The sequence below is a fragment of the Coregonus clupeaformis genome, chromosome 15 (assembly GCF_020615455.1).
Source record: "Coregonus clupeaformis isolate EN_2021a chromosome 15, ASM2061545v1, whole genome shotgun sequence".
Classification (NCBI taxonomy): domain Eukaryota; kingdom Metazoa; phylum Chordata; class Actinopteri; order Salmoniformes; family Salmonidae; genus Coregonus; species Coregonus clupeaformis.
Window position 1 is genome coordinate 6,484,763 of NC_059206.1, and position 261,892 is coordinate 6,746,654.

The following is a 261,892-nucleotide window of genomic DNA, read 5'->3' on the forward strand; positions in this document are numbered from 1 at the left end:
GGTGGAAAATAAGTATTTGGTCACCTACAAACAAGCAAGATTTCTGTCTCTCACAGACCTGTAACTTCTTCTTTAAGAGGCTCCTCTGTCCTCCACTCGTTACCTGTATTAATGGCACCTGTTTGAACTTGTTATCAGTATAAAAGACACCTGTCCACAACCTCAAACAGTCACACTCCAAACTCCACTATGGCCAAGACCAAAGAGCTGTCAAAGGACACAAGAAACAAAATTGTAGACCTGCACCAGGCTGGGAAGACTGAATCTGCAATAGGTAAGCAGCTTGGTTTGAAGAAATCAACTGTGGGAGAAATTATTAGGAAATGGAAGACATACAAGACCACTGATAATCTCCCTTGATCTGGGGCTCCACGCAAGATCTCACCCCGTGGGGTCAAAATGATCACAAGAACGGTGAGCAAAAATCCCAGAACCACACGGGGGACCTAGTGAATGACCTGCAGAGAGCTGGGACCAAAGTTACAAAGCCTACCATCAGTAACACACTACGCCGCCAGGGACTCAAATCCTGCAGTGCAAGACGTGTCCCCCTGCTTAAGCCAGTACATGTCCAGGCCCGTCTGAAGTTTGCTAGAGTGCATTTGGATGATCCAGAAGAGGATTGGGAGAATGTCATATGGTCAGATGAAACCAAAATATAACTTTTTTGGTAAATACTCAACTCGTCGTGTTTGGAGGACAAAGAATGCTGAGTTGCATCCAAAGAACACCATACCTACTGTGAAGCATGGGGGTGGAAACATCATGCTTTGGGGCTGTTTTTCTGCAAAGGGACCAGGACAACTGATCCGTGTAAAGGAAAGAATGAATGGGGCCATGTATCGTGAGATTTTGAGTGAAAACCTCCTTCCATCAGCAAGGGCATTGAAGATGAAACGTGGCTGGGTCTTTCAGCATGACAATGATCCCAAACACACCGCCCGGGCAACGAAGGAGTGGCTTCGTAAGAAGCATTTCAAGGTCCTGGAGTGGCCTAGCCAGTCTCCAGATCTCAACCCCATAGAAAATCTTTGGAGGGAGTTGAAAGTCCGTGTTGCCCAGCGACAGCCCTAAAACATCACTGCTCTAGAGGAGATCTGCATGGAGGAATGGGCCAAAATACCAGCAACAGTGTGTGAAAACCTTGTGAAGACTTACAGAAAACGTTTGACCTGTGTCATTGCCAACAAAGGGTATATAACAAAGTATTGAGTAACTTTTATTATTGACCAAATACTTATTTTCCACCATAATTTGCAAATAAATTCATTAAAAATTCTACAATGTGATTTTCTGGATTTTTTTTCCTCATTTTGTCTGTCATAGTTGACGTGTACCTATGATGAAAATTACAGGCCTCTCTCATCTTTTTAAGTGGGAGAACTTGCACAATTGGTGACTGACTAAATACTTTTTTTCCCCACTGTATAAAGGTCCCACAGTTGACAGTGCATGTCAGAGCAAAAACCAAGCCATCAGGTCAAAGGAATTGTCCGTAGAGCTCCGAGACAGGATTGTGTCGAGGCACAGATCTGGGGAAGGTTACCAAAAAAATTCTGCAGCATTGAAGGTCCCGATGGTCACTCTGACTGAGCTCTAGAGTTCCTCTGTGGAGATGGGAGAACCTTCCAGAAGGACAACCATCACTGCAGCACTCCACCAATCAGGCCTTTATGGTAGAGTGGCCAAACGGAAGCCACTCCTCAGTAAAAGGCACATGACCGCCCGCTTGGAGTTTGCTAAAAGGCACCTAAAGACTCTCAGACAATGAGAAACAAGATTCTCTGGTCTGATGAAACCAAGATTGAATGCTTTGGCCTGAATGCCAAGCGTCACGTCTGGAGGAAACCTGGCACCATCCCTACGGTGAAGCATGGTGGTGGCAGCATCATGCTGTGGGATGTTTTTCAGCGGCAGGGACAGGGAGACTAGTCCGGATCGAGGCAAAGATGAATGGCACAAATTACAGAGAGATCCTTGAAGAAAACCTGCTCCAGAGCGCTCAGGACCTCAGACTGGAGCGAAGGTTCACCTTCCAACAGGACAACGACCCTAAACACACAGCCAAGACAACGCAGGAGTGGCTTTGAGACAGGTCCTTGAGTGGCCCAGCCAGAGCCTGGACTTGAACCCGATCGAACATCTCTTGAGAGACCTGAAAATAGCTGTGCAGCAACGCTCCTCATCCAACATGACAGAGCTTGAGGGGATCTGCAGAGAAGAATGGGAGAAACTCCCCAAATACAGGTGTGCCAAGCTTGAAGCGTCATGCCCAAGAAGACTCGATGCTGTAATCACTGCCAAAGGTGCTTCAACAAAGTACTGAGTAAAGGGTCTGAATACTTGTGTAAATGTGATATTTCCTGGGATTTTTTGCTGTTTTTTACCTGTTTTTGCTTTGTCATTATGGGGTAATGTGTGTAGATTGATGAGGGAAAATAAATACTTTATCAATTTTAGAATAAGGCTGTAACATAACAAAATGTGGAAAAAGTCAAGGGGTCTGAATACTTTCCGAAGGCACTGTATGTGTAGATGCATTTAACCCCAATGCCTTATTTCCTGGCAAAGCCCACCCATTTACTGTATCATGTGGTTAGGACCACGTAGTAACTTCCTGCATGTTAGAAATTCATGATTTTTTTTTTTTTATCACAGGAAAGGGCTTATTGACGTCACTACTATTTATAGTTACTTAAGGAAAAAGCAAGTAGAAAACCATGATGGGTTACTTAAGAAAAGGCACAGTTGGTGGATTACTTCTTAAAGATTCCCTCCAGAGGGGAAAGTTGATATGGTTGTTGTGATCAATATGAGTCACTTCATTGTTACTGTCTTTCTTCCAGCCATAACATGTACGGTACAAGTGTTAGCTTACACCCACACCTATCAGGTCATATGTAGATTTAGATGCTGATATGTCATGACCTTATTCTCTTGATGGGATGAGGGTTAACCACATTGGCAACTTTGAAAAATATTGTTCACCAGAATATTTTTCTGCGAACTACTCTAAAGGCATGGTCTACACTGAGTATACAAAACATTAAAAACACTCTTTCCATGACATAGACTGACCAGGTGACAGCTATGATCCCTTATTGATCTCACTTGTTAAATCCACTTAAAATCAGTGTAGATGAAGGGGAGGAGACAGGTTAAAGAAGGATTTTTAAGTCTTGAGATAATTGAGACATGAATTGTGTATGTGCGCCTTTCATAGGGTGAATGGGAAAGACAAAATATTTAAGTGCCTTTGAAAAGGGTATGGTAGTAGGTGCCAGGCGATTTGTGTCATGAACCGCAACGCTGCTGGGTTTTGCACGCTGAACAGTTTCCCGTGTGTATCAAGAATGGTCCACCACCAAAGAACATCCAGCCAACTTAACACAACTGTGGGAAGCATTGGAGTCAGCCAGGTGCGGCATATGCCTGGGTGAACACAGGCCCTGCCAGGCCCACCCAATCAGATTGAGCAAGACCAAAAATAATCCGCACCCGCACCCCCCACCCCCGACACCAATCCCCCAACCCCCCACCGTCACATTTGATATGATCACACTTGCACAACGCCCCCCTCATGCGTCAGTTCTCTCTTTTACTGGAATCCCCAACACAGAATAGGAAATAATATAGCAGCTCAAAGTCAGAGACCTGATCACACCTGGTTCATTTCCAGTCACATCAACAGTTCTGCAAGAGCCTGGCTGTCAAGGGGATGGCACATGACATTTGTCTCACAGGCTTTCGACTTGCCGGGCTTGTCCTTGCAGCATTGATTGTCAATGCAGCGTGTTTGATCTGGATTTATTCTGCTAAGGTAAAATGCTGAGTATTGCTGTACAGACCATATACTTCCAACATGGAACAGATATTTATTTGAATTAATTTGCAATTGGAGGACAGTGGGTTATAAATCTATGTAGTTACTTCTGTAGTGCTGGATAGTTTACTGTTTTTGTTCAGTATGAAAAGAAAATAGCTTTGTTACTACATGTCTTAAATCTGACTGGGCTTTGAGATTTAGATGATTTTATATATATATATGTATATGTATATGTATGTATGTATGTATGTATATATGTGTATATATATATATATGTAAGGTAACAAGGGATCTGGTGCACCAGGGCTATACCTAGTTTAAACATCTCAAAGCCCAGAGTCAGACTCAAGACATACAAAGCTGTATTTGATCACAGATCTGTTAAAATGATTAGGGTTCTATACAGCCTATTTGACAAAATACCGCAAAATCAAAAGATTTGTTAGATTCAAACTTTTTACTTAAAATAAATAATTGAAAACATTGAGAATTGTCTGCAATATATTCCATCAACATGTTTTCCTATTTTGGTTATGATAGGATTGTTGTATTATTGGAGGTGTAACAGTACATGAGAGGATGGTAAATTGGTTCTCCTGTTTTTTATTTTAGCCGGTTGAATCACCGTCAGGAGCTGGTGGAGGTTCAATTCATGGTAAGCTTCATTCTGTGGGTGGAAAGTAAAGTTAGACATATATATATATATATACAGCCATTTAAATAGACAAAACCACTGAGATATTTTCTTGCAAAACAATGCTACAACATTCCTCTCTGACATTTATTAACATATTTATTACTGAGCCTGGAGTTACAGGAAACTGCACCCCCACACTAAGGCAGGAAGTGTGTGTGTGTGTGTGTTTGTGCATGCTTGCGTATATTTACATCATACTGTGGGGGTGTGACAATTGATGACTGTGGGATTTTGTGAATGCACCTGTTTGCTGTATTCAAGTTCAGGGAATGACCCATACTTTGGAAGCTTGATGAATCCTTGATGGCATTAGAAGAACAATATCTTTTGAGTGAGCATGTTTGCGTTTTTTGTTGTTGTGAAAAATATTAACCAAAAGCGTTTTCCATGTCCCGCAGACGTGGTGAAATTTTTCAGAAGTCCCTCCTCCAATTCCAGTTTGTTCCTTAAAGGTAGGTGACCCAGATATTACTTTGCATTGTTGATAGGCTTACTGCATCAGTTTATAAGTAACTAAAAAAGGATAGTTCTCTCAAAATATAAATACAGATTTTCTTTACTTACATTTTTCTACTTACCTTGGATGTTGTTGTTTGACCCAGACCGTTTGATTGTTTTAGTGTTTTTTTTTTACTTCCGTATGTTGACCTTGCTGTCTCTATTGTTTGGTTTTCTCAGCCACAGCTCACCCCACCAATCAGATATTTACTGAGCTAGGTGAGCTGGAGTGGGAGGAGGAGATTAAGGAGATGGGCAGCATGTTCCTGACCAAGAACAGGACCCACATCCAGGTGACCGTGGCAGGCTGGTACGTGGTCTTTGTGAAAGCCACCTTCAAGCTGCCAGCAGGGAACGACACCATGGACCTAAGGCTACAGCTGGATTTCACCTACCGGGAGCGCACGGACCAGTTTGCCAGTGCCTTCGACACGCGGCAGTTGCTGGAAGAGGGGCAAGACGCCCCTCTGAGTTTCTTTGTCCTTTTGCGGATGGAGCCGGAGAATAGACTGTCTGTGATGGCAAGCCACAGGAAGCTAGTTGATTATGCAAGGAGACCAGTCTCTACCTTCATCACTATCGTTAGATGCTCTGACTAGCCAAACTGGAGCCTGGGGAGAGGGCCAAGGTCTAATACCTTTTGACTTAGTGTCTGTATGCCACACGCATCCATTAAGGTAGTATGTACAGGTAACTGCCAAAATAAAGGAAATGCCAACATAAAGTGTCTTATTTAGGGCGTTGGGCCACCACAAGCCAGAACAGTTTCAATGCACCTTGGCATAGATTCTACAAGTGTCTGGAACTATTGGAGAGATGCTACACCATTCTTCCACAAGAAATTCCATCATTTGTTGTTTTGTTGATGGTGGTGGAAAATGCTATCTCATGCAACGCTCCAGAATCTCTCATAAATTGGGTTGAGATCTGGTAAATGAGACGGCCATGGCAGATGGTTTACATCATTTTCATGGTCATCAAACCATCCAGTGAACACTCGTGCCTTGTTTATGGGGGCATTGTCATCCTATGGGGGCATAGACATAGTAGACAAAATAATGGCCAAATGAATTACTTACCCAGCATTTTTATACATGACCCTAACCATGATGGGATGTTAATTGCTTAATTAACTCAGGAACCACACCTGTGTGGATGCACCTGCTTTCAATATACTTTGTATCCCTCATTTACTCAAGTGTTTCCATAATTTTTGGCAGTTACCTGTATGTCACCAGAGACCATGGGAAGGTCTCAATTGCATACTCCTCAAGTCCCCTTCTCAAAACCAATTGGATGAGAAAGCCAGAGGTCCCTCCCCTCTGACCTCCAATGGATTTTGAGAAGGAGACGAGGAGAGAGGACGTGAGGAGTATCCTTCCATAAGAGATTAAAATCTTAAAACAACAAACCCTTTGATTTTATGAGCTGTCAGCACATCACTGCTGGCTTTTTTATATGCCTTTGATGTGAGACCAGAAACTGTAGGTAGGCTCAGTGGTGATTGACATGGACATGGTTACTGGCAAGAGGAGCGGGAAAGCAGGATGAGGGTAATGTCACGCCCTGGCTCTGGGGATACTTGTATGTTGAGCCAGGGTGTGAGTTTCATTTGTATTCTATGTGTTCCATTTCTATGTTGGCCAGTGTGGTTCTCAATCAGAGGCAACGAGTGTCAGCTGTGGCTGGTTGTCTCTGATTGGGAACCACATTTAAACAAGCTGTTTGCCCACAGTGGTTGTGGGATCTTGTTTCGAGTTGGTTTGTGTTAGACCGTGAACTGTCACGTTATCGTTTTGTTTATTTTGTCGTATATCGCTAAATAAAGAGTATGTTTGCCTGCAACGCTGCGCCTTGGTCCTCCTCTCTTACCGACGATCGTGACAGAAGATCCCACCAAAACTGGACCAAGCAGCGTGTCCAGGAGCCATCGCCAGGGGAGTCGCTAGCAGATCTCCGTGGCAACCTCGACTGGGTCAAGCCTAATGAAGAGCAGAGAGGGTGGACTTGGGAGCAGTGGAGGAAGAGTCTCGACTGGGTCAAGCCAAATGAGGAGCAGAAGGGCTGGAGTTGGAAGCAGAAGAGCGAGAGTTGGGCGAGAACTATAGAGGCCTGGCCCACGGGGAAGAGAGACCCCCAGAAATGTTTTAGGGGGGGGGCTCACGACGTGGACGTCGGGGCAGCAGGAGGCCGCGATAGAGCGGTCCAGCGGGTTGGCAGAGGAGGCCGCCAGGTTACGGGGGCCACTGGTCAAAGAAGGGAAGGAAGGTGTAGAGGCACGGCGAGAGGTACTGGGGTGTGTTACCAGTCCGGTCCGGCCCGTTCCAGATCCCGGTGTAGGGCCAGTGGTGTGTGTCCCCAGTACGGTCCGGTCTGTTCCTGCCCCTCGCACCAAGCCTACGGTGTGCGTCGCCAGCCCAGCCCGGCCTGTTCCTGCCACTCGCACCAAGCCTAAGGTGCGCGTCGCCAGCTCGGCCCGGCCTGTTCCTGCTCCCCGCACCAAGCCTATGGTGCGCTTCGCCAGCCCGGCCTGTTCCTGCTCCCCGCACCAAGCCTATGGTGCGCGTCGCCAGCCCGGTCCGGCCTGTTCCTGCCACTCGCACCAAGCCAGGGGTGCGTATCGTCAGCCCGGCCCGGCCCGTTGCTGCTCCACGCACTAAGCCAGGGGTGCGCATCGTCAGCCCGGTCCGGTCCGTTCCTGCTCCACGCACCAAGCCAGGGGTGCGCATCGTCAGCCCGGTCCGGCCCGGTCCGGCCCGCTCCTGCTTCCCGCACCAAGCCAATGGTGCGCGTCGCCAGCCCGGTTCGGCCCGCTCCTGCTCCTCACACCAAGCCAGTGGTGTGCGTCGCCAGTCCAGCACGGCCCGTGCCTGTTCTCCACACCAAGCCAGTGGTGGGCGTCGTCAGTCCGGCACGGCCCGTGCCTGTTCCACTGGTGCCTGGTCCGGCACCGGTCAGATGCGTTACGCCGGAGCTAGAGCAATCCGCTCCATCAGTGTGCAGTCCAGCTCCGGCCAGCGGGGCCAGACCGGACCAGGGGTACTTTGGGGGGTTGGAGAGGGAGTGGGGATCAGGCCCGGAGCCGGATCCGCCGCCAAGGCGGAGTGCCCACCCGGTCCCTCCCCTGTGGTATTTAGTTGGCGCGGTCGGAGTCCGCGCCTTTAGGGGGGGGTACTGTCACGCCCTGGCTCTGGGGATACTTGTATGTTGAGCCAGGGTGTGAGTTTCATTTGTATTCTATGTGTTCCATTTCTATGTTGGCCAGTGTGGTTCTCAATCAGAGGCAACGAGTGTCAGCTGTGGCTGGTTGTCTCTGATTGGGAACCACATTTAAACAAGCTGTTTGCCCACAGTGGTTGTGGGATCTTGTTTCGAGTTGGTTTGTGTTAGACCGTGAACTGTCACGTTATCGTTTTGTTTATTTTGTCGTATATCGCTAAATAAAGAGTATGTTTGCCTGCAACGCTGCGCCTTGGTCCTCCTCTCTTACCGACGATCGTGACAGGTAAAGGATGTCCACCAGCCAATTACCTAATTTCTTCCTCTTAATTTGTCTGACTAATTTGTCTTCACAACAACTGAATGTCTGGATTGAAGACAAAATAGTTATGCTGTTTTAAGGGTTCTAGCACGGTGCATCTCAAAAGCAGGACTACAGTAAAAATACAAGTGGATTTTATTTGGCCTAAAAAATCTGACCGTGACTTTTTATATATTCAACAAATGAATGTTGCAGAAAAATAAAGTGCCTGACCACACTACACAACTTCTGTTGACACCCATCTTTTACCAATTTTTATAATGTTGTATAATAAAATGAAAGAGAAAGAGTGCTATGGTTTTAGAACATATTTAGTTATGGCTGTTATTTGTTTTTTACAATATATACTGAACAAAAATTCACTACAGTGCATTCGGAAAGTATTCAGAACCCTTGAATTCTTTCACATTTTGTTACGTTACAGCCTTATTCTAAAATTGATTGAATTGTTTTTTTTCCTCATCAATCTACAAACAATAACCGATAATGACAAAGCAAAAACAGGTTTTTTGACACACCTACTCATTCAAGGGTTTTTCTTTATTTTTACTATTTTCTACATTGTAGAATAATAGTGAAGACATCAAAACTATGAAATAACAAAAATGGAATCATGTAGTAACCAAAAAAGGGTTAAACAAATCAAAATATATTTGAGATTTGAGATTCTTCAAAGTAGCCACCCTTTGCCTTGATGACAGCTTTGCACACTCTTGGCATTTTCTCAACCAGCTTCATGAGGAATGCTTTTCCAACAGTCTTGAAGGAGTTCCCACATATGCTGAGCACTTGTTGGCTGCTTTTCCTTCACTCTGCGGTCCAACTCATCCCAAACCATCTCAATTGGGTTGAGGTCGGGTGATTATGGAGGCCAGGCCATCTGATGCTGCACTCCATCACTCGCCTTGGTCAAATAGCCCTTACACGGCCTGGAGATGTGTTTTGGGTCATTGTCCTGTTGGGGAAAAAATTGAATTCTAAAGGAATCACAGACAGTGTCACCAGCAAAGCACCCCCACACCATCACACCACCTTCTCCATGCTTCACGGTGGGAACCACACATGCGGAGAACATCCATTAACCTACTCTTCGTCTCATAAAGACACAGCGGTTGGAACCAAAAATCTCAAATTTGGACTCATCAGACCAAAGGACAGATTTCCACCGGTCTAATGTCCATTGCTCGTGTTTCTTGGCCCAAGTCTCTTCTTCTTATTGGTGTCCTTTAGTATTGGTTTCTTTGCAGCAATTTGACCATGAAGGCCTTATTCACGTGGTCTCCTCTGAACAGTTGATGTTGAGATGTGTCCTCTGCAGCAGAGGTAACTCTGGATCTTCCTTTCCTGTGGCGGTCCTCATGAGAGCCAGTTTCATCATAGCGCTTGATGGTTTTTGCGACTGCACTTGAAGAAACTTTCAAAGTTCTTGACATTTTCCGGATTGCATGACCTTCATGTCTTAAAGTAATGATGGACTGTCATTTCTCTTTGCTTATTTGATCTGTTCTTGCCATAATATGGACTTGGTCTTTTACCAAATAGGGCTATATTCTGTATACCACCCCTACCTTGTCACAACACAACTGATTGGCTCAAACGCATTAAGAAGGAAATAAATTCCACAAATTAACTTTTAACAAGGCACACCTGTTAATTGAAATGCATTCCAGGTGACTACCTCATGAAGCTGGTTGAGAGAATACCAAGAGTGTGCAAAGCTGTCATCAAGGCAAAGGGTGGCTACTTTGAAGAATCTCAAATATAAAATATATTTTGATTTGTTTAACACTTTTTGGGTTACCACATGATTCCATATGTTTTATTTCATAGTTTTGAGTCTTCACTATTATTCTAAAATGTAGAAAATAGTAAAAATAAAGAAAAACTCTTGAATGAGTAGGTGTGTCCAAACTTTTGACTCGTACTGTAAGTATTCAGAGCCTTTGGCAGCAATTACAGCCTTGAGTCTTCTTGGGTATAATAATAATAATAATAATAATAATAATATGCCATTTAGCAGACGCTTTTATCCAAAGCGACTTACAGTCATGTGTGCATAAATTTTTACGTATGGGTGGTCCCGGGGATCGAACCCACTACCCTGGCGTTACAAGCGCCATGCTCTACCAATTGAGCTACAGAGGACCACATACCACATCTGTATTTGGGGAGTTTTTCACATTCTTCTCTGCAGATCCTCTCAAGCTCTGTCAGGTTGGAGGGGGAGCGTCACTGCACAGCTATTTTCAGGTCTCCAGAGATGTTCAAGTCTGGGCTCTAGCTGGGCCACTCAAGGACATTCAGAGACTTGTCCCGAAGCCACTCCTGCATTGTCTTGGCTGTGTGCTTTGGGTTGTTGTCCTCTATGGAAGGTGAACCTTCACCCCAGTCTGAGGTCCTGAGCGCTCTGGAGCAGGTTTTCATCAAGGATCTCTGTACTTTGCTCCGTTCATCTTTCCCTCGATTCTGACTAGTCTCCCAGTCCCTGCCGCTGAAAAACATCCCCACAGCATGATGCTGCCACCACCATGCTTCACCGTAGGGATGGTGCCAGGTTTCTTCCAAAAAAAAACCTGTTTTTGCTTTGTCATTATGAGGTATTGTGTGTAGATTGATAAGGGGGAACAAACTATTTAATCAATTTTAGAATAAGGCTGTAACGTAACAAAATTTGGAAAAAGTCAAGGGGTCTGAATACTTCCCGAATGCACTGTAGTCTATAAAACGCAACTTGCAACCATTTCAACTATTTTATTGAGTTACAGTTCTTATACAGAAATCAGTCAATTTAAATCAATTCATTAGGCTCTAATCTATGGATTTCACATGACTTGGCAGGGGCGCAGCCATGGGTAGGCCCACCCACTTGGGTGCCAGGCCCACCCACTGGGGAGCCAGGCCCAGCCAATAATAATGAGTTTTTCCCCACAAAAGGGCTTTATTACAGACAAAGACTCCTCAGTTTCATCAGCTTTCCGGGTGGCTAGTCTCAGACGATCACGCTGGTGAAGAAGCCGGATGTGGAGGTTCTGGGCTGGCGTGGTTACACGTGGTCTGTGGTTGTGAAGCCAGTTGATCGTACTGCCAAATTCTCTAAAACAATGTTGGAGGCGGCTTGTAGAAGAGAAATGAACATTCAATTATCTGGCAACAGCTCTGGTGGACATTCCTGCAGTCAGCATGCCAATTGAATGCTCCCTCAAAACTTGAGACATCTGTGGCATTGTGTTGTGTGACAAAACTGCACATTTTAGAGTGGCCTTTTATTGTCCCCAGCACAAGGTGCACCTGTGTAATGATCATGCTGTTTAATCAGCTTCTTGATATGCCACACCTGTCAGGTGGATGGATTATCTTGGCAAAGGAGAAATGCTCACTAACAGGGATGTAAAGAAATTTGTCCACAAAATTTGAGAGATAAGCTTTATGTGTGTATGGAACATTTCTGGGATATTTTATTTCAACTCATATTTTTGCTCAGTATATATATATATATATATATATATATATATATATATATATATATATGTACCAGTCAAACGTTTGGACACACCTACTCATTCAAGGGTTTTTCTTAATTTTTACTATTTTCTATATTGTAGAATAAAAGTGAAGACATCAAAACTATGAAATAACACATATGGAATCATGTAGTAACCAAAAAAGTGTTAAACAAATCAAAATATATTTTATATTTGAGATTCTTCAAAGTAGCCACCCTTTGTCTTGATGACAGCATTGCACACTCTTGGCATATGATGGGTTGAGTTGGACATTTAGCCAGGACACCCTTCTTGCAACAAGTGCCATGGATCTGACCACAGAACCTCATCATAGTACCTTTGCAGGTTATGCTGCTTTTCGACTGTAACACCAGTGTTACACTTAAGCAATAAGGCCTGAGGGGGTGTGATATATGGCCAATATACCACCGCCAAGGACTGTTCTTATGATGCTATTCTCATGATGCAACGCGGAGTGCCTGGATACAGCCCTTAGCTGTGGTATATCGGCCATATACCACAAACCCCCGAGGTGCCTTGTTGCTATTATATAAACTGGTTACCAACATAATTAGTGCAGTAAAAATAAATGTATTGTCATACCCGTGGTATACGGGCTGTCAACCAATCAGCATTCAGGGCTCGAACTACCCAGGTTATAATAGTGTATATGTAACAGAGTAAGAAAATATATCCTGTTTTATTTGTGAATTACAGTACACCAAAAGTAGTTTAATCAGCATTGAATTCATGTTATTGAGTTCATGTTTCAATATGTCTTATAGTTTCAATTATTCCAATTGACAGGTTTCATTCATGGGTACTTAACTGACATCGTGTGGTTTGTTGACGGTATTGCATCCTAGCTGCTGTATTATTTTTGCGCTCCTTTTTCCCCTCAGACTTTTTAATGTTGATGGAATTTATAGTTGTTGGAAATGCTTCTCCACTCCTTTCCCAGTTAAAGGCACTTTCTTTTCATATAATTACGTCCAAACTGTCACAAAATATGTATGAATAATGTACAATGTAATGACGTAGTTTGCCATAATGGTAAGTGTATTTTGGTTGTTTTAACAGAGTTTTCATGCTAGCTCTCGCCCTGTTATGTACACTCTTAGCTAGGATTGTTTTCAACATGTACACGCCCTCCAAACCTATAAGGGTCAACATTTTTTTAGTTTTTTAAAATCCTTTTATGTTGTAGCTGTGTGAGAGAAGCCATAAGTCAACTAACACTGCAGTGCGTGTTATTGTCTGTCCCAGGTATGTGAATGAATGTGTTGTCTATGGATAATGTGTATTTGTTCTATGTAATTGTTATTGTACATTTGTATTTGATAATTTTATATGGAGCTGGTATGCATTATGAAAGAAAAAAGAAAAAAGACTATATGATCAAAACAAGAATAATATAACACTGTTTCTTGCTGATTGATTTAATGCAGTGTGAGAGAAGCCATAAGTCAACTAACACTGTGGTGTGTTATTGTCTGTCCCAAAAAATAAAATCAAAGATTGCATGAGCTCCAGTACCATCATGTCCCTGCCTGCTGATTGGTTGCCTTGGAAAGGAGTTCCAACGGTAAGGTTACACTTGGTGCCAGAACGTCCGGACTCCGACTCAGCCGATCACCGAGGGACATCTGCAGCAGTGCCATGTATCCAGTCCATCTCAAGTGGATTTAATTTTGCTACTTTTTTATTATATGTACTTATGTATTTATGTACTTTCTCTCTGAATTTCACTATTTGTTATTTTGAGAGTGCATTTCTCCAAGTCATTTGAGTTTTATTTTTAAACAGTTTCTCACCCTGTGGTGAATTTACATTTTATTTGACTTTTGTGATATTTGAATATTAATACCAGAAGGTATTGATAGAACCAGACTAGGTACAGGTTATGGTGGCGCTAGGCCCAAAGGTTCAGTGCACTTTGCTGATCCTAGCTCAGACCTTGATTTACCAGATCTTGAAGCCCTTAGTGACAATGAGGATTTCAGTACTGACGAGCAGCCTACTGTGAATATGCCACTGCACACATCAACACCCAGGTCCTCTAGTGACCCAGTCAGAGAGTTAGGTGTGTTGATAGAGCAGTTAGGCAAGCACATAGGCAACTCAGTTACAGCCAGACTACTGTCTTAGGGTGAAGGTGGGAAAACATCTCAGTCCTTCAGTGGTCGCAGTGGTTTAGCAAACTCCAGCCCACAGGGTACAAACCTAGATCTATCTCAGTTTAATGTAATCCTCAAATCTGATGCCAAGGATCCACCAGTCTTCAGAGGGTCAGACAAGTGTGACATTCAGGAATGGGTTGATGTGATGGGGATGTACATGAAGAGAAGGAGTGTCCCGCTAACCAACCAGTCAGAAGAGATCATGAGTAGGCTTATGGGGAGGGCAAAGGATGAAGTGAAGTTCAGTCTATGCAGTGACTCATGAATAGACCATGTGAATCACCCAGACTTCATCTATGGCATTCTAATGCAGCACTTTAGTGTGATATCATACTCCAGCATGCCACAGTTGAATTTCTACAGTACACTTCCCAGAAAAGGTGAGATATGTTGTGTGTATGTATTTATATGTAGACTGTGTGCCGTTTTTAAATGTATGTAGTTCTGTCCTTGAGCTGTTGTTGTCTATTAATGTTCTGTATTATATCATGTTTCATGTTTTGTGTGGAGCCCAGGAAGAGTAGCTGCTGGGGATCCTAATAAAATTCTAAATGAGTAGCAGCAGTACAGAACCATTGCTAGACCAGCACATTGACAGAAAACATTCTGCACTACTTTTTTTTTTTTAGGGCGTAGATCAGCTTTAATATTTAAGATAGATTGTAACTTCCATCAATGTAATTGTCTGCATCACTTCCAATCCCCCATATGTTTTTTTCTCTCGCAAATATATATATATATATATATACAGTGAGGGAAAAAAGTATTTGATCCCCTGCTGATTTTGTACGTTTGCCCACTGACAGAGACATGATCAGTCTATAATTTTAATGGTAGGTTTATTTGAACAGTGAGAGACAGAATAACGCATGTAAAAAATGTTAAAAATTGATTTTCATTTTAATGAGGGAAATAAGTATTTGACCCCCTCTCAATCAGAAAGATTTCTGGCTCCCAGGTGTCTTTTATACAGGTAACGAGCTGAGATTAGGAGCACACTCTTAAAGGGAGTGCTCCTAATCTCAGTTTGTTACCTGTATAAAAGACACCTGTCCACAGAAGCAATCAATCAATCAGATTCCAAACTCTCCACCCTGGCCAAGACCAAAGAGCTCTCCAAGGATGTCAGGGACAAGATTGTAGACCTACACAAGGCTGGAATGGGCTACAAGACCATCGCCAAGCAGCTTGGTGAGAAGGTGACAACAGTTGGTGCGATTATTGGCAAATGGAAGAAACACAAAATAACTGTCAATCTCCCTCGGCCTGGGGCTCCATGCAAGATCTCACCTCGTGGCCTTGCAATGATCATGAGAACGGTGAGGAATCAGCCCAGAACTACACGGGAGGATCTTGTCAATTATCTCAAGGCAGCTGGGACCATAGTCACCAAGAAAACAATTGGTAACACACTACGCTGTGAAGGACTGAAATCCTGCAGCGCCCGCAAGGTCCCCCTGCTCAAGAAAGCACATATACAGGGCCGTCTGAAGTTTGCCAATGAACATCTGAATGATTCAGAGGAGAACTGGGTGAAAGTGTTGTGGTCAGATGAGACCAAAATCGAGCTCTTTGGCATCAACTCAACTCGCGTGTTTGGAGGAGGAGGAATGCTGCCTATGACCCCAAGAACACCATCCCCACCGTCAAACATGGAGGTGAAAACATTATGCTTTGGGGGTGTTTTTCTGCTAAGGGGACAGGACAACTTCACTGCATCAAAGGGACGATGGATGGGGCCATGTACCATCAAATCTTGGGTGAGAACCTCCTTCCCTCAGCCAGGGCATTGAAAATGGGTCGTGGATGGGTATTCCAGCATGACAATGACCCAAAACACACGGCCAAGGCAACAAAGGAGTGGCTCAAGAAGAAGCACATTCAGGTCCTGGAGTGGCCTAGCCAGTCTCCAGACCTTAATCCCATAGAAAATCTGTGGAGGGAGCTGAAGGTTCGAGTTGCCAAACGTCAGCCTCGAAACCTTAATGACTTGGAGAAGATCTGCAAAATCCCTCCTGAGATGTGTGCAAACCTGGTGGCCAACTACAAGAAACGTCTGACCTCTGTGATTGCCAACAAGGGTTTTGCCACCAAGTACTAAGTCATGTTTTGCAGAGGGGTCAAATACTTATTTCTCTCATTAAAATGCAAATCAATTTATAACAGTTTTTACATGCTTTTTTCTGTAATTTTTGTTGTTGTTATTCTGTCTCTCACTGTTCAAATTAACCTACCATTAAAATTATAGACTGATCATGTCTTTGTCAGTGGGCAAACGTACAAAATCAGCAGGGGATCAAATACTTTTTTCCCCTCACTGTACATACATCCATACACACACACATATCCTTTTTTAAATTATATTTCCCTTAATTACTTTCCAACCCCACCCCTTCCCCAATTGGAGTACTGCACTACTTTCTCTTGTACACTAATGACCCGGGGAAGAGCTGCAGGGGAGAGGAGAAAATAAGAATGTGACTATTTGAAACCTATAAAAAAAATTAGTAGCTTGTGGTGTTTTTTTTTTTTTTTAAGTAGCTCTCATGCTAGAAAAGGTTGGAGACCCCTGCTCTAATGTACAGTTGAAGTCGGAAGTTTACATACACCTTAGCCAAAGACATTTAAACTCAGTTTTTCACAATTCCTGACATTTAATCCTAGTAAAGATTCCCTGTCTTAGGTCAGTTAGGATCACCACTTTATTTTAAGAATGTGAAATGTCAGAATAATAGTAGAGAGAATGATTTATTTCAGCTTTTATTTCTTTCATCACATTCCCAGTGGGTCAGAAGTTTACATACACTCAATTAGTATTTGGTAGCATTGCCTTTAAATTGTTTAACTTGGGTTAAACATTTCAGGTAGCCTTCCACAAGCTTCCCACAATAAGTTGGGTGAATTTTGGCCCATTCCTCCTGACAGAGCTGGTGTAACTGAGTCAGGTTTGTAGGCCTCCTTGCTCGCACACGCTTTATCAGTTCTGCCCACAGATTTTCTATAGGATTGAGGTCAGGGCTTTGTTGTCCTTGAGCCATTTTGGCACAACTTTGGAAGTATGCTTGGGGTCATTGTCCATTTGGAAGACCCATTTGCGACCAAGCTTTAACTTCCTGACTGATGTCTTGAGATGTTGCTTCAATATATTCACATAATTTTCCTTTCTCATGATGCCATCTATTTTGTGAAGTGCACCAGTCCCTCCTGCAGCAAAGCAACCCCACAGCATGATGCTGCCACCTCGTGCTTCACGGTTGGGATGGTGTTCTTCGGCTTGCAAGCGACCCCCTTTTTCCTCCAAACATAACGATGGTCATTATGGCCAAACAGTCCTATTTTTGTTTAATCAGACCAGAGGACATTTCTCCAAAAAGTACAATCTTTGTCCCCATGTGCAGTTGCAAACCGTAGTCTGGCTTTTTTATGGTGGTTTTGGAGCAGTGGTTTCTTCCTTGCTGAGCGGCCTTTCAGGTTATGTCGATATAGGACTCGTTTTACTGTGGATATTCCCATGATGTCAAGCAAAGAGGCACTGAGTTTGAAGGTAGGTTTTGAAATACATCCACAGGTACACCTCCAATTGACTCAAATTATGTCAGTTAGCCTATCAGAAGCTTCTAAAGCCATGACATCATTTCCTGGAATTTTCCAAGCTGTTTAAAGGCACAGTCAACTTAGTGTACGTAAACTTCTGACCCACTGGAATTGTGATACAGTGAATTATAAGTGAAATAATCTGTCTGTAAACTAATGTTGGAAAAATTACTTGTGTCATGCACAAAGTAGATGTCCTAACCGACTTGCCAAAACTATAGTTTGTGTGTGGTTGAAAAACAAGTTTTAATGACTCCAACCTAAGTGTATGTAAACTTCCGACTTCAACTGTATGTATTCAAATCGCTAGTCTAATTAAAAACTGAACATGTCTAATTCATAAGTGTCAGATAGAAGAACCTTTTGGCTGAACCCAGACTGACATTTCAGAGCCATAAGGTTCTATCTACTATTGTACCCTCTAAAGAAAATAATTTACAAATGTCTCCGGATTTTGATACTCTGTACTTTAGGTGAGGACCTTAATGGGTTATGAACGAAGAATTCACTAGAAAATCTGGGATGTGAAAACTTTGATGCTCAATATCTCAGAACTATGGCATATAACTATGCTTTACGCAGACAGAACCTTATAGTCCGAAGGTCACTAAATCTTTGTCTATTTATTGAGAGAGCCCTTTTCATTATTTTGATTATGTAATAATACATTTTAACAACAAATTCCAAATAAGTAAATTATACATTTCAAGCAATTTTGACATACCAATAGACCAGTAGGCCTCTGCTAGTAAGTGTTGCTTGATGCCCCATTGCTGGTGAGCTTGCAAAGTAAACAGTTAATATTCTTGATCACCAAACCATTTTTGGAGGTGCATATTAATTTATGGCAATCCTTTCTCCATACAATTTGAAGTTTGCACTGCACTCGATCCCATAGCTGTACAGTAAATCAGCAATCTGTTCGCTAGCTCAGTGGTTCTCAAACATTTTTGATCCACGACCCCCAAAAAGGAGTGGTTGCTCTGGCAAAGATGCATCTGTAGCAGATTTCCACAGGTGGACTCCAATCAAGTTGTAGAAACAGCTCAAGGATGATCAATGGAAACAGGATGCACTTGAGCTCAATTTTGAGTCTAATAGTGAAGGGTCTGGATAATTATGTAAATTAGGCATTTCAGTTTTTTATTTTTAATACATTTGCAAAAAATTATAAAAACCTGTTTTCACTTTGTCATTATGGGGTATTGTGTGTAGATTGATGAGGGGGAAAAAATATTTTATCATTTTTAGAATAAGGCTGTAACGTAACAAAATGTGGAAAAAGTCAAGGGGTCTGAATACTTTCCGAATGCACTCTCTGCCCTATCAATGGGAGTCGTTTTCCACAAAGTGGCATGGCAGGCTGTCTAGCTCCCCGCCTATCCTTTAGATTGGTGGATACATCTCATTATTGTAATTCTTTTTGAATATTCGATGAGGGTTGTTGACATCAACTGCCTGTATTCAATGGAGAGATATGCTATGCTACTAGCCTCATGTCATGAATATGCATAGACATCACGAGAACTCCGATAAAGTGTTTTTTCTCAAAGTTGCTGGGATGTGTCCTACTTATATATTAGTACACTCGTAACAACTTAAGCATTCCGAAACTTCTATTCGATCAAATAAACCTCACAGCAAATAAGCCATTAATTTTTTCGTCTACCAAATACAACACTTTTTTTGTTGTTTCGCTCACCAAGCAAGGAGTATGGAGGTCAAAGAGTGTGTCGAATTTGGTCAAGGTTTATTTGATCGAATAGAAGTTTCGGAATGATTAAGTTGTTACGAGTGTACTGATATAAGTAGGACACGTGACATCGCGGCAACTTTGAGAAAAAACACTATTGGAGTTATGACTATGAAATGACTATGCATATTCATGATATGAGGCTAGTAGCGTACTGTAGCATCTCTTTCCATTGAATGCAGGCGGTTGAAGTCAACAACCCTCATTGAATATTCAAAAAAGGATTGCAATAGGGAATGGATAGGCGGGAGATAAGATAACCTGCTGTGCTGCTTTGTGGACAACGACTCCCATTGGTAGGGCGGAGAGACATGTATCTTGTCAGTATATCCATAATCTTTGTTATACCTTAGTAGACCAGATTTGTGACGACATTGTCTTAACCTGTATATTTTCGACCTAGGCTGCGTTTCAAACTCAAAGGCTGCAGTCCAAACAGTTAAAAGACACACCCTCTCCCCACAAATTAAGTGGAAACTTCTGATGACGTTCCATGACGTCTGACGAGTTGACACTTGCAGGGCAAGGGAAGAATTCATTCATTTTAAATGGAATGCTCTTGCCCAGAAAATTTTCACTCGTTCGTTCCACGGTTGTGTTTTCAGTCATCATGGAACCACCGGTAGCTGTTGTGTGTGTGTGCTTTAGATTCGCTACAGTCAATAATGATTGCATTTCATATCTTGGCTAGAAGACAACACATCCGCAGACATCGAATGTTAGCCATCCGACTATATCAGGTAAATCAAAAATTACAATGTATAAGTGTGATGTCAGGGAAAGTTGTATGCGCAAGCTAACGTTTCCAAAAGCTAACCAAACAAAAACATAACTTTTATGAAACGTGTTTGAGCTGTCATGTGCATTAGTAGCACAACTTCTAACTTATTTACATTCGTTTTCACTTACACTTAAATGTTGACTTCTCCATATTAATGTTGGTTTTAAGTTTTGGCTGACTTTTCTTGAATTGAATTATGAGGCGTTTCAGGCCCCGGAGTGAACATAATTGTACACTAGTAAACTCGATCAAAAACGAGGGCTGAGGGGCTTATGTTACCAACTTCCCTTGCTTGGCTAATCATTTGGACCGACTTGCTTGGCTAATCATTTGGACCGACGACAAAGATGGCCGCGGGGATTCCCCCAAGGGCATAAGGCGAGGGTAAGTGGAGGAGGGTGTCTTTTTATGTGTTTGAAACGCAGCCAAAGTAGACAGCCCTTGGCTCTAAACCCTCAGCGTTTTACATCGTCACATCCGAGTGTACCTTAAATGTCCCTTGCCCAAGCGAGGGAGAGTGATGATAGGAGAGGCAACGTCCTTGGTGGAAATCTGGAAGTTGAGTTTAAAAACAACCAACCTAAAGCTATTAATGTACCTAGTAAGCTAACATATCTAGCTAGCACTCACTAGCTATAGTTACCCATAGCTGGCTAGCTAGTTTTATAGTTTGGTCATTTATTCCAATACATTTCAGAATTCCCAAAAATATGTTTATGAATCTAGCTACGTCTTATAGGCTCACGACGAGACTAAGCCAAGATCTTACATACTTCAACTTTACATGCATCGGGAGTTTACATTTTACATTTTAGTCATTTAGCAGACGCTCTTATCCAGAGCGACTTACAGGAGCAATTAGGGTTAAGTGCCTTGCTCAAGGGCACATTTACGTCATTTAGCAGACGCTCTTATCCAGAGCGACTCACAAATTGGTGCGTTCACCCTATAGCCAGTGGGATAACCACTTTACAATTTTTTGGGGGGAGGGGGGAGGGGGGTGGGGGGTAGAATGATTACTTTATCCTATCCCAGGTATTCCTTAAAGAGGTGGGGTTTCAAATGTCTCCGGAAGGAGAAGATTAGTTGTGTATCGTCAGCGTAGCAATGATAGGAGAGGCCATGTGAGGATATGACAGAGCCAAGTGACTTGGTGTATAGGGAGAAAAGGAGAGGGCCTAGAACTGAGCCCTGGGGGACACCAGTGGTGAGAGCACGTGGTGCGGAGACAGCTTCTCGCCACGCCACTTGGTAGGAGCGACCGGTCAGGTAGGACGCAATCCAGGAGTGAGCCGCGCCGGAGATGCCCAGCTCGGAGAGGGTGGAGAGGAGGATCTGATGGTTCACAGTATCAAAGGCAGCAGACAGGTCTAGAAGGACAAGAGCAGAGGAGAGAGAGTTAGCTTTAGCAGTGCGGAGAGCCTCCGTGACACAGAGAAGAGCAGTCTCAGTTGAATGACCAGTCCTGAAACCTGACTGGTTTGGATCAAGAAGGTCATTCTGAGAGAGATAGCAAGAGAGTTGGCTAAAGACGGCACGCTCAATAGTTTTGGAAAGAAAAGAAAGAAGGGATACTGGTCTGTAGTTGTTGACATCAGTGGGATCGAGTGTTGGTTTTTTTGAGAAGGGGAGCAACTCTCGCTCTCTTGAAGACGGAAGGGACATGGCCAGCGGTCAAGGATGAGTTGATCAGCGAGGTGAGGTAGGGGAGAAGGTCGCCGGAGATGGTCTGGAGAAGAGAGTAGGGGATGGGGTCAAGCGGGCAGGTTGTTGGGCGGACTGCAGTCACAAGTCGCAGGATTTTATCTGGAGAGAGAGGGGAGAAAGAAGTCAAAGCATAGGGTAGGGCAGTGTGAGTAGGACCAGCAGTGTCATTAGACTTAACAAACGAGGATCGAATGTCGTCAACCTTCTTTTCAAAGTGGTTGACGAAGTCATCCACAGAGAGAGAGGAGGGGGGAGGAAAATGTGGCAAAGAGCTTCCTAGGGTTAGAGGCAGATGCTTGGAATTTCGAGTGGTAGAAAGTGGCCTTAGCAGCAGAAACAGATGAAGAAAATGTAGAGAGGAGGGAGTGAAAAGATGCCAGGTCGGCAGGGAGTTTAGTTTTCTTCCATTTCCGCTCCGCTGCCCGGAGCTCTGTTCTGTGAGCTCGCAATGAGTCATCAAGCCACGGAGCTGGAGGGGGAGGACTGAGCCGGCCGGGAGGATAGGGGACACAGAGAGTCAAAGGATGCAGAAAGGGAGGAGAGGAGGGTTGAGGAGGCAGAATCAGGAGATTGGAGGGAGAAGGATTGAGCAGAGGGAAGAGATGATAGGATGGAAGAGGAGAGAGTAGTGGAAGAGAGAGAGCGAAGGTTGCGGGCGGCGCATTACCATCTGTGTAGGGGGCAGAGTGAGTAGTGTGGGAGGAGAGCGAGAGAGAAAAGGAAACAAAGTAGTGGTCGGAGACATGGAGGGGAGTTGCAGTGAGATTAGTAGAAGAGCAGCATCTAGTAAAGATGAGGTCAAGCGTATTGCCTGCCTTGTGAGTAGGGGGACGGTGAGAGGGTGAGGTCAAAAGAGGAGAGGAGTGGAAAGAAGGAGGCAGAGAGAAATGAGTCAAATGTGGACATAGGGAGGTTGAAATCCCCCAAAAACTGTGAGGGGTGAGCCATCCTCAGGAAAGGAACTTATCAAGGCGTCAAGCTCATTGATGAACTCTCCAAGGGAACCTGGGGGCGATAGATGACAAGGATATTAAGCTTAAATGGGCTAGTGACTGTGACAGCATGGAATTCAAATGAGGAGATAGACAGATGGGTTAGGGGAAAAATTGAGAATGTCCACTTGGGAGAGATGAGGATTCCTGTGCCACCACCCCTCTGACCAGATGCTCTCGGGGTATGCGAGAACACATGGTCAGACGAGGAGAGAGCAGTAGGAGTAGCAGTGTTTTCAGTGGTAATCCATGTTTCCGTCAGCGCCAGGAAGTCGAGGGACTGGAGATTAGCATAGGCTGGGATGAAGTCAGCTTTGTTGGCAGCAGAACGGCAGTTCCAGAGGCTGCCTGAGACCTGGAACTCCAGGTGTGGGGTGCGTGCAGGGACCACCAGGTTAGAGAGGCAGCAGCCACGCGGTGTGGGGGCGTTTGTGTAGCCTGTGCAGAGAGGGAGAGAACAGGGATAGGCAGAGGCATAGTTGACAGGCTGTAGCAAATGGCTACAATAATGCAGAGGAGATCGGAATGAAATGAACTAAACATCTGGGAGAGTAGAGAGCAGGGCCTCCCTCACCAAAAACTTCTACCTCAGAAACTATAATTGTTTCACTGAACCACCCGAACAAAAACTCTACCAACTTCCACCTTTAGAAATCAGAATTGTTGTGAACCACAGCGGTTCAATGTTTAAAGGAATAGACTCAACCCACTTTATTCAGCTAGCTAACTATGACACCATAGCTAACTAGCATGCTAGCATCCAAAAACACACAGTTTAGCACCAACACTTGGTCACAACAAACCACCAATAGTGTGTTAACACACTAAGCAGATAATTCGTGTCCGTGTCTGTTGGCTAGCTAGCAATGGCCACTGTGTTGACCTTGTTTGAAGAACGGCTAGCTAGCTAGCTCGTGCTACCCCGGCACCGCCGAAAAACAATGCCAACCCACAGTAACTACCCACAACAGCCCACGATGCCTAGCTATGACGCCATAGCTAACTAGCATGCTAGCATCCAATAACACACAGTTTAGCACCAATACTTGGTTACAACAAACTACCAAGAGTGTGTTAACACACTAAACAGATAATTCATGTCCGTGTCTAGTTCCTTTCATAACGCAGCAAAAAATAAACGTTGGCTAGCTAGCACATTAACATTGGAAACAACTCTCCACCGTTGCACTAAACAGATAATTACCAATAAACGTTACCAGTAGCTACCCGCTAGCTAGCTAGCATACCAAGAGTGTGTTAATACACTAAACAGATAATTCATGTCCGTGTCTAGTTCCTTTCATAACGCAGCAAAAAATTAAACGTTGGCTAGCTAGCACATTAGCTAGCACATTAACATTGGAAACCACTCTCCACCATTGCACTAAACAGATAATTACCAATAAACGTTACCAGTAGCTACCCGCTAGCTAGCTAGCCTCGTGCTTCGCCGGGCTCCGCCATAAACAATACTTAAACAATACGTAAACAATACTTACCTACAATAATTGCCTACGGAAACCTACAATAATAACTACCTAAATAAACTACCTACCTACGATCTAAATACATGGTTTAAGCTTTACTCAACACCATATGAGAAGCCAAGCTTACCTCCTGCTAGAGAAAACACAACCTCTCCTGTAACAGCAGTTCACCAAACATCAGTAAAACCGATAGGTTTTCCTTCCTTTTCCCATCCACCACACAGGTCAAACGACGTGTCTACCACTCCTGGAATGTTCCCGAAAGTAGAAGGATTACTTTATACTATTCCAGGTATTCCTTAAAGAGGTAGGGTTTCAAGTGTCTCCGGAAGGTGGTCAGTGACTCCTCTGTCCTGGCGTCGTGCGGGAGCTTGTTCCACCATTGGGGTGCCAGAGAAGCAAATAGCTTTGACTGGGCTGAGCGGGAACTGTGCTTTCGTAGAGGTAGGGGAGCTAGCAGGCCAGAGGTGGATGAACGTAGTGCCCTCGTTTGGGTGTAGGGTCTGATCAGAGCCTGAAGGTAAGGAGGTGCCGTTCCCCTCACAGCTCCGTAGGCAAGCACCATGGTCTTGTAGTAGATGCGAGCCTCAACTGGAAGCCAGTGGAGTGTGCGGAGGAACGGGGTGACATGAGAGAACTTGGGAAGGTCGAACACCAGACGGGCTGCAGCGTTCTGGATAAATTGTAGGGGTTTAATGGCACAGGCAGGGAGCCCAGCCAACAGCGAGTTGCAGTAATCCAGACGGGAGATGACAAGTGCCTGGATTAGGGTATCAAAGAATGCATGCACACACCTAAAGAGAAAAGTAGCCCCACTACAGTGCCTTCAGAAAGTATTCACACCCCTTGACTTTTTCCACCTTTTGTTGTGTTACAGCCTGAATTTAAAATTGATTAAAATGAGATGTGTCACTGGCCTACACACATTACTCCATAATTTCAAAGTGGAATTATGTTTTTTACATTTTTTACAAATTAAACATTTAATTAAATAAGCATTCAACCCCTTTGTAATGGCAAGCCTAAATAAATGCAGGAGTACAAATGTGGTTAACAAGTCACAAAATAAGTTGCATGGACTCACTGTGCAATAACAGTATAACATGATTTTAGAATGACTACCTCAGCTCTGTACCCTACACATACAATTATCTGTAAGGTCACTCAGTCGAGCAGTGAATTTCAAACACAGATTAAACCACAAAGACCAGGGAGGTTTTCCAATGCCTCGCAAAGGGCACCTATTGGTAGATGGGTAAAAATAGAAAAAGAAGACATTGAATATCCTTTTGAGAATGGTGAAGTTATTACACTTTGGATGGTGTATCAATACACCCAGTCACTACAAAGATATAGGCGTCCTTCCTAACTCAGTTGCCAGAGATTAAGGAAACCGCACAGACATTTCACAATGACATGCTGACTAGATATGTTGATTTTGTCCATCCATCCAGACCAGACGCGATCATGACACGCAGGTTGAACTATCAAAACCAACTCTGAACCAACTATATTAATTTGGGGACAGGTCGAAACACATGAAACATTCATGGACATTTGGCTAGCTAATTTGTCCTGGAATATAAACATTGGGTTGTTATTTTACCTGAAATGCACAAGGTCCTCTACTCTGACAATTAATCCACAGATAAAAGGGTAAACCTAGTTAGTTTCTAGTAATCTCTCCGCCTTCAGTCTTCTTTGGACTTTATATGGCGGTTGGCAACCAACTTTAAGATGCATTACTACCACCAACTGGACTGGTGTGTGGACCTCAGTTCAGCTTTCAATCACCCACGTGGGTATATGCTCCTAAATGAAGAGATGGAAGAGGCGGGACTTGCAGTGCGACAAGCGACAAGCATAAAAAATAGAACCAAGTTATATTTTAGCACCTGGCTTCGCAGACGCTCGTTGACGTGCGCTAGAAGTTTGGATTAAATTATTGAATAACATGTATGTGTACATTTCTTTTGCAACGCCAGCGGTGTGGTCAGCATGTGAGGCCAATGGTGACTTTAAAACAGTTAGAGTTGAATGGCTGTGATAGGAGAAAACTGAGGATGGATCAACAACATTAGTTACTCCACAATACTAACTAAATGACAGAGTGAAAAGGAAACATGTACAGAATAAAAATATTCCAAAACATGCATCCTGTTTGCAATAAGGTACTAAAATAAAACTGCAAAAAATGTGGCAAAGAAATTAACTTTATGTCCTGAATACAAAGCGTTATGTTTGGGGCAAATCCAACACATCACTGAGTACTACTTTTCAAATGTTGAGACTGCGACCGCGCCTCAACATAAACCAAACAGGGGAGGGCTGGGTGGGCATTCCTCCTCGGAGGCGGTTCCGGCTCCGGGCTTGCCCACCACCCTCCAATAATCCCCCCGTAGCGCCCCTGGTCCGTTCTGGCCCCGCTGGCTGGAGCTGGACTGGACATTGTAGGAGCGGATTGCTTAAGCTCCGGTGTGGAGCAGCTGACCGGTACCTGACCAGGCACCGGTGACCCAGGCACGGGTTGTGCCGGACTGACGACGCACACCCCTGGCTTGGTGCGTGGAGCAGCAACGGGCCGGACCGGGCTGACGATGCGCACCCCTGGCTTGGTGCGTGGAGCAGGAACGGGCCGGACTGGGCTGACGATGCGCACCCCTGGCTTGGTGCGTGGAGCAGCAACGGGCCGGACCGGGCTGACGACGCGCACCGTAGGCTTGGTGCGAGGGGCAGGAACAGGCCGGGCCGGGCTGGCGACGCGCACCGTAGGTTTGATGCGAGGGGCAGGAACAGGCTGGGCCGGGCTGGCGACGCGCACCGTAGGCTTGGTGCGAGGGGCAGGAACAAGCCGGGCCGGGCTGGCGACGCGCACCGTAGGCTTGGTGCGAGGGGCAGGAACAACCCGGGCCGGGCTGGCGACGAGCTGGCGACGCGCACCCCTGGCTTGGTGCGTGGAGCAGGAACGGGCCGGACCGGGCTGACGATGCGCACCCCTGGCTTGGTGCGTGGAGCAGCAACGGGCCGGACCGGGCTGACGACGCGCACCGTAGGCTTGGTGCGAGGGGCAGGAACAGGCCGGGCCGGGCTGGCGACGCACACCGTAGGTTTGGTGCGAGGGGCAGGAACAGGCCGGGCCGGGCTGGCGACGCGCACCGTAGGCTTGGTGCGAGGGGCAGGAACAAGCCGGGCCGGGCTGGCGACGCGCACCGTAGGCTTGGTGCGAGGGGCAGGAACAAGCCGGGCCGGGCTGGCGATGCGCACCGTAGGCTTGGTGCGAGGGGCAGGAACAGGCCGGGTCGAGCTGGCGACGCGAACCCCTGGCTTGGTGCGTGGAGCAAGAACGGGCCGGACCGGGCTGACGATGCGCACCCCTGGCTTGGTGCGTGGAGCAGCAACGGGCCGGACCGGGCTGGCGACGCGCACCGTAGGTTTGGTGCGAGGGGCAGGAACAGGCCGGGCCGGGCTGGCGACGCGCACCGTAGGCTTGGTGCGAGGGGCAGGAACAAGCCGGGCCGGGCTGGCGACGCGCACCGTAGGCTTGGTGCGAGGGACAGGAACAGGCCGGGCCGAGCTGGCGACGCGCACCGTAGGCTTGGTGCGAGGGGCAGGAACAGGCCGGGCCGGGCTGGCGACGCGCACCGTAGGCTTGGTGCGGGGAGCAGGAACAGGCCGGGCCGAGCTGGCGACGCGCACCATCAACTTAGTGCGGGGAGCAGGAACGGGCCGGACCGGACTGGTGACGCACACCACTTGCTTGGTGTGAGGAGCGGGACTGGGTTTCTTCATCACCCTCCGCTCCCTCAGCTGCCTACACAGTTCCTCTCGCCGTGCCTCTATTCTCACCTTCTCCCTTATCGCCTCCAGTAGCTCCACCCTCTGCACCACTAACTCCTGCTCCCTCTGGGCCAATAGCCCCCTTAACCTGGTGGCCTCCTCACCTAACCTCCTAATACGCCCTGTAGCTGCCTCCTGCTGCCCCGTCGCCCATGCCGTGTGCCCCCCCCCCTAAAAAATGTTTGGGGTTGCCTCTCGTCCGTCCGACGACGACCCTGTTGACGCCGTTGCTCCTCTCTCCGTCGCGCCTCTACCGTCTCCTTCCATGGACGGCGATCCATCCCGGCCTGGATTTCCTCCCAGGTCCAGGACCCCTGCCCGTCCATTATCTGCTCCCACGTCCAGGCTGCCTGCTCCTGGACACGCTGCTTGGTCCTGGTATGGTGGGATCTTCTGTCACGATCGTTGAACGGAGTAGACCAAGGCGCAGCGTGATTAGCGAACATACTTTATTAACCAAAGTGATAATACGAACAAAACAATAAACGATGACGTGACGTCCTAGGTTAAACAACCAAACACGGAACAAACCAAAAGGAACAAGATCCCACAACACCTGTGGGAACACAGCCTGTCTAAATATGGCTCCCAATCAGAGACAACCAGCAACAGCTGACACTCGTTGCCTCTGATTGGGAACCACTCTGGCCAACATAGAAATACAAATACTAGACTGTGACCATAGAACAAAAACACATAGAATCTACACACCCTGGCTCAACATATAGAGTCCCCAGAGCCAGGGTGTGACACAAATTAAGAGGAAGAAATTAGGTAATTGGATGGTGGACATCCTTTACCCCCATCGTGTTTGCCCCCTCCTGTTGGCAGCTCCTAAAATCACAGGGTTTGTGTTTTTTAAAGATTCTAATCTCTAATGGAAGGAAAAATTATTCATACATGCTCATCTACTGGGAAGGTGGTATTTACAACATACATCTGGGAAAAGTCCACTTGAACGCACCTCCAACTGGTAATTATTAGTGGGAAACTTGTCTATCATCGCTGAGCTCCGACTTCTCCCACATGCTAACCTCTGATGTCCTCTACTAAGGAAATTTCCTCTAACAGCATTTTCGGCAGTTAAATGCAACAGCAAAACATTATTTATAAAAACCAATCTATTAATATGGTTTTTGAACACTATAATTTGTTTACAAGCATGATGGCTGTACTTCTATTTTATGGTTGACGCAGCTTGTGGGCCATTAGCCAAACAGCCTTTCTCAACGAGTTCAAAGCACGTGAATGCATCCAACTGGTATTTAGGACTTCACAACTGGTCATTTCCACCTTCCCACTTGGTTATGAACGCAGCATAAGAATACCTTCAGACTGAAAGTTCAAGCCATAACGGAACAACCCAGTGGAAATGATATGGTTAGATTGCTTGCTGATGTACATTTACGGTGCCTTCAGAAAGTATTCGCACACCTTTACTTTTTCCACATTTTGTTGTGTTACAGCCTGAATTGAAAATGTATTACATTTATATTTTTTGGGGTCACTGGCCTACACACAATACCCCATAATGTCAAAGTGGAATTATGGTTTTCAAAATGTTTACAAATTAATAACAAATGAAAAGCTGAAATATCTTGAGCCAATAAATATTCAACCCTTTTGGTATGGCAAGCCTAAATAAGTTCAGGAGTAAAAATGTGCTTAACAAGTCACATAATAAGTTGCTCAACATGATTTTTGAATCAATCAATCAAATCTATTTATAAAGCCCTTTTAATATCAGCAGTTGTCACAAAGTGCTTAAACAGAAACCGTGCCTAAAACCAGATCATTTTGAAATAATATATTTTTTAACATGTAGGTATATGATCACACTGGTACTAGATAATGTGTTGTATTAATTATGAGGCACAGCTGAGTGAGCATTATTTTTTTTTTTTTTTACTGGACTGATGGCCTGCATCTGATGGTCAGTCTGAGGGGAGGGAGGGAGCAGCGGTGAGGCTGCCTCTCACCCGACTCACCGTCCCTCCACTCTCCCTCCCTCTGCTGAGAAAAGGGGACACAGTCTTCAAGCTGATGGCGAAACTCAAGTAGCACCAGTAGCGGTGCGTGGGTAAAATCACTGGGGAAGCCAAGTCAGAAAAAAGCCCTATTACAACCTGTGTTGTGATAATTGCATTGTTTGCTCTATAACCCGTTTGTTCATATGCCTTGCGACCGTGATATACAGTGGCTTGCGAAAGTATTCACCCCCCTTAGCATTTTTCCTATTTTGTTGCCTTACAACCTGGAATTAAAATTGATTTTTTGGGGGTTTGTATCATTTGATTTACACAACATGCCTACCACTTTGAAGATGCAAAATATTGTTTATTGTGAAACAAACAAGAAATAAGACAAAAAAACTACTTGAGCGTGCATAACTATTCACCCACCCAAGGTCAATACTTTGTAGAGCCACCTTTTGAAGCAATTACAGCTGCAAGTCTCTTGGGGTAAGTCTCTATAAGCTTGGCACATCTAGCCACTGGGATTTTTGTCCATTCTTCAAGGCAAACCTGTTCCAGCTCCTTCAAGTTGGATGGGTTCCGCTGGTGTACAGCAATCTTTAAGTCATACCACAGATTATCAATTGGATTGAGGTCTGGGCTTTGACTAGGCCATTCCAAGACATTTAAATGTTTCCCCTTAAACCACTCAAGTGTTGCTTTAGCAGTATGCTTAGGGTCATTGTCCTGGTGGAAGGTGAACCTCCGTCCCACTCTCAAAATCTGGAAGACTGAAAAAGGTTTCCCTCAAGAATTTCCCTATATTTAGTGCCATCCATCATTCCTTCAATTCTGACCAGTTTCCCAGTCCCTGCCGATGAAATACATCCCCACAGCATGATGCTGCCATCACCATGCTTCACTGTGGGGATGGTGTTCTCGGGGTGATGAGAGATGTTGGGTTTGCGCCAGACATAACGTTTTCCTTGATGGCCAAAAAGCTCAATTTTAGTCTCATCTGACCAGAGTACCTTCTTCCATATGTTGGGGAGTCTCCCACATGCCTTTTGGCAAACACCAAACGTGTTTGCTTATTTTTTTCTTTAAGCAATGGCTTTTTTCTGGCCACTCTTCCGTAAAGCCCAGCTCTGTGGAGTGTACGACTTAAAGTGGTCCTATGGACAGATACTCCAATCTCCGTTGTGGAGCTTTGCAGCTCCTTCAGGGTTATCTTTGGTCTCTTTGTTGCCTCTCTGATGAATGCCCTCCTTGCCTGGTCCGTGAGGTTTGGTGGGCCTGATCTGTACTTCTCCACAACTTTGTCCCTGACCTGTTTGGAGAGCTCCTTGGTCTTCATGGTGCCATTTGCTTTGTGGTGCCCCTTGCTTTGTGGTGTTGCAGACTCTGGGACCTTTCAGAACAGGTGTATATATACTGAGATCATGTGACACTTAGATTGCGCACAGGTGGACTTTATTTAACTAATTATGTGACTTATGAAGGTAATTGTGGTTGCACCAAATCTTATTTAGGGGCTTCATAACATATGCACGCACCACTTTTCCGTTATTTATTTTTTCAATTTTTTCTAAACAAGTTATTTTTTTCATTTCACTTCACCAATTTGGACTATTCTGTGTATGTCCATTACATTAAATCCAAATAAAAATCCATTTAAATTACAGGTTGTAATGTAACAAAATAGGAAAGATGCCAAGGGGGATGAATACTTTTGCAAGGCACTGTATAGGCCTAAGGCCGAGACAATAAGAAGACACAGTGGCAGGATAAGTTCAACCACACATTTGTTTCATCACAAAATCGGAGAGCTACCTCTGTCTGGTGAAGTCCACAAAGCATATTGCATGTAACAAACAGTTACATTACCTACAAGCAAGTTAATGTTTCCGACATTTTCGGACTACTAAACATTTATTGATTTAGAACCACGGAGAATTACTGCAAGTTGCAAAGAAAACAGGAGCTGCCTCCACTATTCCAGCACCATTTCAACTTCAACATTTCAACATCATCAAATCACCTATGCTTAGTCTGATAAAGTGACAACTCAAAGATACGAAATACATTTTATTCCAATCAATGTAAGCTAAATATGATGTGGCTGTCCATGGTTCTGATTTGTGTGTGTGTGTGTATGCGTGCGTGCATTCGTTCGTGCAAGTATAATTTTTTTTTTGCCTCACCCTACTTGTAGGGAAACGCCAATGCCTTCCTCCTCTCTGTCATGTTGACGAAATGGTCTATGACTCTGTCAGACAGTACACTTTAATTTTTTGTTGTCCTGGGCTACCTGGCTAAAATGCTTGCTCGCTAGCCTAACTTCCTTTCATGGGCAATGTTAGCTAGTTAACATTAGCCTTCTACGTCTAGCTACATATTGAACTTCCATCCTCTAAGTCCAGGGGCACAATGTATGAATTTATGGTTGGATCAGAATCACCATTATAATCATTGGCCAGTACAGAGAATTAAGTAAAACCACAAGTCCAAATCCCTATCTCCATCCATGGCTAATTTAGGAAAGGGCCAATTTTAGATAGCTAGCTAGCCACCGGAGGACAACAACACAATGAGATGCAACAATTCAAGTTGTTTCTGTCAATTATATATTTATCTTGATGCGATGTGATAGGAGTGAATCCTAACTGGCTTCCCTTTACACTTTTTTTTTGGTGCGCCAGGATCATTCACAGCTGAGCTCACTCAGTTTAGCTCAACACTGATTGGCTATTATGTTATACTTTTTTTATGGAGGGAGGCCAAATGCTCGCTGACTTGTTGCCGCCCATATAATGTCATACTCTTTATGACCAGAGTGCATCAGATAGATGGGCTACACGTACATAGACAGAGGGGCGCTGTTTCACTCGCTCGGATGCTTTCTCTGGTGAGATACATTCGGCCTCTTTTGTGAATTGAAGGAACATTTGGAAAACACAGAGAGACGAAAGATACATTATTTTATGTTTTTTCTTGGTCAATTTTTGGGAAGAGCCTGGCTTCCCTTGGCATCCATGAATACACACCACTGAGTAGCACTGCATTATTTCTGCCTCTGGCTTACCTGGTTAAATAAAGGTTAAATAAATAAAAAATTCTGCCTCATGCACCAATTCATGTTATTTTTACGTTTATTTAACTAGGCAAGTCAGTTAAGAACAAATTCTTATTTACAATGACGGCCTACACCGGCCATACCAGGATGACGCTGGGCCAATTGTGCGCCGCCCTATGGGACTCTCAATCACGGCCGGTTGTGATACAGCCTGGAATTGAACCAGGGGGTCTGTAGTGACGCCTCAAGCACTGAGATGCAGTGCCTTAGACTGCTGCGCCACTCAGGAGCCACTTGTTTCTCGTATGACCAGAGAAAGTGAAATATCCATCGTTATTAAAAAAGACACAAGCCGCTAATAATAACAACGCAAGCTTATCGGAGCTCTTTGCTATACTCATTCATTGCAGCTGCAGTGCTAGTTGTAGCGGTAGGCCTATAGGTGCTCTTGGCCTGCCGGGTAGGCAGAGTTCTACCTTCAGACACATTAAATGGTTCAAAATGGGAACACTTTGCCTTCCCGGCGCTAGGGCTGCTGAATCAAGTGCACCTACCACCAATAGTGCGAAAAATAGGAACGCAATGCGTTATTGTTTTTGTTTTTTTTACAGAAATGTTTGGTGATCGACTAGGAAAGCCTTGGAGATCGAACAGTGGGTTGGTGATCATTGTTATAGAGGGTGCAACGGGGGAGAGAGGGAGCATACCAAAGACCACACAGGACACCAGATAAGATAGGAGAATTACACCAGATATGACAGACTTACCCTAGCCCCCCAGCACATAGACTGTTGCAGCATAGATACTGGAGACTGAGACACTGTGGCCCCGTCCAAAGTTACCCCCAGACAGGGCCAACCAGGAAATAACCCCACCCACTTTGCCAAATCACAGCCCCCACACCACTAAATGGAAATACTGACAAGATAAATGTCTCTCTGTCCTAACAATGGGAGTCGTTGTCCACGAAGCGGCACTGCAGGCTGTCTAGCTCATGCCTATCTTTTCTTTGGATTGGTGGATGCATCTCATTAGTGTAATATAATTTTTAATATTCGATGAGGGTTGTTGATGTCAAACGCCTGTATTCAATGGAGAGAGATGCTATGCTACTAGCCTCATGCCATGAATATGCATAGACATCTCGAGATAACTCTGATATAAAGTGTTTTTTCTCAAAATGTCCTACTTATATCAGTACACTTACAAAATGTATATTCGATCAAATAAACTTCAAGTAGCAAACAAGATATAAACATTTTTGTTGACCAAATTCAACACTCTCTCGTTGAACTCCATGCAAAAACTCCTTGCGTGGTGGGCGAAACAACAAAAACGTGATGACTAAAGTGTCTTATTAGGAATTTTCTAATCTGACATCTCTATGTGGCCGTCTATGGAAATTGTATTTCTGGGCCGGGCGTCAGTTAAACTGCAGTAGCGAAGCAAAACTGTAGGAGCAGTCGAAACCGTGCTTTAGACCGGAACCCTGGCCCGTTGCTCGAGATGCGCATATACTTCCTATTTGTCTTTAGTTGATGTTTTTAAAATGGCGCCGTTGGACTTGGATAAGTATGTTGAGATTGCAAGACAGTGCAAATATTTACCAGAAAACGACTTGAAGGTGAGCATGAATCTACTTTTTATTCGTGTACTTAACCAATACCCTTATGTTAGTACATTCGCTCTAGCTATATCAATCATATTGCGACATCAATATGGCTAGCTAGCTAAACTAGCCTGATTTCCGACTTCTTCAGCTTAACGAAAGCAGCTAACTTTAGCCAGTGCAGTATAGCTTGCAGTTTTCCTGTTGTTAGCCGAACACGTCACACATTTTAGCGTCAAACCATGGGGTAATCGCTGTAGAATATATGTATATTCTTGCTAGTAGTTATCTTGCGAACTAGTTAGACCTGTGAGCTAGATATGCAGATGACTAACGTTAACGGTAGCTAACGTTAGCTAGCTAGCCATGGTTTGTGAACTAACGGGCTAACGTTAGCTACTGTAGCAGATTACTATATAGGAAGGATACTAGCTTTCAGCACATACATTTATAGTTATCTAGCCAGCTTAGTATAGTACATAGCAAATATTGTTGTCATTCGAAAACGTAACATTGTGCGTTGAAACTACAACGTTATTTCAATATTGATACGTCTAACGTTAGCTAACCAATCAGGCCCCAATAAGTTGTAGCTAACTACCATTGCACCCCTAGGTTTAACAAATCACCTGTGAAGTAGCTGGTTTGAGAAACTCGGATACCTGTGAAGATAGGGTTCCCCACTTTTCTGCTGTCTGAAATGGCCAAATATGCGGAAATTGGCAAATTCAAAGATGTTTGTATAGAAATAGCAGTAGGTCCAGTGTGCAAGCGTTATTATGCAGTCTAATAATTGTCATATCTCGCCCCTCTCAGAGATTATGTGACTATGTATGTGATTTGCTACTCGAGGAATCAAATGTTCAACCAGTATCCACTCCAGTCACTGTTTGTGGAGACATTCATGGCCAGGTATTATCCAATGTCCTTTTTGATACCTTTCCCAAATTCATTCGTTCTCCTAGTTTTGTTTTTTTACATTTCAAATCATCCTCAATGAATTTAAATGCATTATCCACATGTGGTTGTATTGTTTTAAGTTATAAAACAAATCTATCTATCTACTATGCGCATTCTGAATATCCCAATTTTTATAGTAAATGTGAAATTATCTTTCTGATCCCCGTCTCCAGTTTTATGACCTATGTGAACTCTTCAGAACTGGCGGACAAGTTCCAGACACAAACTACATTTTTATGGTAAGTGAGAAGTTGTATTATATTGTTATGCTCTGCTGTAACAAAAATGGTATTTAGAACATTAGAAACTGGATCTGACTTGCGATTGATCTGAATCCTGGTCATGGCCTGTCTGTTTTCCCCAGGGAGACTTTGTGGACAGGGGTTACTACAGCTTGGAGACATTCACATACCTGCTAGCCTTAAAAGCCAAGTGGCCGGACCGTATCACGCTTCTACGAGGAAATCACGAAAGCAGGCAGATCACACAGGTGTACGGCTTTTATGGTGAGCAACATGCCTAATTGCTGGGGGCACATCAACTCTAACAACACATAAGACAATATGGATCCTTGTAGGGTCTCGGGCCATAGTTATTGGGACAATTGGTAACTAACCTGGTACCAAGAAGCAAACAAGTAGCTGAATTTCTAGTTTATTACGGTGTAGTTACCATTTTACCTTGTGATTTAAAGTATACTGAACAAAAATATAAACGCAACATCTGTGGCATATCAAGAAGCTGATTAAACAGCATGATCATTACACAGGTGCACCTTGGTTTGGGGACAATTAAAGGCCACTTTAAAATGTGCTGTTTTGTCACACAACACAATGCCACAGATGTCTCAAATTTTAAGGGAGCGTGCAATTGGCATGCTGACTGCAGGAATGTCCACGAGCTGTTGCCAGATAATTTAATGTTACTTTCTTTACCATAAGCCGCCTCCAACGTCGTTTTAGAGAATTTGAATTTGATTTGCCACTGTCCTGCAATTCCTGGAAGCTGAAAATGTCAGTTCTTCCATGGCCCGCGTACTCACCAGACATGTCACCCATTGAGCATGTTTGGGATGATCTGGATCGACGTGTACGACAGCGTGTTCCAGTTCCCGCCAATATCCAGCAACTTCACACAGCCATTGAAAAGGATTGGGACAACATTCCACAGGCCACAATCAATCAATAGCCTGATCAACTGTGTGTCGCGCTGCATGAGGCAAATGGTGGTCACACCAGATACTGGCTGGTTTTCTGATCCACACCCATACTTTTTTTGTTGACCAACATATGCATATATGTATTCCCAGTCATGTGAAATCGATAGATTAGGGCTTAATTTATTTATTTCAATTTACTGATTTCCTTATATAAACTGTAACTTAGTTAAATCTTAGAAATTGTTGCATGTTGCGGGCAAAAAAAATCTGTGTTTAAAAAAAATAAAAGTGCTACCAGAATTGTGAAGTATACTAGAATTTAACTTGTTGTTTTTTGCAGATGAGTGCCAAACTAAATATGGGAATGCAAATGCCTGGCGATACTGCACTAAAGTGTTTGACATGCTAACAGTAGCGGCTGTAAGTCCAATCACCTTGACCTTTCACTCTTCTTTTGAGTGCATGTGCTTTATCTATCTTACATTTTCCCACACATATGAATCAATCACTAATAGAGTTTCTTACCACAGTTGATAGACGAGCAGGTCCTTTGTGTGCATGGTGGCCTTTCACCTGACATCAAGACCCTGGACCAGATCCGCACGATTGAGCGAAACCAAGAGATTCCCCACAAAGGGGCCTTCTGTGACCTGGTGTGGTCGGACCCAGAGGATGTGGACACCTGGGCCATCAGTCCGCGAGGTGCAGGCTGGCTCTTTGGCGCCAAGGTCACTAATGAGGTAAATGCATCAAATTGTTCTCCTGAGTAGAGGGCTAACTACTAAAGCTGATGATGATATGAGCAGACCTAGACGCTAGGCTTGGGTGGTATATACCTGGGTATTTTGAAATACCAACGGTATGATTTTCAATACTGTAAAAAAGGCGGGGGTTTAGGGCACCCTAATGCTCAGGGTTTGCATGCTAAACCACTGTTTATAAATATAAGTTAACTATCTAAGATGTGCCAAATAAATTATCTCCAGCTCAGGGCTCCAGTTTTGCATTTGATTCTCTAACTTGCTAGCTAACTGGCTAGCTTGCAAGATCAAGCTTCTTGGTTACAGCAGAGACAGACAATCCCCTCCTGGATCAAGATCCCTGCTGACCAATTTATTTTGTGCATTTTTGTGTTTTTCTTTTTCCGTTTGGAAAGAGATACCTCCTAGGTTGAATACTGAGCTCATCCATGGTTCTGTTTTACCCATTTCAGTTTGTTCATATCAATAATCTGAAGCTGATTTGCCGTGCACACCAGCTGGTCCACGAGGGCTACAAGTTCATGTTTGACGAGAAGCTGGTGACTGTGTGGTCCGCACCCAACTACTGTTACCGCTGTGGAAACATTGCCTCCATCATGGTCTTCAAAGACGTGAACACGCGGGAGCCCAAGCTGTTCCGCGCCGTGCCCGACTCGGAGCGGGTCATCCCTCCCAGAACAACAACACCTTATTTCCTCTAATCACAAGAGCCATTTTGTTCACTCCCAAAATAGCCCCTTGCCTCTTTCCCTCACTCATATCTCTTTTGCAGTCTTAAGGAAGTGGATTGGTGTAACTAAGAAATATGACAATACAATGGCTTCACCTCGGTCTAGTCCAGAACTAACCATAGCTCTTACCCCTTCAGTGTTTACAGATCTGAAGGAATGAAATGGGTATAAGCAACATGATGTAAGCTCCGCTAAGCCTCCTTGAATAGCAATGTTGAGCTGTCACTAGTTTGTTTACTTTACATCTGTCTCATCCCTTCAGATCTGCAAAAACCTAAGTGATAGATTCTTCTGGAATGAATCTTCTAATAGATTTAGGGGAGCTATCTATTTTTCTTAAGCCTATCTGGTTCGTTGTCATCTGCAAAGGGTTAGCGGTTTTGAGACTGAGCAATTGTCCCCACTGTCAACTACCCCCCCAGCTTCTCCCGACGTGACTTGCATCTCTCCTCTATCTGTTATAATGTCAATTTTCTTTCTTGGAGTATCCAATCTCAGTCCTGCCTCATTCCCTTGATAGTATTTGATGTTGCCTAAGGCATATTTGTTTTTGTAGATAACATTGTTGCATTGGATGAATTGAGTCAATAGTCCTGTTGGCCCTTAATTTCAATTGAAGCCACATCTTTATACTATACTACATGCCAATACACCAGATTTTTAATTTCTACTCCTTCAAATTCTATTTGATGTGAGTAAATGGGACACGCTGTTCCGATCAAATGTAATTGTAGCCAACAATGTATTTGTTTGAATATGTTTTGCAGCTTTGTGCACATTCAACGGTCATTCATCTACTCTGCTTCTTTATAGGGTTATCATATGCTGTCGCGGATCGAATTCCTTTAATTGCACTGTCTCAGAATTCCATGTTAAATATTGAATGGAGTTCAGTGATGTGTAAGTGTTATCGTTCCAACTGGGTCGATAATGCAATTATGCTAAAGGCATGTCAGATCTGATACTATGGACTCTCAGCTGTAATCTATAGAAGAAAACAGTTTTCTCCTCGTGCCGTACTATCCTCACAGATATTATTTCCACCGAAGACAGCAACCTAAGTATGTTGTTTATTTTTAAACCAGATCTGGGTGATGGGGAGGGGGTAAGTCTTCGGGACTGAGTGGTCTATGAGGCTTTTGTACATTCAAATAATTGTATTGATTATTTCTCCTATTTTTCTTCTCTTATTTGTTGTATTTTATTATTGTAGACTGCAAGCAACCTACCAATTGAAAATAAAAAGCCTTTATTAACTTAAGTACCTGTTTAGTATTTTGTTGAAAAATATCCTAGAAGTGTCTTCCAACGGTGGTTGCTGCATTCGTGGCAGACGAGTTGGCATCCTGACTAGACTACGTTGGTGTGCAAATAAACCGCCTCTACCCTCCGTTCTGTTGGCGAATGTACAGTCACTAGAGAACTAACTGGGCGAGCTCCGTTCGAGACTATCCTATCAACGGGACCTGAAGAACTGTAATATTCTATGTTTCTCTGAGATGTGGTTGAACAAGAACATGGATAATATACTGTACAACTCGCTGGCTTTTCCATGCATCACCAAGACCGGTCAGCAGCCTTGGGTAAGATGAGGGGTTTGTCTCTTTGTTAACCAACTGGTGCATGATCTCTAATGTTAAGGAAGTCTCAAGTTTTTGCTCGCTTGAGTTACCAAACCTCATGATAAGCTGCAGACCATATTATTTATCAAGAGAGTTTTCAACTATATTTTTCGTAGCTGTCCATTTACCACCACAAACCGATGCTGGCACTAAGACCGCACTCAACGAGCTGTATAGGGCCATAAGCAAACAAGAAAATGCACACCCAGAGGTGGTGATTTTAATGCAGGGAAACTGAAATCCGGGTCCACATCACTAACGATCTATCATGGTCCAGACACACCAACACAGTCGTGAAGAGGGCACGACAACGCCCCTTCGGCCTCAGGAGGCTGAAAAGATTTGGCATGGGCCTTCCGATATTGAAAAAATTATACAACTGCACCATTGAGAGCATCTTGACTGGCTGCATCACTGCTTGGTATGGCAACTACTTGGCATCTGACTGCAAGACCCTACAGAGAGTAGTGCGTATGGCCAAGTACATCACTGGGGAAAGGAGCTCCCTAGCTCCCTGCCATCCAGTTGCCAGTTGTCTTGAAAGCACCATAAATCCAGAGAATGCCAGACTTTGATGACAAAGTTTGATGAGAAAATATGCCCACAAAGACCGCCGCGCCACCTTCCTGTTCAAGTGAGCACAGCACAACAAGATGAGTCAAAAATGTTATTGTATGCTGCTGCATAAATGATGTAATATTTTACATTTTAGTCATTTAGCAGACGCTCTTATCCAGAGCGACTTACAGTTAGTGAGTGCATACATTTCTTTTTTTCATACTGGCACCCCCGTGGGAACCGAACCCACAACCCTGGCGTTGCAAACACCATGCTCTACCAACAGAGCTACACGTGACTAATATGCCAGGGAGATATGTATACTGTAGCTAAGAAAGTAATACTAAGTGTATGTTGTGTAGTAAGCTGTTAGTAGCCCATGTGCCTCACCCTAATAATTTGATCCCATAACTTAGCCTACGGTTCAGACTTGGTGGTGCACATGTAGCCTATATCCTGTTTTAGATAAATGTTATAATCAAATATTGTAAGAGCTTTCATTGTCTGCTTAAATGCCCCCTTTATTTATCTTATGGTTCTGACTTGGTGTACAGGGAGAAAACTGTAAGAACGGCCCATGTTCTGAATTCTGTCGCTCTATATATCAAAAGTGCTAAACGAATAGTTATATTGACTACGTCCGTCCTAGCTCGCTCATTAATGTCTTAATCGAAATTATCCGCTCGTCGTCCCCTTATGCCATAGTTTGTACATCTCAATTGTCAGTAGAAACCACATTTGTTTAAGCAAGTCAGCCATGTTTTTTTTAAAGGCAGTAAATGAGGCTGAAGGGACTGTTTCGCTGCCAGACAAGGATTCACACCATGGTGCTGAAAAGAAAGCTCTGCTGTTGGGACAGCTTTATGTAGGTCCTAACAGTGTGGGCACCGTTTGTCACCATTTATAGTGCAATTAATGTATTGTTTAGTGTTGTGTAGTGACTTTGCTGGCATGCATCAACAACAACAAAAATGAGTTTGCCCCACCAAGATTTACATGCTGAAATCGCCACTGCTCTCTGCTACCGCACGGCAAGCTGTACCGATGCACCAAGTCTGGAACAAACAGCTGCCCTGAACAGCTTCTACCCCCAAGCCATAAGACTGCTAAATAGTTAACCAAATACAGTGCCTTCAGAAAGCATTCACACCTCTTGACTTTTTCCACATTTTGTTATGTTACAAAGTGGGATTAAAATGGATTTGTCTTTTTTAAAATTTTATTAGAACGATCTACACAAAATAGTTAAATGTGAAAGTGGAACAAAGATTCTAACATTTGTAAAACATTAACGAAAAATAAAACTCTGGCCATGTTTTTTGGGTCATTGTCATGCTGGAATAACCATCCACGACCCATTTTCAATGCCCTGGCTGAGGGAAGGAGGTTCTCACCCAAGATTTGATGGTACATGGCCCCGTCCATCGTCCCTTTGATGCGGTGAAGTTCTCCTGTCCCCTTAGCAGAAAAACATCCCCAAAGCATAATGTTTCTACCTCCATGTTTGACGGTGGAGATGGTGTTCTTGGGATCATAGGCAGCATTCCTCCTCCTCCAAACATGGCGAGTTGAGTTGATGCCAAAGAGCTCAATTTTGGTCTCATCTGACCACAACACTTTCACCCAGTTCTCCTCTGAATCATTCAGATGTTCATTGGCAAACTTCAGACAGCCCTGTATATGTGCTTTCTTGAGCAGGGGGACCTTGCGGGCGCTGCAGGATTTCAGTCCTTAACTGCGTAGTGTGTTACCAATTGTTTTCTTGGTGACTATGGTCCCAGCTGCCTTGAGATCATTGACAAGATCCTCCCGTGTAGTTCTGGGCTGATTCCTCACCGTTCTCATGATCATTGCAACTCCATGAGGTGAGATCATGCATGGAGCCCCAGGCCGAGGGAGATTGACAGTTATTTTGTGTTTCTTCCATTTGCGAATAATCGCACCAACTGTTGTCACCTTCTCACCAAGCTGCTTGGCGATGGTCTTGTAGCCCATTCCAGCCTTGTCTAGGTCTACAATCTTGTCCCTGACATCCTTGGAGAGCTCTTTGGTCTTGGCCATGGTGGAGAGTTTGGAATCTGATTGATTGCTTCTGTGGACAGGTATATTTTATACAGGTAACAAACTGAGATTAGGAGCACTCCCTTTAAGAGTGTACTCCTAATCTCAGCTCGTTACCTGTATAAAAGACACCTGGGAGCCAGAAATCTTTCTGATTGAGAGGGGGTCAAATACTTATTTCCCTCATTAAAATGCAAATCAATTTATAACATTTTTGACATGCGTTTTTCTGGATATTTTTGTTGTTATTCTGTCTCTCACTGTTCAAATAAACCTACCATTAAAATTATAGACTGATCATTTCTTTGTCAGTGGGCAAATGTACAAAATCAGCAGGGGATCAAATACTTTTTTCCCTCACTGTACATGTTAGAATCAGCTTCAGCGATTACAGCTGTGAGTCTTTCTGGTTACGTTTCTAAGAGCGTTCCACACCTGGATTGTGCAACATTGGCACATTATTCTTTGAAATTCTTCAAGCTCTGTCAAATTGGTTGTTGATCATTGCTAGACAACCATTTTCAGTTATTGCGATAGATTTTCAAGCAGATTTAAGTCAAAACTGTAATTTTATAATTTAAAAAAACGGATCAAATGTACATAAATATTCAGACCCTTTACTCAGTACTTTGTTGAAGTACCTTTGGCAGCGATTACAGCCTTGAGTCTTCTTGGGTATGACGCTACAAGCTTGGCACACCTGTATTTGGGGAGTTTCTCCCATTCTTCTCTGCAGATCCTCTCAAGCTCTGTCATGTTGGATGGGGAGCGTCGCTGCACAGCTATTGTCAGGTCTCTCCAAAGATGTTTGATCGGGTTCAAGTCCGGGCTCTGGCTTGGCCACTCAAGAACATACAGAAACCTATCCCGAAGCCACTTCTGCGTTTGTGTTGGCTGTGTGCTTAGGGTCGTTGTCCTGTTGGAAGGTGAACCTTCGCCCCAGTCTGAGGTCCTGAGTGCTCTGGAGCAAGTTTTCATCAAGGATCTCTCTGTACTTTGCTCTGTTAATTTTTGCCTCGATCCTGACTAGTCTCCCAGTCCCTGCCGCTGAAAAACATCCCCACAGCATGATGCTGCCATCACCATGCTTCACCGTGGTGATGGTGCCAGGTTTCCTCCAGACGTGACGCTTGGCATTCAGGCCAAAGAGTTCAATCTTGTTTCTCATGGTCTGAGAGTCCTTTAGGTGCCTTTTGGCAAACTCCAAGCGGGCTGTCATTTGCCTTTTACTGAGGAGTGGCTTCCGTCTGGCCACTCTACCATAAAGGCCTGATTGGTGGAGTGCTGCAGAGATTGTTGTCCTTCTGGAAGGTTCTCCCAACTCCACAGTGAGTTCTTGGTCACCTCCCTGACCAAGGCCCTTCTCCCCGATTGCTCAGTTCGGTTGGGCGGCCAGCTCTAGGAAGAGTCTTGGTGGTTCCAAACTTCTTCCATTTAAAAATGATGGAGGCCACTGTGTTCTTGGGGACCTTCAATGGTGCAGAAATGTTTTGGTACCCTTCCCCAGATCTGTGCATCGATACAATCCTGTCTCGGTGCTCTATGGACAATTCCTTCGACCTCATGGCTTGGTTTTTGCTCTGACATGCAATGTCAACTGTGGGACTTTATATAGACAGGCGTGCGCCTTTCCAAATCATGTCCAATCAATTGAATTTACCACAGGTGGACTCCAATCAAGTTGTAGAAACATCTCAAGGATGATCAATGGAAACAGGATGCACCTGAGCTCAATTTTGAGTCTCATAGCAAAGGTTCTGAATACTTATGTAAATAAGGTATTTCTGTTTTCATTTTTTTATATAAATATGCAAACATTTCTAAAAACCTGTTTTCGCTTCGTCATTATGGGGTATTGTGAGTAGGTTGATGAGGATAAAAAACAAACAATTTTAGAATAAGGCAACAAAATGTGGAAAAAGTCCAGGGGTTTGAATACTTTCCGAATGCACTGTAGATTTGGCCCTGTTTTTTAGGTTATTGTCCTGCTGAAAGATGAATTCATCTACCAGTGTCTGGTGGAAAGCAGACTGAACCAGATTTTCCTCTAGGATTTTATTTTTTGATCCTGATCAAACACTATGCTTGAAAATATGGAGAGTGGTACTCAGTAATGTGTTGTATTGGATATGCCCCAAACATAACACTTGTATTTAGGACAAAAAGTGAATTGCTTTGCCAATTTCTTTGCAGTATTACTTTAGTGCCTTGTTGCAAACAGGATGCATGTTTTGGAATATTTGTATTCTGTACAGGCTTCATTCTTTTTACTCTGTCATTTAGGTTAGTATTGTGGAGTAACTTCAATGTTGTTGATCCATCCTCAGTTTTCTCCTATCACAGTCATTGGCCTCATGGTGAAATCCCTAAGCGGTTTCTTTCCTCTCTGGCAACTGAGTTAGGAAGGACGCCTGTATCTTTGTAGTGACTGGGTGTATTGATACACCATCCAAAGTGTAATTAATAACTTCACCATGCTCAAAGGGATATTAAATGTCTGTTTATTTTGATTTTTACCCATCTACCAATAGGTGCCCTTAATTTTGAGGCATTGGAAAACCTCCCTGGTCTTTGTGGTTGAATATGTGTTTGAAATTCACTGCTCGACTGAGGGACCTTACAGATCATTGTATGTGGGGTACAGCCATGAGGTAGTTATTCAACAATCATGCTAAACACTATAATTACACACAGAGTGAGTTCATGCAACTTATTATGTGACTTGTTAAGCAAATTTTTACTCCTGAACTTATTTAGGCTTGCCATAACAAATGGATTGAATACACTTATTGACTCAATACATTTAAGCTTTTCATATTTAATGAATTTTGATAAACATAATTCCACTTTGACATTATGGGGTGTTGTGTGTAGGCCAGTGACAAAAAAAATCTCAATTTAATCTATTTTCAATTCAGGCTGTAACACAAGCAATTGTGGAAAAAGTCTAGTGGTGTGAATACTTTCTGAAGGCACTGTAGCTCCGTGGACTATCTGCATTGACCCTTTTTGCGCTAACTCTTTTGAATCACATGCTGCTGCTACTGTTTATTATACAGTGGGGAGAACAAGTATTTGATACACTGCTGATTTTGCAGGTTTTCCTACTTACAAAGCATGTAGAGGTCTGTAATTTTTATCATAGGTACACTTCAACTGTGAGAGATGGAATCTAAAACAAAAATCCAGAAAATCACATTGTATGATTTTTAAGTAATTAATTTGCATTTTATTGCATGACATAAGTATTTGCTACATCAGAAAAGCAGAACTTAATATTTGGTACAGAAACCTTTGTTTGCAATTACAGAGATCATACATTTCCTGTCGGTCTTGACCAGGTTTGCACACACTGCAGCAGGGATTTTGGCCCACTCCTCCATACCTTCTCCAGATCCTTCAGGTTTCGGGGCTGTCGCTGGGCAATACGGACTTTCAGCTCCCTCCAAAGATTTTCTATTGGGTTCAGGTCTGGAGACTGGCTAGGCCACTCCAGGACCTTGTAATGCTTCTTACGGAGCCACTCCTTAGTTGCCCTGGCTGTGTGTTTCGGGTCGTTGTCATGCAGGAAGACCCAGCCACGACCCATCTTCAATGCTCTTACTGAGGGAAGGAGGTTGTTGGCCAAGATCTCGTGATACATGGCCCCATCCATCCTCCCCTCAATACGGTGCAGTCGTCCTGTCCCCTTTGCAGAAAAGCATCCCCAAAGAATGATGTTTCCACCTCCATGCTTCACGGTTGGGATGGTGTTCTTGGGGTTGTACTCATCCTTCTTCTTCCGCCAAACATGGTGAGTGGAGTTTAGACCAAAAAGCTATATTTCTGTCTCATCAGACCACATGACCTTCTCCCATTCCTCCTCTGGATCATCCAGATGGTCATTGGCAAACTTCAGACGGGCCTGGACATGCGCTGGCTTGAGCAGGGGGACCTTGCATGCGCTGCAGGATTTTAATCCATGACGGCGTAGTATGATACTAATGGTTTTCTTTGAGACTGTGGTCCCAGCTCTCTTCAGGTCATTGACCAGGTCCTGCCGTGTAGTTCTGGGCTGATCCCTCACCTTCCTCATGATCATTGATGCCCCACGAGGTGAGATCTTGCATGGAGCCCCAGACCGAGGGTGATTGACCGTCATCTTGAACTTCTTCAATTTTCTAATAATTGCGCCAACAGTTGTTGCTTTCTCACCAAGCTGCTTGCCTATTGTCCTGTAGCCCATCCCAGCCTTGTGCAGGTCTACAATTTTATCCCTGATGTCCTTACACAGCTCTCTGGTCTTGGCCATTGTGGAGAGGTTGGAGTCTGTTTGATTGAGTGTGTGGACAGGTGTATTTTATACAGGTAACAAGTTCAAACCGGTGCAGTTAATACAGGGAATGAGTGGAGAACAGGAGGGCTTCTTAAAGAAAAACTAACAGGTCTGTGAGAGCCGGAATTCTTACTGGTTGGTAGGTGATCAAATACTTATGTCATGCAATAAAATGCAAATTAATTACTTAAAAATCATACAGTGTGATTTTCTGGATTTTTGTTTTAGATTCCGTCTCTCACAGTTGAAGTGTACCTATGATAAAAAATTATAGACCTCTACATGCTTTGTAAGTAGGAAAACCTGAAAAATCGGCAGTGTATCAAATACTTGTTCTCCCCACTGTATATCCTGTTTCCTAGTCACTTTACCCCTACCTATATGTACATACTGTATCTACCTCAATTACCTCGCAACCCTGCACATCTACTCGGTACAGGTACCTCGTGTGTATGTATGTATGTATATATATATATAGCAACGTTATCCTTACTCAGTGAGTATTTATTCCTCGTTATAATTTTTTCCCTGTTATTTTTCGATTTTTCTCTGCATTGTATGGATGGGGCTGTAAGTAAACATTTCACTATTAGCCTACACCTGTTGTTTATGTAGCATGTGACAAATACAATTCCATTTGGTGTCAGAAGTGGGATGGCGCAACTACCTGCAACAGCTTGAACTCTCTTTGGATTGTGGTTAGCATACTTCAGTTGGCTTGAAGTCAGGGTTTGAGCCCTGCAGTGGTTGCACTGATTTACATATTGGTCAATTTACTTTCATACTTCATACATGATTTGAAGGTGTCATAATTAAATGAATATATTATATCCTTAGGTTTTTGGTTATGATAACCTACGGCAGTTTACTAATTCAAGTATGTCATGAAAGTATAAATTAATTCTTCAAAATCAATGTGTTTATTTTATTTATTGAAATGACTGGAACTCTTAAAGACTGGCTTTAACCAGTTAGCAAAGACCACTGACTGAAAACGTGAACTTGATTGGTCATAAACCCCTCGTGCAGAACGTTGACGCTTTTTCTCCATTCACCCTCCTTCTTCCACAGTCTGAGCACACACGTATACAACCACCCGCAGTTAGTTTGACTGCCATCCGCTTGGTGCACCACTGTTCCGTTTATTTTTCCTAGTGTAAAACAGCTGTAAATGACAGTGTGGCACTGCATTGGAGGCTCTGACTTAAAAGGGTTCATTCATTTATACCTGGATACGGTTGCTCTGAGGACGACAGGGTGGAGACAACATCAGGACTGAGTCAGGTAGTTAGCCAGTTTAGCTAGCTAACTAGCTAGCTAGTATATTTGGGGTAGTCGAGAAATGGCTAGCTAGCTTTATTTTATTTAGCTGGCTAGCTACAGTAGCTACGTATCCCACTGCCCAGTTGTTTTCGCAGCTAACTAGTAGCCAGGTGAAATTGGTTGCACATCATTAGCAAGCTTCTTAGATTTATGCATTGCTAATAGCTAGCTAACTACATGCATTGCGCTACAGTAATTGATTGCATAGACAAAAGAATCGAGATACAATAACGGTTTTACATTACCAAGCAGTGGTAAGGCTATTTTTTCATGCACGCTTCCAAATCTACCTAGCTAGTAACGTTAACGTTACAACCTCAACGTTACCAACTAGCTAACTAACGTTAGCTAGTTTGCTAGTTAATAGGTGCATGCATTATTGATTTGATGAATGAGTGCAGCCATACCGTTATTAGCTGTCTAGCTAGCTATGTAGTTATTTGCACAACGTTAAATCACCCACATAAAATCGTGAATTTACGATGTAACGATAGCTCAGCTAGCTAGCTAGTAACTGGCAGTACTTTGTCACTGCAAATAACGTTACTTGCGTGTGGCCGTTTAATTTGTGCACAAATTGTCGTTTTAATCAATACCTCTTCACTGATATCAAAACAATCTCATTTTAAGACGTATAGGCACCTATAGGGTCGACCTCTACTGTTCCAAGTGGATTCCGACTTGACACAAGCCTGTCCTGTTCTGAGAGGTGAGTACATTTGATATGATTTCTGAAGCCTTGGTCGCCAGATGATGATATGATCCACGTTATACACTGGAGATTTGAAATGCAATAGCACAAGCTCTTGAGTGGCAATTGTCCAAAATGTCCACTGAAATGAAATGATGGCAATGAAGCAAATTGTGACGATTTCTCCACTACTTCCAGCTCCAGTCTGGGGAGGGAGCCATTCATTTGAATGGAACCTACTTTTTGGACTATAGTGTCCCTTGCACAGTTGTCACTTTTTGTTGTTTTAGGGACCAGCATGTCAATTCAATCAACTCTCCTCTTGACCCTGTCCCCATTTATTGCCAATGACAATCATACCAATAACATGATGCAACCATTGCATGCTTTAATTTGTGGATCATTTCAATATGATGTTTGATTGCCCCAGACCCTAGCTAAGTTCTCAATGCTGCCACAATATACTAGGCTACATTAGTGATACTATTGATACTGCTTCCCTTAACCACGAGGGGAAATGTGTGTAGCTAGATGTCTGGGGGCAAGTCTTGTATTCTCACACAAATTCATGAACTAGTGGCTTTATAAAACATTATCCAAAATGTCTAACATATTTTTCTGTAAAACTGGTTATAATTGGTTACACCTATTCTGCAAAAGGGGAAGTAATATGCTTGAGCTGGTTGGCTTTAACAGCAGTTGGACAGTGTAGAGCCCTTTGGTCATCTGGTGAAGCAGAAAATATGCTTGCACGCTACATTTCAGTGTGTGTGTGTATGACCCAATCTTACACACACACACCTTGTATGCATGCGCTGGTTGGCAAGTTACATGCTCATTGCCAGAGTCTGATCACCAGAGCTTGACAGTGAATTGTTGGACAGTGTAGAGCCCTTGGGTTTTCTGGTGATGCAGAAAAGACACACACACACACACACACACACACACAAGATATTTCAGTGACTGTGTGTAGGGGGGGAGGGTGTTTCAGTGACTGTGTGTAGGGGGGGGGAGGGTGTGCATGTGTGTTTGCTGATCTGTCCCTCTTCAGCTGCATGACATAGCAGATGAACAGTGCCTATTTAGCCTCTGGCCTCACTGGCCTCCCACACACTACCTCCATTTTAACCAGGACCAAACCTCTCATAATAGACTACTCACTGTGATGAGGCTTGCTGTTCTTCCCTATGCTATGGTTTTACCTTTTCCCACAGTTGTTTAAAAGACACAAGTTCCCCCCATTTTTTTTGTGGTCTTTTGTAATCTTCCAAACAAAATGTATTCCACAGACATGGCATTTGCAGGCTTCAATTGAAAATCTATTATTCCAATTTATTTTAGTTTGAGCTTACAGACATTATATGGATATTATCTACAACAAAGAATGATAAATGACAAAATGCCCTTTAGCTTTACCATACGGCCTCTGTCAAGTCATAGATGCTCTCTGGTTTTTCAGGGGAGAGAAGCAGGTGACATGACTGGAGCTGGGGCTGAGGATGACATCCCATTGGGTGAAAGGAAGACGGTCACAGACTTCTGCTACCTGCTGGACAAGTCCAAACAACTCTTCAATGGTCTAAGGTCAGTCTCTGTCTCTTGAGGTTTCTGTAGTTGTGTTTGGATTTATGGCTGTTGATGAGTCGTTTCTAAATGTTTACTTCTCAATGGAATACTCTTTAGTTATCTGTGACATTCAATGCAGTAAGATATAAAAAATGAAAACAAATGCGCTAGGGATGGGCACGGTTAATCGATCAATCCAATATCCGAACGGACGTTAGTATTAGATTACTTGAGTGAGTGTTCATCTTTGGAGAAAATAAATGGTAGGCCTATTTTAACATTGAAAAAGCTCTAGATTTAAATGATCCTTGTGACATTTTTACCTACAATGATATACCATGATATTTGAAATTGTTAATTTAATAAAACAAACTTTTGAATTGCGTTGAGCTACTGCTGTGCATTTAGCCATACAGTCTGTCCCGAGACCGGTATGTTATTTCCCACACTTCAAATAGCAATTACAGACATGCACTTAATGTGTGTTTTGCATTGACACAGATCAATGCAAAACACTCACCAGAACATATTTTTGTTTCAGAATTAGTTCTATCATGACGAAAAAATCTGGCTTCTCTTTCAATAACCAGGTTTCCATCCTACCTTTTTATGCCAGTAAAGTACGTCTGATAAAAAATTTAACGACAGGCCTGATGGAAACAGATAATTTGTCGGTAAACTTTCCAAATGTCGACAAACAAAACTAGACAAGGTGGGAGCATGTTTTTGTTGGTGCAATAGATTATGCGACAATTAAGGTGGAAACGCTTTTATGTGCAAATATTGACATAATAACCATCACATCGAAGTAAACTTGCAGTAACGTGATGCTATGTTGTGTGGTCCCACTGCGACTTGGAAAAGCATGCACAGTTTATTAGGTTACAGACAAAATAAGTTATGATGAACTTCACAGGGTCATTTGTGGTGGTGAAATGATGATCGGTGCTTGGCTGTCAATTGACAAAAAAATTATCCTACTCTTATCCATAATCTCATCATGTACCCTCTGCACTGTATCTGCCAGCTGTTGGCTAGAGCGCACGTACCAAGATCAGTGTGGGCACATTTGCTTTGCTGTTTATCGCAGACTTTTTGTACCAAAATCATCGACAGAGATAAAAATAGGATGGAAACACTATTTTCTTCTTGGATAAAGGAAAAGTTATACGACTAAGTGCTTTATATGTGCACCAAGTCAGTTTAATGGAAACACACCTCTGGTAGGAAAATGCACATCTTTTTAAAATGCAGATTTGAGAGTATTTGCATGAAAATCTGTCGCAAATTGCTGTTAGCCAAAACTACGGAGAAAATCAGTCTGTCCCATTTACCTCTGCCAGGTGCATTTGCTTCGTTTTCATTTGTCAAGAGCAATATCTGAAAAAATGATATTATTTTAGTAGTAAAATCATTTCAGATGCCCATCCTTCACCTGCACACGTAGTTATATTTAGTAAATCGCTCGTAGACCTGAAATGATCAGTGTTGGAAATAAGCTCCATACTCTTAAAATTAAGGTGAATAAAAATATGAAGCTGTAATACACCATTTCTTTGTATCAACCCCAATTTGAAGAGTGCAACGTTGTCATTTTAATGTGGCACTTTGTCTCTTTTGCCAACCCTTACTGTTGGGTTAAGATGTTTTCTTTTCAATACATCACATACACAGAATAGACGCATGCAATCACGCACACATTAAAATGGAAAAATATTCATGTCAGACCATGTGTTCGCCATATCCCATGTGGCCAATGGGTTGTGTTGGAGTTAATCAGTCATTTCTAGTCTATTTTTAGGCTAGGTATGTCAGTAGCTGCAGGCCTCCCTTTGCTCGCTCTCTGTCTCCCTCCCCCGCTCTGTCCCTGACGAGTGTGTACAGTAGTAACAACGCGTGCCTGAATGATTGTCTGAGAGCTTGGAATTGGTCGCTTCATTACTTCTCCATTCCGCTCGTCCCTAGGATGTATGGCTAGAAACTGAAGTGGCGTGACAGCATCCCACTCTGAAACAAACGCTTCCCTAGAAGAGACGGGAAACACTGCAAACTAATTACAGCTCGACTCACTGCAACGGTGTGGTCAGACACAAGTGTTGTGGCTGGTTGTAATTGAGACACGTGCATCGCAACAGTGTTGTCAAACATGAGCGTTTTGGTTGACGCATTGGTGAAATCTGTCTCACTGCATCAGCGTTGTGAAGTCCTGCATAGAAGCCCTTTGTGTTGAAATGGGAGGGGTGGCATTATGGGGGTGTGTTTATGATAATTGCCTGTGCTAGTACGCTCAAGCCAACGTAAACAAGATGATTTAACACCCAACAAAACATGGTTTCACCGATACCAAATAACCCCAAAGGACTGGAGCATCTTGCACTGTGCGATAAGCTCTCTGCACTAGGGATGGGCACGGTTATTCGAAATATCTGAACGGACGTTAGTATTCGATTACTTGGGGGAGTATTCGTTTTGAGAAAAAATATGTGTGTATATATACACTACCGTTCAAAAGTTTGGGGTCACATAGAAACGTCCTTGTTTTCCATGAAAACATGCATGAAATGAGTTTGAAGAGGAAATATAGCAAAATGCATAGGAAATGTAGTCATTGACAAGGTTAGAAATAATGATTTTTAATTGAAATAATAATTGTGTCCTTCAAACTTTGCTTTCGTCAAAGAATCCTCCATTTGCAGCAATTACAGCCTTGCAGACCTTTGGCATTCTAGTTGTCAATTTGTTGAGGTAATCTGAAGAGATTTCACCCCATGCTTCCTGATGCACCTCCCACAAGTTGGAATGGCTTGATGGGCACTTCTTACGTACCATACGGTCAAGCTGCTCCCACAACAGCTCAATAGGGTTGACATCCGGTGACTGTGCTGGCCAGACCATTATAGCAGCTGACTGCTTCTTCCCTAAATAGTTATTGCATAGTTTGGAGCTGTGCTTTGGGTCATTGTCCTGTTGTAGGAGGAAATTGGCTCCAATCAAGCGCCGTCCACAGGGTATGGCGTTGCAAAATGGAGTGATAGCCTTCCTTCTTCAAGATCCCTTTTACCCTGTACAAATCTCCCACTTTACCACCACCAAAGCACCCCCCAACCATCACATTGCCTCCACCATGCTTGACAGATTGCATCAAGCACTCCTCCAGCATCTTTTCATTTGGTCTGCGTCTCACAAATGTTCTTTGTGATCCGAACACCTCAAACTTCGATTTGTCTGTCCATAACACTTTTTTCCAATCTTCCTCTGTCCAGTGTCTGTGTTCTTTTGCCCATCTTAATCTTTTATTTTTATTGGCCAGTCTGAGATATGGCTTTTTCTTTGCAACTCTGCCTAGAAGGTCAGCATCCCGGAGTCGCCTCTTCACTGTTGAGACTGCCAGTTGAGGACCTGTGAGGCATCTGTTTCTCAAACACTAATGTATTTGTCCTCTTGCTCAGTTGTGCACCGGGGCCTCCCACTCTTTCTATTCTGGTTAAAGCCAGTTTGCGCTGTTCTGTGAAGGGAGTAGTACACAGCGTTGTACGAGATCTTCAGTTTCTTGGCAATTTCTCGCATGGAATAGCCTTCATTTCTCAGAACAAGAAGATACTGACAAGTTTCAGAAGAAAGTGCTTTGTTTCTGGCCATTTTGATTCTGTAATTGAACCCACAATTGCTGATGCTCCAGATACTCAACTAGTCTCAAGAAGGCCAGTTTTATTGCTTCTTTAATCAGCACAACAGTTTTCAGCTGTGCTAACATAATTGCAAAAGGGTTTTCTAATGATCAATTAGCCTTTTTTAAATGATAAACTTGGATTAGCATACACAACGTGCCATTGGCACACAGGACTGATTGGTTGCTGATAATGGGCCTCTGTACGCCTATGTAGATATTCCATTAAAAATCAGCTGTTTCCAGCTACAATAGCCATTTACAACATTAACAATGTCTACACTGTACTTCTGATCAATTTTATGTTATTGTAATGGACCAAAGAATTGCTTTTCTTTTGAAAACAAGGACATTTCTAAGTGACCCCAATCTTTTGAACGGTAGTGTATGTATATAAACTCAGCAAAAAAATAAACGTCCTCTCACTGTCAACTGCAGACATGTGACAAAGGGGGGGTCAAAATCAAAAGTAACAGTCAGTATCTGGTGTGGCCACCAGGTGCATTAAGTACTGCAGTGCATCTCCTCCTCATGGACTGCACCAGATTTGCCAGTTCTTGCTGTGAGATGTTACCCCACTCTTCCACCAAGGCACCTGCAAGTTCCCAGACATTTCTGGGGGGAATGGCCCTAGCCCTCACCCTCCGATCCAACAGGTCCCAGACGTGCTCAATGGGATTGAGATCCGGGCTCTTCGCTGGCCATGGCAGAACACTGACATTCCTGTCTTGCAGGAAATCTCGCACAGATCGAGCAGTATGGCTGGTGGCATTGTCATGCTGGAGGGTCATGTCAGGATGAGCCTGCAGGAAGGGTACCACATGAGGGAGGAGGATGTCTTCCCTGTAACGCACAGCGTTGAGATTGCCTGCAATGACAACAAGCTCAGTCCGATGATGCTGTGACACACCGCCCCAGATCATGACGGACCCTCCACCTCCAAATCGATCCCGCTCCAGAATACAGGCCTCGGTGTAACGCTCATTCCTTCGACGATAAACGCAAATCCGACCATCACCCCTGGTGAGACAAAACCGCGACTCGTCGGTGAAGAGCACTTTTTGCCAGTCTTGTCTGGTCCAGTGACGGTGAGTTTGTGCCCATAGACGACGTTGTTGCTGGTGATGTCTGGTGAGGACCTGCCTTACAACAGGCCTAAAATCCTCAGTCCAGCCTCTCTCAGCCTGTTGCGGACAGTCTGAGCACTGATGGAGGGATTGTGCGTTCCTGGTATAACTCGGGCAGTTGTTGTTGCCATCCTGTACCTGCATGGGTACGAATTGTCTTTGAAAGACAGGGTCCTGAAAAAGGGACGTTTCTTTTTTTGCTGAGTTTATGTATATACACTACTGGTCAAAAGTTTTAGAACACCTAATAATTCAAGGTTTTTTCTTTATTTTTACTATTTTTTACATTATAGAATAATAGTAAAGACATAAACTATGAAATGACATATGGAATCATATATTTGAGATTCTTCAAATAGCCACCCTTTGCCTTGATGACAGCTTTGCACACTCTTGGCATTCTCTCAACCAGCTTCATGAGGTAGTCACCTGGAATGCATTTCAATTAACAGGTGTGCCTTCTTAAAAGTTAATTTGTGGAATTTATTTCCATGTTAATGCATTTGAGCCAATCAGTTGTGTTGTGACAATGTAGGAGGGGTATACAGAAGATAGCCCTATTTGGTAAAAGACCAAGTCAATATTATGGCAAGAACAGCTCAAATAAGCAAAGAGAAACGACAGTCCATCATTACTTCAAGACATGAAGGTCAGTCAATACGGAACATTTCAAGAACTTTGAAAGTTTCTTCAAGTGCAGTCGCAAAAACCATCAAGCACTATGATGAAACTGGCTCTCATGAGGACCGCCACAGGAATGGAAGACCCAGAGTTACCTCTGCTGCAGACGATACGTTCATTAGAGTTACCAGCCTCAGAAATTGCAGCCAAATAGATGCTTCACAGAGTTCAAGTAACAGACACGGCGGTTGGAACCAAAAATCACAAATTTGGACTCATCAGACCAAAGGACAGATTTCCACCGGTCTAATGTCCATTGCTCGTGTTTCTTGGCCCAAGAAAGTCTCTTCTTCTTATTGGTGTCCTTTAGTAGTGGTTTCTTTGCAGCAATTCGACCATGAAGGCCTGATTCACGCGGTCTCCTCTGAACAGTTGACGTTGAGATGTGTCTGTGACTTGAACTCTGTGAAGCATTTATTTGGGCTGCAATTTCTGAGGCTGGTAACTCTAATGAACGTATCCTCTGCAGCAGAGGTAACTCTGGGTCTTCCATTCCTGTGGCGGTCCTCATGAGAGCCAGTTTCATCATAGTGCTTGATGGTTTTTGCGACTGCACTTGAAGAAACTTTCAAAGTTCTTAATGTTCCGTATTGACTGACCTTCATGTCTTGAAGTAATGATGGACTGTCGTTTCCCTTTGCTTATTTGAGCTGTTCTTGCCATAATATGGACTTGGTCTTTTACCAAATTTTACCAAATAGGGCTTTCTTCTGTATACCCCCTCCACAAATGAACTTTTAACAAGGCACACCTGTTAATTGAAATGCATTCCAGGTGACTACCTCATGAAGCTGGTTGAGAGAATGCCAAGAGTGTGCAAAGCTGTCATCAAGGCAAAGGGTGGCTACTTTGAAGAATCTCAAATCTAAAATATATTTGGATTTGTTTAACTCTTTTTTTGGTTACAACATGATTCCATATGTGTTATTTCATAGTTTTGATGTCTTCACTATTATTCTACAATGTAGAAAATGGTACAAATTAAGAAAAACTCTGCAATTAGTAGGTGTGTCCAAACCTTTGACTGGTACTGTATATAAATATAAAAACAAATAGGCCTATTTTAACAATGAAAAGGCTTTGTCTAAAATGAAATAAAATGATCTCTGTAACATTGCTACATAGCCTACCATTACGTAAAAAATTTATAAATACAACCGCTACGGAAAAATTACGGAATTAAATTAAGTTGGCTAAATGAGAAGGTCAACAGTTTTGGCTTTTGTTTCATATGAATGGAGTTGTTGTAGACAAGTAGCTATAGGGAGCGCAGCAAAATTGCCTCAATTATTCTTGCTACTTTAGTTAGCTAACTGTCTAACCTAGCTGGCTACTGTAGCTAGCTAGCTTCTTTACAACGATGTAATGCAGTCAAGACAGGCACTACCAGATGGTATGATAGATAACCTATGGCAGCAACAAGTTTGTCTAACAAGTGTCGGTCGGTTTGGCTACTTTCGCTCTCTCTCCCTCCATGCCACACACAGACTGTCACATACACCGGCCCCTGCGCCTCTCTCGCCCTACCCTCCAGCTTAAACAAGCAGAGTGTAGCTCACCGGCTCTTGAGTCGTGCGAGCAAGTCTCCATTAAAGTTATGTTTTTTTATGTTTTTCATTAAAACACATGTACACTGAGTGTACAAAACCGTAGGAACACCTACTCTTTCCATGACATTGACTGACCAGGTGAAAGCTAGGATCCCTTATTGATGTCACTTGTTAAATCCACTTCAATCAGTGCAGATGAAGAGGATGCATTTTTAAAGAAGGAATTTTAAGCCTTGAGACATGGATTGTGTATGTGTGCCATTCAGAGGGTGAATAGGCAAGACAAAAGATTGAAGTGCCTTTGAACCGGGTATGGTAGTAGGTGCCAGGCGCACCAGTTGAAGTGTGTCAAGAACTGCAACGCTTTTTGGTTTTTCACGCTCAACAGTTACCCGTGTGTACCAAGAATAGTCCACCACCCAAAGTACATCCAACCAACTTGACACAACTGTGGGAAGCATTGGAGTCAACATGGGCCAGCATCCCTGTGGAACACTTTTGACACCTTGTAGTCCATGCCCCGACGAATTGAGGCTGTTCTGAGGGCAAAAGGAGGTGCAACTCAATATTAGAAATGTGTTCCTAATGTTTTGTACACTCAGTGTATTTCAACTATCCCCGGATATCCCCAAAAAATATATTATTTGAATAGTGAAATAATTTCAAATGCCCATTCCTACTCTGCACTCTGGTCCTATAGTAGCCGTCACACAGAGCCTCCACCTTAGAATTTGGGAGTTGCCAGGGAAACGGCTCCAAACGTTGTCTGTGTGTGTAGTAGAATCTCTGACTCATGCTAAGAGATGATGATGGAACGATAGCTAATGGAATTGATTGGCCTAAATGTTGACAGGGATGTTTAAAAAAATAAATACATCACATCTTCTTTTATGTTGCACTCCATATAATCGGTATGTATATTTACAGTATAGCTTTGCAAATGATTTACAAAGAAACTAACTCGTGTTGCTGAAGAGCGTGGCAATTTCCCTCGAGCTTTGGTCTCTTTTATTTTGATCACGTTAACTCCCTGACGAGCTAAGGCTCAAAGACAGCTGTTGTTTTTCATAGCTCCAGACTCGGTTCCACATGGAGTGTGATGCTTGTAGGCCTGTACCTGGAACCCTATTGTAATTGGTAGGATTCACAGGTGGCTGGTGGCACCTTAATTAATTGGGGTGGAGTAATGGCTGGAACGGAATAAATGAAACAGTATCAAACGCATCCATTCATTCCATTCCAGCCATTATTATAAGCCGTCCTCCCCTCAGCAGCCTCCTGTGGTAGGATTATTATCATCCTGATGGGTCCAGGCAGCGTAGCTTTTTGGACGAGGCCTGCGTGTGAAATCTGGGGCACAGTGACCCTGTCTCTGGAGGCTTGGTCCCATCCTGGAATTAACCAAAGCCAGCCCTGCTGTAGTGCTCTGTTCCTCCATGCTAATTACAGAGGTTTGGTTATTAGAATCAGACCAAAGATTGGGATCAGTGTCCTAGTTCTTCTTTGGGACTTTGCTTGTTTGGTGCCCTGTGTCATATTTCAATTAAATAATTGGAATTGTTATGAATAAACTAGGGGATTTAGCATTTTATATAAGGTAACTGCAGACAGGTCAAATGCAACAAAGCTTTCCTTTTTACACTTTGAATGTACTTTGTAATTACAGTGCGTTCGGAAAGTATTCAGACCCCTTGACTTTTTCTACATTTTGTTACGTTACAGCCTTACTATGAAATGGCTTAAATTCTTTTTTCCCCCCTCATCAATCTACACACAATACCCCCACAAAGTGAAAACAGGTTTTTAGACATTTTTGCGAATTTATATATATATATATATATATATACACACACACACACACACACACTACCGGTCAAAAGTTTTAGGACACCAACTCATTCTTGGGTTTTTCTTTATTTTTACTATTTTCTACATTGTAGAATAATAGTGAAGACATCAAAACTATGAAATAACACATATTAAATAATGTAGTAACCAACAGTGTTAAACAAATCAAAATATATTTTATATTTGAGATTCTTCAAATATTAGACTTTTTTTTTTATTCCGTAATTTTTCCGTAGCGGTTGTATTTATAAATTGTTTAACGTAATGGTAGGCTATGTAGCAATGTTACACAGATCATTTTATTTCATTTTAGACAAAGCCTTTTCATTGTTAAAATAGGCCTATTTGTTTTTATATTTATATACAGTACCAGTCAAAAGTTAAGACACACCTACTCAATGCAGAGTTTTTCTTAATTTTTACTATTTTCTACATTGTAGAATAATAGTGAAGACATCAAAACTATGAAATAACACATATGGAATCATGTAGTAACCAAAAAAAGAGTTCTACCAACCAGTAAGAATTCCGGCTCTCACAGACCTGTTAGTTTTTCTTTAAGAAGCCCTCCTGTTCTCCACTCATTACCTGTATTAACTGCACCTGTTTGAACTCGTTACCTGTATAAAAGACACCTGTCCATCCCAGCCTTGTGCAGGTCTACAATTTTATCCCTGATGTCCTTACACAGCTCTCTGGTCTTGGCCATTGTGGAGAGGTTGGAGTCTGTTTGATTGAGTGTGTGGACAGGTGTATTTTATACAGGTAACGAGTTCAAACAGGTGCAGTTAATACAGGTAATGAGTGGAGAACAGGAGGGCTTCTTAAAGAAAAACTAACAGGTCTGTGAGAGCCGGAATTCTTACTGGTTGGTAGGCGATCAAATACTTATGTCATGCAATAAAATGCAAATTAATTACTTAAAAATCATACAATGTGATTTTCAGGATTTTTGTTTTAGATTCCGTCTCTCACAGTTGAAGTGTACCCATGATAAAAATTACAGACCTCTACATGCTTTGTAAGTAGGAAAACCTGCAAAATCGGCAGTGTATCAAATACTTGCTCTCCCCACTGTATGTATGTATGTACAGTGAGGGGAAAAAAGTATTTGATCCCCTGCTGATTTTGTATGTTTGCCCACTGACAAAGAAATGATCAGTCTATAATTTTAATGGTAGGTTTATTTGAACAGTGAGAGACAGAATAACAACAACAAAATCCAGAAAAACGCATGTCAAAAATGTTATAAATTGATTTGCATTTTAATGAGGGTAATAAGTATTTGACCCCTCTGCAAAACATGACTTAGTACTTGGTGGCAAAACCCTTGTTGGCAATCAGAGGTCAGACATTTCTTGTAGTTGGCCACCAGGTTTGCACACATCTCAGGAGGGATTTTGTTCCACTCCTCTTTGCAGATTTTCTCCAATTCATTAAGGTTTCGAGGCTGATGTTTGGCAACTCGAACCTTCAGCTCCCTCCACAGATTTTCTATGGGATTAAGGTCTGGAGACTGGCTAGGCCACTCCAGGACCTTAATGTGCATCTTCTTGAGCCACTCCTTTGTTGCCTTGGCCGTGTGTTTTGGGTCATTGTCATGCTGGAATACCCATCCACGACCCATTTTCAATGCCCTGGCTGAGGGAAGGAGGTTCTCACCCAAGATTTGACGGTACATGGCCCCGTCCATCGTCCCTTTGATGCGGTGAAGTTGTCCTGTCCCCTTAGCAGAAAAACACCCCCTTAGCATAATGTTTCCACCTCCATGTTTGACGGTGGGGATTCTTGGGGTTATAGGCAGCATTCCTCCTCCTCCAAACACGGCGAGTTGAGTTGATGCCAAAGAGCTCCATTTTGGTCTCATCTGACCACAACACTTTCACCCAGTTCTCCTCTGAATCATTCAGATGTTCATTGGCAAACTTCCGACGGCCCTGTATATGTGCTTTCTTGAGCAGGGGGACCTTGCGGGCGCTGCAGGATTCCTTCACAGCGTAGTGTTTTACCAATTGTATTCTTGGTGACTATGGTCCCAGCTGCCTTGAGATCATTGACAAGATCCTCCCGTGTAGTTCTGGGCTGATTCCTCACCGTTCTCATGATCATTGCAACTCCACGAGGTGAGATCTTGCATGGAGCTCCAGGCCGAGGGAGATTGAGTTATTTTGTGTTTCTTCCATTTGCGAAAAATCACACCAACTGTTGTCACCTTCTCACCAAGCTGCTTGGCGATGGTCTTGTAGCCCATTCCAGCCTTGTGTAGGTCTACATTCTTGTCCCTGACATCCTTGGAGTGCTCTTTGTTCTTGGCCATGGTGGAGAGTTTGGAATCTGATTGATTGATTGCTTCTGTGGACAGGTGTCTTTTATACAGGTAACAAACTGAGATTAGGAGCACTCCCTTTAAGAGTTTGCTCCTAATCTCAGCTCGTTACCTGTATAAAAGACACCTGGGAGCCAGAAATCTTTCTGATTGAGAGGGGTTCAAATACGTATTTCCCTCATTAAAATGCAAATCAATTTATAACATTTTTGACATGCGTTTTTCTGGATTTTGTTGTAATTCTGTCTCTCACTGTTCAAATAAACCTACCATTAAAATTATAAATACTGCTAAAAAAACACTAACACTAAAATAACACATCCTAGATCTGAATGAATGAAATAATCTTATTAAATACTTTTTTCTTTACATAGTTGAATGTGCTGACAACAAAATCACACAAATATTATCAATGGAAATCAAATTTATCAACCCATGGAGGTCTGGATTTGGAGTCACCCTCAAAATTAAAGTGGAAAACCACACTACAGGCTGATCCAACTTTGATGTAATGTCCTTAAAACAAGTCAAAATGAGGCTCAGTAGTGTGTGTGTGTGTGGCCTCCACGTGCCTGTATGACCTCCCTACAACGCCTGGGCATGCTCCTGATGAGGTGGCTGATGGTCTCCTGAGGGATCTCCTCCCAGACCTGGACTAAAGCATCCGCCAACTCCTGGACAGTCTGTGGTGCAACGTGGCGTTGGTGGATGGAGCGAGACATGATGTCCCAGATGTACTCAATTGGATTCAGGTCTGGGGAACGGGCGGTCCATAGCATCAATGCCTTCCTCTTGCAGGAACTGCTGACACACTCCAGCCACATGAGGTCTAGCATTGTCTTGCATTAGGAAGAACCCAGGGCCAACCGCACCAGCATATGGTCTCACAATCGAGGATCTCATCTCGGTACCTAATGGCAGTCAGGCTACCTCTGGCGAGCACATGGAGGGCTGTGCGGCCCCCCAAAGAAATGCCACCCCACACCATGACTGACCCACCGCCAAACCGGTCATGCTGGAGGATGTTGCAGGCAGCAGAACGTTCTCCACGGCGTCTCCAGACTCTGTCACGTCTGTCACGTGCTCAGTGTGAACCTGCTTTCATCTGTGAAGAGCACATGGCGCCAGTGGCGAATTTGCCAATCTTGGTGTTCTCTGGCAAATGCCAAACGTCCTGCACGGTGTTGGGCTGTAAGCACAACCCCCACCTGTGGACGTCGGGCCCTCATACCACCCTCATGGAGTCTGTTTCTGACCGTTTGAGCAGATACATGCACATTTGTGGCCTGCTGGAGGTCATTTTGCAGGGCTCTGGCAGTGCTCCTCCTGCTCCTCCTTGCACAAAGGCGGAGGTAGCGGTCCTGCTGCTGGGTTGTTGCCCTCCTACGGCCTCCTCCACGTCTCCTGATGTACTGGCCTGTCTCCTGGTAGCGTCTCCATGCTCTGGACACTACGCTGACCGACACAGCAAACCTTCTTGCCACAGCTCGCATTGATGTGCCATCCTGGATGAGCTGCACTACCTGAGCCACTTGTGTGTCTCATGCTACCACTAGAGTGAAAGCACCGCCAGCATTCAAAAGTGACCGAAACATCAGCCAGGAAGCATAGGAACTGAGAAGTGGTCTGTGGTCACCACCTGCAAAACCAGTCCTTTATTGGGGGTGTCTTGCTAATTGCCTATAATTTCCACCTGTTGTCTATTCCATTTGCACAACAGCATGTGAAATGTATTGTCAGTCAGTGTTGCTTCCTAAGTGGACAGTTTGATTTCACAGAAGTGTGATTGACTTGGAGTTACATTGTGTTGTTTAAGTGTTCCCTTTATTTTTTTGAGCAGTATATATATATATATATATATATATATATATAAATAAATAATGTATTCAAGTGAATGAATAAAATGCATTATTTTGCTAAATTGGCAAAGATTGTGTTTGATTATCCCTGTTTCCAGTGTGCCCGCCGAGAGGGGATTCTTTCTCCAAAACAGAGTAAAGACAGCTTCAAGATCGCGCCTTCTTGAGGACAAAGTAACGAGGCTGATGTCCATTTAAGCTGTTCCAAGGAGTTGGACAGTTTTGACTTCCCAAAAGCAGCGGCTCACTTTGAGCAGGCCAAGGTCCACCGCAAACGCAAGTAAATTGGAGGCAAATGATTGTCTTCGTCAGACCCGGTCCTAGCAGTTCTGCTTCTGCCCTAGGAAAGATCAACATATGCCGCCCCTGTGTCATGTACAGTGGCTTGCGAAAGTATTCACCCTACTTGGCATTTTTCCTATTCTGTTGCCTTACAACTTGGAATTAAAATTTATTTTTGGGGGGTTTGTATCATTTGATTTACACAACATGCCTACCACTTTGAAGATGCAAAATATTTTTTCTTGTGAAACAAACAACAAATAAGACAAAAAAACAGAACTTGAGTGTGCATAACTATTCACCCCCCCAAAGTCAATACTTTGTAGAGCCACCTTTTGTAGCAATTACAGCTGCAAGTCTCTTGGGGTATGTCTCTATTAGTTTGGCACATCTAGCCACTGGAATTTATGCCCATTCTTCAAGGCAAACCTGTTCCAGCTCCTTCAAGTTGGAAGTGTTCCGCTGGTGTACAGCAATCTTTAAGTCATACCACAGATTCTCAATTGGATTGAGGTCTGGGCTTTGACTAGGCCATTCCAAGACATTTAAATGTTTCTCCTTAAACCACTCGAGTGTTGCTTTAGCAGTATGCTTAGGGTCATTGTCCTGCTGGAAGGTGAACCTCCGTCCCAGTCTCAAATCTCTGGAAGACTGAAACAGGTTTCCCCTCAAGAATTTCCCTGTATTTAGCACAATCCATCATTTCTTCAATTCTGACCAGTTCCTCAGTCCCTGCTGCTGAAAAACATCCCCACAGCATGATGCTGCCTCCACCATGCTTCACCATGGTGTTCTCAGGGTGATGAGAGGTGTTGGGGTTGTGCCAGACATAGCGTTTTCCTTGATGGCCAAAAAGCTCAATTTTAGTCTCATCTGACCAGAGTACCTTTTTCCATATGTTTGGGGAGTCTCCCACATGCCTTTTGGCAAACACCAAACGTGTTTGCTTATTTTTTTATTTAAGCAATGGCTTTTTTCTGGCCACTCTTCCCTAAAGCCCAGCTCTGTGGAGTGTACGGCTTAAAGTGGTCCTATGGACAGATACTCCAATCTCCGCTGTGGAGCTTTGCAGCTCCTTCAGGGTTATCTTTGGTGTCTTTGTTGCCTCTGATGAATGCCCTCCTTGCCTGGTCCGTTAGTTTTGGTGGGCGGCCCTCTCTTGGCAGGTTTGTTGTGGTGCCATATTCTTTCCATTTCTTAATAATGGATTTAATGGTGCTCCGTGGGATGTTCAAAGTTTCGGATCTTTTTTTATAACCCAACCCTGATCTGTACTTTTCCACAACTTTGTCCCTGACCTGTTTGGAGAGCTCCTTGGTCTTCATGGTGCCACTTGCTTGGTGGTGCCCCTTGCTTAGTGGTGCCTTTCAGAACAGGTGTATAAACTGAGATCATGTGACTCACAGATTGCACACAGGTGGACTTTATTTAACTAATTATGTGACTTCTGAAGGTAATTGGTTGCACCAGATCTTATTTAGGGGCTTCATAGCAAAGGGGGTGAATACATATGCACACACCACTTTTCCGTTATTTATTTTATAGAATTTCTTTCACTTCACCAATTTGGACTATTTTGTGTATGTCCATTACATGAAATCCAAATAAAAATCCATTTAAATTACCGTAGTTTTCGGACTATAAGCCGCGCCTTTTTCCCCATTTTTCGACCCTGCGGCTTATATAACGGTGCGGCTAATCTATGGATTTTTACAGCTAACGGCCACTAGAAGACCTCCTAAATCTATGGATTTTACAGGTTACAGTCCACCAACTTTAACTCTATGGGCTCTATGACCGGTCCGCGCCCCCCACCTTTAAGCGGCGGGCTCCAGCAGGAAAAGCTGGAGGCCGGAAAAGAGTGGTACGAGAGACAGAACGAGAGCAAGACAGACAGACATTACGAGAGCGAGACAGTTTGTGCAAAGGAAGTTTTCATGCACAAAGCCTCATTATGGAAAACAAACGTAGAAATGCATATGATGCAGCTTTTAAGTTAAAGGCAGTCAATCTGGCTGTAAAAGAAGGAAATAGAGCTGCTGCACGTAGCCTTGGCATCAATGAGTCAATGGTGAGACGTTGGAGACGCCAGCGGGAAGAACTGTCTCAATGCAAAAAGTCAAAAAAAGCTTTCAGAGGTAATAAAAGCAGATGGCCCGAACTTGAAGACTTTCTTGAAGATTGGGTGAACACACAGAGAGCAGACGGCCGAGGTGTTTCCACCGTGCAGATCCGACTGAAAGCTGAAACAGTCGCCACCGAAATGAAAATTGAAAATTTTAGAGGTGGACCATCCTGGTGTTTTCAGATTTATGAGACGAAAGGGACTGTCCATCAGGGCGCGGACGACTGTGTGTCAGCAACTCCCTCCCGACTACCAGGAAAAAATAACAAACTTCGGCGAATTCACACAAAGAAAGATAGAGGAATATTCCATCGGACCGGACCAGATCATAAATATGGATGAAGTGCCTTTGACGTTTGACCTGCCTCTCACTAGGACTGTTCACAAGAAAGGTGAATCGTCCATCACGTTGAGAACCACTGGCCACGAGAGAACGAATTTCACTTGTGTTCTTGGCTGCACAGCATCTGGATTAAAGCTTCCGCCAATGGTGATTTTTAAGCGGATTACAATGCCAAAAGAAAAGATCCTGAAAGGCATCTCCTTTAAAGTCAACAAGAAAGGTTGGATGATGGAAAGTGTAATGAATGAGTGGCTGAATGAGTGCTACGTCAAGCGCCCTGGAGGATTCTTTCGCCAAAAAAAAAGCTTAGCTCGTTTTGGACAGCATGAGGGCCCATATAACGGATTATGTGAAAGCAGCCATCAAGAGCACAAACTCGATTCCAGCTGTGATTCCTGGGAGCACAACGAAGCATCTGCAGCCACTCGACATCAGTGTCAATCGTGCGTTCAAAGTGGCACTACGCGTTCAGTGGGAGGCCTGGATGACTAGCGGCGATAAATCATTCACCAAAACTGGTCGCATGCGAAAAGCAACTTTCACTCAAGTTTGTGAGTGGATCCTGATAGCGTGGAGGAGTGTCAAAACATCCACGATCATTAACGGGTTCCGAAAGGCTGGACTGCTGCGTGATGAAGAGGAGGACGCCGCCACAGCTGAGGCCCTTCAGAGGCTGTTCGATTCCGACAGTGAAGATGAGGACTTTGGTGGTTTTAGTACGCAGGAAGAAGACGGAGATGAGGATTAATGACTTGACCTTTCTGGTTACAGCCGTGTACTGCACCTTAGCCTAAAAGATGAAGACGAGGATTAATGACTTTTCTGGTAGGCTGATTACCGTATATATTTTAAGCAGCCGTGTTGCTGCAACTTTAGGCTTACGCGCTTACTGTCGTGTTACAGGCACTTTATTTAGCACTTTAAAAAAAACACATTTAATTTAGCCATTGATATTGCCCCGTCAAGCGCTGTAAGCTTTGTTTTTTGTTATGGTACTACTGTAGGCTATAATGTAGATAAATATTCAAAGATGTGCACACTTTTTCAAGGTTTTTCAAAAATAACCAAAGTTAAGTGGTTAAATGATTGTGACGCTATTAACTAATTTTGCTAGGGAACCCCTAGCACTCCCTCAAGGACCACTGGTTGAAAACCACTGCTGTAGATCACTGCCGGTATGTGCGCTGGGAGCGCACCGTTTAAGTTGAAAAGTTTGTGTGTCTGAAACGCTATGTGATACAGTACAGTTTACACAGCACAGTATATGTTCTGTAGCTACTATTGCACTAAATGGTAACACTTGAATACGTTATGCAAATATGCAACTTGTTTGTTGAAATGTTAATAAATGGGAGCTTCCTCAAGCGGCCATCTCTTTCCCGACAATCCCCTCTGTGCACGAACCCTTACATATGGTAATTAAACATTAAAACACCTGCGGCTTATAGTCCAGTGCGGCTTATATGTACACATCATTCAATTTAGCTGCTGCGGCTTATACTCCGGTGCGCCTTATAGTGCGGAAAATACGGTACAGGTTTTAATGCATAAAGATTTGGAATGGGTTGATAGACTAGTATAATGATGTTTATCATGCACAATTGGTGCATTTCAGTTGAGCTTATTCAGTAGCAGTTGGAAACGGAAGATCATTGCCAACTGTTCACATCAGAGTTACAATGTTGCAATCACTAGGCAGCCAGCTGCCTGGAGTAGGAAACAAACTTGTTATCAATAAGCCACGTACATGGAGTATACAAAACATTAGGAACTCTCTTTCCATGACAGACTGACCAGGTGAATCCAGGTGAAAGCTATGATCCCTTATTTGATGTCACTTGTTAATTCTACTTTAATCAGTGTAGAAGAAGGGTAGGAGACGGGTTAAAAAATGATTTTTAAGCCTTGAGACATGGATTGTGTATGTGTGCCATTCAGAGGATGAATGGGCAAGACAAAATATTGAAGTGCCTTTCAACAGGGTATGGTAGTAGGTGCCAGGCGCACCGGTTTGTGTCAAGAACTGCAACGCTGCTGGGTTTTTCACGCTCAACCGTTTCCCGGGTGTATCAAGAATGGTCCACCACCCAAAGGACATCCAGCCAACTTGACACAACTGTTGGAAGCATTGGAGTCAACATGGGCCAGCATCCATGTGGAATGCTTTCGACACCTTGTAGAGTCCATGCCCCGACGAATTGAGGCTGTTCTGAGGGCAAAAGGGGGGGTGCATCTCAATATTAGGAAGGTGTTCCAAATGTTTGGTATACTCAGTGTATATCACACAAGTCACAACCCCATGATAGTTCAAATTACAATAAACATAACGTTTATTAACATCATCCAGTAGAACTGTACAAAGAGTGAGATGTATAATTTGAGCTTTGGAAACAAGTGTTTTCATAAATGCATGGCCCGGGCCTCATTTCACATGAGCATTGTAAAATACGTTTTCTTTCAATGAACCAGCCTTGACGAATTTCGTTAATTTACATATCGAATTTGATTGTCCAACATCAGTTATATAATTTCTTAAATGTGTGGCCGTCTAGTGTCCTCATTCCACTGCTGTGGTGCTGAATCTTAGCGGGATTGGGGCGGGCCGGCCTGGTCATGGCTAGAAGGGATCAAGCTTTTGTCAAATTAACGTAAAAAGTTGATTTCTTTTGCATTTTACCTAATAATTTTCCTGACCTTAATCTAATTATCATAACTTGCTGCCTAAGTTCTCCTAACCTGCTACGAAAAGTCAAATCGGACATTAATTTGACAATAGCTGGGTGACCGGCCGGCCCTGGTGTTCGTAGACATCCATGTTTTGTTATTTATTAGGCCTAATCAAAATGTTCATGCCTAGGCTAAATTAAATTAGAGGGGCTTAGATTCTGTTTGAAAACATCTGTTTTATTTATTTATAAAAATGTTCATATAAATAGCCTATAGGACAGGTCGTTCGCAAATTAGATTATACAAATATTATATTTGTAACCCTAGGTGTAAATAATGGCTATTTCTCAGAAAGTTTTAAACTGTCAAGAGGAGTGAAACAAGGTTGTCCACTATCGGCATTTCTATTTATTGTGGCCATCGAGATGTTAGCTATTAAAATCAGATCCAAAAATAATATCAGGGATTAGAAATCCAGGGCTTAAAAACAAAGGTGTCATTGTACGCTGATGATTCATGTTTTCTTTTAAATCCACAACTACAATCACTCCACAGCCTCATAGAGGATCTAGATACATTTTCTAACCTCTCTGGATTACAACCAAATTATGACAAATGTACTATATTACGTATTGGATCAATAAAAAAATTTAATGTTACATTGCCATGTAGTTTACCAATAAAATGGTCTGATGGTGATGTGGATATACAGTGGGGAAAAAAGTATTTAGTCAGCCACCAATTGTGCAAGTTCTCCCACTTAAAAAGATGAGAGAGGCCTGTAATTTTCATCATAGGTACACGTCAACTATGACAGACAAATTGAGAAAAAAAATCCAGAAAATCACATTGTAGGATTTTTATGAATTTATTTGCAAATGATGGTGGAAAATAAGTATTTGGTCACCTACAAACAAGCAAGATTTCTGGCTCTCACAGACCTGTAACTTCTTCTTTAAGAGGCTCCTCTGTCCTCCACTCGTTACCTGTATTAATGGCACCTGTTTGAACTTGTTATCAGTATAAAAGACACCTGTCCACAACCTCAAACAGTCACACTCCAAACTCCACTATGACCAAGACCAAAGAGCTGTCAAAGGACACCAGAAACAAAATTGTAGACCTGCACCAGGCTGGGAAGACTGAATCTGCAATAGGTAAGCAGCTTGGTTTGAAGAAATCAACGGTGGGAGCAATTATTAGGAAATGGAAGACATACAAGACCACTGATAATCTCCCTCGATCTGGGGCTCCACGCAAGTTCTCACCCCGTGGGGTCAAAATGATCACAAGAATGGTGAGCAAAAATCCCAGAACCACACGGGGGACCTAGTGAATGACCTGCAGAGAGCTGGGACCAAAGTAACAAAGCCTACCATCAGTAACACACTACGCCGCCAGGGACTCAAATCCTGCAGTGCAAGACGTGTCCCCCTGCTTAAGCCAGTACATGTCCAGGCCCGTCTGAAGTTTGCTAGAGTGCATTTGGATGATCCAGAAGAGGATTGGGAAGAATGTCATATGGTCAGATGAAACCAAAATAGAACTTTTAGGTAAAAACTCAACTCGTCGTGTTTGGAGGACAAAGAATGCTGAGTTGCATCATACCTACTGTGAAGCATGGGGGTGGAAACATCATGCTTTGGGGCTGTTTTTCTGCAAAAGGACCAGGACGACTGATCCGTGTAAAGGAAAGAATGAATGGGGCCATGTATCGTGAGATTTGGAGTGAAAACCTCCTTCCATCAGCAAGGGCATTGAAGATGAAACGTGGCTGGGACTTTCAGCATGACAATGATCCCAAACACACCGCCCGGGCAACGAAGGAGTGGCTTCGTAAGAAGCATTTCAAGGTCCTGGAGTGGCCTAGCCAGTCTCCAGATCTCAACCCCATAGAAAATCTTTGGAGGGAGTTGAAAGTCCGTGTTGCCCAGCGACAGCCCCAAAACATCACTGCTCTAGAGGAGATCTGCATGGAGGAATGAGCCAAAATACCAGCAACAGTGTGTGAAAACCTTGTGAAGACTTACAGAAAAGCGTTTGACCTGTGTCATTGCCAACAAAGGGTATATAACAAAGTATTGAGAAACTTTTGTTATTGACCAAATACTTATTTTCCACCATAATTTGCAAATAAATTCATTAAAAATCCTACTATGTGATTTTCTGGAATTTTATTTCTCATTTTGTCTGTCATAGTTGACGTGTACCTATGATGAAAATTACAGGCCTCTCTCATCTTTTAAGTGGGAGAACTTGCACAATTGGTGGCTGACTAAATACTTTTTTTCCCCACTGTACTCGGAATACATATCCCAAAGGAAATAAATGATCTCAATTCAATAAATTATAATAGAAAGTTAGCAAAAATAGATAAGATCTTGCTACCATGGAAAGGTGGGTGCCTGTCAATTTGTGGAAAAATCACCCTGATTAACTCTTTAGTATTATCCCAGTTGACCTATTTGCTTATGGTCTTGCCTACGCCTAGCGAACAGTTTTTTAAATTATATGAGAAAAAAATATTCCATTTTATTTGGAACGGCAAGCCAGACAAAATTAAACGGGCCTATTTATATAATGAATATGAATTCGGAGGACAGAAATTATTAAATATTAAAGCATTAGACCTATCACTAAAAGCTTCAGTCATACAAAAGTTACACTTAAATCCGACCTGGTTCTCTAGCAAATTAGTAAGATTGTCTCACCCCATGTTCAAGAATGGCCTTTTTCCCTTTATACAGATTACAACCACTCACTTTCAGTTATTTGAAAAGGAAATCATCTCCCAGATATCACTATTTCTAAAACAAGCCATAGAAAGTTGGTTGCAATTTCAATTTAATCCTCCAGAAACGACAGAACAAATAATGCAACAAATATTGTGGTTAAACTCAAATATACTAATTGACTAAAAAACTTCTTTTTTTTGACAAAATGTTTAAAAAAGGTATAATCTTTGTAAATGATATCATCGGTAGGACTGGTGGAGTTATGTCGCACATGCAGCTAACAAAAACATATGGAAATGTCTGCTCTACCCAAAATTACAACCAAATAATTGCAGCCTTACCGCAAAAATGGAAGAGGAAAGTGGAAGGAGGAGAAAGTAAGGAACTTCTGTCGGCCTTGCATTAAATAACATAATTGGTTAAAGAAAACTGTGATAAATAAAAAAGTATCAGTTTCATTTAAGGACCAAAGGATTGACAGCCGTCCCATATAGATTGCAAAATAGTTGGGAAGAGGTTTTTGACGTACCGATCCCATGGCATAGTGTTTATGAACTGATACGCAAAACGACACCGGATTCAAAACTTAGAATCTTTCAATTTAAATTATTATATAAAAATCTTGCTACCAATATAATGTTATTTATATGGGGGATACAATCTTCCCAGCTCTGCAGATTTTGCTGCGAAGAGACAGAATCATTAGATCATTTGTTTTGGTACTGTCCATTTGTAGCTTGTTTTTGGACACAGGTCCAGGAATGGCTAAAGGATTGCAATATTTACCTCGAGCTAACCCTGCAGATAGCACTACTGGGTGATCTGAAAAGTCATAGTCAATCGATCAATAACATAATAATACTATTAGCAAAAATGTATATTTTCAATTCACAATCTGTAGAAACAATGAGAATAGAAAGGTTCAGAACTTTTGTAAGACATCACAGTACAGTTGAAATATATATATGGCAAATAGAAATCCTAAATGGATGGTGTTAAAAGATAGATGGGAGGTGTTGAATGGAATTGAAGGATGGGACTAATAACAACTAACAACAAACAATAACAAGATAACTAATAATGTAGGCACGCTGTGTCCATAATAAGTGTATGGGTTGTAGGTTGGGAGCTTTTGTGAAGGAGCACAGTTAGAAAGATATGGCATATAGAAGCAAACCGGATGGACATCATGAAAATGATCGGAGAGGTTGAGAGTAGAAGTAGTTCAGGAGAAAGAACAAACAAAATGTAATTATTGTAAAATTGACTGTGTCCATAAAATGTAGATAGTGGGTATGGGCTGGAAGTAGAGGGCTAGGCGTTGTTGTTCACTAGTTTACTCCAAGTGGGGAAAGGGTGGCGGGGTTGGAAAGTAATAAAGGGGAATATATATATTTTTTTAAGGATATGTGTGTGTGTATATGTATATATATATGTATATGTGTATATATATATATGTATATGTATGTATATATATTAGATAGATATAGAAGAAAATAAAACAATTATAATTTGAAGTTTTATTATTATGTAGGCAACTTCTTCTTCTAGGCTAAATGGTATTATTTAAAAAAAATGATATTCATTTATGATTTATAGCAGGGATGAAGACACAACGGGCAATGTATTTATTTTCAATAAAACACTAATTTCTATTCTGTTAAAATGAATTACAATCTAAATGTGATTTTGAGCACCTTGGGTGGACGCCCCAACGCGTTAAGCACCCAAAGCATATGGATGTCCGATAAATTTAAAATCTTGCGGGTCACGTTGTCTGGCGGCAAATTTACGGAAACCCTGCTAAAACATAATCATTTCAAACCTTGCTTACATTTGTATACGATCACATAATTCTCTCTATTATGCATGGGAATACTTTGGAACAGATTTCCACAATTAAAATCACTTGGTGCTGATTTGCTGGAGTTTCAAAATGTCCCTGCTACATGGTATTGGAATAGCTTTATGTAAAGTGAGTAAAAACATTTTAAGTGGATGATTAAATAAATAGCATTTAATTTACTTATTGAGACCCACCCCTTTTTACAACAACGACACCCACATTTGTATAGGTTTTCCAGTATCTATCAGAGTGACCGGAAACAACAGAACAGGTTTAGCGATCTTGCGCATTTTTTGCGGATTTCCTTCTCCATCCCTTTCTTCACTCTGGTTGGGAATATGTCTTGTGGGTATTAATCTTGTTCATAGCGATACGAAATGAGTGGTGCATGGAATTAGGCTAAATTGAATTCTGCTTGATTATTTGACCCATCTTCCTGACTTGACATTCATTGTTTCCCACAGCCAGCAAGGGCATTAGGGTAAGAGATAATCACACGGGAACAAATAGAGAAATCAGTAGGCCTCAGTGTTACGTACCAGTGTATAGGAGCACACGTTTTCTTTGTGTCATTTTTACGAATGAATCTTCTATCCATTGTCCTCTATTTCATTATCTGAGAAAGGCAGTCTGTGTTGCGTTTTTTGACACCATGCATTTTCAAAAAGAAGTGCACACTGTACATATCCCCTTTTGCGTATTTGAGTACAAAGACTAGAGTTTGAAATGTATTGTCGGTCTGTCTGTTGTGTTTAGTGTATCTGCATTCCATATTCTGTATGCCAGTCTGGGTGAGAAATTTGTCAGCTGTATAATTGTGGCATAAATGGCACAATGTTGTGCCAAACATGCAGGGAAGGATTTGGGGTGTGTAGTGTTGACCAGTGTAGTGTTGGGTGTTTTCAGGCTATGTGTGCGTTTGCTGCTGCACTTTTTCCGCCACAGCCACCATTGCCCGTTCCTCTACTCACAGTCTCCAGAAACGTTGTCATGGCAATGCTTCAATGATAACGAGGCCCGGAGCTTCAGCGGGGAAATTAGAGGCAGAGTGGCCGACTTGCACCCCAGCTGACAGGCAGACCTCATCCAATTCCATCACATCACCACCCCTCTGACTCACTACTGCACGCAGCATAGCCTACACACACACACCACTCCTCAGGCACAACGTTGGATAGTAGGAAAGCAAAAAATAGCCCAATGTCCAGAGAATGTCTCTGAGGAAGACCTTCAGAGGGTCTCAACTTAGCCTTTCTGCTTTGCTGTTGTGCGAATGAGTTGATATGACAGCTCAGAGGTGACCTGGATGGAAGTTTTGCATATGTATACTTCGCTATTATACACTGCTCAAAAAAATAAAGGGAACACTAAGATAACACATCCTAGATCTGAATGAATGAAATAATCTTATTAAATACTTTTTTCTTTACATAGTTCAATGTGCTGACAACAAAATCACACAAATTATCAATGGCAATCAAATTTATCAACCCATGGAGGTCTGGATTTGGAGTCACCCTCAAAATTAAAGTGGAAAACCACACTACAGGCTGATCCAACTTTGATGTAAAGTCCTTAAAACAAGTCAAAATGAGGCTCAGTAGTGTGTGTGTGGCCTCCATGTGCCTGTATGACCTCCCTACAACACCTGGGCATGCTCCTGATGAGGTGGCGGATGGTCTCCTGAGGGATCTCCTCCCAGACCTGGACTAAAGCATCCGCCAACTCCTGGACAGTCTGTGGTGCAACGTGGCGTTGGTGGATGGAGCGAGACGTGATGTCCCAGATGTGCTCAATTGGATTCAGGTCTGGGGAACGGGCGGGCCAGTCCATAGCATCAATGCCTTCCTCTTGCAGGAACTGCTGACACACTCCAGCCACATGAGGTCTAGCATTGTCTTGCATTAGGAAGAACCCAGGGCCAACCGCACCAGCATATGGTCTCACAAGGGGTCTGAGGATCTCATCTCGGTACCTAATGGCAGTCAGGCTACCTCTGGCGAGCACATGGAGGGCTGTGCGGCCCCCCAAAGAAAATGCCACCCCACACCATGACTGACCCACCGCCAAACCGGTCATGCTGGAGGATGTTGCAGGCAGCAGAAAGTTCTCCACGGCGTCTCCAGACTCTGTCACGTGCTCAGTGTGAACCTGCTTTCATCTGTGAAGAGCACATGGCGCCAGTGGCGAATTTGCCAATCTTGGTGTTCTCTGGCAAATGCCAAACGTCCTGCACGGTGTTGGGCTGTAAGCACAACCCCCACCTGTGGACGTCGGGCCCTCATACGACCCTCATGGAGTCTGTTTCTGACCGTTTGAGCAGACACATGCACATTTGTGGCCTGCTGGAGGTCATTTTGCAGGGCTCTGGCAGTGCTCCTCCTGCTCCTCCTTGCACAAAGGCGGAGGTAGCAGTCCTGCTGCTGGGTTGTTGCCCTCCTACGGCCTCCTCCACGTCTCCTGATGTACTGGCCTGTCTCCTGGTAGCGCCTCCATGCTCTGGACACTACGCTGACAGACACAACAAACCTTCTTGCCACAGCTCGCATTGATGTGCCATCCTGGATGAGCTGCACTACCTGAGCCACTTGTGTGGGTTGTAGACTCCGTCTCATGCTACCACTAGAGTGAAAGCACCGCCAGCATTCAAAAGTGACCAAAACATCAGCCAGGAAGCATAGGAACTGAGAAGTGGTCTGTGGTCACCACCTGCAAAGCAGTCCTTTATTGGGGGTGTCTTGCTAATTGCCTATAATTTCCACCTGTTGTCTATTCCATTTGCACAACAGCATGTGAAATGTATTGTCAATCAGTGTTGCTTCCTAAGTGGACAGTTTGATTTCACAGAAGTGTGATTGACTTGGAGTTACATTGTGTTGTTTAAGTGTTCCCTTTATTTTTTTGAGCAGTGTATAATACGGTGGAGCTCTGGGACACTCAGTGGGTAGTGCCGCTGAGGCAGACAGATTTACACTTAGAAATAATACAACCATGTGTCAGTACCAGGCTGTCGCATAGTATTCACCCAAAATAATACAACCATGTGTCAGTACCAAGCTGTCGCATAGTATTCCCCCAAAATAATAAAACCATGTGTCAGTACGAAGCTGTCGCATAGTATTCCCCAAATAATACAACCATGTGTCAGTACCAAGCTGTCGCATAGTATTCCCCAAAATAATAACAACATAATAAAGATGATACATGCACACCTGCAAAAAGCCTTAAATGTCATACTTGTAGTAGTAAAGGCCGCCCCCAAGCCTGACAAGGCGCTAAGCTCTAATGAAGAGGTGTCCTCACATTACGATGTCTTCATTTGTTATGGGGTTGAAGGCTGGAAGGTTGCCCTTTCTCCAATAAGGAAAGAGGGTGTGAGTGTGCTACTTGGCTGCATTTTCCTTCCTCTCAACCCCCTCACCCTCTTGTCTCTTGCAGAGATCTTCCTCAGTACGGGCACAAGCAGTGGCAGTCCTACTTCGGCCGCACCTTTGACGTCTACACCAAGCTTTGGAAGTTTCAGCAGCAGCACAGGTCAGCTGACCACTGACGGCTCCGTTCTCTCTGACACACATTTTCCCAGATGGATAGATCAAGAACGTTTGAGCCTAGTGGATTAGATGGAGAAATGTGTTGGCTTAAACATTAATTTTAAACGCAGCATTGCTTCTTTTTTTTCTATTCTTGCTTGGGAGCAGGCAGGTCCTGGACAATCGGTATGGCCTGAAGAGATGGCAGATAGGGGAGGTGGCATCCAAAATAGGCCAGCTGTACTACCACTACTAGTAAGGTTCCTCCCAACTGCACACGCACACACACACACACAGAATGTTGTCACATATCCTTATCTTTCATGTCCTGGAACATTTTGATTGTCTGATCCGTGCTTAAACTCCGGTAACTTGTGTGATAACGAATCCTGGTTCAAACAATTTATGGTACTTGATGGAGAGGTCGGTCCAGTATCTAGGATCTAGGGGTGGGCCCGACTCTAAATCCGTTATTCGGATGTGCACAAAAAGTTAAACTGGGAAAGAAAATACTAAATGTTTCAGAATTAGCTGCCATTTGTAGCTATTTAGTTGCCACATGTAGCACTGTTTGTGTGCACCTGTGAATTAAGCAATAAAAAAGGTACAATGACAAAAAAACGATGAAAATCTTGTAAACTAAAATTACTATTTTATTTGGGATTAAAACTAATATGTTTGGCATAACTGAATTTTGGAAAGACTGACTAAAACAAAATAAAAAACGGTGTGAGATTCATGGATTTCTTTACGGTATAAAAACAAGCTGACATGCAGAATTCGTATTTCCTGAAGCGTTCTCTAAATGTATTGAGTTGATCAAATTTGTTTCGTTCTTGATACACTTATTCTGGAACTACCAGGGTACCATTGTCACACTCAATACAGAGGTCTTGGCACACCATTTTCTCTTTTTGTGTTGTAGTCTTCGTACCTCAGAAACAAGTTACCTGAATGAGGCCTTCTCGTTCTACTCGGCCATCCGCCAGCGGTCCTACTACTATCAGGTCAACAAAGAGGATAGGTGAGTGCCAACGCAAGGCATTTTATTGATTTTAAGAAATTTGATAGAGCACTCTGAACATGCCCGTCTGGCTTCCATTCATTTTTGGTCCCAGGAGGTTAATGCTAGCCAGAGGCTGTTGTAACATAGCAAAACAACTGAACTATGCACTTAAAAGTGTGTGTCAATTGAATACAGACAAGGTATGGATAAAACCATATACATTTGTATTTGGAGTGAAGTATCCCTGACAGTCAGACAACTTAACAATAATGCAAAAATACATATGAGTAACAGGGGTAGTTTATATACTTGCAGTTACAGTGATTTCTGTGATTTAAATCAAATACATATATTTTTTTTACCCTCAGCACATTACGTTTTTCAACATGTTCAAGAGCTTTTGAGGTCTGAACAACTTCAACCAATGAGATTTTAGATAGCTAGCTAACGTTGCTAATAACTTAGCTAGCTTGCTAATGTTGGCAATGTGAACAAACTAGCTACATGATTAAGGCTGTAAATGGCTTTGTTTCATTACCTATTGGTTGAGAAGGTGAAAGGTCAGTGATGAAACGTGTCAACTCGTAGACTCAAATTCTGAGTTTCCCACTTGTAACCCCGACTTGGAGCGTCGTTCGGCTATGTTAGAGTTGGAAAGTTGTATTTCCGAATTTCCGACAGCACTTGAATACAGCTTTTTTAGCCACTAAATAATTGTCTGTTTGCTGCTGAACCAGGTGAACGTAGTAATGGGTTAGCTGGCTTGCTAACAGGTAAAAAAAATGACATTTTTCAAAACCCAGCTAAACCACTGATGAGCTGTAAGAGCTGTGAAAGGTGGGTGAGTGATTTAGCTAGCAACAATCCACATGGCGATAATGTTTATTTTTACAAAATGATATTTGTTGAAGGTGTTTATGGTAGACTGAGCCAAATTTACATAATCACATTTAAACAAGTATACATGTCTTTGTCACTTGTATGAGCTCTCAAAAAGTCATGAAATCTATAGAAAGATACTGGCAGAGTACCTGCAGTCACAAAATTGTTGTGAATGTTCCAAAAGCTAGATTCATTTGGTGCTGCTGGAACAAAACACATAAACATTTTACTCTGTGTGTTTGTGCTTGCCAGGGATAGATTGTAACACAACTCTGTATTCCATTGTCTCACCCTCCTGTTAGGCCTGAGTTGGTAGTGAAGAAGCTTCGGTATTATGCCCGGTACATAGTTGTCTGTTTACTTCTGAACAAGATGGACCTAGTGAAAGTGCTGGTCAAGGTAAGAAACATGTGGATAAACAAACGATTACCAGAGGATGTTCTCAATCTCCTTTGTATCTATTTAGGCCTTTCTGTTGTATTTATTTTATTATTGGAGTTTAGTATGTAGACGTTTCAGCCTGAAAATGTTTAATTTAGTTACTCTTACAAAAATACATATATTTAACTTGCATGCATTAGTGTGCTTTGTATGGTGTGTTTAACATGGGTCTCCCCTCCTGCAGGAGCTGTCAGAGGAAATCGAGGACTACACACAGCGTTTCAACACAGAAGATCAGTTGGAATGGAATCTGGTCTTACAGGAGGTGGCAGCTTTTGTGGAGGTCAGATCCCAAATAGGTTGTGTGTTTGTACTGATATGTAGGCTACGTGTGCCTTTTTAAAATTGATGTAGTTCTGTCCTTGAGCTGCTCTTGTCTATTAATGTTATGTATTATGTCATGCTTCATGTTTTGTGTGGACCCCAGGAAGAGTAGCTGCTGCTTTCGCAACCGCTAATGGGGATCCTAATAAAATACCAAAGAATAACCTGACTGTATATAAAGAAACACTGCAGGAGTGTTTTACACACTAATGATAGGCAGTCAACCCCCTTAGAGTCTATGTCCGCGGCCCCGCAGAACAATTTAATTAGCATGATAATAATAAATCCCCATCAAAATCTGTCAGTTTAAGCTATAATGACCCCTCTTCATGGAAAGATGAGACTCTAACGAACACGATAGTGTTCTCTGTTTTGTACTACGACCCTCACAAGCGTCACGGGACTCGTCTGAAGTCAGAACAGCCGATCTGCCAACTTCTGTCTGTAGCGTCCAAACAGTTTGGGCTACACTCTATGACCACTGTATGGAAAGGCAAGTCTGTCACGAACACGTACAGTACCAGTCAAAAGTTTGGACACACCTACACATTCAAGGGTTTTTCTTTATTTTTACTATTTTTTTACATTGTAGAATAATAGCGAAGACATCAAAACTATGAAATAACACATATGGAATCATGTAGTAACCAAAGAAGTTTTAAACAAATAACATTTTTTTAGATTCTTCAAATAGCCACCCTTTGCCTTGACAGCTTTGCACACTCTTGGCATTCTCTTAACCAGCTTCACCTGGAATGCTTTTCCAACAGTCTTGAAGGAGTTCCCACATATGCTGAGCACTTGTTGGCTGCTTTTCCTTCACTCTGCAGTCCGACTCATCCCAAACCATCTCAATTGGGTTGAGGTCGGGGGATTGTGGAGGCCAGGTCATCTGATGCAGCACTCCATCACTCTCCTTCTTGGTCAAATAGCCCTTACACAACCTGGAGGTGTGTTGGGTCATTGTCCTGTTGAAAAACAAATGATAGTCCCACTAAACCCAAACCAGATGAGATGGCGTATCGCTGCAGAATGCTGTCGTAGCCATGCTGGTTAAGTGTGCCTTGAATTCAAAATAAATCACAGACAGTGTCACCAGCAAAGCACCACCAAACCATAACACGACCTCCTCCATGCTTTATGGTTGGAACTACACATGCAGAGATCATCCGTTCACCCACACCGCGTCTCACAAAGACACATTGGTTTGAACCAAAAATCTCAAATTTGGACTCCAGACCAAAGGACACATTTCCACCGGTCTAATGTCCATTGCTCGTGTTTCTTGGCCCAAGCAGATCTCTTCTTCTTATTGGTGTCCTATAGTAGTGGTTTCTTTGCAGCAATTCGACCATGAAGGCCTGATTCACACAGTCCCCTCTGAACAGTTGATGTTGAGATGTGTCTGTTACTTGAACTCTTTATTTGGGCTGCAATTTCTGAGGCTAGTAACTCTAATGAACTTACCCTCTGCAGCAGAGGTAACTCTGGGTCTTCCATTCCTGTGGTGGTCCTCATGAGAGTCAGTTTCGTTATAGCGCTTGATGGTTTTTGTGACTGCACTTGAAGAAACCATGAAGCTGGTTCAGAGAATGCCAAGAGTGTGCAAAGCCATCATCAAGGCAAATGGTGGCTATTTGAAGAATCTCAAATATAAAATATATTTTGATTTGTTGAACACTTTTTGGTTACTACATGATTCCATGTGTTATTTCATAGTTTTGATGTCTTCAATATTATTCTACAATGTAAAAAATTGTACAAATAAAAACCCTTGAATGAGTAGGTGTGTCCAAACTTTTGACTGGTACTGTATATGTCGGTTGTTTTGCTCTAGGACGCCCACAAGCCTCACAAGAATAATCTGAAGGTAGCCGGGTACCAGTTTAAAAAATGAATGAAGGTACGGTTGAAGTCGGAAGTTTACATACACTTAGGTTGGAGTCATTAAAACTTGTTTTTCAACCACTCCACAAATGTCTTGTTAAAAAAACTATAGTTTTGGCAAGTCGGTTAGGACATCTACTTTGTGCATGACACAAGTAATATTTCCAACAATTGTTTACAGACAGATCATTTCACTTATAATTCACTGTATCACAATTCCAGTGGGTCAGAAGTTTACATACACTAAGTTGACTGTGCCTTTAAACAGCTTGGAAAATTCCAGAGAATGAGGTCATGGCTTTAGAAGCTTCTGATAGGCTAATTTACATAATTTGAGTCAATTGGAGGTGTACCTGTGGATGTATTTCAAGGCCTACCTTCAAACTCAGTGCCTCTTTGCTTGACATCATGATAAAATCAGCCAAGACCTCATGAAAAGAATTGTAGACCTCCACAAGTCTGGTTCATCCTTGGGAGCAATTTCCAAACACCTGAAGGTACCACGTTCTTCTGTACAAACAATAGTACGCAAGTATAAACACCATGGGACCCACGCAGCCGCCATACCGCTCAGGAAGGAGACGCATTCTGTCTCCTAGAGATGAACGTACTTTGGTGCGAAAAGTGCAAATCAATCCCAGAATAACAGCAAAGGACCTTGTGAAGATGCTGGAGGAAACGGTTGCAAAAGTATCTATATCCACAGTAAAACAAGTCCTATATCGACCTAACCTGAAAGGCCGCTTAGCAAGGAAGAAGCCACTGCTCCAAAACCGCCATAAATAAGACAGACTATGGTTTGCAACTGCACATGGGGATAAAGATCGTACTTTTTGGAGAAATGTCCTCTGGTCTGATGAAACAAATATATAACTGTTTGGCCATAATGACCATTGTTATGTTTGGAGGAAAAATGTGGCAGCTTGCAAGCCGAAGAACACCATCCCAACCATGAAGCACGGGGGTGGCAGCATCATGCTGTGGGGGTGCTTTGCTGCAGGAGGGAGTGGTGCACTTTACAAAAGAAATGGCATCATGAGGAAGGAAAATTACGTGGATATATTGAAGCAACATCTCAAGACATCAGTCAGGAAGTTAAAGCTTGGTCGCAAATGGGTCTTCCAAATGGACAATGACCCCAAGCATACTTCCAAAGTTGTGGCAAAATGGCTTAAGGACAACAAAGTCAAGGTATTGGAGTGGCCATCACAAAGCCCTGACCTCAATCCTATAGAAAATGTGTGGGCAGAACTGAAAAGGCGTGTGCGAGCAAGGAGGCCTACAAACCTGACTCAGTTACACCAGCTCTGTCAGGAGGAGTGGGCCAAATTTCACCCAACTTATTGTAGGAAGCTTGTGGAAGACTACCTGAAACGTTTGACCCAAGTTAAACAATTTAAAGGCAATGCTACCGAATACTAATTGAGTGTATGTAAACTTCTGACCCACTGGGATTGTGATGAAAGAAATAAAAGCTGAAATAAATAATTCACTCTACTATTATTCTGACATTTCACATTCTTAAAATAAAGTAGTGATCCTAACTGACCTAAGACAGGGAATTTTTACTAGGATTAAATGTCAGGAATTGTGAGAAACTTAATTTTTAAATGTAGTTGGCTAAGGTGTATGTAAACTTCCAACTTCAACTGTATATGTGGAGATACTAGTTTAGTGCCTAAAATAAGGGGTTAAATCCATGTAAAAATAATGAAGTTTCGTATATCTCTGATATATATACTTCAGAACAAACTTCCTTTAGATTATTTTTTTGACCATATGTTATTCCATGAAGCTGTTATTCAATGCGTTTCTTTGGGTTAATTAGCAGTAAGGCAAACAAAAAAAAGATACCTTACGTGGTCCTAAAATTTAAAATTAAACAGCTAAATGATCCTTGGTTGAAAAATTCCATATGTTCGCTTAGTAGAACCTGACTTGTCTTGTTAAATAAAGGTTACATTTTTTTAAATTCAAAAATATGCAGGGACATTTCATAAAGATACTCAGAGTAAACTTTTGCAGTCTTGAGAGAAATGATCAGCTTTGAGGATGGGTTTGGCTTATGTCGTTATAAGCAGAGGTTTTGGTTTTTAACAGTATTGGTATGAACTTACTGTATCCCTTACTGTGCCTACTGCCCATTTCCTACTACGAAAGGGGGAAATGTCATAACTTATGAATGAAGGATATAATCAACACTTAAAGGAGGCCTCCACGAGTCAGCAAAAATTGGATGGGTTTCCACCAAGCATTACTAAAGTATTATCAACAGTGGCTAACCTATTAACTGAAGGACTGTCATTTAATTAATTCAGCATTTGGGGGATGAAATTATGAATGTGTATTTGTCAATCTGCGATATTTTATGTAAAAAATGTTGCATACCACAGAAGTGTTAGTAGAACAGTGTGCACATTCGAGTACAAGTGAAGCTGTGCACAAGTGAAGCTATGTGTGATAGGTTTGTAAAGTGTGTGTGTTTTTGTTTCTGTGAGCAGGCAGACCCAGTGGTGGTGCTGAACGATGAAAATACTGTGGTCTTCACATCCAATCGACTACAGGAGGGGGGCGTGCCTCAGTTGGAACAGGGAATGGTGGTTGGCCAGCTCACCCTGGCAGATGCACTAATCATTGGCAACTGCAACAACCAGGTGTGTGAACACAGATTCTAGTCTAAAGCCCAGCTCTAAAACAACTCCTAGACCACATTCTAAACTATAATAATTTGTGTTTGTCAGGTCAAGTTCAGTGAGCTAACCATCGATATGTTCCGCATACTCCAAGCTTTGGAGCGGGAACCAGTCAACCTGGCTACGACGACTTCTAAACCTGGAACATTGGTGAGGGGGAATACTGGAAACGCATCTTACACTAATGTGTTGTGGACAACAACACAGCCAGAATATTGCAAATGTAAAAGTCTCGAATGTGATATGGGCGAAAGGCAGCGCTGGCAACCCTGCATGAAACCTGTCCTGTAAACAGCTGCTTACTCTGTGTCTTCCTTCACAGGCCCTTACCCCATGTCTTCCTTCACAGGAACCCAGCGAGAAGCCAGCCAAGAGAGAAAACCCTCACAAGTACCTGCTGTACAAGCCAACGTTCAGCCAGCTCTACACCTTCTTGTCTGCCTCCTTTAAGGTCAGTCTCCACCGGTCTTCCCTCTGCTCTGCCTTCATGTTCCAAAATGGCTGCTTAGCCATCATGCTTGGCCGAGCTGAAGAAAGTTGTTGCTACTTTTCATCACCCCCACCTTTTATCTGCCTTTTTATAAGCTTGTGGATTTAGCAAAATGCCAGTAGCTTTTATATGTAGTCGTTTTAGTGGTACTCTACTCCTGTGCAAAGAATTCTGTCTAGCTTACCTTAAAGGTGTTAATTTGACAACAAATCAGGTCCTACCTAGGGCTGTTACGGTGACCATATTACCGCCACACCGGTGGTCACGAGTCATGAAGGCAGTCAAATTCCACGTGACCGTTTAGTCATGGTAATTAGGCTTATCCAAGCTCTGATGCTGCTGATGGTCATTAGTAGCCTACCAAACTTGCTAACTGCCTGGTACTCAGCACTCTAATCACTCTGACTTCAATGCAAATCTAATCAAACATTTAATGAGAGCCCATGAGCTCATGTTGCGCAACATTTCTATAGGCTATGCAATTGCATGCAAAAAACAGAGTGATGGCCTCTACTAAAAAGAGGAGGATCCCATCAGCTTTCTATAGGCTAGGCCTACTATATTTATTTCTCAACTTTCCTAATATTAAGCACATTGCTTATCTTTACAACAGGAGTATAGCCTACCTGGTTGGCATGAAATGAACCACGGGAAAAGTGTCCTCCATTCGCTATTTAAGTGCGTAGATGACATGTATTTTTTTACGCTGCCGCTGTTTCGAGACAGGTTCATGATAATGGTCCATTCTAAATCAAAACAAATTTCACACATATTTAGTATATGTAAAGACGAGATTAAAGACAAGATTAAATCAAGAATAGTGTGATGGGTGACAATATTAGCCTATCACTTGTGAATGATGTATTATCACTTCTGAATGATGCCCAGCTTAAGGCAAGAAACGGCACATTATATTTTTTCTTTTTCAAATCATAGTCGCACACCTCATGGTAACCTACAGTGAGGGAAAAAAGTATTTGATCCCCTGCTGATTTTGTACGTTTGCCCACTGACAAAGAAATGATCAGTCTATAATTTTAATGGTAGGTTTATTTGAACAGTGAGAGACAGAATTACAACAAAAAAATCCAGAAAAACACATGTCAAAAATGTTATAAATTGATTTGCATTTTAATGAGGGTAATAAGTATTTGACCCCTCTGCAAAACATGACTTCGTACTTGGTGGCAAAACCCTTGTTGGCAATCACAGAGGTCAGACGTTTCTTGTAGTTGGCCACCAGGTTTGCACACATCTCAGGAGGGATTTTGTCCCACTCCTCTTTGCAGATCTTCTCCAAGTCATTAAGGTTTCGAGGCTGACGTTTGGCAACTCGAACCTTCAGCTCCCTCCACATATTTTCTATTGGATTAAGGTCTGGAGACTGGCTAGGCCACTCCAGGACGTTAATGTGCTTTTTCTTGAGCCACTCTTTTGTTGCCTTGGCCGTGTGTTTTGGGTCATTGTCATGCTGGAATACCCATCCACAACCCATTTTCAATGCCCTGGCTGAGGGAAGGAGGTTCTCACCCGAGATTTGACGGTACATGGCCCCGTCCATCGTCCCTTTGATGTGGTGAAGTTGTCCTGTCCCCTTAGCAGAAAAACACCCCCAAAGCATAATGTTTCCACCTCCATGTTTGACGGTGGGGATGGTGTTCTTGGGGTCATAGGCAGCATTCCTCCTCCTCCTCCAAACACGGTGAGTTTAGTTGATGCCAAAGAGCTCAGTTTTGGTCTCATCTGACCACAACACTTTCACCCAGTTCTCCTCTGAATCATTCAGATGTTCATTGGCAAACTTCAGACGGGCCTGTATATGTGCTTTCTTGAGCAGGGGGACCTTGCAGGCGCTGCAGGATTTCAGTCCTTCAGGAATCCTGCAGGATTTCAGTAGTGTGTTACCAATTGTTTTCTTGGTGACTATGGTCCCAGCTGCCCGTGTAGTTCTGGGCTGATTCCTCACCGTTCTCATGATCATTGCAACTCCACTAGGTGAGATCTTGCATGGAGTCCCAGGCCGAGGGAGATTGACAGTTATTTTGTGTTTCTTCCATTTGCGAGTAATCGCACCAACTGTTGTCACCTTCTCACCAAGCTGCTTGGCGATGGTCTTGTAGCCCATTCCAGCCTTGTGTAGGTCTACAATCTTGTCCCTGACATCCCTGGAGAGCTCTTTGGTCTTGGCCATGGTGGAGAGTTTGGAATCTGATTGATTGATTGCTTCTGTGGACGGGTGTCTTTTATACAGGTAACAAACTGAGATTAGGAGCACTCCCTTTAAGAGTGTGCTCCTAATCTCAGCTTGTTACCTGTATAAAAGCACCTGGGAGCCAGAAATCTTTCTGATTGAGAGGGGGAGTTGTGTCCCCGATGTGTCAGTCTTCACTTGTAGCCTGTGAGAAAGATCCAATCACGTGACTGAGAGCCCCGTGAGTGAGAGATGCTTCGGCACGCAGCCGGGAGAAGGGAATTATTATATTCAGCCCAAGGGCACAACTGCATGGATTTTTTATAGGGGCATTACGGCCACACAAAGGGGATGCAGCTGGGAAATTCGAGGCATTATCAAGTGCTTGTCAAATTGTGAGTGAGAGGTGTTTCTTTGTTAACCGCTCAACACAGAATAGCCGCATGTGCGCACTCCCTCAAATCGTTTGGAGAAAATATCCTTTCTATTTTATTCAGCTTTGTTCAATTGTATTCTTCATACTATAAAATAATAAGCAAATGTTGTCTGCTAAATTAACTACTGTAGCCCACAGCCAATTGACATAGCCAGATCAGGACCTAACATAAGGACAAGTCAGAGTATGCTATGCTGTTCTTCTAAAATAGACTACATTTTCTTCCTATCATGTTTCTTTAGACCTGTCTAAAATAAATAATGGATTTATTGTGAAGGTGTAGGCTATATTACATGGATTTATTATACTTTTTTTAAATGAAGGTGTTCCAAAGGTCTGCACCAGTGACTTGTAGGCTGTGTGTGGAAGCCAGGAGATGCTAAATGTGTTTATGTTAATTAACAGTCAATTACCGTGAGACCGGCAGTTATTTGCTTGACTGTCACCGGCTGATAATATTTCATGACCGCCACAGCCCTAGTCCTACCCAATGGAAATGGAAACGCTGAACAGAAAAAAATCTACATCCTGTTCTAGAGAACATCCTAATGGAATCCCATCAGAATTGAATAAAATGTAAATAAAATGTATATTTGAATAGATTAACGTAGATTTGACCAAACTCTACAATTTCTGGATGGTATTGGCTGATTTTAGGTGTTGTTTTGTAGGAGTTGCCAGCGAACAGTGTGCTGCTCGTCTATCTTTCAGCTACTGGAGTCTTCCCTACCGGACGCTTGGATTATGAGGGTACACCAGCCCCCCCTTAAATTTTGTAAACACACACTCACTGGTTCACACACTGGTCAGCTTCTTCCAGCAGGAGCTGAAATTCATCTGATAATTTATTCCAAAAATGTATTTGACTGTGTTTTTTTTATCAGGACCATATGACTTTGGAGGAGTTCTCACCAACACAAACCGTGATGTGGTGAACGGGGAGACTGTACAGAAAAGGAACCAAGCCCAAAAAGAGATGCACTGGTAAGGAACAGGCGCTGGCAGTCCACTTTCCTCAATATGTTTTTTAACATTTGGCAGACATGAGATGCATGTACAGTATTGGCCTTTAAGAAGTTACAGAGAACTTGCAAAGCCCACTTTATTTATAAACATACTCTACGATATTCACCCAAATTGTTTGTAACGTGTGTGTGTGTGTACATGCAATGACTGTTGACTTCTGTATGCCTTAGCCTTCACCCTGGGGACTTGTTCCCTTTCACCCGGAAGCCTCTTTTTGTCATTGTGGACTCTTCCAACAGCACAGCCTATAAGGTTGGTGAGAATTACATTCATCACAATTACACCTTTTTTGGGGTAAGATGAGGATAATGATAACTTTATGAGGTGCTTTTCATACATTGGTAAAACACTCAACAACTTGTTTTAATTAAGACTTTCATCAGCATACTTAAATTGATTGATGGTAGTTCCCTGGATTCTCGTCATATTATTTTACTGAACAAAAATAGAAAAGCAACATGCAACAATTTCAATGATTTTACTGAGTTACAGTTCATATAAGGATATAATTCTATTGAAATAAATTCATTAGGCCCTAATCTATGGATTTCACATGACTGGGCAGGGGTGCAGCCATGGGTGGCCTTAGGAACCAGGCCCATCCAATCCCCACAAAAGGGCATTATTACAGACAGAAATACTCCTCAGCACCCCCCACCCCAACACTCAGACAATCCCGCAGGTGAATAAGCCGGATGTTGAGGTCCCGGGCTGGTGGGGTTACACGTGGTCTGCGGCTGTGAGGCTGATTGGACGTACTGTCAAATTCTCTAAAACGACGTTGGAGGCACCTTATGATAGAGAAATGTACGTTCAATTCTCTGGCAACAGCTCTGGTGGACATTCCTGCATTCAGCATGCCAATTGCAAGCTCCCTCAAAACTGTGGCATTGGGTTGTGTGATCAACTGCACATTTTAGTGGCATTTTATTGTCCCCAGCACAAGGTGCACCTGTGTAATGATCATGCTGTTTAATCAGCTTCTTGATATGCCACACCTGTCAGGTGGATGGATGATCTTGGCAAAGGAGAAATGCTCACTAACAGGGATGTAAACAAATGTTTGCACAAAATTTGAGAAATAAGCTTTTTTTGCGAATGGAAACTTCTTGGATTTTTTTATTTCAGCTCATGAAACATGGGACCAACACTTTACACGTTGTGTTTATATTTTTGTTCAGTGTTGTATTAAAAACAAAATAATAAAGGTAACACAACACAACCCAGGGGGGCACCAGGGAGATAGGGAGACAAGATTGAGAACAAGGCATGCAGAGCTTAGTTAGGAGATCAACATGTTAGACTAATTTTAAGATGCATTTAAAGAAAAGTGGAAAAAAATATTCCTTTTGAGAATTCACTCTGGCGTGATCCTTACTAATGCTAATATTAATGCATTCTTGTATCTCCATGTAGAATTTCACCAATCTCTTTGGTCAGCCGCTGGTGTGCCTGCTATCTCCCACAGTCTATCCAAAGAGCATGCAAGGTTAGTTTGTCACTATTATTACAGCTTTTTATGCCTATGTACTCCTCTTAATTAGCGCGTTACAGGCAACTGTCAATTACTTTCATTGTTGAAGTCGGCAATTACACTGTGCAAACTCTTAACTATTCTAGAAAATAGCTCTTAGAGCTTGTCAGTTCATTCTCAAATGCGTTGGCCTATTAATACCAGCCATTGTACTCGTTTAGACCTACTTATGTGGCAGATTGTTTTCCATTGGATTCTGCTATTATTTTAATTCATTTTATTGATTTGGTTTAGAAATTTGTGGGCAGAATAAGCCACGTGAGATGAGACGTTTTTGTGGGTGTTCTGAGAAACTGTTCTATGAATGCATCTCAACCTGGTCTCCTTCTTCTCTCAGACCAGTCCCAGCGTGGCAGCCTCTTCACACTCTTCCTTTACTGCCCCCTTCTGGCCTTCCTGTCAGTGTGTGGCCTGAGCAGCCTACGCCAAGGATTGTGGGAGAAGGCAGAGGAGTTTCTATACAAGGTGTACCGTGACATCGGCCAGATGATTACACGCTCACAAGCTATAGGTATGTTTATTTTTGTGGCAATTTTTTAGACGTTTTGTCATTTTAAGTGCAAATGTCACAACCATAACGGTGGAATTTCTCCTTCACAGACCAAGCTTTTCTACAGTTCTACGGTGATGAGTTCCTCCGATTGTTACTGATCCGCTTTGTGTTCTGCTCGGCTACACTGAGACTGCACAAGCTCTTCCGGGTAAATCAGTTTTATTGTGCCCTTGATACTTAGTTACATCTCCCATAGTTATTCACGGCAGTTACGGTAATTAGGGGCTAAAATGTAATGTCCCTTCTCTCTCTGTCTGCCTTTTGCAGGAGTCCAGGAGCTTCCCGGAATCGTACCCTCAGCTACCCAAACAGGACACGGTGGAGAGCAGCCTCCTGCAGAAGCATGTTCTGGAGCTGGCTGCCATGTTGGATGTGCGGAGCCTCTTTTGGGACGGAACGCTGGACGTGAACTACTGACCTTCAGCTGCCCAGCTAGTCACCACAACTATACAAACACAGACCAACCACAGACACGCAGACCACCGCTATACACACTCGCACAAGGGAGAGTCCTCATCTTTCAGAGGTAATGAAGTTACTGGTTGAACACACTGCAATAGTGTCCGTTTCTTTTTAACCCAAGACCCCCTTATTTTCCCCACCTTATCTACTTTTTTACCCTATCGGCTATATTTATTTTGAATACATTCATACAGCTACTTGTGGAAGTCAACTATGTACAATGCAAACATGAACAAGTCACCTAGCTACTTATATCCACATGAGATGAGCATGTACTTCCGTGTTGTTACTCATAAAAAAGCACTCAAATGAACACATGGTGCAGCTATTTTAGTCTGAGGGCGGCAGGAGGACATATGAAGCTATTGAGGGCTTTTACACTTAAAAAGACAGAAAAGAAATTAACATAGTTTTGCAACAGCACTGCCTGCAATGGGTTATAGATGGACTGCAAATGGACTTCAATGCAAGCTGCAGGGATGTCTCATCTTCTGTGCGTGGGTAGATGTGTTGGCCAAGTTGACTGGATGTAGGGTTTAGAGTGAGACTACTCTGCATGTTTGTTTACCCGACTAGATCTGCTGGTTTTAACACATATCTAATTCTAACGTAATTGCCTGGAAGTTGCTTTTTTTAGTTTTGTTTCATTAGTCTGTTCTGTATAACTGAGGCCTGGAGGGGTAAAGTAACAGAGTGCCTATGCAGACCCTCATGAACAGTTTAGCCCTGTTCAGAAACAACCCCTTGCCCCTACCCTCTAGGCACCAGCTCCGACCCTTTAGGTACCAGCTCCTACCCTCTAGGTACTAACATAGGGTGGCGTAGTCGGCGGCTCTGAATGATCTGCAAACATGTCAGCTCATTTAGTGCAGTGACTGAGCAAGCGGGTGGTCGCTAATCTATTTTCACTGTCTTTTACTCCTTGTATCAGAGAAAGTTTTCGGACTGTGTTTAACACGGGTATATGTTTAAGCACCCTGCAGGTACACAGCTACCCAGCCCCTCACAGGCTAATCAAAATAGATAAATAGACATCTCTCCCAATCTTCTGCTTTTTCAAAGAAATTACTTCAGAAACCAGGGTAACACTCCTTCTGGGGTGGATCTTTTAAAAGATTTTTCTTTGACCTTGATTGGCAGCATATCGTTGGCAGCATATCTTTTGAGACATTGCAGGGTTGGAAAAGGCCTCTTTCTCCATGCTGTAGCCTATATGTTTTGGGGGTTGCATCCCATGGCAATTCTAGTCTTAAGTGTATCCTCTTCTTTACCGGCTTTCTCCTGACCAGTTCTTTCAGACCAGTGGGGATGAAGGAAAGTAGGTAAAGGGGGGAGATTCTGAGATTCACCCCTCCTGATTCAAAAACGGTTGGTTTCTGGGAAATGTAGGACTTTTAGAGGCCCTGTGTCATTCATTATAACTAAGCCCCCATAATGGCATTCCTCTGTCTTACGCATGATGGTTTACTGGAGAGAGTTCATGCTGCTGTTTCTCTCTTTCTTTGCATGTCTTATCAGTATTATTGTCCATAGAGTTTACTCTGTCGAGTTCATGTTAGTCTGATTGCAGGTCAGTTCCAGCGTTAGCCGTCTAGCGAGTGCTCTGCATGGCAGCAAGCATCTTCTAATTTCCTTTTATTGATGGGGGCTTGAAGCAATGGAACCGGCTAGTGCTGAAACGGACTCCTGGCAACCAGTTTTAAGTATGTGTGTGGTGATGAACAAAAATAGCCAAACAATTTTGTTTTTTGTATTTACTGAGAGAGAAAAAAATGAATTTCAAAAGTAAGAAAATCACAATTTTAAATGTATATTTATGTATAATTGAAAATAACCGTATGTGATACAGAGAGATGTTTTGTCTTTAGTACGTATGTCGAATAGTTAATTGTAGAAGCTGTGAAAAATATATGCAGTTGGCATAGCAATTTAATGAATGAACTGCACATTGTCCCCACCCCCACCCCCCATCAGTTGTTTTGGTCAAATTCAGCCAGCATACATTCCAAGGATATGGAGAGAGTTGGGGAAACTGACACGGTTCTCCCAATTGTAACATTGAAACAAACAAAAGTGGACCATTTCAACATGGGAAATACTACTCCCCATGGCAATTATAATAATATTTTGTTTATTTGTTGACAATGATAATATGATTAATAATGATGATAAAAAACAATAGTAGCCTTGCACTTTACTGTATTGAATTATGACCTAATCTTCTTTGTCATGCTGTTGGTAAAAAGGCATGCCAGAGACCATCCAATCCATTATTCCCTACGCCACCCCACGATCATTGTAATACACATTTAGATATTTGATGTTTTTTGTCAATGACAGTGGACAAGAACACTGTCCATATTTTTTGTAAAAACATTAATTGTTGTGATATATGATATTATCTATGTTCTTTCATTAGAGCATGCATGTCTGTCCATGTTTGGGATGGCAGCACAGGGCATGATCATCCATGCATGATCATCCAGATCACACAAGACAAGCAGCCTAGCTCACTGGGAAGCACAAACTAGCGCAACAAGCTACACTACCGTAGCTCATATTCTCTTCACTTAAGGGACCCACTTTCATAGAAATGTATATCTACAAAGCCTCTGTGGACTGTTTCATTCAAACTGCCTTTTGGTTTTATCCAGTTTATTTTTTCTTTTCTTTTTCTTCAAGCACATCATGGACCCGGCATCACAATCCAATTTTTAATTGCCTCCATTTTTATGGACAACTCCAATTCCCATAAGAGTTATCACTGCCAATACAAGTTGACTGATAAACTGTCAGGGGAAGGCCATGAAGAATTACTGTCCAGTTGAGCATATCACCCATGTCTTCTTGGACTATCCCTGATTCATGAATTTACAAACATGACAAAATCCTCAAGGGAAGAGGAAAAGCCCAAACACCCATACTTAACTAAACCTGATTCACCTGATTGATGCATTGTGACCGTGTCATATCATAACACTGTGAATTGTATGCAGTAAAACCATTTCGGGACACGTTTTCCTGCTTTGTCTTTGGGCCTTTGTTTACAGCCCGTTTTAATCTCGTGGTGACTTTACTCTCCTCCATGTAGTGTGTTATTGTGCATTGTAGTTAGGAGCAAGAGGGGAACAAAAAGCACTCATATTCTTACAGAAAAGTGTCAACGCTTCCTGTGCAAACTTAAGTGAAGCAACCCCTTTACTGTGTATCCCCATCCCAAAATAGGTCTTACTAGTGAGGATAGTACAGTACATGTAAAGTACATATGATATTTATGCATAATGACAAAGCCCTAGACACCATTTATTTATGTTATAATACCGGTAAACTTGTAAATCGTGACAGGATGTGACTGTCCTCTTTCCCCTGTTGGCATGTAGTTGAAGCCCTAATAAGGTGGAACGTTGAGAAACAAAGGAATGTCCATTCTATAAATTACTTACCTATTATTTGAAAGTCATGTCAATTCTGTGCAATATATTTCTATCTGCAATGCTCTGAACGTTTCGCACCATTGGATAAGCCCTAGACGAGTAACACAATGATATGGAACAAAAATATATTTAAATATGAACCTAAATTAATTTCTTGGGCCTAAATCTAAAATGTTACTTTGAGAGTAAGGGTGTTCTTTCTACCGGTTCCTACTGTTGTGGGAGGGAACGATTTCAAAGTGAGATATTGGTCGGAATACTCTTTCTTTATAAGTTAAGGGTTTCTAGAGATGCTAGTTAAACATTATTTGGCATTCTTTTGTTTATGTCCTTTAAACGGTTCTGTCCCATTTGTTGCCAATTATATTTGATGTTATTGTGAAGTATGAAGGAAAAACAAGTTGACTAAAATACCAAAACATGCAAGCTTTTTTGAATGCTCTTTAAGAAAAATTAAAAGTTTGACTGTTTTGTTTCAGTTTGTGTGAAATGTATTGTCTTTATTGAATAATCTTCTGACAGAATATATTGTTTAAATCTATTTTATTTATATATCCTTTTTTAAATAGGTGATTCCTTTGACTCTTCTCTGTTAAAAATGTGACTTGTCACAAAAGCATCACTCAAACATTTATTTCACACACAAAATCAACAATACAGTAGGCATAGGCAAGATATGAAGAGATGCCTTTGGACTGAAGACATTAACAATGTTGCTGAATTCATTTACAGACACACCACTCCAATTTTAACAGATTTTTGCAATGTGTTCCAGGGCATGGGAGTGTAGTAGTTAAAGGGATATTTTTCTAACCAAAATCAATGTCCCTCACTTATTAGCATACTATGAATTGTACCTGTTTCTTCTTGCTCTCAAAACGAAAAACAAATATTTCAGGAACGAAAAACGAAATATAAAAGTCCTTACTGTGTGACAATGGTCCCTTTTTTAATGGTCTTCAGTAATCTGATTTATCGAAGGGGTTTATGGACTGATATCTGTGTCAGTGATGGTTGTCTTACAATTAGACACCCCTAGCTTGTGGGGTATTGGTTGATTCCCTGGGTGGCTGTAAGGTGTACTTGTTTAAAACCCTGTACGAAGAAACGTCATTTGGAGCTTAACATTTCTGGTTAAGCATAGCGGGTAGGCAGTTTTCATTCATTTGATTTAGGGCTCTATTCAATCCATATCGCGGAAGTTCTGTGTGATTTTAAATTGAAAGGTAAAGTTCCCATGTCAGTGGAGACTGCATTCACGGTAAACGCTGCATGTCGGCCCAATCGAAAATTAACTTTGTTTACTGCCGCCAACACTGCTTTATAATTTTTATAAATTCAACCTTGCCTCCTGATAGGTATAGCCTTCTTAAATCGATAGTTCACAAAAAATACAAATGTACATGATTTAGCACTTACCAAGGGTATTGTCGAGCAAACATCCAAAACCAAATTGACCCCTACGTACTTGTTACCACATAGCTCCACTTTACCTTATGATAGACCAAATGGAATTTTCTCCATATTGCAATCCTCACGGCTCTCTACAAGTGCATAGGACGGGGTTACTGAAAATATCCACTTTGTGCTTGCATAGCTCATCTAATTAAAATGTGTTAAAAACGAAAAAATAATATACTATTTGGATGAGTGGTGTTTTTCTCTGGAACTGAAGTTTGTAGATTCACAAGAAGATGAGTTCCTAGTGTGGAGATGGAGCTAGCAGTTTGTCACACATTGTGTTCAATCTGAACAGGAATACAGGTTCCACAGCCAAATTCACTACCAACCTGCAGAATATACTAGACTAGAGGGCAAATGACAAGGACACTTGTTCCCAGTTAAGATGATCCATGAGTTTTATTGCAGCAGGCACTTTACAATGAAATACCCCATTATTCAATATCCCCCACCCACCAATTAATTGAATTCAATGAATCTCAATCTCTTTATATTAAATGTACTTTGTCTGTACAAAAATGACAATGAGACAAACTTAAATCTAAATATTCAACACTGTGAGCCAAAGGACATACACTCGCAAGCACACTCAATGTGTCACACAACACACACACTGGTATAAAGGTACAGTTGGTACCAAGTAACACTTGATGCACACCCTTTTACCTGCCATGTTCATGTCTCGTTATTGGTGTATCTGTCTTTTCCTTCCCCCACCCTCAAAGAAACAAATGCTGATGCTTATGAATAGTATTAGAACAGAAATGCAATGGTGAAAGAATGACAAACTTGTGATTGGGTACAAATGATAATCCTATACATATAATTTCCTTTAGTTACAGCTAAATATTTTCTAACAGAAAATAATGTTTCCTTTTTTTGTCTGTTTTTTTTTTTGTCTTTAACTTATGTAGTGTAAGGGTTTTTATCTTCAGGAAGAAATGTATTGTAATTATAAGCTACTATCCCTTATACAGAAGGCAGTCACTCCTCTTGCCAGTGGTCATGCGGGAGATGCTCCACGTGATGATAAAGCACATCCCCTCAAACTGTCTTTCGGGCCGTCAGAACTCGAACGATTGACCCTAAGCCCCCAACTGCGAAAGCCTGAGTGAAGACAGAGGGGAAGAGCCAAATGAACAAACATCATACACACATGATACATTAGGTCAGGGATGGGCAATTTTGATGGGGGTGGGGGTCACATCTGAATTCATCATGAGGGGCCGCAGTTGCTCGCAGGTCTGCGTACCCATGTGCATACCCCCCCCACCACCACCACATTGTGAGCAAAACATTTTAGCAGCCCCCCTCTTGACAGCTGAGAGAAATTTAAGTTTTAGAGTTAATTTCGTGCAATTCTACACATAGAGAAAATTTTGTTTTAAAGCAAGTTTGCTGCAACTCTACAAATTGCCATGGAGCGGAGAGACAATTTAGCAATATTACACATTTCATGTAATTCTACTAATTTCGTCATGGGACGGAGAGGAAAATGTGCTGTTTTATAGCACATTTCCTGCAATTCTACACATTTTGCTATACAGTGGAGAGAAATGTTTACCGTTTTTAATATAAGTGAGACTGACTAACAAAATCAATGGGGGCTCCCCGGACAGTAATTCAACCAAAATAGCTGGCCGCTAGACTAATTTACCAATCCAAAGATGTTTTGCTGACATGGGCTAATTGAGTGACTATCAGTAAAAAACTGCTGATGCACAACCAAATTTCAAAATTGCACCTTGTGTATTTTACTATTCCAACTTGCCACAGTAAATTGAGACCCCGACTAAGTTTCCCCCATAAAAAAAAAAGTTTTTTATTTTAAGATCTGAGGGCCTTCAAAGGGGGTGCCACCAGTTGCCCATCCCTGTACTAGGTGGCTTAGAGTTTAAAGTTCGCAAGTTCAGATAGCGCTTTCACACCTTTTCATGCCACTGTAGGAGAATGGCACTGCTATTGTCAGAGGGCTTCTCGAAGCCTCTATATATGTACTTCATAAGCAGGTCCACCCCACTTCTGTCAAGCGACTTGACGGCTGGCTCAATATCGCCGGACTTGAATGACGTCAACACTCTCAGCACTATTGCCAGAGCCCTTTCCTGCAAGACAGCAAGAGAGAGAGAGCATGTTTACGAAAGTTATTTACATCAGTGCAGATTCCCATGAGAGGCAGGCAACATTTTTTGGATGCTTGCTAAGCCTCCTGCCATGAGCTAGTGTTACGACGTTGCTTGTTGGCGAGTACCACTTGCACCAGATTCGGCTCATGCCTGGCTTGAACTCGGGACCTCTGCTTTGCTAACACGCGTGACCGCCCTCCTTGACAACATTCCAATGGTTTGAGCCACCCAAAAGGTACCAATTGGATGGCTCCATCCGCGACATTTCAAGCTAGCTGTGGAGTGGGCTTACGGTACGTTCTTAACTCTGTTACACTAGCATTCTAAACCAATGTCAATATTGACAAAAGGAGCTTCCCACAAAGTTACATGATGCAAGAGTACAATTTCAGATTTGATTCACATCTTGGCCCATTACCTTTATTGCTGGATTCTTAGAGTTGACAGGAGGGTTCCGGAGAGCAATGTGAAAAGCTGTCATCATGTCTCCTGTGCATTAGTCGGTTAAGGAATGTAATACTTCCTATTGTCATATCCTAAATAGGTTTAAGGGGCAGGAACACATAATGCATCTCAAATGTTTTTCGACCAACAGAAACAGACCGATATCAGGGAGGGTTTTGATGCCAGCATCCAATGTGAGATCTCTTTCTTGAGACCTTAGGCTGCGGTTACACAGCCAGCCCAATTCTGATATTCTTCCAGGAATTGGTCTTTTGACCAATCACGTCAGATCTTTTTCAGAGCTTATCTAATTGGTCAAAATATCAGTTGGGCTGCCTGTGTAAACGCAGCCATAGAGGTGTCCGATCATAAACAGCCAGACCAACCATATTCCCAAATGATTCCTCTCAAATGGAGCAGAATGACGCAGAGGATCAAGCGCAGAGAGATAGATAGCTATACCACCTTATAACGTGGGGGGAAAAATATATATTTTACTGGCTTCAAGCTAATCCTGACCTGGTGTCACTGCCCTGAATGTGGCTCACTCGAAATAAACATACCTCGACATAAGGCCCTTATTAAAGGGACCATGTTGACCCAACTGACACTCTGAAACTCCTGCCTCACCCAAATCAAATGGCACAGTGATTTCCCTAATCGATACTGGAGCAACTGTGTGTGCTTTGCATGCTAGTTATAGCCAACTATGTTTAGACATAACTACCTAGCTAACTGTTAGTTAGCAAATAGCTAAGACATCCAAGAGTCTCGGGTTTAGGTAGCTCTGGAGGGCGCCCTGGTCTGGACCAGAGCTAAGGACTGTTCAGCCAGATATATCCTCCATTGGCTAGCTAGTTAACAACCTAAACATACATATTTACACAACATCAACTAAGCTAGCTAGCAAGATACATTTGTCAGCACGAACACAAAAGCTATGTTGAGCATTTGGGTTTTGGATTAAAAACAAAATCACATCAAATCGCCGAGGCTATCTGTTAGCTAAATGTGCTAGTTAACATGGGGGGCATGCGCATGAACGTAAAGGATATTGCCTGATGAGGTTGTCTATCTCCGCGGCGTCCGGTCCTTGATTATCGACAGCCTCATCGTGATCATCCACGAATTTGTTCTCATCAAATTCATCTATGTCGAGTTTCCTGAATCGCGACGAAAGAGTGTTTTTCGCCATCGGAGCCACTTCGCTGGAGGAAACAGTAGCTAGCGAGCTAGTCCTCCACGGCGCTGTTGTTGAGTTGATTCGAGCGTAGTACAGCGTACTTGCTCTGTCGGTGCTCTTGCTAGCTACTTGCAAGCAGCCACAGTCTACGCAGATGAGACAAGCTAACGGTGTTTTGATTGTAATTTGTCTAGATAATATTATCTGCCAGTGTTACACAGTCATTACTTTTCAACCAAGTATCTAGCTAACTAATTTGACACGCGATAGTGTTGTTGTCAGATTCATTTTCACCTACGTGAAGCCAGCAGCACTAACCGTCACTTCCGGGTCAAATATTTTAAAAATCCTTCAAAATAAGTGTACTGCCCTGAAACCTAGACAATTATTGTAAATAAAATATAAATGCCAAAAAAAAGTAGTACGGTACACCTTTGTCATTATATTTTATTCAACTTATCAAACTCAATACATTTCGGAAAAAATTGTGATTTTTTGTTTCAGTCCATTGGCCTTTCTGCCACTTATATTCGTCTCATAGAGAATGATAGAGGCCTCTAGTGGCCAAAAAGCTATGTTAGCATGGGCAGCGCCATTGAGGGCTTCCACCATTTTAATGTAGTCAACTGGGTGGGACTGAAGGTGTCCTAATGCTTCCCAGCCGGATTCGGAAGAGTTTGTGCATTTATTATGATGACATTTTGTGACTTTTTGGTCGTTTTGGACTTCGGTGAGGGTTTTTGACTTCGGTGAGACTATTTTGAGGAAGTGTATACTGACGATGGTGTCTCAAAATGGAAAAACAGTACTATTGACACTTCTTTCTTGTTTTTTAAGCGAAGGTCTTTTAAGGCAGTATGCGAGCACACTCGTTCGGTTCGGCTAGCCGAGTTTGGCTAGGCGCCAGCTTACCTGAAGCATGCTGATGCCTTTCCAACTTAATTGTCTGATCCCTCCTGGTGACCATGTTGGAGTCATGTCCAACGGGGTCATCAGTAGGGATCAGCCAATCGTGAAGAAGAAAATGTACTACTTCAAAATGGAGATTGCCTCAATGGTGCTACCTATGCTGTCACAGACGCTACAGTATAATGGCACAGATACAAAGATGAGTCCTCCATTTATCTCTATGATTCCTGTAGTTCAATGGATGCGTTTCCTCTGGTTGGCTGTGAAGTTGAGGGTTGGGGCTGTTGGGAAAATGTAGCATAAGTTACCACTCTCAAATTCATATATTGTGTTTTGAGATCAACTACATTACAGTCTGACTGTGCAGAATCACTGATCTACAGATCATCTTGTAATCCAAACTGATTCTCTCAAATGCACTGATAGACAGAAATATAGGTCTATGGATGCAAGGACCTAGACCAACAATCAAAAGATTTAAGTGACAACCATAACATGAAAAGTGGAGTAAAACAACCGTAGCCTATGAATTTGGTTATTACTAGGGTAAGACAGGACTGAAAATGTTGAGTTAAATTCTTCAAGAACCAATATTAAAGGGAGTCAAATGTAATCTCATGTTCGAGGGGATACACCTGAGCAAGGTGCTGTGTAGATTCACTAATGTTCACATAATGAGTTGAGGTGCTACACTTATTTTTATAAACTCGGTGGTTGGAGCCCTGAATGCTGATTGGCTGAAAGCCATGGTATATCAGACAGTTTACCACGGGTATGAAAAAAAGTACTATTTACTGTTCTAAATACGTTGGTAACCGGTTTATAATAGCAATAAGGCACTTCGGGGGTTTGTGGTATATGGCCAATATACCACGGCTAAGGGCTGTGTCCAGGCATTCTGCATTGCGTCGTGCATAATAATATCCATGGTATATTGGCCATATACCACACCCCCTCATGCTTTATTGCTTAAATATATCCAGAGATTTTGCGCAGCTTCTTCTCCTTCGGTGGGGTTTTGCAGCAGACTACATAATTTAATGCTGTATTGCCGCCACCAACTGGACGGGGGTGAAAAATGTGTCAAAGAAAAGTAATTCCATTACAGGGAAGGGAGAGATAATATTAATCCGCACAAACTACAAAAAAGTATTAACATTTAAAAAAAATATATATATATTATTGTGTGTCCACACCTACTCTTTCAAGGGTTTTTCTTTATTTTTACTATTTTATACATTGTAGAATAATAGTAGCCACCCTTTGCCTTGTTGACAGCTTTGCACACGCTTGGCATTCTCTCAACCAGCTTCATGAGGAAGTCACCTGGTATGCATTTGCATGCACCTGGTATGCAGTGGTCTAAGGCACTGCATTGCAGTGCTAGCTGTGCCACTAGTTGAAGTAATATGTACCCACATGTACATATTACTTCAACTACCTCAACTAGCCGGTGCCCCCGCACATTGACTCTGCACCGGTACCCCCCTGTATATATAGCCTCCCTACTGTTATTTTATTTTACTTCTGCTCTTTTTTTCTCAACACCTTTTTTGTTGTTGTTTTATGTTTACTTTTTTGTTAAAAATAAATGCACTGTTGGTTAAGGGCTGTAAGTAAGCATTTCACTGTAATGTCTGCACCTGTTGTATTCGGCGCATGTGGCCAATAACATTTGATTTGATTTGATTTGATAGAGATCCTGGTTCGAATCCAGGCTCTGTCGTAGCCGGCCGCGACCGGGAGACCCATGGGGCGGCGCACAATTGGCCCAGCATCGTCCAGGGTAGGGGAGGGAATGGTCGGCATGGATGTAGCTCAGTTGGTAGAGCATGGCGTTTGCAACGGCAGGGTTGTGGGTTCAATTCCCACGGGGGGCCAGTATGAATTTAAAAAAAAATAATAATAATGTACACTAACTGTAAGTCGCTCTGGATAAGAGCGTCTGCTAAATGACTAAAATGTAAATGTAAATGTAAAATTAACAGGCGGGCCTTGTTAAAAGTTAATTTGTGGAATTTCTTTCCTTCTTAATGCTTTGAGCCAATTGTGTTGTGACAAGGTAGGGGGAATACAGAAGATAGCCCTATTTGGTAAAAGACCAAGTCCATATTATGGCAAGAACAGCTCAAATAAGCAAAGAGAAATGACAGTCCATCATTACTTTAAGACATGAAGGTCAGTCAATCCGGAAAATTTCAAGAACTTTGAAAGTTTCTTAAAGTGCAGTCGCAAAAACCATCAAGCACTATGATGAAACTGGCTCTCATGAGGACCGCCACAGGAAAGGAAGACCCAGAGTTATGGCAATTAACTGCACCTCAGATTGCAGGCCAAATAAATGCTTCACAGAGTTCAAGTTATTTTATTTATTTATTTTTGTGTGTGTTTTTTTTCACCTTTATTTAACCAGGTAAGCCAGTTGAGAACAAGTTCTCATTTACAACTGCGACCTGGCCAAGATAAAGCAAAGCAGTGCGATAAAAACAACAACACAGAGTTACATATGGGGTAAAACAAAACAAAGTCAAAAATACAACAGAAAAAATATATATATACAGTGTGTGCAAATGTAGCAAGTTATGGAGGTAAGGCAATAAATAGGCTATAGTGCAAAATAATTACAATTAGTATTAACACTGGAATGATAGATGTGCAAGAGATGATGTGCAAATAGAGATACTGGGGTACAAATGAGCAAAATAAATAACAATATAGGGATGAGGTAGTTGGGCGGGCTAATTTCAGATGGGCTGTGTACAGGTGCAGTGATCGGTAAGGTGCTCTGACAACTGATGCTTAAAGTTAGTGAGGGAGATAAGTGTCTCCAGCTTCAGAGATTTTTGCAATTTGTTCCAGTCATTGGCAGCAGAGAACTGGAAGGAATGGCGGCCAAAGGAGGTGTTGGCTTTGGGGATGACCAGTGAGATATACCTGCTGGAGCGCATACTACGGGTGGGTGTTGCTATGGTGACCAATGAGCTAAGATAAGGCGGGGATTTGCCTAGCAGTGATTTATAGAGCCAGTGGGTTTGGCGACGAATATGTAGTGAGGACCAGCCAACAAGAGCGTACAGGTCACAGTGGTGGGTAGTATATGGGGCTTTGGAGACAAAACGGATGGCACTGTGATAGACTACATCCAATTTGCTGAGTAGAGTGTTGGAGGCTATTTTGTAAATGACATCGCCGAAGTCAAGGATCGGTAGGATAGTCAGTTTTACAAGGGCATGTTTGGCAGCATGAGTGAAGGAGGCTTTGTTGCGAAATAGGAAACCGATTCTAGATTTAACTTTGGATTGGAGATTCGTAATGTGAGTCTGGAAGGAGAGTTTACAGTCTAACCAGACACCTATTTGTAGTTGTCCACATACTCTAGGTCAGACCCGTCGAGAGTAGTGATTCTAGTCGGGTGGGCGGGTGCAAGCAGCGTTCGGTTGAAGAGCATGCATTTAGTTTTACTAGTGTTTAAGAGCAGTTGGAGGCTACTGAAGGAGTGTTGTATGGCATTGAAGCTCGTTTGGAGGTTTGTTAACACAGTGTCCAATGAAGGGCCAGATGTATACAAAATGGTGTCGTCTGCGTAGAGGTGGATCTGAGAGTCACCAGCAGCAAGAGCGACATCATTGATATACACAGAGAAAAGAGTCGTCCCAAGAATTGAACCCTGTGGCACCCCCATAGAGACTGCCATAGGTCCAGACAACAGGCCCTCCGATTTGACACATTGAACTCTATCTGAGAAGTAGTTGGTGAACCAGGCGAGGCAGTCATTTGAGAAACCAAGGCTATTTAGTCTGCCAATAAGTAACAGACACATCTCAACATCAACTGTTCAGAAGAGACTGCGTGAATCAGGCCTTCATGGTCGATTTGCTGCAAAGAAACCACTACTAAAGGACACCAATAAGAAGAAGAGACTTGCTTGGGCCAAGAAACACAAGCAATGGACGTTAGACCAGTGGAAATCTGTCCTTTGGTCTGATGAGTCCAAATGTGAGATTTTTGGTTACAACCGCCGTGTCTTTGTGAGACGCAGAGTAGGTGAACGGATGATCTCTGCATGTGTGGTTCCCACCGTGAAGCATGGAGCAGGAGGTGTGATGCTGCTTTGCTGGTGACACTGTCAGTGATTTATTTAGAATTCAAGGCACACTTAACCAGCATGGCTACCACAGCATTCTGCAGTGATACGCCATCCCATCTGGTTTGCGCTTAGTTTATATCAGTATAGTGTACCATATACACTTCTACAGTATAGTGTACCATATACACTTCTACAGTATAGTGTACCATATACACTTCTACACGTCAAAGAGGGCAGTCATGCACACGCACAAACACACAAACACACACACACACTCACATACACACACACACACACACACACCGTACATACCTCAGTCTGAAGGTCTTTTTATGTTCTTACTTCTGAAACCCAGCACTCTGATTTTGATTCTAAAAGTCCCCACAATGTAGGATTATAATACATAAGAAATGTGCTTAGAACTGAGATGCTTTATGGGTACATCCAACAATGGCACCCCTAATCTAAAAAAAACTAAAATTGTCTGCACAAAACATGGTTGATTGAAATTGTCCCCACCAAACTGTTCCTTGTGGGGACCTGTCTGAATATTGGTGTTGGTACACAGAGAAACTAATCAGGGATTTGTGTAGTTGGCAAGTAAACCACTATTGAATGCCCCAGCTGTTTTGTTGCTGTGAGAGACCACCTTGTCTCGACATCGTTGCATTGCCTTTTTCCAATGACGTTTAAAAATAATTTATCTCATTTGGGTTATATTGTAATTTGTGTCGTTTAGCAGAAACTCAACATTACAACAAGGAGGCAGAATGACAGTACAATTACTGGATGCATCTACATTTTCTGTCCATAGAGTTTTTTTTAAATACGGTGCTTCCACTCACACTAGGAAAGTGTGACTATCATTTGTTTTTCAACAGGACAATGACCCAAAACACACCTCCAGGCTGTGTAAGGGCTATTTGACCAAGAAGGAGAGTGATGGAGTGCTGCATCAGATGACCTGGCCTCCGCAATCACCCGAACTCAACCCAATTGAGATGGTTTGAGATGAATTGGACGGCAGAGTGAAGGAAAAGCAGCCAACAAGTGCTCAGCATATGTGGGAACTCATTCAATACTGTTGGAAAAGCATTCCAGGTGACTACCTCATGAAGCTGGTTGAGAGAATGCCAAGAGTGTGCAAAGCTGTCATCAAGGCAAAGGGTGGCTACTTTGAAGAATCTCAAATATAAAATATATTTTGATTTGTTTAACACTTTTTTGGTTACTACATGATTCCATATGTGTTAATAGTTTTGATATCTTCACTATTATTCTACAATGTAGAAAATAGTAAAAAAATAAAGAAAACCCTTGAATGAGTAGGTATGTCCAAACTTTTAACTTGTACTGTATATAGATACAGTGCTGCTTGAAAGTATGTGAACCCCTTGTGCAAGTACAGATTTGTTCAGTTTTTACCATGAAATCTTCATTTAATCAGAACCAGTCTTTTTGATCTGACATAACAGTTTTATATTTACCAATACCATATGCTGGTGTAGAGGAAATCATATGTGTAGTAGAAAAACAAAATTAAAAAGGAATTAGTGCATGTGCAAAAATAAGTGAACCCCAAGTTGCATTGGTTAAATCAAGTAGGTAAGTAGAATCAGGTGGGTAAATAATTAGATACCAAATGAACCAATCAAAGGAGAGATCCTTAGGAAAGAGTTTGGGCGGGACTCTGATATATAGAGATAAGAAACCTGATCAGTTTGGTGTTACTCATCCAGCTGAATGCAAAGCACACCATGCCGAGAGGAAAGGACATCTCAGAGGACATCAGGATGAGGGTAGTGAGAGCTCATCAGTCTGGGAAAGGCTATAAAATCATCTCAAAAAGATTTTAGCTCCATTAGTCCACTGTGAGGCAAATCATTTACAAATGGAGAGCATTTAACATGACAGCAACTCGGCCTAGAAGTGGACGCCCTTCCAAAATATCCCCATGAGCCACAAGAACAATAATACATCTGGTAAAAGCCAACCCAAACATAACATCTAGAGATTTGCAGCCCTCCCTTGCTGTATCTCAGGTAACTGTGCATGCTTCAACAATAAGAAGAACACTGAATCGAAATGCCATTCATGGGAGGGTTGCTAGGAAGAAGCCTCTGCTGTCAAAAAAGAACCAAACTGCCCGTCATAACTTTGCCAGAGACCACCTGGACAAACCTGAAGGTTTCTGGAAGTCCATTCTCTGGACCGATGAGTCCAAAATTGAACTTTTTGGTCACAATTAACACCGCTATGTTTGGCAAAAACCCAACACTGCCTACCACCAAAATAACCTTATCCTAACAGTCTAGCATGGTGGTGGGAATGTCAAGATCTGGGGCTGCTTTTCCTCCTCTGGACCTGGATGACTCCACATCATTAAGGGAACCATGAATTCTGAGGTGTACCAGGAGATTCTTGAACAGAACGTCAGGCCATCAGTCAAGGAGCTAAAGCTGGGCCGAAAATGGGTCTTCCAACAAGACAACGACCCAAAGCATTCAAGCAAATCTACCAAAGAATGGCTCAGGAGAAAGAAGATTTGTGTTTTGGATTGGCCAAATCAAAGACCTGACCTAAATCCAATCGGGATGCTGTGGCAGGACCTGAAACAGGCAGTTCATGCCAGACACCCCTCAAACCTCACTCAATTGGCTGAGTTCTGTAAGGAGAAGTGGGCAGAAATCCCTCAAAACAGATGTCAGAGACTGATTACTGGCTATAGGAGACGTTTAGTCCAAGTCATCGCTGCTACTGGAGGTGCCACAAGCTATTGACTGAAGGGGTTCACATAACTTTGCACATATCAAATCTGAGTTTCTGCTAAATAAACCACTTTTGTTAAATAAACAATGAAAATATATCATGTTTTTTAGTTTCTGTCATTTACTTGGAATGTCTTTATTACGAATTGGGTTTTAGATAAGGATTTTATGTTTATTTTAATATTTTATAGCAAAATAATGACCAGCCTGTAGGGTTCACATACTTTCAAGCAGCACTGTATATATTCCCACTCCTTAAATAATTTGAGGAGTAGCTTAGTGGTTAAGAGCGTTGTGCCAGTAACCAAAAGGTCGCTGGTTCTAATCCCCGAGCCGACTAGGTGAAAAATCTGTCGATGTGCCCTTGAGCAAGGCACTTAACCCTAATTGCTCCTGGATAAGTGCGTCTGCTAAATGAATAAAAAAATACCCTGCTTAGCCTCTGAGGCCTCAGATGGTGGGACCGCAGGAGACAGTGTGGCTCAGTTGGTGGAGCATGGTGCTTGCAACGCCAGGGTTGTGGGTGCGATTCCCACGGGGGCCTAGTACTAAAAGGAAAGTACGAAATTGTATGTACTGACTATTGTAAGTCACTCTTGATAAGAGCGTCTGTTAACTGTAAGTAGTCCATGTTGCTCCTCAGATGTGAAATCTTTTAATCGCAGAAATATTTCAGGTGCAGAAACAATGATGTCGATCTTTCTTCACTTCTGTTCAACTTGTGCAGTGCCGTTTACCACCATCGCTATAAAATACACAAAATACACTTTCTTAAGATTTCTGGGACATGCTGGTGATTCACTACCAAGGGGCCTTCAGAGATAATCTTTCTACCCTTTTGACAGCCTCCGCATAGGAAACTCTCAACTGCCCTGATTTTGGCGACCTCAGTCTCTTTCGCCCAACTCGGGCATTCCAGGGATGTCACCTCATGTTCTCCACCACAGTTACAACACTTTGCTCCTTGCCGATTTGGCGCAGCTCCGTGCTCAGGCCAATTTCATTAATCATGCTGTGAATATGTTATGGAGTACCACAGTGTGTTATTTGACAGACATCCCTATGGTTCATTTTTGGTCTAAACATTTATTGGTTATTATATAGCTATATATGTGTGAGATATTTACTTAATGCCGTTTTAATGTTCACTGTGAATAAAGCTTGAATGTTCACTGTGAATATTAACATATTATAACACATTTTAATTTATTAATGCGTTCAACATGTTCTAAATTAATGCTAAATGTGCACCAAGTTGTACCAATATTTCAATCACATACAGCTGAAATTATTTTGTTTTGATTTCCCCAAAAAATGCATTAACTATTACAATACTACTTACTGTACAACAAAACTGCTAAAAAGATGTCCATCACTTATCCTACTATGCTTCTTTTTTTACTGGGAGATTTTATTTTGAAACCGGAAATCTAACTGATACCAGTTCTTGTCAGGATTACGAAGATTCTGATTGGTCGATAATAACCCGGTAGATGTTCCTACCTAGCCCCTCAACTTCCTTTTGGTGAGGTATCAGCGACGACGATGGTAAGCAATAATCGACAATAACTCAATCTAACACAATCTTCCGTCATTCAGGCAATTTTTGTATAGTAACGTTTATAAAATTGTTGACACACATCTCTGGGCTTCGTGTGATGAATTTGTGATTGAGGCTGTCTTCGTATTCGCTGATTAGAATGTCTAGAATCCGTGGTACATTTTTGGGGCTAACCCCCCTCAGATGGTCAGGTTTACATTACGAGAGACAGGCAAATGAATGACACTGACTGTCAACTAGGTAACTTTTATCTCACCTAGTGTAGTTAGTTGGTTGTCAATTGAAGTTTTTATTAGTCGCTAGTTAGACCTTGCAAATGTGTTGTCTGGTGTGAAGTATTTAGAGGCATTTATATAATTAAGCACTTGTCAGACCACAACTTTCTTTGGGGTTGTTTGTTAGTGCTGCATTTCATGGTTTAGGGTTTTGGATGTTTATCAAGTAAATATGTTTGTATGGGCATCTTGCCTGAACCATCCTCAATCCTAATTTAAGTAGCCTAGGACATGGTCATCATTTCTAGGAGGCCATGGTTGTGTGTTTTGGTTTTCCCTGTAGGGTGAACATTGTCATTCACTTGAATCAGAGAAATTAAAAATGTTATTGTAGATATCCTGTTAGATCTGTATGATTAGGCAGATTGCAAATATTCCATGTTAGTCTGAAGTCATCAGTAAAGCACTACCGTCCTAATGAACGTTTTGTTTATCAATTATAATTTTTTAGGCAAAAATCAAGGCCCGAGACCTGCGGGGTAAGAAGAAGGAGGAGCTCCTTAAGCAACTTGAAGACCTCAAGGTGGAACTATCTCAGCTCCGTGTTGCCAAGGTTACGGGTGGTGCTGCATCCAAACTGTCCAAGATGTGAGTATTGTTTAAAATCACTCGCACTGGCTAACAGTTCATTTCACCTTTCCTCCCACAATGTTTTGCAGACGGGTCATACGCAGAAGTGTTAGTGGCGTCATTAAAAGCAGGCATAAGGTGAATGTAAACAAACGCAACTGCACCTATATGAGCATTTCCTCACCTTTGGACAACAATGGCAGGAGTTAAGATGGAATGCTCACAGATGTACATTACTGTGTCCAATTCACCACGCTTGACGTCTATGGGTTCTCAATACACACATTTCTGGGAGGGTGCAGGTGGGCTAAGTGAGATCACAACAGCGCACTTCATAGGATCATTATGCGCTCTACCCTCGAACCAGTTACTGGCCCAATGCTCTTAACCACTAGGCTACCTGCCGCCCCTGGTAGAACCTGAAATCTCAGGTAATGGACTGTCTATCCTGTTGACCTGGTTCTGGGTTTCCAGATAGCGATAGAAATAAGCGTGTTCAGCGATGCATCGTTCCTAAAACGGCCGACGATATCACATGCGTTTCCCAAAACTCAGCGTAGAGAGAATGTTCACTAAGTGGGTCTTTGGAGCATGTGTCGATACTGATAAGGAAGTGCTGCTCTCGGATCAGCTTTCTCTATTCAAGTTCTTACATTTTAGTCATTTAGCAGACGCTCCTATCCAGAGCGACTTACAGTTAGTGAGTTCATACATTTTTCATACTGGCCCCCCGTTGCAAGCGCCATACTCTACCAAGTGAGCTACAGGAGGGCCTAACATAAGTAGTCATACACACTACTGACGTCGGATCAGCTCCTAGAGAGACTATCACCTATGGCTGCAAATATTGAGGTGGTTTATTCTAATGTGGTAGCCTATAATAATGCACTAAATCATAATTGTCACATCATTGCGCGCATTGTTGTTACACGGGAAATATATTGAGGCAAAATTACTAGGCCGCAATAGCAAAATAGAACTCAATTGTATTTAAACTGAAATTGAATTCAATGTTATTGAAATATGGAGGCATATGTAGCCTGTTGACCTTAGAATGAAGTAATCTCGGGAAACCCGGCCCTGAAGGTTTTTCAACAACCTTCATTTGAGCATTTTAAAGGGAACTAATGTATCTTATGAGCATGGGTGAAAGTAGATTTAACTTCTTCCCGGGACGGGACCTCTTGTGTACGCACGCTTAATCATAGAATTACATATACAGTGAACAGAAATATATGTGCAACGTGTAAAGTATTGGTTCCATGTTTCATGAGATGAAATAAAAGATCCCAGAAATGTTCCATACTCACAAAAACATTATTTCGTGCAGAAATTTGTTTACATCCTTGTAAGTGAGCATTTCTCCTTTGCCAAGATAATCCATCCACCTGACAGGTGTCGCATTTCAAGAAGCTGATTAAACAGCATGATCATTGCACAGGTGTACCTTGTACTGGGGACAATAAAAGGCCACTCTAAAATGTGCAGTTTTGTCACACAATAAAATGCCACAGATGTCTCAAGTTGAGGGAGTGTGCAAATGGCATGCTGACTGCAGGAATGTCCACCAGAGCTTTTGCCAGATAATTTAATGTTCATTTCTCTACCATAAGCCATCTCCAATGTCATTTTAGAGAACTAAGTGGCTTGGGGAACAAAACATTGACATTTTGGGTCCATGGCCAGGAAACTCCCTAGACCTTAATCCCATTGAGAACTTGTGGTCGATCCTCAAGAGGTGGGTGGACAAACAAAAACCCACAACTTCTGACAAACTCCAAGCATTGATTATGCAAGAATGGGCTGCCATCAGTCAGGATGTGGCCCAGAAGTTAATTGACAGCATGCCAGGGTGACTCTTTGCATAAACTGAATGTCATTGTCAATGAAAGCATTTGACACTTATGGAATACTTGTAATTATACTTCAGTGTACCATAGTAACTACTGACATAAAGATCTAAGAACACTGAAGCAGCAAACTTTGTGGAGACCAATACTTGTCATTCTCAAAACTTTTGACCACGTGCTTGTTTTGTCACAAACTGTAATTAGGTGAACTTTTAGAATTTTAGCAACCAGGAAATGGCGGAGTGTTTTCTGCATAGTGCATCTTTAACTTTTGTTAAATGTATTACCTTTTTATTGTGGCATAAACACAACCAGTCATTATGTTTTCATCTGATTGTCAGACAATCACTTCAAAATAATCCTTTACTAGGCAACCTGCAGATGTTCATCCACTCGCAACATATTTCCAGCCTGCAAACAGTGGTGAATGGAAAGCGATATCTGTTACACAAATCACCAAAAAGTGTCATGACATTTGGCGATTGTCATTAGGTTAGCATTTATGCGTCCACTGCTGTCCTCATCTCTGTGTCTGCCATTCATCTCTGCCTTGCCAAAAATGTCAGTGTTCTGGTCGAACCACATCGCATTTTGGAATGTAGGCTATACCACCCGTTTTCAAGTTAATTAGCAAGTTTTTCATGCCTTTGACATGCGGTAATGATAAAAAGTGGTGTTATAGCCTACAGTTTTCTTGACATTTTGTTTTAATTATTGTGATACGCTCGTGTTTTACCGGTACGGCGTACCCCAACTATTTATTTTTTCGCGGTACCGGACCGTAGCGCCTTACTTTCACCCCTGCTTATGAATATTATTTGATCGTGAAAATCAAGTCTGAGTTGACAGATAACATTACAATATGGCCAGTTCGAGAAAAACATGTTCGACTTGCATATACTGCGCATTGTTTGACATTGATATATGGCAGAAAAGCAATTGTACATTTCCCTACGTCTTATCTGTCCAATTTGAAAGATACAATTAAAACGCGGTAAATAGCAATATGTCATTAGTTGCCACGAGCAGCACCGCAGATATTGAGATGCGCAAGATTCAAGACTTTGCTTTCACACAGTCGCACACAGTATCTGCTCATGTGCATGGGTTTGCTTCACGCTCTTACAGCGTGGGAGCAACAGGAGAAGCTGAGCATCGTGCTTCAACGCACTTAGTTGCGGAAATTCAACCACTAGAAATTGACCCACTATGCTGTTTACTTTTTGCATCTACGTCATATTGCGGAGTCTACCTTTAAGCTGTTTTCAATAATATGTTGAAAGTGCAATGTTTCATGTAATTCACTCATTCCCACCTTTATTTCAGCCGTGTCGTTCGGAAGTCCATTGCCAGAGTCCTGACAGTCGTCAACCAGACCCAGAAGGAGAACCTGAGGAAATTCTACAAGGTAGGCCTTTTATTTAAAACTTTGTTGCTGGCTTCATGGATTTAAGTTATAGGATTTTATAGTATAGAATCGCAATATCTATGCGTCATGATGGTATAGTATCGTGAGGTCACTAGCAATACTGAGTTCTAATTGTCATCACGGATTTGGTGCATCAGCGTTACAGATTATTTTCACAAATCTTTATTTGGTGCATTAGCGTCAATTATTATTTTGCTGAATTATCGAAAGTGGAATTTCCGCTAGTTCAAATCCAGCCACTTCTTCCCCAAGTAGGGCTGTTGCGGTGACCGTATTAACGCCACACCGGCGGTCACGAGTCATGAAGGCAGTCAAATTCCACGTGACCATTTAGTCATGGTAATTAGGCTTCTCCAAGCTCTGATGCTGCTGCTGGTCATTAGTAGCCTACCAAACTTGCTAACTGCCTGGTACTCAGCACTATATTGTCCCTCTAATCACTCTGACATCAATGCAAATGTGATCAAAAATCTAATCCAACACTTCATGAGAGCCCATGAGCTCATGTTGCACAACATTTCTATAGGCTATGCAATTGCGTGAGATGGCCTCTACTAAAAAGAGGAGGATCCCATCAGGTTTCTATAGGCTAGGCTTACTATATTTATTTCTCAACTTTCCTAATATTAAGCACATTGCTTGTCTTTACAACAGGAGTATAGCCTACCTGGCTAGCATGAAAATGAACCACGGGAAAAGTGTCCTCCATTCGCTATTTAACTGCATAGATGACATTTATTTTTTCCCGCTGCCCCTGTTTCTATACAGGTGCATGATAATGGTCCATTCTAAATGAAAACAAATTTCACATATTATTTAGTATATGTAAAGATTAAATCAAGAATAGTCTGATGGGTGACAATATTAGCATATCACTTGTGAATGATGCCCAGCATAAGAAACAATGCCTTTTTTTTTGTGACTGTTTTGAATCATAGTTGCACACCTCATGTAGCCTAGCCCATAGGTCTATATGTTTTGATAAGGTTTGCATCACAACTAAAGTGGCCAAATAACTTCTTAAAATGAAGCACATTAATCTGCTTTACAATGGGTGTAGAGCCTAACTGGCATACATAAGCAGCGCGTGAGTTTCAAGTTTGGGGAAGATCATTTTCACCATAAAAATGCACCTTTATAATAAAAGCATTACATGCATAATTGCATTTGGGGTCACTTTTGATAATGGTGTTTTCCGCTAATGGTACATTCGCGCTTATAGCCTACTACCATGTGCGTATTGCTGCGCTTATAATGTTAAGAAGTAGCCTAATAGTTGATCAACATTTTAAGCTAAACGGTCTGATCTGTTGCGTAAGAAAGTTTTATTTTTTTAGATGCGAGTGGTTGAAATAATTTGCGATAGAATAGGTCGACTTTTGTACTACGGGGGATAGTAGCTTGACATAGGCTAGTAGTGCTTTTGCTGTTCGTTAGGCCTACTCATCTAGTTGGCTGACGAAAAGTAAATGTGGACAGTTCTTCCAATATCTTCAATATGCACCTTGGAATTGGATAAGGACGCGTCCCCGATGTGTGTCTTCACTTCTAGCCTGGGAGAAAGACCTGATCACGTGATAGAGAGCCATGTGAGTGAGAGGTGATTCGGAGCGCGCAGCACTCAGGGAGAAGGGCATAACGGCCACTGGCTGCAAAAGGCATGGATTTTTTTAGGGTGCATTACGGTCACACAAAGGGGATGCCGCCGTGAAATTCTAGGCATTATCAAGTGCTTGTCAAATTGTGAATGAGTGGCTGATGTAGTGTGTATGGCCTGCGCAAAAAACAAAGCAGAGCTCATGCCTTTCTACTTTTTTCAAATCATCATTAGTCGCATCATACAGCCTTAAAATGTATTAAAAATCAAAACATATATAGCCCAACATTTGTAGAACTAAAGTTAGGTCTCAAAATTAAGCATATAGGAATAACTATTTTTGTTAACCGCTCAACACAGAATAGCCACATGTGCGCACTCCCTCATCGTTTGGAGAAAATATATTTTCAGCTTTGTTCAATTGTATTCTTCATACTATAAAATAATGCCACGGAATTCTAAGCAAATGTTGTCTGCTAAATTAACTACTGTAGCCCACAGCCAATTGACATAGCCAGATCAGGACAACTCAGAGTATGCTATTCTGTTCTTCTGAAATAGACTACATTTTCTTCATATCATGCTTCTTTAGACCTGTCTAAAATAAATAATGGATTTATTGTGAAGGTGTAGGCTATATTACATGGATTTATTAGACTTTTTAAAATGTAGATGTTCCAAAGGTCTGCATCAGTTGCTTGTAGGCTATGTGTGGAAGTCAGGAGATGAAATGTGTTTATGTTAATGAACGGTCAATTTCCGTGAGACCGACAGTTATTTGCTTGACAATCACCAGCTGACGAAATTTCGTGACCACCACAGCCCTAGCCCCAATAAATAAATGAAGTTGGCTAGCTAGCGCTGGAATTGGTTATGGGTTCCAAGACCTGGGGATCATTTGCAGAATGGCACATACAGCCTGGATCAAACACTGCATTGCTGAATCCCAAACCAGCCCCTCACCCCTACCAACTCCTCACCCCTACCAACTCCTCACCCCTACCAACTCCTCACCCCTACCAACTCCTCACCCCTACCAACTCCTCACCCCTACCAACTCCTCACCCCTACCAACTCCTCACCCCTACCAACTCCTCACCCCTACCAACTCCTCACCCCTACCAGCCCCTCACCCCTACCAACTCCTCACCCCTACCAACTCCTCACCCCTACCAACTCCTCACCCCTACCAACTCCTCACCCCTACCAGCCCCTCACCCCTACCAACTCCTCACCCCTACCAGCCCCTCACCCCTACCAGCCCCTCACCCCTACCAGCCCCTCACCCCTACCAGCCCCTCACCCCTACCAGCCCCTCACCCCTACCAGCCCCTCACCCCTACCAACTCCTCACCCCTACCAACTCCTCACCCCTACCAACTCCCTCACCCCTACCAGCCCCTCACCCCTACCAGCCCCTCACCCCTACCAGCCCCTCACCCCTACCAGCCCCTCACCCCTACCAGCCCCTCACCCCTACCAACTCCTCACCCCTACCAACTCCTCACCCCTACCAACTCCTCACCCCTACACTTTTTTGCTTATTTTGCAGGGTAAGAAGTACAAGCCCCTGGATCTGAGGCCCAGGAAGACCCGCGCCATCCGCAGGCGGCTGAACAAACATGAGGAGAGTCTGATGACCAAAAAGATGCAGAGGAAATCACGCTTGTACACTATTCGCAAGTTCGCTGTCAAGGCTTGAGTCTGTACCTTTTTTATATTGAAAATAAATTACCTTTCACAGGAAAAAATATAACTTTGTCTTGTAAGTGTTTGAATTAAATCTGTCAGAGAATCCCAAGGGAACAGCTTATTTTTTAACAGTATTGTTTGTCTTTTAACAATTGGAAAAAATTTACACAGCGTTAAGATGTGACAAACAAAACAAGGGAAACGACATGGGGAAAATGATGAAATAAAATGCTGTGACCTCATTCCCTCCCCTTGGCTGTGAAGTATGCTCTCTTCATTCTCCATCATTTGATCTAAAACTATGGACTGGTGTATAAAAGTTGACTATGATCTTATCCAGAAACAACCTTTTGTCACTACTACTAAGTTAGGCATTTCAGATTTTGAAGCTGCAAAAAATAATGGTACAGGTATAAGCAATATGGTTGTTGTTTCACCTTGCTATCTTGATAGGCTAAAAGGCTTTGCATGGTCAATCTGCCGTCTACGAGCCATATGGCATTTACTGCGATGAGGCCTCTGCAGAAGTCAGGGCATTTATAGTTGTTGCGCTTCGGAGAGCGGTTGTCAAGGAAGTGAGTTTGTGTTTATACTGGACCACCCGCCCCCACCTACCGTCAACCAATCATGTCAATGCAGAGCTATATCGAGCCCTCCGCATTGTTACAATATTTGGGCAGCGCACAGCGATGCGGTACAGAGCTCAATTTGGCCTCTGCATGCGCCTGGAGGCTCCGCATACGGCGCCACCGACCACACTTTCAGATGAAACATAAATGAGCTTTTAGGTGAAATATTTCCAATATTGAGTTTAGGAGTAGGTCCTGACCTTTGGTTTCGATGTGTCGTCACCAGATGGTGCTCTTGGTTCCCATGTAATGGACACTTCAATAAAACCATATGTCATGAAGTCAATCATGAACAGGCTTTTAATAAATGTTGGAAAACTTAATTGATTCGTTACTAAATCAACCAAAACCCGTGTTATGTATTCAGCTGAATTTTGATTAATTAACATGTTTTAATGTTTTGCAGTTTGTTCTCGGGCTCTCTAGGCTAGAGTAGAGCACTCTGTAAAATAACTAAGTGTGAAATGTTTAGGTATGCAATAAATGATAAAGAAAATCTAAAAAGTACAACTCTTAATAGGGCTCTCTGCATTGGTTGGAGCGCTTGTCAATCATATTGCCTCATTGTCTCGTTGGTGCGACCGATAGTAGAACTCGAGCTGGTTGTAAGCGTGAGGAAACAGTTGTGGCAGCAGAACCAGTGCTGGGCGCACGGGTGCACTGATTTCAAGTGCTGTTTTGTTGGAATTGTTCTGACTTTTACGTGGGGAGTTGAAAGAACATGAAGTGTGAACTGAGAACTATGTTTAGGTCAACGATGCTGGAATTACTTTTGTTTTCATTGACAGCTGGGTTATATCGTACTGCACCGCGCGCCTCCTACAACAATGAACTGTCTGTATCAAAGCAACCTGCCATGTCCGAAATCACACTCGGGCAGCTCGGCACTACCATGCCAAACTATTTACCCGAGGACAGTGTGAGGTTGTCCACAATTTCAGCGCTCTCCCCAGTTTCTACCGCGACCACGTCGGCAAACAGGATTACAGGTAAAACCACTAAATCTTACCGAACGCACAAGTTGACCCGAACAGCAAAGACCACCATAAGTGAGTCCATATCTAAGGATTCCTCTGTAAAAAACAATGATGGTACAGCCGACATAACGCCGACAATTTACATAGGAATAATTCGAACTACAACACTAACTGCTTCAACAATTTCTACATCGAGGGCTCCCGAAACAAAGACAAATTATTTGCCCACCTCGCAACCTCCACCTGTCCCCACCACTGACAGGCAACAAAGTAAGTCTCTGCTCTACCCAGTTTTGGAAATTGAAATACAGTAGGATGTTGACATTTATTTTGAAACAGGATTATTTTCATGTCCAAATACCTCGTAGTATGAAATATTGCATGAAATAAAATATTTATTTAAAAAAGCAACGAGAAACGAGGCAGTGCACGGTCACTGCCATTTGTCTCAAGACACATGACCCTTTTCCAGTTACACAAGTCAGAAAAGGCGATGGCAAATGTATGTTAACTATCTTTGAATGTCCATCAGGTAGGTGTCAGGTAAAATATAATACATTAGCCCACCCTACTCCTGGGGAGCTACAGATTACAGGGTTTTGTTCCAACCCTGCTCTAACACATTCTACAAATCATCTGCACGCATCAGGGTCTTGAAAGTTACAGGTTTTGGGAAAAAATAACTGAGCAAAAAGACTATCGAATCGGTAAACTGTATCGGTTAATTGGGGTCCCGTGTAGCTCAGTTGGTAGAGCATGGCGTTTGCAACGCCAGGGTTGTGGGTTCGATTCCCACGGGGGCCAATATGAAAAAGGTATGCACTCACTAACTGTAAGTCGCTCTGGATAAGAGCGTCTGCTAAATGACTAAAATGTTAATTCTGATATGAATCAAATATATATATTTTTGGGAATGTCATTGTCTTGCCACATGTATACACCCCTACTCAACACAATAACTCGTATGTCACACTCCCTACAGGTATATCTATCCAGTCTGGAATATAGGCATTTGTCAGATGTTTCTGGCTACCTTCGTTTTTGTGTAGTTGTTTTGTGTCAAAATATAGTAACATTGGGAGGAAGTCACAGATGATGGCAGGTCTGTGGGAGTGACATGAACATGAACTGATAAGCCTGTGATCGTCATGTGTGGAGTGAGATTGTAAGTCACAGCGTAGGTGACATCGAACGTGCCCTGCTTCACATTCAGAAATCCCTATCCTTTCTTACCACGCTTCGGTGCAGCTGAAAGGGGCCGGTTTCTCTGCACCTGGTTGGATAGTATCCCCAATGCTCCCCACAGCCCCTGCCAAGCCCTGACAGACATTGTGGTTTGGCTCTGATTTACTTTGTGCTAATGAGTTTGTGATGGCAAGGATTGCAGACTCCTAGATCCAGGAGATGTTTGTCACAGCGCTGCCTGTCAGCCCATGTTGCCCCTCTCTGTGGTCTCCCCCTAGTATAGAACTATTTAATCAGTTTTGTCTGGTTGTGTGGTCTTTTAACTCGTCTCACTGTCAAACTCTGCTTATTCTTTTGTAATAAATGTTTCCATCTTGACCATTTTCTCTTTCAAATGTCTACTGAGAGAACAGAGATGCCTTGAGATGATGAGGTCTTTAGAAGCAGTGTGAGTTCTTCTAGTCCCTAGGCATACTATCTGATGATTGCATTAAATAATCGTGGAAGCTCATAGTAGAGTAACTCTCAAATCAAATCAAATTTTATTTGCCACATGCGCCGAATACAACAGGTGTAGACATTACAGTGAAATGCTTACTTACAAGCCCTTAACCAACAATGCAGTTTTTTTTAAAGAAAAAGTAAAATAAAATAAGTGTTAAGTAAAAAAATAAAAGCAAATAACTAAAGAGCAGCAGTAAAATAAAATAACAGTAGGGAGGCTATATACAGGGGGGTACCGGTACAGAGTCAATGTGCGGGGGCACCGGCTAGTCGAGGTAATATGTACATGTGGGTAGAGTTAAAGTGACTATGCATAAATAATAAACAGAGTAGCAGCAGCGTAAAAGAGGGGGGTGGGGGGACAGTGCAAATAGTCCGGGTAGCCATGATTAGCTGTTCAGGAGTCTTATGGCTTGGGGGTAGAAGCCTTTTGGACCTAGACTTGGCGCTCCGGTACCACTTGCCGTGCGGTAGCAGAGAGAACAGTCTATGACTAGGGTGGCCGGAGTCTTTGACAATTTTTAGGGCCTTCCTCTGACACCGCCTGGTATAGAGGTCCTGGATGGCAGGAAGCTTGGCCCCTGTGATGTACTGGGCCGTACGCAATACCCTCTGTAGTGCCTTGCGGTCGGAGGCCGAGCAGTTGCCATACCAGGCGGTGATGCAACCAGTCAGGATGCTCTCGATGGTGCAGCTGTATAACTTTTTGAGGATCTGAGGACCCATGCCAAATCTTTTCAGTCTCCTGAGGGGGAATAGGCTTTGTCGTGCCCTCTTCACGACTGTCTTGGTGTGTTTGGACCATGATAGTGTGTTGGTGATGTGGTCACCAAGGAACTTGAAGCTCTCGACCTGTTCCACTACAGCCCCATCGATGAGAATGGGGGCGTGCTGAGTCCTCTTCTTTTTTTTCCCTGTAGTCCACAATCATCTCCTTTGTCTTGTGCACGTTGAGGGAGAGGTTGTTATCCTGGCACCACACGGCCTGGTCTCTGACCTCCTCCCTATAGGCTGTCTCATCGTTGTCGGTGATCAGGCCTACCACTGTTGTGTCGTCGGCAAACTTAATGATGGTGTTGGAATCGTGCCTGGCCATGCAGTCATGGGTGAACAGGGAGTACAGGAGGGGACTGAGCACACACCCCTCATTACAAGTTTTACTGTGCTTTATTGGTTGAGGTAGGAGTGGATTTCATTGGGCGGAAAATGAGAACTCCCGCAAACACAGTATTACCTCTGCATGTAGTTCTTTATTGTGTCTACGTTTCGTTCAAGACGTGGTTGGAGTGGAGTTGTAGACTCGCTTTTGTGGTACAGTAGATGGACTACCACTGCAGCTACGCGGGGGATTCATTTCCCCTGGTTTTTGATTTGTTCCCTGTCCCATGCACAGGGACCCAATGGGCAGTAACTAGAGGGCTACTGTAATGGGGCTGTATTTGATCGATAGCCAAGCCTTCAGGGCGTCCTGGTCAGATGAAAAAGCATCTGACCTTGTCGCCGTTATCACACCACAGATATGCCTCATTCTGTCGTACGGGGGTAGATTGAGGCTACCGAGAGGCAGTGCCACAAAAACAAGAATCCCACACAGCTTCCAATTGGCTCATTCATCCCCCCTTTTCTTACCCAGGTCATTGCTGTAAATGAGAATGTGTTCTCAGTCAACCTGGTAAAATATGGGTAAAATAAAAAATAAACACGGTGCCGTTGCTGAATCTGCCATAATGTCGCACAGCTGCAGTAAGATTAGGTTTCCCCTCGCTCTACCTAGACGTTGGGAAGCCATACGGTGTGCCTTACTTGAAAAGGATTCATGGTAACCTCTGACCCTGACCACCCGTTACACTAGTATTGGTTGCTTGGTAAAACTTCCCTCGACCTGCAGCTAGACTCTAGAGTAGCCCCTTGGACATCCCTCTTGCCATAAACACACTAAACTGCTCCATTTGTCTACTGTGTCTGTCTTCTTGTCCGCTATTGTGTTTATCTGGCCTTTTCAGTTTATGACCTTTGTTTGTCTTGTTTTAAACTATTACTGTGAGAAGAATGATCTCCTTTAGGATATGAATCAACATTTTTTTAAAACTCTAAACAAGCAGTGTGATGACAGATAAACGGAACGTGTGTCTTCTTAGGGTCAGAAATTGTGCTGAACCAGAGGATTTGTTCTCTCAGAGGAGAATGGAATCCAAGTTTGTGACGCTGTGGATCCTTGGGAATATGTAATGGTTCTACCCGCTGTAGAGTGTGCTGAGAGCGGCCAGTCGGCCAGGGATGACCTCAGCAGAGGTCTGCGTGTAGGACAGCAGCGTTGCTCTTGGCATCTCCTGGCAGCCCCTCTGGCAGGTCCCCCTTGATGAGTTTCGCAGGTCAGGAGAGCGCCGTTCTAGCTCCCCAGCTGGAAACTTGGTGGACACAGCAGCAGTGTCTTGTACAGTACAATACTGTTTTGCTTCTCTGATTAATTTTTTCTGTGTGGGACTGTCAGTGTCTGCAGTATACAATCTCCCTTGTTCTCCCTGATATGTCTGTGCTGAGTGCCTGTGGGCTTTGTATCTTCATGTCTACTGTATGAGGCAGTGTATCTTCACGTCTACTGTATGAGGCAGTGTATCTTCACGTCTACTGTATGAGGCAGTGTATCTTCATGTCTACTGTATGAGGCAGTGTATCTTCATGTCTACTGTATGAGGCAGTGAAAGTGAAAACAAAGTTCCATTCTTGCATAATACCAACGATTTATTCCATATTCTCGACATATTTTGGACTCAGAGTTCGAGATGCAAGACAAGTTCCTGAATACAGTTAGGCCAATAAAGTGACCCAAACCACACTGAGCTGGATTGGAGATTCTCTACTCTGGCTGTAAGGGTCAGTTGTGATGTAAGCTGTGAGGGGGATCACAAAAGTGTCGGGCAATGCAAGGTGACAGTGTCACAGCAAACTCCGGGGGTCAGCGGCTCTGCTGCCAGGAGCGGCGACATGTCTCTCTCTCTCTGACTGCTCAGGCTGGTTGCGTAACTCCTGTCAAATTCTATTGGAATGTAGAACCACTGGTCAAAGAATACTTTGCACAACAAAGCCCACGTCTCTTTTGATCAGGGGGCACAAGGGAACACTTTGAGAGGAACCAGGCTTTGGAGTGTGGGAGGCACAGTTAGTTCTGACCTCTTTCTCCTTTGTCCTATTCATGCAGTCACTCTCTTACGTAACACTGGGAAGCCACCGGGCCTCGTTATGAAAGTTCCCAGGCCACCACCTGAACTGCCAGCCTACTGCTTCAGTGACCGCTGTGCTGTCCCTGCATGTGCTAATGTACATACCGTGCTCCATCCTATAGATCACTGCTGAATGGGGAACTTGATATGTTCAATGTAAAAACGGGTGGTAGTGTCCACGTCCTCCAATGCCAGAGCCTCAAGCTCATTGGACATTGTACTCCCGTTTTCACCCTAACCAGACCTCGTTATGACATGCATATCTGAATTAGGCCCACAGAATTATACCTACGGAGGAGCGGCTTCTATGAAGGAACTTTGAATGTCTTTGAACTTCAGAGAGTTGGCTTAACTAACGTTGGACCAGAGCGAGCCCTTGATCATGACTCTCAGTTCCATTACGTTACACATAATGCTGCCTAGAGTTTGAGAGCTAGACCAGATCTAGCTAACAAGCTTGTGTGCAGAGTGGCACCAGAATTAAAATAAAAACACGTCTTACCAATGTGAACTGTGATAACTATAGTATCCTTAACTAGCATTGAAAAAGTGAATCTATTCTAATTAAAAATCTCTCCCTAATTTCGTAATCATGCTTGTAACATCAGTAGCTACCGCAGACTATGCTTTGGAGAGAGGGGCAGACACTGGAATACGTTTCTGGCTGACAAATGAGGGCTTTGCATAGGCGCTTTGTGTTTTTTTGTGGGATTGGAAAAAAATGCCCGGAACGTAAAATAACGTTATTAACTGGTTCCCATGCTTTTAAAATGACTGCTCTGTTCTGGAACCGTATAAATCACTTTTGTTCTGTTTCTGTTCCTCAATTTCTATTTTACGGTTCTGTTCCCTGAACCGGTTCCAACCCCTGCTTTTGAGGTCTTTATAAGTCCCTCCCTGTTGTGGCTGTTTGAAGAGTGAAAGAGCCTTGTGTTCAATGTTATATAATGATAATCACTCTCCACTATAAAGAGCAGGATACCCCTTTCACATTTACTATATAGAACTCCAAACCCGTCCTTTATCATTGTCCTCCTGATAAAGCCATGCCGTTGACAGGAGGAGAAAGTGCTTGTGTAAAGTCAGTCAAGGGTCCTGTATCTACAACCATCAGGACGATTGAGCAGTCTGCGGCAATGAGGGAAAAAGGTGCACACTGGTACATTTTCACATTGTGTAATCTTCTCTGTGGCAACAAGGTCACCTCTGATAGAGGCTCCTCTTTCCCCAGCCGAACGGTGCTGTTAGCTGGTGCTACATTTCTGACTGCTGTATCCCTATTTTTCTCACTGCGTCACCGGGCCATGTTCGCTGCTGACTGGCGGAATTATATTACAATCGCAGAATAACTGCCATCCCAGTCACTGCAGTCCATGACGTCCTTTGTTTGTGTCTTGCTATTCATTCAGTTGATTATGTAATAATGAATGCAGCTAACCATTCATCATCGCCAGGGATGAAGGAGAGGGAGAAGGAAAAATATGACTGTTTTTGAATGCCTTTGATGTGCAGAAAGCAGCAAGTTGTCATCCGTAAAGTACTTTCAAAGTGTTTTCATAGAAAATTAGAATTGGAAAAATCTATTGTTTAGTCAAATTTAAAAGGGGTTGATACTTTTGCAAGCCTGTTAGTGTGATGACAGTGGGTTCAAGTAAAGTGTCATTGATATGTCCACTTGTGATGTGCAAATATGATGCCTGTGGTCACTTTCAGTTGGCAGTCTTTTCAATGGATTTATCCACAATCCAAATGCCATGGTCACTCCACTCATTCCACCTGCCGTAACAATCCATCATGGATTTAATCTGGATCACTTCATACACAATTTTCACTCTGAATCACTCACTCACTATATTCAATTCATAATAATAGTAGAACAACACACTTGCAGACAACGGTAACACGCATTGTGCTCACAAAGAAACTGGGGATGAAAGAGTTAACACGCATTGTGCTCACAAAGAAACTGGGGATGAAAGAGTTAACACGCATTGTGCTCACAAAGAAACTGGGGATGAAAGAGTTGAACAGAGATTGCCGCAAACGCAACATTTTACCCATTTACCTTGTAATACAATGGGTAATAGACCTATAGTCCCCTCAGAGAGAGAGTGTCTCCCCCAGGACATACAGTGAGGGGGGAAAAGTATTTGATCCCCTGCTGATTTTGTACGTTTGCCCACTGACAAAGACATGATCAGTCTATAATTTTAATGGTAGGTTTATTTGAACAGTGAGAGACAGAATAACAACCAAAAAATCCAGAAAAATGCATGTCAAAAATGTTATAAATTGATTTGCATTTTAATGAGGGAAATAAGTATTTGACCCCCTCTCAATCAGAAAGATTTCTGGCTCCCAGGTGTCTTTTATACAGGTAACGAGCTGAGATTAGGAGCACACTCTTAAAGGGAGTGCTCCTAATCTCAGCTTGTTACCTGTATGAAAGACACCTGTCCACAGAAGCAATCAATCAATCAGATTCCAAACTCTCCACCATGGCCAAGACCAAAGAGCTCTCCAAGGATGTCAGGGACAAGATTGTAGACCTACACAAGGCTGGAATGGGCTATAAGACCATCGCCAAGCAGCTTGGTGAGAAGGTGACAACAGTTGGTGCGATTATTCGCAAATGGAAGAAACACAAAATAACTGTCAATCTCCCTCTGCCTGGGGCTCCATGCAAGATCTCACCTCGTGGAGTTGCAATGATCATGAGAACGGTGAGGAATCAGCCCAGAACTACACGGGAGGATCTTGTCAATGATCTCAAGGCAGCTGGGACCATAGTCACCAAGAAAACAATTGGTAACACACTACTCTGTGAAGGACTGAAATCCTGCAGCGCCCGCAAGGTCCCCCTGCTCAAGAAAGCACATGTACAGGCCCGTCTGAAGTTTGCCAATGAACATCTGAATGATTCAGAGGAGAACTGGGTGAAAGTGTTGTGGTCAGATGAGACCAAAATGGAGTTCTTTGGCATCAACTCAACTCGCCGTGTTTGGAGGAGGAGGAATGCTGCCTATGACCTCAAGAACACCATCCCCACCGTCAAACATGGAGGTGGAAACATTATGCTTTGGGGGTGTTTTTCTGCTAAGGGGACAGGACAACTTCACCGCATCAAAGGGACGATGGACGGCGCCATGTACCGTCAAATCTTGGGTGAGAACCTCCTTCCCTCAGCCAGGGCATTGAAAATGGGTCGTGGATGGGTATTCCAGCATGACAATGACCCAAAACACACGGCCAAGGCAACAAAGGAGTGGCTCAAGAAGATGCACATTAAGGTCCTGGAGTGGCCTAGCCAGTCTCCAGACCTTAATCCCATAGAAAATCTGTGGAGGGAGCTGAAGGTTTGAGTTGCCAAACGTCAGGGTCGAAACCTTAATGACTTGGAGAAGATCTGCAAAGAGGAGTGGGACTAAATCCCTCCTGAGATGTGTGCAAACCTGGTGGCCAACTACAAGAAACGTCTGACCTCTGTGATTGCCAACAAGGGTTTTGCCACCAAGTACTAAGTCATGTTTTGCAGAGGGGTCAAATACTTATTTCCCTCATTAAAATGCGAATCAATTTATAACAGTTTTGACATGTGTTTTTCTGCATTTTTTTTGTTGTTATTCTGTCTCTCACTGTTCAAATAAACCTACCATTAAAATTATAGACTGATCATGTCTTTGTCAGTGGGCAAACGTACAAAATCAGCAGGGGATCAAATACTTTTTTCCCTCTCTGTACTGTAATGTTCTCCCAGTGTGGCCTTCTTCCCTCACTGAGCAGTTATTCTCTCCTTCCCTGTACTGCAGTGTTAAATATACACTAGGGCTATCCTCTCACCAAAGTACCTTCCTCCAGGACATCGTTTGTTTGTGTTCTCTAAAGTTGCTATTTTCACCACTGAGTCTAAAGAAAGGCAAAGCGTCTGGAAACTTCCAGGCTTTCATGGCATTTAGTTTTATGCAAAAGCAATTGGCTAGAGTGAGGGGAAGAATACGTCTCAAAGCTCGCTACCAAATTGCCTCTGATCTCCTCTGTCCAGGCTGCGAGTCAGTATCGTTAAGCATCATGCGGATCCCATTGCTAATGAAATATGCTCTTGTTTTCTGTGAAGTGGGTCAAAAAGGATAGTTCTGCTCGACACAACCCAGCACATCAAGGTCATCTGGCTCTAGTGCAGAGATAATGATCAACCAGTTTTTGGCTCTTCTGAGGGGGATTTTTGAAAATGCAGGCCTTTTTAAATATTTAAACAGGCTTTTAATGAGATGAACCTCAATTTGATATGTATCTTGGCAGAGATTTACCTTGGCTTCTCAATTAGGAACTTGATAATAAGAGATACTGGGAATTAGCTGATTAGGATGTTGAATATGTTTGCATAGGTTCTTTGTACAGTATGTGACATGTGATGTGACAATTATTCCAAATGATCCCTGCTGGGATTGAACCCACGACCTTGGCTCTTACCAACTGAGCCACTTCAGCAGTGTCTTAAAGCTATTGGTTGGCTGAGGGCAGAATGTACATGTCGCACAAGCGCTAGAGCACCTTGGTGTGATGTCACACAAACACTGGAGCACCTTGGTGTGATGTCGCACAGACACTGGAGCACCTTGGTGTGATGTCACACAAACACTGGAGCACCTTGGTGTGATGTCACACAAACACTGGAGCACCTTGGTGTGATGTCACACAAGCACTAGAGCACCTTGGTGTGATGTCACGCAAACACTAGAGCACCTTGGTGTGATGTCACACAAACACTAGAGCACCTTGGTGTGATGTCACACAAACACTAGAGCACCTTGGTGTGATGTCACACAAACACTGGAGCACCTTGGTGTGATGTCACACAAACACTGGAGCACCTTGGTGTGATGTCACACAAACACTAGAGCACCTTGGTGTGATGTCACACAAACACTAGAGCACCTTGGTGTGATGTCGCACAAGCACTAGAGCCCCTTGGTGTGATGTCGCACAAGCACTAGAGCCCCTTGGTGTGATGTCACACAAACACTAGAGCACCTTGGTGTGATGTCACACAAGCACTAGAGCACCTTGATGTGGTATGAACAGTAACCTGTGATTGTACACCTCATCTGAATAACCCACTGCCTGTTCTGTCCCCAGCTGAGTTCCTGTGTAACTGTAGCAGCGAGGGATCTCTGGATGTGGACAACTGTGACCGCAGCACAGGGCAGTGTGTCTGCCTGTTGGGCTACATGGGGCTGCAGTGTGCCGACTGCCAGGAGGCCCACTTCAACAACGGCACCACCGGCTGCATCCCCTGTAGCTGCGACTCCTACGGTGCTCTCGGACCCCTCTGCGACAGGTGAGACTTTTCATTCATTTGTGCGTTATCAGTGTGTACCAGGTATTCCAGACAAGGCAGAATTCATTCCATAGCAGTGTCTTCTTGGTTTACGAATGACTGCCAATGTAGTGGAGGAGTCTATGGGGAAGACGTTGGGTTAGCGTGTGAAAGCTCCCCGGTTGGAACCCACCAGTTACACCCAACCCCTGAAATAGCCTGCCTTTGAAATATCTCTTTCAATATGAATATCTGCTTTATGTGAGCAGTCTGGTCTCATGGGACAACGCCTCAGATGTTTTTACAGGTATGATAACTAAAAGGTGTGTCATCTGACATCACATTGTCCTTAATGTGCTCCTGCTCTACCTGTTAGACTGGTGACTCACTCACCTGAACCCAGGGTTGTGTTCTTTAGGGCACACAACTGAAAACGTTTTGCAACGGATAGCGGAATTTAGTGTTGTTTATTGGACAAGTCCAGGTAGTCCCTCCCTATTTCAGTCCGTTTTCTTTCATTTGGTGCTTTATGAACTCCAAAGAAGAGGTCTCAACCCCAAGACATGCCCTGGTAAAGTAGAGGTTAAATAAGCGCAATGACGTCACTGCAAAGTTACGAGGCAGGGAGTTCCGTCTCTGTCTATTCACTCGTGTGAGAAAATATTCCCTCAAATATCCAAAGTTGTCTGTGCATTAATTGCGTCCCGGGGCTATTGACCTCTGTGCCTGGTTTCAACTGTAATTTTTCACCTGAAAGCCAGAAGACGCTGTGTAATTCTCTAACTCTAATTTCTCTGCAAGTCTGACACAATGGTTGGTATTTTTGAGAGTTTCATGCTTGGGGTTGTTGTGGGGTTGTTGTTTATCCAATTGGTACTGGGGAAACTGTGTACAGTGTAACTACTGAGGACTCTGACGCTGTAATTAGAGCGTAACACACCCCACCATTCTAGAGAAGACCAACAGTCCTGATGAATGAATGGTGTTCCAGTTCCATTCACTGCTTATAGAATCTCATTAATTGAATCACATACCTTTAGTATTATCCCTGGGATCCCTATTACAATCATAACCAACCCCACACAGTTTCCTGAATCTTTATACCCTCCCACAAACATGTCTTTTTGTGGTGTGTGAGTGACGGGGAGTTGGGGTGACACACCATTCATACATATAGTACATGCCTAAGTGTGTATTTCAGAGGGAGAGCGTGCAATGGATGTGTACACTCTGTACATTGATACTATACCATAATATCAGATGGTGTTCAAGCCCATGACCATACACTCTTTCAATGATCTCTGTATAGTAGCTGTTTATGTCTTCAGTTCTTGTTCCTTAATAGCCCCATTGCTGATGGACTGTCGTGTGACACTTCTCTCCCAAGGTTAATGTAGCATGAAATGTAGACATGGTTAATGTAGTCATGAAAGACTAAAGCTTGAACCCTGGTCTATGACTTACTGACATCTCTAAAGATCGATCAGTAAAATAGTGCAATATTGAGTTTGTTTGGAAAGAGTGGCCATCAGCGGCAGACATCAGTCTCCCTGCTGTGCTTCCAGTGACCTTCTCCCGCTGTTATATTTATAAATGCCAGCGCATCAGTCAGCGTTTTCACGCTGCCTATTTTGTCTCTATGGATTGTGGATATAATGTGAGTTCATCTCCTGAGGATGTTCTAGGATTCCTGCTGAAATGCAACCGCAGTGCAGGTGAAACACACCCACACACACACCGTAGCATATCCTTTTCCCTGCCCAAGCAATCTCAGGTTCTATCTCAAAGGCCTGAAAAGGGCCTGTAAAGAATAGGTTATGAGGTTGTGTCACTTTCGGAAGATGCCACTGTAGTCATGATTAGGAAAATCAATGATGGCAGTAAAGTTGAGGATTCAGTCATTCCCCGCCAAAGAAAACAGCAAGTCCCTGTGTAGCAACAGCAACTCAGAAGTAAACCGTTTTTGTAACCTTGCTGTTCTGCCAAAGTGAAAGAAGAAAAATTCTCAGCTTTCCTCAGCGGAGGACAAAGTTGGGAAACTGTTGAAATTGGTACTCTCCTACATTCCTGGCTGACCTGCCTGCACTGTAATGGAATGTCGATGAGACCAGAGAGTGGCTGAGCTGCACAGAACCATCATCACAGAACATCACTATACCACAGAACATCACTATACCACAGAGTGGAATAGTGACTGGCAACAGACCGACAGTCAAAGTGGGAAGGCAGTCAGCAGTACGTTATATAAGTACAGTGCAAGTCAAAACCTCAAAAGTCGAGGCTCAACCTTTGTGAAAACGAGAATGGAAAAATATGTAGACAAAGTTCTAACATGAGACTGCATCATATTGTATCTGTATCCATCGATTGGCTGCCCCATCAGCGAGCGACTGTGTACTCTCCAGTACTACTGTACTCTCGGTTTCCCAGGGGATCCCTCCCTCACACACTCGCACTCTGTTGCTTTTGTCTATTGGCTCATCAACATATTTTTGTTGTACTAGGTAAAACTGGAGAAGAGTGTCTGCAAAAATTACTATAGCGTTTATGGTGAAGTATTCTTACTGTCCTGAAATGGTTCCTCTTTACAGTTCCGGCTTTTTTCACTGCAACTGAGAACTTCTCCTTCCAGCCCCAAGATGGGGGCAAGTTGGAGCCATTTCTAGGGACTTCAGATTGGTCAAAGGTTCATAGGGCCCTATAAAATCCTTATTTTTTTCTCCCAAATTGTATTTTCTCCATTTAGTTTTTCCAGGTTTCCGTTTTCCAGTCCCCCCCCCCCCCTTTTTGTTCTTTTTTTCTTCAGGTTTTCACTCTCAAAATCACACTTTTTAAAATGGGACATCATTGTAAATAAGAATTTGTTCTTAACTGACTTGCCTAGTTAAATAAAAAATAAAAACATCCAATTTAATAGTTTTTCTAAGTCTACAACAATGCTTAAACCACATCTGGAGACCACTTTTGGAAAAAGATTTAGATTTTTGGGTCTTGTTACCCCTTTAACTCCAGTGTGCACTTAGCAAGAGGCTGTTGGTTAGCGGTGTTTTTGTAGGGCACATATGATGGTAGAGTTTGCAAAACAAATATCCACTGGATTGATAATCATGATATCATTCTGCCAGGTAAGCATAGGCTACTTTATAGTTAACAGTTTAATTGAGAAGGTTTTTAGGAAAGCCTTTCCATCTACCAGAAGATTTTTCATTAGCATCATTGGTAACGGCTACACGAATTGGTAGCTGCTACGCGCACCACATACACAGACAGGTGGAATTCTCGTTGCCTCTTCAGAAAGATGCAGGAAATACGAATCACTGCAATGCATTCTGTTCATGTCTTATGATCAACTTGGGCAAATTATTTAATTCTCAATATATTTAGTTGATTCACTATTAAGTTCGATACATATTTTAATATTGCTGAATTCCGTTTTGTCTGGATTCAATCCACTCTCTCCATATCTCGGATTTTGTAGGACCCTAGGCTCGGGAAAGGAGTTGGAGGATATTTCTGTTTTTCAACCAGGCAATAGTGTAGTAGGGATGAAAAAGTGCCGTGGCATCTGTCTGGATACTGTGTACCTTCTGCAACCCTTCCCCTATCTGCAGTGGGAAAAGGGGGGCTTGGAAGCCCGACTCCTGATGTACTGAGTTCATTGACATGGAATGGGAATGACCTGGGTTTGACAGAACCAATAGAAATGGAAGACCTGAAACCTGGGACGACTGCTGCAACATTCATAAAGACTAATCAACCTATATAAACAGACACTCACACAATCATGCATAAACACCATCCGTCTCTCGCTCTCACACACACACACACACACACACACACACACACACACACACACACACACACACACACACACACACACACACATTCATAAACAGACATACATACATGCCTGCAGACACACACACACACACTCATAAACAGACACACACACATGCCTGCAGAGACACACACACATGCCTGCACACACAATTATCTCCTATCATTCAGATCCATCTTCCACTTTCTCTGGTTGTAAATCAAGTAAGCTTTGACACTTTGATAATGAGATGTTGGTTACCCTGCCTAAGCCACTTTAATACTCTGAGCCAAGAACACAGGGGGGAATACATCCCCCTTTAACTTTATAACCCCCCCCCCAAACAATCATGAAAACAACTCTTGAGGAAGATGTTATTTAGCTGGATGCAGTGGCTGGTGCTGTTGAGTTAACTCTCTGAGGGACTTAGGAGCAGGAAGATCTCTCTCCAGGACCACCAGGCAACTGTTCATTAGAGATACCGGCGTGGAGTGTGCTGGCACATAATGGAAATGTGAGAGGTTGCTTAGCAACCCCCCGACAGTCCCCCTCCCCAGTAAAGTGTTAATGTGACAAGCAGATGAGGAAATGCGTCCAGGGAAGCAAGAAAGTGGGAAGGACTGGGAAGCAGGAGGGGTATGGGGGTTGCAGTAGACCACCATCTGTGAGCCAAAGCCCACTGTCTCTGAATTGGGAGAGAGAGTGAAAGTGTGTGTGTGTGTGTTAGGGGTGGGGTTCGAAATTAGGTCATTTAGCAATTGGTTAACGCACATGGCTTTACAGTGTGCAGTATTGCAGCATATCTACAATGGCCTCAATGCAAATACCACCATAGTATGTTGGCATGTAACATATACACTACCGTTCAAAAGTTTGGGGTCACTTAGAAATGTCCTTGTTTTCCATGAAAACATACATGAAATTAGTTTGAATAGGAAATATAGCAAAATGAATAGGAAATGTAGTCATTGACAAGGTTAGAAATAATGATTTTTAATTGAAATAATAATTGTGTGCTTCAAACTTTGTGTCCTCCATTTGCAGCAATTACAGCCTTGCAGATCTTTGGCATTCTATTTGTCAATTTGTTGAGGTAATCTGAAGAGATTTCACCCAATGCTTCCTGAAGCACCTCCCACAAGTTGGATTGGCATGATGGGCACTTCTTATGTACCATACGGTCAAGCTGCTCCCACGACAGCTCAATAGGGTTGAGATCCGGTGACTGTGCTGGCCACTCCATTATAGACAGAATACCAGCTGACTGCTTCTTCCCTAAATAGTTATTGCATAGTTTTGAGCTGTGCTTTGGGTCATTGTCCTGTTGTAGGAGGAAATTGGCTCCAATCAAGTGCCGTCCACCGGGTATGGCATGGCGTTGCAAAATGGAGTGATAGCCTTCCTTCTTCAAGATCCCTTTTACCCTGTACAAATCTCCCACTTTACCACCACCAAAGCACCCCCAAACCATCACATTGCCTCCACCATGCTTGACAGATGGCATCAAGCACTCTTCCAGCATCTTTTCATTTGGTCTGCGTCTCACAAATGTTCTTCTTTGTGATCCGAACACCTCAAACTTCGATTTGTCTGTCCATAACACTTTTTTCCAATCTTCCTCTGTCCAGTGTCTGTGTTCTTTTGCCCATCTTAATCTTTTCTTTTTATTGGCCAGTCTGAGATATGGCTTTTTCTTTGCAACTCTGCCTAGAAGGTCAGCATCCCGGAGTTGCCTCTTCACTGTTGATGTTGAGACTGGTGTTTGCGGGTACTATTTAATGAAGCTGCCAGTTGAGGATCTGTGAGGCGTCTGTTTCTCAAACTATACACTAATGTATTTGTCCTCTTGCTCAGTTGTGCACCGGGGCCTCCCACTCCTCTTTCTATTCTGGTTAGAGCCAGTTTGCGCTGTTCTGTGAAGGGAGTAGTACACAGCGTTGTACAAGATCTTCAGTTTCTTGGCAATTTCTCGCATGGGATAGCCTTCATTTCTCAGAACAAGAATATACTGACAAGTTTCAGAAGAAAGTGCTTTGTTTCTGGCCATTTTGAGCCTGTAATCGAACCCACAATTTCTGATGCTCCAGATACTCAACTAGTCTCAAGAAGGCCAGTTTTATTGCTTCTTTAATCAGCACAACAGTTTTCAGCTGTGCTAACATAATTGCAAAAGGGTTTTCTAATGATAAATTAGCCTTTTTAAAATGATAAACTTGGATTAGCAAACACAACATGCCATTGGAACACAGGACTGATTGGTTGCTGATAATGGGCCTCTGTACGCCGATGTAGATATTCCATTAAAAATCAGCTGTTTCCAGCTACAATAGCCATTTACAACATTAACAATGTCTACACTGTACTTCTGATCAATTTGATGTTATTGTAATGGACAAAAAAATTGTTTCTTTTGAAAACAAGGACATTTCTAAGTGACCCCAAACTTTTGAACGGTAGTGTACATTTAACAAAAAATGTAAACGCAACATGTAAAGTGCTGGTCCCATGTTTCATGAGCTGAAATAAAATTTCCCAGAAATGTTCCATATGCACAAAAAGCTTATTTCTCTCATTTTGTGCACACATTTGTTTACATCCCTGAGGGAGTATGCAATTGGCATGCTGACTGCAGGAATGTCCACCAGAGCTGTTGCCAGATAATTTAATGTTAATTTCTCTACCATAAGCCGCCTCGGTCGTTTTAGAGAATTTGGCAGCACGTCCAACCGGCCTCACAACCGCAGACCACGTGTAACCAGGACCTCCACATCCGGCTTCTTCACCTGCGGGATCGTCAGGGGGTGGGTGCTGAGGAGTATTTCTGTCAGTAATAAATATTCTGATTGGCTGGGCCTGTCTCCCCAGTGGGTGGGCCTGTCTCCCCAGTGGGTGGGCCTCGCGCCCCTGCCCAGTCATGTGAAGTCCATAGATTAGGGCCTAATGAATTTACTTCAATTTACTGATTTCCTTATATGAACTGTAACTCAGCAAAGTCTTTGAAGTTGTTGCGTTCATCCCACATAGGATGTCTGAGGTTGTTGACCCCTATACTTAAGCCTTCATAGCTTGACTCCGGCATAGAGGCCTATGAAGAACTGTGTTTAGTGTCTTGCACCCCGTGCACATATTTAGTCTGGGTAGCACATTCTGAGCAGTAGGTCAGATTGTGAGAACACCACAACCAGTCACACAGTCAAGCTCCCCCCCCCCCCACACACACACAATTGGCCTCTTCTCCACGTATGCGGTTCATGTGGCGGGCAGCTAGACAAGCAGGCAGGCATCCCTGACCCACATTAGTGTGTCTCACTGCATGTTTCCAGAAGTGGGAGGGTCTGTGGGGAGAGATGGGGAATATTGCTGTGATGGAATGTGGAACGGGAATGACAAACTGTGGCACTTGTCCTTTTTATTAATGGAGCCCCATCAGCTGAATTGAATTGGATTTAGCTGCTGTGATCTTTGGGTGTTGCTATCATTTGTCCTTTTTAGGAAGGCTCAGAAAATGTTGTTTGCTTGTCATCATCTAGCTTTGCATTAGAGGAAAGTATTAGCCTTTGTAGGTGAATTGCTGCATCATCAGTAAAGGCGTCCGCATACATCGGTTTGGTTTGCTCTCAGCAGAACTTGACTAGGCGACGCGAGCGTCTGTGCTCGCATACTCCCTAAAGACCTTTGCTTGAAAAACGGCAGTAATTACTTCCTCAAAATTGTCAGACTAAAACATTTAAAAAACCTGCCGAACACCAAAATGGAACAAAAACATCATAGCATTTCATCATAATATATGCACAAATTGTTTAGACTGGGATGCAGGCGAAAGGGTTTGGTATTCATAATATAATGTTATGTGTACAAAAATTCATGTTTTAATGAAGCAAGGGAGAATGGGGTAAGTTAAGCCATTTGTTACATTCCGCATCACTCGTGAAGGGAAATATAAAAAAATTCTAACAAAGATATCTACATATATTTCAGGATGTTGTGTATCCCTGGAAACAATCAGAATTCATTGAAACATTTTAGTTTTAAAAACATAGCTTGTCCAAAAGAAGTGGTCTCTTGGCACAACTTTGTACTTTTTAAAACACTTTTAACATAGGCCCTTACCTCTTAAACGGGTATGTGTTCACCCCAGCGCATATCCACTCACCTCTCTATTACCATGGAAGCCCATTACAAACGCCTGCTCTCATAACTGGACCGATAACGCCCCTGGTGCTTCAGTAATCTCCATCTCAAGGTCTTGACTGCTGGCGTCACGGGGAGTACAGTGATGATGGGGCGTGCTGTGTCCAGAATATCATATTACCATATAAATCATTGCTCCCCCTTTGAGATGGGCCCCCTGTTGCTTACTGTCTGCTCCCTCTCTTCTCGTGGCCGCGCAGCAGTCTTCAGCACCACTCCGTTCCCTCTGAAGGTTTCGCTGCTTTAGCATCTTCAAGGCACAAACCCCAAAACAAAGGCTTCTTCTCCGGTCGGTGGCGGTGCACTGAGACAGAGCTGTTTTTCCTCTGGTTTGCCATTGAAGTGGTGGGGAGATTTGAAGAGCGGAGAATACATAATGCAAGTACTGCAGTTGAACGGTGACTGAACAGTTCTTGTCAAGTGTTGCTCTGCATAATGTTTTCTACTTTTGGCAGAGGGCTACATTCAACAGAGCACAGTATGCAGTAGACCTGTTGACCTAAGTGAGAAGTCCTTCTAAACAAACATACTTTTAGAGTGGAACGGGCCCCGACTGGGTCGGGAGGAGCTATATGCTGCCCTTTTGAACCCTAGACTGGAAATGGCTTTAGGATGGCGTAAAATACAAGACACCAGAAACCTGACATAACAGGTCACTAGGCTTGGGCGGTATCCAGATTGTCATACCTTCATACCGACCTTGTGCAATCCTGGGATATTCGGTAACAATGGTACTGAACACAAGGGGCGCTATTTTTAAACCCCACTGAGCCTCTGCAATCCGAAGATTAGCAATGCTAACAATTACATGTAAAATCTCATAGAGAATGCTAACAAGCGCATTGCGAACATTTAATAGTTTCTTACCTAAACTATACTGGACAAAAATATAAACGCAACATGCAATTTCAAAGATTTTACTGAGTTACAGTTCGTATAAGGAAATCACTCAATTGAAATAAATAAATTAGGGCCTAATCTATGGATTTCACATGACTGGGAATACAGATATGCATCTGTTGATCATAGATACCTTTAAAAAGAAAAGTAGGGGTGTGGATCAGAAAACTAGTCAGTATCCGGTGTGACCACCATTTCCCTCATGCAGCGCGACACATCACCTTCACATAGAGTTGATCAGGCTGTTGACTGTGGCCTGAGGAATGTTGTCCCACTCCTCTTCAATGGCTGTGCGAAGTTGCTGGATGTTGGCGGGAACTGGAAACACGCTGTCGTTCATGTCGATCCAGAATATCCCAAGCATGCTCAAAGGGTGACATGTCTGGTGAGTATGCAGGCCATGGAAGAACTGGGGCATTTTCAGCTTCCAGGAATTGTGTACAGTTCCTTGCGACATGGGGCTGGGCATTATCATGCTGAAACATGAGGTGATGGCGGCGGATGAATGGTACGACAATGGGCCTCAGGATCTCGTCACGGTATCTCTGTGCATTCAAGTTGCCATCGGTTAAAATGCAATTGTGTTTGTTGTCCGTAGCTTATGCCTGCCCATATCATAACCCCATCACTAACATGGGGCACTCTGTTCACAAAGTTGACATCAGCAAACCGCTTGCCCACATGACGCCATACACGTGGTCTGCGGTTGTGAGGCCAGTTGGACGTACTGCCAAATTCTCTAAAACGACGTTGGAGGCGGCTTATGGTAGAGAAAGGAACATTAAAATATCTGGCAATAGCTCTGGTGGACATTCCTGCAGTCAGCATGCCAATTGCACACTCCCTCAAAACTTGAGACATCTGTGGCATTGTGTTGAGTGGCCTTTTATTGTCCCAAGCACAAGGTGCACCTGTGTAATGATCATGCTGTTTAATCATATTCTTGATATGCCACACCTGCCAGGTGGATGGATTATCATGGATGTAAACAAATGTGTGCACAAAATTTGAGAGAAATTAGCTTTTTGTGAGTATGGCACATTTCTAGGATATTTTATTTCAGCTCATCAAACATGGGACCAACACTTTACATGTTGCGTTTATATTTTTGTTCAGTGTATTTGCAGGACAGACATCCCAGCTCAAAGTTATACAAGTAACTAAAACATTTTACTCACAGTTTTGCTGCACGCACAAAACAAATATTAAATCAAATCAAATCAAATTTTATTTGCCACATGCGCCGAATACAACAGGTGTAGACATTACAGTGAAATGCTTACTTACAAGCCCTTAACCAACAATGCATTTTTTTTACAAAATAAAAAGGTGTTAAGTAAAAAATGTAAGCATTGTTTGTTTGTTTATTTTGTTAAAAAAATGTCACCTTTATTTAACCAGGTAAGCCAGTTGAGAACAAGTTCTCATTTACAACTGCGACCTGGCCAAGATAAAGCAAAGCAGTGCGATAAAAACAACAACACAGAGTTACATATGGGGTAAAACAAAACATAAAGTCAAAAATACAACAGAAAATATATATACAGTGTGTGCGAATGTAGTAAATTATGGAGGTAGGGCAATAAATAGGCCATAGTGCAAAATAGTTACAATTTCGTATTAACACTGGAATGATAGATGTGCAAAAGATGATGTGCAAATAGAGATACTGGGGTGCAAATGAGCAAAATAAATAACAATATGGGGATGAGGTAGTTGGGTGGGCTAATTTCAGATGGGCTGTGTACAGGTGCAGTGATCGGTAAGCTGCTCTGACAACTGATGCTTAAAGTTAGTGAGGGAGATAAGTCTCCAGCTTCAGAGATTTTTGCAGTTCGTTCCAGTCATTGGCAGCAAGAGCAACATCATTGATATACACAGAGAGTAGAGTCTGCCCGAGAATTGAACCCGGTGGCACCCCCATAGAGACTGCCAGAGGTCCAGACAACAGGCCCTCCGATTTGACACATTGAACTCTATCTGAGAAGTAGTTGGTGAACCAGGCGAGGCAGTCATTTCAGAAACCAAGGCTATTAAGTCTGCCAATAAGAATGCGGTGGTTGACAGAGTCGAAAGCCTTGGCCAGGTCGATGAAGACGGCTGCGCAGTACTGTCTTTTATCGATCGCGGTTATAATATCGTTTAGGACCTTGAGCGTGGCTGAGGTGCACCCATGACCAGCTCGGAAACCGGATTGCATAGCGGAGAAGGTACGGTGGGATTCAAAATGGTCGGTGATCTGTTTGTTAACTTGGCTTTCAAAAACTTTCGAAAGGCAGGGCAGGATGGATATAGGTCTGTAACAGTTTGGATCTAGAGTGTCACCCCCTTTGAAGAGGGGGATGATCGCGGCAGCTTTCCAATCTCTGGGGATCTCAGACATTACGAAAGAGAGGTTGAACAGGCTAGTAATAGGGGTTGCGACAATTTCGGCGGCTAATTTTAGAAAGAAAGGGTCCAGATTGTCAAGGCCAGCTGATTTGTAGGGATCCAGATTTTTCTGCTCTTTCAGAACAGCAGCTGTCTGAATTTGTGTAAAGGAGAAGCGGGTGGGGGGCATGGGCAAGTTGCAGCGGAGGGTGCAGAGCTGGTGGCCGGGGTAGTGGTAGCCAGGTGGAAAGCATGGCCAGCCGTAGCAAAATGCTTGTTGAAATTCTCGATTATTGTAGATTTATCGGTGGTGACAGTGTTTCCTAGCCTCAGTGCAGTGGGCAGTAGGGAGGAGGTGCTCTCATTCTCCATGGACTTTACAGTGTCCCAAAACTTTTTGGAGTTAGTGCTACAGGATGCAAATTTCTGTTTGAAAAAGCTAGCCTTTGCTTTCCTAACTGATTGTGTATATTGGTTCCTGACTTCCCTGAAAAGTTGCATATCACGGGGGCTGTTCGACGCTAATGCAGTACGCCACAGGATGTTTTTGTGCTGGTCAAGGGCAGTCAAGTCTGAGGAGAACCAGGGGCTATATCTGTTCTTAGTTCTGCATTTTTTTGAATGGGGCATTATTTAAGATTGAAAGGAAAGCACATTTAAAGAACAACCAGGCATCCTCTACTGATGGAATGAGGTCAATATCCATCCAGGATACCTGGGCCAGGTCAATTAGAAAGGCCTGCTCGCTAAAGTGTTTTAGGGAGTGTTTGACAGTGATGAGGGGTGGTCGTTTGACCGCGGACCTATTATGGACGCAGGCAATAAGGCCGTGATCGCTGAGATCCTGGTTGAAGACAGCAGAGGTGTATTTAGAGGGTACATTTGTCAGGATGATATCTATGAGGGTGCCCATGTTTACAGATTTTGGGTTGTACCTGGTAGGTTCGTTGATCATTTGTGTGAGATTGAGGGCATCTAGTTTAGATTGTAGGTTGGCCGGGGTGTTAAGCATATCACAGTTTAGGTCACCAAGCAGTACAAACTCTGAGGATAGATGGGGGGCGATCAGTTCACATATGGTGTCCAGGGCACAGCTCGGGCTGAGGGGGGTCTGTAGCAAGCGGCAACCGTGAGAGACTTATTTCTGGAAAGGTGGATTTTTAGAAGTAGAAGCTCAAACTGTTTGGGCAGAGACCTGGATAGTATGATAGAGCTCTGCAGGCTATCTCTACAGTAGATTGCAACCCCACCCCCTTTGGCAGTTCTATCGAGACGGAAAATGTTGTAGTTGGGGATGGACATTTCTGAACTTTTGGTGTCCTTCCTAAGCCAGGATTCAGACACTGCTAGAACATCAGGGTTGGCGGAGTGTGCTAACGCAGTGAATATCTCAAACTTAGGGAGGAGGCTTCGGATGTTAACGTGCAAGAAACCAAGGCTTTTACGGTTACAGAAGTCAACAAATGATAACGCTTGGGGAGTAGGAGTGATACTGGGGTCTACAGGGCCTGGGTTAACCTCTACATCACCAGAGGAACAGAGGAGGAGTAGAATAAGGATACGGCTAAAGGCTTTAAGAACTGGTCTTCTAGTGCGTTGGGTACAGAGAAAAAAAGGGGCAGATTTCCGGGCGTTGTAGAATAGATTCAGGACATTATGTACAGACAAGGATATGGAAGGATATGAGTACAGTGTAGGTAAACCTAAGCGTTGGGTAACGATGAAAGAGATAGCATCACTGGAGGCACCGATTGAGTCGGTCTCCGCGTGTATGGGGGGTGGGACAAAGGAGCTGTCTAAGGCAGGTTGAGCTGGGCTGGGGGCTCTACAGTGAAATAGTACAATAAGAAATAACCGAAACAGCAATAAGCAAGGCATATTGACATGGGAGAGAGGCATAAAGCAATCACAGGTGTTATTCGAGAGAGCTAAGACAACAGCTGGTAATGGCGACAAAGTTTGGGCTGAGGCTAAACATAAACAGGATGCGGTACCGTATAAAGGAACAGTCCAGCAGGCATCAGCTGTATAGCTGAGTTATCATAAGGTCCGGTGAACAGCAATAGGAGAGTTCGGAGGTAGTTTGGGGGCTGCTACAGCACTGGCGAGCAAGAGGCCCGGCTTGCGTGTGCTAGCGGGCCGGGGCTAGAAGATGGATCTTCGTGGTCGACATTGTAACAGGAAGCCTGTTGAAACCACATCAGACGATTTTGTCGGCAAACCAGTCATGTTGGATCGGCGGGGCTGTCAACACTAGGAGGTCCCGTCCGGTTGACAGAGAGGTAGATAGCCGGGAGATGGGCCTGGCTCGAGGCTAGCTCAAGGCTAACTGGTGCTTGCTAAGGGGCAATGGTAATTAGCCAACGACAACAGCTATTTGGTTGCAGCTAGCTGGATGCGATGATCCGGCGCTAGGGTCCAGTGATTCTGGCAGAAAATCCGATATGCTCTGGGTCGATAGCACGCTGTGCAGACTGGCCGACAAATTGTCCAGGCTAGAGCTGGCTGGTGGGTAGTGCAGGCCACGGACAATGGTGAAGATGCTAACGGTGGCTAATAGCAAGTAGCCATTCGGTTGCAGCTAGACTAGTTTCAGCTTAAGGTTCTTGATAAAGGTTATAAAGAAATAATATAATCCTTTCCACGTTGAGTGAGGCGGGTTGCAGGAAAGTATATTTAGTTAAAGAATGAAAAGTAAAAATTGAGAAATATATACAAAATAGACAAACTTAAAAAACTGGCTATTTACACAAGGACACAGGAAAAAAACACGACCACACTGCTACACCATCTTGGATTGACTAAAGAGAAGCAGTAAAATAAAATAACAGTAGGGAGGCTATATACAGGGGGGTACCGGTGCAGAGTCAATGTGCGGGGGCACCGGCTAGTCGAGGTAATTGAGGTAATATGTACATGTGACTATGCATAAACAATAAACAGAGTAGCAGCAGCGTAAAAGAGGGGGATGGTGTGGGGGTTGGGGGGCAGTGCAAATAGTCCGGGTAACCATGATTAGCTGTTCAGGAGTCTTATGGCTTGGGGGTAGAAGCTATTGAGAAGCCTTTTGGACCTAGACTTGGCGCTCCGGTACCACTTGCCGTGCGGTAGCAGAGAGAACAGTCTATGACTAGGGTGGCTGGAGTCTTTGACAATTTTGAGGGCCTTCCTCTGACACCGCCTGGTATAGAGGTCCTGGATGGCAGGAAGCTTGGCCCCAGTGATGTGCTGGGCCGTACGCACTACCCTCTGTAGTGCCTTGCGGTCGGAGGCCGAGCAGTTGCCATACCAGGCGGTGATGCAACCAGTCAGGATGTTCTCGATGGTACAGCTGTAGAACTGAGGACCCATGCCAAATCTTTTCAGTCTCCTGAGGGGGAATAGGCTTTGTCGTGCCCTCTTCAAGACTGTCTTGGTGTGTTTGGACTATGATAGTTCGTTGGTGATGTGGTCACCAAGGAACTTGAAGCTCTCAACCTGTTCCACTACAGCCCCATCAATGAGAATGGGGGCGTGCTCAGTCCTCTTTTTTTTCCTGTAGTCCACAATAATCTCCTTTGTCTTGATCACGTTGAGGGAGAGGTTGTTATCCTGGCACCACACGGCCAGGTCTCTGACCACCTCCCTATAGGCTGTCTCATCGTTGTCTTTGATCAGGCCTACCACTGTTGTGTCGACAGCAAACTTAATGATGGTGTTGGAGTCTTGCCTGGCCATGCTGTCATGGGTGAACAGGGAGTACAGGAGGGGACTGAGCACGCACCCCTGAGGGGCCCCGAGTTGAGGATCAGCGTGGCAGATGTGTTGTTACCTACCCTTACAACCTGGGGGTGGCCCGTCAGGAAGTCCAGGATCCAGTTGCAGAGGGAGGTGTTTAGTCCCAGGATCCTTAGCTTAGTGATGAGCTTTAAGGGCACTATGGTGTTGAACGCTGAGCTGTAGTCAATGAATAGCATTCTCACGTATGTGTTCCTTTTGTCCAGGTGTGAAAGGGCAGTGTGGAGCGCAATAGAGATTGCATCATCTGTGGATCTGTTGGGGCGGTATGCAAATTGGAGTGGGTCTAGGGTTTCTGGGATAATGGTGTTGATGTGAGCCATGACCAGCCTTTCAAAGCACTTCATGGCTACAGACGTGAGTGCTAAGGGTCGGTAGTCATTTAGGCAGGTTATCTTAATGTCCTTGGGCACAGGGACTATGGTGGTCTGCTTGAAACATGTTGGTATTACAGACTCAGTCAGGGACATGTTGAAAATGTCAGTGAAGACACTTGCCAGTTGGTCAGCACATGCTCGGAGTACACGTCCTGGTAATCCGTCTGGCCCTGCAGCCTTGTGAATGTTGACCTGCTTAAAAGTCTTAATCACATCGGCTACGGAGAGCGTGATCACATAGTCTTCTGGAACAGCTGGTGCTCTCATTCATGCTTCAGTGTTGCTTGCCTCGAAGCGAGCATAGAAGTGATTTAGCTAGTCTGGTAGGCTTGTGTCACTGGGCAGCTCGCGGCTGTGCTTCCCTTTGTACGTCGTCATTAGACAGCAAGGCTCTTGATCTAGGAGGGGATTCTCTGCTGTTACCAAGCGAAGCTTGATTTTGGAAGAAGCTTGACTCTAGATGGCTAACTAGCTACTAAGTTAGCAAACCAAATGCACAACTGCAGAGCATGTTGCACATTTTAGACAGTTAACTTAATAGTTATAAGATATCTAGCCGGCAAACATTTAGTTGTGAATTCCATACTGTAACCAGATCACCTGGCGTGTGCTGGCTAACAGTGAGTGACTCAAGGCTCCGGTCTCTCGTTGTGTGCTTGTAAACAAACCCCAGATCACTGGGGACTACCGGTAAACATTTTGTGACAGGTGAAATGAAGAACGAGATCTTCTTTATCTCATAATGTATTGCACAAGTTAACTGCAGGTATTTACTTAAAAAGTAGCTACAAATATTCACATTTATAAAAAAAACTTAAAATAAATAGTTTCAACAGTATTGGAAAAACCATCCTGTGGCTATATCCAAATACCCCGGTATACGGTATACCACCCAAGCCTACTGGTCACGTCGTCAGCCCTGAACGGGTCACGTCGTCAGCCCTGAACGGGTCACGTCGTCAGCCCTGAACGGGTCACGTCGTCAGCCCTGAACGGGTCACACTTGAACGGGTCACGTCGTCAACCCTGAACGGGTCACGTCGTCAACCCTTGAACGGGTCACGTCGTCAACCCCTGAGCGGGTCACGTCTCATCCCTGAATGCGTCACCCTTGAACGGGTCACGTCGTCACCCCTGAACGGGTCACGTCGTCACCCCTGAACGGGTCACGTCGTCAACCCTGAACGGGTCACGTCGTCACCCCTGAACGGGTCACGTCGTCACCCCTGAACGGGTCACGTCGTTACCCCTCTGCCTCGTGGGCATTATTCCAGTTTTACCACTCTTAGTTTCTCAGTCTTAACACTCAAAAGTCCAACTTTAGCTGAAATATTCTGTCTTGAACAACAAGGCAACTGAACCTCAGCAGGAAACTCTATCTCCATCCATCGCATGTAATCTTTTTTTCCTTTGTCCTTTAAAAAAATACTCTCTCTCCCACTCTAGCACTGCATCTTCGTTAATACTCGAGCCAGCTAAATGCCGACAGTGGTGACGGCACATTGATAAAGGGAGTAATTATTTCAGGAGCCTGAATAAAGTGGTGTCCAGGCTTTCCTGTACAGACCAGTCAATGCACAAGTAGCTCAGTGGGCCCAAACTGTTGAAGAGGAATGGAGGACATTTGAAGAGAAAACATTGACATTATCCATGAGCCTATGGTTGTGCACGTCTTTGATGTACGGCTGTGTGGCTGTGTGTGTGTGTGTCACCTTGCATGCACGCGGTGTGTGTGAGTAAGAGCATGTATGCACGCACGTGAGAGATGCTGTCGTCAAGTGACTCCCAGCCTCATCCCTCATCTGTTCCCAGTTGGTGGCAAATTAATTCCAGGTGATCCCAACATCCTTCCCAACTCCCAAGGTTGTTTCACCAGGAGTTCTATCTCCCTACAGAATTCTGCGACCTTTCCAGATTGCTCACTTCCTGCACTCAGATATAATATTTACACTGAAATTGAAATGGAAATTACAGGGTAGTTGGTGGTCTCCTTCTCAAATGTCACCTTCTTTGCCCACCCTGGTAGATGGAAACTTCAGGGGTAATAAAGAGAATTAATGCATGCCGTAGTCTCTGTACCAGCCTACTTAAAGGTATAATTCAGTGTAATTATGTATTATATATTTTAATGAACTATCCCTTTAAGTTCTCAGACTAGGTGATGTTATTTTATTCACTGTTGCTCACAACAGCTCTTTCCAGAAGTTTCCCCAGAAACCTCCCATCAACGGTTTCTACTGAAAAGAGGAAGTGTTGTTCTGCCATGACGTACTTCTATTCATAAATACTTTTCAGCATGCGAGGGTGTTCTTTCAGCATGCCGTGTTAGCGTACACCCATATGTCAAACAAGTCCAAAAAGTCACCTAGAGAGGGGGTGAAAACAGTGAAAGTAGATTTGCCCAGATGTTGAACACATTCTCCTCTCTAGCTAGTCTCCTCTGTCAGCTCCTAGTGGAGTGAATCCTTTTCTGGGCAGTTTTCTTAACTTCATTCCACGTGGACTTCCTTATCTCTTTTCATTGGTCCTTCTCAGTGTTTTTCTTGTCCAAGAATTAACATCTTTATCAAACAGCGATATTAACAAAATACTATCTCCATATCAAACATTGAGGACGCTGCTACCTCAAGTCATACGGCACCCTCTCTGTGTCACACCACTGTGTGCCACTGTCAGTCTAGCCGGCACCCTTCCAATCTGTGGCACTTCCAAGTGGCTGTGAAGGAGATTGGAGATGAGTAGTGACACCATAATCTCTAATCACTATGTCCTCAGAAGGCAGCACCACTAGACAGCAGTTGTTTGGCCTAGAAATGGAATTAAACTGAGTTTGCACTTATCCGGTGTGCAGCTATCGACTGTTGGCTGTATTTGCTGTGTGTGTGTGTGTGTGTGGGCTTACAGTACCCTTGTTTGTGTTTCATGTATTTGACCTCTGGAGTGAGTGAATGATGCAGATCAGGCTGTTGCTCAGCGGCAGCAGGCAGATGTAACTGATGGCTGTCCCCACATCCCTGTATATATTTAGCAGGAGGTCCTGGGGAGAGGCTACACGATGTCATGGTCTTCCATGGCGCTTGCACGTACAGCATCCTCTGTCGTGGTACACAAACCCACTGGTGTGTCCTTGAACTGACTGATCTTTTTCCACTATTTTAATTAAAGGCACTGTCATTAATCAGCTGTGATGATTGCAGGTACCACCCTCTCCTGTAGTAGCTTGGAAGATGAATTGAACTGTGTTAGAAGTGTAGCCATCTATCTTCTGTTTTCTCCCCTCATCAATATTTTCGGTGGAATCAAGGGGACTAAAAATATTTTTGTCTTTTATGAATGATCCACACATATTCACTCTGCATATAATGAGCTAGCTAGATAGCGCTAGAGCAAGGTCTTGTCTACACTTGCTACATAGGTTAGTTGGCTAGTTAGCTACAGTAGTTAGCTACTGCCATCAGTTGTTGTGTTATCATATTTTCTCTATTCCACCATTTGTAGAATACGTACTGGCATTTGAATATAGCGCGGGAAAAGGGAATCCGTACACAATGTGGACACGGTAGACCCATTTAAATGTAGGTGTAGACGCATGACGCGTTTGGAATTCCATGATCAGAACTCTGACCAGAATACTAAAGCTACATGAACTGTCGTGTCTAGACACTGCCCAATACATATCTGATCTTCAAACGCAGAAGGGTTTGGGGTTGGGATTGGGGAATTCATCTCTGTGCTGCTAGTTGCTTACAGCTTTGCGACAGATAAATCATGTTCTCTCCAGCTGCTCTTCCTCTCCTCCTGTAAATCTTTGCATCCTTTGTTTCCTGTTTTCCCGTATTCCACTCATTCATTTGTCCGCTGGCACATCCGCCGTCCGTACACTCAAATGAAATTGATTATTGCCACGGAATATGTGTCAGCACACCACATGCCTGTGCCAACTAACCTACACCTTACAGCATGTGTTCTGTCTGTGCTAGAACTCTACATTTGCTGACAAGGGCTGTCGCTCCCCTATTTTTTGCTTTGTTTGCGCTTCCCTGCTCCCTCCCTCCCTCCCTCCCTCCCCCTCTCCCTCCCTCCCTCCCCCTCTCTCCCTCCTTCCCTCTCTCCCTCCCTCCTTCCCTCTCTTTCTCTGCGGATGGGGGGGGAAATGAACACGCCGAGTCTGTAAGTCTGTGGGTTTGTTTTTTATCAGGTCAGCAAGCTGTGGGGCGGCTCTGCGGCTCTTTCGGCAGCAGGTCGTATTCTCCGATATGTGTTCATGTCTCCAGCGAGGTGGGGGAGGAGGGGCGAGAAGGAGGGTCGAGGAGGAGGAACGTGAGGCTGCGTTTGGGATCTCGGGGTGCAACTATATTGTAGGTGTCTAGGGAGGTCAGGGAGGAGGTGGACCTCTGTTACTACACTTTACAGTCTGTTGTTTGGTACTTGCTTAGAAATGGAGTGAATTGGCATTTATATTATTTTATGCTTGGGGAGTCATTATAACAAGCACTGTTATGTACCATTCAGTTCTATCAGGCTACTTCTTTGGCTGAGTAAGTGGTTTCTGTTTAGAGACTCGGATACAGTACAGATGCACGTAGGGCCTACTACACTCACTCAAGGTCACAACGATAGTAATATACAGTGCTATGAAAAAGTATTTGCCCCCTTTCTAATTTTCTCTACTTTTGCATATTTGTGATACTGAATGTTATCAGATCTTCAACCAAAACCTAATATTAGATAAAGGGAACATAAGTGAACAAATAACACAACAATTACATATTTATTTCATTTATTTCATAAACAAAGTTATGCAACACCTAATTCCCCTGTGTGAAAAAGTAATTGCCCCCTTACACTCAATAACTGGTTGTGCCACCTTTAGCTGCAATGACTCCAACCAAATGCTTCCTGTAGTTGTTGATCAGTCGCTCACGTCGCTGGGACCCATCTGGTCCAAAAAGTTGACTCAAGTTTGCCAAAAAGCACCTGGATGATCATCAAGACTCTTGGAAGAACGTTCTATTGACAGATGATTCAAAAGTATAACTTTTTGGACGACATGGTTCCAGTAATGCCTGGCGAAAACCAAACTCTGCATTCCACAGTAAGAACATCATACCAAAGGTCAAGCATGGTGGTGATGGTTTGGGGATGCTTTGCTGCCTCAGGACCTGGACGACTTGCCTTAATAGAAGGAACCATGAATTCTGCTCTGTATCAGAGAATTCTACAGGAGAATGTCAGACCATCCGTCTGTGAGCTGAAGCTGAAGCGCAGCTGGGTCATAAAGCAAGACAATGATCCAAAACACACAATTAGTCTACATAAAAATTGCTAAAAAGCAACAAATTGGAAGTTTTGGAATGGCCTAGTCAAAGTCCAGACCTAATCCCAATTGAGATGTTGTGGCAGGACTTGAAACGAGCAGTTCATGCTTGAAAATCCACACGTCACTGAGTTAAAGCAGTTCTGCATGGAAGAGTGGGTCAAAATTCCTCCACAGCGACGTGAGAGACTGATCAACAACTACAGGAAGCATTTGGTTGGAGTCATTGCAGCTAAAGGTGGCACAACCAGTTATTGAGTGTAAGGGGGCAATTACTTTTTCACACAGGGAATTGGGTGTTGCATAACTTTGTTTATGAAATAAATATGTAATTGTTGTGTTATTTGTCCACTCATGTTACCTTTTATCTAATATTAGGTTTTGGTTGAAGATCTGATAACATTCAGTATCACAAATATGCAAAAGTAGAGAAAATTAGAAAGGGGGCAAATACTTTTTCATAGCACTGTAGGTTGCGTCTGAAACTGTAACCAGTAACGTTACAGCTGCTGGTTCACACCACAGCCAGACTTTTCCCTGTCAGACACGGGTTTCGAACCAGCAACCCTCCGTGCTCTGGTCCGCCTGTCTAACCCCAGATCAGTTGGATGGAGCATAGTGGTAACTCCAGCATGATGCAGGCAACACCAAGTATGTGAGTTCAGGACTGGCTACATATACTGTAACAATAGACTTTGTCTAGAACGTATTCTAAAATAAATAGTTTTTTTGTGTGTTCGCTGTCTATGGATTTGTGTCTGTAGGCTAGTGGGCCAAGTAGCTGTTACAGCAGACTATTCCTGCCGACCACAGTGCTGGCCCGGGAGACTTGCATATAAAGCTAGAGGCTACTTATACCCTGGGAGGAAATTCCAGTGAGAGAGAACCCACTCGCATTCCTCCCCATGGTCATGGAGAGAGAGGGTGGAGTCTCCAAGACAAAACAGAGGGAATTTCGGATGGTGCCTCAGTAGGAATTTTCACAGAATGGGTTTTCCTTTAGTCACAATTGGATGAAGGCGAGGGTGAAATCGAGCCAAACTCAATCTTTCCATTTTTAACACGATGTATCAGAATGTCCACATCTTTTCACACTTTCATTTGTTCTTTGTCTGACTCTCTCTTGTTATTATTCAGACTGGGTTCAGTTGGCTGAGATTGTTCCATTGCTGAACAGATGAATGTTCTCGCTCTGACTGCAGTAATCAGCTAATCAGCCCTAAACTGTGTCGGCACGGTAACCCGGGCATGATGTCACAGCTATAGACAAGTGATTTCTGGTGCAGCACAATCAAGGGGCTTTTTCGTGTGTGTGTGTGCATTACTGTCCTCGTGGGTACCGGATGGCCCACAAGGATAGTAAAACAAGGAAAGTTCTCCCTTGTGGGGACATTTCCCAGATCCCAACGAGGACAAAGGCTATTTTAGGCTTAGGGGTTAGAATTAGGGTTAGGTGTGTTTCAGTGTGTGGGTTTCACTGTGTGTGTCCACTGCGTGTGTGTGTGTGTGTGTTTCAGTGTGTGTGTGTGTGTGTGTGCGTGTGTACGTTAGGCCTGGGAATTGCCAGGGCCCTCACGATTTGATATTATCACGATACTTAGGCCTAGGTGCCGATACGATATGTGTTGCGATTCTCACGATTCGATGTATATCACCCCGCTATCATCCAGAAGGCGAGGTCAGTACAGGTGCATTAAAGCTGGGACCGAGATAATGAAAAACAGCTTCTATCTCAAGGCCATCAGACTGTTAAATAGCCATCACTAGCACATTAGAGGCTGCTGCTGCCTATTGAAATCACTGGCCACTTTAAGAAATGGAACACTAGTCACTTTAATAATGTTTACATATCTTGCACTACTCATCTCATATGTATATACTGTATTCTATTCTATAATATTCTACTGTATTTTAGTCCATTCCGCTCTGTCTTTGCTTGTCCATATACAGTGGGGAGAACAAGTATTTGATACACTGCCGATTTGGCAGGTTTTCCTACTTACAAAGCATGTAGAGGTCTGTAATTTTTATCATAGGTACACTTCAACTGTGAGAGACAGAATCTAAAACAAAAATCCAGAAAATCACATTGTATGATTTTTAAGTAATGAATTTGCATTTTATTGCATGACATAAGTATTTGATCACCTACCAACCAGTAAGAATTCCGGCTCTCACAGACCTGTTAGTTTTTCTTTAAGAAGCCCTCCTGTTCTCCACTCATTACCTGTATTAACTGCACCTGTTTGAACTCGTTACCTGTATAAAAGACACCTGTCCACACACTCAATCAAAAAGACTCCAACCTCTCCACAATGGCCAAGACCAGAGAGCTGTGTAAGGACATCAGGGATACAATTGTAGACCTGCACAAGGCTGGGATGGGCTACAGGACAATAGGCAAGCAGCTTGGTGAGAAGGCAACAACTGTTGGCGCAATTATTAGAAAATGGAAGAAGTTCAAGATGACGGTCAATCAACCTCGGTCTGGGGCTCCATGCAAGATCTCACCTCGTGGGGCATCAATGATCATGAGGAAGGTGAGGGATCAGCCCAGAACTACACGGCAGGACCTGGTCAATGACCTGAAGAGAGCTGGGACCACAGTCTCAAAGAAAACCATTAGTAACACACTATGCCGTCATGGATTAAAATCCTGCAGCGCATGCAAGGTCCCCCTGCTCAAGCCAGCGCATGTCCAGGCCCGTCTGAAGTTTGCCAATGACCATCTGGATAATCCAGAGGAGGAATGGGAGAAGGTCATGTGGTCTGATGAGACAAAAATAGAGCTTTTGGTCTAAACTCCACTCGCCGTGTTTGGAGGAAGAAGAAGGATGAGTACAACCCCAAGAACACCATCCCAACCGTGAAGCATGGAGGTGGAAACATCATTCTTTGGGGATGCTTTTCTGCAAAGGGGACAGGACGACTGCACTGTATTGAGGGGAGGATGGATGGGGCCATGTATCGTGAGATCTTGGCCAACAACCTCCTTCCCTCAGTAAGAGCATTGAAGATGGGTCGTGGCTGGGTCTTCCAGCATGACAACGACCCGAAACTCACAGCCAGGGCAACTAAGGAGTGGCTCCGTAAGAAGCATCTCAAGGTCCTGGAGTGGCCTAGCCAGTCTCCAGACCTGAACCCAATAGAAAATATTTGGAGGGAGCTGAAAGTCCGTATTGTTCAGCGACAGCCCCGAAACCTGAAGGATCTGGAGAAGGGTCTGTATGGAGGAGTGGGCCAAAATCCCTGCTGCAGTGTGAGCAAAGCTGGTCAAGACCTACAGGAAACGTATGATCTCTGTAATTGCAAACAAAGGTTTCTGTACCAAATATTAAGTTCTGCTTTTCTGATGTATCAAATACTTATGTCATGCACTAAAAAGCAAATGAATTACTTAAAAATCATACAATGTGATTTTCTGGATTTTTGTTTTAGATTCCGTCTCACAGTTGAAGTGTACCTATGATAAAAATTACAGACCTCTACATGCTTTGTAAGTAGGAAAACCTGCAAAATCGGCAGTGTATCAAATACTTGTTCTCCCCACTGTATATGAGGTATCAATTAATGTTCCCAAATGCAATTTGCGGGAAAACACAGTTCTAAAATGCTCACCACACATGAGAGCGGTTTCATGGACAGAGATGAAAATATCCATTAGGAATTTAGAAAGAGGTGAGATCTAAAGATGCAACAACTATTATCGGTTGCTAATACGACTAGGATGCCTTTGGCTGCTAGACAATAAAATAAAGTTGAAAGAAAACCAATAGAACGCATATGAGGAAGTCTTTATAAAACAATTGCCTCCATGTTGCTATGGTGGGATTTACATTTACATTTTAGTTATTTGCCGAATACAACAGGTGTAGACCTTCCAGTGAAATGCTTACTTACAAGCCCTTAACCAACAATGCAGTTTAAGAAAAAAAAGGGTTAAGTAAAAAATAGCAAATAATTAAAGAGCAGCAGTAAAATAAAATAACAGTAGGGAGGCTATATACAGGGGGGTACCGGTACAGAGTCAATGTGCTATAGGCTACTTTGAAGCAAGGTAAGGCCTCATAATATGAAGTAAAACGTTTTCAAGCAGGAAAAATATAGCAATGCTAACGATAGGCCTTCAAAAAGTATTCACACCCCTTGACTTTTTCAACATTTTGTTGAGTTACAGCCTGAATTTAAAATTGATTAAATATATATTTTTTAAATGGTCACTGGCCTACACACAATACCCCATAATGTCAAAGTGGAATTATGTTTTTACACATTTTTACAAATTAATTAAAAATAAAAAGCTGAAATGTCTTGAGTAAATAAGTACTCAACCCCTTTGTTATGGCAAGCCTAAGTAAGTGCAGGAGTAAACATTTGCTTAACAAGTCACATAATAAGTTGCATGGACTGTGTGCAATAATAGGGTTTAACATGATTGTGACTACCTCATCTCTGTACCCCACACATACAATTATCTGATAGGTCCCTCAGTCGAGCAGTGAATTTCAAACACAGATTCAACCACAAAGACCAAGGAGGTTTTCCAATGCATCGCAAAGAAGGGCACCCATTGGTAGATGGCTAAACAAAACAAAAACAAAACATTGAATATCCCCTGGTGAAGTTATTAATTATCCCCTGGTGAAGTTATTAATTACACTTTGAATGGTGTATCAATAAACCCAGTCACTACAAAGATACAGGCATCCTTCCTACCTCAGTTGCCAGAGAGGAAGGAAACCGCTCAGGGATTTGACCATGAGGCCAATGGTGACTTTAAAACAGTTTAATGGCTGTGATAGGAGAAAACTGAGGATGGATCAACAACATTGTAGTTACTCCACAATACTAACCTAATTGACAGATTGAAAAGGAGGAAGCCTGTGCAGAATATTCCAAAACATGCATCCTGTTTGCAACAAGACACTAAAGTAATACTGCAAAAAATGTGGCAAAGCAATGAACTTTTTGTCCTGAATACAAAGCGTTATGTTTGGGGAAAATCCAATACAACACATTACTGAGTACCACTTTCCATATTTTCAAGCATAGTGGTGGCTGCATCATGTTATGGGTATGCTTTTTATCGTTAAGGACTGGGGAGTTTCTCAGGATAAAAAAATTAATAGAATGAAGCTAAGAACAGGCAAAATCCTAGAGGAAAACCTGGTTCCGTCTGCTTTCCACCAGACACTGGGAGATGAATTCACCTTTCAGCAGGACAATAACCTAAAACACAAGGCCAAATCTACACTGGAGTGGCTTACCAAGAAAACAGTCAATATTCCTGAGTGGCTGAGTTACAGTTGACTTAAATCTGCTTGGAAATCTACGGCAAGAACTGAAAATGGTTGTCTAGCAATGATCAACAACAAATTTGACAGAGCTTAAACAATTTTGAAACGTATAATGTATAGATGTCAATTCAACGTCTAATCCACGTTGGTTCAACGTAATTTCATTGAAATGACATGGAAACAACACTGATTTAACCAGTGTGTGCCCAAGTGAGCAATGCAAACCTGGCAGAATGATATCGTGATTATTTGCATCAATCCAATGGCCATTTGTTTTGCAAACGCCATCTCATGTGCTACAGAAACACCGCTAACCAAACAGTGCTAAGAGCCTGCTCTTGAATGAAAGGATACCTATACAAACATTTTTTCCCAGACCTCAAAAGTGGTATCCTGATGTGGTTTAAGCAATGTTGTGGACATAGAACATCCAATTTAGTTGTTTTTCTATTTAAAAAGTGCGACTTTGTGAGTGAAAACCTGAAAAGAATGGAAAAAATCTGAAACCTGTGAGTCATTTGACAGTCTCATTTATCTGTTTCAATAGTAGGACTACTATTATCCTACTGCACAGTACAGCTTGGGTTGGCCTGACTGTGAAAGACCAATATGGGATTTATCATTTTAGGTAATTCAGAGTGTATGTCACGGTTTCTCATATAATTATTCCACACAGGGCGCCTTTCCTTCGTCGGGTGGGCCGTTTGGGAAATTTGGGGCAAATTCAAAGTATACCCACTTTTCCAGGCACCACTAAACCACTGATGGGAGTGGTCTACGGAGGGATCAGACAAACAAAGGCACCTTGGATAACTTATAACCCCCCCCCTAATCATCACCATGGGATATGATTACACCGTAACTCAGAGCTCTCCACATGTGTTTTATTACTTCAGTGTTCACACTGGTCCCAGAAATCAGGATCTTAGCAATCTGTCCAGCATCAAATGTGCAATTAAAATAATTATAAAGAGTTGGCAATGTTATTTGCCTTTTGGTAGGCAGTTGGTCCTTTTCAACAATGATCACAGATAAACAAACGTATGTACATAAAAAGGGCCCTATTAAACCAAAACAGTTCACTGAGGTTTCTAGAGTAAATTGTATTTGCAATTATATGAACATTTCTCCACAGAAATATAATTTTCCCACTACGTTATTAAGGAAATCAGTCCAAACATATTCTAGTCATATGCCAGAAGCCCATAAGCTAGCCACAGACACAGTGAGGTATAACTAATATATAATATAATATAATAATATAATAATAATATAATATGCCATTTAGCAGACGCTTTTTATCCAAAGCGACTTACAGTCATGCGTGCATACATTTTTTTGTGTGTATGGGTGGTCCCGGGGATCGAACCCACTACCTTGGCGTTACAAGCGCCGTGCTCAAAGATTGATGTCCATGGAACCGACATGCAGCTGGCACGTAACCAACCTACTCACTTGGACAGAAATTGGACAACCCTGAAATTAAACGGACTGTTTTGAAAGCATAGGACTGAAAGTATCCAGGAGGAAAGGATACATCTCCATTCTATTCATTATTCACATCAGGTTTTACGAACCCACAGTATCAGCAGTCAGGCCGCCAAGTAAATTTCCCCTCAGACTGACGGAGAGTTCTTTTTCTAAGAGTTATTTTCTAAGAGATAATGAGTCCAGCTAAGACTAGCAAGACTACTGCCTACTCTCTACGGTATTTCATGAAAAACATAGATTTGTCGGGTTAAAATTATTTATAAACCAAGGGGCATGAATCCTAACATTCCCAATGGGGGGGGGCTTTGTTTCAAACCAACCAACAAGCCAGCCGACACAGAAAAGTCTAAGAGTTTTGGCCTTTAAATGTTACCAGCACATCCACCAACGCAGCAGAGCCTCAGTGGAGGAACACAACAGTAGTCTGTCGGGAGGAGGGAGTAGAGAATGATACTGTAGTGTACACCCACCGGCTCCCAGTATACTGCATAATTGATGCTGCATCTGGCAGCAAACAGTTGAACTTGTTTCTTCCAATCCCTATGATGAAGAGAAATGTCCCCCCTTCCCCATCTACTAACAGTGTATAACAGAGTCAGTTTCCATTAGCCAAAGTAGCTGAGGGGCTGACGTTTGTCAGGGGCTCTGACAGGAGTATGGGTGGTGATGGGCAGAAGAGGGATGAGAGGAGCACTAGTCCAGAGTCCAGACAGAGGCGCTTTATGGTGGACTTATTGATCGGAGCCCCATCAGACCTGACAGCTTTCGGCCCGCCTTAGCATAGAGGAGAATGAATGGCAGTGTCCCTAGTGGCGCTATTTAAAGGCTGATAAAAAATTATACAAATTGAAATAATTTTTCTAATATTTTTTTACACTACATGCAGGATATACTGTATCATACAATGCATACAGTAATCCCATTGAGCAACATTTCCTACCACCACAACCAAACCTAACACCCAAACTAAGAAATTACAATTTCTATCCACTATGCACACAGATCAAACTACGCCATTGCAAACAGAAATGGCCTTTTCACTTGTGTGTCCTTGGACAAGTGTCTGGTGTGGAGTGGACTGGCGTGGAGTGTCTGATTGTGGGGGTGGGGGCACACAGAGGTCTTGGCAGCAGGCTTGAATCGTATCCAACAGCCACAGCACATTGAGAACATCCACTGCTGGGACACCAGTGATAAAACACTGCCAACATTCACACTGAAACATTTGAAAATAAAATGTGTGTATAGTGTTTATTTTGAACATGTATAATTAGGGTTTAAAGGGGGACGTCTGTGTGTAAGTGGTGTATGATATGCATACCCATATAGATCCATGTCATGTGAACGGCAATCCATAGAAAAACGGTCCGTTTTCCACCACCACCAACACAACATAAAAACCTAGAATCTATTTCAAAGCAATAGACCATTATGAAAATATGCATTAATATTTGATGATTAAAAAACAAACTAGCCTACCATTTAAAAACAGGCCTGAAACTCTTGCCAATAGTCTATTTTATTCCCTCATATTTAAATTACCTGAGATTAAACTCTGCCCTGCTTTGAACTGTAAATGACACTTTCAATGTGGATTACTTGAAGGAAGCCTATGCTGAATTAACCAGTGGAGGTTAACTCTAGTAGCAGGCAGACCTTGGTTCGAATAATATTTAAAATCTTTTAAATTCTTTGAGTGTTTACTTTAGCCTACCTGGAGTGCCATTTTCCAACTATCTATTGGTTCCATTAAGTCAGTCAAGCTCAATCAAGCACCGATAAAGTATATGAAATTATTTCAAATAGTATTTGAATTCAGGTCTGCTTTTGGCAGGCTGGAAGTGAATGTGTGCACTGGATCTGAGATATCTCTGCATAACTGCCAGACCGGATTAGCCACAGAGGCACTTAGCATTGGCCCGCGTCTGGGAGGACAAATCTGCTCATCATCAATACCTTCAACTTTTAGAGAGTATTTACATTTTAAGCCATTTGAAAAATTATTTTCAATAGGAAGCAATGCTTTGCAGGATCGTTTTATATATAGGCTGATGACAGAGTTTCCGTTGGTAAAAATAATCCCAAGTGCCTGCCCATACACACACATCTCTGAAGTTAAATCTGAAGTCTTGAATGTCTCGGATTACACGTCTTCCCCTCTTTCCTTGAAAGGTGACAGCTGCTTTGGACTACTAGATTAGGGTTTAGACCGTATTTTTCTCTAATCTCACATCCTTTAAAATCAGTATTTATTTCAAAAGCAGTGAAAAGGCATTGATGACCAGCCAAACCACTCAAATCACTAAATTGATGCAAACAAGAGGACATCCATTTCAGAATTTCAGAGCAGTATCAAGCTTCAGTCATTGTCATTCCACATCACACAGCCCAAAAAACAAAAGTACTCAACAGGACCGTGATCTTGAGCAACTCTCTCCATAGGCCTCTCTCTAAGTGGACCCTGCAGGCTGATTTTGACATTTTCCATCTGGCCATAATGAAATTCTAGTTGACACGATTAGTAGCCATGACTGGAGGCTGCAGTGCAACACAGACAGAGTGACAGAAGGCTGCAGTGCAACACAGACAGCGTGACGGAAGGCTGCAGTGCAACACAGACAGCGTGACGGAAGGCTGCAGTGCAACACAGACAGCGTGACGGAAGGCTGCAGTGCAACACAGACAGCGTGACGGAAGGCTGCAGTGCAACACAGACAGCGTGACGGAAGGCTGCAGTGCAACACAGACAGCGTGACGGAAGGCTGCAGTGCAACACAGACAGCGTGACGGAAGGCTGCAGTGCAACACAGACAGCGTGACGGAAGGCTGCAGTGCAACACAGACAGCGTGACGGAAGGCTGCAGTGCAACACAGACAGCGTGACGGAAGGCTGCAGTGCAACACAGACAGCGTGACGGAAGGCTGCAGTGTGTGCGAGGCCCCCGCTGCTCAGCCTGTGACAAAAGCCCTTTTGGAAGCAGAAACAGTGAGCTGGTCTGTTGTCCACTTGAGCAAGCCCTTTGTTCTTTACACAATGGATGAGAAGGGATGTTTTCTTTTCCTCTAAGCAACAGGCTCAGAGATTTCCCCTTTTTGAAATAGGAATCGTGACTAGTACTTGGAGAGGCAGCTTGAGACAGGGCTCCAGTCAGTCATTAGAACTCAGGAACAGGGCTGAGGTCAATTCCATTTCAATTTAGTAGATTTGCTACAACAAACAGGGTGACATTTTGATCGTGCCTGCTCAAATGGCACTGTAGTCAACAGAATTGATTCAAATATGCAGTGAAGCACTTAGGCTACTTCAAAGAAAGTCTGCAATGAATCAGATTCAACTTTATTGCACGCATAATATATCCAATTTCAAGCCTGCATGAATTATTGCCACCTGCTCGTGGACATAAACACAGGGACAAATATTGAGTAAAAGTCTCTTTGGACCGCTTGTTTTACGTTATGAACCCGGACCAAAGAGAGCTCAACAGGTCAATGAGAGCGTTGTGACAGTCAGTCAGTGGGTTAACAACTCATTTAAACGAAGCCAAAACAAAGTGTCACTTGCCAGCCGATACACCCTCAAATCAGCAAACTCCAGACATGGAATTTGCCGCAGGTCTTTAAAAGCAAACCGCAGACACCTGCCTAACATTGCCCAGTGTCTGAATACCATTTGAATAATATAATAGTTAAATCCCATTTCATGCGGCCTTAAACCTAAAATATTCATGAGCCAGCAGAGCTAGGAGCTTCCAGCACCTGACGGTTTCTGGGCTAATTCATCCCCCTGACTTCCCCGTCACTCCCCCTATTGTCTGGCTTTTCCACTTAATGAGAATGGCAGCCATTTTCACTGAACTGTGAAGCTCAAAAGCAGTGCGACAAGAATTTGAATGACAAGAAGATAAGAGGGGAAGGAAGGAACTGTTGAAAAGTAAAACCTTTCTGCTAACTAATGAAGACACCCTTTTGAGGAACCATGAAGCAGATCAAGGAAAACAAAAGGCCACAAAATGATTATCTGATGAAAGTACAGATCACAGTTCTCCCATCCAAATGTCAAGCTGTGACATGAAATCATACGGCTAGATATGCTGTAAGCAAAGAATCAGTTAATGGAGAGCAACATTAGAGTTCGACCAGGGCCCAGTGGGTAAAAGTGGTTGAAATGACGTCTTACAACCAAACTGGTTAGTTATGCCCGCAGGGGAAACAATCATGAGCTGCACTCCCACTGACACACCCTGCACTCCCACTGACACACCCTTTTCACAATATTACTCCGATCTCGGCTCAGCATTATGAGAGAAAGCTACTACAAACCTAATCTGGCCCACCAGCTGGCTCTCTCTCTGTCGAAGTCTGGTTTCAGAGCGCCTCAGAACAGGACTTGAATGGCAGTCTATGGCAGGAGCGGCTAAAATACAGCCACCGGTTTTAATTGGCTGATCTCTCAGTCCATTACCATCTAGCAGCTCCCCCTCTTTGTGAATTTCAAAAGGGAGAGCAGCGCAAGTAATGGGCTAAACAAGGAAGTGAGTTCCGGGAAATCGGAAAGTATGTATCTACGAAATAGTTGACTTTATATGCCCCAACTCAGAATCAAATGGTCTCTCCAAAAATAATATTGTCGCTGTGATAGAAACATTTTCAAAGTCCCATTTAATACAGCTGTAGCAGGCTTGCTCCCTCTCCTGCCTTGATTTTAACCAGACCCATTTCAAGTCCCACTTTGTTGCACAGTGTTACCAGGCACTATGTCCCCTGACCTCCCTTCGTCCCCTTCATGGATGAAGCCTATTGAAAAGTCTTCATCAAATTCCCCCACACCCAGTCACCACAAGGCCCAGACCTAAGCCTGAGGGTTGGTGGTGGCGGTGGCCAACAATACTGGTGCTGTTTCTCACCATTACCTAACTAACAGAAATGAATGGACTCCTCAGAGCTTCATGCAGATGGGACACACAAATACACACTAGTGATGGGGTAAAAAAACAATAGTTACATCTTGCAATATTATTTTTGGACGATATTATATAGATTTTACTCCAAGTATCGATTTGTCAAAAAACAAAAATGTTTTTTTTTTACTCTACTGTGGGTAGCATTAGCTAGCGCTAGTCGGCTATAACTGTGCCAAAAGTCCAGTATTTTTAATCCTATAGCTTGTTCTCCATCTTCTTTTGAAATAGTGAGCCAACATGTTTTGAGCACTTTTATTACCCTGACTGATCAAAACTTGTTATCACGCGCTCTCGTCTCTCTGCAGCAGATATACACTGAGTGTACAAAACATTAAGAACACCTGCTCTTTCCCTGGCAGACTTACCAGGTGAAAGGTATGATCCCTTATTGATGTCACTTGTTAAATCCACTTCAAATCAGTGTAGATAAAGGGGAGGAGACAGGTTAAAGAAGGATTTTTAAGCCTTGAGACAATTGAGACATGGATTGTGTATGTGTGCCATTCAGATGGTGAATGGGCAAGACAAAATATTGAAGTGCCTTTGAACGGGGTATGGTAGTAGGTGCCAGGCGTACCGGTTTGTGTCAAGAACTGCAACGCTGCTGTGTTTTTCACGCTCAACAGTTTCCTGTGTGTATCAAGAATGGTCCACCACCCAAAGGACATCCAGCCAACTTGACACAACTATGGAAAAGCATTGGGCCAGCATCCCTGTGGAACACTTGAGACCTAGTAGAGTCCATGCCCCGACGAATTGAGGCTGTTCTGAGTCCAACAGGGGTGTGGGGGGGGGGGGTGCAACTCAATATTAGGAAGGTGTTTGGTATACTCAGTGTATAGTGAGCAATATGTTCGCAACATCAAATCGCAATATCAAATAAATCTAATTTTATTTACATTTACATTTACATTTTAGTCATTTAGCAGACGCACTTATCCAGAGCGACTTACAGGAGCAATTAGGGTTAAGTGCCTTGCTCAAGGGCACATTAACGTCATTTAGCAGACGCTCTTAGCCAGAGCGACTCACAAATTGGTGCGTTCACCCTATAGCCAGTGGGATAACCACTTTACAATTTAGCAGATGTTATAGCGGGTGTAGCAAAATGCTTGAGCTTCTAGCTCCGACAGTGCAGTAATATCTAACAAGTAATATCTAACAATTTCACAACATATACCCAATACACACAAATCTAGTTAAGGAATGGAATTTAAGAATATATACATACAGTGGGGAGAACAAGTATTTGATACACTGACGATTTTGCAGGTTTTCCTACTTACAAATAGACATGTAGAGGTCTGTAATTTTTTATCATAGGTACACTTCAGCTGTGAGAGACGGAATCTAAAACAAAAATCCAGAAAATCACATTGTATGATTTTTAAGTAATTAATTTGCATTTTATTGCATGACATAAGTATTTGATACATCAGAAAAGCAGAACTTAATATTTGGTACAGAAACCTTTTGTTTGCAATTACAGAGATCATACGTTTCCTGTAGGTCTTGACCAGGTTTGCACACACTGCAGCAGGGATTTTGGCCCACTCCTCCATACAGACCTTCTCCAGATCCTTCAGGTTTCGGGGCTGTCGCTGAGCAATACGGACTTTCAGCTCCCTCCAAAGATTTTCTATTGGGTTCAGGTCTGGAGACTGGCTAGGCCACTCCAGGACCTTGAGATGCTTCTTACGGAGCCACTCCTTAGTTGCCCTGGCTGTGTGTTTTGGGTCGTTGTCATGCTGGAAGACCCAGCCACGACCCATCTTCAATGCTCTTACTGAGGGAAGGAGGTTGTTGGCCAAGATCTCGCAATACATGGCCCCATCCATCCTCCCCTCAATACGGTGCAGTCGTCCTGTCCCCTTTGCAGAAAAGCATCCCCAAAGAATGATGTTTCCACCTCCATGCTTCACGGTTGGGATGGTGTTCTTGGGGTTGTACTCATCCTTCTTCTTCCTCCAAACACGGCGAGTGGAGTTTAGACCAAAAAGCTCTATTTTTTGTCTCATCAGACCACATGACCTTCTCCCATTCCTCCTCTGGATCATCCAGATGGTCATTGGCAAACTTCAGACGGGCCTGGACATGCGCTGGCTTGAGCAGGGGGACCTTGTGTGCGCTGCAGGATTTTAATCCATGACGGCATAGTGTGTTACTAATGGTTTTCTTTGACACTGTGGTCCCAGCTCTCTTCAGGTCATTGACCAGGTCCTGCCGTGTAGTTCTGGGCTGATCCCTCACCTTCCTCATGATCATTGATGCCCCACGAGGTGAGATCTTGCATGGAGCCCCATACCGAGGGTGATTGACCGTCATCTTGAACTTCTTCCATTTTCTAATAATTGCGCCAACAGTTGTTGCCTTCTCACCAAGCTGCTTGCCTATTGTCCTGTAGCCCATCCCAGCCTTGTGCAGGTCTACAATTTTATCCCTGATGTCCTTACACAGCTCTCTGGTCTTGGCCATTGTGGAGAGGTTGGAGTCTGTTTGAGTGTGTGGACAGGTGTCTTTTATACAGGTAACGAGTTCAAACAGGTGCAGTTAATACAGGTAATGAGTGGAGAACAGGAGGGCTTCTTAAAGAAAAACTAACAGGTCTGTGAGAGCCAGAATTCTTACTGGTTGGTAGGTGATCAAATACTTATGTCATGCAATAAAATGCAAATTAATTACTTAAAAATCATACAATGTGATTTTCTGGATTTTTGTTTTAGATTCCGTCTCTCACAGTTGAAGTGTACCTATGATAAAAAGTACAGACCTCTACATGCTTTGTAAGTAGGAAAACCTGCAAAATCGGCAGTGTATCAATACTTGTTCTCCCCACTGTACCTCCACTACACTACTTTGATACACATCGTGGGGATTAATAAGTGAGTATACGCAATGCCCATTGAGAAATAAGTGGGTATGTGGCGTACATCCTCCACTACACCACTGCCTCCCACTTAAATAACAAAACCTATGGCTGGCCATTGGCCATGTTGCTCGTCCCCTTATCCCTGTGTCCATCCCCCAATCAGACGAGACTGTAGGCTACTTGTACATCATTCTCCACTCACAGCCGCCATCACAGTGCAGGGCGAACGGGCGCCGGCCATGGTGTTGTTGCCATGGAAACCCCAACCCCTATTGCGCCTCTGGGGATAGGATGGAGTGAGCTGCGGCTCTGCAGCGTTTGGGGATTATCCCCAAGATGCATTAAAATAGGGTCTGTTCTCCCCTTATTAAAAATAGGGTATTTTCTCCCCAAATTAAAATAGGGTTTGTTCTCCCCACATTAAAGTGAAATATCTCCCCGTGTGTACCAGCGAAGACTTGTGTAAGCATCAGAATGTAGGAACATAATGTTTTACTGTTGGTTTTGCCAATCCTCTCATCTGTTTACATTGTCACCATGACACATTGTGCTCTGCAGCAACCTTTCTCTTTATCCTGGCAGCTCCCTCCATCTAAACATGACTGAGAAAGAAAATCATCAAAGGACTGCTGGTGCCTGTGGCAGATCAGTGTCAGAGCAGCAGGCCTGTAATAATAAGCTGAGGAGAGCTGAACACCCTTCTATTCTATCACTGCGAACTCACTCCATACAAACACCAACAATACAGGACAAAGCTATTTCATTAACACATTCAAATGAATAGATTTGACCATTTTAAAATGCCATTTCAGGTGCTCCAAATAATGGAGTATCTCCAAATATTTTAACTGCCTAGGTACTCGCTGCTCAAACATCTGGAGTGGAGATGCTGGCCTAACTTAAGTGGATACTGCAAGCAAACACAAGGTGTAGAAATCTCCATGTAAAATACTAGACTTAATCTACTAGAGCTAGCCTAGTATTTACTATATGGAGAGATTGATGCACCTTGATTTTAAACCAGCTCTGTGTACTTACTATCTTAGCCCATGAAGACTACTGCAGTGACAGCCACACACTACTGTTCAGTGAGAACACTGCACATTGGCATCTTAATCAATCTCAAACTACAAACACATTTCCTCTTCCTCTCCTCCTCTTTTCCTTGAATGAGGGGAATCTCCCTCCTCGCTCTAGGACGACCCATACAAAATTCATGATCCCTTTATTAATTGAAGGTCTGTCTCCACCGTGTGTGTGTATATGTCTGTGTTTGTGGGCCAACCCACCCTCTTTTAATGCATGAGTCTGTTGTTGTTGTAGTAGTAGAACACACTTGTCTGGTGAAGTGATGAGGTAAAACTCAGGACAGGCTGTCTGGGACTGGGGGCAGTTAGTTTAGTCTGGTTTCACACACTCCTATGAGGCTCATCATCTGGCTCAGCTCTGACCCCTAGCCTGGTCCCAAGACTGCATTCCGTATTTACACAGAAGGAGCAATTCCATCATACTGGGTGGATGCTGCAATAGACAAAGTACATATTCAATGAGGACAATGCGGAGACTAACCATATAACTAGGCATAATACAAGTTTACTCTCTACAGGCAGTTCATACATTGTGTGTATTCAGAGATGAAAAATGGGAAGTTTTAAACAGCCTCAACATTTCATAAGGGTGGCGTTCCAGGCTCTGTCGAGTTGCACGCATCAACCAATATTTTGAGATCTGGCAAGCGACTGCAATGTAGTCGGCCTGGAACGCGGCCCACGTCTCATCCCTTTGCTTTGAATATGCCTACTGCAGGTGAAAGCTCTCAGGATCGAGTGCTCTTGAGACAGGAACGCTATTCAGGTCCCCTTTTTCATTGCCTGTTTTGTCAGCTAAGGGGCAGAGACATTTTTAAAAACATTTTAGTCATTTAGCAGATGCTCTTATCCAGAGCGACTTACATACATGACGTTGCAAGCGCCATGCTCTACCAACTGAGCTACACGGAGGAACCTTGAAATCTAAACCTCTTTGTGCCTTCTGCTTGCGATGAAGAGGGCTTTTTCAATTATGTTTATGAGGACTGAGGAGGGTCTAATGAAGAAATGGCATGACCTTGATTGCACAACCACTTACCGTTTCTGGGTCATCGCAACAACTTGCCGTTTTTGGGTAATCTTGCTTTATGATGATCTGTATGTCATTACTAGCACATGTATGCAGTAGCATACGTCACTCCTATGTTATATTACCAGACATAGATGTATGTCTGGAGCTTTCCTTACACCTCAAGCAGATTTTAAGAAACGCTCTTGTGAATGGAAAGAACCTATAAAATGAATAGTAGGTTTAAAGAGCTTTGATGGATGGCTCACTTGAACATTTGATGTGTCAAAGCTCCAAAGCTACAGGTTTTCAGAAGTAAAATCTCCCAGGTTGGGGTGCACGGGGTCACTGTTTAGTAAGTGGTATGTGAGTTATTTGAGGGAGAAGTAATGCAGGCAGTTAAAATGAGACCTGTGTGTTTCATGTGATTTAAGTGCACAATGTTTCGCAAGTTAAGTCCCAACTGTGACCTGTTTCAACCAAGGGAAACAGGAATGCCATTTATTGTGTGCATCCTGGACTGGGCAATGGCAGTCCTGAGAGATGAATGAATGAGGACTTTCCACCTCTGGCCGAGCTCTTCTGTTGCAGTATAATATACTTTTGTATATATAGTGTATGTGGACACCCCTTCAAATTAGTGGATTCGGCTATTTCAGCCACACCCGTTGCTGACAGGTTAATAAAATCGAGCACACAGCCATGCAATCTCCAAACATTGGCAGGAGAATGGCCTTACTGAAGAGCTCAGTGACTTTCAACGTGGCACCGTCAAAGGATGCCACCTTTCCAACAAGTCAGTTTGTCAAATTCCTGCCCTGGTCGAGCAGCCCTGGTCAACTGTAAGGGCTGTTATTGTGAAGTGGAAACGTCTAAGAGCAACAACGGCGCAGCCGTGAAGTTTTAGGCCACACAAGCTCACAGAACGGGACCGCTGAAGTAGTTAGCGTGTAAAAATCATCTGTCCTTGTTTGCAACACTCACTACTGAGTTCCAAACTGCCTCTGGAAGCAACGTAAGCACAATAACTGTTCGTCGGGAGCTTCATGTAATGGGTTTCCATGGCCGAGCAGCCGCACACAAGCCTAAGATCACCATGCGTAATGCCAAGCGTCGGCTGGAGTGGTGTAAAGCTCGCCGCCATTGGACTCTGGAGCAGTGGAAACACGTTCTCGGGAGTGATGAATCACGCTTCGCTATCTGGCAGTCCGACGGACTAATCTGGGTTTGGCGGATGCCAGGAGAATGCTACCTGCCCCAATGCATAGTGCCAACTGTAAAGTTTGGTGGAGGAGGAATAATGGCCTGTGGTGGTTTTTTTCATGGTTCGGGCTAGGCCCTTTAGTTCCAGTGAAGGGAAATCTTAACGCTACAGCGTACAATGACATTGTAGACAATTCTGTGCTTCCAACTTTGTGGCAAGAGTTTGGGAAAGGCCCTTTCCTGTTACAGCATGACAATGCCCCCGTGCACAAAGCGAGGTCCATACAGAAATGGTTTGTCGAGGTCGGTGTGGAAGAACTTGACTGGCCTGCACAGAGCCCTGACCTCTCAATCCCATTGAACACTTTTGGGATGAATTGGAACACCGACTGCGAGCCAGGCCTAATCGGCCAACATCAGTGCCCGACCTCACTAATGCTCTTGTGGCTGAATGGAAGCAAGTCCCGTGGCAAATCCTTCCCAGAAGAGTGGAGGCTGTTATAGCAGCAAAGGGGTCCAATTGCTTGTTAATGCCCATGATTTTGGAATGAGATATTCGACGAGCAGGTGTCCACATACTTTTGGTCATAACTCCCGAGTGGCGCAGTGGTCTAAGGCACTGCATCGCAGTTCGAATCCAGGCTCTGTCGTAGCCGGCCGCGACCGGGAGACCCATGGGGCAGCGCACAATTGGCCCAGCGTCGTCCAGGGTAGGGGAGGGAATGGCCGGCCATGTAGCTCAGTTGGTAGAGCATGGTGTTTGCAACGCCAGGGTTGTGGGTTCGATTCCCACGGGGGGCCAGTATGAAAAATAAAAATGTATGCACTCACTAACTGTAAGTCGCTCTGGATAAGAGCGTCTGCTAAATGACAAAAATTTAAATGTATATAGGAGGATGGGATCCACACAAATCATTTGGGTTCCTGGATCCTTTCACAGCATTATAAGGCTGCGTTGAGACAATGACCCAGCTCAGTTAACCCCTACCATTGTGACGCTGAGTTGTCATAATGCTTCAGCAAATGTACATAATACTTGGGGTGTTGGTAGACACAATGTAAGTAACCTAATTTATGTCCCTCTAACTACCCTGAATGCCTCTGCTGATCCTACTAGGTGTGCCCTAGTAGGAAGTACTCTGTGTGCAGCTCTCCCTGCACCAACATAAATAACATGAGCATATCTATTTCTGCTAAGCTTCCCAGTAAAGCAATGAAAACAAGTAAGCATCCCAGAAGAAAAGTTCTCAAAATACCCCATGTTAACATATGTAGCTTAAGAAACAAGGTTAATGAAATCAGTAATTTGCTAGTAACAGATGACATTTATATTCTGAGTATCTCTGAAACTCACTTAGATAATACCTTTGAGACAGTGGTAGCAATACAAAGTTATAACATTTACAGAAAATACAGAAAAGCCAGTGGTGGAGGTGTTGCTGTTTTATATTCAGAACAAGATTCCTGTTAAGCTTAGAGAGGATCTCATGTTAAATACTGTTGAAGTAATATTGGCTACAGGTTCATCTGCCTCACCTAAAGTCCATTCTTGTGGGCAGCTAACAGTCAGTATCTGGATAACTTGTGTGAAATGCTTGATAATGTATGTGATATCAACAGAGCGGTATATTTTCTGGGTGATTTTAAATAGTGACTGGCTTTCATTGAGCTGCCCACTCAAGACAAAGCTTCAAACTGTAACCAGTGCCTGCAACCTGGTTCAGGTTATCAGCCAACCTACCAGGGTAGCTACAAACAGCACAGGAATGAAATCATCAACATGTATTGATCACATCTTTACTAATGCTGCAAAAATTTGCTTGAAAGCAGTATCAAATCAACTCAAATTGTATTGGTCACATGCGCCGAATACAACAGGTGCAGACATTACAGTGAAATGCTTACTTACAGCCCTTAACCAACAGTGCATTTATTTTTAACAAAAAAAGTAAAAATAAAACAAAAAAAGTGTTGAGAAAAAAAAGAGCAGAAGTAAATCTATCGGATGTAGTGATAACAATATAGTAGCCATATCTAGGAAAACCAAAGTTCCAATGGCTGGGCCTAATATAGTGTATAAGAGGTCATACAATAAGTTTTGTAGTGATTCCTATGTTGATTAATATTAATATTTGTTGGTCCTTGGTGTGTAATGAGGAGCAAACAGACGCTGCACATGACACATTTATGAAATTGCTTATTCCAGTTACTAATAAGCATGCACCCATTTAAGAAAATGACTGTAAAAACAGTTAAATCCCTGTGGATTGATGAGGAATTTTTAAATGGTATGGTTGAGAGGGATGAGGCAAAAGGAATGGCAAATAAGTCTGGCTGCACGACCGATTGGCAAAAGTATTGCAAATTGAGAAATCATGTGACTAAACTGAATAAAAAGAAGGAACTACAGTGGCTTGCAAAAGTATTCACCCCCCTTGGCATTTTTCCTATTTTGTTGCCTTACAACATGGAATTAAAATGGATTTTTGGGGGGTTTGTATAATTTGATTTACACAACATGCCTACCACTTTGAAGATGCAAATATGTTTTATTGTGAAACAAACAAGAAATAAGACAAACAGAAAACTTGAGCGTGCATAACTATTCACCCCCCCCATTCTTCAAGGCAAAACTGCTCCAGGTCCTTCAAGTTGGATGGGTTCCGCTGGTGTACAGCAATCTTTAAGTCATACCATAGATTCTCAATTGGATTGAGGTCTGGGCTTTGACTAGGCCTTTCCAAGACATTTAAATGTTTCCCCTTAAACCACTCGAGTGTTGCTTTAGCAGTATGCTTAGGGTCATTGTCCTGCTGGAAGGTGAACCTCCGTCCCAGTCTCAAATCTCTGGAAGACTGAAACAGGTTTCCCTCAAGAATTTCCCTGTATTTAGCGCCATCCATCATTCCTTCAGTTCTGACCAGTTTCCCAGTCCCTGCCGATGAAAAACATCCCCACAGCATGATGGTGTTCTCGGGGTGATGAGAGGTGTTGGGTTTGCACCAGACATAGCACTTTCCTTGATGGGCAAAAAGCTCAATTTTAGTCTCATCTGACCAGAGTACCTTCTTCCATATGTTTGGGGAGTCTCCCACATGGCGTTTGGCGAACACCAAACGTGTTTGTTATTTTTTTCTTCAAACAATGGCTTTTTTCTGGCCGCTCTTCCGTAAAGCCCAGCTCTGTGGAGTGTATGGCTTAAAGTGGTCCTATGGACAGATACTCCAAACTCCGCTGTGGAGCTTTGCAGCTCCTTCAGGGTTATCTTTGGTGTCTTTGTTGCCTCTGATTAATGCCCTCGGTGCCTGGTCCGTGAGTTTTGGTGGGCGGCCCTCTCTTGGCAGGTTTGTTGTGGTACCATATTCTTTCAATTTTTTTATAATGGATTTAATGGTGCTCCGTGGGATGTTCAAAGTTTCTGATATTTCTTTTATAACCCAACCCTGATCTGTACTTCTCAACAACTTTGTCCCTGACCTGTTTGGAGAGCTCCTTGGTCTTCATGGTGCCGCTTGCTTGGTGGTGCCGCTTGCTTAGTGGTGTTGCAGACTCTGGGGCCTTTCAGAACAGGTGTGTATATATACAGAGATCATGTGACAGATCATGTGACATTTAGATTGCACACAGGTGGACTTAATTTAACTAATTATGTGACTTCTAAAGGTAATTGGTTGCACCAGATCTTATTTAGGGGCTTCATAGCAAAGGTGGTGAATACATATGCACACACCATTTTTCCGTTAAGTAATTTTTTTCACTTCACCAATTTGGACTATTTTGTGTATGTCCATTACATGAAATCCAAATAAACATCAATTTAAATTACAGGTTGTAATGCAACAAAATAGGAAAAAAGCCAAGGGGGATGAATACTTTTGCAACGCACTGTAAAGAATGATAGTAAAAAGCTTTGGAGCACCTTAAATGTGTTATCCAAGTATATCTGACCAAATTATGAAAGACAGAATTTTGAGTTCTGAATTCCGTAAAGTGAGTGTGGAAGAGGTAAAAATATTATTTTTGTCTATCAACAATGACAAGCCACCGGGGTCTGACAACTTGGATGGAAAATTACTGAGGATAATGGCGGACGATATTGCCACTCCTATTTGCCATATTTTCATGTTAAGCCTATTAGAAAGTGTGTGCCCCTGGGCCTGGAGGGAAGCAAAAGTCATTCCGCTACCTAAGAATAGTAAAGCCACTTTTACTGGCTCAAATAGCTGACCAATCAGGCTGTTACCAACCCTTAGTAAACTTTTGGAAAAAAAATTTGAGCAGATACAATGCTATTTTACAGTAAACAAATTGACAACAAGACTTCAGCAAGCTTATAGGCAAGGACATTCAACAAGCACAGCACTTAAACAAATGACTCATGATTGGCTGAGAGAAATGTATGACAAAAAGTTTGTGGGAGCTATTTTGTTAGACTTCGCTGTGGCTTTTGACATTATGGATCATAGTCTGCTGCTGGAAAAACGAATGTGTTATGGCTTTACAACCCTGCTATATTGTGGAAAACGTTACCTGTCTAACAGAACACAGAGGGTGTTCTTTAATTGAAGCCTCTCCAAGATAATCCAGGTAAAATCAGGAATTCCCCAGGGCAGCTGTCTAGGCCCCTTACTTTTTTCAATCTTTACTAACGACATGCCACTGGCTTTGAGTAAAGCCAGTGTGTCTATGTATGCAGATGACTCAACACTTTACACGTCAGCTACTACAGCAACTGAAATGACTGCATTAACAAAGAGCTGCAGGTAGTTTCAGAGTGGGTGGCAAGGAATAAGTTAGTCCTAAATATATCAAAACTTAAAGCTTTGTATTTGGGACAAATCATTCACTAAACCCTAAACCTAAACTAAATTTTGTAATAAATAATGTGGAAATTGAGCAAGTTGAGGTGACTGAACTGCTTGGAGTAACCCTGGATTGTAAACATATTGATACAACAGTAGCTAAGATGGGGAGAAGTCTGTCCATAATAATGCGCTGCTCTACCCTCTTAACAGCACTATCAACAAAGCAGGTCCTACAGGCCCTAGTTTTGTCACTCCTGGACTACTGTTCAGTCGTGAGGTCAGGTGCCACAAAAAGGGACTTAGGAAAATTGCAATTGGCTCAGAAAAGGGCAGCACGGCTGGCCCTTGGATGTTTTTTTTATTTGTTTTAACCTTTATTTAACTAGGCTAGTCAGTTAAGAACAAATTCTTATTTACAATGACGGCCAAACCCGGACAACGCTGGGCCAATTGTGCGCCGCCCTATGTACACAGAGAGCTAACATTAATAATATCCATGTCAATGTCTCCTAGCTCAAAGTGGTGGAGAGATTGACTTCATCACTACTTGTATTTATGAGAGGTATTGACATGTTGAATGCACCGAACTGTCTGTTTGAACTACTGGCACACAGCTCGGACAACCATGCATACCCCACAAGACATGCCACAAGAGGTCTCTTCACAGTCCCCAAGTCCAGAACAGACTATGGGAGGCGTACAGTACTACATAGAGCAATGACTACATGGAATTCTATTCCACATGAAGTAACTGATGCAAGCAGTAAAATTAGATAAAAAGAAACCAGATAGAAATACACCTTATGGAACAGCGGGGACTGTGAAGCAACACAAATATAGGCACAGACACATGCATGCACACGATAACATACGAACTATACACACACGTATACATGGTTTTGTATTGTAGATACAGTTGAAGTCGGAAGTTTACATACACTTAGGTTGTAGTCATTAAAACTTGTTTTTCAACCACTCCACACATTTCTTGTTAACAAACTATAGTTTTGGCTAGTCGGTTAGGAGATCTACTTTGTGCATGACACAAGTAATTTTTCCAACAATTGTTTACGTACAGATTATTTCACTTATAATTCACTGTATCACAATTCCAGTGGGTCAGAAGTTTACATACCCTAAGTTGACTGTGCCTTTAAACAGCTTGGAAAATTCCAGAAAATGATGTCATGGCTTTAGAAGCTTCTGATAGGCTAATTGACATAATTTGAGTCAATTGGAGGTGTATCTGTGGATGTATTTCAAGGCCTACATTCAAACTCACTGCCTCTTTGCTTGACGTCATGGGAAAATCAAAATAAATCAGCCAAGACCTCAGGAAAAAAATTTGTAGATCTCCACAAGACTGGTTAATCCTTGGGAGCAATTTCCAAACGGCTGAAGGTACCACGTTCATCTGTTCATACAATAGTACGCAAGTATAAACACCATGGGACCACGCAGCCGTCATACCGCTCAGGAAGGAGACGCGTTCTGTCTCCTAGAGATGAACGTACTTTGGTGTGAAAAGTGCAAATCAATCCCAGAACAACAGCAAAGGACCTTGTGAAGATGCTGGAGGAAACAGGTACAAAAGTATCTATATCCACAGTAAAACGAGTCCTATATCGACATAACCTGAAAGGCCGCTCAGCAAGGAAGAAGCCACTGCTCCAAAACCACCATAAAAAGCCAGACCACGGTTTGCAATTGCACATGGGGACAAAGATCACACTTTTTGGAGAAATGTCTTCTGGTCTGATGAAACAAAAATAGAACTGTTTGGCCATAATGACCATCGTTATGTTTTGAGGAAAAAGGGGGCAGCTTGCAAGCCGAAGAACCATCCCAACCGTGAAGCACGGGGGTAACAGCATCATGCTGTGGGGGTGCTTTGCTGCAGGAGGGACTGGTGCGCTTCACAAAATATATGGCATCATGAGGAAGGAAAATTATGTGGATATATTGAAGCAACATCTCAAGACATCAGTCAGGAAGTTAAAGCTTGGTCGCAAATGGGTCTTCCAAATGGACAATGACCCCAAACATACTTCCAAAGTTGTGGCAAAATGGCTTAAGGACAGCAAAGTCAAGGTATTGGAGTGGCCATCACAAAGCCCTGACCTCAATCCTATAGAAAATGTGTGGGCAGAACTGAAAAAGCGTGTGCGAGCAAGGAGGCCTACAAACCTGACTCAGTTACACCAGCTCTGTCAGGAGGAATGGGCCAAAATTCACTCAACTTATTGTAGGAAGCTTGTGGAAGACTACCTGAAACGTTTGACCCAAGTTAAACAATTTAAAGGCAATGCTACCAAATACTAATTGAGTCTATGTAAACTTCTGACCCACTGGGAATGTGATGAAATAAATAAAAGCTGAAATAAATCATTCTCTCTACTATTATTCTGACATTTCACATTCTTAAAATAAAGTGGTAATCCTAAATACCTAAAACAGGGAATTTTTTACTAGGATTAAATGTAAGGAATTGTGAAAAACTGAGTTTAAATGTATTTGGCTAAGGTGTATGTAAACTTCCGACTTCAACTCTATGTGGTAGTGGTGGAGTAGGGGCCTGAGGGAACACAGTGTGTTGTGAATGTATTGTAATGTTTTTAAAATTGTATAACTGCAGCTAATGGGGATCCATAATAAATACAAATATAGTGTAGTATAGGAAAAAATGCATCACTTCTCTGCCCCTTTGCTATAGTTTGGTAGGGTAATCGGACCAAACTGCTTGTTACAAGCTATCATTATCTCTACAGTGCTGTTATATCATGTCTTACTTTATAGGCTATGGTTTGGAGATGACATAGCCTTGTACAGACAGAAGCATGTCTGATCTACGAAATATATTATGTATTATCAACTATTTGATTTTGTCTGTTAAGCTGTGTGCACTGAACTGACATGCATGATTGTTGCTGAAACTCCGATGTTCAGATGATGGGAATTCATTTGTCTATCATGCGCACCACCGGTGTGTCTCAGACAGAGGTGTGTCTCAGACAGAGGTGTGTCTCAGACAGAGGTGTGTAGCCTACTGTAGCTGCTGGCAAAGTAATTCAAAGCCTAGACTTTATCGCTCAGGATGAAACTTTCCAGTGCTTCTATTTTTGCCATGTAATGTTGTTATTAAAAATAAAATCAGACAACCCCATAGTAAAGTAGTTGACCGAGTCGGCTTGTTGTGTGTTCTATGCAAGATAAATATTCCTCTTGAGGCGCATGTCAAGTTGCGAGAACCATAGGGAGGGAAACATGTATTCTGACAAGCAGTGAATGCACTACAATTCTTAATGCAATTGCGGAACAATGCTTTAGAAAGCAGTTTTGCAATGCTACCACTTCATTTTACAAATGCAGTTACAACTGGAGTTTCCAGCATGGTTTAAGAGCAGCTGCACAAAAGTAGTGATGGGTCGTTCGCGAACGAATGGCTCTTTTTGAACGTCTCTTTTTGGTGAACGTCGGGAACCGAATCGCATATGTGAAAGAGCCGTTCATTTGGCTCCCTGATTTGCATACTGTTACTATTGCTTTTTGAGCACCAGACATCGATTTATCTGCAGATAAATTATAAAAACATTCTCTGAAGATGGTAATTCTGCAGTGCAGGAACAATATAGTGAGGAGAGAGCAACATTCTTATTAGGTCTGGGTGATATGGGCAAAATCTCATATCGCGGTATAAAAAATTTTTAAATGAAGTTTTGACGGTATTTTATCTTTTTTAATAATATAAGTTCTAAATTTGCTTTGTGAGTAGTACGTAACCCTAGGTTGGCAACACATACATTCTAAGTGATTTCAATGGATCTTTCTCCATTCTGATTTGTTTTATACTTTTCAATTAAACTTCAACCAAAAATTATTTTCATAAATTTCTCATTTGAGGTCATTTCCACACTGCCACGTAGGACTGCATGATATCGGCAAACAACATAGGCCTTATTTTTAACCAAATGTTGCAATTGCGATTTGACTTGCGATGTAGAGCAAAACACTTGGGTGAACTGTTGGAATCATAGAAATAGAATGATTATTCTAATTCTGTAGTTAGAATATAATAGTTGGCACTTTGAATACAGTGTTTGACATGACAATGAATGAAAATGCTAGGCGGAGTTATCGTGACAGGGTAGGAACCAAAGTGTTGGTCAGTGTTTCCTAGGGGACCCTATAATCTTTGGCTACATCTCTTAGCTACTTCATGTAGCTAACATTCATGCTTCGCGTATTCCTCTTTGATTTAGAAGATACTGTTGCACAAACAACCTGCTGTTTTAGGTCTACACCATCACTGGTATTATCAGGCTGTATAGCTAGTTACGTTTGCTCTGACTCAGTACATTTATTAGCTAGCTAGCGAGCTAACTAGCAATTAGCATTAGCGGCTAACACAATTTAGGCCCAACTTGCTAAGAAAAGCAGATGTAAGAAACACAAACTAATAGTGTAATTATAGAATGCTAGTGGATTTATATTAAGAAGCAAAGTGAAAACAGCATCATTGTCATCAACATTGTTGCATGTGCTGCATTGAACATGCAGACTGAACGCAAGTTTGTCATGGTCGAGGAGCAACAAATGTGCTCCTTGAGTGACCAGCGCACAAAAATTGTGAGAAATCTCACCTTATGAGCCGGCGTCTTGAGCGGGAGTCACTTCGCAGCTCATGAATGGAACACTGGAGAGACGCATCACGCCCCAAATGTTACTCGTCGCCATTCTGTGGTATCTAAATAATGTTGCTAATTTTGCTGTGAGAACAAGGAGTCCGCTTACACTGTACTTTGATTATAAATGTTTATTTATATCACAAGATTTCAGCATAAATTGACAGACATCTGCAGGCATCTGGAGAACAACGGACTCAAAATAATATGTTGTGCTGTCCTCCTTTGTTTTAACCGTGGTATTTATATCCTATGCCCTATGTAACATAATATGGGTGTTTTCCCATAAACCAATCCCAGGAGGCCACCTAACAGACTTCTTCTAACACACCATTTGCAAACATCAACAAAGTCATACACTGTTTAAACACTACACCTAAAAGCTTGATGGTCATGACTTTCTTACATGAAAGGGGAGGTTAACTTGGCCCCAGACAATCGATCTGAGATCAACGTAAGTTTCAGCAATGATAATTTTTTTTGCTTGAATAACCCCTGGGTCTCTAACTCACTGTTACTTCAGGAATTGAACCAGTGTTCTCATTAAATGTGAGATGTGCAAAAGTGTGTGTGTGTCTGTATCTGTGACATTCTCAATTTGGCTACCCCATTGTAGTGCACATTTAAGCAGGCATTATAAGAACCCAGGGGTCCTGACTGAAGTGTCACCAGCTTTCCGTTCATTCCACAGCTCTGGGACGTGCCGGTGTAAGACAGGCGTGTACGGTGACAAGTGTGACGAGTGCCACCCGGGGTTCTTCCGCTTCAGCAGCACGGGGTGCCAGCCATGCCAGTGCAATAATCAGTCCAACTTCTGCCACCCACAATCAGGTGAGTCACCCTCGCTGTGCCCAAGGTTGAAACAAATGTCTGCCATAGCCTCTACTCTATGCCAGGGCTGTGCAGACTGCAGAGAAGCAACACATTCGCACAGATGTAGAAATGCATTAACCAAATTTTAATTTTGATGAATCAAATGAACTCTAAGGACGTATTTTCCATGTAATCATATTCATAACATGTCCCCATCAGAGCTGTTTATGCAGTAAACACGAAACAGCATTAGTTGTTATGTAACGGTAAAGAAACTGATATATTGAATTCTCCGGAGCGATTCGCTCCCATGCTGCCTGCTGACAGACTGTTTGGGGAGTTGCAGTGATTTGATTTGTATTCACACTGTGTGATATTGCCTTGGCCTTAAAAGAAAGAATTGCAAAAAAAAGAACATCCATTGGCTGTTAAAACGACTTTGTCGACAACAGTCAACATAGCTCCCATTCCGCTAATGAGGAAATGTCAGAGTCATCACTCCGCTGCAATCACTGTGATAAGCATTTTCCCCTGTACCCTTTCGCTTTTCGATAGTTCACAGCTGGGCAGAATGGCAGGCCTAAGTACCGTGCAGCATGATAAGCGAATTACGCATCTCTCCTCCTACACACATTAATGAGTATCGATCTGTATATAATGACAAGATGCTCATGTCTCTGCCCTAACAATGGGAGTCGTTGTCCCAAAGGTGGGAAGGCAGGCGACAATCTTAGGGACAAAATAAGCACATAGAAACGCATTGCGCTTATTTTGGACAGATTTTGGCAAGAGTGAAACCTCTCGCTTCGCATCTTCCTCTCTGTTTACACACACACTCATCTTCCTCTCTGTTTACACACACACGCCAAGCCCCTAACCTGCCACTCACAACAACAAAGATGAGAGATCACTTCTGATAAATGGTTCCAGCTCGCTATTTGCATTTTAGGTTTAGTCCAACAGAATCTGTCATATGGACACCGAAACGCATTGAGACATTATTTTACTGTAATAGAGGAGAAGTTAACCTTTCTAACAATACCCTTTTTATGTTTCAACTCCTCAAATTGCGAGCAGAGCAGACACTACTAAAACGGGAGTTGATTTTGGAAAATGAATGCTCACTTTGTCGCTCACGGCTTTTCTATACCACGAACCCGTTATACTAGCTGTCTAGTCTGTGTTTTATAAATGTGCAATAAGCATAAAACACAATTATATAAAGAATTGATTGATTTCAACATCTGAACAAAGTGGACAGGCTAGCATGCTGTCCAAACAATTGGAGACAGACAGAAGGGTGTGTTCATAACAAGTAAACTGTTCTGCCTTGTTCACTACCAAATAGATCCAAGTTGGCTGAACTTGAAATATAAAGATTAGCTGGCTGCTCACTATCACGTGGGCTTGTGCTTGAGAGATTGTTTAAGACCTGTGTTCATTTCCTATAATGCCTGCTACAAGAAGATAGTCATTGGGCTATTAGTGAATGTGCATTATGCTTGGTTCTGGTTCAATTTATAACACACATTTCATTTTAATAGACAGACTTGAACACCAGATCAGTGATTATTTCAAAAAAGCAGGTTAAACTATTTTGATAAAATATACTGAACAAAAATATCAACGCAACATGTTTCATGTGCTGAAATAAAAGATTCCAGACATTTTCCATACGCACAAAAAGCATTTCTCTCAAATTTTGTGCACAAATGTGTTTACATCCCTGTTAGTGAGCATTTCTCCTTTGCCAAGATAATCCATCCACCTGACAGGTGTGGCCATATCAAGAAGCTGATTAAACAGCATGATCATTACACAGGTGCACCTTGTGCTGGGGACAATAAAAGGCCACTCTAAAATGTGCAGTTTTGTCACACTACACAATGCCACAGATGTCCCAAGTTTTAAAGGGAGCGTGCAATTGGCATGCTGACTGCAGGAATGTCCAGCCTAGCTGATGCCAGAAAATGGAATGTTCATTTCTCTACCATAAGCCACCTCGTTTTAGAGAATTTGGCAGTATGTCGAAAAGGCCTCACAACTGCAGACCACGTGTAACCACGCAGTGGGTGGGCCTGGCTTCCAAGTGGGTTGGCCTATGCCCTCCCAGGCCCACCCATGGCTGCGCCCCTGCCCAGTCATGTGAAATCCATAGATTAGGGCCTAATGAATTTATTTCAATTGACTGATTTCCTTATATGAACTGTAACTCACTAAAATCGGAATAAGTCCATATTATGGCAAGAACCGCTCAAATAAGCAAAGAGAAACGACAGTCCATCATTAATTTATGACATGAAGGTCAGTCAATCCGGAGAATTTCAAGAACTTTGAAAGTTTCTTTAAGTTCAGTCACAAAAACCATCAAGCGCTATGATGAAACTGGCTCTCATGAGGACCACCAGAGGAAAGGAAGACCCAGAGCTACCTCTGCTGCAGATAATAAGTTAATTAGAGTTACCAGCCTCAGAAATTGCAGCCCAAATAAATGCTTCACAGAGTTCAAGTAACAGACACATCTCAACATCAACTGTTCAGAGGAGACTGTGTGAATCAGGCCTTCATGGTCGAATTGCTTCAAAGAAACCACTACTAAAGGACACCAATAATAAGAAGAGACTTGCTTGGGCCAAGAAACACGAGCAATGGACATTAGACTGGTAGAAATCTGTCCTTTGGTCTGGAGTCCAAATCTGGGTCTTTGTGAGACACAGAGTAGGTGAATGGATTATCCCTGCATGTGTGGTTCCCACCATGAAGCATGGAGGAGGTGGTGTGGGGGTGCTTTGCTGGTGACACTGTCTGTGATTTATTTAGAATTCAAGGCACACTTAACCAGCATGGCTACCACAGCATTCTGCAGCAATACGCCATCCCATCTGGTTTGCGCTTAGTGGGACTATCATTTGTTTTTCAACAGGACAATGATCCAAAACACACCTCCAGGCTGTGTAAGAGCTATTTGACCAAGAAGGAGAGTGATGGAGTGCTGCATCAGATGACCTGGCCTCCACAATCCCCTGACCTCAACCCAATTGAGATGGTTTGGGATGAGTTGGACCGCAGAGTGAAGGAAAAGCAGCCAGCAGGTGCTCAACATATTTGGGAACTCCATCAGGACTGTTGGAAAAGCATTCCAGGTGAAGCTGGTTGAGAGAATGCCAAGCGTGTGCAAAGCTGTCATCAAGGCAAAGGGTGGCTACTTTGAACAATCTCAGATATAACATATATTTTGATTTAACAAACACTTTTTGGTTACTACATGATTCCATATGTGTTATTTCATAGTTTTGATGTCTTCACTATTATTCTACAATGTAGAAACTAGTAAAAATAAAGAAAAACCCTTGAATGAGTAGGTGTGTCCAAACTTTTGACTGGTACTGTATATCATTAATCACCCGTAAGTTTAAAAAAATAGAGATGATTTTTCGGCCTTATCGCCCAGCCCTAGGGTATACACAAGGCACTCAATACCTTCAGTCATGTGAGTGTTGCAGTGTCATTCATAACGTCCTTAATAACACAACACTGGTCTGCGACTATTATGGACCCGTTTGGCTTTCTGTGCATTGGGCGTTGACCACACACTGTGTTGTCACAGAGTAATGCATCAATTTATACTTTTAGAGACAGTAGCCAAATTAATGCCATGGTAAAGATACTATTTCATGAGGGTTGATCTGGACAATGATAATAGCAGCTATACAGAAGAGGAAGCAGGACCGACACCCTCCCAGCTTATGTAGGCTACCATGAAATAGCATACATTTCAAGCTTATGCAATGCTTTTCAGTGCTTGAATGCTAGAGTCTTGAGTCATTTTCTATACTAAGGTTGCAAAATCCAGAAATCCCAGTTGGAGGATACCTGGAATGAGGAGGGAGTAAGAAGGAAGTGAATCCTCCTCTAACCAGAATTTCAGCAAAAACTGTGTTTCTGTGGTAAGACTGCTTGCCTCCCCAGCCTTAGAGTAGGGTGTGTACTGTACGGTCCAGTTACTCATCTATCTCACTCTCAGATCACCTCTGACCTCTAGCCTGGTCCCCGATCTGTTGCCATTGGAGTTGGCTATACAGTACAAACACACCAGGCTTTCTGACCCCAGGTCACCATAGCAGAACCCTCCAGAGAGCTGGTTGCCTTAGTGGGCCTAGGGCAGTCAACCATCTTTGAATACAGGACATGAACAGGAGACCTAATGATCCATCTCCATCTTTGTTCTCGGTCCCGGGGGGACGCCAGGGGTCTTGTGTAGGAAAAGCCCCAGCGGAGGTGTCTTACAAGGGGGGTTGTCTTGGTAGACACAGCTCCTTTGATCCCTGCCTTCAAAGATGGACGGGAATAAAGGACTCCACTGCCTAGTGCCTCCTAAGCTTATTCCATTAAGTCTCTTGGTGTGTCAGACTGTCAGGGAATTATGCTTATCATCTGGTGTGCAGTTACTACTACGAAGCAGCAGTTCGAGGCCATGCTCCATCGACTGAATAAGAATAATTGGATGTCAAGACTGAAAGCTCAAAGCAGTCAAACCTCCATTGCAGTATTAACACAGTGGGTTTTTCTTGCCATGATCAAATAAAATCTCAGAATGGTTTGCCGTTGTAAAAACCTACTGATTTTAAGATCACTTTATTGGTCAATTGCACACAAAGTCCAACTGTAATTTGACATCCGCTTTTATCTCAACCCCTCTGAAAGACACTCATACATACACATACAGGTTTTTTGAGAGGTGCGGGGGGCCCCCACACTGGGCACCCGGGGAGCTGTTGTTGTGGGGGGTTAAGTGCCTTGCTCAAGGGCACAACGGCAGGCAATGGCATCTAGGATTTGATACTAGCAACCCTCTGGTTGCCAGCTCACGTCCCGCCAGATTTTTCCAGATGGACCCGGGATTAGAACTGGCAAACCACCGGTTGCTGGCTCGCCTCTTTAATCACTAGGCTACCTGCCACCCGACTGCTGCTACCAGTTATTCTCCTCCTTGGTAGGATCTTTCAGAATAACAGGTGGGCAGATGTTTGTGAATGAGGATACTGTGCGGTAATAATAATAGTAATACAATTGTATTCATAACATTTTATGGACAGAGAGCATTTTCCTTAAAAACATTAAACACACCACCTGTGTGTACAAGACATAAACATTAAAAACAGATTAAAAACCAGCTTGAGGGAAGCGATGCAATATCTGATATATAATATGGTCTAAAGAGATGACAAACCTAATCTTTTTGAGACAGAAGTAGAAGTCGTCAAAGAGAAATGAGTGAAACTAGAGCCTCTGTGAGGTAGAGGACCAGGGAAGGAAGTTGCATAGTTGTGTAATATACTCCATCTACTGTACTCTAAATATACTATAACTATAACCTGTGGTCCCATCACCACATGCAATGACCTTGGCATAGTAGGACTAACTATGTAGGCCAAAATACCAGACGTGGGTTCAACTACTATTTGAAATAATTTCAAATACACTACATGACCAAAAGTATGTGGACACCTGCTCGTCTAACATCTCATTCCAACATCATGGACATTAATATGAAGTTGGTCCCCCCTTTGCTGCTATAACAGCCTCCACTCTTCTGGGAAGGCTTTCCACTAGATGTTGGAACATTGCTGCGGGGCTTGCTTCCATTCAGCCACAAGAGCATTAGTAAGGTTGAGTACTGATGTTGGGCGATTAGGCCTGGCTCACAGTCGGCGTTCCAATTCATCCCAAAGGTGTTCGATGGGGTTGAGGTCAGGGCTCTGTGCAGGCCAGTCAAGTTCTTCCACACCGATATTGACAAACCATTTCTGTGTGGACCTCGCTTTGTGCACGGGGGCATTGTCATGCTGAAACAGGAAAGGGCCTTCCCCAAACTGTTGCCACAAAGTTGGAAGCACAGAATAGTCTAGAATGTAATTGTATGCTGCAGTGTTAAGATTTCCCTTCACTGGAACTAAGGGACCTAGCCCGAACCATGAAAAACAGCCCCAGACCATAATTCCTCCTCCACCAAACTTTACAGTTGACACTATGCATTTGGGCAGGTAGCGTTCTCCTGGCTACGCGCTTCAGCACTCGGCGGTCCTGATCTGTGAGCTTGTATGGCCTACCACTTCACGCCTGAGCCGCTGTTGCTCCTAGACATTTCCATGTCACAATAACAGCACTTACAGTTGACCGGGGAAGCTCTAGCAGGGCAGAATTTTGATGGACTGACTTGTTGGAAAGGTGGCATCCTATGACAGTGCCACATTGAAAGTCACTGAGCTCTTGAGTAAGGCCATTCTACTGCCAATGTTTGTCTATGGAGATTGCATGGCTGTGTGCTCGATTTTATACACCTGTCAGCAACTGGAGTGACTGAAATAGCCGAATCCACTAATTTGAAGGGGTTTCCACATACTTTTGTGTATATAGTCCACTTTAGTGGTGCTTGATTGATCTTGCCTGTTGCAATGGTACCAATTAAAAAGTCTCTAACATGCAAACCCTGTCCCCTGGCACACCAGGTGAAAGAAAATGTTAAAAGTATTTAAACTATTTAAACCCAGGTTTGGTATATACAGAGCACAACTGCGTAAACTAACTGCAAAGTCCGACACTAAAAAAGACTGCAATTGGTTTAGGGGTCCATAGAGCCCAATGAGCAAAACATTTTCAGAGCCAGCTGGTCAGCTTTAGGACTTCAACTGAAGAGGGTTTTCTATTGGTATTCATTCACTTTCAAGAGCAACAGAAAATTGTAATCCCACCACCTCACCAGCCAGTGTTGTGAGGTTTAGCCCTATGCTGAAAGCAGTGGCCTGAATGAGTAGCATGAAATCATGTGGTTGTTGCCAAGTCTCTGTCCAAATCAATATACCTGTCTACAATGAAGTCAGTCTGATAAGGCCAACTGTCACGAAGCAATCAGGTGTTAAATAGATATATATTAGCAGAGGGTCCTTGTGAAACACTGATGTAGTGGTGAAAAAGGTGTGTAAGCACTGAACGGCCGTCAGGATGACATGTGGCGAGTAACCTAAACGCTACTGCTAACAATGCTAATTTAGCATAATCGTTGCTCCACGTAGTTGAGATGCTTTCTTGCTTCTAGCAAATAATTTAATTTTACAGTTTTAAGTTAATGGGGTCCTTAGAATAAAACAATCGATCAAATTAGATTTGAGTTGTTGTGGAATGCCTCTTTGAGGGAAATGTCAGGCCTATAGCATGGCGTGCTTGTTTCAACAGCTCTTCACTATGTGATTATGTTAATTTGATTAGGTTCACTTATTAATTCACTGTCTCTTATAAAGTATGTAAAAATCCAGTATTTCCCAAGAAATTCAATTTCACCTTGAAAATGACTGTTACTTTGTGGGAAAATTCTTGTTACTCAGTACTGCCTATACTTGCTATATTCTGTAGGCTATTTATGTTCATACTGTATGTAACATTATAGAAGTTCTCCTATTGGAATCATAATGAAAGCACCAGGGCTGTCCCCGACTAAAAAATACATCCAAGAGTCCTCTTTTCTTTCGACCAATTGATTGGTCAAAATTAAAACGTATGTTTCCATATATAGACACACCCTAGATGTTTTTAATAAAATCAACTATATGTACTGTCCTTTTCTGATGCTTTAACCACACTGTTTGATTTAAATAATTAAGAGACATAAATTACTTGAGGGAGCCAGAGATTATGATCCTGAAGTTGCCGGTAATAGGCTACACCAGCGGGCGGCAACCTTTTCCATTTGGAGTGCCAATTTATCTTACCATTTCTACCGATCTGGGTGCCAGTTATGATTTTCATATGCAACTTTTCATGGAACAGTTTCATTTAATTTATAATATTCTTTGTATCTCAATTATTGTCTGTGGTTAATCTACATTCTATCTAAATGAAAATTATATACATTTAAAGTAACTTTTTATTGCCATTGCCAATATGTAAAAATAGCCTACATAAAGCCAACAAATAAAACATTGCAGCCTGAAGGTAGAACATTTCCTGATTAAAAAATAAATATCTGCAACGAACTTGAAACATTGTATCAACTAGGTCACCAGAAACTGGCACTAGCAAACTTGCAACATTGTATAAAATATTCTGGGCCCTCAGTTTCCCACAACAGTGAGCTCTGGACAGACAGCTGTAGGCTATTTATGCAAGGGATATGAAGTAATCAGGTTTTTTATGACGTTTCCACTGGATCAGAGCATTACATTTTTCCCTTTTATGCCGAGTGGTTATCGAAAGGGAGAGAGCTGGAAATATGTTTCAAATACTTTGAGGAACTATTGACATTCTCAATTGATTCTAAAAACAGACTTTGTTTACTTGCTCTTTGAGGTGAAGAAAAAACTACTTTGAGAAGCTCCACAGCTCATTAGTGGTGGTAAGTTAAGACAATCAGAAATACAATCAGACATCCCCAAATCGGCACATTTATAGGCCTACATTTGCGCGCAGGCCAGGTATACTAGTCCTACTTCTATTTGCGTGATCAGGTGTGCGTCCTTACTCATCATTGACAGGAGCGTTTCAAACAAAAGACGACAAATAAATTGACAAAACTCGTAAATGGAATGAAATAAACAAAACATTGTTTCTCACAAGTGTAGCACAGGTTGTGAGTTCTGCAAACATGTCAACTCCGACAATGACAACGGTAAACCACTGTAATAATAATATATTGAATGCATTAACAGAAATGACCTTAACCAAACAAACATTGCAGATTAGAAATGATGGGAATTAACGGTAAATGTAGGCTGCTACTGGTGATGATATATGTAATGGGGAATTGATAGACACAGCAGAAAATGCACACAATGAAGTTATGAAACAATGAATAAACACAAATTGGCGGGAGAGAGCGCATTCTGGAGAGAGAAGTGCCTTTTGCATCTGAGGCACACTTCCCTTATTCTTGGACCGTGTCATCCCCGTGGCGGCCTCAATGGATTCATTCACTGAGACAGGCGCAAATCAGACAGGTGTCTCGTGTGCCATAAAAAAAAGCCTATTTACAAATGCGCAAAAAAAAAAAGCCTATCGTCGGCTAAATAGGGTCAGCCCTAGAAAGCACACACAGTTCCGTTTGAACACTGTTCCTCCCCCTACAGAGTCACTTCCTGGTTCTCTGAGCTTTGCAGTCACATGAACTCTTTTGCACTTTCAGTTACCAGGCTGAGTTTTTTCCAGCCCTCTGCCTGTTTTTTTCAGACTCAGTCAGAAACTCACTCTCCACTGCCCTGCGCACAAGCTCCACTTCCGCCCTTCTACCCCTGTGACTCTACCTCAGTCGCTCAACACTGTGTCAGTCAGCACAGTCAACTGTTTACCTAACCCCTTGTCCCTCCTCTTTTTCTCTCAGGCTTCTGCTTGAACTGCCAAGGCAACACCAAAGGACCCAGCTGTGAGGAATGCAAGTATAATTTCTATCGGAGGCCCGGCGCTGCCCTGACTGAAGTCTGCGTCCCCTGCCCCTGCTCCAGCGTCACCTCTTCTGGCAGCTGCCACATTGGTGAGTCCCCGAATCTACTGAGCCACTGACCACCACCTCATTAATAACTCTGCCAACTCTGCCTGGCTGGCTGTGTCTCCCCCCTTTGTGGGCAGGAAGCAGGGAGGCAAAAGCGGGAAGTGCCCCTACATTTGTTTTGGTTTACAAGACTGGCTAACTGGCTTAATTATGTAACAGTAGCTGCCAAGAGGCAGCCATTATAATTTTAGACAGACATCTTGTACTAACAAAGAGCAGAGTTTAGTCCCCTATGACTAGAGAAGGTTTAGGATAAAGTAAAGGACCAATGTTCTCGCCCTGTCTCAGTCCATTTTCTGTTTCCTATTGAGATTTGTTAACAAACCACATCTATGAGAACATTTTCAATGTTTCATCACGTTAGAGGTGGTGTAATAGCCCTGGTTGTAATAGCTTGTTGTCTGTCGGTACAGTCACTTGTTCCATGCCAGAGTGGTGTGTTTTTATCTCAGTGGAGAGATCTCTCTCTGTCAATTCAATTCAATTCAATTCAAAGGGCTTTATTGGCATGGGAAACATATGTTTACTAGATCATTAACAAAAGTGAAATAAACAATCAGAAATGAACAGTAAACATTACACTCACAAAAGTTTCAAAGGAATAGAGACAATTCAAATGTCATATTATGGCAATGTACAGTGTTGTAACGATGTGCAGATAGTTAAAGTACAAAAGGGAAAATAAATGAACATAAAAATGGGTTGTATTTACAATGGGGTTTGTTCTTCACTGGTTGCCCTTTTCTTGTGGCAAAACGTCACAAATCTTGCTGCTGTGATGGCACAATGTGGTATTTCACCTAATAGATATGGGAGTTTATCAAAATTGTGGGTCTGTGTAATCTGAGGAAGATATGTGTCTAATATAAAGTAAAGGACCAATGTTCTCTCCCTGTCTTAGTCCATTTTCTGTTTCCTATTGAGATTTGTTAACAAACCACATCTATGAGAACATTTTCAATGTTTCATCACGTTAGAGGTGGTGTAATAGCCCTGTTTGTAATAGCTTGTTGTCTGTCGGTACAGTCACTTGTTCCATGCCAGAGTGGTGTGTTTTTATCTCAGTGGAGATCTTTCTCTCCCCCTCTCTCTCTCTCTCTCTCTCTCTCTCCCCCTCCCCCCACTCTCTCCCCTCTCTCACGCCCCCCCCTCTCGCTTTCCCCCCTCTCTCAATAAATTTCAAAGGGCTTTATTGGCATGGGAAACATATATTTAATAGATCATAAACAAAAGTGAAATAAACAATCAGAAATGAACAGTAAACATTACACTCACAAAAGTTTCAAAGGAATAGAGACAATTCAAATGTCTTATTATGGCAATGTACAGTGTTGTAACGATGTGCAGATAGTTAAAGTACAAAAGGGAAAATAAATGAACATAAAAATGGGTTGTATTTACAATGGGGTTTGTTCTTCACTGGTTGCCCTTTTCTTGTGGCAAAAGGTCACAAATATTGCTGCTGTGATGGCACACTGTGGTATTTCACCTAATAGATATGGGAGTTTATCAAAATTGTGGCTCTGTGTAATCTGAGGAAAATATGTGTCTCAAATATGGTCATACATTTGGCAGGAGGATAGGAAGTGCAGCTCAGTTTCCACCTCATTTTTTGGGCAGTGTGCACATGGCCTGTTTTTCTCTAGAGATCCAGGTCTGCCTACGGCGGCCTTTCTCAATAGCAAGGCTATGCTCACTGAGTCTGTACATAGTCAAAGCTTTCCTTAAGTTTGGGTCAGTCACAGTGTTCAGGTATTCTGCCACTGTGTACTCTCTGTTTAGGGTCAAATAGCATTCCAGTTTGCTCATTTTTGTTGTTGTTGTTAATTCTTTCCAATTTGTCAAGTAATTTGGTGAGTCTAATTGTGTTGCTGTCCTGGGGCACTGTGGGGTCTGTTTGTGTTTGTGAACAGAGCCCCAGGACCAGCTTGCTTAGGGGACTCTTCTTTAGCTTAATCTCTCTGTAGGTGATGGCTTTGTAATAGAAGGTTTGGGAATCGCTTCCTTTTAGGTGGTTGTAGAATTTAACTACTATTTTCATTATTAGCGGGTATCGTCCTAATTCTGCTCTGCATTCATTATTTGGTGTTTTAACGTTGTACACAGAGGATGTTGTTGCAGAATTCTGCATGCAGAGTCTAAATTTTTTGTTAATTCTTGGTTGGTGAGTGGACCCCAGAACTCACAACCATAAAGGTCCAATGGGTTCTATGTGCCATTTGACTTCAGATTCTAGTAGGGTGCGGCCGGGTGCTGCAGACTGTTCTAGTGCCCTCGCCAATTCATTGATACACTATAAATACAAAAGTATGTGGACATCCCTTCAAGTTAGTGGATTCGGCCACACCAGTTGCTGACAGGTGTATAAAATCGGGCACACAGCCATCCAATCTCCATAGACAAACATGGCCTTACTGAAGAGCTCAGTGACTTTCAACGTGACACCGTCATAGGATGCCACCTTTCCAACAAGTCAGTTCGTCAAATTTCTGCCCTGCTAGAGCTGCCCCGGTCAACTGTAAGTGCTGTTATTGTGAAGTGGAAACATCTAAAAGCAACAACAGCTCAGCCACGAAGTAGTAGGCCACACAAGCTCACAGAACGGGACCGCCGAGTGCTGAAGCGCACACTCACTACCGAGTTCCAAACTGCCAATGTCAGCACAAGAACTGTTAGTTGGGACCTTCATGAAATGGGTTTCCATGGCCGAGCAGTCGCACACCAGCCTAAGATCACCATGCGCAATGCCAAGCGTTGGCTGGAGTGTTGTAATGCTCACCGCCATTGGACTCTGGAGCAGTGGAAACGCGTTCTCTGGAGTGATGAATCACGCTTCACCATCTGGCAGTCCGACGGCCTAATCTGGGTTTGGCGGATGCCAGGAGAACACTACCTGCCCGAATGCGTAGTGCCAACTGTAAAGTTTGGTGGAAGAGGAATAATGGTCTGGGGCTGTTTTTCATGGTTCGGGCTATGCCCTGACCTCAACCCCATCGAACACCTTTGGGATGAATTGGAATGCCGACTGCGAGCCAGGCCTAATCGCCCAACATCAGTGCCCGACATCACTAATGCTCTTGTGGCTGAATGGAAGCAAGTACCCACAGCAAGTACCCTCGCTCTCTCTCGCCCTCTCTCGCCCTCTCTCGCTCTCTCTCGCCTTCTCTCGCCCTCTCTCGCTCTCTCGCTCGCGCTCTCTCTCTCTCTCGCTCTCTCTCACTCTCCTCTCTCTCGCTCCTCTCGCTCTCTCTCGCTCTCTCTCTCTCGCTCCTCTCTCTCGCTCCTCTCGCTCTCTCCTCTCTCTCGCCCTCTCTCGCCCTCTCTCGCTCTCGCTCGCTCTCGCTCTCTCTCCTCGCTCTCTCCTCTCTCTCGCTCTCTACTCTCTCTCGCTCCTCTCGCTCTCTCTCTCTCTCGCTCCTCTCGCTCTCTCTCCTCTCTCTCGCTCTCTCTCGCTCTCTCTCCTCTCTCTCGCTCTCCTCTCTCGCTCTCCCCTCTCTCCTCTCTCCTCTCTCTCGCTCTCTCCTCTCTCGCTCTCTCCTCTCGCTCTCTCCTCTCGCTCTCGCTCTCTCTCGCTCTCTCTCCTTGCTCTCCTCACTCGCTTTCTCTCCTCTCTGCGCTCTCCTCTCTGCTCTCTCACTCTCTCGCTCTCTGCTCTCTCGCTCTCTGCTCTCTCGCTCTCTGCTCTCTCGCTCTCTCCTCTTTCTGCTTTCTCTCGCTCTCTCTCCGCTCTCTCTTCTCTCGCTCTCCACTCTCTCTCGCTCCTCTCGCTCTCTCTCTCGCTCTCTCCTCTCTCTCGCTCTCTCCTCTCTCTCACTCTCTCCTCTCTCTCTCGCTCTCGCTCTGTCCGCTCTCCTCGCTCTCCTCACTCGCTTTCTCTCCTCTCTCGCTCTCTCCTCTTTCTGCTCTCTCTCTCTCGCTCTCTCTCCGCTCTCTCTCCGCTCTCTCTTTCTCTCTCCACTCTCTCTCCTCCTCTGTGTGTGTGGTCCCCTCCTGTTCATGCGGTATAACTTACTGCAGATAAAGGCTCTTTAGAGGACACTGATTGGGCCAGGTATTTTCTGATCTGTTTTAAATGGCTTCTCTTTAGCGAAGCAACATTTTGTCTGGTGGTCCCAGGCCATCTTCTCACCATAATCTAACACCTACCAATCAAATAGCCTTCCCCACCATAGCCTTTTGGGGGTTTGTTTCATTTTATGAAGCCTTATAACTTTGGCCCCAATTAACGACAGGGTTTATTTAGCCAATCCCTGATTTAAAGTAGTTTTCTCTAGAAGGAAAGGCCGCTCTGTAGGGATCAATGTCCCGCAGAACAATTATCTTACAAGCAGGCTTAAGTCATCTATCAAAGTGATAAATACATCCAATATGTATCCTATCCTCCTTGAAATTACTCCTGATGCTTGCTTCCTTGTGAAGGAGAGACTGCCAAAGTAGCCACTTCACAGTGATTAAGCGCTCTGTGTTTGGACTGCAGGGTAAGAAGGCAATTAGTGACCTGCTTCACGAGGATAAAAAGTGGATTAAAAAAACGCAGGTTGTGCTCATAAGCAGGGCCGCAACTTTCACTGGGGATGGGGGGGACATGCCCCCCCCCCCCACTTCTAAAACCAAAGTTGCGCCCCTGCTCATAAGGCCCAGACTAAACCAAGTCATGGAATGACTTGAAAAGCATTTTCAATGGAGATTTTGATTTTCCATTGAACAGGCTTTTTAATGCAGGAGTTGGCCTAATCTGGGTTTTGAGAGTTTGCATACCAACTCAGGATTAAAGGGATAGTTCACACAAATGACAAAATAAGATATTTTTTTCTTACCTTAAAATTAGTCTATGGGCAAAGAGACTAATTCACAGTTCCAATGTGTTACTTAGCCACTGCCACGGAATACTATTCAGACTGTAGGCGTGCCATCTGTGTACATGTTGCATGGCCACCTCTCAGTTAATTCAAACCAAGTTATTACACAATCACTTTGAGGAATAGCAACTCTGCCAGGGATTGTGTCATTAAACAACTTGGTTTGAAGGTATTATGATGATTTTAGCCTACATTTTAAAAGAGGATTTTCACTTGCCTTGACTTGTTTAGATTGGCCTATTTAAAGGCAGGGTGCAGTCAAAAACTAGATTTTCCTGTGTTGTGTGTGTGTATATATACAGTGGGGAGAACAAGTATTTGATACACTGCCGATTTTGCAGGTTTTCCTACTTACAAAGCATGTAGAGGTCTGTAATTTTTATCATAGGTACACTTCAACTGTGAGAGACGGAATCTAAAACAAAAATCCAGAAAATCACATTGTATGATTTTTAAGTAATTAATTTGCATTTTATTGCATGACATAAGTATTTGATCACCTACCAACCAGTAAGAATTCCGGCTCTCACAGACCTGTTAGTTTTTCTTTAAGAAGCCCTCCTGTTCTCCACTCATTACCTGTATTAACTGCACCTGTTTGAACTCGTTACCTGTATAAAAGACACCTGTCCACACACTCAATCAAACAGACTCCAACCTCTCCACAATGGCCAAGACCAGAGCGCTGTGTAAGGACATCAGGGTTAAAATTGTAGACCTGCACAAGGCTGGGATGGGCTACAGGACAATAGGCAAGCAGCTTGGTGAGAAGGCAGCAACTGTTTGCGCAATTATTAGAAAATGGAAGAAGTTCTAGATGACGGTCAATCACCCTCGATCTGGGGCTCCATGCAAGATCTCACCTCGTGGGGCATCAATGATCATGATGAAGGTGAGGGATCAGCCCAGAACTACACGGCAGGACCTGGTCAATGACCTGAAGAGAGCTGGGACCACAGTCTCAAAGAAAACCATTAGGAACACACTACGCTGTCATGGATTAAAATCCTGCAACGCACGCAAGGTCCCCCTGCTCAAGCCAGCGCATGTCCAGGCCCGTCTGAAGTTTGCCAATGACCATCTGGATGATCCAGAGGAGGAATGGGAGAAGGTCATGTGGTCTGATGAGACAAAAATAGAGCTTTTTGGTCTAAACTCCACTCACCGTGTTTGGAGGAAGAAGAAGGATGAGTACAACCCCAAGAACACCATCCCAACCATGAAGCATGGAGGTGGAAAAATCATTCTTTGGGGATGCTTTTCTGCAAAGGGGACAGGACGACTGCACCGTATTGAGGGGAGGATGGAAGGGGCCATGTATCGCGAGATCTTGGCCAACAACCTCCTTCCCTCAGTAAGAGCATTGAAGATGGGTCCTGGCTGGTTCTTCCAGCATGACAACGACCCGAAACACACAGCCAGGGCAACTAAGGAGTGGCTCCGTAAGAAGCATCTCAAGGTCCTGGAGTGGCCTAGCCAGTCTCCAGACCTGAACCCAATAGAAAATCTTTGGAGGGAGCTGAAAGTCCGTATTGCCCAGCGACAGCCCCGAAACCTGAAGGATCTGGAGAAGGTCTATATGGAGGAGTGGGCCAAAATCCCTGCTGCAGTGTGTGCAAACCTGGTCAAGACCTACAGGAAACGTATGATCTCTGTAATTGCAAACAAAGGTTTCTGTACCAAATATTAAGTTCTGCTTTTCTGATGTATCAAATACTTATGTCATGCAATAAAAAGCAAATTAATTACTTAAAAATCATACAATGTGATTTTCTGGATTTTTGTTTTAGATTCTGTCTCTCACAGTTGAAGTGTACCTATGATAAAAAGTACAGACCTCTACATGCTTTGTAAGTAGGAAAACCTGCAAAATCGGCAGTGTATCAAATACTTGTTCTCCCCTCTGTATACCCACACTATGAGGTTGGAATAATAATGTGAAATTGTGGAAATTATGATAATGCCCTTTTAGTGTAAGAGATGTTTGAAAAGACCACCTAAAATTTCAGCCAATCAGACCACTCCCAGACAGTCGTAGCTAAATTCTTGCTTGAGAAATTGCTCTTTGCTAATATTTTGTTTCTTTTTGACCATTTTAATTGAAAACAATCACAGTAAGATACTTAATTGTTACCCAGAAATGATTTGACATTGAGATAAAAACGGCTGCAGTGGACCTTTTTAAGGTAACGTAACAGTATACCATCAAATTTATGAATTACTTACCACCACCTTTAATGGCAACTGATTCACTCTTGTCCTTCATACTGTACCTAGATTGTCCTCGATGTGGAAGCGTCACAGCTGTTTTAGCACCGGTCAGTCTTCATTCCAATCTTTTTAGTATCTATTGATCGATCTATCTCCCCGTCTGTCTGTCATTTAACCTACACACTCTCCTAATACTACTACTTCTCTCTCTCTCTCTCTCTCTCTCCCTCTCTCTCTCTCTCCTCTCTCTCTCTCTCTCTCTCTCTCTCTCTCTCTCTCTGGGTTTAACGCACAGTAAGAATGATTGACAGCCAAACTGAAGGGACCACAGAGGAGGAGACTGGTTGCCCTGGCAACGCCAACAAGTGTTAAAATGCCTGTACCCCTGATAATGCTCTGGGAGGGCTGTGAAAGCCCCTCTGGCTAAGTTGATGATGTGGATAAATGCTCCTGCAGTCCAACGCATACAAATGGAGGGTCAATCAGATACAGTGCGTCCTGGGGGGCTTATGTCTACTGAACAACGCCTGGCTGCTGACTATGAAATAGGCATGACATAGTATCAGAAATAGGCTAGTATCTTCTTTAATAAAATGTTATGCTGTTTTAAATGAAACAAAATGCCCTGCTCTTGTTAAAGCTTTTAGAATTAATTTGTTTGCTTGTTCCAGAGATTATTGCACCCATTCATCCAATACTTCACTTACTATATACGACAGCAGCATACTGAATGGAATTCTGTGTGTTATGTTTATTTGAGCTACTTAAGTGTCTAAATCCAACGTGGATACTGTATCATTTTATTGGTTTTTATCGCCTACCAATCATAAAATCGAATGATATGGCTACGCGGATATTGGATGGGTATTTTGTGACGCATTCACATTTTTACAAAAAACTTAGGCTTAACTGCTTCTCCAGCACATTTAGGAACATGTCTTCTCCTGTTAAACTTCCAACCTGGTCCCTAGATTTGGATGTGCAGTGGTGGTGACAGCTTTACCCCTTGAGCGTGTGTTTGGCGGCATGTAGCCTAGCGGTTAATAGCGTTGGTCCAGAAACTGAAAGGTCGCTGGTTCGAATCCCTCAGCCAACTAGGTGGAAAATTGGTCTGTGCCCTTGAGCAAGGCGACCCTAATGCTCTTGTAAGTCGCTCTGGATAAGAGCATCTGCTAAATGACTAAAATGTAAAAAAAAAAAAAAAGTGCTTTGGCACGTCTCATCTCGTTCTCCACTGACTCAGAAGATTGAAGTGTGTCTGTTGGCTGTGGAGGAGAGAAGGATGAGAGGAGATTCTTGTTATCCACTAGGCAGTGAGGAAACTGCGGGAGCCCCCTAGCTAGCACATGCCTCCTCGCTCGTGTGTCCCAGATATTGGTTTCATTTCACATGCTCTGTCTAGCATGGTTTAGCATTGGTCGCAGCGTCACTGGCCAAGACGCTGAAGTGTTATACTGTAGTCTAGTCCATCAAGCTTGGAGCTATATAATATAAGGGTCGTGCGGGTAAGGTCTCTATCAGTCACCTCACAACACTCCCCTGACCCATGGAAATCCAAAGCCATTTTTAATATGATGTGATAAAAGGAAACTGCAACAACAAAAAATCATTTTGGTTCTTTTAGTTTATTCATATGCAGCTAAAAGCTGAATTACAATACATACATAAACTCATATAATTTCAGACCCATGTTGATTCTTGTAGTTTTGTGAGCGTTTGCCATCTGGGGAAGGATCCGGCCTCCATTAATTTGCTATCGGGTCAAAAATTGGGCCATCCTTCTGTGTACACATGACCCAAATCTATGAATATGTCACTTTGAGGTTTTAATTAACTACTCGAAGGCCTTTGAACGTCTTTTGAGAAGAAGCCTCTAGACTGGTACTCAGTTAATAATTCAACAATTCACCAGATACATTTACAGTGGGGGAAAAAGGTATTTAGTCAGCCACCAATTGTGCAAGTTCTCCCACTTAAAAAGACGAGAGAGGCCTGTAATTTTCATCATAGGTACACGTCAACTATGACAGACAAATTGAGGGAAAAAAATCCAGAAAATCACATTGTAGGATTTTTAATGAATTTATTTGCAAATGATGGTGGAAAATAAGTATTTGGTCACCTACAAACAAGCAAGATTTCTGGCTCTCACAGACCTGTAACTTCTTCTTTAAGAGGCTCCTCTGTCCTCCACTCGTTACCTGTATTAATGGCACCTGTTTGAACTTGTTATCAGTATAAAAGACACCTGTCCACAACCTCAAACAGTCACACTCCAAACTCCACTATGGCCAAGACCAAAGAGCTGTCAAAGGACACCAGAAACAAAATTGTAGACCTGCACCAGGCTGGGAAGACTGAATCTGCAATAGGTAAGCAGCTTGGTTTGAAGAAATCAACTGTGGGAGCAATTATTAGGAAATGGAAGACATACAAGACCACTGATAATCTCCCTCAATCTGGGGCTCCATGCAAGATCTCACCCCGTGGGGTCAAAATGATCACAAGAACGGTGAGCAAAAATCCCAGAACCACACGGGGGGACCTAGTGAATGACCTGCGGAGAGCTGGGACCAAAGTAACAAAGCCTACCATCAGTAACACACTACGCCGCCAGGGACTCAAATCCTGCAGTGCCAGACGTGTCCCCCTGCTTAAGCCAGTACATGTCCAGGCCCGTCTGAAGTTTGCTAGAGTGCATTTGGATGATCCAGAAGAGGATTGGGAGAATGTCATATGGTCAGATGAAAACAAAATAGAATTTTTTGGTAAAAACTCAACTCGTCGTGTTTGGAGGACAAAGAATGCTGAGTTGCATCCAAAGAACACCATACCTACTGTGAAGCATGGGGGTGGAAACATCATGCTTTGGGGCTATTTTTCTGCAAAGGGACCAGGACGACTGATCCGTGTAAAGGAAAGAATGAATGGGGCCATGTATCGTGAGATTTTGAGTGAAAACCTCCTTCCATCAGCAAGGGCATTGAAGATGAAACGTGGCTGGGTCTTTCAGCATGACACTGATCCCAAACACACCGCCCGGGCAACGAAGGAGTGGCTTCGTAAGAAGCATTTCAAGGTCCTGGAGTGGCCTAGCCAGTCTCCAGATCTCAACCCCATAGAAAATCTTTGGAGGGAGTTGAAAGTCCGTGTTGCCCAGCGACAGCCCCAAAACATCACTGCTCTAGAGGAGATCTGCATGGAGGAATGGGCCAAAATACCAGCAACAGTGTGTGAAAACCTTGTGAAGACTTACAGAAAACGTTTGACCTGTGTCATTGCCAACAAAGGGTATATAACAAAGTATTGAGAAACTTTTGTTATTGACCAAATACTTATTTTCCACCATAATTTGCAAATAAATTCATTAAAAATCCTACAATGTGATTTTCTGGATTTTTTTCCATCGTTTTGTCTGTCATAGTTGACGTGTACCTATGATGAAAATTACAGGCCTCTCTCATCTTTTTAAGTGGGAGAACTTGCACAAATGGTGGCTGACTAAATACTTTTTTCCCCCACTGTATGTACAGTACCATGTTGATTATTTAATGTACAATAGTACCCATTTTCAAGAGGCAGTTACGTGCTTTACCTGACTATAAGTCCTCGTTTTGTAATGAAAGGTAGACTCTGCATGTTGTGTTTCCTGCACAGTGGTGCTGACAGATGAGTTTATTGAGGGGCCACGCGTCCAGCTGGCAGCCACCCTGCTGTTTCCTTCCACAACACAGGAGCGGACCAACAATAGAACTTCCTGTAATCCTGTGTTTTTCAGACCAAGTCCAGAGTGGCCCCTTGCTCCGTTTCCCGCTCCGGGGCCACTCTATAGCCCAAAACAGTATATGAAACGCTGAGCACGTTTTACATGCACACTAATAATTCGATATCAAACGGATTATGGCAGTAGGCCGAGTATGGCATTAGTCATGTAAAAAACACCAAGGTCAAAATCGAACTAACACAATTTCCCCTCTGCTGTTCACTGGAAGCTGCACACTGAGATAAATAAGGTATGGTGGGACAAGGGGACGTCAGAGGTTCGAGCTCTGCTTTAGTTATGGCTATGACCTTGTAGGCTCAGGCAATTTCTGCAGACTGATACAAGTCTGTGTTTTGACCAATATTAATACAGCAGTTCTGTATGGTTTAAAATGGGACTCCCCTGTGGCAAAAGTCAAATTAATTGCACAGGAAGGATTTATTTATCACATTTGCAATGGAAATTATTTTACACTCTGGTTCACCCAATACGCTGGGGCTGGATGTTTATTAGGCAAAAGGTAAAAAGGCCAATGCTAAAAGAGGAAACTGTTTCTCTCTCTGTGTCTCACTCTGTTTCTCTTCGTCATATGACACTTTTTCACTAGAGAACGTAGTGTCCTTAGGCTCCCTACAATCATCTGGCACACACCACACAGGTTTCAAGGAGTTTCTGAGGCACCTGAATACTTCCAGCGTGCATCACTAATCTGTCACTGTGTGTGTACACATGTGTGTGTGAAATGAATTTGCAGCCTCTCTGCTGCAACAGTAAATGCTTTTAAATGAGCCCCTCTAATATTTCACTTAATGTCACCGCTTTCTATTTCCCGTTTCCCTGCTGTGGCTGATGATGGTCATTATCCTCCTAGTCTGTTATTCTGCACATTACCTGTGAAATTGGTTTAGCTCAAAGTGTGTTCCCCCAGAGTCGCAGTCATCCGACGAGTGGATGTCCTTTGATCAGCTTGTTTTACATTCTGTTGGCAGTCCAATGCAGAAGGCAAAGTGAGAGAAGGTACAGAGAAAGGTCCTAGTGCTTACCGGTTCATTGCTTCCTGATTCAACAGTGTAGGAACTAGATGTGTATATCACCAAGCCTTTGCACCAGAGCAAATTTCACTCCTTTTTTTTTTTTATCTTCCTCAGAATTGAACAATCCTGAGGTAAAGTTAACTCGAATAGTAAAAGAGTGAAATAAATTGTGCTTTTGTATTCTTTAATTCCCTCTCGTTGCCATAAAAAGAAGAGCACGTGACCGATTGATTAATTCATGATATCTAACAATACATTTGAAGTCAGTACTCACTCTTAGTTCGGGTAAGTTGGGCATTGTCAACATGCAATGAAAGCTATTAAACTACAGTATCCCAGTGGGCAGAAGTGTCTGGGAACGAGATTACTGTACCCACAGTCTCTCTGGCATGTTTTATCTCTGAAGACCTTAGACGTTGTGGGCCACGACACATCCATTTTGAGCTTAGTGATTAAAATTCTGGGCTTAAAAAACAAAGATGATGCACTGTGAGGAAATCTTGTTATGGTTTGTTTTTACAGTTAGTTTGAACACGACTCGCCTCCGGTGGATAACAGAGACTTCTGTGGTTAATCGTTTTTTAATTAGATTGGGAGTAAAGACTGCACAGACACAAAGGGTAGAAGTGGAAGCAACCGCACAGATTGTGGAGCTCAGATGTAGAACAGAAATGTCAGTCATATGTTGGGGCTTCAGTTTAATAGTACAGTACAAGCTGCTCATACAATTCCACCATTCTTTCTAATATTTTGTGTTCTAGACTGTTGGGCCCTGTGTACATCTGGTTGTAAAATGCATCTGATGATAGGATTGTGGCCACAGAGCGACATTGGATGTTTCTGGTCAACTAGGTGTACAGTATGTGCAGAGGACAAATCACCATCTTAGTGTGACACCATCTTAGTGTGACACCATCTTAGTGTGACGGGATCTTAGTGTGACAACCTTCTTAGTTTGACAGGATCTTAGTGTGACGGGATCTTAGTGTGACAACCTTCTTAGTTTGACAGGATCTTAGTGTGACAGGATCTTAGTGTGACGGGATCTTAGTGTGACGGGATCTTAGTGTGACGGGATCTTAGTGTGACACCATCTTAGTGTGACGGGATCTTAGTGTGACGGGATCTTAGTGTGACGGGATCTTAGTGTGACGGGATCTTAGTGTGACAGGATCTTAGTGTGACACCATCTTAGTGTGACGGCATCTTAGTGTGACACCATCTTAGTGTGACACCATCTTAGTGTGACACCATCTTAGTGTGACACCATCTTAGTGTGACGGGATCTTAGTGTTACACCATTTTAGTGTGACACCATTTTAGTGTGACACCATCGTAGTGTGACGGGATCTTAGTTTGACACCATCGTAGTGTGACGGGATCCTAGTGTGACGGGATCTTAGTGTGACACCATCGTAGTGTGACAGGATCTTAGTGTGACACCATTTGAGTGTGACACCATCTTAGTGTGACGGGATCTTAGTGTGACGGGATCTTAGTGTGACAGGATCTTAGTGTGACAGGATCTTAGTGTGACACCATCTTAGTGTGACGGGATCTTAGTGTAATGGGATCTTAGTGTGACGGGATATTAGTGTGACACCATCTTAGTGTGACACCATCTTAGTGTGACACCATTGTAGTGTGACGGGATCTTAGTGTGACAACCTTCTTAGTGTGACGGGATATTAGTGTGACACCATCTTAGTGTGACACCATCTTAGTGTGACGGGATCTTAGTGTTACACCATTTTAGTGTGACACCATTTTAGTGTGACACCATCTTAGTGTGACAGGATCTTAGTGTGACACCATCTTAGTGTGACACCATCTTAGTGTGACACCATCTTAGTGTGACACCATTTTAGTGTGACACCATCTTAGTGTGACACCATCTTAGTGTGACACCATCTTAGTGTGACGGGATCTTAGTGTTACACCATTTTAGTGTGACACCATTTTAGTGTGACAGGATCTTAGTGTGACAGGATCTTAGTGTGACACCATTTGAGTGTGACACCATCTTAGTGTGACGGGATCTTAGTGTGACACCATTTGAGTGTGACACCATCTTAGTGTGACACCATTGTAGTGTGACGGGATCTTAGTGTGACAACCTTCTTAGTGTGACGGGATATTAGTGTGACACCATCTTAGTGTGACACCATCTTAGTGTGACGGGATCTTAGTGTTACACCATTTTAGTGTGACACCATTTTAGTGTGACACCATCTTAGTGTGACAGGATCTTAGTGTGACACCATCTTAGTGTGACGGGATCTTAGTGTGACGGGATCTTAGTGTGACACCATTTTAGTGTGACACCATTTTAGTGTGACACCATCTTAGTGTGACACCATCTTAGTGTGACACCATCTTAGTGTAACGGGATCTTAGTGTTACACCATTTTAGTGTGACACCATTTTAGTGTGACAGGATCTTAGTGTGACACCATCTGAGTGTGACACCATCTTAGTGTGACGGGATCTTAGTGTGACACCATTTGAGTGTGACACCATCTTAGTGTGACGGGATCTTAGTGTGACACCATCTTAGTGTGACGAGATCTTAGTGTGACAACCTTCTTAGTGTGACGGGATCTTAGTATGACGGGATATTAGTGTGACACCATCTTAGTGTGACACCATCTTAGTGTTACACCATTTTAGTGTGACACCATCTTAGTGTGACAGGATTTTTAGTGTGACACCATCTTAGTGTGACAGGATCTTAGTGTTACACCATTTTAGTGTGACACCATTTTAGTGTGACACCATTTTAGTGTGACACCATCTTAGTGTGACGGGATCTTAGTGTGACACCATCGTAGTGTGACAAGATCTTAGTGTGACACCATTTGAGTGTGACACCATCTTAGTGTGATGGGATCTTAATGTGACACCATTTGAGTGTGACACCATCTTAGTGTGACGGGATCTTAGTGTGACAGGATCTTAGTGTGACAGGATCTTAGTGTGACGGGATCTTAGTGTGACAGGATCTTAGTGTGACACCATCTTAGTGTGACACCATCGTAGTGTGACACCATCGTAGTGTGACACCATCTTAGTGTGACACCATCTTAGTGTGACACCATCGTAGTGTGACACCATCGTAGTGTGACACCATCTTAGTGTGACACCATCTTAGTGTGAAGGGATCTTAGTGTGATGGGATCGGTGTTGAAAATTAGTGTACTTAGCTTCTTGATGGTATCCTAGCATCTTTGTCAATAATAATAATATATTCCATTTAGCAGACACTTTTATCCAAAGCAACTTTGTCATGAGTGCATACATTTTACCTATGGGTAGTCCTGGGAATTGAACCCACTATCCTGGCTTTGCAAACACCATGCTCTACCAGCTGAGCAAGGCAATGCCGTACTGTATGTTGACTTCTTATCCACAGAGAGAATAAATGTAACCCATCAATATATTGCAAGTGGGAGGGACATTTTACCCTAACACATTCGTGATTGGTTCACATTTGAAGTTGTCTCTGGTGTTACATTTCTGCCACAGTGCTTATATGCATCCTGAGAAATGTTCTTTTGTGCAGAGATTTGTCATCTTGAAAACAAATAAGGGATGTCGGAAATGATCTTTGTTCTCACAAAAAAGCTCTTGTGGTGTGTAAAGTATACTTTCTATTTTCAGTTTCAATTGTCTATCATACCAACACAACCCACGCTCCAGTCAAGCGTTACAAACGTTTGATCCCATAGTACGCTACCACCACCTAGTGGTAGAAGGTATTCTTGACTCCTCATACTGAACCCAGCTGTGATGTCTCTGTCTTCATCCCAGACCCCAGTGGACAATCTGTGTGTGACCAGTGTAAGCCAGAGTACCAGGGGCCCCACTGTGACCAGTGCAGGGGTGGCTTCTATAACGCGGACAGCATCTGCCTGCCTTGCAACTGCAGCGGGAACGCCGACCCCGGGACCTCGCCCCGCATCTGCAACCCTGAGACGGGCCACTGCCTGAGCTGTGTCAACAACACGTCGGGGAAACACTGCGAGCGCTGCGCTGAAGGCTACGTGGGTAGTGCCATCATCCACAGCTGCAAAGGTCAGAATCATTTAAGAATAATCATCATCATTGTTCTACCGAGTATCTTTTCATATGGATGACGAGCGCTTCAAAGCAATTAACTCTGGCAGTGTTAAATTTAACTCTCTTACTGTCTGTGTTAAATTAACATTTTGACAATGTAACTCTAAGGCAGTGTTATTTTTTCAACACTCTTAAAAGTGGTAATATAACACTAGATTATAACAATGGATTCACACTGAGTTAAATGTACATTAGCAACGTTTCTGTGAATGTGAGATATTCCCCTGTAATCACCATTGAATAAGTATATACACTGCTCAACAAAATAAAGGGAACACTTAAACAACACAATGTAACTCCAAGTCAATCACACTTCTGTGAAATCAAACTGTCCACTTAGGAAGCAACACTGATTGACAATAAATTGCACATGTTGTTGTGCAAATGGAATAGACAACAGTTGGAAATTATAGGCAATTAGCAAGACACCCCCAATAAAGAAGTGGTTCTGCAGGTGGTGACCACAGACCACTTCTCAGTTCCTATGCTTCCTGGCTGATGTTTTGGTCACTTTTGAATGCTGGCGGTGCTTTCACTCTAGTGGTAGCATGAGACGGAGTCTACAACCACACAAGTGGCTCAGGTAGTGCAGCTCATCCAGGATGGCACATCAATGCGAGCTGTGGCAAGAAGGTTTGCTGTGTCTGTCAGCGTAGTGTCCAGAGCATGGAGGCGCTACCAGGAGACAGGCCAGTACATCAGGAGACGTGGAGGAGGCCGTAGGAGGGCAACAACCCAGCAGCAGGACCGCTACCTCCGCCTTTGTGCAAGGAGGAGCAGGAGGAGCACTGCCAGAGCCCTGCAAAAAGACCTCCAGCAGGCCACAAATGTGCATGTGTCTGCTCAAACGGTCAGAAACAGACTCCATGAGGGTGGTATGAGGGCCCGACGTCCACAGGTGGGGGTTGTGCTTACAGCCCAACACGTGCAGGTTTGGCATTTGCCAGAGAACACCAAGATTGGCGAATTCGCCACTGGCGCCCTGTGCTCTTCACAGATGAAAGCAGGTTCACACTGAGCACATGTGACAGACGTGACAGTCTGGAGACGCCGTGGAGAACGTTCTGCTGCCTGCAACATCCTCCAGCATGACCGGTTTGGCGGTGGGTCAGTCATGATGTGGGGTGGCATTTCTTTGGGGGGCCGCACAGCCCTCCATGTGCTCGCCAGAGGTAGCCTGGCTGCCATTAGGTACTGAGATGAGATCCTCAGACCCCTTGTGAGACCATATGCTGGTGCGGTTGGCCCTGGGGTCCTCCTAATGCAAGACAATGCTAGACCTCATGTGGCTGGAGTGTGTCAGCAGTTCCTGCAAGAGGAAGGCATTGATGCTATGGACTGGCCCGCCCGTTCCCCAGACCTGAATCCAATTGAGCACATCTGGGACATCATGTCTCGCTCCATCGACCAACGCCACGTTGCACCACAGACTGTCCAGGAGTTGGCGGATACTTTAGTCCAGGTCTGGGAGGCGATCCCTCAGGAGACCATCCGCCACCTCATCAGGAGCATGCCCAGGCGTTGTAGGGAGGTCATACAGGCACGTGGAGGCCACACACACTACTGAGCCTCATTTTGACTGGTTTTAAGGACTTTACATCAATGTTGGATCAGCCTGTAGTGTGGTTTTCCACTTTAATTTTGAGGGTGACTCCAAATCCAGACCTCCATGGGTTGATACATTTGATTTCCATTGATAATTTTTGTGTGATTTTGTTGTCAGCACATTCAACTATGTAAAGAAAAAAGTATTTAATAAGATTATTTCATTCATTCAGATCTAGGATGTGTTGTTTAAGTGTTCCCTTTATTTTTTTGAGCAGTGTATAAAGATATATAATAAAATAAACAAACCAAGCTGAGGATGCATAATAGTAAAACAATTAGCAGTGACCTTTATCACGAGACAAGACAGTGAAGCGTTCCTTGTGCTAACATACACACTTGCCTCTCTTCCCCAGCCATAGTCACTCCCACCCCTGAGCAGAACAGGACAACGACTGCCCCCACCACCACCACTCTGACCCTGCGCTCCACCACCACTACCCCCTCTAGTGACCACACCATGACTTCCACCTCCAACGCCACCACCACTCAGCTGACCACCACAGCCTCCAGCACCACACCAGGTCTCCTCACCAACACCACGGCCGCCATCTCCGAGGTGTCCTGGACCCAGTTCAATGTCATCGTCTTGGCGGTGATCATCGTGGCGGTGGTGGTGCTGATGGGCGTGGCGGGCGGTGTCTACACCTACCGCGAGTACCGCAATCGCAAGCTGAACGCTCCGTTTTGGACCATCGAGCTGAAGGAGGATAACATCAGCATCAGCAGCTACCATGACAGCCTGCCCAACATGGGGGACGTGTCGGGCTTGCTGGAGGAAGAGGCCGGCATGGAGGTGGCGCCCAACGGCCAGCTGGCGCTTAGCAGCCCCGTCAACATATACAAGGCGTGATGATGGGCCATGGGCGGGGCTGCTTCTTCTTCTTTGGTGTTTTAACGGTGGTGTGCAAGCCAATGTTTATTGGTGTTACCACCGCCCTCTTGACTAGTGTGGTAAAGACATGACGCATCCTCCTGGAAACCGTATTCTGTCCCATCTCTACCACACCCGCCCACCCCACCCCTGGTGGCCACACCCACCCAGGGACTCTGACTGGGGGAGGCAGAGATAGGGGGAGGGAGGTCTCTGACTGGGGGAGGCAGAGATAGGGGGAGGGAGGTATCTGACTGGGGGAGGCAGAGATAGGGGGAGGGGAGGTCTCTGACTGGGGGAGGCAGAGATGGGGGGGAGGCAGAGATGGGGGGGAGGGAGGTCTCTGACTGGGGGAGGCAGAGATAGGGGGGAGGGAGGTCTCTGACTGGGGGAGGCAGAGATTGGGGGGAGGGAGGTCTCTGACTGGGGGAGGCAGAGATAGGGGGAGGGAGGTCTCTGACTGGGGGAGGCAGAGATAGGGGGAGGGAGGTCTCTGACTGGGGGAGGCAGAGATAGGGGGGAGGGAGGTCTCTGACTGGGGGAGGCAGAGATAGGTGGGAGGGAGGTATCTGACTGGGGGAGGCAGAGATAGGGGGGAGGGAGGTCTCTGACTGGGGGAGGCAGAGATAGAGGGGGAGGGAGGTCTCTGACTGGGGGAGGCAGAGATAGAGGGGGAGGAGGATTATCGTTCAGTCCTCAGGATTTTAATAATAAATGATTTACCTGTTGTGACGACTTCAACAGAGAGAATAATGTTGCGGGTACTAAAATGAGGAGGAGCTGGAAGGATGGAGTAACTTCAGAATCAGAAATCAACTGACTCCTGAGTCACCCAGACTGGGAGAAAAAATGTAACATGACAACCTGAGTTTGAATGGTTCAGAAGGGCCTTGGAGGAGGAACTTTGTTAAAGTGACAGAGACTTTGTGCCCTTCATGATTCAACCTTTGACCCACAGGGAACCAGGAAGAGAGTGGAGGCCCGTAAAGGCTGGGTATCCAGCCAGGCCTGTGAAACCAGTGAACTGAAGCCCACTCTGAAACGCTGCATCACACAATCAAAAACATACTGAATATTTACAGTATGTGCACCTCTTCATATACACATCCTCAAACACTATGTTTGCACATACAGTACTGCACACACATGCACAAGCACTAAATAAACACATGCACACCTTGTACCATAACAAAACACATACACACAAAATAAAGGGAGAGTGTATTGTCCTGGTTGGTTTCAATGGAGGATAACTTGCTTCAAAATTGTGCATTTACATTGTATAATGAGAGAGAAAATGGACAATAGTTTTGCAACAATTATGATTCATACAACACTGATGTGGGGCCATTTTGGTATATTTTCCTCTGACTGAAATGACACTAAAATGAAACTATTGCAGGGCTCTGGTACATGTTAAGTATTGGGCCGATGGCATCTATTTCACTAGGAGAAAATGAGAGGCTCCAGATTTGAAACAAGTCCCGTTTTAAGTGTTTTTGTTGATGTTATTTTATAATGTATTGCTTTCTGTTTTCCTCAATAAGCTTACTGCTAATGTGTTGCACAGCCAGATTTTAGCCATGCAGATGCCAGAAGGCCCATTACAGAAAATGTATTGGTTTATGGCTGAAACTGAACGTTCTCTGACCGTTGTTTAAGTTTCAAGGCAGGAGAAGTCGTTTTCATGGTTTCTTATTTTATTAATAATAATAATAATAATAATAATAATGAATTAGATTTGTGTAGCAGGCGCTCAAAGAGCTTTACTCTTTATCTACTACTTCCACCTGGATGATGACGCTCGAGTTCAGTAGGCATGAAACAGAAGAAAAAGACTGAAACGGGGAGGCACTACCTGGACTTGTTTCGTTTTCTGTTTGAAAACGTTTTACTACCCGTGTTTCCTAGTGAACATCACCCAGCTGTCACAGAGGACAGATGAGGAAGTGCATCATCCTAATTATGAATCGGGGTGATTATGGAGGCACGATTGTCTGAGGGCCTGACTGGGAATTTAGCCAGGACAGCGGGGTTTAACAACACCCGTACTCTTGCAACTTTTTTGTAGCTTAGCTAGTAATGCTACTGGAAACAGAATAAACCATTTAGCGATGAATTCAAAAGCATGCGGAAATAGGGAAGGCAGAGCTCTTTCCCAATTATTTTGAATCCAACGTAAACTGGTTTGAATTATTAGATTTGGGAGAACTATTGTCACCATACCAGATAAAGGTTTCTTTGAAATTGTAATTACCTAACAATTCTCATGCGCACTGAGTGTATAAAACATTAGGAACACCTTCCTAATATTGAGTTGAACCCACTTCAGCCTTCAGAACAGCCTCAATTCTTTAGGGCATGGACTCTACAAGGTGTCGAAAGCGTTCCACAGGGATGCTGGCCCATGTTGACTCCAATGCTTTCCACAGTTGTGTCTAGTTGACTGGTAGTGGATCTCCACTCTGAATAGCTTGTTCTATCTCATCCCACAGATAATCAGTTGGATTTAGACCTGGTGACTGGGCAGCCCACTGTTGTTTGTGGAACCATTCCTGGACAATCCTAGCCTTGTGGCATGGGGCATTATCCTGCTGAAATGTTTTTATTTGCAGATGGATACACAGCTGCCATGAAGGGATGCACTCAGTGTATATCACATGTCCAGCTTCAGTTATCACTAATGGTTCTTACCTTCCTTCAAGCTGCTCAACAGATCTGAAGCTTTGAACACCCCCCGTCTCCCTGCCATACATTTCTCCCCATCCTTCCACCTAGAGATGATGTGCTCTTACTCCTTCAGGTACTGTCCTGCTCATTGTAAATGTGAACATGATGTACAGATTGGTTGTAAATAAGAAGCTACTATTGTAGATAAAGGGTGAATTATTTTCAGGACTTTGGGAAATTCTGGGCCTCTTCTCTGGGTTGTTTTGACATCCAGCCATATTGGGGGTATTCTCAACTCTGATCTCTTCCCACTGAAACGACATACCAACCATGATTCTTCCATAGAAGCAGGGGCATAGGTGCTGAGGTTTACCAGAACCTTTTTCTGTCCGATACACCTTGTACATACCACAGCTAATGTAACCTACCAAAATTAAAATCAGTTTTTGTTAAATTTTTGTGTCAGCGTTGTTCATTTATTATATGAATGGTGCAATATGCAGAAATCGCTCCGGCATTTTCTGTTTGATAAAATTAGAATAGTTAGCTTAATTTCAGTTTGTGACAAAACAAGCAGTCATTGTGTAGAGAATCATTGTACCATCTAAAGCGCTGTGAAATTGTATTTTCAGTTGTTTGAAGCTGGTGTACAAAACCTAAAGTAAAAGACTCAAATTAATTTAAGAACAGGAAGCATAGAAATAGCACACATACTGTAGAACAGATCTACCGCTTCTTAGACTTGCTTTCAATTAGAATGATAGATCTATAACTGACTTTTCTTTGTGAATTTGGTCGGGTCGCCCAAAAAGTTACATATTGCACATATACTACATAACCAAAAGTATGTGGACACCTGCTCGTCGAACATCTTATTCCAAAATCATGGTATAACAGCCTCCACTCTTCTGGGAAGGCTTTCCGTTAGAAGTTGGAACATTGCTGCGGGGACTTGCTTCCATTCAGCCACGAGCATTAGTGAGGTCAGGCACTGATGTTGGGCGATTAGGCCTGGCTCGCAGTCGGCGTTCCAATTCATCCCAAGGGTGTTCGATGGGCTTGAGGTCAGGGCTCTGTGCAGGGTAGTCAAATTCTTCCACACCGATCTCGACAAACCATTTCTGTATGGACCTCGCTTTGTGCATGGGGCATTGTCATGCTGAAACAGGAAAGGGCCTTCCCCAAACTGTTGCCATAAAGTTGGAAGCACAGAATCGTCTACAATGTAATTTTATGCTGTAGCGTTGAGATTTCCCATCACTGGAACTAAGGGACCTAGCCCTAACCATGAAAAACAGCCCCAGACCATTATTCCTCCTCCACCAAACTTTACAGTTGACACTATGCATTTGGGCAGGTAGTGTTCTCCTGGCATCCGCCAAACCCAGATTTGTCCGTTGGACTGCCAGATGGTGAAGCGTGATTCATCACTCCAGAGAATGCGTTTCCACTGCTCCAGAGTCCAATGGCGGCGAGCATTACACCACTCCAGCCGATGCTTGGCATTGCGCATGGTGATCTTAGGCTTGTGTACCCATTTCATGAAGCTCCCGACGAACAGTTATTGTGCTGACGTTGCTTTCAGAGGCAGTTTGGAACTTGGTAGTGAGTGTTGCAACTGAGGACAGACACACTTTTACGCGCTATGCACTTCAGCGTGCCTGTTCTGTGAGCTTGTGTGGCCTACCACTTTGCGGCTGAGCCATTGTTGCTCCTAGACGTTTCCACTTCACAATAACAGCACTTACAGTTGACCGGGGCAGCTCTAGCAGGGCAGAAATTTGACAAACTGACTTGTTGGAAAGGTGGCATCCTATGACGGTGTCACGTTGAAAGTCACTGAGCTCTTCAGTAAGGCCATTGTACTGCCAATGTTTGTCTATGGAGATTGCATGGCTGTGTGCTCGATTTTATACACCTGTCAGCAACGGGTGTGGCTGAAATAGCCGAATCCACTAATTTGAAGGGGTGTCCACATACTTTTGTATAGATAGTGTACACTGTACGTCAGGGATCATCAACTAGATTCAGCCGCGGGCCGATTTTCTTCTGGAGCGGATGGTCGGGGGGCCGGAACATAATTACAAATAATTTGTAGACTTCAAATTGACCGCAAGAAGCCCAAACAGATATGTTTGACTAAAACATAATAATTTCAAACCTTGCTAACATTTGTATACGATCACGTGTCTCTCTATTATGTGTGGGAATATTTGGACAGATTTCTTAAATTAAAATCACTTTGAGCTGATTTCCTGATGTTTTTACAGTCTTATGTCCACATGGAAAATCCCGGAAAAGTCACTGAATTTTTAAATGGTGTTTCTCCAGGCCTGAAAAAGATTTGGAAAATGATCAAATCCAAAAAGTTTTGGAAAAGTCATTAACAGTAAAAATTAATGTCCATGTAATTTATTTAGGCACAGTTAAAAAATATATATTTTATCAATCAAATAAAAATCAACATATTGTATCAGCCAGGATCGGAATGACACTTTGGCACATCTGTGTTTGTGCGCATCACTTGCATGTGTGCAAGACGAGTGACAGTCGGACATTGCAGTAGCATGTAGGCCTATATAATATGATAGAGAGCAGAATAATAACTACAGTTGAAGTTGGAAGTTTACATACACTCAGGTTGTGGTCCTCTGTAGCTCAGCTGGTAGAGCACGGCGCTTGTAACGCCAAGGTAGTGGGTTCGATCCCCGGGACCACCCATACACAAAAAAAAAAAAAAAATGTATGCACGCATGACTGTAAGTCGCTTTGGATAAAAGCGTCTGCTAAATGGCATATTATTAAAACTTGTTTTTCAACCACTCCACAAATTTCTTGTTAACAAACTGTAGTTTTGGCAAGTCGGTTAGGACATCTACTTTGTGCATGACACGTAATTTTTCCAACAATTGTAACACTTATAATTCACTGTATCACAATTCCAGTGGGTCAGAAGTTTACATACACTAAGTTGACGGTGCCTTTAAACAGCTTGGAAAATTCCAGAAAATGATGTCATGGCTTTAGAAGCTTCTGATAGGCTAATTGACATAATTTGAGTCAATTGGAGGTGTACCTGTGGATGTATTTCAAGGCCTACCTTCAAACTCATTGCCTCTTTGCTTGACATCATGGGAAAATCAAAAGAAATCAGCCAAGACCTCAGAAAAAAAATTGTAGACCTCCACAAGTCTGGTTCATCCTTGGGAGCAATTTCCAAACGCCAGAAGGTAACACGTTCATCTGTACAAACACCATGGGACCACGCAGCCGTCATACCGCTCAGGAAGGAGACACGTTCTGTCTCCTAGAGATGAACGTACTTTGGTGCGAAAAGTGCAAATCAATCCCAGAACAACAGCAAAGGACCTTGTGAAGATGCTGGAGGAAACAGGTACAAAAGTATCTATATCCACAGTAAAACACGTCCTATATCGACATAACCTGAAAGGCCGTTCAGCAAGGAAGAAGCCACTGCTCCAAAACCGCCATAAAAAAGCCAGACTACGGTTTGCAACTGCACATGGGGACAAAGATCTTACTTTTTGGAGAGATATCCTCTGGTCTGATGAAACAAAAATAGAACTGTTTGCACATAATGACCATTGTTATGTTTGGAGTAAAAAGGGGGTGGCTTGCAAGCCGAAGAACACCATCCCAACTGTGAAGCACGGGGGTGGCAGCATCATGCTGTGGGGGTGCTTTGCTGCAGGAGGGACTGGTGCACTTCACAAAATAGATGGCATCATGAGGAAGGAAAATTATGTGGATATATTGAAGCAACATCTCAAGACATCAGTCAGGAATTTAAAGCTTGGTCGCAAATGGACAATGACCCCAAGCATACTTCCTAAGTTGTGCCAAAATGGTTTAAGGACAACAAAGTCAAGGTATTGGAGTGGCCATCACAAAGCCCTGACCTCAATCCTATAGAAAATGTGTGGGCAGAATGCGAGCAAGGAGGCCTGCAAACCTGACTCAGTTACACCAGCTCTGTCAGGAGGAATGGGCCAAAATTCACCCAACTTATTGTGAGAAGCTTGTGGAAGGCTACCCGAAATGTTTGACCCAAGTTAAACAATTGAAAGGCAATGCTACCAAATACTAATTGAGTGTATGTAAACTTCTGACCCACTGGGAATGTGATGAAAGAAATAAAAGCTGAAATAAATCATTCACTCTACTATTATTCTGACATTTCACATTCTTCAAATAAAGTGGTGATCCTAACTGACCTAAGACAGGGAATTTTTACTAGGATTAATTGTCAGGAATTGTGAAAAACTGAGTTTAAATGGATTTGGCTAAGGTGTATGTAAACTTGCGACTTCAACTGTAGGTAGCCAATTCAAAACATACTGTGTCTTGTACCCTGTGGTTAACTGTTGAGCTATTATTAGCTTGTATTAATATTTTCGTCATGTCCCAAAAAACTTTCCACCGACACGCACGAATAAGGCCATACAAACTTGATTAACTTTTTAACGATTAATTTAAACAATTATTTTTTATGAAACGAAAGATTCACTTTGTATTAATTGTGATTCGGGTCAATCTTGGTGAATTGAATCATGTGAATCAAAATAATAATTAGGTGTACATGCAAAGCAATGTAGCTTTGCAAAGCAATGCACAACTCTAGATTTCTTACATACTCATATTATTATTATTGATTGGTTGTAAATAGGAAGCTACTATTGTAGATAGGAGAGGGTGAACTATTTTCATAACTTTTGGGAATTCTGGGCCTCTTCTCTTGAGTTGGTTTGACATCCAGGCAAATTGGGGCATTGTGGGTATTTTACATTTTAGTCATTTAGCAGACGCTCTTATCCAGAGCGACTTACAGTTAGTGAGTGCATACATTTTTCATACTGGCCCCCCGTGGGAATCAAACCCACAACCCTGACGTTGCAAGCGCCATGCTCTACCAACTGAGCTACAGTTGCATTACATATTGCATTACTCAGATTGGTTGAACTTTCCCACTGAAACATACCAATCATTCTTACATTGTAGCAGAGGTGCTGAGTTTTTCAGACAATTTTTCTGTTCAATAGGCTACACTATGTACAGCTAATGTAACCTACCAAAAGAAAAATCTGTTTTTGTAAAATGTTTGTGTCCGTGCTGTTCATTTATTATGTTAGTGTCTCACAGAATTCCTTTGGTCACCTTTTTGTAGTTGTAGCTTATTTCTGACTTACCCAGGGTGTTGAACCTTTTATTTAATTTTTTAAGTTTGCTGGTTATTTAGCAATGTCCAACATTTTCTGGGTCGCATTTTTGCAGCAATGCTAGTGGAACCTGAACCAGCTAGTGGTGCATACAAAAGCATGGGGCAAATGAAGGAAAGAAGCTATTTTATTTCAAAAGCACCGAAGACAAAAAAAACAAACTACCTCTGTCATGTACTGAGCAAGGAGACCAACTGAGATTTTAATTTGTATGCCATTTGGGATGGTCAGTCAATGTTCTCACTTTCAATATCAAGAATAGTCTGTTCATAGTCTTGTCAACAATGAGCACTTTTGTATACTGTGAGGTTTTTAACAGTTTATATTATTTACAGTATAGTGTCCTTTAAATGCTGTGAGAATTGGTTTGATACCAAGGCAATTTGACAAACCCTGTCTAATCATATGATACTGAATTTAATAGAAAAATTAGTCAACAGCGGTAAAATATAATTCATACTGATTAAGCCTACATTACATTTAGCTTGTTTCTTATCACACACAGCATGCCACATACTGTACATTGGGTCACTCCAGATGCATCATGGGAAAAATACTGAATGAAAACTGTGCAACTTGAGGATATCAACATACAACGCCCACATTTGTCAACAGGGTTGTCTATTTACAGGTAAGATTAGTGTTTTTATAGAGCTCATTTAAATACTTATTTCACCATTCCCTCGACTACAGCAGTTGCCAATTCTCTCCAACTCTTAAAAACATCCATTGAATTTATATTTGTAAGAGAGAACAGTTTGTGCACAGTATAAAAATAAAAGGAACATCTATTTCACTGAAGCAGTAGCGATGGAATGACAAGCAAATTGTGCCCCAGTCATTAACAGAGAGAGATGAGAAATAAATAAAAAACATTACAGAGGGAGGGAAATTATTGTCTTCTTTGTTGTGAAATTGTCACTGTCGGTGCATTGTCTAGGAGTAACATGGACTGATGAGGAAAAGTAAACGGGTAGCAAAATGCTTTTCTACCACACTCTAGAGGCTGTACATACCAGGGTACTGACCTAAAACAACTAACGTTCTGATTATGGCTACAGTGCATATAGTCACCTTAGTATTTACATACCAATATAATGCGTCTAACATGCATTTGCAAAGACATATATTTGAATACCTTTTGCCTCTCGTAGTTGTTGACCTAGCGTTCAAGATTTCAGTGAAGTTTCAAATTATTCATCATTCCCACCACAATCCGTGTCATTCCACCCTTTTCCAACTCATGATACATTTATATTGCATGTTGCATGACAGCACAACGGTTCAGTTATGATGGTAAATTTGAGAGAAGACACTGATTATAGTGTGTCCGCAATTCAGTAGTGTAAGCCTCTAGGACTGCTCATAGACAAGCAACTGCTCAGCATTTAATCTCTATGAATCTCTATGTAATAGTTGGCTCAAACTCATACAGCATCAGTACACCGACGAACCTCGCCCTTGTTCGCTTCGCAGGTCTTAGTTGGTGTTGAAATCAATTACGTACTTCGACAATTAGAGCTTTGTGCGGCAGGAACACAGAATCAATATTAATTCATGCTGATGTCAAACATGAGCTGCTGTTATTTAAATACAATTAAATAAGGTGCACTTTTCCAAACGTTCTAAAAGACAGTCAGTGTGGCAGTAGCAGTTTCTAGTCGTTGGCTGCAGCATATTGAACTGATGCTCAGTATCACAGAACATAAATACATAAAGATGGTAACTGCTTAGATCCACGGTCCTTAAACTAGTAGTCTGTGTTCAGTCCCATGTAGTTCAATGTTCATTAGGCTTCGCAATGGAATTTTTAAAAAGTTGTTTCGCAACGGAAAATGAACATTTCGTATTGGACAAAGTCCAGGTAGTCCCTCCCTGTTTCAGATTGTTTTTCGCCTAATGAACCCTGGTCTTCTTCCTCTTACAGAAAAGTACCTAACTTCCTTCTGTCTGTCAGATAAATGTCTTGTAAACACATCAACGCCACTAGCTTCTGCGAAGGCGAACGAGTTTGCGGTTGTTAAATTTACTCTAATCCTGGAAACCATGATGATGAGTGATTGACAGCAGCGGCCCACCATTGTCAGCTTCCATGATTCCCGCTCTCTTCCTTAATAGGCTGAGGAGGAGTCAGAGGACAAGACAGGTAGCAGACTCCATCACTCACTTAGCAGGGTGACACAACGTTGACAGGCCATCATGGACAACTGTGGTGGGAAGAAAATAAATACATGTATAGGAGGAGAAAACTCAACTGTAAAATGTTCACGTAAATCATAATTTGAGAGGATGCGGTACTCACTGTGGGGAGTGTAGGGGAGCTGCTACACCAGCCCGTCGTACAGCGATAGAGCCTGGACGATGGAGGGGTCTGCTTTGGAGCCCTCCTGGAATTCCTGCAGGGTCAACATTCCGTCTGCGTTCTGAAAAACGACAAATCCTCACATTTTAATAATACTTTATTTAAATCACATATTACTGAATGGATAATGGCTGGATTGCTGTTCAATCTTTAAACCAGTAGAGGGCACTCTTCATCAGACCTAAGTCTCAGCATAATGTATAGCCTATTTACTGCACCCTTATACAACCGCATCAGTCAGCTTTGGTCTGGCCCAGTTCCGAATGCCTCTTGAGAGAGTATCTAACTCTCCATTGGGTTTGATAAGGAGTCTATCTGACAAAAAGCCTCAGGGCTTGGGCTAGCTAGTGCCTCCTTGAGGGGGGCATCAGAGTTTTCCGACTGAAAACAGGCCTTCTAAGTGAGCAGTGCCAGCCGCACAGGGCACATGTATCCTACTGAGCAGGCTAAGAAGATACATTGGAGCCGTTGGCCTATATTTCCCATGCATTAGACAGGTGTGTGTGTGTGTGATGGGTTTACTCTACCTTGTCCATCATGGCAAAGATTCGGTCCACTCTCTTCTCTGGTGTGTTTTCTTCCTCAGGCAACTCCACCGTGTTCCCCTTTTTTTGTGACCAAATGTTTTTTTAAATTTAATTTAACATATGCATGGTAACACAGACAAAATACAACAGTTAAGACAAAAACAAAACATCCACCCCACCCTCACAGGACCTTGTTTTCAGGAAATATCACAAATTGCAGATCATAACAATTCTCTTTTTTTAACAACAGAAATTAATAACTCAACATTTGCCTCTTTAGCACCATGCATGCGGGACACAGAAAGATCCAGCTTGCAATGTTCATAAATGAAAGCACACATTGACGCCTTGGCAGAGAGTGAAGCTCCTGCCAAAGTAAAGCAATAAGCTTTTGCGGTGCTGTAAGTCCAGCAAGACATATTCACTTTTCACAAACAGTAAGAGCCATGGAAGAACAATGATTGACAGTAGTGTTGTTGGTGAAAAGGGAATATTTTTTTGCAACAATGGTGGATAGACATCGAAACCTGATTCCAAAATGAGGAGACCTCTATGCAAAAAAGTGACTTGGGCACCATGGGGGCAGAGCAAACAATTTGGAATGGGAATTATTTTCATTTGAAATATTTTACGGGGTGCGGTGTATAGTCGATGTATGAAATCAAAATAGGTCATCTGATGATTGTGATTTCTTGATGATAGTGAGATGTTGGAACAGACCGAGCACCAGTTGATGCCAGTCTGGTAAGGATAGATCCCTACACCATTGTGTGTTAAGGGATAGAGGTTTATTTGTGGCTGTCAGAAGGTATGTATATCATTTATAGACTAAGGCCAGGATTCAATCCGATCAGCGGTAGAGCTGTGTTATAGCACGCTTGACATTTAAAGGTAGGCCTAATTTCAGATTGAGCCGACGTATGCAGCGTTTACCGTGAACCCAGGAACATTGCCTTTAAAAGGTGCAAAGCTGACAAAGCGAGATCGGATTGAATCCAATGAGCATAGTTTTGTTTTTTACAGGATTCGTAGTTAGCTCTGTTCCCCATGGCACACCATAAGCCCGGAGCGCTGCCCATAGCTGCAAATAAAACCAAAAAGAGGTCCTTGGTAAATTATATTGACATTGTACCCACCGTGTTCCCCTGTACGCGCGGCTGCGCGCAAAAAAACAGATACGCACACACATAAATGCCTCAATTACCTGCAGGAAATTACTGAATGTTTCTTTAAAGGCTAAACACTACAAGGTATCATCTAAACTGTCCCAGAATGGCTCAATTAAGATTAACAACCAGACTTTCCCATTGAAATACTGATTATGATGCTCCGTCCCCATCAACAAAATTACGAGAATAGATCAAAGCTGAATATTTGATACTGAGACATCCGAGGGAGGACTTACCACCATCTGGTAAATGGCATCCACAATATTCAACATCTCATCCCGAGTTATGTAACCGTCGTTATCCAGGTCGTAAAGCTTGAAGGCCCCTGCAAAAGCCATGAAAACAGCACACAGAGAGAACTTTTTATATATTCCTTAGGACTGCTAATATATACAGAAAGGTGACACTTAATTTCACTTCGATTGAAATGCATCCTAACACCTCTCGAACTGTTAGCCAATTAATGCATCAACAACTGTCAGCAGTGGATCAACTCCTGCTAAAGACCTGAGGCATGCAGGGGTGTTTGTGTGTGTGTGTGACAGTGAGGGAGGATCTGCATGCATGTGTGAAAAAGTGTCAGTATAGCTCGACATTCTGCATACATAGCGTTTATTCCTGTTATCCCTGCTGTTCAGGTACAACGACAGCTGTGACCACATACAGGTGTCTGGGAAGGTTAGAGAGCACCTTGGTGATGCAGATCCAGCATGGCTAGGTCAAAGGTTGGAAATGGTAGTACAAGGCAGTGAGAGAACAGGACAGGGAGGAGGGAGAGAGAGAAAGAGGGAATTGGTGTGTCATTTTTAATGCTGTGACCGACTGGGTTTGAACCCGGGTCGACTGCACGCCACAAGACTGTGCTAGCCTGCTGAGCTAAAGCTTAGGCCCTAGGATATTTTCTCCAGGCTTACATCTGAGCTTCTCATCCAGGGTCCCTCTGGAGGTGACTGACAGGGCCTGGATGAACTCTGCAAACTCAATACGTCCATCCTGCAGAGAAACAGAAGGAGAGAGGGAGATGTAAGTACAAGAGAATGAACAAAAGGAAGGAAAGAGAGTGAAGGGAAGAAGTAGAGCACAGGGAAGTAGGGGAGCTATTTTCTCCACTGAAGAGTGACAGAGACCAACCATTCAATCTAATCTCACAAATGGCTCTAGGAAAGATAGCAGACAAAAAAACGAGTCTGGCTTCTCAATGGAAATGACTGCAGACAGCGAGGACACTCAATGCAAGCAAAAAAACAATTAAAGCCATTTAGCAAACGCTTTTATCCAAAGAAACTTACAGTCTTGCTTGCATACAGCTTTTGTGTATGGGTGGTCCCGGGAATCAAACCCATAGTGCAAGTGGCATGCTCAACCAACTGCGCTACAGAGGACCAGTACATTAGCCATGACATACAGTGAGGGAAAAAAAGTATTTGATCCCCTGCTGATTTTGTACGTTTGCCACCTGACAAAGAAATGATCAGTCTATAATTTTAATGTTAGGTTTATTTGAACAGTGAGAGACAGAATAACAACAAATAACTCAAGAAAAACACATGTCAAAAATGTTATAAATTGATTTGCATTTTAATGAGGGAAATAAGTATTTGACCCCCTCTCAATCAGAAAGATTTCTGGCTCCCAGATGTCTTTTATACAGGCAAAGAGCTGAGATTAGGAGCACACTCTTAAAGGGAGTGCTCCTAAACTCAGTTTGTTACCTGTATAAAAGATACCTGTCCACAGAAGCAATCAATCAATCAGATTCCAAACTCTCCACCATGGCCAAGACCAAAGAGCTCTCCAAGGATGTCAGGGACAAGATTGTAGACCTACACAAGGCTGGAATGGGCTACAAGACCATCGCCAAGCAGCTTGGCGAGAAGGGGACAACAGTTGGTGTGATTATTCGCAAATGGAAGAAACACAAAAGAACTGTCAATCTCCCTCGGCCTGGAGCTCCATGCAAGATCTCACCTTGTGGAGTTGCAATGATCATGAGAACGGTGAGGAATCAGCCCAGAACTACACAGGAGGATCTTGTCAATGATATCAAGGCACCTGGGACCATAGTCACCAAGAAAATAATTGGTAACACACTATGCCGTGAAGGACTGAAATCCTGCAGCGCCCGCAAGGTCACCCTGCTCAAGAAAGCACATATACAGGCCCGTCTGAAGTTTGCCAATGAACATCTGAATGATTCAGAGGAGAACTGGGTAAAAGTGTTGTGGTTAGATGAGACCAAAATCGAGCTCTTTGGCATCAACTCAACTCGCCGTGTTTGGAGGAGGAGGAATGCTGCCTATGACCCCAAGAACACCATCCCCACCGTCAAACATGGAGGTGGAAACATTATGCTTTGGGGGTGTTTTTCTGCTAAGGGGACAGGACAACTTCACCGCATCAAAGGGACGATGGACGGGGCCATATACCATCAAATCTTGGGTGAGAACCTCCTTCCCTCAGCCAGGGCATTGAAATGGGTCGTGGATGGGTATTCCAGCATGACAATGACCCAAAACACACGGCCAAGGCAACAAAGGAGTGGCTCAAGAAGAAGCACATTAAGGTCCTGGAGTGGCCTAGCCAGTCTCCAGACCTTAATCCCATAGAAAATCTGTGGAGCGAGCTGAAGGTTTGAGTTGCCAAACGTCAGGCTCGAAACCTTAATGACTTGGAGAAGATCTGCAAAGAGGAGTGGGACAAAATCCCTCCTGAGATGTGTGCAAACCTGGTGGCCAACTACAAGAAATGTCTGACCTCTGTGATTGCCAACAAGGGTTTTGCCACCAAGTACTAAGTCATGTTTTGCAGATGGGTCAAATACGTATTTCCCTCATTAAAATGCAAATCAATTTATAACATTTTTGACATGCGTTTTTCTGGATTTTTTTGTTGTTATTCTGGCTCTCACTGTTAAAATAAACCTACCATTAAAATTATAGACTGATCATGTCTTTGTCAGTTGGCAAACGTACAAAATCAGCAGGGGATCAAATACTTTTTTCCCTCACTGTAACCATTTCAGTTATGCAATGGAACCCAATCCAAGCATTTGATAAGGGATGTTAAGTGATGTCCTTTCATACACTAAGCCAGTAAGGTTGTTAATTGGTTTACTGTTGTCCTGGCTTCTAAGAATATAAAATGAACATAAATGCATTCCGCAGGCAGCCTGTTACCTTGTTCTCGTCAAACACATTGAAGACGAAGCTGGCGAACTTGGTGGGGTCACCAAAGGGGAAGAATTGCTTGTAAATCTTCTGGAAGCCAGCTGAATCCAACTGACCACTAGGACAGTCCTTAATAAAACCCTTATACCTGGGGGTGGATGGAGGGAGGAATGGGGAAAGGAAGGAGAGGGGGATGCCCAGGAAGAGGGGAGGGAGGAGAGAAAACAGGTGAGGTGAATCGATGAATGGAACAATTACTCCATTCAGTGTGACTGATGAAACTCATTCCCAAAGTAAGGCTCCCTAAGGCCTGCTGGAAAGATCTGATAATGAATGTCCTGCTATCAAGTAACACACTGATAAGAGCTGTGTCTGCTTGGAAGGAGGCATAATAAATACATCAAATATTTGATATTTTGAATTTTTCTGAAATAAACTACGAAGAAATATAATTTAAAAGAAAATGAGCAAAGAAATACTGTATATAATAATAAATAAATAAATACTGAGCTATATTGTATGCTCAAAAAAGTTGGGAAATGATATTATTTTATACTAATACAATTGCTCAGAGAAATAGATTTTGTTTAACAAGTATAAAAACTATTCTCAAAAATTATTAGCACCCCTTTTGTATTTTTCGATCTTGTCTCATCGCTGCAACTTCCCAACGGGCTCAGGAGAGGCGAAGGTCAAGTCATGCGTCCTCCAAAACATCACCCGCCAAACCTTCTTAACACCCGCCCGCTTAACCCGGAAGCCAGCTGCACCAATGTGGCGGAGGAAACACTGACGACCGAGTCAGCCTGCAGGCGTCCGGCCCGTCACAAGGAGTCGCTAGAGCGCGATGAGTCAAGTTAAGGACCCCGGCCAAACCCTCCTCTAACCCGGACGACGCTGGGCCAATTGTGCGCCGCCCTATGGGACTCCCGGTCACGACACAGCCTGGGATCAAACCTGGGTCTGTAGTGACACCTCAAGCACTGCGATGCAGGGCCTTAGACTGCTGCGCCACTCGGGAGGCCTGCACCCCTTTTACTCTAGCATGATACTGAGCCTTTTTCTAAAATGTTTTATGAGTTTGGAGAACACGTTAGGAGGGATCTTAGACCATTCCTCCATACAGAATATTTTCAGATCCTTGATATCGTTTGTTTGTTCTTATGGACTGCCCTCTTCAATTCAAACCACAGGTTTTCAATGGGGTTCAAGTCCAGAGACTGAGATTGCCATTGCAAAATGCTGATTTTGTGGTAAATTAACAATTTCTTTGTGGATTTTGATTGGTGCTTGTGGTTATTATCTTGCTGGTAGAGCCACTTGTGGCCAAGTTTCAGCCTCCTGGCAGAGGCAACCAGGGTTTTGGCTAAAATGTCCTGGCACTTGGTAAAGTTCATGATGCCGTTGACCTTAACAAGGGCCCCAGGACCAGTGGAAGCAAAATAGCCCCATAACATCAAAGATCCACCACCATATTTTAACTGTAGGTATGAGGTACTTTTCTGCATACGCTTCTATTTTTCTACGCCAAACCCACCACTGGTGTGGAGCTCTATTTTCATGTCACCATAGCACCGGTTCCAAGGCAAGTGCCAATGCCGTTTATCAAACTCCAGGCACTCTTACCTTACTGCTACTCAAACAAAACTACACCAAGCCTTGAGAAAGACCACAGAGTTTTTCATCCAAAGCCTTTCAGTTTACCCACACTGTTCAGTTTTCTTTGACTTTCACACACTGTATCTGTATCTGAACAAGGAAGAGATGAGGGACTGATACTGTGCTCCCACACAAGGATGTGAGCAGTAGGCTCACTAGTGGATGACAGCGACAGCCCCCGTTTTATTACCGCTTGATGTGTTGTTTGCCTACTCGGCAGACAGAACAATCCCCTGGCATTGTGATTTGAAATCGCTCGCTCGCCTCTATTCATGTCAGCTAGCTAGCACTGTGAACGCTGTGGGGGAGAATCTTCACAGCACGAGGTGATGCAAAATCACTTAAAAGAACACAAGCGAGGCAGAGGGATCGGCAGGGTATTGTGGTTGGTGGCGGGCGGAGAAGTTTGTGTGTGTGTGTGTTGTCTTTCCAATGGCTTCCTCTCACAGTGTGATCTTTGAGCTGTGATAGAAGCTCTCGTAGGCCTTTTTGCAGCTATAGAGAGAGACAAACACATTTCAGTCTAGCCCAACTCACAAAGGTATAACTGGGGTCAGGGGCATGACTAGGTACTGGGGACAGGGGCATGACAGGGGCATGACTTGGGCATGACTGGGGACATGGGCATGACAGAGGCATGAGTGGGGACTGGGGAGCAGATCAGAGTAAGCTTTAAGGCATTTGCTGTAAACTTTTCAGTATGCGCTTTGCAGCATTTTCTGTCATTTTCTGTCTCGCCTTCTCCTTCAGACTTTTCTTCCTCCTTTGAGTCTACATGTCATTTCATTCAGTAACATTTCTCTCCACGGTTCTTAATACGTTTTTTATCAGAGTGGGCACTCGGCCCAGTGTCAACAGCTCTCCATCTGTGGTGTGTACGGGGCGCCACAAGAGAGTAAGCCACGGAACTTGGCACAAGCAGCAAAGTATTTGGAAATCAGAAATAGTCTTGCACTGGTCTGGGTCTGAGGTGATTTGTTGTGACAGAAACGTCCTTTGTTTCAATTGGCTATGTCGAACATAAATGTTTAGCTGCTTTTGCGACACCACATCTCTTGTGTTCTGCTCTTGCGGCCAGCTTCGACGCAGGTGTCTGTAAACTTCACTCAATCCTCACTGATATTTTTACATATTTAAGTTGTCGTATGTCCAATCGTGCATGTTTTACTTTTCATAAAAACAGTGAGTTCTGCCTAAATATAATAATGAGGCTGACGACCGGCAAAACGGGTAACCAATCGGAAGCCTCACCATAATTTAGCTGAAATGGAAAGGGGTGACATTTAGAAAAACATTGGCAGTGTATCAAAGCTGTCCTCAACATCAGGACACGGGACTACCTTCGTAACCCCAGAGACTAGCCAGAGGTTATAATGACTATGAGGAGATAACAACAGGGTTGTGGTACACAGCTACCACGGCAGCAGCTTGTCAGGGTGTGGCCCTCTGGCTACAGGATGAGGGCCAGGCGGGTCTAGCGAGGTTATGTCTGCAGCTGCCCCGACTGGTGGCGGTGCCAGCAAAGCCTCAGGCAGGAGAGAGCTGTGCCACTGGGCTCTGTTGTGGTACCTGGCCCACGTACATATGTGTGTGGCCTGACACCTCAGCCAACACACTGAGTCTGGGCACAGAGCCCGGCCAGCCCACCACCATACGTCAGAGGACAGCCAATGATGGATTGTTTTCATCAAGCCCTTCTTACTAGGTTTCACAGTGTTTTCCACCCCCACTATATAGGGATAGAAGTCAACCCATCCAACGCCAAATTGGGTGAAACAAGGCAGCCATTTTGTGACCGAGCGCTCACCACACATCATAGTGGAGGAGAAAGCAGTGATTTAGCTTATTTGAGGCATGGGATAATTATAGGACAATGCTACTACATTACTGTGAAGGGCCAGGTATGACATTTAGAAAGGACACCCATTCTTTTGCGATGTCACAGGATCTTTACCAACCACCTCAATTTAACGTTTCATTCAAAGGACGGTGTCTGTCCAAATTCAACTCAAGAGGCATCAGCTACAGTACTTTGAAAGCTGTAAAGCCTTACAAAGTGCCTTCTATTTCAAGATGTGGTTATGAAAACCCAGTGATGCATTGGGTGTCCATGGCAACGAAGGCTGAACAGGACGGTTGCTGTAACATAAACACTGTAGGAGTCTGCTGAAAGTTTTAGCGTTCCACAAATATGGTCGATGCAAAATCGACAGAACAGAGTGCCATTGCGTTCTGGTGCCGACTATAATGCACCTACAGCTGTTGTGCCCTTGAGCAAGGCACTTAACCCCTAACCTGCTCCAGGGGTGCAGTGCAGCTCTGCGGCTGAACCTGCAGTTCTCACAGCTGTATTGCATTGTTGTTGACTGACTGTACACAAGTATAATGCAGAATTTGCTAAATGAGGTTGACTTAATTGTTAGCTGTGACAATTTATTTTATTTTTTACCTTTATTTAACTAGGCAAGTCAGTTAAGAACAAATTCTTATTTACAATGATGGCCTACACCGGCCGACGCTGGGCCAATTGTGCGCCGCCCTATGGGACTGCCAATCACGGCCGGTTGTGATACAGCCTGGAATCGAACCAGGGGGTCTGTAGTGACGCCTCAAGCACTGAGATGCAGTGCCTTAGACCGCTGCGCCACTCGGGAGCCCAATGAGAGAAACTTACCATTGTTGTACCTCTTTTTCCGTGACTGCAGACAGAAAACAGAGAAAAGGAGATTGTTAGAAGAATAAAAACTTGACAAAAAGACAACACACAAGACAGACATTGATCACTTTGTTATTATGTATTTACAGGGAGAGGCTGTTACATCTGAGGTAACATTAGGTTTACATGGTTGTTAATGGACCACATCTAACAATGTTGATTAGTGCAGTTGACTAGGCTAATCTGTACCAGCCCTAGTTTCCAACAGTATTGACTGCTTCATATGTTATTCAGTCGCTGAAATAACTTACATCTCCTGGGAGTGAAATGCTATGTGTAGTCCTGCTCATCTTAATAATTTAAAGATAATATGTATATACATACAAAAGCCTAAATAAAAGGTAGAGAGTATGAATAATGAAACCCCTCTATGGAGTGATTTTAGTGCCAACAGAAAGTATATTTCTTAACACAAATTCAAAATGAAGAAATTCAGATTCGATTTCTGGTGCAACTAATATAACTCCATACGTCTCTATGCCATCCTGGTTTACCATAGCTGTGTTTCCCCCCTATATTGTGCGTAAACAGCCAACCAGAGCTGAGCTGTACTGCCCCGGCCTGGTTACACATCCACCATAGTTGCTGACACTGTACTGGAAAGGACCACGTGAAAATAAAATGTGCAGGTCTGTGTAGCTGGCGGGTTAACTACTACCATCGTCAGACCTAGAACTACAGATGTCGGATCTTAATTTGACCCCTTTCGTCGCAGAAGGAAAATAATCCTGCAGCAGGAGGATTTCAATATCTGAATAAATATTTAGAATGGCCACCAGGGGGCAGCTGGAAGCGGTGTTTGTATACACAGTGCAGTACCATACTTACATTGTACCTTGTGCCGGCTACAGAACGTCTCATGTGAATTCTTATGTGGATTATAATAAATTGACATACACTACATGGCCAAAAGAACCTCTCATTCCAAAATCATGGGCATTAATATGGAGTTGGTCCCCCCTTTGCTGCTATAACACCCTCCACTCTTCTGGGAAGGTTTTCCACTAGATGTTGGAACATTGTGCTTGCTAGAGCATTGTGAACTGCTGTAGCGCAGTGGTCGAAGCAGCGCGCTTCGTGCGCAGAGCCTCAGGAGTTCGCGCCCTGTGCTGGGCGATGTAGTGACCAGCCTGAGCCTACAGTAGGCCCACAAGTTAATTGCATATATTTCAATGGTTTCATGATAATTTACATATCAAAGAAAAGTGTCTCAGCTCAATTACCTGGATAGGCTCAAATGCATAAACATCTTGTCAGCTTTACGAAATGAAATATTAAAGCCACACCAAAGACCAGAACTAAATTGAGAAATTATACATAGCCTAACTATAAAACGTAGACGAGCATCCACTCTGGAAGAAAGTTTATCGTTCTACAGTAGGCGGGCCTACATCTGTCAATCAACTGATGGCCCAAATCAACTCAGCCAGGGAAACAAACAGTAGCCGATTATCGGTTTTCACACCTTTCATGATGTCACAATGGATAGGCTAACTGGTAGCCTACAGAATGTAGCCTATTGGAATATAATCAAATAACAAGGGGCCTATTGCAACCATCGATGGCACTAAGATTATCACTAGCTGATGTCTTGTTAAACCATCAATACTCGCTAAATTAACCCGCACAGCTGATCTCAATTGCAACCATTATTGGTCACCTCATTACCACTCCCTAAAAGATGATGTCTGTGTTACCTTAATCCTGGTGGCAACCAAAATCCAAATCAAATCAAAGTTTATTGGTCGCGTACACAGATTTGCAGATTTGCAGATGTTGACAAGCATTCCGTACAATACAAATAAAGGATTTCATTGTTTACCATTGGAAATCTACTGTGTTAATTTACTCGACACTTTGTATGAATGGAAACTAATGTTGATGTAGTCTATTGTTATTATTTGATTTGTTTCCTATTTATGTTATCCAAAGTGTCTGATATGGTTATTTCTTATCAAGATCCATAAAATATCCCAGGACTGTCCATATTTGAAATGTGGAAATAAATCTAGTCAAGCAGGGGATTGAGTTATTTGTGCCAGACAGGTGTGGGCCGGAATCGGACCCACGCCGACACGGTAGACCTATATGTGACATGGTAGGCCTATATGTGACACGGTAGACCTATATGTGACACGGTAGACCTATATGTGACACGGTAGACCTATATGTGACACGGTAGGCCTATATGTGACACGGTAGACCTATATGTGACACGGTAGACCTATATGTGACACGGTAGGCCTATATGTGACACGGTAGACCTATATGTGACACGGTAGGCCTATATGTGACACGGTAGGCCTATATGTGACACGGTAGGCCTATATGTGACACGGTAGGCCTATATGTGACATGGTAGGCCTATATGTGACACGGTAGACCTATATGTGACACGGTAGGCCTATATGTGACACGGTAGACCTATATGTGACACGGTAGGCCTATATGTGACACGGTAGGCCTATATGTGACACGGTAGACCTATATGTGACACGGTAGGCCTATATGTGATACGGTAGGCCTATATGTGACACGGTAGGCCTATATGTGACACGGTAGACCTATATGTGACACGGTAGACCTATATGTGACACGGTAGAACAATATGTGACACGGTAGGCCTATATGTGACACGGTAGGCCTATATGTGACACAGGGGGGGCGGGGAGCAGGGGAGAGTGGGGGATAGCAGGGGGTTAGGAGAGCAGGGTAGAGTGGTCAAAGGAGCGTAGCCATTATTAGTCAGTGGAGTTAATCCATGCAAGGAGTGGGAGAGAGTGTGGGAGAGAGAGAGATGAAAGGAGTAATGATCCATGTCAGTGACGCCTAAAAAGCCGGTGACGTAGACCTCCGGAACTGGTGAACGGAATGAGCAGCAGTACCGGGGGGATCCGTAACACTTACAGTCAACTAATAGTAAAGCTGATTAAGAAAGTTACATTCCAAGAAAGAACATCAATACATCATAAATGTTAACACCATGTGCACTGTTAACAAGTGCATATTCTGTTACAGCTCTGTTATTACTCCTGATATCTGCATGCACCAGTTTAGTGCATGCTGTCACAACCATTCCAAGCAATTGCATTTATCAGGAGTCAACTGCATTTGTTAAAACCTAGGTATGTTCTGATAAACTATAATTTTTCTTATGAGTTCCTGACAAATGGCCAATCAACAGCACCACGAGTCCACGACTTCAACTCAACCATCTTCCAACGTTAGAATGAGCTCTATGCTCAGACTCCAGCTACGGGGCCTTTTGAACCAAATCCCATTTCCTCTGAGTGTCCATGAGAAAGTCGGCCATTAAAAACGACAGTGAATACGGTGAGCATTGCCAGAGAGAATGACATGGCTCTATTAGGCGCTTGTTTCTAAGGCTAAGGGGGCAAAGGTGACATCACAGTAGAGATGGGGACCAATGATGTGATTTGTGGTTAGTACAAGCGCAGCGTTAGTATACGTCCAGTACATTGGTTCTATTTGGATGCGCTTGCACACTCTGCATGGGCCTCCATCACCATTCTGTTGACAGCAAAGGCAGCTTAGGGATGAAATCAACTTAATGGGCTGCCTCTGTTCTTCAGAAAGAGACTGATGCTATGCAAACTGGCATCTGAGTGTTTAAAACTCAAGAGAGATATTGAGACAGCACTTGAGCTAATAGTGGATCAAGAACAGTTGAGCAGGAACTTAATTGCCCCCTCCCCAAAAAAACATATACCCAGAAAAGACTGTCGTTGGATACACTACAGTTCAAATGTGAACATTTCTGACATGATGTCATTGAGATGCGAGACGGTCTACCTTAAAATAACAGAGCTCTCCATACTCCCTAATCTCCTTTACTCAGTCGTACAGGTGGAAGAAAAAAACACCAATCAATCAAATCTACTACCTTGGGTCCGGAAAATAAAAACCTAATGTTGTGGGCTCACGGAAGCAATTCATCTCCATGGAAACCACAGAACAGATGCATATCAGCAGGAACAAAGGTAAACCTGCAGTAGACAATAGGGAATATTCTGATTTTGAGTGAGTGCAGAACGTATATGAGTGAGAGAGTATTAAAAATGAGTTATTAGCCAACAATTGGTGGCAGCGGTGGGATGTTATGCTGTTGTTCAACAAAACTCCCTGTTTATGGTCAAGGTATACGTCACGCTCCATGCCAGATAAGCCGATCGATCTGGGCCAGGCTTAGGTTCAATTTCTATGCAGATAGGTAGGTAGTACACTCTTAGAAAAAAGGGTTCCAAAAGGGTTCTTTGGCTGTTCCCATAGGAGAACCCTTTCTGGTTCCAGGTAGAACCCTTTTGGGTTCCATGTAGAACCCTCTGTAGAAAGGATTCTACATGGAACCCAAAAGGGTTCTACCTGGAACCAAAAGGATTCTACCTGCAACCAAAAAGGGTTATCCTATGGGGACAGCCAAAGAACCCTTTTAAGGTTCTAGATAGCACAAAAAAAATTCTAAGAGTGTAGGAGGAGGGGGAGGAGGGGGGGGAGAGTGTGTGGGGGGGGAGGACAGTAGGGGGAGGAGGAGGAGAGCAGGGGGAGGAGGAGGACAGTAGGGAGAGGAGGTGGAGAGCAGGAGGAGGAGGAGAGCAGGGGGAGGAGGAGGACAGTAGGGGGAGGAGGAGGAGAGCAGGGGGAGGAGGAGGACAGCAGGGGGAGGAGGAGGAGAGCAGGGGGAGGAGGAGGACAGCAGGGGGAGGAGGAGGAGAGCAGGGGGAGGAGGAGGACAGCAGGGGGAGGAGGAGGAGAGCAGGGGGGAGGAGGAGGACAGCAGGGGGAGGAGGAGGAGAGCAGGGGGAAACAAAGAGAGAGGGAGGCTTTAAAAGGAGAAAGGATAGGGAGTGAGCCTCTCCAAGCGAAGGGCAGAGCAACAAGCAATCAGAAGAGACAAGCTGTGCTGAAAAGAAGAGGACAAAGTGGAAGAGAAAAAGAGAGAGGAAGCAACAAGAGAAGAAGGGAGAGGAAGCAACAAGAGAAGAAGGGAGAGGAAGCAACAAGAGAAGAAGGGAGAGGAAGCAACAAGAGAAGAAGAGAGAGGAAGCAACAAGAGAAGAAGAGAGAGGAAGCAACAAGAGAAGAAGAGAGAGGAAGCAACAAGAGAAGAAGAGAGAGGAAGCAACAAGAGAAGAAGAGAGAGGAAGCAACAAGAGAAGAAGAGAGAGGTAGCTACACGAGAAGAAGAGAGAGGAAGCAACAAGAGAAGAAGAGAGAGGAAGCAACAAGAGAAGAAGAGAGAGGAAGCAACAAGAGAAGAAGAGAGAGGAAGCAACAAGAGAAGAAGAGAGAGGAAGCAACAAGAGAAGAGAGAGGAAGCAACAAGAGAAGAAGAGAGAGGTAGCTACACGAGAAGAAGAGAGAGGAAGCAACAAGAGAAGAAGAGAGAGGTAGCTACACGAGAAGAAGAGAGAGGAAGCAACAAGAGAAGAAGAGAGAGGAAGCAACAAGAGAAGAAGAGAAAGGAAGCAACAAGAGAAGAAGAGAGAGGAAGCAACAAGAGAAGAAGGGAGAGGAAGCAACAAGAGAGAGGCAGAATGAGAGACAAAGGGAAGAACAAAGGAAGAGCTAGATGGAAAGGAATGGAGAGAAGGGGAGTGAGAAGCAGAAGGAGAGAGGAATAGATCTAGAACGTGCATAGTGCAGAGCTATCGAGAGATGGGCAATTGGAGCTTTGTGGATGAGTGTGTGCATGGTATAGTGAGTTTGAGTGTTGCTTGTGCTGATGGATTGAGGCAATATGATCCTTTCAGCCAGTGTGTATGACTGTTCGTGTGCTGTATGGAGAGAGTGTGTGTACTCTGTGTGTGTGTGTGTGTGTGTGGGCGTGTTGAGCTATGCCAAAGAGAACCTAATTATACCATTCCATTTCTCAAGGAAAAACAATTACAGGGCAGAAAACAGGAGAAGCTTGCATAATCTGACAACAGCAAGATCATGCAAGACTGTAAAAAAGGGCTTTTATAAATACATTTGATTGATTGATTGACTGATTTCAACCAGTCAACCAACTTAATCAGCTAACTCAGAACCCATTTACACCAGCCCCCTAGCTTATCACCAGTAACCCTGCACATTGATTTGGTGCTGACCCTGCATATAGCGTACGTTCTTGTGTAGTCTTATTTCAAGTTTGGGAAACCCTGGACTAAATGACCTCGGTGAGAGATGTGTAGCAAACAAAAGCTGGTTTCTCATCATTCCCTTTTGCATGCACATCACTTTCCTCCTCAGGACTGAAGACTTCCATGACAAATTCACTTTCCAGAGTATATGAGTGCCATCTTAAGTGCTTCTACAGCATATCCCTCATCATATCACTATCACCCTGCATTAAAATTGAAACATTGACTGTGGGGAATGCTGATTGCTGAGGCAATGAGACTAAATGGAAGTGATCTCCCTGCGATGAAGTCGCATTCAGAACCGAAGAGTGATGTCTCAACCGCACCCTCTCCCCGACAGCACTTTAGGTTGGCACACATACTCCTATAATAAGGAAACGCTCCCTGAGACCCAGTGTGAGAGCACGAAATTAGCCCCTGTGACACGCTCGCTTCCATTCTCAATGGGGGGCGTCTTCATCCAGACACACATCCACATATAAACACACACACACACTCATTAGTTCACACGCTATGCTTCACCATGAGGAATGTCTCTTGCCATCACACACACACAAACACATGAACATCTTCTGCTTATTTCTGTGAAATCTCTTCTGAATTCTAACTAGCTAACAAACTATCAAGGCTGAGCAGATAAGCTTAAAGATGCACTATGCGAAAATTGCTCCGCCATTTCCTGGTTGTAAAAAATGAGTATAGTTCGCTTAATTTAGAGAATCATTGTACCATCTACACTGCTGTGAAATATCATTTCCATAACCCAAAATATTGTATTTTCAGCTGTTTGAAGCTGGTGTACAAAACCGAATGTAAAAGCATAAATGAAACTTAATAACGGGAAGGATAGAAATAGCGCACATAGAACAGATAAACCGCTTCTTAGACTTGCTTTCAATGAGAATGACAGGTCTATAACACATATTTCTATGTGAATATGGAAAAGTTATATATTGCAGCTTTAATATCTAACACTACCAGCAGGATATATACTGTACATCAGTAATTGTCTGGTAATAAATGTCAACTCCAACAACGATCCTTACCGCACATATAAGGTAACATATTACTATTGTCAGGTGAAATTGTTGCATACAGCACCTTTAAAGTTGCACTATGCAGAGATCGCGCTGCCATTTCCTGGTTGCTAAAATTAGAATAGTTAGCCTAATTTCAGTTTATGTGACAAAGAAGCAAGTATAGTGTAGAGAATCATTGTATCTAAACCGCTGTGAAATATCTCTTCAATAACGGGAAGCATAGAAATAGCGCAGGTAGGCCAGATGTACCGCTTCTTAGACTTGCTTTCAATGAGAATGACAGATCTATAACACACATTTCTGAATGAATTTGGTCAGGTCGCCCAAAAAGTTACATATTGCAGCTTTAAATATCGTATTTTTTCAGAAGATACAAAAGAAGGTAGCTTTTGAGAATTTCAACCATCTCAATGAGTGTTCTTGACCAGAGAAACAGTGAGACATAACATACATTGCGGGGGTGGCTTTTATCGTCATCCGCAAGAGTTTATCTTTACTCCGTGGGGGTGCTCCTTGAGGTCTGGTTCAACCTTTGACCCCTCAAAAGGTCAGAGTTTATCTCTGTTAGTATGGTGGTGAGTGATAAATAAGTCACATAGGCTACTGTAGGTGATAGCATTTCGCTGACACCATGTAGACGTATTACCTGTAACGGTTTCTCAAAAGGACAGATACAGCTATTTAGTTATTGCTTTACTTGATTACATTTTAGCCTACTCTGATTTAGTGCAACATATTATTTGGTCGACATTGTTCTGGAGCATGGCTTCACCAGAAGTATTGCATCAAGCGCTAAACGGATTTCGAGTGACTACTCAGTCTCTAACGTGCATTAGCACTCCTGTGGGAAAGCCATTCAATCTGAGAGGAAGATTTACAATGGTTGCTCTGTCCATGTCTTCAAACCCCATTGCCAAATGGCTATCACCTTCCCGCATTCCAAAGGCTGTACAACCAATTTACAACAGTGTAATACACTGAAATACTTTTCAGATATTCAATATATATGATTTCAATAAGTCTCTCTTCAGTTGGGGATTTGAGATTTGCTCGTTAACAACCTAATGTCCAACTGCATTGTTGGTTAAGGGCTGTAAGTAAGCATTTCACGGTAAGGTCTACACTTGTTGTATTCGGCGCATGTGACAAATACAATTTGATTTGGTAGGAGTAGCTGAAAAGCTTACATAGCAAAGGAAAGTCGCATAATTGTCTCCCACCATAGGATCGCCATTACAAATGTGTCTTTCTCTATGCCATTTTGGGCCCACACAGCTCTCTTCAGCTCTTCTATTTACTTGGCTTTTGCATACAATGAATCACTATCCAAGACTTGGACAAAGCACCTTACCTGGTGATCACATGGCTGTCTCTCAACAACAGAGTGCTGATAGCCTGCTTTAAAGTCGAGGATCGCAACCAACGGGTAAGTTATGTCATTTTACCTAAGGCTCTATTGTAAAATGCTAGATTCATTTCAAGGCATCCTCTTCTGTAGCAACAGATATATTCAATACAATCAAATGTTAATGATTTTTAGAAGTGGGCCATCAAAGACAGCACATAACAGAGGCTGTTGGAGAGGGAATAAGAAAGTATAAAAAGATAAGTGTTAAAAAAGAGGAAAAATTGTTTGTTATATCAAGACACAGACCAGTGGAAAATGAATAGAAAGGAAGGGAATAAAACATATATGAAAATAGTCTCTAAAGACATAGAAAGAGAGTACTGTACTTACAGTAGGTTTTCCTAGTCAGCTCCTCCACCACCTCAGGCTTTAGTTTGCTGTTGGACTTCCCCATAGCTCAAGCATATGCCTTTAAGCCTTTCTCCACGTGCCTTAAAAGACTCCTAGTTCTGACACCTTCATTACCATTTAAAAAATAAATATAATCAAAAAATACTTTTTAAAGTCTTGCTCTTCAGGTAGCAGACAAAAAATGAAGTGGAATTATAGAAAAAATAAAACAGAAAACAAGCAGGAAAAGGCAAAAAATGCGAAAATGCGATGAAAGAGCAGCAGTAGCACTAGTCTCTCCTCTCGGTGTAGCAGGGTGAGTCTGGAGAGAGGAGGGCTGTAGCCTGTAATCCACTGAGCCGTGTCCCTCCTGCTTCCTGCAATCCTGGTTTGCTGCTGCTGCTGGAACACCCTACTGGGAGTAGGGTGGAAGAGAGGCGGGAGTGTGTGAGTGTGTGTGTGTGTATACAGTATGTGTGTGTGTGTGGCCAGCCGGGGATGTGTTGATACTGTTGTCCCTGGCAACAGGAGCCACTCCTCCTGCTCTCTCTCTCTCTCAATTCAATTCAATTTCAATTTAAGGGCTTTATTGGCATGGGAAACGTATGTTAACATTGCCAAAGCAAGTGAAGTAGATAGTAAACAAAAGTGAAATAAACAATAAATATTAACAGTAAACATTACACTCAGAAGTTTCAAAAGAATATAGACATTTCAAATGTCATATTATGTATATATACAGTGTTGTAACAATGTGCAAATAGGAAACAAGTACAAGTGGGAAAATAAATAAACATAAATATGGGTTGTATTTACAATGGTGTTTGTTCTTCACTGGTTGCCCTTTTCTTGTGGCAACAGGTCACAAATCTTGCAGCTGTGATGGCACACTGTGGTTTTTCACCCAGTAGATAAGGGAGTTTATCAAAATTGGGTTTGTTTTTGAATTATTTGTGGATCGCTGTAATCTGAGGGAAATATGTGTCTCTAATATGGTCATACATTTGGCAGGAGGTTAGGAAGTGCAGCTCAGTTTCCACCTCATTTTGTGGGCAGTGTGCACATAGCCTGTCTTCTCTTGAGAGCCAGGTCTGCCTACGGCGGCCTTTCTCAATAGCAAGGCTATGCTCACTGAGTCTGTACATAGTCAAAGCTTTCCTTAAGTTTGGGTCAGTCACAGTGGTCAGGTATTCTGCCACTGTGTACTCTCTGTTTAGGGCCAAATAGCATTCTAGTTTGCTCTGTTTTTTGTTTGTTCTTTCCAATGTGTCAAGTAATTCTCTTTTTTGTTTTCTCATGATTTGGTTGGGTCTAATTGTGTTGTTGTTGTTGTTGTCCTGGGGCTCTGTGGGGTCTGTTTGTGTTTGTGAACAGAGCCCCAGGACCAGCTTACTTAGGGGACTCTTCTCCAAGTTCATCTCTCTGTAGGTGATGGCTTTGTTATGGAAGGTTTGGGAATCGCTTCCTTTTAAGTGGTTATAGAACGGCTCTTTTCTGTATTTTGATAATTAGCGGGTATTGGCCTAATTTTTTGCTGTTTGTTTTCTGTTATAGGGCCAAAAAGATTGGAGAAGTGGTTTACCCATACATCTCCGTTTTGGATAGATAGCTCTTCGTGTTGTTGTTTGTTTAGTGTTTTCCAATTTTTCCAGAAGTGGTTAGAGTCTATGGATTCTTCAATTACATTGAGCTGATTTCTGACTTTTTCCGTAGTGTATTTCTGTATTGTTTTAGTGATTCACCATAGTGAAGGCTCAGGTTTTCTGGGTCTCTATGTTTTTGGTTGGATAGGTTTCTCAATTTCTTTCTTAGGTTTTTGCATTCTTTATCAAACCATTTATCACTGTTGTTACTTTTCTTTGGTTTTCTGTTAGAGATTTTTAGATTTGATAGGGAAGCTGAGAGATCAAATATACTGTTTAGGTTTTCTACTGCCAAGTTTACACCTTCACTATTACAGTGGAACGTTTTGTCCAGGAAGTTGTCTAGAATGGATTGAATTTGTTGTTGCCTAATTGTTTTTTGGTAGGTTTCAACACTACTTTCCTTCCATCTCTACCATTTCTTAATATTATTCAGTTCCTTTGGCTTTGATGCCTCATGATTGAGTATTGCTCTGTTCAAGTAGACTGTGATTTTGCTGTGGTCTGATAGGGGTGTCAGTGGGCTGACTGAATGCTCTGAGAGACTCTGGGTTGAGGTCAGTGATAAAGTAGTCTACAGTACTACTGCCAAGAGATGAGCTGGTTTGGGAATCGCTTCCTTTTAAGTGGTTATAGAATTTAACGGCTCTTTTCTGTATTTTGATAATTAGCGGGTATTGGCCTCATTTTTTGCTGTTTGTTTTCTGTTATAGGGCCAAAAAGATTGGAGAAGTGGTTTACCCATACATCTCCGTTTTGGATAGATAGCTCTTCGTGTTGTTGTTTGTTTATTGTTTTCCAATTTTCCCAGAAGTGGTTAGAGTCTATGGATTCTTCAATTACATTGAGCTGATTTCTGACTTTTTCCGTAGTGTATTTCTGTATTGTTTTAGTGATTCACCATAGTGAAGGCTCAGGTTTTCTGGGTCTCTATGTTTTTGGTTGGATAGGTTTCTCAATTTCTTTCTTAGGTTTTTGCATTCTTTATCAAACCATTTATCACTGTTGTTACTTTTCTTTGGTTTTCTGTTAGAGATTTTTAGATTTGATAGGGAAGCTGAGAGATCAAATATACTGTTTAGGTTTTCTACTGCCAAGTTTACACCTTCACTATTACAGTGGAACGTTTTGTCCAGGAAGTTGTCTAGAATGGATTGAATTTGTTGTTGCCTAATTGTTTTTTGGTAGGTTTCAACACTACTTTCCTTCCATCTATAGCATTTCTTAATATTATTCAGTTCCTTTGGCTTTGATGCCTCATGATTGAGTATTGCTCTGTTCAAGTAGACTGTGATTTTGCTGTGGTCTGATAGGGGTGTCAGTGGGCTGACTGAACGCTCTGAGAGACTCTGGGTTGAGGTCAGTGATAAAGTAGTCTACAGTACTACTGCCAAGAGATGAGCTGTAGGTGTACCTACCATAGAAGTCCCCTCGAAGCCTACCATTGACTATGTACAGACCCAGCGTGCGACAGAGCTGCAGGAGTCGTGACCTGTTTTTGTTGGTTATGTTGTCGTAGTTGTGCCTAGGGGGGCATATGGGGGAGGAAATGCTGTCACCTCCAGGTAGGTGTTTGTCCCCCTGTGTGCTGAGGGTGTCAGGTTCTTGTCCAGTTCTGGCATTTAGGTCGCCACAGACTAGTACATGTCCCTGGGTCTGGAAATGATTGATTTCCCCCTCCAGGATGGAGAAGCTGTCTTCATTAAAGTATGGGGATTCTAGTGGGGGGATATAGGTAGCACAAAGGAGGACATTTTTCTCTGTTGAGATAATTTCCTTTTGAATTTCTAACCAAATGTAAAATGTTCCTGTTTTGATTAATTTAATAGAGTGAGTTAGGTCTGCTCTATACCAAATTAGCATACCAACTCTCTGTAACCTAGAGGGCAACCAGTGGGTCCGTCTCCTCTATACCATGTTTCTTGTAGGATGACAATGTCTGTATTTCCGATTTCTTTGGTGAAGTCCAGATTCCTACTCTTTAGGCCAAAGGCAGATGACCTCAGTCCTTGGATATTCCAGGATGAAATAGGCTTTGTGTTCCATAAAGTGTCTAATGTTGTTGGTTGTGTGGTTTGGCCTCAGGCCAGTAATTGTGAGCAGAGCCTGCTGAGCATCTGGTACATGCCATTGGCTTGGGCTAGTGTAAGAGTGGGTGTTGAGCCTGTTTGCCTGCTCACGGCCTGGGCGTATGTGTGACTTTCATGTTGAGGCCCTCTTTGTGGGAGTGGGGGGCTTGGGGTGGGTAGGAGGGGCATAGGTCTGATCTGAGGGGGCCTAAATGGGGTGTGGGCATGGTTGACTTGGGGGGAGTTAATTGGTGGGGGGTGGGGGGTGTAGATGTGGCTGATGGTGCTGTGGTCTGGATGTAGGTCCTCTCTGCGGGGTCCTCTATGTGTAGGTCCTGGGGGGGGTCCCGCAGGTCTGGGAGAGTGTCTCGCTGGTATGGGCGGGGTGTCTGTTGATCTGTTGCTCCTGTGTGAGGTGTTGGGTCTGCGGTTGAGGGTGATATCCTTTAGGGTCCGGGCGAAGGTAGGCACTGCTGCCTTGTATAGGTGGACCTGGTAATAAAGGCTGTTCACGTCCAGGGTGTAGTGGTGGGCCAGGTAGACATTTGGTTTTGAAGCACAGTCACAGGAAATACTTGCGTTTACCCGCTGTATGGTAGCAGGGTGGAAGTCTTTTCGTGGTAACAGGGTTGAGATAACCACTTGTGCATTGGGGAAAGTAGAAGAAGCTTTTTCTATCACTCGCTGTGTTCTCAGGTCATTTGTGCCTGTGTGTATTATTATGTGGCTGGGTGATCCTAGTCGGTCCTCAGACAGAAGGTTTAGGGTGCGCTGGGTGTTTGGACACCAGAGTTTAGACACTGTGTGTTTTGGAAAAAGTTTATTTTCTTGTATGTATTTCCCGTTTTAGTCCATAAGGAGTACAATCTGTGGCTTGTGTATGTCCTCAGTGGGTGTGGGGGGGTCGTCATGAGGGCTATCAGGGTGTCTGACAGAGGGGTTGCTCAGAGGGGTTGGGGTCCCCAGGGCTTGGGGTTTTTCATTTGTTTGTCTGGGTGTGATGTCGAGGCTATGGTCAGGGTCTAGGGTGTACTGTTCTGCTGGCTTCTCTGCGGGGGTGGCCAGCTCTTTAATGGGTTGTTCTATGTCACCTGTCATCGTTCTCACCTTCTCCTCCAGCACTCTGATCCTCTCCTCTAGTGCTCTGTTCTTCTCCTGCTCCTGCTCTTTCTCCTGTTGATGTTGTCTCACCACAGTACAGAGTGCAGACATGTCTCTCTCTACCTCCAGCTCTCCAGGTCTAGTTAAGGGGGTGTTGTTGTGCTGGACTTTTGTCTGGGTCTGTGCTGACTGGAGTGTGTTCACCTGCTGTTCCAGCTCCACCTGCCTTACCTCCAGCTGGGTGAATTTATCCTTCATTTCAATGAGGGAGTAGTACTCTGTGCTGGGAAGTTGACTTCCTGCTTGGGGTTGCTCTGTGGGGTTATTTAATGAAGAGGTCTGGTCTGACCTGCTCAGGGTGGGGGTATCTTTCTCAAGGGAGAGCTTCTCCTGCTGAGCTATTTCTTTGATTAGGTGAAAGTCCAGCTGGAACTGTTTGGTGCTGCCTTGAACCAAAACGGTTCCAGATTTATAGAGATTAATATTAGACGACTCAGAGTCCTCGTTGTCCAGTATCCTGAGTTTCCACCCATCGCTAACACCCCCCCTCTTAACAGAGGGGTAGTGTGCTAGTATAGCACTGTGCCATGCCAGGGGATGGTCTGTGTGGAAGATAAGGTTGCTTATGTTCCCATTTTTATAAAAATCAGCAAAAAGTATCTCCTGATTCCCCAAAAGAAGTTTCATTTTGTACTCTTTTGTACTCTCTCTCTCTCTCTCTCTCTCTCTCTCTCTCTCTCTCTCTCTCTCTCTCTCTCTCTCTCTCTCTCTCTCTCTCTCTCTCTCTCTCTCTCTCTCTCTCTCTCTCTCTCTCTCTCTCTCTCTCTCTCTCTCTGTCTCTAGATATACAGTGCCTTCAGAAAGTATTCACACCCCTTGACTTTTTCCACAACTTGTTGTGTTACAAAGTGGGATTAAAATGGATTTAATTGTACTTTTTTGTCAACAATCTACACAAAATAATCTGTAATGTCAAAGTGGAGGAAAAATTCTAACATTTGCAAAAAAAATGAGAAATAAAATACTAATATATCTTGATTAGATAAGTATTCAACCCCCTGAGTCAATACATGTTAGAATCACCTTTGGCAGTGATTACAGCTGTGAGTCTTTCTGGGTAAATATCTAAGAGCTTTGCACACCTGGATTGTAAAATATTTGCACATGATTCTTGTTAAAATTCTTCAAGCTCTGTCAAGTTGATTGTTGATTATAGCTAGACAGCCATTTTCAAGTCGTGCCATCGATTTTCAAGCCGGTTTAAGTCAAAACTGTTACTCGGCCACTCAGGAACATTCAATGTCATCTTGGTAAGAAACTCTAGCGTATATTTGGCCTTGTGTTTTAGGTTATTGTCCTACTGAAAGGTGAATTTGTCTCCCAGTGTCTGTTGAAAAGCAGACTGAACCAGTCTGTGCTTAGCTCTATTCCAAAAAAAACTCCATGGTCCTTGCCGATAACAAGCATACCCATAACATGATCCAGCCACCATAATGCTTGAAAATATGAAGTGTTACTCAGTGATGTGTTGTGTTGGATTTGCCCCAAACATAACGCTTTGTATTCAGCAGATAAAGTAAATTCCTTTGCCACACTTTTTGCAGTTTTACTTTAGTCCCTTATTGCAAACAGGATGCAGGTTTTGGAATATTGTTTATTCCGTACAGGCTTCCTTCTTTTCACTCCGTCATTTAGGTTAGTATTGTGGAGTAACTACAATGTTGTTTATCCATCCTCAGTTTTCTCCTATGACAGCCATTAAACTCTGTAACTGTTTTAAAGTCACCATTGGCCTCATGGTGAAATCCCTAAGCGGATTCCTTCCTCTCCGGAGGAAGGACGCCTGCATCTTTGTAATGACTGGGTGTAATTAATAACTTCACCATGCTCAATGGGATATTCAATGTCTGAATTTTTTTTTTTACCCAACACGTGCCCTTCTTTGCGAGGCATTGGAAAACCTCCCTGGTCTTTGTGGTTGAATCTGTTTGAAATTCACTGCCTGACTGAGGGACCTTACAGATAATTGTATGTGTCCATGCAACTTATTATGTGACTTGTTAAGAACATTTTTACTCCTGAAATTATTTAGGCTTGCCATAACAAAGGAGTTGAATACTTATTGATTCAAGACATTTTAACATTTAATTTTGTATTAATTTGTACAAATGTCTAAAAACATAATTCCACTTTGATATTATGGGGTATTGTGTGTAGGCCAGTGACACAAAATCTCTGTTTAATCAATTTTAAATTCAAGCTGTAACGCAACAAAATGTGGGAAAAAGTAAAGGGGTGTGAATACTTTCTGAATGGACTGTATATTGAAGTAATTTGTCTGAAATGACAGCTGATATATATATATATATATATATATATATATATAGACTCCCTACAAACTCCTCAACAGCATGAATGACTGTAGAAGAAGACCTACAGACTACATACAGTCCAGGCACTGTTACAACAGTATAAGAGTAAAAGTTGTTGTCACGTGACAAGATGGTGTATTGAACACACAGCGGTGCGAATCACCTCAAGATCAAAACGTAATATTCAATATCAGTAAGTTAGACTAAATATTATCACTTAATATACTTGTGGGTAATAACATTCAATCTGGATAATAACACAAAACAAATCATAAGGCTAGAGAAAAGTATCAACAAATATTACAACAACAAGCAACACTCAAACATGACGGAAGATAAACGGGGAGAATCAATCTCCAAGAGAAAACACGACTCCTCGACGGATCCAGATGATTTACGCTTTTCACCACTGGGACTGGTAAGTGTGGAAAGCGATCTGTTGAAGTCGATAAATGACAAACTGGGCCTACTAGAGTTGGGCAGTAAGGAGGTAAAGGAGTTGAAGGCGAGTCTTGAAATGAGTGATGAAAAATCTGCAATAATAGAGAAAGATAGAAAAAGCTAAAAGGGGCGGTCACTAAGATGGAAACGGACGTTAGGGAACTTAAACAGGAGAACAACCTTCTGAGAGAAGCCTTACTAGACATACAGACTAGATCGATGAGAGAAAATCTAGTACTTACGGGTATCCAAGAAAAAGAAGGAGAGGTTACCGAAAAAATTGTGAAGGACTTCTTTCTTACAGCGCTTCAAATCTCACTCGATGCTGTTGATAAAAATCCAACTTGAACGTGTACACTGTTTCGGACAGAGATATGAGCGTCCAATCGTTGCCAAATTTGCTTTGTTTAAGGATAAAGTAATGGTTAAAAGCCTAGGTAAAAGACTTGCTGGCACGAAAATAGGCATGAATGATCAGTTCCTGAGGGAGATTGCAGAATGACGCAAAGTTCTGTACCCAATCTTCAAGGAAAATAGATTAAAAGGGAAGCGGGTTGCTCTCGTAGTCGATAATCTGTATATTGACAACCAAATGTTCCACGACACAAAGACTACTCCATGGCTATTCTGAAAGTTCTAATAGAGGAGTCGAATAATGGAAGACCCAATACTAGCCATGGTAGGGATTGTAATAATAAAACACGTTTATAGTATGTATAGTATTTTATAAATGGATAAGAAAGGATAACAAGTGAAATAATACATCTTCAAATATAACTAATTAGAACATAAGTACTCAATCAACATAGTGGAGATAAAAACATAGCAAACAGAAGATATAGAAGGCACAGTATGTGGGTATGTGTGGATGTATTGTGATGGAAGGTGTGTTGTGCGTTTTTGTGTTTGGAAAAGTGTGGCGTTAAGTGAGTGAGAAAGGAAATGGTTTGATATCCCAGAACCAATGTGTGTCTGTGAGCAGGGGTTGTGAGAGAAAGAGCATTCAATGTAGTGCAGATGAGGGATATGCATTTTAAAATAAAGTATACATCTAATATATTTTTTTATTGTCCTATCATGATGGAACGGTCCCCAACCCTATATCCTAGACACCCACCTGAGCGACCCATACACCAAAGAGAAGTCCCCATTTGTTTTATGGCCCTGCTGTAAGTTGCCTATATGCAGCCAAAACAGAAAGATAAATGCGGTCAGAGACCTACTAGAGCAGCACCGCCCCCTCAAGATTCTGAGTCTGCCTGGCAGGGTTGGTCCTACAAAGCCAGAGCCCCCTGATGGGAGAGCATAATATACAAGGAAATTCTTAAAGCTGCTAATGAAAACCTTGACGACCTTGTACTTAGCCGGTGGGGATTACAGTGGGGTACCCCCACTCAGGTAGTGGCTGTACTGCCAACACTGGCTGCAGTAACCCATGGGGAGGGGGTCACACTCAGACAATCAGAGAGGGGGCATATTATTGTGGCCCTGGTGGCACTTAATAATCAAAGGTCTGACTGCACGGAGATGCTTGGGAAAATGGTTACAACGGGCGACCAGAGTGTTTGTGTTTCAGCGGAAGAGGGTGGATCTGATCTCCATCACCTAGGACTTGACATAGGTTAATCAAATCTGACATTTTTGTCAATTTTTGCTCAATCTTGCATGCTTTCTCAAACAGCTGTAACGATTAGTTACCGGAGTGTAACTCCAGTTCTATGAGTGGAGCGGAGCCCCATAGGGGAGCTCTGCTCCTAGTGGTTTACCCTCTGCCCTAAGGCAGCAACAGCCTGAGACAAAATTATGCACACACCTGCAGCCAATAGGAGTACAGGTGTCCCTATAAGAGGGAATGCCTCCCCTCAATCAGCCTCCCGAGATATTTTTCTTCAGCGAGACTAGAGAGGGTCGGCAGGGCCTTAAGTCCTATGGGGCTCCGCTCCACTCATAGAACTGGAGTTACACTCCAGTAACTAATCGTTCTATATCGTGGAGCTCCGCCCCATGGGGAGCTCTGCTCCTAGTGGTTTAAAGGCGGAGCGTAGCGCTCCCAAAATGTACTCCCTGCCCGAGCCTAACACTTCCCATTGAAAGCGAGAAGGTCAGGCCTAGCAATGGCTGCAACCAAGTCCCGCAGTACTGCAACTAAAAACCCCTACGGGCGTCACAATATACTGCGTCATCGGTTAAAGACCCGCCCCACCTAGTCCAATGGCAATGGCAATGACTAGTGGGCAGATCACTCAGAATAGAAGCCATACTAATCTGTACCAGCAGATAGATGTGCCTCAATATCCTGTGAAAACACTACCGACCACTAATGGAATGACACCAAGTGTCACTCTACATTGTGAACGCGGTGAGACCGCCTCACTCACTCAATGGAATCCCAGAGATTAGTGGGCAGGAACAAAACATGGGTCATACTAAACTGAACAAGCAGATAGATGACCTCACATTCTGTCAATCAACGCATGCCTCTACTGTACTGAACCTGTCAGTCAGGATTCATGCCACAAAATATGTTTTCTTATCCAAAGCGGACCTGATGAAAACCTTGTCCATAGTCCTGCTTTTTCCTCTCTTCCTAGCTCAAGATCTCCCTTCAGCTATGCTGAGTACAGACCAAGCCAAAGAGTTAGAAAACACATCTATCAAAAAACACGTCTTCCTAACCAAAGCGGACCTGATGGAAACCTGTGTCCACAGTCCTGCTTCTCCTCTCTTTCTTGCTCAAGATCTCCCTTCAGCCACGCTGAGTACAGATCGAGCCAGAGAGTTAGAAGACATATCTAAGAGATAGAAACTGATAAATGGAGACAGCGTCGACCAGGATGCTGCGCTACAGATATCCTCTACCCCTGTTCCTCTGAAAAGGGCAGTAGAAGCCGCTACTCCACGAGTGGAGTGAGCTCTGATACCCTGAGGCAATTGCCGCCCCGCTGCCTCATAAGCTGTCTCAATGCCTTCACAAAGCCAGTGAGACAACCGCTGTTTTGAAAGTGGTCTACCTAGTGCAGCCGCACCGTGACACACAAACAACTGAGGCGATGACCTAATCGCCGCAGTGCGCTCGACGTAACACGCCAAAGCGCGTACCGGGCACAGGCGATGGAGCTTTTCCTCACTCCTCTCTCTATGAGGAGGAGGAGAAAAAGCCCACAGCTCCACGGTCTGTGACCTATATGAACTCTTAATAACCTTCGGCACAAATGCCGGGTTAGGACGTAACACTGCTCTGCTCAGGTCACCATTGATGGCCAGGCAGTCAGGTCTCGTCGAAAGAGTACACAAATCACTGACCCGCTTAGCTGTAGTCAAAGCGAGCAACAGTGCTGTCTTAATAGACAGCATCTTGAGGGGTATTTGATTCAATGGCTCGAACGGCGACTTACATAGCGCTTCGAGTACCAAAGCCAAATCCCACTGAGGAAGCGTGACTCTAGGTGTTGGCCTAAGTCGCCGTGTTCCTAATAGGAAGCGTTTCACTAGAGGGTGGCTAAAGACATTGTCTCTGCCAAACCCCTCATGACAAGCTGAAATTGCTGCTGCAAACACCCTAATAGTGGCAGGCGATTTTTGCTTATCAAACATGAGCTGTAGAAAAGAGAGAATACTCTCCACCTGACAGCTCATGGGGTCTACACCTTGTGTGACACACCATCGTGAAAACACATTCCATCTACTGGCATACATCTTAGAAGTGGAACTGGCACGTGAACCCTGTATGGTCCTGATCCCTGCATCAGATAACCCACGGCGCTCTAGCCTGTCCCTCTCAGCAGCCAGGCCTTCAGTGGTTGGCCGATTATGGGCAATTTCCCTATCGTGCCTCCCGCCTGAGACAACGCGTCCCGTCGATGTGGAATTGGCCAAGGTGGCGCAATCAACATCTGACTCATCTCCGCAAACCAAGGAGCCCCCGGGCGATCGGGCGCTATCAGTATCACTGACAGCCCCCCTGACCTCACCCTGGCTAGCAGTGGGAGAATGCAGGACAGCGGAGAGAATGCATACAGGAGAACTCTCGGCCACGGTTGGTGCGCAAAGGCATCCCTTCCCAGTGGCGGTTCGTCCTGTTCCCTCAGAGAGAACCACAGAGGACATTGCGCGTTCACGCGTGACGCGAATAGGTCCACCTCGGCTCTCCCGAATTGTTCCCAAATCTGGAGAACAATGTCTGGATGCAGACACCACTCGTTGTCTCGAGGACCCCCTCTTGACATGAGGTCTGCTCCCTCACGTTCAAGTAGCCCGGAATGTGTGCTGCTCTCAATGAGCGAAGGTGCTCGTGAGCCCACAGCCACAATTCCTCTGCCGCCCGATGGAGAGCAGGAGACTTGACTCCTCCCTGGCGATTTATGTGAGCTACTGTGGTCCGGTTGTCTGACCAGACCAGCACATCGCGACCCTGAAGGGTAGACGCGAAGTGGGTCAGAACCAGTCGAACCGTTTCCAACTCCAAGAGGTTGATATGACGACCTGATTGAGGCCACACACCTCCTATCGCTTGGGTCTGACATGTCCCTCCCCATCCCGTCAGGGACGCATCCGTGAATACTGGGATGTGAGAGGACACCTTTCCTATCGGGACTCCGTGCGTGAGAACGCGCGGGTTTCTCCAATAGTTCAGATCTGCACTGAGCGAGAGTGGAACCACCACCAACCGATGACGTTGACGCAATGGGTCTAGTCTTAGTTGGGCGAACCATCGCTGCATCCTGCGCATATGCAGGAGTCCCAGCGGAACCACAGAGTGGGCTGACGACATGAGACCCAAAAGTGACATGATCGACAGCGCCGTCACCGTGTGATTCGGGACGACACTTCCTCAGGGCTAGCAACAAGGCTACCCTTCGGGGTCCGAATTCGAGCCCTCATCCTCACAGTGTCTAGCTGTATCCCCAGGTAGACAATCTGATGAGTGGGCCAGGGCGCGCTCTTTTTCCAATTCACAGCAAACCCCAGACTTGTGAGATGCATCACTGTCTGTGTTGTGTGAGTGATCGCCAGCTCTGCTGACGGGCGAGAACCAGTAGGTCGTCCAGGTAGGCTAGTAGCCGTATTCCCTGACGATGCAACGTTCCAATGCCGCCTCCACACACTTGGAAAATGTGCGAGGTGCCAGGCGTACCCAAATGGCATCCTCGTGTATTCGTACGCCACCCCTTGAAAGGCGAACCGCAGAAACTTCCTGTGACGCGGCTGAACCGGCACATGAAAGTACGCGTCCTTTAGGTCTATGCTCGTACAAAAAGTCCCCTCTCTGGACACATTCCAGCAGACGTTTTGTCGTTAGCATTCGGAAGGGCCGTTTGGTTATGCTCGTTGAGAATGCGTAAGTCCAAAATCGACCTCACTCCCCCCGTCTTTTTTGGGCACTAGGAAATAAGGCGAATATAGCCCTTTGTTCCTTTGCTCCCGGGGAACTACTGTCACCGCCTCCTTCGCCAAAAGTTCCGTAATCTCTGTCATCAGAGCGGCCACTTTGTCTGGCGTTTTCATCACCGTCTCCACCACTCCCCTGAACGGGGGTGGGGTCCGTGGGAATTGGAGAGCATAACCCTTCTGCAACGTCTGTTCTAGCCAGCGTGAGAGGGTGCAGCTTCTTCGCCACTGCCAGCAATGCAGAGAAAGCGGCTGAGCACGAAGCTGTGGTGCATCCAGTAGGAAGGACCTGTATTCCTCTATGGCCCTTACCGCCACTGTTCCCCAACATTGAAGTGGTGGAACAGCCCAAGGTGGGCCTCCCGTGAAAGGGAGAGGAACCATCAATGCGTTCTGAGAGAGAAGGAGGAGCAGGGACGTCGGTTAAACTCGTAACCGTCGTATTCCTGCCCTCCTTGAACGCATCGTGGGTCTGAATTGCGCTGACCGAGGTCACAGCCTGCGGCAGGGCACCATCCCCAGCAAGCGATTGCGTCATCTTAGGTGACTACAATTCGCTATCAGAGCCCTTCACTACAGTACTCCTAGAAGTCTGTAGTATGAAGTCTCTATGAGGTAAAACAAGGCGGCGCCTTGATACCTTCTTAACTTTCACCTTCTGTGTGTATTCAACTCTGCACCCCTGGTGGGTTGATTCACACTCAGTGTGGTGAGTACTAGCTCGTTCTGTCAGGGGAGCTGATACTTTGGTTATACCCATAACCCTAGTAATCCGGCCCTCCGTGAACGTAGCATGGGTCTGAATCGCATTAACCGAGACCTTGGTCTGCGATAATGCGCCATCCCCAGATAGCTGCTGTGTTACAATGCCTGGGGGCGCCGATACTCTGGACACCTTCGTGACCGCGGTTATCGGGCCCTCCGTGAACGCAGCATGGGTCTGGCTCGTACTAGCGGAGACCTTAGTCTGTGCTAGTGCGCCATCCCCAAATAGCGGCTGCGTCTTAATGTCAGAATCTGACCGGGACTGCTGCCTTCTATGTAAAGCACTTCTTATACGTGAAGTGTGATGTGACGACCTGATTGAGGTCTTACGGATGCCTACTCTAAGTGCCTGTTCAGCAACGCACCCTCGGTGGGCTGAACGGCTCTTAGAGTGGTAAGAAGAGAGGTGAGATTTGAAACGCTCTCGGACGTATTATGGAAAAGAGGCTCTTTTTTGACAAAGTCAGGTGGAGCCAACTCTTTATTAAATACATCAACAAAGGCATTTACATCAACACCCATCCCTTCAACCGAAGGGTGGGGGGAACAGTGGGAACGTTCGACACCATCGATCGTCCTCCATCCTCTCCCCGCGTCCCGTCACGTACGCCTCCTCTTGCCTCCCTTGGAGGGCCAGGTCGGCGTCCTCGTCACCTCCCTCGTCGGCTGTAGTGGGGTTACCATAGCTGCTGGAAGGGCGGGGCCCGTTCCCTTGCTGCTCGTGGCCGCCGGATGACGCCGATTACGCCGCCTCGCCGTAGACCCCGGTCTACTTAGAGGGGCGGAGGTAGATGGCCTTTGGGATGGAGGGGGGCCGAGTCGTCCTGCCAACGGCAGGTGCTTGGCCAGCTGCTTCTTATCCTCCTCCAGCTTGGAAAAACGCTCCGTCGCCTCTTTGACTGCGACCCCAAAGAGGCCGTCGTCAGAGAGGGGGGCGTTCAAGAGAGACGTCCTGTCTGCCTCTTTCATGGATGTCAAGGACAACCAGAGGTGTCGTTCCCCGACCACCGAAGTGGCCATGGACCTCCCCGCGCAGACAGCGGACGCCTGTGTCAGGTGGAGTATGGCGCCAGAAATTCTGGACGCCTCCTCCACCTCCTCCGGTGCCAGCTCTGTCTTGCCCGTGGTTAAACGGGACAGAGAGGCCGCCAAGAGGGCAATGTTGTTAGCTGCTGCTACAGCTTGGGCTCCCAACCCAAAGGACTTCTCTAACAGCGACGCTGTGAGTCGGTCCTTCTGGGATGGCAACGTGGCCTTCTTGGAAGAGGGCCAAGGGCTCGAACCCGGTACGAGATACGCCGCCATGGCGCTCTCTAACCTGGGGATTCCCTGACCCTGAAACCTTCCTTCCACTCTCGTGAATGGGAGATACGCTTTTACTGGCGAACGCGCCGCTAAAGGTGCCTCCCACGAGCCCTCAACGTACCTAGCCAAAGAAGGCATGGCAGGAGCCACTGGCTCTACCGCCTTCCTTGGCCTGGAATAAGGACCGCCCTCCATCATATCAACCTCCGGTGCGGAGGAAAGAGGGGGCAGCCTTATCACCAGCCGTTGAGCAGCTCTCTCAATGAGACCCGGAAAATCCGATCTCAGAGAGGCTGCAGCGAAAGAGAGAGCTTCTGATCTCTCAGAGCTCGTATCCCCTTCGCTATAGGGACTACAAGCCCTCTCGCTCTCCAAAGGAAAGGGGGGCTTGAAAGTATGAGGGATGGGGTCCAACTGTTCCATTGGAATGCCAGACCCCTCCTCAAAGTCCCTATCTTCCCCCGAGTCTGCGCCGTCGGACGACGCCTCTGAAGCAGAGGCTAGTATCGACAGCACGTCCTCAAGGGGGATGTCCTCCCTGAAAACGCCGAACGCTGCTTCCTCTCCTTTAAAGAAAGGAGGGCGCAGGAGGCGCAATTCGGGGGACTGCAGACGCCTTCCTTGGCATGCTGGGATCCCAAACACACGAAACACAGGTCGTGGTGGTCACCGGCCGCCATGGAAGTGCATCTGCACTGAGCTCTGAAAATAGCTTTTGGGGGTGGAAAATCTCCCGGTGTGCTCATTTAGACGACGTTGATGACTGGAATATCAACGGCGTTTTCATCCTGAGTCTTGTGCTTCGTCTCTTCTTGGCTCTTCAGTCTAGTCATCCAGTCGCTGAAGAAAAAGGGAGGCTGATTGAGGGGAGGCATCCCCTCTTATAGGGACACCTGTACTCCTATTGGCTGCAGGTGTGTGCATAATTTTGTCTCAGGCTGTTGCTGCCTTAGGGCAGAGGGTAAACCACTAGGAGCAGAGCTCCCCTATGGGGCGGAGCTCCACGATATAGAACTGTATATGCATTCGAAAAGCAGGTCCTTTCATGAGGGGCTCTGGGATGTAACATCCTTTGAGCATCTGAGTTTATGGTTGATTGTGGAGGAAAGGGGTTGAGTGTGTAAGAGTATGTGCGTGTGTGTATGTATCCCACATCTGTTGCAAGGAGGTAAGGATGTTAGGGAGAATATAGGATAAACCACAATAATTGTTTGCTAAAATAATAATTGCTTGACAAAAATGTAATGAAATACAATGGTAATCCGGGTTATAGGTAACAATCTTTCGCATGAACTGCCAACATTATTACACATATTAATTGATAATGATAGAAATTAAGATATGCAAGATATTTGAATATATATATATATATATATATATATATATATATATATATATATATATATATACAGTGGGGAGAACAAGTATTTGATACACTGCTGATTTTGCAGGTTTTCCTACTTACAAAGCATGTAGAGGTCTGTAATTTTTATCATAGGTACACTTCAACTGTGAGAGACAGAATCTAAAACAAAAATCCAGAAAATCACATTGTATGATTTCTAAGTAATTAATTTGCATTTTATTGCATGACATAAGTATTTGATCACCTACCAACCAGTAAGAATTCCGGCCCTCACAGACCTGTTAGTTTTTCTTTAAGAAGCCCTCCTGTTCTCCACTAATTACCTGTATTAACTGCACCTGTTTGAACTCGTTACCTGTATAAAAGACACCTGTCCACACACTCAATCAAACAGACTCCAACCTCTCCACAATGGCCAAGACCAGAGTGCTGTGTAAGGACATCAGGGTTAAAATTGTAGACCTGCACAAGGCTGGGATGGGCTACAGGACAATAGGCAAGCAGCTTGGTGAGAAGGCAACAACTGTTGGCACAATTATTAGAAAATGGAAGAAGTTCAAGATGACGGTCAATCACCCTCGGTCTGGGGCTCCATGCAAGATCTCACCTCGTGGGGCATCAATGATCATGAGGAAGGTGAGGGATCAGCCCAGAACTACACGGCAGGACCTGGTCAATGACCTGAAGAGAGCTGGGACCACAGTCTCAAAGAAAACCATTAGTAACACCTACGCCGTCATGGATTAAAATCCTGCAGCGCACGCAAGGTCCCCCTGCTCAAGCCAGCGCATGTCCAGGCCCGTCTGAAGTTTGCCAATGACCATCTGGATGATCCAGAGGAGGAATGGGAGAAGGTCATGTGGTCTGATGAGACAAAAATAGAGCCTTTTGGTCTAAACTCCACTCGCCGTGTTTGGAGGAAGAAGAAGGATGAGTACAACCCCAAGAACACCATCCCAACCGTGAAGCATGGAGGTGGAAACAGCATTATTTGGGGATGCTTTTCTGCAAAGGGGACAGGACGACTGCACCGTATTGAGGGGAGGATGGATGGGGCCATGTATCGCGAGATCTTGGCCAACAACCTCCTTCCCTCAGTAAGAGCATTGAAGATGGGTCGTGGCTGGTTCTTCCAGCATGACAACGACCCGAAACACACAGCCAGGGCAACTAAGGAGTGGCTCCGTAAGAAGCATCTCAAGGTCCTGGAGTGGCCTAGCCAGTCTCCAGACCTGAACCCAATAGAAAATCTTTGTAGGGAGCTGAAAGTCCGTATTGCCCAGCGACAGCCCCGAAACCTGAAGGATCTGGAGAAGGTCTGTATGGAGGAGTGGGCCAAAATCCCTGCTGCAGTGTGTGCAAACCTGGTCAAGACCTACAGGAAACGAATGATCTCTGTAACTGCAAACAAAGGTTTCTGTACCAAATATTAAGTTCTGCTTTTCTGATGTATCAAATACTTATGTCATGCAATAAAAAGCAAATTAATTACTTAAAAATCATACAATGTGATTTTCTGGATTTTTGTTTTAGATTCCGTCTCTCACAGTTGAAGTGTACCTATGATAAAAATTACAGACCTCTACATGCTTTGTAAGTAGGAAAACCTGCAAAATCGGCAGTGTATCAAATACTTGTTCTCCCCACTGTATATACAAAGCAAATTGAGGTGAGAGCATTGGAAATGCTTTTGGCGGTTGACCTGCTTCTGTTTTGTGGGTGGCACTGTGTGCTGTTTTCGAAGGATGGGTCCTGGCCTCTCCGGGGGCCTAGGGATCCGGGGAGACGGGGGTGGTATGCCGATCACTGGGATGACAACCCAACTTGGGTTGGGGAGGGTCTTTAGCGGGGGGAATAGTGGAGAACAATTGGAGGGTTACTTAGTAGCAATGCAAATATCATGGTACAGCTATATGGACACTTAATCACTATGGTACTTTTTATTGGTAAATGTACAAACATATATTATGATAAATAGATTTGAAACTTGTATCTCATTATGGTAAGTGGTGAAATAAGTATAGCCAGTTATAATTGTAATGGCTTAGCAGATAATAACAAAAGAAAAACAATATTTACATGGCTCAAAGAGAAGGAATATAAAATCTATTGTTTACAGGAAACTCATTCAACAATTCTAGATGAAGCTGTGTGGAGAAAGGACTATAGAAATATACTTCTCCCATGGGCAAAGAAACTCAAAAGGGGTGATGATATTAGTTAACAGTAATTTTGATCTGAATGTGCAAATTGTCCAAACAGATCCGCAAGGTAGATGGATGATTTTAAATATGTTATTGGACCATAAACAGATATGGCTCATTAACCTTTACGGACCAAATAATGATGATCCACGCTTCTTTGACAATATATATAATAAATGATCAACCCTGCAAGCAATACAAGACTCTATTATTATGGTGGGAGATTATAATACTGTTTTAAATAGCTCAATGGACCGTAAAGGAAATCACACTACAAACTATCACCCTCATGCTCTTAAGGAAATCATGAATGTCATGGATACATTAGAACTAGTGGATATATGGAGGCTTAAATATCCTGACCTAGTGAGATATACATGGCGGAGACTCAATCAAGCTAGTCGTCTTGACTTCTTTCTTATGTCATTCTCGTTGGCACCAAAAGTTTAAAAAGTGTTGATAGGGGACAGAATGCGGTCGGACCATCATATAATTGGCATATACATTACTCTTACTGAATTTCCACGTGGGCGAGGATAATGGAAATGTAATCAAAGCCTATTGGATGATAACTTGTTTTTAACTAGGACAGAGGAATTTATAACAAAAAAATTCCGACATAACATAGGTACAGCAAATCCCCTTATTGTATGGGACACTTTTAAATGTGCCTTTAGAGGCCATGCAATTCAGTACTCATCTCAAAAACAAAAGCAATTTAGGTCAAAAGAGTCCATACTAACAAAGGAAATAAAAGGTCTAACAGAACAGAGAGATAGCAATAAAAACGGTAACATAGAGACTCAGAATAAATTAGAGGAAAAACTAAAAGAAATGGAGAAACTTATTCAAGAAAGATCAAGTATAATATATTATAAAAATAAAGCAAACTGGATGGAATATGGGGAAAAATGGAAATGCTACCAAAAAGAATTTACTGAAACTGGTCATAAATGACGGAGTCACCCATGATTCACCAAATTATATTTTGAAGGAGGAAGCAAAGTACTTTAAGCATATGTTTTTGTTTCAGTCGCCTCCATCTCCTCTAACTGAAGCTAATTGTAGGGATTTTTTTCTATTGATAATGTAAAATTAACAGCCATACAGAAAGACTCATGTGAAGGTGAAATTACAGAGGAGGAACTTCTGGATGCAATTAAAGTCTGGGAAAACTCCAGGGTTTTTTGATATACTCAGAGGACCGTTATTAGCATGTTTTAACCACTCCTATGTAAATGGTAGATTATCAGACACTCAACAAGAAGGTCTGATTTAATTATTACTGAAACAGGATACAAGTGAGAAATATAAAAATTGGAGGCCCCTTACACTTCAGTCTTGTGATGCAAAAATTCTAGCAAAATGTATAGCGCATAGAATTAAAAGGGTATTGTCGGACATTATTCATTCTAATCAGACAGGTTTTTTACATGGACGATACATTGGAGATAATATAAGGCAAGTACTGGAAACAATAGAACACTATGAAAAATCTGGGAAACCAGGCCTGCTATTCATAGCAGACTTTGAAAAGGCATTTGATAAAGTACGACTGGAGTTTATATATAAATGCCTGGAGCATTTCAAATTTGGAGAATCTCTTACAAAATGGGTTAAAATCATGTAAAGTAACCCTAGGTCTAAAATGGTAAATAATGGCTATTTCTCTGAAAGTTTTAAACTGTCAAGAGGAGTAAAACAAGGTTGTCCACTATCGGCATATCTAATTATTATGGCCATCGAAATGTTAGCTATTAAAATCAGATCCAACAATAGTATCAAGGGATTAGAAATCTAGGGCTTAAAAACACTGTATGCTGATGATTCATGTTTTCTTTTAAATCCATAACTAGAATCCCTCCACAGCCTCATAGAGGATCTAGATACATTTTCTAACCTCTCTGGATTACAACCAAATTATGAAAAATGTACTATAATACGTATTGGATCACTAAAAAATAAAAAATTTACATTACCATGTAGTTTACCAATGAAATGGTCTGATGGTGATGTGGATATACTAAGAATACATATTCCAAATTAAATAAATGTGATCTCACTCATTTTACATTTTAGTAATTTAGCAGACACTCTTATCCAGAGCGATTTACTGTTAAGTGAGTGCATACATTTTCATACTGGCCCCCTGTGGGAAACGAACCCACAACCCTGGCGTTGCAAACGCCATGCTCTACCAACTGAGCTACATCCCTGCCGGCCATTCCCTCCCCTACCCTGGATGACGCTGGCTAATTGTGTGCCTCCCCATGGGTCTCCCGGTTGCGGCCGGCTACGACAGAGTCTGGATTTGAACCAAGATCTCTAGTGGCACAGCTAGCACTGTGATGCAGTGCCTTACACCACTGCGCCACTCGGGAGAACCGGGAGAACTCCAATACATTTTAATAGAAAGTTAGCAAAAATAGATAATATCTACCATGAAAGGTAATTACCTGTCTATTTGTGGGAAAATCCCCCTGATTAACTCTTTAGTATTATCCCAGTTTACCTATTTGCTTATGGTCTTGCCTACGCCTAGCGAACAGTTTTTTTGAGAAAAAAAGATTCCATTTTATTTGGAACGGCAAGCCAGACAAATTTAAAGGGCCTATTTATATAATTAATATGAATTCGGAGGATAGAAATTATTAAATATTAAAGCATTAGACCTATCACTAAAAGCTTCAGTCATACAAAAGTTATACTTAAATCCGAACTGGTTCTCTAGCAAATTAGAAAGATTGTCTCACCCCATGTTCAAGAATGGTATTTTTCCCTTAATTCAGATTACAACTTTCAGTTATTTGAAAAGGAAATCATCTCCCAAATATCACTATTTCTAAAACAAGTCATAGAAAGTTGGTTGCAATTACAATTGAATCCTCCAGAAACGACAGAACAAATAATGCAACAAATATTGTGGTTAAACTCAAATACAGTCGTGGTCAAACGTTTTGAGAATGACACAAGTATTGGTCTTCACAAATTTCGGTGCTTCAGTGTTATGAGATATTTTTGTTACTATGGTATACTGAAGTATAATTACAAGCATTCCATAAGTGTCAAAGGCTTTTATTGACAATTACATTAAGTTTATGCAAAGAGTTAATATTTGCAGTGTTGACCCTTCTTTTTCAAGACCTCTGCAATCCACCCTGGCATGCTGTCAGTTAACTTCTGGGCCACATCCTGACTGATGGCAGCCCATTCTTGCATAAGAAGAGGGATCTCCAGCCTTGTCCTCGTCAACACTCTCACCTGTGTTAACGAGAGAATCACTGACATGATGGCAGCTGGTCCTATTGTGGCAGGGCTGAAATGCAGTGGAAATGTTTTTTTGGGATTAAGTTCATTTTCATGGCAAAGAGGGTCTTTGCAATTAATTACAATTCATCTGATCACTCTTCTTAACATTCTGGAGTATATGCAAATTGCCATCATCAAAACTGAGGCAGCAGACTTTGTGAAAATTAGTATTTGTGTCATTCTCAAAACTTTTGTCCACGAATGTATACTAATTGATAAAAAACACATTATTTTTAAAATTAAAATAAAAAAAGGTATAATCTTCGTAAATGATATAATAGGTAGGACTGGTGGAGTTATGTCGCACATGCAGCTAACAGAAACGTATGGAAATGTCTGCTCTACCCAAAATTACAACCAAATAATTGCAGCATTACCGCAAAAATGGAAGAGGAAAGTGGAAGGGGGAGAAAGTAAGGAACTTGTCTGTCGGCCCTGCATTAAAGAACTTAAGGTTAAAGAAAACTGTGATAAATAAAAATGTATACCAGTTTCATTTAAGGACCAAAGGATTGACAGCCCAGAATAATCTCCAACAGGAGGACTTTGTTGTTATACACGGTAGGCTAAAGTGAGCTCCAAAAGTATTGGGACAGTGAGAAATAATGATGAGTGAGAAAGTTACAGAGGCATACCCCCTCCCCCAAAATGCTAACCTACCCTGTTATTGTAGTGGTGAGAGGTTAGCATGTCTTGATGGTATCATATTTGTGTGTCTTTAACTTTCTCTCTCATCATTATTCACCATTCATTCAGGACTGTCCATAATCATGGTAGCATCCACATTAATGTAGAAGTGTTTAGAAACATATTCTATTCTTATTTACAATAAAAGTGACTCCGAAATGACATTATTTAACATTAATTTCTATTGGGCACAAAATAATCTGAAACACAACCAAAACAAACAGCAAACGCATCCAACAAGTTTGTAGAGTCACAAGCTTAATGTAATCATTGCGTGCTAGGAATATGGGATACACAGGTGAATTTGTCCCAATACTTTTGGTCCTCTATGTACAAAAAGTGCACTAAACGGTTCACCCGATATGGATGAAATACCCTCAAATTAAAGCTGACAGTCTGCACTTTAACCGCATTGTCATTGTATCATTTCAAATCCAAAGTGCTGGAGTACAGAGCCAAAACAACTAAACATGTGTCACTGTCCCAATACTTTTGGAGCTCACTGTATATCTAAAATGTTCCACCTTTGTAAGTAGGTCACTGATAGAACAATGATTTAAAGGGGTTATAAAAGAGACTCAGAGAGATACAGTGACACCTTATGGGGGTCATTGTGGATCATGCTACTAGGCTAGCTCAGGTTTTCTTTAGGAATGGGCAAATGGGCATTTTACATTTGGCCTATGTTGTATCATATCATGTCGTATGTTGTTCAAATTTTTCACATTTATTTATAAAGCTGTTTTTACATCAGCAGATGTCACAAAGTGCTTAGTGCTTATGTTGTATGGATTCGCTGCAGAAAATCATGTTGTTGTTTTTTTGCCAGATTGAGTTTCTGTTTACACTGGCAGATTCCAGCGAGCATGATACATCTGACAAACAGCTGCCCGTCAAAGCCAACCGGTTATTGCTGCAGATGTTCTTATCATTGGGGAGAGGCTTTACGGTTCGCAACTGAACTTACAAAGCTTTGCATGTTTCATGGCAGGAACACAGTCCTCACCATGCGGCATGACGAGAGGGACAGTCCATCTCATCTCTGCCATTGAACCACTTGCCCGTGGGGAGGCCTCAAATCTACTAATGGCCCTCTCCAAGGGACCTGGCTTGCATGTGTAACATGCGGGATATGAACCCCCATCTCCCACGGGAGCAACCAGTTTCTTAGACCAGCGTTTCACAAACTCGGTCCTCGGGATCCCAAGGGGTGCACGTTTTGGTTTTTGCCCTAACACTACACAGCTGATTGAAATGATCAAAGCTTGATGATTAGTTTATTATTTTAAAAACCAAAATGTGCACCCCTTGGGGTCCCGAGGACCTAGTTTGGAAAACCCTGTTTAGACCATTAGACCAAGAGGAAATTCCCTCTTGGGCCGACATTGGTTTTGAAGTTTGCAGGCGGGGCTACCTCATCACGTGACCATGACCGACTCACTTGCTATAGCTATTGGATTTTCCCTGACTCTTACCATCGGATGGGCCCCAGCCATCAATCTGTAAGTCTCTGGTCTTTTGATCTGCAGTTATGTTTTAGTTGTGTTGTGTTAGTTGTGTTCTAACTGGTCTCCAGTAGTTGGGCTCTAGCATGCCGACCGTAGCCGTGCTGACTGGCTGACTCATTCTAATGTAACGTTAGCAGGCTGGTAGGGCTAATGTTAGCAGGCTAGTTGGCTAGCAACCTTGCAAGTTGATTTGTAACAATAAATTCATAAAGTATTTGCTTGTAAGTTGGCTGAAAATTGTATTGAAACCAGCAATTTGGAGTTATACATTTGAAGTTATTTCTGTTGGATTTTACATTATAGCATTATAGGGAATAGACTTGCCGGGTACTCCATTTTACAACACACATTCTTCAGAATTCTGATCAGTTTTATGTAATAACTGTGAGGTGTAACTTTGTATTGGGACTTTTGATGTGTATACTAACGCAAATCCATATGTTACATGTGGTTACGATTATGCTACCTACCCTTTAATCCAGCCTGGCCAGGAGAGAGGCACAGCTGACAACTGACCCTACTCTGCTGTGGTCTGAGCTGGTTAAGCTGCCTACCACACAATTAGTGTGCCTTAAGAAGATGAGGACAAACACTTTGAACAGAAAGAGAGAAGAGCAAAGTAGGGTAATCCTAGAATAGACATCTTGAAATAGATGAGCAAGAGGGTAAATGTTACGGGTCTCTTTTCCATCCACCCTAGACTTTTAAAGCCACGGGGTTCGTAACAAGCCCAACGCAAGAGGCAAGTACTTGAATATGTTTGGGAATGCATTTTAATTCAGTTAATTCAAGAGATGAAATGAAAATCATGAGCTGTCTATCAGAGGCCTCTAGAGGGCCCTATACTAAATATGAGTACAATTCTGGGATAAAAATGTAATTTAACCAAAATAGACCTACAAGAGAATGTAGGCTGCATGTCGGTCAAGGTGGTCAAAACTAGTACATTGGACTGCATAGTGAGATTGGAGCAATATTGAAGTTCCAATCCATTCATTATAGGCCTAATATAAGAATGAAATTGAAATAACATTGTAATTTTAAAATGATCTTCGTGCTAGACTAGACGGTGCTCTAGTCTGTAGGCCTAGCCTATAGACCACGCCAAGAAGTGGCATTTTCAAAAAGCATGTTGTTGTTGTTGTCAAATGTTTACTTCACCTGCTGTTCACCTCACCAGGCTCACCTCTTCATGAATTTGAAAAAGGAGGAACATTTTAGGCTTTGGACAGTCGAAAAATGTGGTATGGACTTCCCTCTTCGCCTTTGAAGCAGATAATGTGGGTAGGCCTATTCATTCATCCCTTCTGCACGAAATCAACGCCACCTGTCCTGTCAGTCCTGACTCTTGTCCCTCTCTGTCCACTTCTGCCAAGTCGCCAACTGACTGAACTGCTCTCGAGCTCATCTAGTCTGACGGGAAACACAGGTAATGAAGTGACTTTTTCGTAGCAGGTTAGGAGAAATGTACGCAGCAGGCTAAGATAATTAACATAGCAGGTTAGGAGACTGCTCTCTTAACCTGCTACGAAAATCACATTGTATCGAAGTGGCGTGAAAAGAGTGTGTCTCCTAGTCTGACATCACACGTGCACCTTCGACCCCTTCAATGGGACTCCCTAAAAGCATGGTTCTTCTATGGAAAAAGCTATAAGGACATGCCTGATATTTCATTTCAGAATGTATTAAAATTAGGTTAGGGTCAGAGTTAAGGGTTTGGTTAAGGTTAGGTCAGTTTTAGGTTTTGGCTAGTTGGTTTAAACGTCATCTGTGTCCTTATAGTCTCTCCCCACTTCTATACAGCTACAGTGCCTTGCAAAAGTATTCATCCCCCTTGGCGTTTTTCCTATTTTCTTGCATTACAACCTGTAATTTAAATGGATTTTTATTTGGATTTCATGTAATGGACATACACAAAATAGTCCAAATTGGTGAAGTGAAATGAAAAAAATAACTTGTTTAGAAAAAAATGAGTTGGGTTATAAAAAAATATCAGAAACTTTGAACATCCCACGGAGAACCATTAAATCCATTATTTAAAAAATGGAAAGAATATGGCACCACAACAAACCTGCCAAGAGAGGGCCGCCCACCAACACTCACAGACCAGGCAAGGAGGGCATTAATCAGAGAGGCAACAGAGACCAAAGATAACCCTGAAGGAGCTGCAAAGCTCCACAGCGGAGATTGGAGTATCTGTCCATAGGACCACTTTAAGCCGTACACTCCACAGAGCTGGGCTTTACGGAAGAGTGGAAAGAAAAAAGCCATTGCTCAAAGAAAAAAATAAGCAAACACGTTTGGTGTTCACCAAAAGGCATGTGGGAGACTCTGGTCAGATGAGACTAAAATTGAAGTTTTTGGCCATCCAGGAAAACGCCATGTCTGGCGCAAACCCAACACCTCTCATCACCCTGAGAACACCATCCCCACAGTGAAGCATGGTGGTGGTAGCATCATGCTGTGGGGATGTTTTTCATCGGCAGGGACTGGGATACTGGTCAGAATTGAAGGAATGATGGATGGGGCTAAATACAGGGAAATTCTTGAGGGAAACCTGTTTCCGTCTTCCAGAGATTTGAGACTTGGACGGAGGTTCACCTTCCAGCAGGACAATAACCCTAAGCATACTGCTAAAGCAACACTTGGGTGGTTTAAGGGGAAACATTTAAATGTCTTGGAATGGCCTAGTCAAAGCCCAGACCTCAATCCAATTGAGAATCTGTGGTATGACTTAAAGATTGCTGTACACCAGCAGAACCCATCCAACTTGAAGGAGCTGGAGTTGTTTTGCCTTGAAGAATGGGAAAAAATTCCAGTGGCTAGATGTACCAAGCTTATAGAGACATACCCCAAGAGACTTGCAGCTGTAATTGCTGCAAAAGGTGGCTCTACAAAGTATTGGCTTTGGGGGGGTGAATAGTTATGCACGCTCAAGTTTTCTGTTTTTTTGTCTGATTTCTTGTTTGTTTCACAATAAAAAATATTTTGTATCTTCAAAGTGGTAGGCATGTTGTGTAAATCAAATGATACAAACCCCCCCCCAAAAAATATATTTTAATTCCAGGTTGTAAGGCAACAAAATAGGAAAAATGCCAAGGGGGTGAATACTTTCGCAAGCCACTGTATGACCGGAAGTGACTTTTGGTAGCAGGTTAGGAGAACATTTTCGCTAACCCTTCTCCTAACCTGCTACGAAAAATTCACTTCCAGTCGTAGCTGTATCGAAGTGGCGTGTTTTTCGGGAATCTCCTCTTTCAACGCCATGCAAGGGTCACGTGAACCGTTCTCTCATTCTCAACTCATTCGAAAAGCAATACCGAAATACAGGCATTTGAATAAGTTCAAACATAATCTATGCTTATATTTTTCTTGATATTAGGCTACTACAGTATCCGCAATGTGTAGGGCTCATGTTAAACCAAGATGCTTTTATTCAAAGCTAATTGAGATAAATAATTTTTACAAAAAAGCCTATTCGCAATGAAGTCCTTTTGGCAGACGTTTACAAGATTAGACTACTGGCAATAACCACAACACTTTTCAATTGTTATCTAATTTGCAATAAAAGTGTGTTTGGTAGGTCTATAGGTCCGTTGTCTGTCATTTTATCAATGTATTCATGTTTTTACTGTTCTAACAAATCTGTAAAACTGCTTTCAGTAGCACACACAGTACAGTTCCACAGGTTGTTGGTGGCACCTTAATTGGGGAGAACGGACTCGTGGTAATGACTGGAGTGGAATCAGTGGAATGGTATTAAATACATCAAACACATGGTTTCCAGGTGTTTGATGCCATTCCATTTGCTCCATTCCGGCCA

General features: G+C 43.2%; 7 protein-coding genes across 12 annotated transcripts; 5 read left to right on the forward strand and 2 right to left on the reverse strand.

The window, feature by feature from the left end:
• Positions 1–3,544: 3,544 nt before the first annotated feature.
• On the forward strand, positions 3,545–5,776 carry LOC121582058. Its single transcript, XM_041897575.2, has 4 exons — positions 3,545–3,820; positions 4,439–4,481; positions 4,922–4,975; positions 5,202–5,776. The coding sequence occupies exons 1-4, from the start codon at positions 3,719–3,721 to the stop codon at positions 5,618–5,620; spliced, it is 618 nt and encodes a 205-aa protein (XP_041753509.1). The 5' UTR covers positions 3,545–3,718; the 3' UTR covers positions 5,621–5,776.
• Positions 5,777–34,939: 29,163 nt separating this feature from the next.
• Positions 34,940–39,908, forward strand: LOC121582055 (serine/threonine-protein phosphatase 6 catalytic subunit-like). The gene is made up of 7 exons (XM_041897572.2): positions 34,940–35,051; positions 35,853–35,948; positions 36,170–36,235; positions 36,361–36,502; positions 37,496–37,575; positions 37,686–37,895; positions 38,369–39,908. The coding sequence occupies exons 1-7, from the start codon at positions 34,977–34,979 to the stop codon at positions 38,615–38,617; spliced, it is 918 nt and encodes a 305-aa protein (XP_041753506.1). The 5' UTR covers positions 34,940–34,976; the 3' UTR covers positions 38,618–39,908.
• Positions 39,909–48,248: 8,340 nt separating this feature from the next.
• On the forward strand, positions 48,249–95,206 carry scai (suppressor of cancer cell invasion). Of its 3 annotated transcripts, none has more exons than XM_041897567.2 (18): positions 48,249–48,487; positions 49,157–49,235; positions 50,677–50,801; positions 77,278–77,373; positions 77,538–77,624; positions 78,295–78,393; positions 79,560–79,656; positions 79,883–79,981; positions 84,411–84,563; positions 84,651–84,752; positions 84,925–85,053; positions 88,391–88,469; positions 88,604–88,703; positions 88,916–88,997; positions 90,162–90,234; positions 90,617–90,790; positions 90,880–90,980; positions 91,100–95,206. In XM_041897567.2, the coding sequence occupies exons 3-18, from the start codon at positions 50,695–50,697 to the stop codon at positions 91,247–91,249; spliced, it is 1,728 nt and encodes a 575-aa protein (XP_041753501.1). In that variant the 5' UTR covers positions 48,249–48,487; positions 49,157–49,235; positions 50,677–50,694; the 3' UTR covers positions 91,250–95,206. The 3 variants fall into 3 exon arrangements, with proteins under 3 accessions (XP_041753501.1, XP_041753503.1, XP_041753502.1); XM_041897569.2 differs by having other exon boundaries at positions 84,952–85,053; XM_041897568.2 differs by having other exon boundaries at positions 49,165–49,235.
• A 1,363-nt stretch (positions 95,207–96,569) lies between these two features.
• On the reverse strand, positions 96,570–100,260 carry LOC121582053 (actin-related protein 2/3 complex subunit 5-like protein). Its single transcript, XM_041897570.2, has 4 exons — positions 99,815–100,260; positions 98,734–98,806; positions 98,118–98,294; positions 96,570–97,296 (listed from the first exon to the last, which is right to left on the reverse strand). Exons 1-4 carry the CDS (start codon positions 99,952–99,954, stop codon positions 97,234–97,236), a joined length of 453 nt encoding a protein of 150 aa, XP_041753504.1. The 5' UTR covers positions 99,955–100,260; the 3' UTR covers positions 96,570–97,233.
• Positions 100,261–109,152: 8,892 nt separating this feature from the next.
• LOC121582054 (60S ribosomal protein L35) lies at positions 109,153–116,741 on the forward strand. Its single transcript, XM_041897571.2, has 4 exons — positions 109,153–109,254; positions 109,994–110,130; positions 113,289–113,370; positions 116,541–116,741. Exons 1-4 carry the CDS (start codon positions 109,252–109,254, stop codon positions 116,688–116,690), a joined length of 372 nt encoding a protein of 123 aa, XP_041753505.1. The 5' UTR covers positions 109,153–109,251; the 3' UTR covers positions 116,691–116,741.
• Positions 116,742–117,899: 1,158 nt separating this feature from the next.
• Positions 117,900–205,682, forward strand: LOC121582051 (multiple epidermal growth factor-like domains protein 9). 2 transcript variants are annotated; one of them, XM_041897565.2, is made up of 6 exons: positions 117,900–118,556; positions 128,333–128,534; positions 177,359–177,498; positions 186,851–187,000; positions 202,696–202,959; positions 204,966–205,682. In XM_041897565.2, the coding sequence occupies exons 1-6, from the start codon at positions 118,031–118,033 to the stop codon at positions 205,460–205,462; spliced, it is 1,779 nt and encodes a 592-aa protein (XP_041753499.1). In that variant the 5' UTR covers positions 117,900–118,030; the 3' UTR covers positions 205,463–205,682. The 2 variants fall into 2 exon arrangements, with proteins under 2 accessions (XP_041753499.1, XP_041753500.1); XM_041897566.2 differs by having other exon boundaries at positions 117,901–118,298.
• A 7,817-nt stretch (positions 205,683–213,499) lies between these two features.
• LOC121582050 (neuronal calcium sensor 1) lies at positions 213,500–234,370 on the reverse strand. 3 transcript variants are annotated; one of them, XM_041897562.2, is made up of 9 exons: positions 233,912–234,370; positions 224,949–224,973; positions 220,625–220,763; positions 218,363–218,441; positions 217,685–217,773; positions 217,416–217,424; positions 216,280–216,357; positions 215,693–215,813; positions 213,500–215,597 (listed from the first exon to the last, which is right to left on the reverse strand). In XM_041897562.2, the coding sequence occupies exons 1-8, from the start codon at positions 233,973–233,975 to the stop codon at positions 215,715–215,717; spliced, it is 582 nt and encodes a 193-aa protein (XP_041753496.1). In that variant the 5' UTR covers positions 233,976–234,370; the 3' UTR covers positions 213,500–215,597; positions 215,693–215,714. The 3 variants fall into 3 exon arrangements, with proteins under 3 accessions (XP_041753496.1, XP_041753495.1, XP_041753497.1); XM_041897561.2 differs by having other exon boundaries at positions 217,416–217,436; XM_041897563.2 differs by lacking the exon at positions 217,416–217,424 and having other exon boundaries at positions 233,912–234,367.
• Between the last annotated feature and the right edge of the window lie 27,522 nt (positions 234,371–261,892).

Bases quoted from the DNA above. Each gene is read 5' to 3' on its own strand.
- LOC121582058 (XM_041897575.2), top strand. From the start codon at position 3,719: ATGGCACATGACATTTGTCTCACAGGCTTTCGACTTGCCGGGCTTGTC. The intron at 3,821-4,438 runs GTAAAATGCTGA...TTTTTATTTTAG, and splicing joins TCTGGATTTATTCTGCTAAG to CCGGTTGAATCACCGTCAGG. The intron at 4,976-5,201 runs GTAGGTGACCCA...TGGTTTTCTCAG, and splicing joins TTCCAGTTTGTTCCTTAAAG to CCACAGCTCACCCCACCAAT.
- LOC121582055 (XM_041897572.2), top strand. From the start codon at position 34,977: ATGGCGCCGTTGGACTTGGATAAGTATGTTGAGATTGCAAGACAGTGC. The intron at 35,052-35,852 runs GTGAGCATGAAT...CGCCCCTCTCAG, and splicing joins TACCAGAAAACGACTTGAAG to AGATTATGTGACTATGTATG. The intron at 36,503-37,495 runs GTGAGCAACATG...TGTTTTTTGCAG, and splicing joins ACAGGTGTACGGCTTTTATG to ATGAGTGCCAAACTAAATAT.
- scai (XM_041897567.2), top strand. From the start codon at position 50,695: ATGACTGGAGCTGGGGCTGAGGATGACATCCCATTGGGTGAAAGGAAG. The intron at 85,054-88,390 runs GTCAGTCTCCAC...GTTGTTTTGTAG, and splicing joins TCTTGTCTGCCTCCTTTAAG to GAGTTGCCAGCGAACAGTGT. The intron at 90,981-91,099 runs GTAAATCAGTTT...TGCCTTTTGCAG, and splicing joins GACTGCACAAGCTCTTCCGG to GAGTCCAGGAGCTTCCCGGA.
- LOC121582053 (XM_041897570.2), bottom strand. From the start codon at position 99,954: ATGGCGAAAAACACTCTTTCGTCGCGATTCAGGAAACTCGACATAGAT. The intron at 98,807-99,814 runs ATATCCTTTACG...CGACTAATGCAC, and splicing joins ATAGACAACCTCATCAGGCA to AGGAGACATGATGACAGCTT. The intron at 98,295-98,733 runs GTAATGGGCCAA...GCTGTCTTGCAG, and splicing joins CTAAGAATCCAGCAATAAAG to GAAAGGGCTCTGGCAATAGT.
- LOC121582054 (XM_041897571.2), top strand. The intron at 110,131-113,288 runs GTGAGTATTGTT...CCTTTATTTCAG, and splicing joins GCATCCAAACTGTCCAAGAT to CCGTGTCGTTCGGAAGTCCA. The intron at 113,371-116,540 runs GTAGGCCTTTTA...CTTATTTTGCAG, and splicing joins ACCTGAGGAAATTCTACAAG to GGTAAGAAGTACAAGCCCCT.
- LOC121582051 (XM_041897565.2), top strand. From the start codon at position 118,031: ATGAAGTGTGAACTGAGAACTATGTTTAGGTCAACGATGCTGGAATTA. The intron at 118,557-128,332 runs GTAAGTCTCTGC...TTCTGTCCCCAG, and splicing joins CACCACTGACAGGCAACAAA to CTGAGTTCCTGTGTAACTGT. The intron at 177,499-186,850 runs GTGAGTCACCCT...TTTTTCTCTCAG, and splicing joins CTTCTGCCACCCACAATCAG to GCTTCTGCTTGAACTGCCAA.
- LOC121582050 (XM_041897561.2), bottom strand. From the start codon at position 233,975: ATGGGGAAGTCCAACAGCAAACTAAAGCCTGAGGTGGTGGAGGAGCTG. The intron at 224,974-233,911 runs GTAAGTACAGTA...TTCTGTCTGCAG, and splicing joins GCTGACTAGGAAAACCTACT to TCACGGAAAAAGAGGTACAA. The intron at 218,442-220,624 runs GTAACAGGCTGC...GTTTCTCTGCAG, and splicing joins ATGTGTTTGACGAGAACAAG to GATGGACGTATTGAGTTTGC.